The sequence below is a fragment of the Sorex fumeus genome, unplaced genomic scaffold, assembly GCF_029834395.1.
Source record: "Sorex fumeus unplaced genomic scaffold, SorFum_2.1 ptg000149l, whole genome shotgun sequence".
Lineage (NCBI taxonomy): Eukaryota > Metazoa > Chordata > Mammalia > Eulipotyphla > Soricidae > Sorex > Sorex fumeus.
The window spans coordinates 279,127-567,484 of NW_026606206.1; the positions used below are offsets into that span (position 1 = coordinate 279,127).

The 288,358-nt window shown below is 39.4% G+C and overlaps 4 protein-coding genes, 1 non-coding gene and 1 pseudogene across 5 annotated transcripts; 5 read left to right on the plus strand and 1 right to left on the minus strand.

Annotated features, from left to right (window-relative positions):
• The first annotated feature begins 8,351 nt into the window (after nt 1-8,351).
• LOC130016235 (prorelaxin-like) lies at nt 8,352-13,089 on the plus strand. The gene is made up of 2 exons (XM_056106914.1): nt 8,352-8,625; nt 12,764-13,089. The coding sequence occupies exons 1-2, from the start codon at nt 8,352-8,354 to the stop codon at nt 13,087-13,089; spliced, it is 600 nt and encodes a 199-aa protein (XP_055962889.1).
• A 6,355-nt stretch (nt 13,090-19,444) lies between these two features.
• INSL6 (insulin like 6) lies at nt 19,445-27,330 on the plus strand. The gene is made up of 2 exons (XM_056106915.1): nt 19,445-19,721; nt 26,972-27,330. The coding sequence occupies exons 1-2, from the start codon at nt 19,445-19,447 to the stop codon at nt 27,328-27,330; spliced, it is 636 nt and encodes a 211-aa protein (XP_055962890.1).
• Nucleotides 27,331-45,882: 18,552 nt separating this feature from the next.
• Nucleotides 45,883-168,135, minus strand: JAK2 (Janus kinase 2). The gene is made up of 23 exons (XM_056106906.1): nt 167,889-168,135; nt 135,147-135,270; nt 126,587-126,704; nt 114,768-114,913; nt 108,727-109,048; nt 107,781-107,900; nt 101,140-101,297; nt 99,233-99,344; nt 96,262-96,448; nt 91,985-92,112; nt 88,522-88,656; nt 86,135-86,222; nt 81,050-81,177; nt 79,935-80,073; nt 63,700-63,851; nt 63,401-63,551; nt 61,155-61,291; nt 57,008-57,197; nt 56,301-56,425; nt 55,986-56,158; nt 49,487-49,604; nt 47,006-47,119; nt 45,883-46,766 (listed from the first exon to the last, which is right to left on the minus strand). The coding sequence occupies exons 1-23, from the start codon at nt 168,109-168,111 to the stop codon at nt 46,659-46,661; spliced, it is 3,396 nt and encodes a 1,131-aa protein (XP_055962881.1). The 5' UTR covers nt 168,112-168,135; the 3' UTR covers nt 45,883-46,658.
• A 6,121-nt stretch (nt 168,136-174,256) lies between these two features.
• Nucleotides 174,257-175,046, plus strand: LOC130016237 (baculoviral IAP repeat-containing protein 2-like). Its single transcript, XM_056106916.1, has one exon. The coding sequence runs from the start codon at nt 174,257-174,259 to the stop codon at nt 174,779-174,781; it is 525 nt and encodes a 174-aa protein (XP_055962891.1). The 3' UTR covers nt 174,782-175,046.
• Nucleotides 175,047-202,594: 27,548 nt separating this feature from the next.
• LOC130016239 (60S ribosomal protein L7a-like) lies at nt 202,595-206,411 on the plus strand (annotated as a pseudogene).
• A 74,533-nt stretch (nt 206,412-280,944) lies between these two features.
• Nucleotides 280,945-281,063, plus strand: LOC130016263 (5S ribosomal RNA). Its single transcript, XR_008791217.1, has one exon. It is a non-coding gene; the product is annotated as a 5S ribosomal RNA (ribosomal RNA).
• The last annotated feature ends 7,295 nt before the right edge of the window (nt 281,064-288,358 follow it).

The window sequence follows — 288,358 nt, forward strand, 5'->3', positions numbered from 1 at the left end:
TTTCCAGATTCTGTCTACTGTGAATAGTGCTACAATGAATGTAGAAGTTCAGATAGCATTTCTGCCGTATGTTTTTGGGCTCCCAGGGTATATTCCCAGAAGTGGTATTGATGAGTCATAAGAAAGCTCAATTTCTAGCTTTTTGAGGAATGTCCATAACAGGGAAAAGGGACTTTAAAGGAAATTAACTTTAACCATCATTCATGCTTACTGCTCAGGTATCTGCAGTAACTGTTTTCAAAAACATTAGTGTTTTCCATTAATATGAACTCTAACCAGAGATGGATCTCAGATACAGCATGGAAAAAGAAGCCTGAGAAACTGCAACTTTCACACTTATTAGTTAGATGCATGATCACAGTGTTTATCCAAATAACATTTTCTTTTGAGTATTTTTCTTAAGTTTCACTCCTTCTTTCTCTACTCTTACTACAACTCTCTTCATTGATTTTTATTCATTTCAGAGCATCATTTTTGGGTTGCTTTTAAGTATTCATCAGAAAGTTTAGTTTAAATAACTGTAAATAATCATGAATGCAGTTAAAATTGGTTGGTGGCCTGGGCTAAGTTTGAACAGGCCTCATTTTAGTCTTTGGGGGTACTCTTTAAACCACATTTCAGGGAGAACCGCAGTGAGTAACAGTCAGCAGGTATTTGAACCTATGTGTGCCCAAGGACCCCTGTGTGCTAAATCTTTTTCAGTTTGTGGAATGACTTTGGTTTAAGATTATGTTTGCACTGAGGCACTGAGCACCAGTACTACGAGCTCCTGAACATTTTGCTGGGAGTTCAAAGTCACCAGAGTCTCAGAATCCCCAGTGATCACACTGCCCTTTTTGTGGCTGGGTGTTCTGTGTGGTGAAGTCTCAGTTAAAGAACATCTCCAGATCTGAATGTCAGCACTGCTGGGAAGGAGAACCCCTTCAACTATTCTTGGAGCTGGGAACTGCTTGCTACAGTTAACTATACAATGAGAGTTGCTGGACCTTTTAGGTTTGTTGTTGTTTTAAGAAGCACTGCTCAAGTGCCAACTTGCTATAGGCTTTGTATGGTGGAGCGCACCTCCAGAATTTTCCCTCCAGATCTCATTCTAAAAGGAAGGACTGGAAGTGGCATCTACTGCCAAGATTTCTAAAGAACACTGTGATAATGGCTGTGACTGATTCACCCCATATATTAGTGATAGTCTCTTACCACCTATTCTAATTTTTTCAGTGCGGGGGGTAAGCAGGGGGAAGGGACACACCTGGCGGTTCTCAGAGGTTACTTATGGCTCTGTTCTCAGAGATCACTCCCACAGGGTCTCAGGGGACCATATGTGGTACCAGTGATCAAACCTGGGTCACCACATGCAAGGCAAGTGCCTCGGCTGCTGTACTATCTCTCTGGCCCCCTGCTTGTTCCAGTGTTTCAGGAATAGAATTTTATAATCAGAAGTATGGTGATCAGTGTATCTACCCCCAATCCCATTCTCCAGGGTAGTGATTAGTACCTTAGAATCACTTTCTATGAAGATTGTTTTTCATAGCCTGGGTCCACAATTTACAATTCTCTTAGGCACTGCTGCGTATTGTGAAGCATATATTTTGACCCTGATTTTATGTTGTGAAGCATATTTTTAAAAAAATTTTTTTACTTTTTAGGGCTGGAGCAAAAGCACAGTGGGTAGGGAGTTTGCCTTGCACGCGGCTGAACCGGGTTCGATTCCCAGCATCCCATATGGTTCCCCGAGCACCTCTAGGAGTAATTCCTGAGTGCATGAGCCAAGAGTAACCCCTGTGCATCGCTGGGTGTGACCCAAAAAGCAAAAAAAAAAATTACTTTTTAATTGAATCACTGTGAGATAGAACTTTACAAAGCTGTTTATGATTAGATCTCAGTCATACAGTATTCCAAAACCCATCCCTCCACCAGTGCACATTTCCCAGCACCAGTGTCCCCAGGTTCCCTTCCATCACCCCCACCCCATCCCCCATCCTGCCTCTATGGCAGGTGATTTTCTTCTCTCTCTGTCTCTCTCTCTCTGTCTCTCTCTCTCTCTGTCTCTCTCTCTCTCTTTGGGTATTGTGGTTTGCAATATTGATATTGAGATGTTAACAAGAATAACCCTTTACCTACTTTCAACACTCAGATCTTGTCCAGCGTGATCATTCCCAATTTGTAGCATATATTGATTCTAAGTTCACAGGTCTAAATATTACAGAAAATAGTTCTTTTTAAACATTAGTTTTGTTGAGGTTTTATAGTTTACGATAGTATTTAAGTTATTTTATAGTTTCAGTGTTACTACACCTATCCCTTCACTCAGTGTTTCAAGATCTCTCCACAGTTGCCCCAAAGAGAAAGTTTGTCTCTTTCCCTTTCTCCCACTTAGTCTCCCACTTAGTCTCCTTCCCAGTTCTAATGATATTACTGTTAGGGTTTGTTTGCTGGGTTATCCTAAAGCCTTTCTTTGTTTCTTCATACTCCTTATATAAGCAAGATCATCTGGTATTTATCTTTTATTTTCTGACTTAACAGGACATTCCATTCAGGGTTTAGCAAATATTAAAAGTTCATCCTTGGGGGTATGGTGCCGCCAGCAGGACAATTTGTACCTGTGAGGTGAGTGCAACAGCAGCCTTCTGGCGCCTTCAGGCTTCCAGATACCCCAAAATTGCTGCTGTGCCTTTGGCCAGACCCCAACAACTTGAGGCAAAGTTTACCAAGAAAGTAAACAGCCAAAAGATAGGTATGTGGGAGACACACCCACAAACTAGCTCTGGCTCAGCTATATAATTGGAGGTATGGCTTTTCTGGTTCCTGATTGAACTGCTTAACGGCCATGATCCCAGAGACTCAAAAACAAATCTCGAAACCCAACGGCTTTTGGCAGAAATGCATCCAGTCCCTGAAGTAAGTTACAGGCGCTGGGCAACCCCAGGTGGGAATAGGTTTCATGCCTTGGACTGTTCACCCTGGCGGCCTGATGGCCACCATCTTCCAGAGGCCACTGGACAGTCAGGTTTGGACTTACAGTGACGAGACACATGGGGCCTCACGGGATAGGGGTGGAGTCGGCCCTTTTCTGCCTGCCCCAACGAGACCCCCAAGTCATGGCCCAAAAATGACCTCTCTCGCTCCAGATCAAGCTGCTTAATGGCCATGATCCCAGAGACTCAGAAACAAATCTTGAAACCCAATAGCTTTTGGCAGAAATGCGTCCAGACTGCGCAGTAGGTACTGTTGCCAGGCCACCCCAGTGGGGAAAGGGTGCTGTTCCTCTGCCTGTTATCCCTGGTGACTCAGTGGCCACCATCCTCCAGAGGCCATAGAAAGTCAGGTTTGGGCCCTCAGTGACAAGACACACTGGGCCTCACAGGATGGGGGTGGAGCCGGCCCTTTCCCCCCCACCCCAATGAGACCCCAAGTCACCGACAACGAACGGCCTCTCTGGCTCCTAATCAAGCTGTTTAATGGCCATAATCCTAGAGACTCAGAAACAAATCTCAAAACCCAGCGGCTTTTGGCAGAAAAGTCCAGTCCCTGCAGTAGGTTACTGGTGCTGGGCCACCCCAGGTGGGAATAGGTTTCTTGCCTTGGCCTGTTTCCCCTGGTGGCCCAGTGGCCACCATCTTCCAGAGGCCACTGGACAGTCAGGTCTGGGCCCGCAGTGACGAAACACATGGGGCCTCACGAGGTGGGGGTGGAGCCGGCCCTTTCCTCCCCATCCCAACAAGACCCCGAGTCCTCGCCCACAAGCGGCCTCTCTGGCTCCTGATCAAGCTGCTTAATGGCCATGATCCCAGAGACTCAGAAACAAATCTTGAAACCCAGCAGCTTTTGGCAGAAATGCTTCCCGACCCTGAAGTAGGTTACTGTTGCCAGGCCACCCCAGGGGTGAAAGGGTGCTGTCCCTCTGCCTGCTCCCCATAGGATGCTCAGTGGCCGCCATCCTCCAGAGGCCATTGGACAGTCAGGTTTGGGCCCTCAGTGATGAGACATGCAGGGCCTCACAGGATGGGGGTGGAACCGGCCCTTTCCTCCTCATCCCAATGAGACACCGAGTCGCTGCCTTTCTAGCTCCTGATCAAGCTGCTTAACGACCATGATCCAAGAGACTCAGGAACGAATCTCGGAACCCACCAGGTTTTGGCAGAAATCCCTCCATATTTAATTGTTAAAATTTTGGAATTTCAAAATCGCGTGGCCACTACTGCAGCCACGTGATATCATATGTTACTCATAACCAGGAAGAGAAAACAAATTGTCTACTGTTGCCTTTTCAGCAGATCTGAGTATTGGGGTAAAATCTCAAATAATAACAGTGGGCCTGATGTCAAAATATTGAATGTAATCAAAGTAGAGAGAGACTAATTTGGAAATCTTCTGCCCCACAGGTAGGGGGAGGGTGTGGAATGGGGGTACACTGGGGTTTTGGGTGGTGGATAATGGGCACTGGTGAAGGGATGGGTGTTTCATTGTATGACTGAGACTTAAACCCAAAAGCTTTGTAACTGCTCTCACGGTGATTCAATAAATAAAATTATTTTAAAAAATGAAAAAGAAAAGTAAGTTGGAGTTCATGCCCAATTCAATCAGCTAATCGGTGGCTGAATAAATAGTAGTACATCTACATTTAAAAAAAGTTCAGATTTTCTCATAGCTGTATAGTATTCCAGTATCTCCATATCTATCTATCTATCTATCTATCTATCTCAGTTTCTTTACCACTTAAATGTTGTTGGGTACTTGGTTGTTTCCATATCTTTGCTTTTAAAATAATAAAACAATGAGCACTGATATGATTATATAGTTGCAAGTTAATGTTCTTGTTTTCTTGGGGTAGATGTCCAGGACTGGGTCATATTGAAGTTCTATTCATAATGTTTTGAGAAATTCCAAAGCATTTTTCAAAGAGGTTGAACTATGCAAAAGTCCCACCAACAGTGAATAAAACTTTTCCTTTCACCACAACTCCTCAGGCACTTATTGTTTCCAGTGTTTTTGATTTACGCCATTCTAACTGATGTCAGGTATTATCTCATTGTTGTTGTTTTTAAATTTTATTTTAGGCACCATTATTTATAATGTTGTCAATAGCAGAATTTTCTGCATTACAAAATTAAGGACACATTCTCCCCCCAGAGCGTCCACTTCTCTCCACCACGGTTCTAGTGCTGCTTCTCTAACCCATTCCCTCCTTTTCCTCTCCTGTGGTAAGCTGGAGTGATAGCACAGCGGGTAAGGCGTTTGCCTTGCACGCAGCCGACCCAAGTTCGATTCCTCCGCCCCTCTCAGAGAGCCCGGCAAGCTACCGAGAGTATCTCAGCACGCGAAAGCCTGGCAAGTACTTGATATGCCAAACACAGTAACTAGTGTCACAATGGAGACGTTACTTGGCCCGCTGGAGCAAATCGATGAACGGTGACAGTGACAGTGGTAAGCTTCCTAATAAAGACCAGATCCTAGTTTCTTCTGCCTTTGGCCTTTTGTTATACTTTCTACTTTGTTTTTTTTATATCCCACAGATGAGTACGTTCATTCTTTGTTTGTCCCTCTCCTTCTGACTAACCACTCAGCACAATACTCTCCAAATCCATTCACGTAGCAGGAAATTGAATGATTCTATTGCTTCTTACGGCTGAGTAGTATTCTATTGCCTTTCTTTATCCAGCCATCTGTTCTTAAACATTTGCGTTATTTCAGATTTGGGCTACTGTGAATAATGCTGCAATGAATATAGGAGTGCAAATGTCCTTTCTGAATAGGACTCTAAAGGTAGATGTCAGAAAGTAGGATTGCTGAATCTTACTGTAGGTCAATTCCTAGTTTTTCGAAAAGTGTCCATATTGTTTTACTAAAAGATTTAACCAGGTCATATTTCCACTAGAAATGAATGAGCATCTCCATTTTTCACGCATCCATGCCCAAACTGGTTGTTTTTGTTCTTAGTGATTGAGTGCCAATATCACTGGCAAGAGATGATATCTTATTGTTTTGATTTGTATTTACCTGATAAGTGATGCAAAGAATTTTTTTCACATATCCTTTGGCCATTTGTATGTCTTCTGTGAGGGATTTTCTGATCATCACCTCTCCCATTTTATAATTTTTTTTCATTTTCTTGCAATGCCATACGGATGCTTTACATATATTTGATATTAGCCCTTTATCATATAAATGATTGAACAAAGAAGGTAGTGTATTTTTAATTCCTTCAGTTCAATGGAACTTCTTATACAGTTTAACAATTCGGAATATAATTCTCCAAATATTTCACAACACTGGTCTCTCAGACCTGAGTTCAGATCAGTTAAATAAGAAAATTGTATCTAAGTACTTGATGACACAAGAGACAGTTATATAGAGACAAAACTGAGGAAGGCTACAAGTAGCAGCAATATGAAACTATAGTTAATACTGGCACTGAGAGTTATCAGTAAAAAAGTATCTATAGTTATCAGTCAAAGCATCTTTAGAAACTGTATCCTAATTTCCATGATGTCTGATTTTCTCAGATATTTGGATAAATAGCAAAATGTTTATCCAGGTACAATTATTGTGGTTATCTTTATGCATTCTGTATCAAACATTCTATCTTTGGCCTCTAGGGTCTGCAAGAAAAAAAATAGACTCTGTTCCTTTGATTTTAGTGCTAGAATCTGAGCAACATAGGATCTCAGGCACAGTAACCATGGGCTTTGCCACTAATCCATACTTTAGGCTTAATCAGTTTAAGTAAATAAGAAATCTGAAAATGTTAGCTTGAAAAATAATAGTTGCTGGAAAAATTTCAGAATCCATTCCAGGTCCACAGACAAAAGGCAATAATCTCACTGATAAGGATTTGAAATGCTTTTCTTTGTGTATGACTGCTTTCTGGCCTTTAGAGACACAGAACAAAATCTCAGATTAAAATTTCATAAATAACTGATTATAATTAAACTGTCTCCCAGATGGAAATCATAACTTTCAGACACTGGTACATATCTAATGAGTTCAAATATAAAGCATGTGTGGCTGCAGGAAAAGAACAGGAAAGTCTGTTTGTAGGATGGGAATGTAGCTGCTTGGTGCCTACTAATAAAAAGGTCAATAAATTCTGCTGTGTAGTGGTCCTCACACGTGGACATACTCTGATGGATCTGTTCTGTACATTAAATAAATACTCCTGCCTACATGTTATCATCCATGAGGAAGGACAAAAAAGAGAAAGCACAATATTCCTTACATTCTCAATAGCCTATGTCTTCAGGAATTTGGCAGTTTTTCTTTTGAGTACAGTGCTTATTTGAGTTTATTTTTCACTGAACTTTAAAGTTACTTTAATTTACTCTAGTATAACTGTAAAGGCGTTCTGAGTACCTTTTATACCAAACAAATTACTTGAAACAAACATATTTGCACATAAATCTTCATATTCAATGATAATATTAATAATTACATTACAAAATCAATATTATGGCATTTTAATGTAGAAGCAGTAGACATTAAAAATCACCTCACCAAAAATGTATACAGAAAATAAATATAGTGAAATTTTAAAACATAATTTGTGCTACATACCACCAAAATATCTTTTTATAATTATGCAACATTGCTGCCTTTATTTTCTTTTTTGTGTTTTGTGTTTGCGTGTTTTAATATACACGTGTGATCATTTTCTTATTTTCTAGAGAAAAAGAATATAATCTCAGGATAAATGAGTTCAATTTTTAAACGAACTCTTTTTCCGGAGAACCTAAAGCTACTCAGTGGAGAAAGTGCATTGTAAACATGAGAGAGTGAACAGAAATTTATTTATTTATTAATTATGCTCAGGGCTTACTCCTGGCTATATGCAGGGATCACTTCTGGCAGAACCAGAAGTCATACAGGGTACCAGGATGAAACCTGAGTTGGCCACATACAGTTAAGAGCCCTGCCGGCTGTATTATCTTTCCAGCCTCAAAAATTTTAATGTTTCCACCAGGGTTAAGATAACAAGACATCAGGTATTCTCTTGTTTTCAAAACATTATCTGTTCAGCCCATTCACATTTCAGAAACTACAGTAATTTATAGCTATAATCTTAGATTTGGCTAGGCAGCAAATTTTCATGCTGGAATACTTAAGGTTTTACAACTGAGCTTTACAGTAAGATCCGAGATATTGTCAAATTTCAGGCAAAATTATTTGAGGGTAAAAATAAGAGAAAAACAAAACTGTAAAAGGACAAGATAGAAAATTAGAACGGAAGGACAAACAGCTGGGGTAGGGTGAAATTGAGATAGGTGTGGAAAGAGGTGGAGCTTGCACCACTGTCCGACTTTGCAGATGCTAACCAAAGGGCTATAAAAGCGGTAGAAGCAGGCAGGGAAAGCATCCTGATGGCCCGCCTCTGCACATCAGCTGCAGTCTCCGTGGTTGCCAGAGCAAGAACCACCAGGATCAAGATGCAGAGGCCGCTCTCGTTCCACTTGCTAGGAGTCTGGCTGCTTCTGAGCCAACCTCCCAGAGAAAGTCAAGGTCAAAGCTGGGACACTGTTATTAAGGCATGTGGCCGGGAATTGGCGCGCCACCAGATCAGAATCTGTGGCAACTCGCTGTCGACGTGGAGAGATGTGAAAGCCAGATTCGGACGCGCATCTGGACCAGCCACAGGTCAGCGCTCCCACCCACACAGATGCTCTGTCTCCCATTGGCCGCTGTTGGGCTGCCGACCAACCAGATCTGCGGTGCCTGGCTCGCTAGCAGGCGACTGGGATTCTGGCTTAGCTTCTTAAGTTTGGATTTCAGTGGGGCTCTAACCCAGAAGGGTAATGCTACTGCAATAAACACAAAAGCCCCCCTCCGCAGGCATTCAGTGGGTGTCCCTCCTTCCTATCTGGTGGCAGGGTGAGAGCAGAGGTATGCCTTGGAGAAGGTAAGACTGCTGCGAGACCTACAGAAGGGAACAGCACCCTCTAGTGTTTCTAGACGCCTGGAATGGGCAGCATCGGTTTTCATCCCTGGACAACTGGGGGAAGTAGCTGACAAGGAGGCAGGAGTTGGTTATCACTCAGGTCTGAGAGTCTTAGGGCCTCAGGGTCGAAGTCTTGGGGAAGAACGCGGTGGGCTCCCCCTGGAGCGTTAACAGGACAAGCAGAGCCCTAGTTTAAGGATGCTTCTCTTTGGGAAGAAAAACGAAACAAAAAGCCTGGCTCATGCCATCGAAAACTCTTTAATTTTAAGTTTGCGCTAAAGAAAAATGCGGCCCAAACCTGAGAGAGACGTTTAAGGAAGCCCTGAAGGATTTTAAAGCAAGGTTTTAGGATTGAGTACAGGTGAAACATAGGATGATTACAAATATTGTTAGTTATAAGCCATTTAGAAATATAGATCGAAGGCTAAGTTGAATAAGGCATGGAAACTTTCACAAATATGCAATATGTTAAACAGTAAAAAATTCTGAAAAATTGTCTTAGACTTTATTACACATGCAATTGATGATAAACCACTACTGTACTTATGTAACGTCATTGTGTACACCATTTACTTCCCTTTTATGTGATTTAGAGGAAGTTTATAAAGGTAGCTTCTTCTCTAAGTTGTTGTTCAAAAGTTGAGTAATTTAAAATAAATATTTATATACTTCTCTTGTATTATTTAAAGCCTATGCTTTAGTAATAGGAACTAACTAGTAACAGGAAGAAAACAATAGCATTACTTTGGGTAGGTCGGTCCTACCGTTGTTCATCGATTTGCTCGAGTGGGCCCAGTAACGTCTCCATGGTGAGACTTGTTACTGTGTTTGGCATATCGAATACGTCACGGGGAGCTTGCCAGGCTCTGCCGTGCGGGCGAGATACTCTCGGTAGCTTGCCGGGCTCTCTGAGAGGGGCGGAGGAATCGAACTTGGGTCGACCATGTTGGCCGCTTGTAAGGCCAAACGCCCTACCCTCTGTACTATGGCTTAATTCCTTTTGTCTAAGTAATAGGTTGTCATTGAAGACTTCTATAGTCTAAGTAAAATATCTTAATGCCCCTTTAGAGCTGTATTTGGATTGAAATCTTAGTAACATAGAACTCTTTTAATTAAACATATCAACCTTAATTTTAAAGGGTTTCACTATTTTTTCACATACTTTGGCAAAATGACTAGGTACCAATTTAATAATATAAAAACAAATGGAAACTAACTATGGAGGTTTTATTTTTTATTTATTATTTATTTATTTATTTTATTGGTGAAACACCATAAGGTACAGTTGTAGACTTACAAATTTTTGTGCTTGGGTTTCCATTGTACAATGATCGAGTATCCATCCCTCCACCAGTGCCCATTCTCCACCACCACTGATCCCAGTATCCCTCCTACCCCCCCCCAACCCCCTATCCCACACTGCCTCTGTGGCAGGGCATTACCTTTTGTTCTCTATACTTTTGGGTGCTGTGGCCTGCAAAAGAGGCATCGAGTGGCAATCATGTTTGGTCTAGAATCTACTTTCAGCATGCTTCTCCCATCCTGGAGGGATCCTCCCAATACCCCCCATTTGGTGCTCCCTTCTACATCTGGGCTGCCTTTCCCCCTAGAGTGTGAAGCTGACCTCCAAGCCATGGAGTAAACCTCCTGATATTTATCTCGGCTATTCTTGGGTGTTAGTCTCCTATTTTGTTACTTTATGTTCCCCAGATGAATGCAGTCTTTCTATGTCTATCCCTCTCTTTCTGACTCATTTCACTTAGCATGATACTTTCCGGGTAGTACCACTTGTATGTAAATTTCATGACTTCATCCTTTCTGACAGCTACATAGTATTTCATTGTGTAGATGTACCAAAGTTTCTTTAAACAATCATCTGTTCTCCGGCACTCAGTTTTTTTCCATATTCTAGCCATTGTAAACAGTGCTGCAATGAACAGACACCTGCAGATGTCGCTTCGACTCTACTTTTTTGTCTCTTCGGGGTATATTCCCAGGAGTGCAATGGAGGTTTTAAAACGAATTACTGGAGCTGGAGTAATAAATAGTACAGTGAGTAGGGCACTCCCTTGCACAAGGCCAACCTTAGTTTGATCTTTGGTATTCATATGATGTCTGAGGGTCCCACTCACTCATCCCAACAGTGATCCCTGAGTACAGAGCCAGTAGGAAGACTTGTGCACTGCCATGTGTGACCCCGAAAACCATTACACTAATTATTTACATACTACCAAAATAATTCAATAAGCTTTAAACCATTTATCTTGATCTTTACCTGTGGCCAAAATTTTGTTAGGTTATTTCCAGTTAGGTTATATAGTAAGTACTATTGAAGACAATTGCTTAAATATACTATATATATGTATATATATATATATATATATATATATATATCCTCCAGAGAACAAAAATTTGGTCAAATGTACAAACAATACTGAACAATTTTTAATCAACAATTTGGAAACAACCTTAATGTCAACTAAATCTTTATATGCTAGCACTCTTAGATGCTTTGAAATCAGCTCCTTCTTAGGTAACAATAGAACTTGCATTTTAAACAATTTACAATATTGGAACAAAACCCATACAAAATCAATAGCGATACACCACAACAGATACTGTTTCTGAAAGACAGTCATATTTGATCAAGTTTTCTTTTAATCAGTTTCCCTAATGTGAATGTTACTATTTGAACCAAAAACTTTGAAAAAGAGACATTGCTAAATAAATGCACAAGGAACTCAGAAACTTCTTGCTATTAAAGCAGAACATTAGTAATTTTACCTTTAAAATCATATCCCAAAGCAATAATTTGCCACTACTGAAAATATAATCGTTTATTTATTTATTGCTTTTTCGCTCACACCTGGAGATGCACAGGGGTCACTCCTGGCTCTGCACTCAGGAATTACCTCGGGTGGTGCTCAAGGGATCATATGGGATGCTGGGAATCGAACCCGGATCGTCTGCATGCAAGGCAAACACTCTACCCGCTGTGCTATCGCTCCAGCCCCAGAAAATATAATAGTTTAAAGTAGTCTATATATACCTCCAAGGTTCCTATCATAACTCAGAAGTTACTTAGTAATGGAAGAAAATTACTCTGGTAAGGAAACTTCATAAGAGATTTTCAAGGAAAATGACAACTTTTAGAAAAGCCAGTGAAGCAAAAGGTCTCTGAAGAAAGTTCTAAGGTGATATGAGGAAAGGTGAAGTAAGCACAACACTGGCACACTCAAATAAATGGTAATTATAATGAGTTAAACACTTATTTTTCTTTTTTAGTGAAGTAAAATCATTTTATTGAATAAATTTGCTTAGAGAAATGTTAAAGGTGATAATTAAAGAGGTACATGTTCAAGGGAGAACATGGGCTTTTGCAGAGAGGAAATAAAAAAAGGTTATATATAATTTCTGCAATTTGTGTTGGCCTGGAGTTCTCTACATACATAAAAGTTAACCTGGGAGTTGTCACAGGAGTAAACCTTGGACTCTTGGGGGGGGGGGGGGAGGGAATGGGAGGGCACCAGAGGTGGGTACCACACCCAACAGTGCTCAGAATTTACTCATGGGACCATGTGTGGTACTGGTGATTGAACCAATGTCAACATAGCATGGAAGGCAAGCACCTTACCCACTGTACTATCTCTACAGCCCCAAGCCTTGGACCCTTCCTGGTCCTTCCATATTGTTATCACAGCTTATTTCCTTTTATTGTCTAATTCCATTAAGGCTATGTCATTTTATTTTGGTATAAACAATTTAAATATTTTTCTGATGTTCACAGATTGATTAATTTTTCTATATCTTCAACCCCCTCTCTCTTTTTAACCTTAGAATTCCTGCCAACTTCCATGAAGACAGATGAGAAAAACCTAAGAGCACTAACGGAATTCATTACTAAGTTACTGAATAGAACGCTGTCTTTGAATAATCCAACAATTACTAAGCTACAACAAACTTTATTAGAAGATCTTAATATTTCCTTTACAGAATTTCAGAAAATTATCTGTACTAGCAACAGTGAAGTATTAGGCAACTCTGAATTAATCAACACAGGCTGGGATAAACAATCCCGAAAAAAGAGACAGGTCTCAATTTCACTGAGCAGTAAGTGTTGTTATTCAGGATGTACTTTAAAAGAGATTGCTCGATTTTGCTGAGATTATGATGACTGCGTATTTTTCCTGATATTCACAGTATTGTTGCTTGACATTCACCAATGCATATCATTCCACTGAATATTAGAATATAACAAGTCATTCTTAGTGTTCATTTTTCTTAAGTTGGTGTGTATCAAAACACTTATTGCATTATTGTAATTTCTTGTAATAATATTCTATGTTAAAAGAATATTTTTATTTTCTCAATATAATTATATTACTGCTTTTTGTTGTTGTTGTTTGTTTTGGGCCATCCTGATGATGCTCAAAGGTTACTCCTGGCTCCTGCAATCCGAACCACTCTTGTTGGTGCTTTGGGAAACATTTGGTATGCAGGAGACCAAACCTGAGTCAACCACATGTAAAGCAAGTGCCTTACCTACTGTTCTATATCTCTTATCCCTATGTTACTTCTTTTTAATGCCAGTAACCATTTCAATAACCACAACAGAACAAAAGTACAAGTAAGAATAAAAACTGACTTATGTTATGTTTTTTACTGATATTAATTCTTAGGCATACAAAAAAATCACAAAACTTTGACTATTCCAATACATTTATAAACTGCTTCTGCTTGTTGAATTGATAGTTGCAAATAAGTCACTAGAGTAAGTCACTAATCCAACTTAATTTTGTTGCAGCCATAAGCATTTCAAATAGGTTTTCCTTTTATTTCTACCATCTAAGATAGCATAAAGTAGTTTTGTATTTTTAAGGAGAAAGATGACTAGGTATATAGAAAGAAAGGTAAAAGTTCAGTGTCATATAGAATAATTAGATTTAGCAAGGGAACATACTTTATATTCATTATTTTTGAATGTACAAACTTTTTCTATAAAAAATGTATGTGTAAAGGTATATCTAAAACTATTGTCATAGTAATCATTCTACTATGAAGTCATTTACTTTGGCTTAAACACATCCATATTTTAGGCAGCATTCGTTGAAAAATATACTTCATTAGCAACTTACTCTCTATAAAATGTATGAAGAAATAATTTTAAGGTATTAATAAAGTAACTCCAATATTTCAGATTGCCAAATAATAGTAACCATGATTAAGCCTCAGTGTTAAGTGTAAGCTCTTACCTTTATGAATAGCAGAAAAATATCAGAGGCTATTTTCCAGGCTGGGACTTCAAAGAAAAGGGGGGTTTGAAATTGTAATTCCAAAAGCCCAGGAAGCTCCTGGCCATTCAGGACAAGGGAGGTCTCTCAACAGATCTTCTCCTTCCATTCATCCTTCATCTATTTCTTCACAAAAGCACTGGATCCAGGCTCCTCCTGTCAGAGCTTTTCTTTAGTAGCTCTGATAAACTGACAACTTTTAAAGTCCTAACAAAGCTAGTCTTGAGGTAATTCCAAGACAAGCTATTTAATACCCTCCGGTTTTTTTACATTGTATGTTTTATGTTTCTTAGTACTTCTAAGGCAAGTTATTTACCTTGTATTGAATACTGTTACGCCTCAGATCACAGTAGTGGCCATGAATTCTTTTCACTATTGTCTATCTGAAAATCATTTTTTCACACCAGTGAATCTAAACGATAATCTTGCTTGCTGAGTAGCCTTAGTTTGGAGTGGCATTCATTCAACACACTGAGACATCACACCATCCCCCACTGGTCTACAGAGTTTCACTTAATCGAGTGCTTTGTTATGAGTTTGACGGGAAAGCCCCTTTATGTAAAACTTTGGTCTGTTCTTGATGACTTTAGGATGTTATCTCTACCTTTGGTTCTTGCCATTTTAATTACAGTGCGTCCTGGCATCCATCTGGGTGCAGTTTATTTGGACTCTGAGAGTCCTGGTTCTATATCTCTGTCCTCATATAGGAAAGCTGTTTTTTCTTCAATAATTCTCTTTCTCCTTCTGGAACACCTAAGACGTGAATGTTGTTCCTCTCGATGATGTCCCCAAAACTGCTTGTATTTTCTTTATTTTTAAAGTCCTTTTATCTTTCCTTTTTGATGATTTCTTTTACTTTATCCTATGCTCAATAATTCAAGCTTTGACTCCATTTGTTATGCATCAGAGCCGCTATAGTGTGTGTGTGTGTGGGGGGGGGGGGTTCTTTTTGTGTTTATTGTTGTTGAACTATTCTATCCCCAACTCAATAATAATTAAGTCTAGATTTTTCTCAGTTTTTCTCCGACTTTCTCTGTCCTTGTTATAATTATCTTCTACTGATTTGCTCATTTAATCAGTATCATTAGAACTGTTGCCTTGGAGTTTTCATCAGGGAATGTACAACATTTGGATATGCGTGGGATTTTTTTCTGGACTTTTGTTTTCAATGACCAATGAAGGTATATTCCTACATTTCTTCATTATGTCAACCACCATGGGTCAATTTGGCGTATCCTTCTGAGTATAAGCCAAACTGGGTGGCAATGGGGAACTCACCGTCACAAATTCCAGGCAGACTGTGGCTTTCAGTTTGTTTTGACCTGGACCACTAGGACTTACAAGTACCCTCAAACACTGGATGGTGCCCAGAGCTAAAACAATTCCTTGTCCCAGCACTGTACCACTGTAGCACTGTCCTCCTGTTGTTCATTGATTTGCCCAAGAGGGGCCCAGTAACGTCTCCACTGTGAGACTTGTTGTTACTGTGTTTGGCATATCTAATACATCATGCGTGACTTGCCAGGCTTTGCCCTGCAGGTGAAATACTCTCAGTAGCTTGCCGGGCTTGTCCCAGCAGTGGGGGAAAAAAAAGAAATGTATAAAATTGTGCACCACAGATTTGTTCCTGAAATTGCATAAGTAGAATTCTATAATTGAACCACTGCATCACTGTAAAGTATATTTGGGCTTACAATTTTAATTTCATTATAAATTCTTGAAGGCTGGAGTGATAGCACAGCAGGTAGGGCATTTGCCTTGCAAGTGGCCAACAGGGCTGACACGAGTTCGATTCCTCCACCCCTCTAGAGAGCCCCATTGTGTGATTAATGTGTGATCACCCAAGAATAGTAGAGATGAATACCAGGAGGATTTCTGCACGGCTTGGAAGCCAGCCTCACGTGCTGGAGGGAAAGGCAGCTCAAATAGAGAAGGGACCACCAAGTATGGGGTGCTTGGAGGGCCCGCTCAGGATGGGAGATGCGTGCTGAAAGTAGACTACAGACCGAATGATGGCCATTCAATACCTCTATTGCAAACCACAACACCCACAAGGAGAGAGAGAGAGAGAGAGAGAGAGAGAGAGAGCGCAAAATGCCCTGCCACAGAGGTGGGGTGATATGGGGGGATGGGGTGAGGGTGGTGGGAGGAATACTGGGATCATCGTTGGTGGAGAACGGGCACTGTTGAATGGATGGGTACTCAATCATTGTATGACTGAAACATAAGCAGTTTGTAAGTCTGAAACTACCCCATGGTGATTCATTAAAAAAATTAAAAATTAATAAAAATAAAAATAATAAAGTGGTGGCTGTGGGGAGTCGGAGGGGCTAGAAAGGCAGAGGGAGAGACAGAGTTCTGGGCAGAGAGTTGGAGAGAGCTGGGGGAGAGTTACAGAGAGAGAGAGTTGTGGAGTGAGGGGCAGAGTTGAAGAGAGTTGTGGCCAGAGGTAGAGAGAGTTGTGGGGAGACTTGGAGAAAGTTGTGGAGAGAATTTGGGAGAGACGAGAGACGGAATAAATGGCAGTTGATCACCAACCAGCTTGGCCCTTGTTCCTCCTTCGTCCGCCTGGGAAGGGGAGCGGTTTGAGAGCACCAAATGTGGGTGGCGAGAGAGAGCCGCCTGGAGAGCCTGCAAACAGCCATTAATGTGTGATCACTCCTAGCGTCACCTGAGCAAAAGGAGTTTACACACGCATTCTTAACGTATTATGTTTTAAGGCACTTGGCCTGTCCCTACTTGATGTCAGGGTAGCTTGCAGCCTGTCCCTTCTCGATGCCTGGGTAGTTTATAGCTTGCCCTTGGTCCATTCAAGTTCCTTGTCGGGACCCTCCTTTTGGGGTATTAGAAACTCAGGGCAAATGAGGCTTAAGCAATATAAATATGACAGATGCCAAGGAGTAAATATTATTCAGAGTCAATTAACTCCCAAGTTACAAAAGCATATCACTGTCTTCCCTCCGTCTCTACAAAAAAGACATTGTTCTAAAGTAAACTATGCAAAGGACAAAAAGAACGAGCAAAGCAACATTTCTCTTGCATATACAAATTCCAGGAGAAACTGACTTTACAAGTCACAGGTCTGATTTGGGGATATAGATGATTAACAGATAGGGGAGGCAGAGTACATAAGAGAAGTTAAAGATAAACAGAGGAATGGTAGTGCTTCAGGGAGCACTGTGACGAGTATTACTCAATAAACTTAAGCGCCCTGCAGTGGGGAAGAAAGGACAAGCCAATGTTATCCAACACCTCCCCTTTTCTATTTGCAAAATGCAAAAACTTGAAATTTCAGCCTGTCCCTGAACCCAGAACAGTGCTTATTTTAAAGTGTCTAATCATTGGTCAGTGTCACAGTTGAATGAGCCCTGCACTATCTAGAGGTAGAGAAGAGTCATTTTGCCACGTTTTGATGAAATCATGCATCTGAATCTAGGTTTGAGGAGCTGTTCCTGCAACATCGGAGGTAGTGGTCCCAGTAATAAATCCCAGGGCAGCAACTCTTAGGAGTCCAATGAACTTCAGGGAGCCCTGGAGAAAGTGCCATGACCTCTGTCACGAGTCATGCATCAGGGGAACACTGCCATTCTCTAGTCAGGTTCACTGGCAAGGAAGGAAGGAAGGAAGGAAGGAAGGAAGGAAGGAAGGAAGAAAGGAAGGAAGGAAGGAAGGAAAAAGTGAGTCTTCATATGACTCAGCAATTCCACCTCTTGGTATCTACCCCAAGTGCACTGTTACTATTTTGAAAACTTTTGCATTCCTACATTCATTGCAATTATTCACAACAGCCAAGAACCCCCTGGAAAAAAATCCAAGTGTCCAAGAACAGATGACTGGATAAAGAAACTGTGGTATATGAAGTACTACTTAGTATAAGAAAAGGTGCAACACTGCAGTGAGTTGCAATGTGGTTGGATGTGAAGCATATTTGGTGAACTAAAGTGAGGCAGAAGGAGAGGGCCAACTATCTCATACAGTGGAATATATAGAAACACAGTGCGGGAATAATAACAAACCCTAGAATCAGCCTACAGAATTCTTTGTCATGGGGATCAAGGGTGAAAGGGGGCAGTGGACGGGGACCCTGAGAGTTAGTAGAAGGATTTGGGCATTTTAGTGGCCACTGTGGTATTGGAACCTTGTATGCCTAAAAATATTATCAATGGCACTGTAAATCCATCATGCCTAAATACAAATTGGAAGAAAAATTAAAACTAAAAAAATGACAAAGTAACTTATCGGGACTCTGTTTACCCCCATCCCACTCTGCCCCCTAATTGAACAAAACATTTTTTCTCTTAGAAGGCAAAGCTCTAAAATTCCTGTCACATTCTCCTTACAACTTGGCAATAGACAAAGCTCCGTAACTTATAACCAAAAGAACCAGATGATTATCCCTGGTACCTCTTTATTCTGAAGACTGAGGCTAAAGCCCATTTCTCCCTGCAAAAATAACAGGGATTCAACGAAGTGCTGACTCGGTTTCAAATGTACATACCCTTACTCATACACGTCTGATGGATGTGACCACCAACTATGCATGCATTACACTCTGCAGTAAAATGGGAAGCAGAACACATGCCTGCTGCCTTTTTGAAACCTGGACATGGGGGAAAAGAAGTTATCGTGCATGGGGCCTAAACGCTAGCTTCGGGGTGAGACCCGTGCTTGGCACACAGGAGGCCCCATACCACTGCCGCTTGGTGTGTGGTCCCCAAGCGCCGCCAGGAACGGGCCTCGAACAATAGTTCCTGAGCACTGCTGGGTGTGCTGCTCCAGCCCCAGCCCCACTCACATACCACACAAATGGGCGGAACAGACCAAGGGCACTTGTCTTGGGAAAGATGCCCACTCCACGGGCAGGCACGCACGGCAGGAGGACATGCCACTGCAGGGAGTGGCATCTCTGGCATGTCCCGCTGGGGCCCCACTAGTCATTTGCTGCCTCTCCCTTCTTCGGGAAGATGTGAAAAATGAAATCAGCCAGCACCAACCCCATCAGTCAGAGGCCCAGGCCGCCCCAAGAGCCTTCTGGAAACGCGGTGGAACGGCCGGGAAGCGCGGGAAGCGGGGCACAGCCACACGCCTGCCCTGCAGTTCTCGCGAGAACGCCGGAGAGTCGGTTGGGTGCCCAGTTGCTGCTCTGTCCTGCCAGGCGGCAGCTCCGGGCTGCAGGCAGCCGCGGCCGGCGGTTAGGGGGCCCGGGAGGCCCGCTGGGTCACCGGGGATGCCGCCCCTCCTTCGCGCCTGTCTGCTCTGTCTCTGTCTCCTGCTGGTTCGATTCTCCCGGGAGCAGACCGAAGTGAGAGAAGCCCGCAAACTGTGCGGCAGGCACCTGCTGAAAGAAATCGTCAAACTCTGCGGCAGCTCTAACTGGAGCAACCTGGAGCTAAAGCACACCCCCACCACACGGCTGTTTCCCCAGGTCGAGGAAAGCGTCACCCCGAGCCAACTTGAAAGCCCCCACACCACTTTCATGGTCTGGGAGAAGGACAGCCCCTCAGGTAAGAACCTGAGCCCAGGGCGTTGTACGTTTATCACTGGACAGTTCTGATCCTGGAATGGGTTCTGCTAAAGAGCAAGCTTCCCCAGCAGATGGCCTTAGTGTCTGGCAGAGAGACAAAAAAATTTTAAATGTATGGCAGATACAGAAAACCTCTCTTAGGAATCCCTACAGACAGACAGACAGACAGACAGACAGACAGACAGACACACACACACACACACACACACACACACACACACACACACACACACCCCTTTTAAACTTAGAAGAAATATGCCTACACATAGACGACTACATCTGAGGATCCTTTTTCAGCTGTCAGGAGAGAGCTCAAAGCATGCATTATGACCTGGTTCGAAACAGGCACCCATGAACCCCCAGCAATTCTGGGTATAGTCTTGGAGGCCTCACCCAGTTGGCTTTAGTGATCCCCACCCGGGTAGAGCAGCTCTACATCTAGGACCCTAGCTTTGAGTCATCCAGACTTAGTGTCTCTGGGAGGGGGACCCCCTGGTCCCCACGGCAATGCTTGGAAGTCCCCCCACCCATCAAAGTCTGCACCAGAAGAAGGCTGCTGCTTCCCTACTTTTCTAGAATATTGGCAAAATCCCATTTTGCCCTTCAAAACTTAAACATATTCCCAGTAAAGTCTTCACTAAAATGTTCTCCTAGACAATCTTTTCCTTCTCTGTTCTACTACAGTTTCTAAACACATAGTTCCATTCTGGGCTGGAGCGATAGCACAGCGGGTAGGGCGTTTGCCTTGCATGCAGCCAACACGACCAACCTGAGTTTGACTCCTCTGCCCCTCTCAGAGAGCCCAGCAAGCTACTGAGAGTATCGCGCCCGCCTGGCAAAGCCTGGCAAGCTCCCTGTGACGTGTTCGATATGCCAAACACAGTAACAACAAGTCTCACAATTTGTTGTGAGATGTTACTAGTGCCCGCTTGAGCAAATCGATGAACAACGGGAGGACAGTGGACAGTTCCATTCTACTGTCACCAGGACCAGTAACATGATTGGTCAGATATGCAAGATAAAAAATAAACAAGCAAAGTCAATAAGGGTCTCTTGTTCAAAACAAAAACAGGAATTGTCATATAAAGGTACTAACACCGAAAAAAAATTCCTATCTCTGTTCACACTTGCTCCATTGTCCCATCAAACTTCACATAAAGGGTTCCAGATTTATCAGTCTTTTTTACAAGTTCAGAGATAAAATTGAAGATTTCAACAGTCCTGACAATATTATATTAAACCAATTGCTGTGTCCTTCTAATCTCTGTGGCTGCACAAGTCTCATTTCCTTATGGCCAAGCCCTTATCAGGTTGTAGGGACTCGTGTGTGTTTTTATCTGAAACCCTAGCAAGATGACTTAGCATACAGTGTGCTTAGGGTACATTGATATTATACTTAATGCTTTTAAGCAGTATTTAGGAACTCTTTTTCCGTTGGATTGTTATCTTCCATGTTCTGTTTATGGGTTTTCCTAGCATCACTAAAATTATTTGTTGCCTTTTAAAGTAGTTCATTTTAGTTCATTTAGGGTCTGGAGCAAAGGTATAGATAGCAGGGCCTTGCTTCACACCAGGTGATCTCCCGAGCCTATCAGGCATGATTCTTGAGTGCAAAGTCAGGAATAAGCCCTGAGCACCACTGGGTGTAGCCCCCCTCAACAAAAAAGGTTTATTTAATTTGGAAGTAACTTACAGAAATACAGTAAGGACTGACTTGTCTATGCCTGTGCTTCTCAACCTTTGACCCCTTGATTCTGGTCCTCTTATGATCATGTTTTCTTCCTGTGGCCCCCATGTCCTACTGATTGGCCCCTAGTCTCCTTTGGTAACCTCTGTTAATGCACATTTTACCTGTGGGCCCAGTCAAACATCCTGGGGATTCACCAGGGTCTATATATGGTTTACAATTGAAAAATTGTGTCGTTAAAGAGACTTTGAGGGAGATTACTAAAACAAACTAGAAAGGTTCTTAGTACTTTGTAGGAATTTATCAACTTCTTTCCTTATTTTTTTACACCACAGTCATTAATTTGTTATTTGTTCAAAGGCTCATACTGCAAGCACTAAGCCAGTGAGGGCTTTGATTTTGGGGTGCCCCAATTTCACATGTTTAGGAAGATACAAGCTGACTGAGATGCATGTACATGGATGGAAACTAAAGGCACTGAGTCTGTCACAGCATCGCCTGCACATTTCTATAGCCTGGCAGCCCGCAGTCACAGGTCTTTGAGGTCCTTCTGCATGTTCCACAGGGTATCAGCGCTTTTCTAGAGTTGTGCCACCTCATCATTCTTCAGCTTCTGGTTGATAACACCGGTCAAGCCTCGAGCATTCAGGATGCAGGGAAGGCTCAGGAAGACTTTGTTCTCAGTGCCATACATTCCCTTCGCCATGGTTGATAAGGGGTGAATCCGGGACTCTTGAACATGGTCTCAATGAGATCAGCCATGCTCAGTCCAATCAAATTTACACAATAGTGAAGGAAGATAATAAATATAAATTATACAGTAAGTTCTTTATGCTTGCTCTTCTTCTCGCTCTTCTCCTAGCTCTTCTTCTAGCCAGTTATTCCCTTGTGTTTACTATGAATTTATTTAATTTATATAGTATATACTACATATATTATATAAATTCAATTTAATTTATAGAAATTTATTCAAAATTTTTATCACAAGAGTAATCAGTTGTTCATTTTAGATACCACAAATATGTTCTGCAAGTCTTTGATATATCTATGGGTGTTATTCACAGAAAGTCTTCCTTTTTAGGCAGTAAATGTTTTTGTTTATTGCCTATACTTTGAAATTTTGCTTTAGAGGTTCTTTTTTGTCCCCCTGTTAACTTTGTTTTAATTCTCATATTAAATCCTTAATGTTCTAGTGTAAACTTGCTTCTTTCATGGAAAAGTTTTCTTATTGTCTGCATTATCCCCCTTATAGCAGAATATGGTACATATTATCCAGAGTCGTCCTATATATCAAAGCAACCCAATTCACTTTTCCCTCCAGTGTCTTTTGTTATTACACATTTTAAGTGATCAAATATCTTTATCTATATATCTATACATATATATCTGCTTAATAAATGACTTTCTGTAGTTTCTTTACAATCATTCCTAAATTTTTAATGCTTAGGCATTCAAATTTTGTTGTTTTTTGAGCCACACCTGGCAGTGCTCAGAAAACACCCCTGGAAGTGCCTGGGGGACTGTATGTAGTCACAGGGACATAATCAGGATTAACTGCATACAAAGCAAGCACCATTATGCCTAAGCTATTTCCCTAAGCCCCGAGGCATTTGTAACAATATAAAGTTATTATAATACTGGAATAGAGTTATAACTGCAACCCCAAAGTTGCATAACTTTAATGGGAAGTGAGGAAGAATTAAAATTAAAAAATAAACCAAGAAAGTCCATGGGATCACATCTGTTCTAAAAATCATCTCTATTCAACCCCATTCCCATCCCAGTCTCCCTCTTGGAACTGCTCCTTTTTAAAAAATTTATGTCCCTTTTGTACTTTAACATGTCTTGAAAGATCTCAGAGCAACTTTCTTTCAGTTTTGACTCTCATCTTTTTCTCTTGACTCTTTTTGGGGGGCGCTGAGGGTGGGAAGTGGGGTGCACATTGAGCTGTGATCAGGGTTTGCTCCCAAATCTGTGTTCAAAAATAATATCTGACAGTTCCCAGGGGGTCCTATGGGGTGCCAGAGGTCAAACCCAGATTGGCTTCATGCAAGGAAAGCACCTTACCCACTGTATTATCTCTCAAGTTCACTTCTGAATCCTTAGTTCTAATTTCAAAGAGAGGACATTTTTTTTTAATTTTTTTTTTTACAGTTGTAGATTTACAATTTTTTGTGCTTGGGTTTCAATTATACAATGATCAGATACCCATCCCTCCACCAGTGCCCGTTTTTCACCACCATGGATAATATCCCTCCCACCCCCATCCCCCCATCCCCCCCTGCCTCTGTGGCAGGGCAATCCCCTGTGTAAAGAGAGGACATTTTACTGTGCTGTGAGTATATTTTTCATAGACTCTTTTGTGTGTACACATATGTATTTAATAGAATCACTGATATATACAGTTACAAAATTGTTCATGATCTATTTCAGTCATACAATGCTCCAACACCCATTCATATGCATTACTTTACATCGTTTAAGCACTGTTTTTGTCCAGAGTAATCATTTCCAACTATTATTGTCATAGTTGTCTATTTTCAGTCCTAAATACACTCCCATTCCTCCGTGGTGGCATACTTCCTACATGGACCAGTCCTCCTGGCCCTTGTTTCTACTATTTTGGGTATTATTCACGTACTATTTTTTTAAATATTCCACAAATGAGTGTAATAATTCTATGTTTGTTTCTTTCCCTCTGACTGATTTCACTTACCATTATACTCTCCATGTTCATCCATGTATAAACAAATTTCATGACTTCATTTTTCCTAACAGTTGTGTAATGTTCCATTGTTCAGACATACCATTATTTCTTGATCCACTCATCTGTTCTTGGGCACTTGGATTTTTTCTGGATTCTGACTATTGTGAATAGTGATGCGGTGAATGTAGGAGGGCTGATGGCCTTTCAGCATTGTGTTTCAGGTCCACTGGGTATATTCCCTGTTGTATTCCTGGGTGGTAAAGAAGCTCAAGTTCTAGTGTTTTGAGAGCTGTTCATGTTGTTTTCCAGAAAGGCTGGACCAATAAGCATTCCCACCAGCAGTGAATCAGGGTCCCTTTCTTCCCACATCCAAGCCAGCACTGGTTGTTCTTTTTGATGTGTGTCAGTCTCTGTGGTGTGAGATGGTATCTCATTGATGTTTTGAAGTTCCACCAGTGCCTTATATATCTTGGTTATTAACCCCTTGTCAGAGGAGTGTTGGGTAAATAATTTTTACCATTCCAAGGGCTGTATTTGTATTCTGGTCGTATTTTCTTTTGAGGTGCAGAAGCTTCTTAGTTCAATGTGGTCTCATGTGTTTACCTTTGCTTCTGCATGCTTGATCAGTTGTGTTTCATTCTTGAAGATGCCTTTAGCTTCCATGTCATGGAGAGTTCTGCAGTTCTGCTTATGTTTCCCTTTAAGTACCTTACAGATTTATGTCTGAGAATAAGGTCTTCATTTTCATTTGATTTTAGTGCATGGAATTAGAAAGAGGTTTTTGAGTTTAATGTTTTTGCATGTGGCTGACCAGTTTTCACAGAACACTTACTGAGATGCTTTCCTTGCTCCACTTTATATTTTGCTCCTTTATGAAAATTAACTGATTATATACCTTAGGGTCTGTCTCAGGATATTCAAGTCTATTTCACCGATCTGAGGGTATGTCTTTATTCTAATACCATGCTATTTTAATTACTACTACTTTGTAGTACCGTTTGAAGTTGGGGAAGGTGATGACTCCTATCTTCTTTGTACCAGGGACTGTTTTAGCTATTTAGGTTTTAGTGTGTGTTTGTGTGTGGGGGGGAGGGTAGGGGGTTTGGTATTGTGTCATACAAATTTCAGGAGTGTTTGATCTATTTCCTTTTAAAATGACATGGGTATCCTTATAGGGACTGCATTAAATCTGTAGAATGCATTGGGAAGTATTGCCATTTTGATGATATTAATCATTCCAGTCCATGAGCAGGGGATATGGTATCACTTCCTCAAGTCCTTTTATTTCTTGAAGTGGTGTTTTGTAATTTTCTTTGTATAGGTCTTTCACCTTTTTAGTTAAGCTGATTCCTAGGTGTTTGATTTTCTGAGGCACAATTGTGGATAGGATTTTTTAATATCTCTTTCATTTCATTATTTTGTATATAGAAAAGCCATGGACTTTTGCATGTTAATTTTACATCCTTCCACTTTACTATACAAATTGATTGTCTCCAGGAGCTTTTTTGTAGTCTTTAGGGTGTTCTAAATGTAGTATCAGTGCAAATAGTGAGAGCTTGACTCTTCCTTTCCTATCTGGATGCCCTTGACATGTTTTTCTAGCCTAATTGCTATGGAAAGTTCTTTCAATCCTATATTGAATAGAAGTGGCAAGGAGTCTGGGATGATAGCACAGTGGGGAGGGTGTTTGCCTTGCACACGGCTGACCCGGATTTGATTCCCAGCATCCCATATGGTCCCCTAAGTACTGCCAGGGGTAATTCCTGAGTGCAGAGCCAGGAGTAACCCCTGAGTATTGCTGGGCATTACCCAAAAAGCAAAAAAAAAAAATGGTGAGAGTGGGAAAACTTGTCTTGTGCTTGATATTAGAGGATCTAAGATCAGAGGGAAGCCTTCCTTCTAAGATCGGGAATCTTCGCTCTAAGATCAGGCCTCTGGTACCACATATGACCCCCCCGTCACTAAGAACCAACAGAAATGGTCAGAGCCAGAAAAAAATCCTGAGCACTGCTGGGTGTGGACCCCAAACAAACAGAAACAACAAGGGATACTACTTCACATGCCTAAGGATGATTATAGCCAAATATGAAAAAGAGAAAATGATGGTAAGGATATATGCAATTGGAGCACTACTATGGCATCAGAGTGATTGTAAAGGGATACAATTGTTGTGGACAGATTTGTTTCTTCAAAAAGTTAAAATTGTAATATGATCCAGCAACTCAACTTCTAGCTATATAACTATGAAAACTGAGAATATATGTTTACACAAAAACATACATATGAATGTTGATTGCAATGTTATTTTATGTTTTGGCAAGAGGAAGAGGGAAAGGCCTCTAATAGTTTCAGGGTTTCTTTTTCGAGTATTAGAAAATGTCCTAGGGTTAGACATTGGCAATGTTTACACAACTTTATAAAAACAGCTGCCTAATTGTATACTTTAAAATTCTGAGTTTGGGCTGGAGTGATAGTACAATGGGTAGGGTGCTTGTCTTGCATACAGCCAACCCAAGTTAGATTCCCAGCATGCCAGATGGTTCTCTAAGCCCATAGCCAGGGGTAAGCCCTGAGCACTGCTGGATACTGCCCCCAAACAAACAAAAAGATAGAATTTTATGGCATATTAATGATAGCTAAATAATATTTTTGCATTAACAAGATGAAACTACTTCTGAGCCTTTTAAAGAAAGCACCACCTTTCCTGTACAGCTATATTGCTGTTGAGCAACTTTTATTATTTAGATTGTTATTGTTTTTAGTAATTAGCTGACTTAGGACTCCAGCATTATGATGATACTTTCAGCTAAAGTAGCATTTTTTTCTATCTTAACAGCCCCCACTTTGTCTCAGGAGGAAACAATTAGCAATTGGGTGATGCAGTCACTGCCTGACTATAAGCATCAAATGGACAACTTGCTACCTGATTCGACAAAAGTTTTCTTTGCATCACGCAAACTTAGTCCATATATTCACAAGATTCTAGAAATTCAGAAGAAAAATAAAAATAGAAGCAAAGTTAAAACCGTAAGTCATTTATTTTGGGGGAATCATCCCCAAAGAAAACGCAGAGGATACTCAGAAAAATGTTGTCTTAGAGGATGTACAAAACACGACCTTCATATTGCATGCCTCCCATATCTTAATTATAAAACCTCAAAGAGAAGACCATCAGTTGTGACTGAAATATACTAATTATAAGGATTATTCTAACTTAATAAAAACATTTTACACTTTGTGGGTAAGTGTCTTTGTAGGTTCTCTCTTGTGATACCTGATATATGTGAAAGAACTCAGCAATGCTTCATGATGGTAACAAAAATCAGTATTTTATCGGTGACTGTTTTATATATTTATTGTTGATGAAGAAGTTACCAGATGTGACATCATTAATTTGAGAATTGCCTATTAATTATTGGTTGTCATTATGCATTTAAAACAGTTGTGGGATGTTCTGTAGGTACATCTGTATTACATACAGACTGATGTTAATGACAGTCATATTCATACCAGTATCCCAATATTTATTCCACCAAGTTAAAAGTGATTATTCTCCCATTCCCCTCACCCCATCCCGTAGGGCCCAAGAAATTTTAGAGTGGGTAAGATGTTTGCCTTGAATTGCAGCTGACTGGTTTCAGTTCCTGGCATCAACAATAATAGCCCCTGAACACAGAGCTAGGAATAAGCCCTGGGAACTACTGGGCATGATCCCTGAGTGCACAGGCCAGGAGTAAGCCCTAAGCAACTGCCGGGAATGGGCCAAAAACAAAACAAAGCAAAACAAAAAAACTAAACAAAAAGTGATTACTCCTACCATTTATTTATTATTATAATATGTGTAATTTTAACTTTTGGGGGTTTATTATGGGAACTTGCTAGTAATCTTTTGTTTCTATTGATGATTGTTCCTTTTGTGAATTTGAAGAGAGTTTCATGAATTTCTATTTTCTGGCTTGCACTCTCAGAATCACCTGGTAACGTCTTAGAAATGCTGTTCAAAGATCTCTCATAAGGCCTACTGGCTCAGAAACCCTAGATATGGGATTCAATATTTTGTGTATTTAAAGGTCTTCCAGGTCATTCTGAAGTAGATTAAGTGTCAAGAGATACTGATAATAGTCATTATATTAATATTCTTGAAATACGGTATCTCATTCACATGAAATTCTATTCATAGTATTTATATGAATATCTCAACTGCACAAAAGGAAAGTTTTAAACTATAGTACACACAAATTTATAATAAAAAATCTAATTAAGGAGATCATTTCAATACTTATTTTGAAAAAGAAGCTATAAAGATTTCATATGCTGCTTATTCACTAATGGTAAAAAGTAGGAATTCCAGGTGCTGAGTAGAAAGTTTAAAGCTTTCTTAACTTGCACACAACTAACCTGGTTTAATCCAGGTACCATATACTGTCCTCACTGCACTGCCAAGAATCACTTCTGAGCACATAGCCAGGAGTAAGCTCTGAGCACTATCCCTCTGAAATAAAAAGTCCCAGAGCATACATCTCTATATACTTTAATAATCTGTGTTAGGGTTTTTTTTAATTTGCTTTATGGTCTAGAGCAATAGTATAGCAGACAGGACACTTGCCTTACATGTGACCCATCAAGGTTCCATCCCTGGTACCACATATGGTTCCCTAGAGCCCTGGGGGATGATCTCTGAGTGCACAGCCAGGGGAATCCCTCAGAACCATTGGGTATGACCCCCAAACAGAAAACATTTTGGGCCGGAGCGATAGTAGAGCGGGTAGGGACATTTGCCTTACATATGGCTGACCCAGGTTCAATCCCCGGCATCCCATATAGTCTCCCAAGCACTGCCAGGAGTAACTCCTGAGTGCAGAGCCAGGAGGAACCCCTGAGCACTGAGCATTGCTGGGAGAGACCCAAGAAGCAAAAGAAAAAAAAAAGAAAAAAGAAAAATTACCCATAAAACATTTTTTGTGGTTTAGTATCTGTTTTAAGTATAATTATCTTAATAATAGGCAAACACTTTTTTTTTAATCACAATCAACAGGTTTATTTATTAGCAGTGCTTAATTCTAGAGAAGGCTAATACAAATTTTAAGTTGTCTTTTGGCATTTAGAGCACTTAATCATTTTTTCATCAAATTTTTATGCACCATGATTCACAAAATTATTCATAGCTGAGTATTTTTTTATTTTTTGTCTTTGTCTTTTTTTTCTCCTTTTTAATAATTTTATTTATTGAATCACCATCAGAGCAGTTACAAAGCTTTCGGGTTTAAGTCTCAGTCATACAATGAAACACCCATCCCTTCACCAGTGCCCATTTTCCACCACCAAACAGTATACCTAGCATCCCACACCCTCGACCTACCTGTGGGGCAGATGATTTCCACATTACTCTCTCTATACTTTGATTACAGTCAATATTTCGACATCAGACCCACCATTATTATTTGGAATTTTACCCAAACACTCAGATCTGCTGAAAAGGCAACAGTAGACAATTTGTTTTCTATTGCTGTTTATGAATAACATATGATGTTGCGTGGCTGCAATAGTGGCCGTGTGATTTTGGAATTCTGAGATTTTAACAATTAAATCTGGAGAAATTTCTGCCAAAACCTAGTGGGTTTCGAGATTTGTTCCTGAGTCTCTTGGATCATAGCTGTTAAGCAGCTTGATCAGGAGCCAGAGAGGCCATTTGTGGGTGGCAACTCGAGATCTCGTTGGGGCGGGGAGGAAAGGGCCGGCTTCACCCCATCCCGCGAGGCCCTGTGTGTCTTGTCACCGCAGGCCCAAACCTGACTGTCCAATGGTCTCTTGCAGACGGCGGCCACTGAGCCACCAAGGGGGAGCAGGCGGAGGGACAGCACCCTAACCCTCTATGGTGGCCCGGTGACAGTACCCTACTGCAGAGTCTGGATGTATTTCTGCCAAAAGCCGCTGGGTTTCGAGTCTCTGGGATCACGGCCATTAAGCCTTGATCAGGAGCCAGAGAGGCTGTTCGTGGGCAGCGACTCGGGGTCTCATTGGGGCGGAGAGGAAAGGGCCAGCTCCACCTGCATCCCGTAAGTCCCTGAGTGTCTCATCACTGTGGGCCCAACTTGACCGTCCAATGGCTTCTGGAGGATGGTGGCCACTGAGCTGCCAGGGGAAATAGGTCAAGGCACAAAACCTATTCCCACCTGGGGTGGCCTGGCGCCAGTAACCTACTGCAGAGACCGGATGCATTTCTGCCAAAAGCCACTAGGTTCTGAAATTTATTTCTGAGTCTCTGGAATCATGGCCATTAAGCAGCTTGATCAGGAGCCAGAGAGGTCATTTTTGGGCAGCGACTTGGGGTCTGTTGGGGTGGGGAGGGAAGGGCCAGCTCCACCCCCATCCCATGAGACCCCACGTGTCTCATCATTGCGGGTCCAAACCTGACTGTCCAATGGCCTCTGGAAGACCAAGTCACCAAGGGGGAGCAGGCAGAAGGACAACACCCTTTCCCCCCTGGGTGGTCTGGCACAGAAACCCATTGCAGGGACTGGACACATCTCTGCCAAAAGCGGCTGGGTTCCGAGATTTGTCTCTAAGTCTCTGGGATCATGGTCGTTAAGCAGTTCGATCAGGAACCAGAGAGGTCTTGCCTCCAATTATCTAGCTGAGCCAGATGTATGTGTGGGTGTGTTCTCCCACATACCTAACTTTTGGCCGTTTATTTTCTTGGTAAACTTTGTCCCAAGTTGGGATCTGGCCAAAGGTACGGCAGGAATTTTCGGGGTATCTGGAAGTCTGAAGGCACCATCAGGTTGCTGATGCACTCGCCTCACAGGTACAGATTGACCTGCTGGTAGCACTATACCCCCTTCATAACTGAGTTTTAGACTGCAGTGTTGCAGCATTGATCCCACCCACCTGTGTCAATCTCCTTCCACCAAAATTTCCAGGTTCCCTCCCATATACCCTTATTTCTAGCCTGCTCTCATGACAAGCACCTTCTTAATTTTAATTATTTTAAAAATTAAGATTAATTAAATTAATTAAAATTAATTTAATTAAAATCAATTACTTTTAGTTGATTTTAATTAATATTAATTTGGTTGTTAAAATTTGGGTTTCTTGATTTCCGTGTTGACTCTGTGGTTGAGATATTTGACTATCATTCCTTGACACCACTTTTGTACTGAATCTCTGACCTGGCCCACATTTCTTCTCATCTGTCTCTTCTCTTTCCTCCCCTCTACTCTTTCTTTCTTTTTCCTCCCTATACTCTGGAACCAAGGTTGATTAGAGCATCCCTATTTAAAACATTGCATTCCCCCATGCAGTTATTCTAAATACTACATATTAGTGGTATCATCCTGTGTTTATCCTTCTTTTGGCTTATTTAACATGATGTCTTCTAATTCCATCTACGTTGCAGCAAATTGCATGATTTCATCATTCCTTACAGCCGTGTAGTATTTCATTATATATATATAGATAGATAGACATGCACACACACACATATATATATGTACACCACATCTTTATGAATCATTTATATGTTGTTGAACATGTAGGTTAATTCTAAATCTTAGCTATTGTACTGGGTCCTGCAATAAATAATGGTAAGCATATGTTCTATTGAATAATTGTTTTTCTGTCCTGGGGATAGATACCAGAAATGGAATTGCTGAGTCATACGGGAGCTCAATTTTGAGCTTTCTAAGTACTTTTCATTCTGTTTTCCATAAGGGTTTGACCTGACAGCATTTCCACCAGCAGTGGATGAGGATTTCTTTTTCACTACGTCCCTGCCAACAGAGATTTTTCCCCCTAGTATTTTTGATATCTGCCATTCTCGCTGGTGGAAGATAATATCTCAGAGTCTTGATTTGGATTTCCCTATAAATATGTGATGATGAGCATTTTTTATGTGCCTGTGGCCATTAATTGGTCTTCCCAGAGAACTGTTTGTTCATTTCCTCTCTCCATTTTTTGATGGGGCTTTTAGATCTTTTTGGTTGATTTTTGTGCTTTATAGATCCTAGATTGTGATGAGTGCAAATATTTTTCCCATTCAGCTATCATTTAGTTTTAGCCCATGTTTCTTTAGCCATACAGAAACTTAAAAGTTTGATGTCCCATTTGTTTAGTTTTGATTCTGTAACCTTTGTCAATGGCACCATATCCTTGAAAACTTCTTTAATGTCTAGATCTTGCATTCTTCCTATATTTTCCTCAGTGTACTTTATAGATTTGGGTCTGATTTCAAGATCTTTGATACACTTTGAGTTGACTTTTGTGTAAGGTATGAGATGTGGATCCAGTTTTAATTTCTTGTATGTGGTTATTCAATTCTTCCAACGCCAATTGTTGAGAAGGTTGTCTTTATTCCATTTCATGCTCTCAGGTCCTTTGTCAAAAATTAGCGATATGTATCTGTGAATGAGTTTTCAGATTGCCACTAACTGAAATGGTTTGCTCTTTCTAAAATTTTTGACAGTTTTAGGGTTTTCTATGTATATCATCTGGGATGGACTTGTTTTTCAGTTTGAATCCATCTAGTTTCTCTTTCTTGCTTTAATACTGTTACAAGGAGTTAAAATACAACATGGAGTTCCAATACAGTGTTGAATAACTGGCTGAGAGTGCATATCCTTGTCTTGTACTTGATCTTAACAGATAGATTTTCAGTTTTTCACATTGAGCATGATGTAGCCTGTGGGGCTGTGATACATGGCCTTCTATTCTCAGTTTTGTTTAGAGTTCTTGATCACAAATAGGTTTTTAATCTTGTCAAACGTTTTCAATTCACTTATCTATGTGGTCTTACAATTTATCTTTCCTTTCATTGATTGGTGTATTACATTAACTTGTATATATTAAGCCATTCTTCCATCTCTGGAATTGATTTCACTTGATCATGGTGTATGATTTTTTTTTTCTATTTGGGTCACACCCAGCAATGCTCAGGGGTTACTCCTGGCTCTGTACTCGGGAATTAGTCCTGGCTCTGTACTCAGGAATTACTCCTGGCAGTGTTTGGGAGACCATATGGGATGCCGAGGATTGAAACCTGATCAGTCACATGTAAGAAAAACACCCTACCCACTGTATTATCACTCCAACCCTGGTGTATGATTCTTTTAGTGTATTTGGTGAGGGGAACACCTGGTTCAGGGCTTACGCCTGGCTTTATGTTCAGGGATAACTCCTGACAATACTTAGGAGACTATATACAAGCTAGAGATCAAATTCAGGTCAGTAGTGTGCAAGGCAAACATTGTGCCTGTTGTACTCTCTCTCTCTTAGCCTGAGTTTTGCCAGGCAAAAAGTTCTTAGTTTTGACGAAGTATCATTTGTTTTTGTTTTTAATGCCCCTGGAATCAAATCACTGAAGACACTTCCGAAGTCCATATCCTGGAGAGTTTGCTATTATTTCCTTCATTTTATGAATTCTGATCTAATCTCACCATCCTGAACCCAAGTTAACTTTTGCAGATGATGTGAGATATGGTTCAAATTTCTTTTCTTGCACGTCACTATCCAGTTTTCCTAACATTTGCTAAAGAGGTTTCATACACCCAGCTCCTTTATCATAGATTAACTTCATAAATCTGAAGATTTATCTTGGCCTATCCATTCTGTTCCATTGGTCTAAGAATATGTTTATTTCAGTCACTGTCTGTTACTGTCCTCCCGTTGTTCATCAATTTTGCTCAAGTGGGCCCAGTAACATTGTGAGACTTGTTACTGTGTTTTGGCATACCGAATACGTCACAGGTAGCTTGCCAGACTTTTCCTTGTGGGCTAGATACTCTCGGCAGCTTGCCGGGCTATTGAGAGGGGTGGAGGAATTGAACTCGGGTTGGCCATGTTGGCAGCGTGCAAGGCAAATGCCCTACCTGCTGTGCTATCGCTCCAGCCACAATTTTGATTACCATTTACTAGGTGTGAGGATAGGTTAGTTTTTGAGCCTGGTTTCCAAAGAACATTTGTACTATCATGAATTTTCCTTTTATAACAGCTTATTCTGTATCTCTGATAGCTCATGTATTTATTTTAATTTGATTAAGGGAATCCTTTGTTCTTTGAATTACTCTTCCAACAACTGCTTTTTCAGTACTATGCTGTCTCATATCCAAGTGTCTTGAGTTTTTCTGGTTTTCTATTTGTGGCTTATTTCTACATTCAAAGCTTGTGATCTGAAAGTAACCTGATATGACTTCCAGCTTCAGCTTCATATTTTATGGGCAATTTATATGTTCTAGCATATGGTCTCCTCTGAAGAATGTTCTAGGTGCACTGAAAAAGAGTGTGTATTCGGTTTTTTTTTTTATATATTCTGTTGGGGGTGGGAGGGGAGAAAGCACCATACTGTTTCTTTCTTTCTTTTTTTTTTTGTTAGCACAACTCAACAATTTCTTCAAGGTTACTGTTTAATGATTTGGGGGGGAGGGGTCTGGCTGACCTATTCAGTAGAGAGAAGAGGGGTGTTTGAATATATCGCTGTTGTGTTGCATCAATATCTTTCTTCAGGCTTTTAGTAACTGTGCTGAATGTTTTGATGTATCCTGGTTTGGAGAATATATGTTGATCTATATCTATATCTGTATTAAAATTATATTAGAATTTGAAGTTTAATTTTGCTGTGTGGTATACCCAATCTGTTTTAGGCTACTATTTGTCAAATGATACCCCTCCCCCCCAATCTTTTACTCATCACGGATCACGGTCCTCCTGTTGTTCATTGATTTGTTCGAGCGGGCCCAGTAATGTCTCCATCATGAGACTTGTTGTTACTGTGTTTGGCATATCAAATACGTCACGGGTAGCTTACCAGGCTCTGCCAGGAGGGCAAGATACTTTCAGTAGCTTGCCAGGCTCTCCGAGAGGGGCGGAGGAATCAAACTCGGGTCGGCCACGTTGGCCACTTGTATGGCAAACACCCTACCGCTGTGCTATCACTTCAGCCCCTTTTACTCATATGCTACTTCAATTGTGTCTTTCACAGGTAACACAAGGGGGGAGGGGGTTTTCCATATTTTTTGTCCATTAAAAGGTCATTTTCTGTCTTTTGATTAGCAAGTTTAGTGGTTGACATGAAGTGAAATTACTGAAATAAAGGAATTGATAGCCAACATTTAAATGGATTTTTAGTGTGTGTGGTTTTCTTCTCCATGTTTGTCTTCACTTCTTTTACTTTCCCTAAATTGTATTTTTTTACAACTTCAAAAATAATTTAATTTATGAAAATCAAAATTAGGACAAAACTCTGTTGCTTATGATCATATTCCAGGTGTAAGCACTACAGATATGATCACAAGCAACTCAATTCTTTCCCCTAAATAAAGATGTAACTGACAGAGGACAATAATCCCCAAGCAGCAATCCTCAAATTTCAATGTGCTCCTGTGTATTTTAATGAGCAAGGATAGCACAGATCTAATTTTTATTAAGATCACAGTACATGAAATGATATGGACAAAGGTACATGTAAGCTTAAGCAAAATACCTAGGTTAAGATACTGATGCTGTAACTAACCCTCACAGCCCAGTTTTATTAGAACTAAGATCTGGCCTTTCTATACTATTCACATTATTGCATCCAGTTGTGCTCACTGTTTATTTCTGACTCTCTTCTCAGCCATCACTTTTGGTGGGACTCGGTGGTGTCTGAGTGTTATCATGTGAGGCTGGGGTCATGTTTTATGCTTTGCGTGTTCCCTACCTCTGTACTACCCCCCTGTTCCCAACGTTCCTGTTCTTTATTCTGTTCTTTTTTTTTTAATGGATAGTTTCACTTACCTTATCCTCGAGGTTACTGGCATGATTTTCAGTTTCTTACATTTTGCTGCTGATTCCCACACAGTGCTTCTTAGTCTAGGCAGTTCTGTATTTACACATTTATATCTTCCCTGCAGCCATAAACATTTTTTATACCCACACATCTAAGGTTTCTATATCAAGCATTCACAAAACTAAAAAAAAAAAAAACACACAAATAATGGAGAACTTAAGAAACAGTACTGGGATTAAGACTCTTACCTTGTACGCAGTCACACTGGCTGCAACCCTAGTCAAAATAGCTGGCACCACATATGACTGGGTAACTCCTAAGCAGAGAACCAAGAATAGTCCTTGAACACTGCCAGTTGTGACTCCCACCCCCACCCATAATCCTTTTTTTCTAAAATTGGAAGATGAACAGATACTTCTTTAAAGAAGATACACAGATAGCCAACAAGCATAATAAATATATATCATCACTTATTATAACCAGGGAAATGCAAAGAAAATGACAATTACAATTGATCTCTACCAATGAGGATATCTTATTTAGAAGACAGAAACCGTCAGTCCTGGCTGGGATGCCCTTAAAAAAGAACTTTCATTCACTATCAGTGGGATTGTAAACTGGTTCAGCATGTATAGAAAACAGGAGTTTTCTCAAAAAAAATAGAAATGTTACATGATCTAGAAATTCTATTTTTTGGATAATAATAATTACGTTTTATTATTTACCTTAATAAAACATAAGAAAGATACAATAAAACGCTAGAAAGTAAGATATATGAACACCTACAGTCACTGCAAGACTATTCGTACGTCAAGATTTGGCAACAGTACAGCCTAACAGAGAAATGAATAAACTGTGATGTATGTATGTGTGTTTATCACTGTCCTTCCGTTGTTCATCGATTTTCTCGAGCGGGCCCAGTCAATGTCTCCATCATTAGACTTTGTTGTTGCTGTGTTTGGCATATCGAATACATCATAGGAAGCTTGCCAGGCTCTGCAGTGTGGATGAGATACTCTCGGTAGCTTACAGGGCTCTCCGAGAGGGGCGGAGGAATCGAACTCGGGTTGGCCATGTTGGCTGCGTGCAAGGCAAATGCCTTACCCACTGTGCTATCGCTCCAGCCCATGTGTGTATATTCATCTATAAGAAAAGATACGTCTTTCATTTTGCTAGCACAGGGACAGAAATAGAGCATAAGTTCCCAAGCTTATTTGACCTACTACTCTCTTTTCAGGAAAAAAAAAATTACTCAGAGCCAACTGCTCCCAGAATTTTACCTAAAGTTAAAAAATAAAAAAGAAAGCACCCCCCACATACCCCCTCCCTCCTTCATACACAACTGCACCCAGGGCTACTAGCACTGCTCTGGATAGTTGTAGTGCCCCTTCCATCAAGAATTCACACAGAAACGTTTGAGAAACAATGAATTAGAGACTGTGATTTTAAGTGAATTTACTCATATGTGGTATGTAATGAAACAACAATAAAGAAATAGCCAATAATCAATGAAAATAAACCCTCAGACTCTGACAACAGATTTTACAAAGCAGGGACTGGAGGCCATGGAAGGCAGTGACCAAGAGACCTAGGCAAAGGGGTGGAGGGATTTGGGATTTGGTAATTGATGTAGTACAGTAACACTTTATGCACTACTGTGAACAGTATTACATAAACAAGAACAAAGAAATAACAACAATCACACACACATACACACACATACGTACGAAAGAGATTAAGGTTTCTACTCATGGTTCCTGAGCTCTGATGACTTAAGAGAAGTGTGTGTAGTGTGTGGTATCACTATTCTGTGTATAAAAATGATGGGTCCTGCCCAGGAGTTCTGAAGAGGTAGCTGTAAAAACCAGTTTTATGTATAGCTTTACTTGATATAATTCTTGGGGGTCATTCACCATCAAACAAAATTGTTTCATCCCTTTGAAGTTAACATCCCCAAAATTGAATCAAATGCATTAAAACTGTATTTTAAATATTATAAATGATGTTGCTACAAATTTTACTTACCTCCCTCTACTTGTCTTCTTCTTCTAAAAATTCATCAAAAATTGTCTATATTTTTTTCCTTCTGACTTAAAAATTCCACTAAAAGCAAATTTCTTCATCAAAATATTTAGCCTATTCATAGTAGGCCCTTCAGAAAAGATGAGCTAATGTTGTTTATAGTTTATGTATAAACTAGGTTCATTTATTTAACTATAAGGAAATATGGGGCCAGAAAGGTAGTGCAGGGGTTGAGGCACCTGCCTTACACTGACTGACCTTAGTTAGTTTTCTGGCACTACGTACAGTTCTTTGAGCACTGCTATAAGTGAACTCTGAGCCAGAAGTAAGCCCTGAGAACTGCTGGGTGTGGCCCCAACTGCCACCTCTCACCCCAAAAGAGAGGCAATTTACATGTTGTAAAATAAGGAGCATTAATCAGCCAAAAGTTCTGGGATATCATCTAGCTCTGTTCTTGGCAAAACTGACAAATTACGGTAACTTCTTTGAACTTCACCTTTCCAGTTATAAAATAAATAAGCCTTCAATTCTCCTTTAACACTTAATTCAGAAATCCTCCTTAAAATGGAAATATTATGGTGACTCTGGAAAACAAAGTTTAGTTCCACAAGCAACCAGATATAAATATTTAGTGTAAAGTTTGAATAATTCTTATATTTTGGTTGCATAGTCTCCAGATGCAAAAGTCTTCCCGTTAAAGCTTTCTTAAAATTTATTTACTTCAAATTTCAATTTTTTCAACTTGAAAAAATTTATGTAACTCTCCCCCAGTAGTAATATTCCTTACATTGTCTCTTCTATACTGTATCAAATTATTGTGAACACAATAAACTGTTTTGTTTGAAGGAATGAATGGAACCAAAATTTTATTTAAATAGTTTCTACTTGGAAGTGAAATTGTGTGTTTTCTTGCCACCTAACAAATGTAACCATAGATCACTGTGGAAAGTTTATTGGTGCATAGAGTTTACTGGTGTTTTCTATGTGTGCTACCAAAGCTGTGAGAGGCAGCATAGTGAAATAGTTATGAACACTGCTTTCAAGTCAGACTGTAGCACTGTAGAACTGTCTTCCCCCTGTTCATCAATTTGCTTGAGCAGGCACCAGTAACATCTCAATTGTGAGACTTGTTACTGTTTTTTGACATATCAAATATGTCACGGGTACCCTGCCAGGCTCTGCTGTGCAGGCGGGATACTTTCGGTAGTTTGCTGGGCTCTCCAAGAAGGATGGAGGAATCAAACCCAGTTCAGCTGCGTGCAAGGCAAATGCCGTACCCGCTGTGCTATCGCTCCAGCCCAAGTCAGACTGTATACATTTAAATTCCAGCATTCCTCCTTTATATATGATTAGAGAATTTGATACAACTTGTTAAACACACGTATAATGAAAAAAAAAAAGTACCTGCCTCATACAGATGTATAAAATAACAGTACCTATCTCATACAGAGATAATCTGAGCTGGAAAGATAATTCATAGAACTGAAGCACACAAGTAAGAGGTTCAAGTTTAATTTTCAGTACTGCATAGTGCCTGAGTACTACAGGGTCAACCCGAGTGGAAATCAACCACAAGCACTGCGAGGTGTGGCCCACCCTTTCTCCAAATGAAATAATTCATATAAAAGAATATTATCCTACCAAAAGCAAATAAAATGTAATTCCTATTAAGAGACCAATGAATTCTCTTGCAGATATCTAAAAACCTATCCTAAATTTTATATGGAATTTCAAGTGATACCAAAGCCAAAATAATTCTGAAAAGGAACTAAGTGAGAAATCCCCCCTTTCCTAAACTTTCCACACTTTAAAACTCACAAAAGATACAGACATCAGAGCAATGTAGTACTGGCATAAAGACAAGAATTTAAACCAGTAGAATAAACTAGGAACTCAGAAGTACCTCTCATATATATGATCAACTGGTTGACAAGGGTAAGTTATTCATTCTAAGTTCATTCAATTAGAATGAATTTTGGTGGTGAAGCTATAGCAACTTTGTATATTGACATCATCAACATTTTACTACTGTAACCATGTTACCTAATTACAATAATACAAAAAATAGAAGGGTTTTAGAAAACTTTGCAATCTCCATGCAAATATAAAATGAAGTTGGACCCTTCCCTACACCATACAGAAAAATGAATTCAAAATTGGTCTGAGTTGAAAGCGCAGAGCACATTTATTTACTGTTATTCATAGGGATTGCACACCTTCATGAAATCACACCTGGCTGTGGTACAGCTTGAAAATGCTCACAGTGCCAGGGATTGAAGATACAATAGTTGCCAGACTCAAACAGCAGAGCTGCCTGTTTGATGACACTGCTAGAAATTGAACTGCTTGCACAGCAGGTGTTCTAAAGCCACTATGTTTATTCTTAGGAGCCCAAGTAGACATTTCCTTAACTGAGTGCCCTGAGTGTTAGGTTTATTTTTTCATTTTGTTTCCATTTTCTATAGTATTTATGACTTTGGTAATTTTTGTTTTAGTAAAGATATTTCAATCAACAATCTTTTTTTTTTTTGCTCTTTGGGTCACACCCAGCAATGCTCAGGGGTTACTCCTGGCTCATGCACTCAGGAATTACTCCTGGCAGTGCTCGGGGGACCATATGGAATGCTGGGAATCGAACCTGGGTATACCGTGTGCAAAGAAAATGCCCCACCCACTGAGCTACTGCTCCAGCCCCAACCAATCAACAATCTTACTCTACATGTTACTAGAAGATTCATACTCTGAGATTCATTTATACTCTAAACATTTCTAAGACCCTAGATATTTTATTTAAAGAATAGTATCTACTGAATTATCTGTGTGGAGTGTTTTCAACTATATGTATTAAGCAGATTTTTCTTTTATGTATAAATTTTGTGTTTTTTAGTACTTATTCTGGAAGTCTTTTATCATCTGTAATTTATACTATGCTTTCTCAAATCTTTTGGTATAACATCAAAATTATACCATTTTTTCCTTACCATCCTACTATAGGTACTATTTATGAATAGATCTAAAAGCTATGCTTTTATCAGTTTACACTGCTCAAAGCTTTTTGCCTAATTAATACCATATGTAGTCATGCGTCCTACTATTTCTAATACTACTTAGTATTAAAATAAAAGTTACTCACAAAATGCAAAAATAAAAATAAACTACAAAAAGGGACTCTAAATTCTTTTTTATACTCACATTTTGGGCTGGAGCGATAGCACAGTGGTAGGGCGTTTGCTTTACAAGTGGCCAACATGGTCGACTTGAGTTTGATTCCTTGGCCCCTCTCGGAGAGCCCGGCAAGCTACCCAGAGTATCTCGCCCGCACAGCAGAGCCTGGCAAGCTACCTGTGATGTATTTGATATGCCAAACACAGTAACAACAAGTTTCATGATGAAGACGTTACTGGGCCCGCTCGAGCAAATCGATGAACAACGGAGGACTGTGCTTATGTGCTTACTCACATTTTAGAAATCTATTAATTAATAAATGTTAAGTAATCTTCCAAGCAATCAAATGCCTTGTAATGGAATAGCACTGTAGCACTGTCCTCCCGGTGTTCATCGATTTGCTCGAGCGGGCACCAGTAATGTCTCACAATAAATTGTGAGACTTCTTGTTACCGTTTTTGGCATATCGAATACACCACAGGGAGCTTGCCAGGCTCTGCCGTGCGGGCGGGACTCGGTAGCTTGCCGGGCTTTCCGAGGGATGGAGGAATCAAACCTGGGTTGGCCACATGCAAGACAAATGCCCTTCCCTCTGTGCTATCACTCCAGCCCTATAATGGAAAAATGCTTATTAATAAACTTTAAGGCCATATTAAAATAATTTGTTTCATCTGAAAATAAATATTTTCCTTATAAAATTTAAATCTTAGGAAGAAGTAATCATGTTGGGATGCTGGGAATCAAACTCGGGTAAGCTGCGTGCAAGGCAAATGCCCTACCTGTTGTGCTATTGCTCCAGTCCCAGAAACTGATTTCTTAACCTGAAAAAGAACATTTTTTAACCTGAAAAAGAGCATTTGTTAACCTGAAAAAGACAAAGTTAATAGGATGATACAATTTAAGTATTTGATATTCAGGTATATAAGAGCATTTTCATCAAACTTTACTAATATGGAGTTAATGGCTATGTGATATGCATTTATAGGACTTACTAATATGAAGTCAAAATTATCTTCTCTGTCTTTCTGAAATATCTTAATTTTACTATCAATAGTATCATGTATTAGCAGCTAGTTACATAATATACTGTTAATCCAAATCTTGGAATGAACACATAGGATTTCCTGACATTTATTGACTCTATTTTTCAATAAAAGGAGATTTACTTCATTTTACCTAGTCTTATGTTGGAAACCCAGCTGACTTTAACTGCTACAACATCCCAATAAAGCAAACTAAAAGGCCTTTGGTAACTTACAGTGAAACATTAGAGAAACTTGCATTAGAAAAAATTTTTGCTAGACCGAGAGTGGGTATATACAGCAATGTTCATAAAGAGGACAGAATCGTCAATTTAATCTTACGAAGAGTTCCTGAAGAAACCGAAAGCTAAGTTTACTATTGTATGTTTGTTTTAGGGTCACAGCCAGCGGTGCTCAGGGATCACCCCTGGCTGGGCTCAAGGGACCATATGTGGTGCTGGGAATCAAACCAAGGAGGTTCCCAGGCAAGGGAAGCACCTTACTGGCTGTATTATTTCTGCAGCTTAGAGAAAGCTTTTTACAATTTTACTATTGTGTCTAAGTTATGTTTCCTTACTTACTTGTTCTGAATAATGAATATTCAGAAGTTGTTTTCTTCCATTATGAGTATTTTCAATTTTGCAGAAACATGCTAAAGGCTCAATGAAGAAATAACCGTCAAAATTTGACCACATAATGCTCCCCAGGTATAAATAGAAGCACAGATTTTTTTCTATTGTTTACTCTGTAATTAAACCATTTAAATAAAATTTAAGTATCAAAGGTTATAGACATAATAAAAATTTCACCCAATTTTAAAGCAGAAGTCTTGGGTGGTAATAAAGCATTTCTCCATAGCAAAAATTATAGTATTACTGGCAGCACATATATAAATAAAGAGCAGTAACTATTTCTCAAAGCCATAAATTGAGGGAAACTATGTATAAAAAGTACAACTCATATACTGGATTATTTACATAATTACAGAATTCCAATATAACCTTTAATGCATTTCTGAAGAATTTTAATTTGAAGAAAAACATTTGGTATTTATTGGTACAGTAATTACTTACCTGCTTCTTATGAAGAACCAATTAAGCAGTACAGGGTTCATTTTATTTTTTGTGCATGATCAGAATTAAAATTTAAAACATCACATACCCTCAATCAATAACAATTTTCTTGAAAACTTATATGATGGCGATCATACCACTGTAAAAATTTAAGAATGTTCTGTGCAATTTCACCCCTAAAATTGAAAACTGAAACAACAGGTTTTTTTTTTTTTTTTGTGGTCACAGCTGGCGATGCACAGGGGTTACTCCTGGCTTTGCACTCAGGGATTACTCTTGCCGTGCTCGGGGAACCATATGGGATGCTGGGAATCGAATCCAGGTCGGCCGCGTGCAAGGCAAATGCTCCAGCCCTAATAATTTTCTTTTTTTAAAAAAAATCTAGTTAACAACTATTTAAATAAATCAAAATGTTCTATACCTTTAAGAAATGGCCTTTATGTACTTATATTTTAAGCAAAAAAAAAAACCCTGAAACCAGGCTTGCAATAATGTGCTACATTGGGGGAGGGGCTCTGAAGCAGTGCTCATGATCCTGGGGTCATTCCCAGTAATACTCGCATCAACTGGGCCGGTAGCTCAGAGTTGGACCTGAAGATGTGGTGCTATTTATACCTGGGGTGCTGGGAACCAGTAGGGCATTATTCAGCAACCTCGGAGGTCATGTGATATTGGGGCTCATACCCAGAACTGGGTGCAAGCAAACCATTTAGTGTAGGGGTACTGGGGCCTTTCCTCATCTAAAGTAACCCACTGTAAGCCCGCATGGCATGGCCAGGCCTGTGGACTGCGAGTGAACTGGCTCATAAGGCACCCAAATGACTGTACTAGCACAATATGCCATCTTTGACTTGAAAACAAAAGAACGTATAATTTCTTATTCAAACAGATCCTTGAGAGCTGTTTACAAATTAATTAAAATATTGTATAAAATATGTAAATATAGCTTTCATTAAAGCATATCACTGTCACTGTCCTCCCGTTGTTCATCGATTTGCTCGAGCGGGCCCAGTAACGTCTCCATTGGAGACTTTGTTGTTACTGTGTTTGGCATATCAAATACATCACGGGTAGCTTGCCAGGCTCTGCCCATGTGGGCGAGATACCCTCGGTAGCTTGCCAGGCTCTCTGAGAGGGGAGGAGGAATTGAACTCGGGTCGGCCACGTTGGCTGCGTGCAAGGCAAACGCCCTACCGCTGTGCTATCGCTCCAGCCCAAGGTAGACCCTAATGAGCAAAATCACTGTTCTTCGTCCACAGATTACACCCCGAATTCTTATGAAAAGTACAATTTAAAAGGTCAAATAACCTGAATCTGTGGTAATTCATCTTATTCAAGCCTGCTTGTAAATTTAATCCTTTATTCTAAGTTTAAAAAAAAAAAGCTTCCTTGAAAATCTGTTATCTTCAGTGGGTAAGTGAGAAAGGCAAGACTGATTCCTCCAACCTTTAAAACTGGAGTCTTCTAGCTGCCTGGCCCTGGGTAAGTCACTTCACAGCCCTACCTTGAAGATGGGTTTAGAATTAGGTCATAGCTAAGGTACAAGCCACAGCCAAGTCAAGCTTCCCTACTGGTACTCGAATTAGCCAGAGTTGTCTGTACCAAAATTTTTTATTTCAAAGTTCTCTTTTGTTCCGGGCGATCAGTCACGTCCATTTTATAACTGCCTCCTCTGCACACAGATACTGTCTGGGTCTTCCCCCCGCCCCTAAATCCTGGGTCATGAGCGCCCCGCGGCTGGACCCGCGGCCTCCGGGAACTGTGGTCCCGCTGGTCCGCTTCTCGGCCTTTTGGCTAAGATCAAGTATAGTATTAAAGCATATAGCAGAAATATTTTAAAACCTGTCATGCGTGAATGTGATATATTTTAAAATCAAATCATCCTGCAATTTCTATCTTAGCATCTAAAATGCTGTAAAGATATCAATGTAGATATTTTTCTCATCCAACCTAAACCTCTCAGACTTTATATGTGAGTATTTTTTCTTATATTAGCATTTTGGAACTAGTTCCAAAAATAGAAAAATATTATCTTCCTAAAAATTAAGAATTTTCTCATTAACCAGTATACCAAATGTTTTGCATTCTGTATAAATAACACAACCACACCCAGTATATTTTAGGTATGGTAACTAAAATGGAATAACACTAGAACAAAGAGCTACCCATTTTTTAAAAGACTGAATATATATATATGCATATATATACGCATATACATACACACACATATATGCACACACATACGCGTGTGCACACATATACACACTCCTATTTTAAAGTTAACTCATGAATTTTTCTATTGGCATTCTTGAATAAAAATATGAACAAGCATACTTTTCCACCAATTTACTCTCCTTTATCTCTTTTATGTAAGAATCCCTAACAAAGGCAAATCTCTTCTATGACTGCAATAAAGATATCTGAAACCCCTAAAATCTACAGTATTTAGAAAAAAATCCCAGTCCACTGGGACTTTTAATAAACATATACATATACATTTAAAAGACTATGTTATGGCTTACATTTGCATTTAATGCACAATCATAGAAATTCGATCCAGGAATCAGTTTTGGCATACAACGGTTCAACTGAAAACAGTACTCCTGGCTTTTTAAACTCAAGATTGAAAAAAACCAAACAACTATTCCCTGTAGTCCGAGAAAATTTCAAGATATATCTATTTAAAAAAACATACCACAAACAGATACAAGGGAGACAAGTAAGAAAATATATTGTGTTACTATCTTTGTAAACGTGTTCCATTTCAAAATGTATATCTTAGAGTCTGGGAAATGTCCTATACAGATAAAACTAAACTTTGTTCCCTTTCCTTTGAACATATTTACAGTACATGGAACTACAACCTAAAAGTTTACATCTGCCTATATTTCTGGACACTTTGAACAAAAACACAAAGATGCATACTCAATTATCTAAGCATCAATTTTTTTGTATGGTAAAGTTATCGCAGATTAGCTAAGGAAAATTTAGAAAACATTAATATCAGATCTTGTGTAAAACACAAGATGCCAACACGTTATACATTCACTTTGGTAAAAACGGTATATACATGCTCTGTGCAACTTTCACATTGCAAAATATACATTAAATTTTTTTTTAATCTCAAAATTCTGAGACAAGAATTTTGAGAACAGAATTCTGAGAACAAAATTCTGAGAACAGAATATCTCAAAAGCAGATTTTTTTTTTTTAACTTAAGAAAGTGATGTCAGCGGACTGACTCGGTTCATAAAAGTTTTTACAAAATTCTTTGCTATTGACTTCGTATGTCTTACACTGCTGTCTTCATGAAGGAAAAAAATCACAAAGCTGTGAAGATTTTCAGCAAATATTTCCATATCTTTGCTGGCTAGTATCATGATCTTCATAATAATATGATGTAATAACAGTTCACAGCAATGTGAAATGCAAAACTTTGTTACACAGGTCTATTTTGGTCTTCAGTGAAGCTGTTCATTTCTTTCATCCAACCATACTGTCCCTTATTAGATCAACTCGAAGAGCTAGGTCTCTGAAAGAGGGCCGCTGATTTACAGTATTGTTCCAGCATTCTGTCATGATCACATAAATCTGTAAAAGAAAAATCACAAATGACAATGCAACAAAAATGCCTTCTTTAAGTTGGTAGATGACATAAGTTCAGAACTCTTGAGTTAATTTCTCCATATAGGTGTATGCATGTATATATGTTATGGCTCTGCCTAGAAATCCATCATATCAACTACTATGAACTTAAATAAAGCACAGTTATCCAAATATGTAAAACAGTAAAGTGACCTGAAATTCTCGGATAAAAAATTTTTGATTACCTCATCAGGACAGCCATCGGGTCTTGGTAATCTTCCATTATTCTTTAGGAGTTCTATCAAATGAAACACAATCATCTGTCCTTGCTTGTCATTGCCTATCATACGCATGAACTCCTGAAACACAAACCCACTTTCAGTGAGATTTGGAGAGTATATTTAGATTGAAGAATTTTTTTGCAACTTCTTTCAGTAAATGGGAAAAATATTTTTATCTATATTTTCTTATTTTTAAGATCTTCTTTGACGAGTTGTTGGATTCTATTTGCTAATATCTGTTGAGGATGTTCTCATCCATGTTCATCAGGGATATTGGCCTATGTTTTCTTTGTTAGTGGTGTCTTTGTTTTATTTATTTATTTATTTATTTATTTTTATAATTTATTTATTTATTGAATCACTGTGGGAAAAGTTACAGAGCTTTCGGGTTTAGGTCTCAGTCATGTAGATACCAAACACATTTCCCTTTACCAATACTCATTTTTAACCCCGAACCCCAATAGACCCCCACCTCCCACCCCTCCCAATTCTTTGTGAGGCAGATGAGTTCTAGTTAATACTCTATCTACTTTGACTAGATAGATTATTTTGATAGAAGATGCACAATTATTGTTTAGAGTTTACGACCCACCCCCCCCCCCCCCCAATCAGACATGCTGAAACAGCGTTGTGGAATGGTTTGCTTTCTACAACTTGGTTTAAGAATAAAATGATGTCGCGCGGCCGCAATAGCGGCCGCGCAGTTTTGAATTTCTGCTATTTTACTTATTGACCCTGGAAGAATTTCTATTAAAAGTTAGCTAGTTAAGAGATTGGTTTCTGTGCCCTGGAGTCGTGGCCGTGCCGGAGAGCCGCTCGTGGGGGGCAGCTGGCGACCTCGGTGGGGCGTGGGGGACGGCCCACAAAGCCCCCCTTCCCATGAGGTCCCCGCCGCTCCCCCGAGCCCGGCTCAAACCCGCTTTCCACAAGGCTCCCGTGCGGCCGCCATCTTTCTTTCCCGTCTTTGTTTTATTTTTAAGATCTTTTAAAAACAAACTAATTTAAGGATTGAATTCCACTTATAGTCATATTCTAAACAAAAATCATTAAATGAGAAAATTTTTGTAATGCCCTTTATATGATTGTAAAACATCTAACACCTACCCCAAGAAGGGTAAAAAGAAGTGAAATGAAAACATTTGCTTTGATCATTTTGTTGTTTTAATACATCATATGTTTCTACTGAAATTAAAAATCAATGATTTTTTAAAATGCAGAATAAATATATAAACATAAATGTCATTTGGTCAGGCCAGGTTGGATTCTCAGCACACTATATTTCCCCTCAAGCATTGTCAGGGTGATTCCTAAGGACAGAGCCAGGAGTAAATTCTGGGAACTATCGGTTTTGTACCCAAATCCAGTAATAATAATAATGATAATAATATTAATAATAATAATGGTCAATACTGGCAATAGACAAGTTCATATATAAGTTTAATTTCATTTATAATTAAACTAAGACAGACAAGTTCATAGGTAAGTTTCATTTCATATACAATTAAACTCTTATCCTAAGGTAAAATGAAATGAACAAAAATTTAAATGAACATCACGCATAAGGATGTTCACAAAGTTCACTGATGTACTATTTAAAAGGCGCACCAACACTTGTTTTTGGTCATTTTTGCTATTGTTTTTGGCGTAGGGGGTTGTTGGATCATACCTGGCTGTGCTCAAGGCTTACTCCTGATTTTGTGCTAAGGGATTCCTCCTGCAGTCCTCAGGGGACAATATTTGGTGCTGGGGACTGATCTGAGCTTGGCTATATGCAAGCTGTCTTATCTGCTGTACTTGTGACTTGTTTCTGGTCTTATAAACACTGTCATAGGTGTGAGAGGACATCTCATTGTGGTTTTAATTTACATTATTATTACATTATTTACTTACCAGATTATAAGTAATAATTAGTTTTATTTTCATGTACCAACTGTCGTATACTTTTTTGGATAAATATCTATTTAGATATTTTGCCCATTTATTTTACTGAGTTACTTGGTTTTATTTATTTTTTTTAACTTGGTTTTATTTTTAAGTTGCATGTTTTTTGTTTTTTTTTTTAAATCTGGGATAGTAACCCTTGTTAAGATGTATGATGTGCAAATATTTTCTCCCAATCAATAGGAATGTTTTTTTAAATTTTGATTCAAGTTTCTTTTACTATGCAAAAGCTTTCAGTCTGATATAATCACATTAGTTCATTTCTGTTTTTGTTTCCCTCCCATTGGAACAGAATAACCAAAGATATGGCAGATGTGAAGACTATGAAGTGTATTTACAAACCTTTTCAAAATTCAAGTTAATTTAATAATAAACCTAGACCTATTTTAGTGGATACTGTGTTATAAATGAAGAGTGAAAGGTACTAAAACGAGTCCTAGGCTTATTCTTTATCTTGGGAAAAGCTTCTCTCATGTTCAAAAGGTATATAAAAAGTACACTGACCGCTGGTGGACTCTTACTCTTCTCAATGTATGTGAAAAGCTCATACAGAACGACTCCAAAGCTCCAAACATCTGAAGCTACAGAAAACTTGCTCTCTGTCAGTGATTCTGGAGCATACCTGGAATATATGAAGAACATTTAAAAGACAGTTATTTGATGTGCCAACTTTTGTTCTTACCTGAAAATTATTAGACTAATACCATCCCTCTCTGCTAAATCCAAGGTGTACAGAAAAAAATGTGTGAGATGGTCTGAGGAGGAATCCCTTAGCACAAAATCAGGAGTAAGCCTTGAGCACAGCTATCTTCAAGAGGCCTGCTTTTTAATGTAGACTGATCTGTAAATTTAGATTTCAAGATTTTCACAATTCCATAAATGCAAATAGTGGTTTTATAAACTGCCTTGCCAAAGATCTGCTTTCTTCCTATGAATCTGGAAATTTGGTACATGTTAGTTAGAGAGTACCTGCGTGACCAATCCCCCAAAGAACCTGAGCGAGGCACTAGTCCCTCAGTAGCTTCCCTCCTTAGTTGAGGATATTTCTTGTATGTTGTTACAATACACTGCTGGAAGAATTAAATGTGTCCTACCACAGAAGCTTGTTATTGTTATCTTTCAGGTTTTAACTCTTTTCCCACTGCTGATTTTGTTTTGTTTACTTTCCCTAAGAGAAAATCACAACGTTTATTTCATTTCATGGTATGCTGAGTCTCCAGTCCTCCTAGTGATTGATCTAACCTGAGGTTTGTCTAGGGCAGGGTTTCAAAAACTTTTTCCACTGGTGACCCTTTTTTGCCCAAGATATAGATAAGGAACATTAGTTAGCACCACAAGACACACTTAAAAGTCAATACAAGGTTGATTTTAGATTAATTTTTGGTTGGTCTGGAGCGATAGCGATAGCACAGTGGGTAGGGCGTTTGCCTTGCATGTGGTCGACCCGGCCAACCCAAGTTCGATTCCTCTGTCCCTTTTGGAGAGCCAAGCAAGCTACCGAGAGCATCTCGCCTGCACAGCAAAGCCTGGAAAGCTATCCGTGAGGTATTTGACACGCCAAACACAGTAACAAGTCTCACAACGGAGACGTTACTGGGCCCGCTGGAGCAAATCAAACAACAGGAGGGCAGTGCTCCAGTGCTACATATTCAGAACATTCAGAAACCCTTTACTGTTGCCATAATTTTTTACAATCCCATATTCAGTTACAAAACCCTAAGTGGGGTCACAAAACAGTTTCAGAAGCTACAGTCTCAGGAACCTCTGACACACAAACATAATTTAAATACAATAGGCTCTTCATCATTAATCATCAGGGAAATGCAGATCAAAGCAACAATGAGACATCATCTCACACCACAGAGACTGACCCACATCCAAACAACCGGTGTTGGCCCGGATGTGGCGAGAAAGGGACCCTCCTTCACTGCTGGTTGTAATGCCCACTGGTTCAGCCCTTTTGGAAAACAGTATGGATGATTCTCAAAAAATTAGAAATTGAACTCCCATTTGACCCAGCAATATACCACTCCTGGGAATATATCCCAGAGAGGCAAAAAAGTATAGTTGAAGTGACATCTGCACTTGTTTTTTCATTGCTGCACTGTTTACAATAGCTAGAATCTGGAAAAAAACCCTGAGTGCCCGAAAACAGATGACTGGTTAAAGAAACTTTGGTACATCTACACAATGGAGTACTATGTAGCTGTTAGAGAAGATGAAGTCATGAAATTTACATACAAGTGGTACTACATGGAAAGTATCATGCTAAACAAAAGGAGTCAGAAAGAGAGGGGCAGACATATTCATCTGGGAAACATAAAGTAACAAAATAGGAGACTAACACCCAAGAATAGCCGAGATATGTACCAGGAGGTTTATTCTATGGCTTGGTGGCCAACCGCACACGCTAGGGCTAAGGCAGCTCAGATAGAGAAAGGAGCACCAAATAAAGGATGTTGGGAAGACCCGCCCGCCCAGGATGGGAGACTCATGCTGAAAGTAGACTATAGACCAAACATGATTGCCACTCAATTCCACTTTTGCAAACTACAGCACCCAAAAGGAGAGAGAGAACAAAAGGGAATGCCCTGCCACAGAGGCAGGGTGGGATGGGGAGGGGGGAACGGCAGGGTGGGAGGGATACTGGGATTAGTGGTGGTGGAGAATGGGCACTGGTGGAGGGATGGGTATTCGATCATTGTATAACTGAAACCCAAGCACAAAACTTTGTCTACAACTGTACCTCATGGTGTTTCACTAATAAAAATTTAAAAAAATACAACAGGAAAAATTATTTGGACTCTAGTGACAATACTCTAGAGACACAGTTGCTTCTAAAACTGAAAAATAAGTGGCTCTTTACAAGTTCATCTTTAAATGAATCCAAATTGCATATAAGAGAGGGGAATTGAGAATTCTAAGATTCTCGATTCTATAAATCCTTTTCTGGCTACTTAAGTTCTTAGTGACCTGTTGGGCCGAGCAATAGCATAGCGGGCAGGGTGTTTGCCTTGCATGCGGTCGACGCAGGTTCAATTCCTCCCCCCCCCTCGGAAAGCCCAGCAAGCTACAGAGAGTATTCCTCACGACAAGCCCGGCAAGCTACCCATGACGTATTCGATATGCCAAAAACAATAACAAGACTCACAATGAAGACATTACTGGTGCCCGCTCAGCAAATCGATGGACAATGGGTGGACAGTGCTACAGTGCTACAGTGATGTGTTATAGAATTTCTTTTGCACATATAACCTATTATGTACTAACCACAGGATTGACACATAATGATCATTCTATATTACATTATATTATTCTTATATTTACTTAAAATTTACATATTTATTAGTTTTAAAGTATGGGGTTTTTTGTTTTTTTTTTTTGCGGGGAGGCAGTGGGCATTTGGATCATACCCAGTGGTGCTTAAGACTTATTCCTGACTCTATTCAGGGATCACTCCTGGTGGGCTCAGGTGACAAAATCGGGTGCCAGGGACCAAAGTTGAACTGGCCGCATGCAAGACAAGTGCACTCCTGCTGCACTAATCACTCCATCCCAAAGGCTTGTTAGTTTTATCCCACAAAGGGATTGCAGCTTCCATAAAGATAGTGTACTATTGCCCCACTCTGTGCAAAAATATTTTTTTCCTTTGGTTTTCATGATTTAACTTTGTAATTTCCTTCCTAAACTGCACAAACTGTTTTTCTCTCTTCATCAATTAAGAATAAAACAAATTAGAAAGGATCATTTCCCATGTCAAAATAAAAACTTGACTCTTCTGCCTTTCACAGAGCATTAAATTTAGAAAACTTATAAATTATTTGTTTAAAACAAATGTAACTTTTGATAAAAATTTTTCTGTAAGCTTTTTGACAGCTTTATAATGCAAAAATGTCTCAATTCTCAATAACCAGGGAATCAGTTCTTTAGCATGTAATTATCAAGGAAGAGAATGCCCTTTTGCCCCTTATTTTCTATGGGAAGGTAAGGCCTAATTTTAGTGGGTGCCTCTTTCCAAGTATCAAAACCCTCTCCTACCATAAAGGTCACTGTCACTGTCCTCCCATTGTTCATCGATTTGCTCGAGCGGGCCCAGTAACGTCTCGATTGTGAGACTTTGTTGTTACTGTGTTTGGCATATCTATTACGACACGGGTAGCAAACGGGTAGCTTGCCAGGCTCTCTGAGAGGGGCGGAGGAATTGAACTTGGGTCAGCCATGTTGGCTGCGTGCAAGGCAAACGCCCTACCTGCTGTGCTATTGCTCCAGCCCATAAAGGTATAAAATTTTAATTTTTTCTTTGTTTGAAGCTAATCAATTAACATGGATGGTCACTCCAATTACCAAGTAAATTTAAAACTAAAATATGAGTCACAAATGGTCTTATTAAATTCTCTTCAAAAATGTTTCTTAATTTGAGAACATATATAAAATGTACCAAGAAGGATAAGAATTCTTTGTGCAATCTCTTGGCTGATTACTTCTGCTATGTTTCTTTTGTATTAATTTTTTAAATAATACAACCATTTTTTATCTTGTAGAAATATTTTCTGGATTGGGAAGGAATTTTGCTTGTAAATATATTTCCCCAGCACTTCTTTCCCCTACCCTGTAAATCTAAGCTTTCTTAATTCCATCAACAGAGCTCTTCTCTCAAGTTTTCTCTTAAAACTAGGGAAGGGGCTGGAGTAATAGCACAGCAAGTAGGCGTTTGCCCTGCACGCTGCCGACCTGAGTTCGATTCCCAGCATCCCAAATGGTTCCCTGAGCACTGCCAGGAGTAATTCCTGAGTGCATGAGCTAGGAGTAACCCCTGTGAATCGCCAGATGTGACCCAAAAAGCAAAAAAAAACAAAAAAAACCCCACAAAACTAGGGAATAGCAGCTCAGTAGGAAAGCACAGTCCTTATGAGACCTGGGTTTTATCCCTGAACCATTGGAGGTGTGTCCCACCATCACTACCACCACAAAACAACGATAAACTCTTTTCCCTGGATAGCATCACCCAACAGTGTAAGAAAATCTCCTTAATTATAACCATATCTTGATTTTTCGTGCTTCAGACTTAATGAACATTTCCACATTGAAGTTCTGTAGACAAGTCTGGCATATAAAAGAGTGGTTAGAGAGCTTGCAGCATGCACTTGACAAGGGTTTAATTTTATAAGTTTTATGTTCAAGATGTATTTTGTTCTGCAATATTTATTCAAAATTAAATGTTAATGATAAAATATCTCATTTTTCAAAACAATATGAATCATTCACACATGTTTTTATCATCATAAGCTTGCCTTGATTGTTCTTTACCTTTCCAAATATACAAATAGACATTTAGCTACTGGCAGTTTCATATTCCTTTTCAATATATATCTCTTTTCTTTCCCTTTCATGCCTTATTGCATTACAAGGGTTTCAATTATGATGGCAAAAAGAATAGTGAGAAAAGACTTTCTTGATTTTTAGTTTTTCATTGTAATTTAAGATATTAACTGTAGGGGTTTATAGGTATTCTTTAATGAAATATTTTACTGATGTACATAAAAATTTATGTAGAAATAATGCAACCAAAACATACAATTTTGGCATTTTTTTCTTGGCAAAGAATATAAAATTAAGTATTAAAGTTAATATTTAAATAAGAAAAGGACCTAAGAGAGTTGTCTCTCCAACAGAAGAGACTTTGTTAAGTTTCATTACAAAATGACTGCAATTTTTTGTAAAAATGGTGTTACATAAAGCTATCATGTTTTCTGGGAGCCAGAGTGATCGTGCAGTGTGTAGAGTTCTTGCCTTTCATGTAGCTGACCTGGGTTCAATCTCTACTCTTTAAAAAATATTTGTAGTACCATTATAATTACTCTTGTGGAAAAAACACACAAATTTGTTCTATATCATTGGTGTTTTCATCTTCCTTGATTTTCAGATTTGCAATTAGGAAAATTGGGATTATTTGTGAAATTTACAAGTACAAAATTAAATTGGACTGCATATGGATTGCTATGAATTTAGCAACAGAAAAATTAGCTATTTCTAATAGTTGATAAATACCCCCAAATATTTACATGGTCATACTTATTAGCAATTTTACTGAAGCCAAATACCTGAATGTCAAGAATAACTATTTTTTGGTGGCGGGGGTTTGGATGGGGGCGGGGTGTTGTGGGTTAGACCAGGGAGTACTCCCTGGTGGTGTTCAGGGCTTATTCCTGGGCTCTGTGATCAAGATCACTACTGGTGTGCTCAGTGAACCAATGGGGTGCCAGGGATCGAAACCAGGTTGGCCAAGTGCAAGGCAAATGCCCTACCCGCTATACTATGGCTCCAGTACTGTGTTCTTAACTAAAATAAACAAAATCAATCCTTGACATTAACATCAGAGTCCAATAAAATAATCTCAATAGCATTATTTCAGTAGATGAATAAACTCTAACTAAAATCTATTTGAAAATTTATCGAAAAACAAAACATTTAAATATAACTTCAAATCTATTCCTCTAAAATGCACCATACATGAACAAAGGGGTAAGAAATACTTTAACATCAAAGAGAAATCAATATAGTGTGTAATACTTTAAAAATACTAAGTCTGTATACTTCTTATGTTAACAATTTTAATTGAAGATCTAAATTTCACTTCAAATTTCTGTAACATAAAAAAATCAATAAATGAGAGATTAATCATCATCACAATTAAAAGTTAAAAGCACAAACCCTGTGATCAGACTAAGTGTAAGTGCCAGCTCTACTATTTACTGGTCATGTCAATTTAAGCAAGCAAACCTGGCTATACCTTAGTTCCGTTGTGCTTAAGATGGAGATTACAGTGTACTTAGGGTTTTAGGAAAGATTAAATGAGATAACCTATGAAATTCATTTACCCTACAGTAGTTAATATTACAAAATTTTGCTTGTTACTATAAAAATAAATATATAAAAAACAAACAGTAACAAGTTTAAAGTATGTACTCTAAAAAGTCATTTTATCAAATTAAAATAAACTCACCAGAATATGGGGCTTTCACCAGGTTCTTTCACTTTGTAGTACTCTTTGTCTTGTGGTAAGACTTTTGTTAATCCAAAATCTCCTATTTTAACTCTGTTTTCATTTTCCACCAATATATTCCTTGTTGCCAGATCCCTGTGAATATATCTTTTTGTACCAAGATATTCCATGCCCTATAAATAGAATAATTTTTTCAGCTAATTTTGAAAAGTCTTACCTTTATATTCTATCTTAAATATTTATGAAAAATTAGAGTATATTTTAATAATTACTGCAACATGCTCTTTTCTCTATAAAAAATATAACATTAAGTACCTTGCATATCTGAGATGTATACTGCAGAAGTCTCTTATGATCTATACGGTCTTTATGTTTTTGGAGATAGTCTCGTAAACTTCCATATGGCAAATATTCCATAATTAATCTTAGATTACGCCGGCCTTTTAACATACAAATGGGAACATAATGCTTTTTTGGTATCATTTCTAACTGATCAAGTATTGGAAAACAAACATATATAATTACAAAAGACAAGATTAACATGATGAAATTTGATGAGTAAAGGTGATATTGTAGTCAAAAACATGCTTTTTTTCAATAAAGTTCTGAAAAGAAGTTTTAAATTTCTTTAAACACAGAGTCTGTACAAACCACAATATGCTGATATGAAAACTTCCTAATTCATACAAATGTGAACAAGTATTATCTAATTTTAAAATGTATTTTCACACAAAATATGGGCAAAGGTCATGTATTTCTTTACATATGATATGTTAATAAACTTAAATAGAAATGATAACCAATATCCTTAGTAACATAGTGACAAAGAGGATCCATCAACTAGCCAAAGGTATCCCACAGTGAGAGTCCACATAAACCAAGCACAATTTTTTGTGCTAATACATGTTTTCTCTCTGGGTACTGATCTAGGATAGGTACAAATTTTGAGACATTATGTTTCTAATACTCAGGATATCAAAGACATGCCTTGAGTTCAAAACAGGTTTCAATGGGCAACATACCAGCACTGTAACACACTCCTTTATACTTTACAATGTTGTCATGCTGCAGGGATTTAAGGATTTCTATTTCTCTTTCAAAGTCTCTGAGGTGCTCTTCAGTGCTGTGCTGGAGTTTCTTCACAGCCACTACCTCACCAGTATTGTCCTGTAAGGGATCATATCGGCACATCTCCACACTTCCAAAATTACCCTAAAGAATACATAACATTAGGATAAAAACATCTTTTTCCTGACAAACTACTAATTCTAATTAAACAGATAATTGCAAGTATTTCTTAAGCTTACATTAGACAACTTTCAGAATAAGAAAAAGGAGGGCTGCTAACTTATAAGACTGTTAGTTAGGTTTTTCTTTTTTTTTTTAAATCTGGACCTTTGTTCTGAGCCTGGGATGGTGCCAGGGAACACTGACTCCTTGAAGTCCAACAGCCCAGTCTTCTTGGACCTCTCATTTGCCTCCAGATCCTCACTCCTGCATGTCTCCTCCTATTGTTATATAGTCACCAAAGCCTGATGCAGCCCAGATGGCCAGCAGGACCATACCTCCCAGCAGGGACCACATATGCAGTTTCCATGAACTTAACTGAAACGATTTATAATTTCAATTATAATGAACATATAATGTGCAATTTTGATTAATAAGCTAATTAGACTAATGAAGAGAGGAAGATTACAAGTCTCAAGGATGTTCAAATATTATTTCTAGATATAATAATGTAAAAAGCAGAAACTTTAAAAGAGAAAGAGAAGTCTGAAAAGTGAACAATGAATCGTAGAGTAACTACTAAGTCACTGGAAGGTAATGTTATTAAAGTTATTTAGTTTCCAACTACCACCCATGAATAAAGATAGATGCCACATTTCCTTATGTGGCATACATACATGTCTACAAATTATTTTTTTCTTTGTTTTGCTTTTTGAGTCACACCTGGCGTTGCACAGGGGTTACTCCTGGCTCATGCACTCAAGAATTACTCCTGGCAGTGCTCAGGGGACCATATGGGATGCTGGGAATTGAACCCGGATTGGCTGTGTGCAAGGCAAACTCCCTACCTGCTGTGCTATCGCTCCAGTCCCTACATATTATTTTTAAAGCATATTTTTAAGAAGTTAAATTTAACTGAATTTGATTTATTGGAAATATTGAGTCAGTTAAATTCAAATGAAATTTTAAGGCACTCCTAAAAAATACATTCTCTTAAGACAAGAATACATTGTAATAATCTCAGATAATATTCATAAAAATAAATCTATCAACATTAAAACAGACAATCAAAATTATATAAGGGCCATATTAATGGTATCTTATATGAAAAAGCAATTTGCAATTAGAAATCAATGAAATAATTCAAAACAAACAGTATCTATAATTTACAACAATCAACTAGTGCTGGCATTTGTATCAATTCACAATTTATGAAAACCTTAGAAATTGTGACTGGAGTGAAAATAAATGAGTATATATTTAACACCCTTATTGTATAATTATTAATTTGCCATTTATCTCTTCCAATTAAGCTGTAAACTCTACAGAAGCAGTAACTACATACCAAATTCACCATGAAATGTAGTCCCTGATACTAAGGACTCAAATATTTCTACAAATTAATATGATTGAGGCCTGAGAGATGAAACAAGGGGGTTAAAGTGTTTGCCTTACATGCAGCTGACCCCCAATTCGATCTCTAGAACGTGAACACCATTAGGAATGACCCAGAAGCCAAATAAATAAATAAATAAACATCATTTCAGCTGAAAAAAACATGAAAGTAATTCAGTCTCTCCCAATGATATCTGGTTCTCAGATTACCCTTTTTGGCTTTATCCACTGTCTTTAAAAGCTCTCATTCTCAGAATTAAGGGTGGTTAAGTTAACTAGATAAGTTAGTCATTAATTTTATTGGCTTTTTGGAATTTTAAACATTGACTCTTTTCTTAGAAAATGGCCTCAGTAATACAAATATTATATATTCATTTTTGCACTAAAATTAAGGAGAAAAGTAGCACTGTAGCACAGTCCTCCTGTCGTTCATCGATTTGCTCGAGTGGGCACCAGTAACATCTCAAAACAAATTGTGAGACTTGTTGTTACTATTTTTGGCATATCAAATACATCATGGGTAGCTTGCCAGACTTTGCCGTGCTGGTGGAATACTCTCGGTAGCTTGCCAGGCTCTCCGAGGGGGGCGGAGGAATCGAACCCGGGTCGGCCACGTGCAAGGCAAACGCCCTACCTGCTATGCTATTGCTCTGGCCCAAGGAGAGAAGAATAAGAAGAAAATTCAAAAGCATATTAAAATTGTCCACATTAACCAAAAATATTAAATTTTATGAGATTATTACATGTATGGATTTTATTTTCTAAAACTTTATATTCTGTTAAAAAACTTATATAATCATACCAACAGGCTAAATTGAAGGACTAAAGAAATTAAAAATGGTTTAATCAGAATCACATATAAATTAAAGATGTCAGGATTTTGTAACTAATCACTAGGTTCCCAATCTAATTATAGTAGTTTTGGCCTTGAAAGTATTTTCATACAAATAACAAATCAGATTTATTCTGACAAAAAATCCATTAAAATAATATAACTTATACACTTTCAATAATGTACTATTTGCAATATTATCCCTGGGTGGGAATAAAAATTATTTTCTTTATATGATGTGCCACTAAAAGATAACAACAGAAGATGATAACACAACTAAAACTATACAAACAAAATCATATTCACATGTGATATAGTGGAAACAGAATGTATGTGGAATAAAAAAGGTTCTGGTCTCCTATCTGTGAATACCTTAGCTGTTGGACCATAAGCAAACTAATTAACTTCTCTGAACCTTAATTTTTCTTACTCTGAAATAAAGTGGTTGCTCTTAAGCCTAAGCATCATTTCCCAAACTGTCCCAGAGAACATTTTCTAGGAGATGCCAATAAATAATTTTAAAGGGGGAGACAAAAAATCTCATAAAATTTTAACAAACTGCACAGTACACTAAAAAATTGATACCATCAAATTATGGTTAAGATATCCAGTATGGTTGGCAGCCTCTCAGATATATCTAAGATATCCATCTTCTGATCCGCATGCTTTTACAATCCTGACTGCCTGAGTATAAACTGGATTAACATACTCATCATTAAGAACTCACTTATAATGAAGAGTATGTGTCATGAATGCTAAGATGCCACCCAGAGATTAGGTGCTTCTAAAAAGACCATCATTTCCATTTGAATTATTCTTGGCTGAATGCTGTGAGGCAGTCTTTTGCAGAGGCCCAAGTGAGTTTGGAAGTAGATATTCTGAGGTCTATCAATAACTATGTGGAAAAGCATGGAATTATCCTAGTCAACACTTCAGAGGAGACTAATAGCAACTGGTTGGCAACTTGCTTGTAGACCAAGGAAAGACCTTAAGCTAGAACCATCAGCTAAGTTACTTGTAGACTCCTGACTTGCCTAAACTGATAATGAGTAATAATAAGTTGATTTTAAATGTTAAGCTTTAGGTTAACTTGTTATATGAAAATAGATAATTTACACACTTCAAACACTTCCCCCCCCCCCCGTAATTGTCTTTGGAAACATTCCTGTAAATACTTTATAAACAAGGAACAATGGCAAACAATAGCCCATGCAACCTCCAATGTTTTAGTGAAACTGGATCAGAATATTTAGCATGGATCAGACCTAAGTGAAGCAAGTCTTAATAATGTATCCAGACCAAGATCCAAAGTTTAAGGTCACATGATATAGAACACTATTAGCAAGTTTAGGAGAAAGCTTACCATTATGATTGGACATGCAAATAACTCTTTTCAGGTTCATACTTAGAACAAATAGGCTATTATGCATAGCTGTGTTAACATGGTCCAAAGTTCAATCACTATAAACAATCAGATTATTTATCCCGAAGAAGATTAAAAACAAAAAAAAGGAGGTGGAAGGCTGGAGAGACAGTACAGAGGGTAAGGTGCTTGCCTTTTATGAGGCTGACCCATGTTTTCGATTCCTGGCACTAACATGGTCCTCCAAGCCCATCAGCAATGATCTTTCAGCACTGGGCCACGAGTAAACCTTGAAGACTGCAGTATGGCCAAAATCAAACAAGCAAAAGCAAAAAACCCTGTTACATCTTACCTTGCCAAGTTGCTGTAGAAATTTCAAGTGTCTCTCTTCAAACTGTGTAGGATCACGGTCTTCAAAAGCACCGGAAAACCCTAAGGTGCCTATGCGCATATTTGGCAGCATGTCATTTTCTGTTAATAATTCATAATCTACAATAAAAATAGAAATTTTACTTTTTGTAGGCATACGGAAGGGGTAGGTCTCCACTAGGGACTATTCCCAATTATTCTTGGCCATGCAGGCCTGAGAGTTAAATGTTAGGGTCCCTATGAATGTAGTGCTGCTAGATCTTGTGGTGCCAAAGAATACCAGGGCTAACTGGGGAACGTTTGAAGACCACAAAGGCCACAACTGGCATTGCTCAGGGGCCTTCAGGCTATATTCAGCAGTGCTGGGAGAGGGGACGATACATGTATTACTGGGTATTGAACAAGGGAGCGTCCCATGCACGAAAGGCATGTACTGTATCTTCGTGGTCTCGATTCTGGTATTTGTGGACTTGTATTGAAGAAGAAAGTTCCTGGTCAGAGACATTTATAGTTAGCTTCATATTTTATGGAGAAGAGGCAAAATAAATCTGTATCATACAAAATAAATTGTAAAATACGTAAAAACTAGTTTAAAACTATTCTTAAAAATTCAGCTAAACCAAATACACTTCTATAATATACTGCTTAGTAACTGGCAAGTTAAAATTATGTAATCAAAGAGGAAAAGATGTTTTTTAAAAATTGGAAAGGCTGTTCAATCTAGGACACTAATATATATATATATATATATATATATATATATATATTATATGTAGGAAGTCAAATGAACATAATAAATTAAGAGAGTCTGAAGGCAATTTTTAGAAGAGGTTACAAAATTAATAGTTTTATTATATATCTCCACAGGCTCAGACGAGCCTCATCCATGAGTGAATCTGCTGACAAACCCAGGTATGCTAACTTGTGATTGGAACCTCCAGGTTTGCACAGAGTAAGGAATGGGCAACCTCCCCCGGCAACTCCCTGCACTTCCAGTAGCCTGGCAGTCATGCCCAGGAACTGCCTCTGGCACCATATCGGTTCATTAAAGGCCATGATCCAGAGACTTACATCTGAATCTCTAGGAAGAGAGCAATGCAGAACAATATGCCATCGAGATACCTCTGGACTCCAAGGTCACCATCCAGTTAAAAAAAAAATTAACCTCAGCTCTATAACAGTATTTGAAATTTTAGAATTCTTGGAGCGCGCGGCTCTAAGAGTATGAGTGACATCTCATACTCTACACCACTGATGTACCAAGAGTAGCACACCACATTTGATGAGGTGTAAAGCAGAAGGCAACCCATCTCAGGGAGAAAAATAGTAATAATAATAATAATACATAAACATACACCTATATATGTACATATTTAATTACACAAATATGTATGTGATTATGTTGTTATTACAACATATTATTAACATATTAACATATCTCGCCCGCACGGCAGAGCCTGGCAAGCCACCCGTGATGTATTTGATATGCCAAACACAGTAACAACAAAATCTCCAATGGAGACGTTACTGGGCCCGCTGGAGCAAATCGATGAACAACGGGAGGGCCTTTACTTTACTTTTACCTTTACATATTTAACCTTTAACAACATGTTAGTAATCATATATATATATATACATACACACACACACACACACACACACACACACACACGAACTTAATGGCTCCAGGGTGAAATACAATAATCTTCACATACTTCCCTCTAAGGAAATTTTCTGAATCATTTTTAATAGATTATATATAACAGGGCTGGAGCGATAGCACAGCGGGTAGGGCGTTCGCCTTACAAGCGGCCAACATGGCCGACCCGAGTTCGATTCCTCCGCCCCTCTCGGAGAGCCCGGCAAGCTACCGAGAGTATTCGATATGCCAGACACAGTAACAACAAAGTCTCCAATGGAGACGTTACTGGGCCCGCTCGAGCAAATCGACGATCAACGGGAGGGCCTTTACCTTTTACCTTTACCTTATATATAACAAGCAATACAAAATAAGTTATTTATTTTTTTTTAAGGGCAAGGTTTAGAATTGGAATGGAAACATTTGAAGTATGGTGGTGGGTAGGTGTAATGGTGGTGCGACTGGTGTTGGAATATTAACTGTAACAAATTATTATGGACAACTTTATAAAAATAAAATAAAATTTAAAAAATTTTAAATATAACAAGGATGAAAGGGAGAATCAGTAAGATCACTCTGTCAATACATACCTGGTGTAAACAAACTATTAAGATCTCGTATTATGGCTCTGAAAGAAGGTCTAAAATCTGCTTCATAATCCATACAATTATTAATAAGATTTGCAAGTTCTGTCCATTTTGGTGCAGGAAGCTGGTGCCTGTCTTCATAAAACTGTAGCTTCTATAGTGATAAACAATATGTTGAATAAATTATATAACTGTGTAATACTGACTTTCCACTTAACACTTATGGATTATAAATATCATATCATATGAGAAATATATGGGATTAAAGGAACAATTCTGTATCACAGACTATATAAACTTACTCTTTGAGAATCCAAAGCACTGAGAGGCTTATCCCCTCCACTGCAGATTTCCCACAAGGTGGTACCGAAACTCCATTTATCTGTTGCCAAGTTTAAATTTTTAGGATTTTCAATGCATTCGGGGGGCACCCATGGTATTCTTTCCTGAAGAACTTTTAAACGACAGAAATAAAGTGTGGTCAAATTTTTCCCAGAAATAAAATAATAAGCTTTTTAGTATACAAAAAAACTCTTAAACTGATTTAAACAATCAGGTGTTTTAATTTGTTTGGAGTGAACATGAACTTATAGCTGAAAGCAGGTCAACTTTTTTTTTTAAAACTAGAAGGGTTACTTGAGATGATAAAATTTATTATCTCAGTCTTAAACAATGCCAATACTGAAATTCAGAAAGATGTTAGCCCAAATATTTAGCCCAAAGTGGTATACAATTTGTCAGTAATACAAAGAGAGTAAGAATCCTATAAAATGAATCTTGAATCAGCCAAGCACTTTTGCATTAAATCATGTCTCAACTAGAATCCCATACTTTACCTCTTATTTATTCTGCATTAAAAACTATCATTTTTCAGGGCTGGTGTTATAGTATAGTGGGTAGGGTGTATCCCATATGGACCCTGGAGCACTGCCAGAAATGATATCTGAGTGCAGAGCTAGGAGTAACCCCTGAGCACTGCCAGGTGTGGCCAAAACCAAACAAAAAATAATAATTTTCCATATAAAATCTGTCTTAAAGAAGCCAAATGATATTTTTGGTATTCTAAAAAACAAAGTATAAGTAGTAAAGATAATTTTAGTCTCATTACAAAATGTTCTCTAGACAGAAAAATAAGATTAATAGGCACTTATCATTATGATAGATGACTGCCAAACTTGTAGTATGTTAGTGTATAAAATTCGTTATAGACGAGTTGTGTTTAGATCATGTTATTTCACAAGTAGTATTTATATAAGCTTTAATCCCATCAAAAAAAAGCACTCAAAAAAGGTGGGAGTACTCAAACTCAAACTTAAATTCTGGCATAAATACATACAGGTAAGTAAAGAAAAAACTTAAATAGTAAATAAAAAGAGCATAATTAGGGATATTTGATATTAGTGAAGCAATTTGAATACTTTGCTGTATAATTAAGAGATTAACGAGCACTTAAAGGCTTATTTCCCCCACTATCCCAATAGGTTATCTCCTGTATCATTCCCCATTCCAAAGAATATAATTTCCTTGAGTAAGCTATCTAAGATTCTATAACATTTCCTGCCCTGGTTAACTCTGGTTTCATTGTCAGGTCAGCAAGTTTAAGCACTATTGGTTCACACTAGATACCATGTGTCAATGCACAAAAATTTATGAATTCATGTTCTAAGTTTAGACTATTTAATTTTAGAAATAGCTAAGAGGCTGGAGTGATAGCGCAGCAGGTAGGACGTTTGTCTTGCACTCAGCCGACCCGGGTTCAATTCCTCTACCCCTGTCCGAGAGCCCAGCAAGCTACCGAAGGTATCCTGCCCGCATGGCAAAGCCTGGCAAGGTACCTGTAACGTATTAGATATGTGAAAAACAGTAACAAGTCTCACAATGGAGAGGTTACTCGGCCCGCTGAAGCAAATTGATGAACAACCGGAGGATAGTGCTTCAGTGCAGTGCTAATGAAATATAGTATCTGGATCAAAAAACTCAAATATTTGACTGAAATAGTTACTTTAATTGTATTAGAACTTAAATCCAATAATTTTTTTAAATTTTAGGTTTCAGAAAGTCAGAATTTGATGACTAATGAAGTGAATTACAATCTCATGCTAAATATTTTATCTTCTCAAATACTTAGTGACTAAAAAAATTAACTGGTTCAACCAGAAAACTATAAATCAGAAATATAAAAATAAATTTGTAAAAAAAAATACAAGTGTGTTAAGAGAACCTGTGGGAACAAGCAAAAGCAGATAGAAAGGGAATTATATCAATAGAAGCATTCAAAATAAAAAACAAAATGTAATTTGACTCCTATGGCTAAAATAATAAGTTATGGTGACAGTCATGATCCTCCCGTTGTTCATCGATTTGCTTGAGTGGGCCCAGTAACATCTCCAACATGAGACTTGTTGTTACTGTGTTTGGCATATCGAATACGTCACGGGGAGCTTGCCAGGCTCTGCTGTGTGGGCAAGATACTCTCGGTAGCTTGCTGAGCTCTCAGAAGGGCAGAGGAATCGAACCCGGCTCAGCCAGGTTGGCTGTGCGCAAGGCAAAATAGTCAATAGTGAGTGGAAGAAAATAATAAAAGAGCATAAAATGAAATAGAAGCCAATGAAAAACAGAATTATGACCTATACTTTAAAAAAAAAAAAGAGGACAGCCGGTTTTCAACCCCTGAGCCGCGTGGGACGGGCACAGAGGCCCAGCTCTTGGCAACAAAGCTGAACGGCTCCAATTCCAACAGGTACAGCCCGCCCCCAAGGGCCTGGGTTCCTCTCTGGGCACGCGCAGCTAGAAACAGCCCCGAGACAGCCGGTTTTCAACCCCTGAGCCGCGTGGGACGGGCACAGAGGCCCAGCTCTGGGCAACAAAGCTGAACGGCTCCAATTCCAAACAGGAGACATTCCCAACTCCTCGCCCACTGCCAGGGACTCGTTCCGGAGCCGCGGCCGCTAACGCGGCCGCGAAATATTTTCCCACTACATATGCCATAGGAACCATAAGCTAACTTCTTAGATGGAAACTTCTCTATTTTAGCTCAGCCACTAGAAATACAGTTGCCAATAACTCATAAGCCTATCTTAACTCACACTGCATATCAAGCAGAATAGTAACACTGAACGTGAAGGACTAAACCACACCTCTCACAATGGTAAAGCAACGCAAAAGCCCACCAAACATTCATATTGAAGAGTCTAGCCCAGATGACACCAACAGTACTGTAGTGTTAGACAACCTCTCTGACAAGGAATTCAGAAGGGAGCTACTTAGGATGCTTAGGGAATTAAAAGAAACAATGGAAAGCAATGCCAATAGAAGACAAGAGGATCTGAAGGCAGAAATGAGGAAAATGCAATCAGAAATGTCAGACCTGAAAAATCTCGTAGGCGAATTGAAAAGCTCAGTGGAAGGCCTCAGCAGCAGAGTAACAGCGGCTGAGAACAGAATCAGTGAGCTCGAAGATGAAGTTCAGAGACTCTCCCGAAAAGAGCAGAAAATGGAAAAGAGACTCACAATTCGGGAACAGATGGCAAGAGAAGATCGTGATGAAGCCAAGAGGGGTAACATAAGAATTATTGGAGTCCCAGAGGGACAGGAAGAAAACCTCGATGAAGAAGAAACTGTCAAAGACATCATTGCTACAACATTTCCAGAGCTGAAGAAAACTTGTGACCACATTCAGGAGGCCCGAAGGGTACCAGCTAGAAGAAATCCGAATAAAAATACCCCAAGACACATTCTGATCAAAATGACCAAAACCTTAGACAGAGACAAAATTCTGAAAGCAGCAAGATCGAAGAAAGAAATCTCTTACAAAGGAGCATCCTTAAAATTCACAGCTGATTTTTCTGATGAAACCCTCATGGCCCGAAAACAGTGGTGGGACATAGTAAAAAAAACTCAATGAAATAAATGCCTCCCCCAAAATACTTTTCCCAGCAAGACTCTCATTCATAATAGAAGGAACAACACACAGTTTCACAGACAAACAACAGCTCAGGAACTTCATAGACTCAAAACCATGGTTACAAGAACAACTAAATGGGCTACTTTAAGGCAAGAAAGGCCCCTCAAATACACCAAATTTTAACATAACAATGGGACAAAATCCCATAACAATAATCTCTCTCAATGTCAATGGGCTAAACGCACCAATTAAAAGACATAGAGTGGCAGGATGGATTAGAAAATTGAACCCAACATTCTGCTGCCTGCAAGAAACGCATCTCAATAGTCAAAGCAAACACAGACTCAGAGTCAAAGGCTGGAAAACAATCCTACAGGCAAACAGCTCCCATAAAAAAGCTGGGGTAGCCATCCTTATATCAGACCACATTGATTTCAGAGTGAGGAAGGTCATAAGAGACAGTGAAGGCCATTACTTATTGATCAGAGGATCTGTACAACAGGAAGAACTTACAATAATAAATGTATATGCACCTAATGAGAGACCAGCAAAGTACTTAAAACAACTACTCATAGATTTGGAAAAAGACATCAATAGCAACACAATACTAGTGGGAGACTTCAACACTGCTTTGTCACCTCTTGATAGATCAACCAGACTCAAGCTTAGCAAGGACATACTTCATTTGAGGGAAACAATGGAAGAAAGGGACTTAGTAGATATATACAGGACACTTCATCCACAAAAAGCTGAATACACATTCTTCTCAAGCGTACATGGAACATTCTCCAAGATAGACCACATGCTGAGCCACAAAACATGCCTCCATAAAATTAAGAAGGTAGAGATTGTATCAACAATCTTCTCAGACCATAATGCGCTGAAATTAGAAGTAAATCACACACAAAAACAGAAAACTAAATCAAACACCTGGAAATTAAACAGTGCACTATTGAACAACGAGTGGATTAGACAGGAAATCAAAGAGGAAATCAAAAGATTCCTAGAAACGAATGAAAATGAGAACACGAGTTACCAAAACTTATGGGACACAGCAAAGGCTGTGTTAAGAGGAAAGTTTATAGCTCTACAAGCATTCCTCAGGAAGGAGGAGCGAGCACACATAAGTAACCTAACCTCACAGCTTAAGAGCTTGGAGAAGGACCAAAAAAAGGAGCACAACCCGAACAGGAGAAAGGAAATAATAAAACTCAGAGCAGAGATTAATGAGATGGAAACCCAAAAAACAATCCGAAAGATCAATGAAACCAAGAGCTGGTTCTTTGAGAAAATTAACAAGATCGATAAGCCTCTAGCAAAACTCACAAAGAAAGGGAGAGAGAAAACCCTAATAAACCGAATCAGAAATGAAAAGGGGGTCATTACAACAGAAACCACAGAAATTCAGAGGATCCTCAGGGAGTACTTTGAGAAGCTTTATGCCACGGAACGTCAAAACCTCGAGGAAATGGATAAATTCCTAGACTCCTACAGACTCCCAAGGCTGAACCAAGAAGACCTGGAATACCTGAACAGACCTATCACCATCAAGGAAATTGAAATGGTAATAAAAAGTCTCCCCAAGCACAAAAGTCCTGGCCCGGATGGATTCACTAGTGAATTCTTCCAAATCTTTAAAGAGGACTTACTCCCAATACTCTTTAAGCTTTTCCACGAAATTGAAATATCAAAAACACTTCCAAACAGTTTCTACGAAGCAAATATCACAATGATACCAAAAGCAGACAGAGATACCACAAAGAAAGAGAATTACAGGCCGATATCCCTGATGAACACAGATGCAAAGATCCTCAACAAACTACTAGCAAATAGAATCCAACTACTCATCAAAAAGATCATACACCATGACCAAGTAGGATTCATCCCAGGGATGCAAGGATGGTTCAACATTCGGAAATCAATCAACATAATCCACCATATCAACAAAAGAAAAGATAAAAAGCATATGATCATATCAATAGATGCAGAGAAAGCATTTGATAAGATCCAGCACCCCTTTATGATGAAAACCCTAGCCAAAATGGGTATAGAGGGGACCTTCCTCAACATAATTAAAGCCATCTACCACAAGCCTACAGCAAGCATCATCCTCAATGGGGAAAAACTGAGAGCCTTCCCTCTAAGATCAGGGACGAGACAGGGATGCCCACTCTCTCCACTGCTGTTCAATATAGTACTGGAAGTACTTGCAATAGCGATTAGGCAGGAAAAAGATATTAAGGGCATTCAGGTAGGAAAGGAAGAAATCAAGCTCTCACTATTCGCAGATGATATGATACTCTACTTAGAGAACCCAATAACTTCCACCAAAAAACTCTTAGAAACAATAGACTCGTATAGTAAAGTTGCAGGTTATAAAATCAATACCCAAAAGTCCATGGCTTTCCTATACGCAAACAGTGAGAGAGAAGAAAGCAACATGAAAAAAACAATCCCATTCAGAATTGTGCCCCAGAAAATCAAGTACCTAGGAATCAGCTTAACTAAAGAAGTAAAGGACCTGTACAAAGAAAACTACAAAACGCTACTTCAGGAAATAAAAGAGGACATGAGGAAATGGAAAGATATCCCCTGCTCATGGGTCGGGAGACTTAACATTGTCAAAATGGCAATACTACCGAAAGCATTGTATAAATTCAATGCTATCCCTATAAGGATACCCATGACATTCTTCAAAGAAATGGAGCAAACACTCTTGAAATTTATATGGAACAATAAGCCCCCACGAATAGCTAAAGCAATTCTTGGGAAAAAGAAAATGGGAGGAATCAACCTCCCAAACTTCAAACTGTACTACAAAGCAGTAATAATTAAAACAGCATGGTACTGGAACAAAGGCAGAACTGCAGACCAATGGAACAGGGTTTAATACACTGACATTTCTCCTCAATCATATGCTCATCTAATCTTTGATAAAGGTGCAAGTAATGTGAAGTGGAGTAAGGAAAGCCTCTTTAATAAATTGTGTTGGCATCACTGGACGGCTACATGCAAAAAAATGGGCTCAGAACTCTGCCTAACACCATGTACAAAAGTAAGATCAAAATGGATTAAAGACCTCAACATCAGACCAGAAACCATAAGGTACATTGAAGACAAAGTTGGCAAAACCCTCCATGACATTGAAGCTAATGGTATCTTCAAAGATGCCACGCCACTGGCCGAGCAAGTGAAAACAGAGATAGATAAATGGGACTATCTTAAACTAAGAAGCTTCTGCACTTCCAAAGAAACAGTGACCAAAATACAAAGACAGTCTACAGAATGGGAAAGGATATTCACCGAATACACATCTGACAAGGGGTTGATATCCAGGATATAAAAAATACTGGTTAAACTCCACAAGAAGAAAACATCCAACCCCATCCAAAAATGGGGCAATGAAATGAACAGAAACTTTCTCAAAGAAGAAATCCGAATGGCAAAAAAGCACATGAGAAAATGCTCTACATCATTAATCATCAGTGAGATGCAGATCAAAACCACAATGAGATACCATCTCACACCTCAGAGACTGGCCCACATTCAAAAGAACAAAAGCAACCGATGCTGGCGCAGATGTGGCGAGAAAGGGACACTCCTTCACTGTTGGTGGGAATGTCCACTGGTTCAGCCCTTCTGGAAAACAGTATGGACGATTCTCAAAAAATTAGAAATTGAGCTCCCATTTGACCCAGCAATACCACTCCTGGGAATATATCCCAGAGAGGCAAAAATGTATAGTCGAAGTGACATCTGCACTTGTTTGTTCATTGCAGCACTCTTTACAATAGCCAGAAACTGGAAGAAACCTGAATGCCCAAGAACAGATGACTGGTTAAAGAAACTTTGGTACATCTACACAATGGAGTACTATGTAGCTCTTAGAAAAGATGAAGTCATGAAATTTACATACAAGTGGTACAATATGGAAAGTATCATGCTAAGCGAAATGAGTCAGAAAGAGAGGGATAGACATAGAAAGATTGCATTCATCTGGGGGATATAAAGTAACAAAGTATGAGATTAATACCCCAGAATAGCTGAGATCAGCACCAGGAGGATTACTCCATAACTTAGAGGCCAGCCGGGTATCCTAGAGGAAAGGGCTATTCAGATAGAGAAGGGAGCACCAAATAAAGGATGTTTGGAGGATCCTCCCAGGAGGGGAGATGCATGTCGAAAGTAGACTATGGACTGAACATGTTTGCCACTCAATGCCTCTTTTGCAGACCACAACACCCAAAAGGAGAGAGAGAACACAGGGGATTGCCCTGCCACAGAGACGGGGGGATGGGGGGATGGGGGTGGGAGGGATATTATCCATGGTGGTGGAAAATGGGCACTGGTGGAGGGATGGGTATCTGATCATTGTATAATTGAAACCAAAGCACAAAAAATTGTAAATCTACAACTTTAAAAAAAATAAAATAAAATAAAGGGGAAAAAAAAAAAAAAAAGAGGCCAGAGAGACAGTGCAGAAGGTATATTACATTATACCAAAGAACATAAACTTATAAACCCACAGCTAATACCATGCTCAGTGCTACCTCTAAAAAAATCAAAGTTTTTTCTTTCAAATCAGGAACTAAGGGGTCAAAAAGATAGTCAGGGATTAAGACACTTGCTCTGCATATTAAGTTCAGGATTGCATGCAGGGACTTGAGCACAGACCCAGGAGTAGTAGCCTCTGAGCTGCTGGGTGTAGCTCACCCACAACCCCAAGTCAGGAACAAGACGAGACTTTTCACTATTCACATATTTCTATTTAATGTAGTACTAAAGGTTTTAGCCCGGGCAACCAAAAGAAATACATAGGGAACAAAGGTGAAACTATTCTTACTTAAAAATGTGTGTGTGTATTGAACCCTAAAGAAACCATTAAAAATATGAAAAACAGTAAGTATAGCAAAGTGGCTGGTTACAAAATCAGTATATAAAAACCTCCTATACATGGGTGAGAAGAATTGAATGATGCTGGGAAACAAAACTGCCACATGCACAATAATGAAGGTGGACTATTCTCTAATTACATATACAAAAATAAATTCCAAATGGATCAAACATCATGATGTAAGAAAGATAATAACATGGGTAAAACTTTGCAAGACATTAACATTTTATTTGCGAAGACTCAACCGCAAGGAAAATAAAAATAAAAAAAAAATTGACACTACTTAAAACAGAAAATTTTATACAAGAAAATAGAAACAATAAAAAAGTCTACTAAGTGGCTGCCACCCTCCTCTGCAGGTTCATCAGGGAGCCGGGGAGCATGTGCCTGTTCCGCGTGCATGCCCCTTCGTCTGCGCCGTGCCCTCATCGCTGGGCAGCCTGAGGAGACTTTAAAGAATACCTTCCCGAGTTCCCCCAGACCGCCCTCCCACCTCATTGTGGTGCCGCCCTCCTCTGCAGGTTCCTAGGTCAGTGCATCACTGAGACAGGCTGGCGGAGGTGTGGCCTCCTCAAAAGTGGGCTTGGCCTTCTGTGCAGCTAGCGGCCACTCACACAGGCACAGTTATATTTCTGACTCCCAGCACTCTTGACTGACATCCCAGCCTTTATCACCTGTGGAAAAAGTCCTGGCCACTTAAACCACAATACAATAATCCACTGGCCTACTCCAATTCCAACAAAAGACCAGTATGCAAGAAGCTGTACAAGCCCAAGATAAAAGAGCACCTCCTCCAATGCTTCACTAGATGCCTGTCATAAGCCACAGAATAATACATGAGAGGAAGGTCATATTCTAGAAGGAGATAAGGGTGATCACCATCGACCATGCTTATTTAGAATTCTTTCCCGCAATAAAAGAGAACAGTGCCAGTGAATTCCAAGGTTCTACCTCTAGACGACCACAACAACATGAGGAAACAGCACAATTCTCCACCAGGAGGAGAGGACGAAGAAAAGAGTCTCAACAGGCGTTACCAAAAAATATGTTCTCTCCTACAAAGAATTCCGAGATGAAATGTTCAGGATGTTCAAGGAACTACTCAAAGAATCAATGGAGCAGACATCCAGATAATTAATGGAAGAAATGAAAGAAACAGTGGAACGGATAGGCGAGAAAATACAGGAAGAAATGAGAGCAGAAATAAAAAAGCTACAAAAAGAAGTGTCACAAATAAAGGATTCAGTAGATGAAATTAAAAACTCAGTGGGTGCCCTCAGATGCAGAATGACTACAGCCGAAGACAGGATAGGTGAGCTTGATGATGAGCAACAGAAATCATATAGGCAACAACAAACAATGGGAGAAGACCTCAAAATAGCTCTAAAGCGAAGCAGAGACCTAGGGGATGATGCCAAGAGGAACAAATTAGAATCATCAAAGTACCAGAAGGACAGGAAGGCAACCCCAATGAAAAAGCCACAGTGAAAGAAATCATTGCAGAAAAGTTCCCAGAGCTAAAGAATGCAGACATCCAGATCCAAGGAGCCAGCTAAAAAAGACTGTAATAAAAACACTCCAAGGCACATCATAGTCAGAATGATGGATGCCGTGGATAGAGACACAATACAGCAAGCAGCAAGGTCAGAGAAGGAAATCACATACAAAGGATCACCCCTTAGATTTACAGCAGACCTATCAGAGGAAACCCTCCAAGCCAGAAGACAATGGTGGGATATAGATCAAGGAAATGAACGCCTCACCAAGAATACTTTCTCCAGCTAAACGGTCACTCAAACTCGATAAAATGATACGTCATTTTATAGATAAAAAACAACTCAGAAACTTTATAGACTCAAAACAAAATCTAAAAGAAGGATTAAAGGGGCTCCTGTAAGATAAGAAGGTAAACACTTATAAACACAACCAACCCCTACAAAAAGATGGCACAAAACCACATGACAATAATCTCTCACTGTCAATGGTCTAAATGTACCAATCAAGAGACACAGAGTGGCAAAATGGATCCAGAAAGTGAGACCAACATTCTGCTATCTATAAGAAACTTATCTGAACAGTCAGAGCAAACACAGACTCAAATTTAAAGGATGGAAAACAATCCTGCAAGCAAACAGCCCCCTCAAAAAGGCTGGGGTGGCCATACTAGTATCCGACAGCATAAATTTCAGGTTGAAAAAGACTAGAAGGAACAGTGAAGTCCATTTTCTATTTATACGTAAAACTGAAAGAAATCACACTCTTAAATGTATACACACCTAATGAGGGACCAGCTAAATACTTATAACAACTACTAACATTTTAAGGATGACATTGGCAGCACTACAATAGTAGTTGGAGACTTCAACATTGCCTTATCACTTCTGGATAGATCAACAAGAACAAAACTCAGCAAGGAAACAGTGGCTTTGATGGAAGAAATAGAAGAGAGAAGGCTAACAAACCTATACAGGGCTTTACACCCCCCAAAGAAAGAATACACATTCTTCTCCAGTGCACAGGAAACATTTTCAAAAATGGACCACGTGCTAGACCACAAAACATACCTCAATAGAATCAGGAAGATAGAAGTAGTATCAACAATCTTTTCAGACCAAAATGCTCTGAAGATAAAAGCAAATCACACAATGACACTGAGAAACAAATCAAACACCTGGAAATTAAACAACTCAATGTTGAACAACAAATGGGTCAGGAAGGAAGTCAAGGACGAATCCAAAGATACCTGGAAACAAATGAGAATGAAGATACAAGCTACCACAACCTATGGAACGCAGCTAAAGCTGTGTGAAGAGGAAAATTTATAGCTTTGCAAGCATTCCTAAGGAAGGAAGAAAGGGCGTACATAGGTAACCTGACCTCACAGCTCAAGATCTTAGAAAAAAGAACAACAAAAGGAACGCAAATTTGGCCGAAGGAAAGAAATAATAAAACTTAGAGCAGAAATTAACGACATGGAAAACCAAAAAACAATTCAAAAGGTCAATGGAAGCAAGAGCTGGTTCTTTGAGAAAATAAACAAGACTGATAAACCACTAGCAACACTCACAAAGAGAGAGAACCCTAGTAAACCGAATCAAAAATGAAAATGGGGACATCACAACAGAAACCAAATAAATTCAAAAGATCATCAGAGACTACAGAGTCTGTATGCCACAAAACAAGAGAACCTAGAAGAAATGGATAAATCCCCGGATTCCTATCTTCCAAGACTGAACCAAGAAGACTTGGGATATCTGAATAGACCTATTCATATCAAGGATATTGAAACTGTAATCAAAAGTCTTCGAAAAACAAAAGCCCAGACCCAGATGGATTCACTAGTGAATTCTTCCAAACATTTAAAGAAGACCTGTTGCTAGTACTCCTCAAGCTTTTCCAGGAAATTGAAAAAACAGGAACCCTTCCAAACAGCTTCTATGAGGCACATATCTCCCTAATACCAAAAGCAAATAGGCCAATATCCCTGATGAACACGGATGCAAAGATCCTCAACAAAATATTAGCAAATAGAATCCAACAACTCATCAAAAAGATCATATACCACGACCAATCAACATAATCTATCATATCAACAAAAATAAAAATAAAAACAATATGATCATGTCAATGAATGCAGAGAAAGCTTTTGATAAGATCCAGCACCCATTTATGATGAAAACTCTCAGTGTTTACTATAGTGCTATTTACAATAAGTAAAATATAGCTGCAACATAAAGTTGGATAAAATGTGGTATATCTATATAATGAAATAGATGCAATTTTTAAAAAGATGCAATTCTGGGGCTGAAGTGATAGCACAGCGGGTAGGGCGTTTGCCTTGCACACAGCCAACATGGCCGACACAGGTTCGATTCACAGCACCCCATATGGTCCCCTGAGCACCGCCAGGAGTAATTCCTGAGTGCATGAGCCAGGAGTAACCCCTGACCATTGCCGGGTGTGACCCAAAAAGAAAAAAAAAAGATGCAATTCTCTCTCTCTCTCTCTCTCTCTCTCTCTCTCTCTCTCTCTCTCTCTCTCTCTCTCACACACACACACACACACACACACACACACTGCAAAGAGTTTGAGGGTAATGCGCAAAGTAAAATGAGCTAGAAGTATAAAGACAAGTATTGAATGATTTCACCAGTGTGTACAATATAAGGATATAAAACTGATGAATAGATAAAATAAAAAGACAACCGTGCACAGAACTAAAGCTACCTGAGAAGGAGATGGAGAAAGCCACTAGAAGGAAGGGGTCTCTCTCTCTCTCTCTCTCTCTCTCTCTCTCTCTCTCTCTCACACACACACACACACACACACACACACACACAAAACCCCACAGCAAATCGAGAAGTGACCACTCTGGAATGGCCACTTGACATTAAGACATGGTATTCAAAATGTCAGTGCCCGAAATTGAAATATCAAAAACACTTCCAAACAGTTTCTACGAAGCAAATATCACACTGATACCAAAAGCAGACAGAGATACCACAAAGAAAGAGAATTACAGACCGATATCCCTGATGAACACAGATGCAAAGATCCTCAACAAACTACTAGCAAATAGAATCCAACTACTCATCAAAAAGATCATACACCATGACCAAGTAGGATTCATCCCAGGGATGCAAGGATGGTTCAATATTCGGAAATCAATCAACATAATCCATCATATCAACAAAAGAAAAGATAAAAAGCATATGATTATATCAATAGATGCAGAGAAAGCATTTGACAAGATCCAGCACCCCTTTATGATGAAAACCCTAGCCAAAATGGGTATAGAGGGGACCTTCTCAACATAATTAAAGCCATCTACCACAAGCCTACAGCAAGCATCATCCTCAATGGGGAAAAACTGAGAGCCTTCCCTCTAAGATCAGGGACGAGACAAGGATGCCCACTCTCTCCACTGCTGTTCAATATAGTACTGGAAGTACTTGCAATAGCGGTTAGGCAAGAAAAAGATATTAAGGGCATTCAGGTAGGAAAGGAAGAAATCAAGCTCTCACTATTCGCAGATGATATGATACTATACTTAGAGAACCCAATAACCTCCACCAAAAAACTCCTAGAAACAATAGACTCGTATAGTAAAGTTGCAGGCTATAAAATCAATACCCAAAAGTCCATGGCATTCCTATATGCAAACAGTGAGAGAGAAGAAAGCAACATGAAAAAAACAATCCCGTTCACAATTGTGGCCCAGAAAATCAAGTACTTAGGAATCAGCTTAACTAAGGAAGTAAAGGACCTGTACAAAGAAAACTACAAAACGCTACTTCAGGAAATAAAAGAGGACATGAGGAAATGGAAAGATATCCCCTGCTCATGGGTCGGGAGACTTAACATTGTCAAAATGGCAATACTACCGAAAGCATTGTATAAATTCAATGCAATCCCTATAAGGATACCCACGACATTCTTCAAAGAAATGGAGCAAACACTCCTGAAATTTATATGGAACAATAAGCCCCCACGAATAGCTAAAGCAATTCTTGGGAAAAAGAAAATGGGAGGAATCAACCTCCCGAACTTCAAACTGTACTACAAAGCAGTAATAATTAAAACAGCATGGTACTGGAACAAAGGCAGAACTGCAGACCAATGGAACAGGGTTGAATACACTGACATCTCCCCTCAATCATATGATCATCTAATCTTTGATAAAGGTGCAAGTAATGTGAAGTGGAGTAAGGAAAGCCTCTTTAACAAATTGTGCTGGCATCACTGGACGGCTACATGCAAAAAAATGGGCTCAGAACTCTGCCTAACACCGTGTACAAAAGTAAGATCAAAATGGATTAAAGACCTCAACATCAGACTAGAAACCATAAGGTACATTGAAGACAAAGTTGGTAAAACCCTCCATGACATTGAAGCTAATGGTATCTTCAAAGATGCCATGCCACTGGCCGAGCAAGTGAAAACAGAGATAGATAAATGGGACTATCTTAAACTAAGAAGCTTCTGCACTCCCAAAGAAACAGTGACCAAAATACAAAGACAGTCTACAGAATGGGAAAGGATATTCGCCGAATACACATCTGACAAGGGGTTGATATCCAGGATATACAAAATACTGGTTAAACTCCACAAGAAGAAAACATCCAACCCCATCCAAAAATGGGACAATGAAATGAACAGAAACTTTCTCAAAGAAGAAATCCGAATGGCAAAAAAGCACATGAGAAAATGCTCTACATCATTAATCATCAGGGAGATGCAGATCAAAACCACAATGAGATACCATCTCACACCTCAGAGACTGGCCCACATTCAAAAGAACAAAAGCAACCGATGCTGGCGCGGATGTGGTGAGAAAGGGACACTCCTTCACTGTTGGTAGGAATGTCGACTGGTTCAGCCCTTCTGGAAAACAGTATGGACGATTCTCAAAAAATTAGAAATTGAGCTCCCATTTGACCCAGCAATACCACTCCTGGGAATATATCCCAGAGAGGCAAAAATGTATAGTCGAAGTGACATCTGCACTTGTTTGTTTATTGCAGCACTCTTTACAATAGCCAGAAACTGGAAGAAACCTGAATGCCCGAGAACAGGTGACTGGTTAAAGAAACTTTGGTACATCTACACAATGGAGTACTATGTAGCTCTTAGAAAAGATGAAGTCATGAAATTTACATACAAGTGGTACAACATGGAAAGCATCATGCTAAGCGAAATGAGTCAGAAAGAGAGGGATAGACATAGAAAGATTGCATTCATCTGGGGGATATAAAGTAACAAAATATGAGATTAATACCCAAGAATAGCTGAGATCAGCACCAGGAGGATTACTCCATAGCTTAGTGGCCAGTCGGGCATTCTAGAGGAAAGGGCAGCTCAGACAGAGAAGGAAACACCAAATAAAGGGTGTTTTGAGGACCCTCCCAGGAGGGGAGATGCATGTCGAAAGTGGACTATGGACTGAACATGTTTGCCACTCAATGCCTCTTTTGCAGACCACAACACCCAAAAGGAGAGAGAGAACACAGGGGATTGCCCTGCCAGAGGCAGGGGGGGATGGGGTGATGGGGGTGGGGGGGATATTATCCATGGTGGTGGAAAATGGGCACTGGTGGAGGGATGGGTATCTGATCATTGTATAATCAAACCCAAGCACAAAAAATTGTAAATCTACAACTGTACCTCATGGTGTTTCACTAATAAAAAAAATTAAAAATAAATAAATAAATAAAAGAAAGTGAACCTAGAAAAAAACAAAACAAAAAAAAAATGTCAGTGCCAAAGTGAAAAGAAAAATCTAGAAACTTTACCTGCAGCTCAAAGAATTTAAAAATTTTAGAAAATTTCATATTAAACTGGAAAAATATGGCTTTCATGCACAATTATGGTTTAAAACAAAAAATTATAATAAAGTATAAATAGTTATTAGGATATAAACATATCTTATTTCAGACAGCTAAAGTAGCTGAATTTTTTGTTAAGAACAATAGGGGCCAACCTAAATGCACAATGGTTAGGGCATTTGCCTTGCATGCAGCTGACCCAGGTTTGACCCCTGGCAGGCCCCCAGCACTGCCTAGAATAATTCCTGAGTGTAGACCCAGGAATAATCCCAGAGCATCACAGGGTTCGGCAAACCTCCCTCCCCCGCAAAAAAGAACAAGTTAATAAAATAGCATTTGAAGAAAATTGACATTTTAATGCTTTTCTCCCAAGTAAAACTTAATACAGTTACATGTGATCCTTGTAGAACTTACTGTCCTTAGGCAAAACTGTAATACTAATGCCAGGATCACTAAGTTTGATGAAAGGAGGATTTCCTGTCTTCCTGTCTTCTTCTCTGATAAGTAGAATATTTTTGGCACACACGTTCCCATGAATAAGGAGCTTTTCTTCCTATCAAAGTTAAATGGACATTACATTCATATATTAATCCACCAAATACTTGATCATTTAATATGTTCAAGGCTCCATAGGGATTTAAAGAGGAAAAATAAGTGTATTTATTGATGAAAACTAATTTGGAGGCATGATCTGAGAAAATATAAGGGAATTTAATGGTATCACTTTGCTTCCTGTTTACATTTTTAATGGCATAAAAGTCTATATACATGATGTAACAAAGTATATTAAAACTGCCCAATATCACTTCACTTTCTGTAACAGATTTAAATAATATGCTTTTCTAGGTGGTGGCTGACAGAAAGAAATATTGTTTCTGTTCAGCAGCAGGACACAGATGCATTCTGAGGACTCTGAACACTGGCAGACCCCCTGGCATTCTGCCTCTCTGGCAATGCTGTTTCCTCATTGCCATAAATCTAATTGCTCAATAATAGTCAAACAAGGTATTTTCTGCAGGAATTTTCTGCTTTTAGTAGTAACCAGCATGTTTTCACAAAGCTTTTACTAAAATTTCCTAAACCCAACTGGCAAAAACTATAAACATCCGTTAGCGTGGATGGTATGACAAAGCTATATCTTTCCAGAGTAATTAATTTCACATCAAAAATACAGGCCTAAATAATCCCTTTTATCATCAAAGAAATTTTTAAATTTTCAATCTTTTTTCACTTTATTTTGCGGTATCATGGTTATTTCCAAGTAGCAAACTATTAAGATTGTTTTATGCCTAGAATGCTGCTGTACCTTCCCACTACCAAAGTGAGCATAAACTTTCCTCCAGTTTGAAGTTTCTTCTCTACCACACCTCACTTCACACGTCAGTTCTTAATTCTGCTGGCAATAAAAGGCAGACGATTTTGAATGACCTGGCATTCATTTAGATATTTATTTCTTATTCCCAGCTCAAGACCCATTTTATATTATTTCATAGCATAAAACAGTATTTTATAAAATATTAATTACTTACGAGAAAATGCATGGCCCATGCTAATTGTTTAGCCACTTCAAGTTTCCATAATATATTTATAGAATTTTTATTCTTCTTCAAGTAAGTATCTAGTGATCCAAATTTTACAAACTCCTGAACAAGAATATCTGCGTAAAAATATAAAAGGGCTCTAAGTATACATATACTTAAAGGTTTATGAACAACCTTAGGAAAAATTAAAGGCATGCTGATTTGATTTATATACTATAAAATAATTGTAATAATTTTGCTAATATTTATCTTATATGCAGTAAATAGACAAGAAAAAGAGAAAAAAGATTTTTTTCTTGTGATAAGACATTTACTCTCCTAAATAATAATATGGCAATGTTATTGTCACATTGAACATTACACCTCTAGTACTTATTTATCTTATTATTGGAAGTCTGTATCTTTTAAAAAAATTTCAAGATTTTTGAGATTCTGTGGTTTACATGGTATATTAATAATGACTTTTCATGCACACAATTTCACCACTACCCCATCACCAGTGTATCTCTTCCTCTCCCAAGGACCCCAAGACCACTTCCTTTCAAACCCTCCATTCCAAACTCAATTGTGTGGATCAGTTGTTCCATTATATCGCCTTTGGACCTTTATTACTACTTTTTTGTGTGTCTTTAAGTCCCAATTTTGAGAGATCATTCTATCTCTATCCCTTTTCTTCCAACCAAAGGAAGTCTGTATCTTTTACTTTCTCTAACCATCCTCTATCTCCGGCAATCACAAGTCTGATCTCTTTCTATGCTTTTGTTTTTCAAGATTCTACCTGAAAATGAAATCTTGGGACTGGAGTGATAGTACAGCAGGTAGGGTGTTTGCCTTGCATGCGGCCGACCCTGGATCGAGCCCCAGCATCCCATAGGGCTTCCTGAGCACCGCCAGGAGTGATTCCTGAGTGCTGAGCCAAGAGTAACCCCTGAGCATTGCTGGGTGTGACCCAAATAGCCAAAAAAAAAAAAAAAGAGTGAAATCATACAGTATTTTGTCTTTGTCTCCCTTTAGATAGGAGTCTAAACGCATACAACAATAGCTGTTGAATTACATAAACATACAAAATACATACATAAACACATAAAACACACAATACTATCATCTACAATGTCATGGATAGTATACATATTGTTCTAGCATACCTCACCCTACATATAACTGACTGCACTACAGCTCATTTTTTAAACAAATAAAAACTTCTCATAAATTTTATTCTAAAAAAATCATCTGGAGAAACTTCCTGAAATTATTATACCCCACATAAAAATTAACAACACTGTCTATTCTATTGTAAGCAAAAGAACTTGAGGTCAAATTTCATGCTGCAAAAATAAATTTAATTTATGCTTCAAAAATATATAAGGCAAAAATGAGTGTTTTGCATTGTTTTATCTTAAAACGACTTTAAAAGATCACTAATATCTCCGGAGAGATGTAGAGCAGGTAGGGCACTTACCTTGAATGCAGCCAGCCTGGGTTTAATCCCCAGCATCCCATATGGTCCCCAGAGTACAGTGAGGAATGCAGAGTCAGGAGTAACCCCGAGCATGATCAGGTGTGCCAAAAACAAACTTTTTAAAAATCACTAATATCTTGGGTATTAGCGCTGTCTAATGAGCAAATACAGTCCCTGAATCAAAAGGTATCTTTTATATTCAAACCACAGAGTCAACAACACTTAGATTGCAAGATCTGAACCTTAATAACCAAATTTAAAAGGTGCCTGTCAAGATGGCAGGCTGGAGCTGGGTTGAGGTGGGGGTTTATGAGAGGGAATCTGGGAACACTGTTGGAGGTAAGTTGACATGGTGATGGGAATGGTGATGAAACATTGTATATCAAAAATACAACTATGAATAACTTTGCAATTTACAGTGCTTTAATAAAATAAAATTTGGGGGAAAAAACACACACACACACAAAAACCAGAAAGCAAGCAATTACACTTCTGGGCATGGGCCCAAAACACTACTTGCAAAACACTTCTGAACTTGTATGCTTACTTCTTGACTATTCGTAATAGTCAAGATTTAGAATAAACTGGGGTATAAATACTACTCAGCTCAAAGAAAAGGTAAAATTATGCAATCTGCTTCTACATAGGTGGAACTAACTAAAGAACAACATGTTGTGTGAAATCAGTCAGAGCAAAGGGGACAAATAGAGAATCATGCCTCTCATATGTCAAACATAAAGAAACACAGTTAGGGAATAACAATCAGATAGTGGGAATTGGACTACAGAAGAGTCCGCCAAGAGGGTCGAGACATGGAGGAACAAGATATTTGTGAAGTGTGTCTCAGAAACTCTGGTGATAGGTGTAATGTTCAAACACTGTATGCCTGAAATTCTATTATTAATAGTATGATAAACCACAGTACCTAAATAAAATGTGAAAATATTAATAAAATATTTTTATAAACAAGATACATTTTGTTATACAACTGTTTGAAAACTGTCCTTACTACCTTTAAGACAGATAAATATTTCCAACATGATTAAACAAGCTCCTGAAAGCCAAGACTGTTAACATATAAACACCAATTATCTAAAAGAGTAACTGGGGTTAGGGTTTATTTATAACCTCCCAGGAATAATTTGTAATGGAGTAACTCAGGATAACAATTTCAATACATTTCTATTATGTTTCCTTCCTTCCTTCCTTCCTTCCTTCCTTCCTTCCTTCCTTCCTTCCTTCCTTCCTTCCTTCCCTCCCTCCTTCCCTCCCCCCTCCCCCCCCTTCTCTCTCTCTCTCTCTCTCTCTCTCTCTCTCTCTCTCTCTCTCTCTCTCTCTCTCTCTCTTTCTTTTCTTTGAGGGGATGGGGTGGCCCTGTGGATCAAACCCAGGACCATAAAACCCTAAACATGTAAGGAAACCATGTAAGGAAACTGTATACTGTAGATCTGATATCTGTGATTTCATTTTAGCACAGCGGTAGGGCATTTGCCTTGCACAAGGCAGCCGTCTCAGCCAGCCCAGGTTCGATTCCTCCGCCCCTCTCAGAGAGCCTGGCAAGCTACCGAGAGTATCTCGCCCGCATGGCAAAGCCTGGCAAGCTACCCATGACATATTCGATATGCCAAACATGGTAACAACAAGTCTCACAATGGAGATGTTACAGGGCCCGCTCGAGCAAATCAATGAACAATGGGAGGACAGTACTACAGTGCTAAAATTATTTCATTTTCCCGTATGTACATAGGAACAGTCAATTATTTAAGTTGACTTAGGATCTTTCAAGGTTACTTATTCAAATATAGTTAATATGGAGAACAAGTCATGTGCCAATAATTATAAATGACTACAGGTAAATTTGGGCTGGAGTGATAGCATAGCGGCTTGAGTGTTTGCCTTGCATGCAGCCGACCTGGGTTCAATTCCTCCACCCCTCTCTGAGAGCCCGGCAAGCTACCGAGAGTATCCCGCCTACACGGCAAAGCCTGGCAAGCTCCCCGTTACATATACTGTATACCAAAAACAGTAACAAGTCTCACAATTTGTTGTGAGATGTTACTGGTGCCTGCTTCAGCAAATCGATGAACGGGAGGACAGTGCTATAGTGCTACAGGTAAACTTCTATCAGAGCAAGAGTCAAAAAAAGAGAAAAGATCAAAGAGCTAGTAGTTACAATGAACAAGAGCAAAAACAATTTTATGTGGGATTTAAAAACTATAAACTATTTCATAGACATCACTGATTTCCATTTATCATTTTTAAGTCTTAAAAAATGGTCACACTATGGCATATCATCAATTATATTATACTTTTCAACTTCAAATGTTTTAAATATTTTAAATTATAACCCAGAATGAGTAGCTATAAGCTTTAAGAACTGAGCTCACATGATGTTCAAATCTTGTAGTGTATTTATTCATCCAATTAAAATTCTGAGAAATGTCACTGTCACTGTTCTCCCGTTGGTCATCTATTTTCTCGAGTGGACCCAGTAACGTCTTCATTGTGAGACTTGTTGTTACTGTGTTTGGCATATCGAATACATCACGGGTAGCTGGCCAGGCTTTACTGTGCGGGCATGATATTCTTGGTAGCTTTCCGGGCTCTCTGAGAGGGGCGGAGGGATCGAACCCGATTCGGCCAGGCTGACTGTGTGCAAGGCAAATGCCCTACTGCTGTGCTATTGCTCCAGCCCATGAGAAATGTCAATAAATTAAAAGAGAACTACAGAACCACCCTGGTTGATGGATTGATGGATTGGTGGGCAGAACCCTTCAGTACTGCATTTAAGTTTACTCTAACCATCTCAGCTCCCTGAAATATGTTCACAGAACAATTATAAAAATAATGACTTTAAAAAAACATCAATTTTGCAAGTATAAAGAAATGTAGCATAAGTACTAATGTATAGTTAATGCACATTATTGATGGAAATGTGAAATTACATAATTTTCTGCGGGTAAATTTTGTATTTTTGAATAGTTAATCTTATAGCTACATCAATTCATTTCAGTTAATTCAAATTTCAGTCAAAATAAGTCTATTCAGTCTTATTTGCTTTGCCTTCATAATTACACATAAATTTGCATTGAAATGATGAGTTACTCAAATGTTATGCTGAAACTGGCATAATTTATATTGCTATTAAAAGAATACATGAACATATAACATTTTTCACAATAATATTCTTTTTTTTTTTTTTTTTGCTTTTTGGGTCATACCTGGCAATGTACAGGGGTTACTCCTGGCTCATGCACTCAGGAATTACTCCTGGCAGTACTTGGGGGGCCATATGGGATGTGGGAATAGAACCCTGGTTGGCCGTGTGCAAGGCAAACGCCCTATCCCCTGTGCTCCAGCCTCACAATAATATTTTTAACTACAATATCTTAACATTAGGCATAAATTTTTTTTTGTATTTTAATTCATTATTTTGATTTTTTTTAGGAGACAAGTGACCAGTTCCACAATGTTCTTGGTTTAATAATACTTTAACACCTATTAAATTATGGTTTATACAATATTTGAGTATAATTATAAAATTAAACTTTCTACATAAACAAAATGGATATTATGAGAAAGAAAAAGTGTTTAAAAGTCAGTGGTTTACTTACTCTCCTCTCCACAAACACATACTCCATAATTTAAAACCAGATGCTTATGAGAAAGTTGGCTCATCATGCTTGCTGCTTCAAAGAAAGACTAAGCAAAAAAACACACAAAAATGTAGTTATTATTTATGTCTATAAAAATTTACAGTTCAGAAAGATACATTCCATCATTTAAAAAAATAATTTTCTTCTATTCCCAAAGAGAGCTAGAAAAGAAGCTAAAATGTGCGTTAGTCCCCTCATATGAACTCATAATTGTCAACAACCTGGTGCTAGATTCATTGTGAAGAAACACCTGAGTAAGCTTGGAATATGAAGATGGCAGTATAAATTGGCAAGAGTAGTACAAGGCATCAAGTATGATGCAGTTTTAATGTGGGGTTTTTTTTGTTTGTTTGTCTGTTTTTCTTTTGTTTTTGGTGGGGAGGCCACATCTGGTAATGCTCAAGGGTTACTCCTCACTCTGCACTCAGAATTAGTCCTGGCAGTGCTCAGGACCATATGAGATGACGGGGACAGAACCCTAGCTGGCCGTGTGAAAGGCAAGTAGTGTACCAGTGGTTCTATCTCTCTAGCTCCAGTTTTAGTAAGTTTTAACTCATAGAACCTACAGTTAAAGACAAAGGTACAGAAACAGAGAATTAGATATGGGGATAATGGAAATTTAAAATAATCATTTCTAAAGAATTAAAAATGCGGATCAGAGAGATATAAGCAAGTAAGGTGTGCTTCCCTTGCACACAGATTACCCAAGTTCAATCTTGAACTTCCCTTAGATCCTGAGCCTGCCAAGAGTGGATGATCCCTGAGTCCAGAGATGAGTGAGCTCTGAACTCCACTGGATGTGGTCCAAAAAAGATCACTGTGCAAATCAGATATTAAAACAACTATGCTGAGAACTGGTTAATATATCATTCCAATTCAAACTTTGATTAGAATGCTTATGATCATTGTTGCTCATAGGATCGCAATAATCAATATTGTGGTATTTTGGATTAGAGTAACTCCTTTTATGTTTTTCACATCATCTTTCATAACATCCTTAGAGCAATTTAAGCATAACAGATTTTTGTTATTCCTATTTGTGAAGCCTTGCTATCTTAAGCAATCTAACAATTTGAAGCTATCATCTACAGGATGATATCACTCTGTTACCTAAACTATTCCTTAGTATAATGTTTTTCAAACATTTCCTTTTCATTTTTTATTTTTAGGTGAGGGAGAGGCACACCAGGTGGTACCAAGGGCTTATTCCTGGCTCTGTGCTCTGGTGATGCTCAGAAGAATGCTAGGGACCGAACCTGAGTCGGCCATATGCAAAGCAAACACCCCATCCACTCTCTGGCCCCCAAGCACTTTATTAAACATGTGAAATTCTGAAGAAAATCTATGGAGCCCAATAATCTTGAGAACGAAGCTTGAAAACTTAGTTTATGTGGGGAAAAAAAATCAGTGGAGCCCCAAAAGCTTTAGGAGGGTCATTCTCTAAATTAAATTACAGGTATAATAAAGTTCTATTAACCTGAAGTTTCAAATGATTGGCTAACATAAAAATCAGGTGTCAAGAAAAGTGTAAAAATGAAGAGTAGCAGAAAGGGGGTTTCTGTGAGCAGATGTATGAACATTCTGTAAAATACAATATTACTGTAATTTAGCACAGGAACTGACAAATAAATGTAACTGCTGGGTCAAATAAATAATCCAGAAGTAATTGCCTTAGTATATTCTATAATGTAATGTCAAAAGATATTAATCTGTAAATAAATTTCATTTTTCAATAGTAATTTAAAATTATTACAATTTTCTATAGTCCCTTCACTCCTAAATGTATCCTGAGATCACTCACATACTTCAAAATCTCTGACTTTTGAAAAGCTGCTTGAAGGGCCAGAAGTACAGCGAGCAGGGTGCTTGCCTTACATATGGCCAACCCAAGTTCAATTCCTGTTATTGCATATGGACTCCAGAGGAGCATAAGGAGTGACTCCTGAACTAGAGCAAGAAGTAACTACTAGGAATTCCCAGTGTGGTCCCAAAATAATATACAAATAAATATAGGACCAAAGTGATAGTAAAGTGGGTAGGGTGCTTGCCTAGCACGTGGCAGACCTGGGCTCAATCCCTGGCATCCCATATAGTTCCCTAAGGTTTCCAGGAGTAATTTCTGACTGCAGAGTCAGGATTAGCCCTTGAACACTGCTGGGTGTGTGTCCCCACAAAAACAACAACAACAACAACAACAACAAAAACAGAAAAAAAACAATAAAACAGAAAACAAAACCATTTGAACACAGAAAATAAAAGTTGTTTGAATTAGTACACTGAATGCTTAGGAAAGCACATATTTAAAAAATTTTAAACTATATTAGTTACACAAAGAACATACTTACCTCTGAATAGTTTCTATGTGCTTTATCCAGAATTTTTAAAAGAACTTCTGTTTCATGCAGTTGACCATAGTCTCCTACTTCTCTTCTTACACCTTTAAAAATTTTTGTAAAAGTGCCTTGGCCAAGGCTTTCATTCTTTGAAAAAAAAACAAGGGAAGGGGGAAGAGTGAGTTAAAACGGCAAAGAGTCAGATTTACAAAACATGTTCAAGGACATAGATCTTTAAACAATCCACTGAGAAATACTCCCTCACAAGTTTCATCCAGATTTAACATTAAATTTTAGTAAGTTTGCTTACACAGTAAGGAACTGAATATATTTTTCTACAAAAGACTCGCAGATTGCCAACAGAAAATTGAAAAGATGCTCACGTGGCTAATTTATAAGGAAGCACAAATTAAAACGCCAACAGGTTATCATCTTACTCCTGTCACAATGGGTATTTATTATCAAAGACAAGAAATAACGGATGTTTTCAATTACAGGGAGAACAAGCCATCCCATGTATTACTGGTGGGAATGTACACTGGTATACTATGAAAATCAGTGCAGAGTTTCCTCAAAAAAATAGGGGGTCGTAATGATAGTACACCAGGTAGGTTGTTTGTCTTGCACACAGTCAATCCAGTATGATTCCTGGCACTCTGTGGTTCCCTACGCCCAGTTAGGACTGATCCTTGAGCACAGGGCGAGGAGTAAATCTTGAGCACAGGTGGGTATGGCCCTCCAAACAAACAAAATTAAGAACAGAACTACCATATAACCCAGCAATTCTAGTTCTAAAATCTACCTTAAGAAAATAAAATCTTCGATTTAAAAAGATATACCTACCCTAATATTCACTGCAGAATCATTTACAATAGGTTAGACATAGAAATGATCTAAATTCCATCAAGACACAAGTGTATACATACATGTGTATATACACACAATATATGCATATCTTAATACAGACACATAGTGAAACACAACTTGGCTAAAAAAAATCGAATCTTGCCATCTGTGAGACTATGAGTTGACACTGAGGGTATAATGCTAAATGATTTAAGTCAGACAGAGACAAGTATTGTATAATTGCACTCATATGTGGAATCTGAAAAACAAATAATAATATAAAACCACGAAGACAGAAAACAAGAGTAGTGATTACCAGAGTGATGTAGTATTTGGGGTAGGGTATGAAGAGTGAAGGGAACCAAGAAGTACACACTTTCTGCTAAAAAAATATTTTAAAGATGTAACGTACACCACAGAAACCATACTCAATACACAGTACTGCAAAATCAAAAGTTACTAAGATAAACAGAAATAGTAACAATCATTTTCAATGTATACAAATGTTAAATAACTATGCTGAATAGAATTTTAAATAAAATTTTAAATAATCTTAATTTTAAAGTCTATAAAATATGTTTAAATAAAATTTTTTAGGGTAGAGGAAAGCAGCTCATCAATAGAGCCTAAGGCTTTGGGTTCAACTACCCCAATACTACAAAAAATTTTAATTAAATTTTAAAATTTTATTAAACAAATCCAAATGTAGGCTCAGAGTGGCTTACTGAGAGAGTGCCCATAATGTATGCTTGAGTCTATGAGTTTCGTCCTAGCACCGCTCCACATCACTAAGAGTAACCCTTGGTACTGCTTCTGAGATCACAGACAATAAAGCAAGTGTGCATGCCTCAGCAAGCACCACACTCAAGTATGCCAGTTCCAGTACCATGAGTGTGCTACCTTTGGACATCCAAGGACAACAACAATAAAAAAGGGGAAGGGAAGGAGAGGAAAAAGAGAAAAAGAATAAAGAAAACCAAACTACCAAACTCAAAAGTTAATGAGTATAAGTACTAAAAAAACTTGTATTTTATTAAGTATACCTAAAACTTTTTCTTCTCTTTTTGCTAGTATAGTAATAATTCACAATCCATATATTGGGGTTTGTTTTGTTTGGGGGGTCAAACTTGAAAGCACTCTGGGTTTACTCCTGTGCTCAGAAATCAATTCTGGCAGTGCTCAGGGAATCGTATGTGGTGCTAGGGACAGAACCAGGGTCAGCCACATGCAAGACAAGTGCCATATCCCTGTACTATCTCTCTCTAGCCCCCACATATCTTTTTATTGAGGAGTTACTTATCCAAGATCGCTTTAGTCAGAGTTAATTTCACTTTGACTTTTTTTTTAATAAAACAGAATTCATTAATTGACCATTAGTATATACAAGCTTTCAGGAACAAAGAATCATTTCTTTCTATCTGTAAAAATCTTACTATAACCAACGGTACAATTCTAGACTTTCCACATTCTCAAAACGACTCCTTGCCCAGTCCTCACATCCTACTTTCCTCTGGTAGCCACCATGTTTCTCACACTCCAAGAGCTGGGCTTTCTTTTAAATTCTGAGTTAGTCTGCTTTACATATAGTTCATATATGAACAATACCACTTGACAATTATATTTAATTTCCTTATTTAGCATAATTCAAGTTCATTCATGTTGTCACAAAAGGCATAGCTTTATCATCTGTAACAGATGAGTAGTATTCCACTGAGTATATATGGATCATCTTACTTTTAGTTCCTGATGTCTTGCAGGCCTAAGAATTTCTCCTTATGTTCAATGCTTTTAAATTTTAGTAGATATTTTTGGAGGACGATTTTATGATTGTGTAATTGGTGTTTTTATAGGAGGTGAACCAGAAACTTCTTATGCTCCCATTTTAAACTATCTTTCCTTCTCTTAGTTAGTGACACATATTCTTATTCCCCACCAACATTCTGTAGTCAAAATATCAGCTCTTATGTACTATTTTGGCCTTGGTTCACTATTCTTAATTCCTTGAATTTTCTTTTCCTTCTCAAAAACTTAAGACTAAGAATGAGTTTTTTGTTCAAGATTTTTAATTTTTAAGATTTAGAAATGATTATTTCTAACCTCTTGAAAATAGAAAGCAACTTCATTCTTTTTTATAAAAATTAAAAATGGGGCTTAGGGGTATTTCCAGCATATGCAATGTTGTTGCTCAGGACTGGCTCTGTGGTCAGGTATTATTCCTGGAAGTGCCCTGAAAACATATGCAGTTCTGAGGATTTAACTCAGAAAGGCTATGTGAAAGGTAAGCACCTTACTTGCTTCCTATTTCTCCAGCCCTGAGCACCAGAGCACTTACTCATTCTTAAAGTAGTTGTAATCATTTCTAATTCATGCTATCGCATTTTAACAATAAAGCTATTTTAAACTGCAATAAAATTTTTGTAACATAGGTTATAAAAAGTAGTTCCAAAGCTAAGGAGCTAGTTCAAGTGGTAGAGCATGTGCCTGACTAGAATATTCAAGGCCTAAATATTACTATATTGACTAAATTTGGAACAAGTAGTTCCAAACATCATGTAAACACAAAGTAGGCTAAGTTACTGTAACAAGTTTTAGAAGGACAAAAAATAATGATCATTTATATTAAACTTACAAATATCAAATCTTCATTTCTGATTTTGTGAAACACCATTTGATTCACATTATTATGCCTTTGTAATGTTGGTGAGATTGGTACATCCAAAACACCATTGGTTCTGAAAACTAGAAGATTTGATTTATCTGCAAAATAATAATAACAAAAAATGCAGTGATGATATAAACTGCTCCAGAGGCATAACAAGAAAATGTGTTCAATACATAAATACCTAACAACTTCTCATTAGTCCCTTATTTTCCATAGGAAAAAAATTTAAGGAGTTTATTCATTGACATTTGATGTTCTCTAACCATTTGTTGTATATGCTCAAGATATTATCTTGATATGCTTTAATCTTTAGGTACTTTAATCAAGTATATTATTAATGTAAATTGCAGCACTGTCCTCCCTTTGTTCATCGATTTGCTCTAGTGGGCACCAGTAACATCTCCAATGTGAGACTTGTTACTGGTTTTTTTTGTTTTTGTTTTTTACTGTTTTTGGCATATTGTATATGTCATGGGGAGCTTGCCAGGCATTGCTGTGCAGGTGAGATACTCTCGGTAGCTTGCCAGGCTCTCCGAAGGGGCAGAAGAATCAAACCCTGGTCGGCTGCGTGCAAGGCAACGCCCTACCCGCTGTGCTATTGCTCGAGCCCAATGTAAATTGTAGAAATGTTAATAATTTTTAATAATGCCACTAATTTCAAGGGATTTTTCTCTATTATCTTTATTTTTTAAATTATACAATTAATCACTTAATCACTTAACTTCCCGTTAGTCGTCGATTTGCTCGAGCGGGCGCCAGTAACGTCTCCATTTGTCCCTGTCGCGTGCTAGTGTAGCCCAATGGCATCTCTTCGCTCCGGGAACATGGAGGGCCTCAAACCGATCGTTCATGACCTTGACAAAGAAGTCTGACCATCTGGTAGGTGGGCGGCCACGCGGTCTCTTGACATCCCGTGGAATCCAATCAGTAACAGCTCTAGTCCAACGGTCGTCTTTAAATCTCATTACGTGACCAGCCCATCTGATTTTCGACACCTTGGCAAATGAGACAGCGTCCCTGATCCTTGATCGTCGACGGATGTCAGAACTCCGGATTCGTTCTCTCATTTGAGTGAAACGTGATATTCCAAGCATAGCTCTTTCTATTCTTCTTTGGGAGACCTGAATGGCGTTCTCATCTTGTTTGCGTAGGGCCCAGGTCTCTGAGGCATATGTTAATGCAGGAAGAACAGTGGAATCAAAGAGATGTGCCCGGAGCCGGAGGTTCTTCGTCCTCTTAGCTATTTCTTCGACGTTCTTGAAGGCGTTCCAAGCCGCTCTCTTCCTCCTGCGCAGCTCGGGTGCCAGGTCATTTGTCATGTTGACCTCTCGACCTAGGTACACATAGCTGTTGCATTCGGAGATGGTCGTTCCATTGAGAGCGAATGGGGCGTCAGGAACAAGGCTGTTTCTCATAAACATTGTCTTCGTAAGATTCAGCTGTAGTCCTACCTTTCCACACTCACGGTCAAAGTCGGCCAGCATTTGTGCCGCTTGGCTGATGTTTGGTGTTATTAAAACAATGTCATCAGCAAAGCGGAGGTGGTGTAGTTGCCGACCATCTATCTTCACTCCCATTCCTTCCCATTCCAGTCGTCGCATGATGTTCTCGAGGGTGGCACTGAAGAGTTTTGGTGAAATGGTATCACCCTGCCGCACCCCTCTCTTGACATCAACGATCACTTCTTTGTAGAATGGTGAGATCCTGGTAGTGAATCCGCAATACAGCTCACGGAGGATCCTGATGTATTGGGCTTGAATGCCCTGATTGGCTAGGGCTTCAATGACCGCTTCCGTCTCAACAGAATCAAAGGCCTTCTTTAAATCAATGAACGTTAAGCAGAGCGGCATCTTGAACTCCCGAGAAACCTCAATGAGTTTGGTTATCGTGTGGATATGGTCGATGGTGCTGAATCCTTTGCGGAACCCTGCTTGCTCACATGGTTGTCCTTCATCTAGTGTTCTGCCAATCCTATTCAGGATGACTCGAGTGAACAACTTGTAGATGACAGACAATAGGCAGATCGGGCGATAGTTGCCAATGTCATGGATGTCTCCCTTCTTGAACAGTAGTACGGTCCTGCTGGTTTTCCATTGAGATGGAACCTTGCATTCAGACAGGTAGCGAGTGAAGAGCCGAGCCAGTGTATTGATGAGTACTGACGGCAGGTTCTTCAGGTGTTCAGGTCTGACCTTGTCTGGGCCGGGTGCTGTTTGCTTCTTTACTGACGAAATGGCGTGTCGGATTTCGGAAGGGAGAACGTTGGGAACGACATACCCATCCTGTGGAATTTGGTATGTCGGCAAGTGGACATGGCTATCGAAGAGATTTGAGTAGAAGTCATGGATAATCTTCTCCATTGCCGTTCTGGAGGATGTGATGGATCCATCAGGACGTCGGAGGGCAGTCATCTTGGTCTTATAGTTGGCGAAGGACAGGCGGGCGTTACGAATACTTTTCCCGGCTTCTGCCGCATCTACCAGTACTTCTGCTCTTCTCTCTTTGAGGTCTTCCTTGATCGCATCTCTGCACTGCTTTGCAAGCTCGGACGTTAGCTTGCGGTTGCCTGAGGCATGCGCCAAACCACGCTGGCGAATTAGCTCAAGAGTTTTCGAAGATAGGCGACTTTTTGTGGCTATCTCTCTCTTGGCGTTCCTCGCACATTCATGGAGGTGCTGAACCAGTCGATCGTATTCCTCGTCAATGTTGTCAACAATGGCATCTTCCCATGTTGCCGCAATAGTACCAAAGAGTTCCCAGTTGGTGGTCATTCTGGGAGTTCTCTTTTTGAACTTTGCAGCCCTTTCTCCCCGCTCTGTGAAGTAGAATTTTGCACGAAGGAGACGGTGGTCCGATCCCGTTCGAAATTTTGGGACAACAGCGACATCAGTCAGGCAAAACCGTCGATTGAATATGATGTGGTCTATTTCGTTGTGGAATCGTCCACCGGGAGACTCCCATGTCCATCGTTTAGATTCTGCCTTCTGGAACTGTGAGTTACCATGAATGGTCTTGGTCGACATGATGAACTCAGACAGTCTCTCACCCTGTTCGTTCCATTCTAGGCCATGGGTTCCGATGTGAAGTTCTTCAGCTGATCTTCTCGGTCCTATCTTGGCATTAAAATCACCCACAATGATCTTGTAGAAGGTGTGGTCTTCTTTATAGAACTTCTCTAGCTCCATGTAGAACTTCTCGATTTCTCTTTCATCATAATGAGATGTTGGTGCGTAGACAACGAAGATAGAAACTGCAGGCAGTGAGCCACATCTATTCAAATGTAAACGTCCGATTCGGGTTGTTAGGCATTCGAATGAATCAATGCTCTTGGCCAAGTTTGTGTTGACAAGGACACCGACGCCTCCAACACCTCTTTTATCGCATGTTCCGAGGAACAATTCTTCTCCAGTGTCGAAAACGGCATGGTGAGATTCGTGTCTTCTTGTCTCGGTCAGACCAATGATGTGTGCTTAACACACTAAATACCCATCTTCTGGAATTGTCATACCATATTTGATAGGGTTCAAATATGGTAACACCTACAAGGGTGATTAGAGGTCACCCCAAAATTCTCTATACCTCTCGGAAAGACTGGCAAGCTACCGAGAGTATTCCGCCCGCACGGAAGAGCCTGGCAAGCTATCCGCTGTGTATTCGATATGCCAAAACCAGTAACTACAACTGGTCTCATTCACCTGACCCTGAAGGCTTCACCGACATGGCAGCACTGAGAAGGATGAGAAAGGAGAGGCCGACAAAATCTCAAGGCCGACCTAGGCTGCCACAACGAAGGAAGACAAAAATGATTGTCTGTACTTTCAATGCACGTACGCTAGCATCAGATACATCCATCGAGGACCTGATGGTACAAGCGCGAATGATCAAATTATACAATTAAAAATGTTTAATGGTATAAAAGTTTTTAACTGAGAAAAATAAGAACCTTAGGCAATGAAGCCCTTTAGTTCATACCTGAGTGATTTATACGAATCAACTATTAATAATTAGTGCCTTTTTTAGTATTGTGGAAGCACAAGTGACTTTAAACGGTCCAAAACAAACTGGACAATTGTATTTTAAGGATCCTTTTACAACAGAATGGGACAAATTAATTTGGTTTGCAGGACACATATCTCTCTCTGTCCCCATTCTTTTGTATCTCTTGAAATAAATATACCAAAAATACTTTCTACTATAGATTCAACACATAATAAATGTTTTTAAATAGTTAAAAATTATTTTACCTTTTGGCCTTGGGGGACAGCATTTTGTAAATTGGAAAATTATATTATCTGAGCGGACAGTTTCCATCTGGTAGCAATTCAAAAGATCTTTAAGATTATTAAAGTTTTTCTTAGTACCAGTGAGGTTATATTCTCCATTCTCATTTTTGGTAATCAAACAATGCTTGTATTCAATGACATTTTCTCTCTATATTCATTAAAAGAAAGGGAAAGAGAAAGTACAATAGGCATAGTAAGTTTCCTAACAAATAGCAACAAAACAACCAAAAAAACTGTTAGTTGTTTAAAAAGTAAATTCTAATAAAGGACTCATATAGGAGAGTGAGATAACTGATTCCTTAAAAAGTTACAATATTTTATTTACAATTACTGTATTTACAATTATGTGACCTTTAGAGATGGTCTATGAATTAAATTTATTAAAAAGGGGCCTGAAAGATAGTACAGCAGGTAGAGTACTTGCCTTGCATGCAGCTGACCTGGGCTTGATCCCCAGCAGCCCATTTGGTTACCCTAGCCCTGCCTGGAATGATCCCTGAGCAGAGAACCAGGAGCTATCCCTGAGCACTACCAATATGGCCCGAAAATTTAAAAAAATAAATTAATTTAAGAAAGGAATCAAGTAAGAGAGCTAGGGTGATAGATCAAATGGTTGGAGCATATGCCTGGTAAAAATTGAGGTCCTATATTCTATTTTCAGTTCTGTATGGCGCCAAGCACCTCCAGGTGCAGCCTTGGTGGCCCCCAAGCACCAGTGGGCTCCAGCAGTTCCACATCACTGGGCATGAGCATTGAAAACACATCTGGTCCATATTCAACCACGCTAAATGTTTCCAGAAGTAGTCCCCAAGCAACTTGAGCAATACTTGGGACACTCCCCTCAAAAAATAGCAAGAAAGCAATAGTAATACCATCTTTAACAGCTCCTTATCTTAAGATAAAATCTAAAAGTAATTTTGTATATGAAGTTTTCCATGAACTGACAATATAGCTCTAATTTGAAATACTGCCACTTCCAAGATACAATCTATGTCCTAGATAAAATAAATTATATAATTTTCAGAAAATGACAAGTAGTTTCATGTCTTTATACAGTTTTCAGTTTTTCAATTTTTGTCATATATGCTATACTATGGCACTTGCTAAAATCTCAGGGCTAGGACGAATTGAGACCTTACTGGTGCCTGCCTGCTCAGGTGATACAGTGACAGTGATGCTATACTGTTAACTTATTCACTTAATTTTTGAATTGGTGCTCATATGTACATTCATTGTATTTAGAGAACTGTTAGCTAAAGGCCTCAAGATTAATTTTGAGTCATTCCCACTCCAAACTATCTTACTAAATAAGAACATGTTGTTATTGTCTATATTAACTCTACTCAATAATTACAATGCTCAAATTTGTATTTTTGTTGTTGTTGTTGTTTACTCATTTGTTTTTTCAAAAAGTAAGTTTCTTGAAGGGAAAACTGTATCATGAACTCCCTAATATGTAGCTTTCAAATAAGATACAGAAAAATATAAGAATATAAAATTATGATTTGGTAACACAACAGTCATAGTAAGAAAATAATTTGAAATAAAAGTCATACAATAGGGCCAGGGATATGACTCACACGGCAAAATACATGTCTGTCATGTGTGAGGCCATGAGTTTAACTCTAGTACTGCAGACTTGTCACTCTACCCACCAGGTACCACTACATGAATCCCTGGTGGCCTCCAACATCACACTGTCAGTACTCAAACACCTGGCCAGTATTGTCAGGAATGTCTTTAGCTATTTGTCCTCCACCCCTACACAACCCCTATATGTAGTGCTTAAAATGAAAGAAATAAAATCATGGGAGAACTTAACTTATATATTGATGAGCAATTACATAGTCTATATATGCTATATGTATGATGGCTGCATTTGATAATAATTAATTGATGAAAAACAAAATCCTTACTTTTCTACTTTTAAAAAAAGATAATGTTGAAAGCTGTTTAAAAGCTCACAATTTTAGGGGCTGGAGCAAAAGCACAGCGGGTAGGGCGTTTGCCTTGCACGCAGCCAACATGGTCGACACAGGTTCGATTCCCAGCATCCCATATGGTCCCCCGAGCACCGCCAGGAGTGATTCCTGAGTGCATGACCCAGGAGTAACCCCTGAGCATTGCCGGGTGTGACCCAAAAAGCAAAAAAAAAAAGCTCACAATTTATATCATGGAACTACCATGTAAGTTCTATCTTTTTCAGATAATTTTGTATAGTGAATTAGAATCCAAAATGATCTGTGTTAATGATCTAATTTTCTTAAAAATTTTTATTAGTGAAACACCATAAGGTACAGTTGTAGACTTACAAATTTTTGTGCTTGGGTGCCAGTTATATGATGATCGAGTACCCATCCCTACACCAGTGCCCATTCTCCACCACCACTAATCCCAGTATCCCTCCTACCTCCCAATCCCACCCTCCCTTTTGATAATGATCTGATTTTATGCTTAAAATATATGTTGTAGAAAGTATTTTTAATGATAAAAAACTATGAGTTAAAAGCACTATGTTATAATCCTCTTTTACTAAAATACTAGAGTCATTACTACTAAAAGAAATTTTAATTTTGATCTAAATGCAAAGATTTCCATTTTGTATGATGAGAAAGAGAGAGAGCACACGAGAGAGAGAGAGAGAGAGAGAGAGAGGGAAAGAGAGAGTGAGAGAAAGAGTTGATGGAATTTGGCAAATTGCTAATAAATCAAATGCATAGCAAATAAAAAGACATTATAAATTAGTTCCTATTAAAAAATTCTTAGAATTCTATCTTGCTTCTGGAGAATCTGAGGTAAATTAAACATTATTATGCTAGTTGTCATACTCAGAACAGTAATTCTTAATATTAAAAATGAATTATGCCTGAGAAACATGGAAGGAAAGATATATCAAGAAAGACGTTACCATTGATTAATGTGACATACTAACCTCAACAGCGAAAGTCAGAAAATATTTATTAAAATCCTTAGGACTGCATCGAAGTACATATAGTCCAGTCTGATTACCTGCTTTCTTCAGTTTACTGATGGCAAAATCCATTCTAAAAACAAAGAAGTAATTTGAATAATAACATGGAAAGCATCAGTTCATCATATGAAAGATCAAAAGTTCAAGTGAAGACTTTCACAATGTTAAGCAGCCTTCTGTACACTGTTTATAGTAATCTTGGGAGAAAAGAACTTAAAGTACCAAGCAATTTTGTAGCAAGTTAAAATAAATACAAGTTAATTATACTGCTTAAAAAATGAAAGTATAAGACAAAAAGAACAATTCATTTGCAACTCTGCCTTACTGCAACTTCATATTTTTAAAATCACAGACTCATAAAATTTCTTTTAACATTAAATTTCATTAAACTCATTAAAATTTCATCTAAATTTTATATATTTATATATAAACAATATATCATAAAATACATCTCTATCATAGCTATGACTAAATAAAAATTGAGGTATTCATTTTACTATTTAATGTATAACAGAGGACCTATTGCTAATGATAAAAGGCTACTGATTTTTAAATTTTGCTATATATTGTTTACTGAAATTCACTCTAAAAAAAAAAGTAAAACACTAATCCACATGAAAGTAAAAATAACCTTTGTTTCACTTTCACTGCATTTCTAATATATAATATAAATTAGTGCCAGGCATAATAGCTAAGTATTCTATATGAATTTAATGTTCCATTCTTAGTGTTAGTATAGTATTAATGAAAGTTCTACAAATAAATGAGAGAATGATGGAATGGATGATGGAAAATGAATGAGTTAAAAGAAAATGTTTTCAAAATATTGAAAAATACTGGAAGTTGTCAATTATCAAATGCTTAAGTAGTATAGCATTCTAATAAACAACCAGGATATATATTCTCAAATATTTAATGAAAGGTAGGTTAAGGTAACAACAACAACAAAACTCTTCAAATTCCCTAATTTTTTTTCTGTAGTTCTCTTACGTTCTGAATTAAAGATAACTAGCTGTGGCTCAAAAGATGTTAAACAGGATAGTCAGCACAACCTGGTATAAAAGGTCAATAGGGTGCCTAGCAGCCACATATTGTTGTTTAGGGTTAGTAAAGTTAAACAACTGCATTAGTTCCATTTCAAAAGCTATTACATGTGTCTAGTGGCTACTGAAATAAATAGCACAGAGGGGCAACAGTATCATTTTAATTCACTGCATAAAACACTACACAGGGCCAGAAATATAAACAGCATACACATACTGGTTTGAAGCTTTCAAGGATGAAACTGGGTCCAAAAATAATAATGACTCAAATTTTGAACTGTGGCTCATCTGTAGTATTTGAAAGGTAATAAAACTTAGCAAGTTTTTTTTATAAGCAGGAAAGAATTACATACCCAAATCAACTAAGTGTAAACTTACTTAACTTATCAGTATCAGAGGTTGAATACAGATAGCATTTATCTCCTAAATTAAACTAATTATAATATTTGATTGGAAAAAGACTTCTACTTGCAAAAAAAATCCCCAAAATTTGGGGCTGGAAGATAATTCAAAGAGTTGGAGTGTACATCTTACACACGAGGCCCCGAGTTCCAATAATGACACCATATGGCCCTCACACACCTCTGGGTGACCTTGAACACTGTTGGGCCCCACATGCCAGATCAAACACCCGAGTACTATGTAGTATATCTAGGAACAACCCATCTCCTCCCAAGCACTAATAGGGAGAGCCCCCAACAAAATAAAACTTCACTCAAAATGATACAATATATTTTATAAATATCTAAAACTATATATATATATATCTTCTTCAAAATTTCTCATTTACTTAAAAATTGTACTTTTAAAATCAGTAGTACTCACGAAATTGGGCCATGACAGTTGCTTTGTATATTTTCAAGAACCATTGGAGATGCTACTTCTTTGCAGAGGTAATGATGTGCATCTGCAGTTAATCTATAATATCCATCAATTAATGACACAAAAGACAAAGCTTCTCTTAATGACCTTAGTTCAATTTCCTTAACAAAAAAGATAAACAGGCATAACTTAAAACTCTGCAGAATTCATATTAAAAATTCTATTATATTATGTTAACAAAGTAATTTTCCTATATTTTCTTTCTTTTAAATTGATCAAGTGTCTCTAATGACTCCCAATTATACAATCTAAATTAAAAAAAATTTTTTTTGGCTTTTTTGGTCACACCCGGTGATACTCAGGGGTTACTCCTGGCTCTGTACTCAGGAATTACTCCTGGCAGTGCTCAGGGGACCATACGGGATACTGGGAATCAAACCCCTGTCGGCCGCATGCAAGGCAAACACCCTACCCGCTGTGCTATTGCTCCGGTCCCTCTGTCACTGTCCTCCCGTTGTTCATCAATTTTCTTCAGTGGGCCCAGTAACGTCTCCATTGTGAGACTTTGTGGTTACTGTGTTTGGCATATCAAAAACGTCACGGGTAGCTTGCCAGGCTTTGCCATGCGGGTGAGATACTCTCAGTAGCTTGCTGGGCTCTCCGAGAGGGGCGGAGGAATCGAACTCGGGTGGGCCATGTTGGTTGTGTGCAAGGCAAATGCCCTACCCACAGTGCTATCAATCGAGTCCTCGGCCCCTCTAAATTAAAATTTTTTTATGTCATATTTAAGACTCTTTTGAATATAGGCTTCTCATACCTTTCCGGTTATAGCTCATTCTACATCCACTGTAACACTGCATTCTCCAATATCCTTAAACAGAATAATGTGCCAGTTAACTCAATTAGAAATCTATATAAATTGATAAAAAGCTGCTACTAAATAGAAATGAAATTTACTTTTATATATTAAATATATACTAATGAAGTTATGTAATCATGCAACAGCTAAAACTAAAATAGCTGAAAGTAAATATTTTAGATACACTGGGGCTGGAGTGATAGCACAGCAGATAGGGCATTTGCCTTGCACGTGGCCGTCCTGGATTTGACTCCCAGCATCCCAAATGGTCCCCCAAGTACTGCCAGGAGTAATTCCTGAGTGCACAGCCAGGAATAACTCCTGAGCGTTGCTGGGTGTGACCCAAAAAGCAAAATAATAATAATAATAATAATAATAATATAGAAACATTATGTCTGTAACATAGTATCTGGAAGTGAACATATAATTGTCCTAAAATGCAGTGTCTTACTTAATGCAAAAAAAGTACTAAAGGAAATACTGCTAAAGTCAAGAATTAATTATGAGTCCATTATTTAACTCTGTTATATTAGAGGTATTAGTTAACACATTCTGGTCAGAGGGTACAAAAATAAACATAGAAATTATAAACTAGGAGAAAAAAATATCTCTATTGATGTTTATGACTCTGCCGTTGGGGAACCCAAAAAAGAACAACTGAAATAAAAGAATTCATTCATTAGACTGAAGCATATAGTTTTCACACAGAAAAGTGAGACAAATTATATAATGATGAAAGAGCCCCAGTTATAATACAAAAAAGTAATTGTTAGGATTAAGCTACCAAAAAATGCACAAATTTAGGGGGTTTTTTTTGGTCTCTTTAAAATCTTCTTTATTTTTTCAATTAATTCACCATGAATTACAGAGTTATTGATGATTAGTTATTGGTGATCAGACATACAATGTTCCATCCACCCGTCCCGTAGATTTCCCATCACAATGTCCTGTTTTCCTCCTGCCACCACCAGCCTCAAGCCTGCTTCTGCAGCAGGCAATTATCTCTTTCTCTCTCTCATTCTTTCACTCTCTCTCCTTTTGGGCATTATAATTTGCCATAGAGGTACTGAGAGGCTATCATGTTTATCCCTGTACCTATTTTCAGCATTCAGTTCTTGTTCAGAGAGATCATTTCCAGGCATCACTGTCATAGTGGACTTCTATATCCTATCTGCCCTCCCCCCTCCACCACTTGTAGCAATATTCCATCCATGGGCCAGTCCTCCTAGTCCTTGTTTCTACTGTCCTTAAGTGTTAGTCTTCTATTTTTTTTAATATTCCACAAATATAATCCTACGAGTATAGGTACATATAACCATTCTGTGTCTGTCCCTTTCCTTCTGCCTCATTTACTCAGCATGATACTCTTTATGTTCATCCATTTATATGTGAAAAAATTCAACTGTTTTAAAATTTTCAAAACACTCTTCTAAGTACATAAGAGTTAGAAATACTGAATGAGATATTGATGTTAAATTATAACCTATATAAATCTAGTTACTAGGTAATCTGTATGTAGACTTTTTTTTAAAAAGAAAAAAAAACAACTTCAAATTAAGATTATTTTCCTTAACACAATGATGTTAGAATATACCACTGGTGGCTCACACTTGAATATGGCTAATAAGAGATAATCTCAATAATAAGAGATGGTAAGTTACATCTGTGTTGAAAAATAATTTCCAGGCCAACTCATACAACAATGCCCAAGGATCAGGGAAGGACTTTTCCAGGAAAGAAATAGAAACGATATAATAGTGAACAGGTTTGTTATCTGAAATACTCTATTGACATAGTGAGCTATTTTAGAGTTCTTATAAGGACAGAAAGGCATAAAAAAGAAAAGTATATCAAAGAAAATACGTTTAAAGAATGATTAACTCTTAGGGGCCAGAGTGAAGTACAGTGGGTAGAGTATTTGCCTTACATGTAGTCAACTTGTATTCTATCCCTGGCATCCCATATGGTCCCCCGAGCTCACAAGGAATAAGCCCTGAACACTGCTTGGTGGGGCCCAAAAAGCAAAAACAAAGATTAATTCAAGTCAAGTGATCAAATGATTTATAAGAATAAAACTATTGAAAGCTACTAAATAATACCTGAATGTAAAGAGACATACACCATATCCCTGGGCCTGCTCAAGCAAATCCCTTAAGTAGAAAAAAATATTAGAAATATCACTTTCCAAATTAATTTTTAGAGCTGTTTCAACTAAAAGGTAATATCATAGAAAACAGAAGAAAAAAAATGTACAGGAATATCAAAGTGATCCTTTCACAATATACCCAACAAGCACATTTTACACCTGAAACTAATGTTATATTCAATTAGATATCAATTTAAAAATATTTTATTGAAATGTAGTCCCTATTTTTTAATGAGTATAAGTTAAATATGGGTCAGAAAGACAGTACAGGAGATAAGGCACATGCTTTGTATGCAACAGCCTCTGGGTTCAATCTCCCACACTACTAAGTCCACTGAATACTCTAGGTGTAGATAACAGCACCACTAAGGGGCCTAAGAAGCATAGTGTTCCTGGGCCTTTGTCCAAGCATCACTGGAGTTCTCCTCAGTACTCCTCAATACTCAGTACTCCTCCTCATCACTCAGGTCTCCTAAGTACTTCTTGGGAGCCATCTCTCCCACAGAAAAAATAATAAAAGAAATTGTTAAGTCTTTAAGTAAAGGAGTAATCAACAAATAAGGTAGTGCCACAGTTAAGAGTTTAGGTTATCTATCATATATTCATGTTTACAGAGGCCATGTCATTTAACCAACATTGTGACCTTGGAAAATTAGTTAACCTCTCTGTACTACAGACATAAAAAGCTTAAGTCAGCAAGTCCAAAAGCTGTCTTACAAAGATCCTCATGCTGATCTAGAAGGTTCATATTAGCATCAATGAACTTTTCCAAAAACATTTACTGCATAAACACCATTTATAAAGCATTCACTTTATAAACCCTATACAGAAGCTGATGATTATTAAACTTCTCTCACTGAGTGACTAAAAGCTTACCATGCTTTACCTAAACTAGGCCCAAAAGTACCATACAGGTGAAGGGTACAAAAATACAGGTAAAAGCTTTCAGAGAAAGATACGCTACCAAATGGGAGAAAATATCTGCACACAATGCATCAAATAAAGGGCTAATATCCACGATCTATAAAGCACTCATTAAAAAAAAAATCAACAACAAAAAAATCCAAAGATCCCATCCAAAAAGGGGAGAGTATATGAACACTTTCGCAAAGAAGAAATACGAAAGGCCAATGGACATCTGAAAAAGTGCTCATCATCATCTTTCATAATTCCAGAAATGCAACTCAAACAAGTGAAAATGGCAGCATATATTAAAATTCTAGAAATAGACAACATTGGCAGGGTTGTGGAGAGAAAGAAACCCTTTCCACTGTCGGTGGGGATATTTTATGGTTCATTCTCTAAGGCAATATGGAGATCTTTCAAAAACATAGAAACAGAACTTCCATATAACCCAATGATACCAATTCTTAGCACTTACTTCAAATATACAAAAACACTGATTTGATAGGATACATGCACACCTATGTTGCTCACAGGCTTAGTATAATAGACAAGATAAAGGAAATAATTCAAATACCCAACTACAGATGAAAAATCAAGAAATCATGGTATATATTCACAGTAAAGGTAAAGGTAAAGGCCCTCCCGTTGATCGTCGATTTGCTCGAGCGGGCCCAGTAACGTCTCCATTGGAGACTTTGTTGTTACTGTGTCTGGCATATCGAATACTCTTGGTAGCTTGCCGGGCTCTCCGAGAGGGGCGGAGGAATCGAACTCGGGTCGGCCATGTTGGCTGCTTGTAAGGCGAACGCCCTACCCGCTGTGCTATTCACAGTAAAATATAATATAGTTCTAAGGACAAAATCATGCAATTTGGCACTATATGGATAGAACTAGAAGATAACATTCTGAGTGAGGTCAGTCAAAAACAAAGGGATAAATACTCTCATATGTAGAACTTAAAAATACACAGTAAGGAAGAAACAAAGGACAGAAAGCAACACAGGGGAGACCTGATCTACAAAACTGAGTTTATTGTGGGTAGGGGGATGAAAAGGAAGAGGCACTGGGGATCTTGGAGGAGGAAGGTGGGAACATAGATCATGGGTGTGGTGTTGGAATTATGTACACAGTAAACCATAATTCACTACTGTACATCACAGTTCCTCAATCAATAAAAAAATAATTTAATGTATTTATAAAACAGGTGAGTGGCCCATTTGACTTTCAAAGTTGAATGTAAAATACATTAATACATTTGAGATGCTGATGTTAGTGCTATTAAAAAAGGCTTCATGTATTTGTAATTTGCTATTACAAATACATGAAGACTGTATAAGGACAAAAGAGTGCAAAAATATGGTACTTCAAGAAGCTTATAGTCCAAGAAGCCCACAGTTTATCCTGTAGGTGGTAAGTTCATATTATATACCATATTATTTTTTTTTGATCTAAGAGTAAGAAATTATGCTGGGGCTAGAGAAAAAGTAGAGTGGGCAGGGCGCTTGCCTTGCACACAGCTGACCCAGGTTTGATCCCCCGCACCCCATATGGTTCCCCCAAGTCTTTCCAATAGTGATTATGAAGCACAGACCCAGAAGTAAGTCCTGAGCACAGCTGGGTATGGACAGAAAAAAAAAAGAAAAGAAAAAATAAGAAATGATGCTAACTAAATGCTGATTATAACTCAAACTAGTCATGAATTTCATAATATAAACCTAAAAAGTCCACAAACAGGTAGATTATACAGGTATTTACGTTAAATGAATGAAGAAGTATGATTTTTAAGACAGATCAAGAAATATATGTTAAAAGAAAACAAAGCTAAAGGAGAAACTTTAAAAGTAGAGAGTAATTATTTTCTTTTTGATGAAAATAAAAGTGGAGTTTCTATTTTTTAACAATCAAAGGGTTATTATATAAAATCCAGATGGTCTCAATTTATTTCCTTGTTCTCTTTTAATTAAACATGTATGACTAGAATGGGTTGGAGCAATAGCACAGCAGGTAGGGCGCTTGCCTTGTGTGCAGTGGATCCAGACCAACCCCAGTTCGATTCTTCAGCCCCTCTCGGAGAGCCCAGCAAGCTACTGAAAGTATTGCGCCCACACGGCAAAGCCTGGCAAGCTACCCATGACGTATTCGATATGCCAAAAACTGTGACAAGTCTCAAAAGGGAGATGTTACTGGTGCCCACTCGAGAAAATGGATGAACAATGGGAGGACAGTGCTACAGTGCAGTACTATGACTAGAATTATGTACATCTCAATTGATTTAAAAAAAAGTATTAGTACTTTTTTATTATAGTACTAAAAAAGTACTATCTTTTTTAGTATTTTTTAAAGTAAAGAAATGAGTATTACAATAGGCAAGTAATTCAATCCAGAGTAGGGTGACAGTGTTTTCTCTCCAGAATAGAGTGCTGTGCTGATCTTTTTCCAGAGTAAAATATGCAGATAATGTTGGGAGTGATACTAAAAGCTAGATGGCATTTTTTTATAAGCTTACTATGTTTGTTTCGAGTTATATTTCAAAGTGTAATCAAAATTGCTGCAAGAAAATAATTTTGGTATTAAGATCTGGTATTAAAACAAGTCTCACGATGGAGACGTTACTGGGCCTGCTTGAACAAATTGATGAACAACGGGAGGACAGTGGTACAGTGACAGTGTTATTAAAATACTTATTTCTGACAACAAAGATATAACCACTAATAAGTTACTAAGCAAACTTACCAGATTTTTACCATCTTGTTTATGGATAGTTACAATTCTGCTTTCATTTGAGCCTTCTTGGCTTGCTTGTTTAATACTGACATCAATAATATCAGGGAAATCACAATATAACTGTAAATCCTATAATTAAAGAGCATTTTAAATTTTAAAAAAGGTAACATTTATGAAGTCATTAAAAAACTTACATAGGAGATAACAGTCATCCTAGTTCTTGAAACAAAAAAAAATTTATATTCACAGATAAGCATTAAATATGATCCCCACCCCGATAATCTATCCCAAAGAATACACTGTATCTTTGACTTAGAATTTATTTTAAAAAATGTAAAGGGTGTCAGGAATCTAGTAAAAAAAATTTAACTAATTATTTGACTTAAGAGAATTAAAGGATGCCAAGAATCTAAGTATGTTACAGAAACTTTCATCCAATCAAAATTAACAGAAACCATTTCCAGAAAATTTAAAACTTAGTAAAGAATAGAAATAATATATAATCGTCTAAAAACTATGAAAATATTAACAAATTATAGCATGTAATACAAAACTGATAAAACAAATTATTTAGCAAGTATGCATTATCATAAATCTAAGTAAGTTAAAGCACTTCAAAGTTTACAATTGTGCCTGTTATTATCAGTTCAGTATTAATGAAAGCAAAAGGGAAAAGCAAAACTACTTTAAAAATCATTTTTAGAATTCAAGTATTTTTTGAAAGTATAAGAAAAATATTACCAATTACTTTGTCATAAATATTGTTTAAAATCTACTTAATAATCTAAAAAGAACCACTGAAATGATCCTGATGGTATTACACTGTTTAAAACTTCCACTTCTACCAAACAAAGAAAGAACTTCAAAGGTCATGTTTAAAATAACTAAAACCATTTGCTTCTACTATCATTTCACTTAAAATAATAAAAAATAAGAACATATCATTAAGGATTACCTGTTCTTTCAGTGTCTCACTTTCTTTATGTTTCCCTCTTGACCACTGAATTCCACCGTTTCCAGTTATTATAATGGTTGCAAAAATCTCCTCACCTGAAGGACCTCTTCCAGGTTCTTTTACTTCAAATTGTTCTGTATAGAAGGCAGACTGAAGAGTTTCCAGATTTATAAGGTACTTAAGTTTCAAGTTTCTGGCAGTGGCTTTGCACTGGCTGAACTGCTGAATAAATCTTCGAAATCTGTACCTTATTCTCTTCCTTGTCAAAATATGATAGTCTTGAATCTTTGCTCGTACACATTTTGGTAAAAATGTCTTGTAACTAAGAATAAGAAAAAGTATACATATATATAAAAAAATGAGGGTTTTTTTTTATTAAAAGAGAAGTTGTCACCTTTCCCCCTCAAGCAGAGAAAAGTAACAACCACTAGTGTAGAGTATAAAACCTGAATCTTGATGATGCAAATACATACACAAATTCCAAATTACCATAAATGTCTACAAGATGTTAATTTTCCTTCCCTAATAAAATAAAAGCATAGTCCAGTCAATAATGAAAATTTTAAAAATCTGCTTTCCCAAAGAGAGAGAGAGAGAGAGAGAGAGAGAGAGAGAGAGAGAGAGAGAGAATGAACATATGAACATCAAAGAAATAATATTGGAGGACTTCCCATACCTGTGAAAGAACATTTATTCCCCAAACAAAAAACATTAATTTGGTGTTATGTTTTTCAGCCACACCTGGCAATTCAGGCTCTGCACTTAGAAATCGCTCCTGATGGTGCTCAGGATGCCACATGAGATTCTGCGGATCTAAACCAGATCAGCCAAGTGTAAGGCAAGTGTTTTGCCTTCTGTACTATTGCTCCAGCTCCCCAAAAACATTATTTTGAAAAGATATGCACACCTATGTTTATTGCACTAAATAAAACAGTCAGATCATGGAAACAACCTAATGGTCAGTGACAGATGAATGAATAAGAAATTGTGGTGTACAAGTGTGTGGGGGGCAGAGTACAGTTAGGATAAGAAGGGACCAGTATGACAATAATAATTGGAAATGATAACTCTAGATAAGAACTGAATATTGAAAGTGGGTAAAGGGATACACATTGATGGCTTGTAAGTGTCTAATGCAAACCATAACGCCAAAGGGAGTGGAGGGAGAGAGGGAGAAAGAGGGAGGGAGGGAAGGAGAGAAAAAGAAAGAGAGAGAGAGAGAAAAGTGCCTGCCACAGAGGCGGGTGGGGCGTCTGTGGAAAGGCAGGAGGGAAACTGGGACATTGGTGGTGGCAAATGTACACTGGAGAAGGTGGTGAAGGGATGGGTGTTGGAACACGGTATGACTGAAAAACCAATCATGAACAACTTCGTAAAAATAAATAAAATGGTATACTTTCAAATTGCCAATTTTTATTTTTTTACACATACTTTTTATTTATTTTTTTACAGAGCTGTTTATGATTGGATTTCAGTCATACAGTATTCCAACACCCATCCCTCCACCAGTATGTATTTCCCAGCACCAGTGTCCCCAGGTTCCCTCCCATTATTCCCTTACCTACTTTTAACCCTCAGTTCCTGTCCAGCATGATCATTCCCAACTATTATTACTGTCAGAGCAGTCTCTTCTCTACCTTACCTACCATCAGCCCCACACACACTTGTGGTTAGTTCCAACCACTGACCAGTCTTCTTATCCCCCAAACAATTTTTTTGCAGTTTATACATTTGATGGGGTTTAAAGATGAAGGCAACCATTAGAGGAAAATATATTTTACATATATGTATATCTATATATATATATTTGCACACAAGGCTCAAACCCTTACATAATATTGGTGATCTTTTACAGAAGGGCTTATGGCCCCTGGGTGAAATACAACAATCTTCACACACTCTCCTCTAAGGAAAGTTTTTTGGAGTATTTTCAGAGATTTATTCACAACAAACAATACGAAACAAATTATTTTGACTTTTCTTTGGGGTAAGGGTTGGGGTTCAGGATGGAAACATTCAAAATATGGTGGTGGGAAGGTGTAATGGTGGTGGGATTGGTGTTTGAATATTAAATGTGATCAGATATTGTGAACTACTTTATAAAAAATTAAATTAAATTAAAAAATTGTGGTGTATATACACAACAGAAAATTATACAGCTGTAAGAAAAAACGAAATTGTGCCATTTGTTGCAACTTGGATAGAACTGAAGGATACCATATTAAGCCAAATAACTCAAAGAGAATAATACTGGATGACTGCACTCATCTGTGCAATAGAAAGAAACAAAATCAGGGAACAGATAATATCAAATAATGAAAACCCTAGGCCTTGAAACAAATAAATTATTAAAAATGGTTGTGGGAGGGGAAGTATGGAAAGCAATGAAGATGGAAATGGACCAGGGGTTACATAAGGACAGAGGTGGAGGTTTCATGGGCATTTTGTGGTGGTGCTGTGTAGTAACTTTATTTCAAATACTACTGTAACCATATTATCTAATATAAACTTTTAAAGGAGATTAATAAAACTATTAAAGGAGATTCTTAATAATACTGTTATACATCGATAAACAAGAAAAATCTTAAACAAAGCTATAAGTTCTCAAAGCTGAAAGCTATGTAAGTTCTCTATAAGAACTAAAAGGTGGAAAAACATATAGAGCCAAAAGTTAGAGGAAATAAACAATAAAGCAGAATCAGAGTAAAGCAGAATCAGAGTAAATGAAATATAAACAATAATAAAAGATACAGATCAATAAAACTAAATGCAAATTCTTTGAAAGGATCAATAAAATTGATACCCCCCCCCCACGCCCAGAGGGAACACAAAGAGAAAACCTGGGGCTGGAGAGAGAGTATAGCAGGTAAGGCACTTGCCTTATATTTTAAAAAACAGGGTTCTGGATTCTAGGCAAATCAAATGCAACAACAAATCAAGATAATCATCATGACAAGTAGGATGCAAAAATGGAACATATGCAAATTATTATATTTAGTACACCATAGAAACAAAAGGGAATAAAATCATATGATCAAATAAAGATATGAAAGAAATAACATCCATTTATGGTAAAAAAATTAAGGACAGTCGGAGCATAACTCAACATAATAAATGCCACATATAATCAACCCACAGATTACATGCTAAATGGTGATAATAAAGTTTTTCTACTAAGTTCTTGAACAAGACATTTCAGTAATTTTGAAGTCCTAACATGAAAGAGAAAAGATGTAAGACAAGAAAGATGAAAAGGGAATATAAATGAAAAAGAACCATCTTTGTTTGCTGATGTCATGTTAATAAACACAGAAAACCTTTACCATTCACCAAGAAAACTATAATGAGTTCATAAAGTGGCAGTATAAAGATTAATGTTTGGGGGCAGGAGCAAATAGTGCAGCAGATAGAGTATTGGCCTCACACATGGCTAACCTGGGTTCGATCACCAAATCTGGTTTCCTGAACTCTATCAGGAGTGATCCCTGAAAGTAGAGTCACTCTTGCTATTTGTTCCAGTGAGAAAAATCTGCAAGACAGCTTAGTGGCTTAAAGCACTAGTTGAACAAGAACAAGGTCCTGAGTTCAAATCTTCGAACAGTCTATAAGGCAGTTCTGAGTTCAAATCTTCGAACAGTCTATAAGGCAGTTCTGCTATTAGGAAACCAGCAGGAAAAATCCTGGAAGATAGCTCGGTGGTCCACAAAGTGACCATGGTAAACTTGATACCCTGTGCTTAATCCATAGCACGTGCTCAGCTGATGCTGACTGCCACAAGATCTGGGTTCTCTAGTGAGGTAAACTAAACTAAAAATTAAAAAAAAAAAAAGATAAAGGAGGCATCATGTTCTCTTACTTCAGACTATTATAACAAAGCAATGGTAATTTAAAAAGTGTGACATTAAAAATAAAAACACGCACACAGACAGATGGCATAGCATAGAGCCCCTAGAAACAAACCCACACATATCTATGACATATTTAATCCATGACAGAGGAGCCAAGATCATATAATGGAAAAAAAAATATTTCAACAAGTGATGCTGGACTATCAGAAGCAAAGAACTGAAACTACATCACTAATTCCATACACAAAAATTAAGAAAAAATGAATTTAAGGCTTGGATATTGAACTCCAAATTAGAACACAGGAGGTACATAGAAGAAAACATAGGCGGTACATTCTAGGACCTTAATATCAGAGATGTAAAAAAAAAAAATCAGAGATATACTTGGAGACTCAACTCTAATGCTAGAGGAAATAAAAGAATAAGTAAATGGATATATCAATTAGAAAACTTTTATATAGCAAAAGAAACTACCATGGAAACAAAATGGCAACCAACCAACCAACCAGAAGTTATCTGCACAAAATACATCTGATAAGGGATCAACATCCTATATATATTTTTATTTCTGGACTTTCCATTTTGTTCCATTGATTTGCATATGTATTTTTATGCCAACACTACATTAGTTTGATTACTCTAACTTTGTAGTGCTATTTGATGTCAGGGAGCATTATACATATCCTAGAATGTACCACCTATGTTTTCTTCTATGTACCACCTGTGTTCTAATTTGGAGTCCAATATCCAAGCCTTAAATTCATTTTTTCTTAATTTTTGTGTATGGAATTAGTGATGTAGTTTCAGTTCTTTGTTTCTGATAGTCCAGCATCACTTGTTGAAATATTTTTTTTTCTGGACTTTCCATTTCGTTCCATTGAACAAATCAATGGAACAAAATGGAAAGTCCAGAAATAAACCCCCCACACATGCAATTATATATATATATAATTTAATATATATATATATATATATCTCAAGAAGGGGGCTATGGTTTGTTTCCTGGCACTACATGTTCCCTAAAGGCTACTAGGGATGCTACTCAAGCACTAAACCAGGAGTCAACCAAAGCATTATTAGGTATGGCGCAAAGACCACCAAAATTAGACCCCTCAAAAACAAAATACTCCTAAGCAAAGAAGACAAAAGTATAATGGAAAGTATAATGCTCCCTGACATCAAATAACACTACAAAGTTAGAGTAATCAAACTAATGTAGTGTTGGCATAAAAATACATATGCAAATCAATGGAACAAAATGGAAAGTCCAGAAATAAACCCCCCACACATGCAATTAATTTACTACAAATGAGTAAAGACATAAAGCAATAAAAGAATCTTCAGTCTGGTACTGGGAAAACTAAACTACTAAAAGCAAAAGAATGAAACAGTTGACACCAATTCAAAAACGATTAAAGACTTAACATGCGAGGCCTTAGACAATAAAATACATGGAAGAAAATAAAACAGATGAGACATTCAACACTGAGTATAAGTTATGTCTTTGGGAGACTTTTCTTCCAAAAGGAAACAAAAGCAAAATTAAACAAGCCTTTGCCATAACAAATCCAATTAAAAAAAAAAAAAAAGGAAGCCTGTTGGGGCCAGGGTGGTAGTATAGTTAGTAGGGCATTTGCCTTGCATGCGGCTAACTAATGTTCAATCCCATGAATCCCGCATGGTGCCCTAAACACTGCCAGTAGTAATTTCTGAGTGCAGAGCCAGGAGTAACCCCTGAACATCACTGGATATGATCCAAAAAGAGAAAAAAAAGAAACCTGCATCAAAATGAAGAGACATCCAAATGAATGGAAGAGGATATCTGCACATCATACATTCACATGCTGCTTGGTAAATATAAACGTTGTTAAAAATTCTAAGAGTTTTATCACAAAGAAAAAACTTGTTCTCTTCTTTTATGAATAACAACAAGATTTATTGTATTAATCATTTTAAGACATTTTAAGTCAATTCCCTAGTCTATATACTTTAAATTTAGTGACAGACGTCAATTATATTAATAAAACTGAAAAATTAAATGAAAAATATTAATTTTATATCACAAGGTTGAGTCACATAGGAAGACAGTTATTCAAATGACGTGATCAATATGAAATCAAAAGTAAGACAAACAAAATATGAATATATAAAACTGCTCACATTTATATATATGAATCTGCATAAAGAAATTACCTGATAGAGTTATAGACATCCAATGGGGTTTGATTCTTTTCCTTGGCTATTCTCATCATATCCAACACTGCCATCCCAAGACATTCTTCCTGTGTTTCATGAGTCACAGGTACTTTTATCCATCCATGCACAAAATCATGCCGCCACTTAAGAAAAAAAAATATATCTCATAAGTTTCACTATCATAATTTATCATATATTAATCTAAAATTAGCACAGCGGGTAGGGCGTTCGCCTTACAAGCGGCCAACATGGCCGACCCAAGTTCGATTCCTCCACCTCTCTCGAAGAGCCCGGCAAGCTACCAAGAGTATTCGATATGCCAGACACAGTAACAACAAAGTCTCCAATGGAGATGTTACTGGGCCCGCTCGAGCAAATGGACGATCAACGGGAGGGCCTTTACCTTTACCTTACCTTAATCTAAAATAGACTTGAAAACATATGCGCCTCAAATAATTTTCAATCATCTTGCCATAAAATTTTAGTAAAAATTCTCAGCAAATGATTACAAATTATAGAATATGATACTCGCATATTTACTGCCGATATCTTCAAATTGTACTTCTATATAAAAACCAAGTAGGTATTAAAGAAATATGTATACTTAGTCAAATATGCCTAAAGAATTAAACTAAGGACTACATTAAACACAAATACAAGATTTGCTAAAAACCAAAATCTAGCTGGAAAACAAACAGGTAAGTTAAACGTAAACAAAAAAAATTACGTAAGCTACCTTATAGGAAGTGTTCCACAACAGATAAGTAGAAACTTTAAGAAAACTGAGATCATATCTAACTTGGATAATCAGGGGAGGGTTCATGAAATTAAAACATTCATGTAAGAAATATTTGATAAACACAAAATAGCATAAAGGGGAAAAGGAATGCACAAAAATGAAGCAGAAAATAGGATCTGAGACACAAACAAGTTTGGTTAAGGCAGACCATTCATAAAAGTGGAGAGCAACGAGAATTAAAACTTAGAAAAATACATTGGGTTTACACTAAATGACAAGCAATCAAAAATGATTCTAGACAGTTGAGAACCATTTTCTAAAACTATCAGTTTCTTTATCACTACAATTTCTTGTAAAACTTACAAGAAAATGAGTTATATGAAAGTATGGTGCTGCCAGTAGGTCAACCTGTACCTGCAGGGCAAGTGCATCAGCAGCCTGATGGTGCCTTCCTGATACCCCAAAATTGCCATTGTGCCTATGGCCAGACCCCAAACAACTTGGCATCAAGTTTACCAAGAAATTAGATGGCCAAAAGTTAACTCTGTGGAAGCCACACCCACAAACTACCTCTGGCTATACAAACTCATTTATTGGCCTTATTTCAGAAACCCACAGATAAATCTCAAAAGAGATCCAAAGCCACAGTTAATCTCAGACCCGCACATGGCTAGACAGACTGGAGTAAACTGGAGGGGTCGGGTTGGCCTGGTGACCTACCCAAACAGAGCCCTAGCAGCTACTTGCTTCCACAATCCAAATTTGCCACCATATCGCCAGCCTGACTCCACCGTCTCAAGACTGACCTAACGAAGATATAATCTGCTGAAGAATCTGGTATGCGGGTTCTGTGACTGAAATCTCTACGTTTTCTCAGAGTTGGGGTAGGCTACCTCCCCTCACTTCCCATTACACATGGAAGCACTGGCAGCTATCCCCCACTAAACATGGAAGCACTGGCAGTTACCCCCCAAGAACCAACTCCAGTGCCACCCTGTAAGCTCTACTGCCAGCCTGGCTTCAGAGACCCCTAAATAAATCTCAAAAAAGATCAAAAGCTGCAAAAAAGCTCAGACCTGTACATGGCTGGATAGACCGAAGTAATTTGGAGGGAGGCAGGTTGACCTGCGCCCACCCAGGTAGAGCCCCCGGTATCCATTTGCTTCCACAATCCAAAATCACAGCCATATCCCCAGCCTGACTTCATCATCTCAGGATGGACCTCACCAAGATATAATCTGCTGAAAATTTTGTAATGTGAATCGTAGCGCACCAACAGCCCTAACGCAGATAAACAGCAGCAAGTCCCGGAAGACACCGCAGCACTAGCGCTCTTTCTGGGCCCCATACTGAGCCCATTTTTACCAGGGCACACCAGATGGAGCAAGTGTGCACTCCCCACCTACTCCAGTTGGAATCTTGGTGACCAAGAGCTTCCACAAGCAAGGCCGAGGTATGCGGGTTCTAGGACTGAATCTCCAAACAGCATGGCAGCAGAGGACCAGGGCTGTCCCTCCCTGGATCCTTGCCCACCCAGCAGACTGGCTGTCATGCCGACAATTTGCCTTTGGGCTCCATCTTAGCGCACAAACAGCCCTGGCCCAGAGACTCCCAACTGAATCCCAAAATGTATTAGTACCATACAGAGATGTCTCTAGAACCCAATCAATTACAAACTAGAAATTTACATTTATAATTGCAACCATGAGAACTCTCATGATGCTCAAAATGAGCAATAGAAAATAAATTATCTAGTGTCTGCCCCTGGCAGGTACACTAGAATGATGGTGGAAAATTTCAAGCAAAATATAATGCCCAAAATTAGAGAGAAAGTACTGAGGAAATTGTCTGCCATAGAGGCAGGGTGAAGACTGGGATGTGGGTGGCAGAAAATGTGCACTGGTAGAAAGATAGGTGTTCCATCATTGTATGGCTGAATCTCAAACATGAAAGCTTTGTAGCTCTATCTCAGCGTGATACAATTTTAAAAAAAAAGTAATGTGGGGTTCATGCCCAATTCAATCAGCTTAATCAATGGCTGAACAAATAGCAATACTCCATTATTAAAAAAAAAAAAAGAAAATGAGGGATAGGAAGAAGCTTTTTTTTTACTTCTGATTTTTTTTTAAATTTTTATTAGTGAGACATCATGAGGCACAGTTGTAGACTTACAAATTTTTGTGCTTGTATTTCAATTGTACAATGATCAAATACCCATCCCTCCACCAGTGCCCATTTCTCACCACCACGGATCCCAGTATCCCTCCCACCCCCCACCCTCCCATCACACCTTGCCTCTATGGCAGGGCATTCCTTTTTGTTCTCTCTCTCCTTTTGGGTGTTGTGGTTTGCAAAAGAGGCATTGAGTGGCAATCATGTTTGGTCTATAGTCTACTTTCAGCATGCTTCTCCCATCCTGGGAGGATCCTCCCAACACCCTTTATTTGGTGCTCCCTTCTCTATCTGAGCTGTCTTTTCACCTGGCATTTGTGGCTGGCCTCCAAGCCATGGAGCAAAATTCCTGGTACTAATCTCGGTCATTCTTGGGTGTTAGTCTCCTATTTTGTTACTTTATGTTCCCCAGATGAATGCAATCTTTATATGTCTATCCCTCTCTTTCTGAGTCATTTCGCTTAACATGATACTTTCCATGTAGTACCACGTGTATGTAAATTTCATGACTTCATCTTTTCTAAGAGCTACATAGTACTCCATTGTGTAGATGTACCAAAGTTTCTTTAACCAGTCATCTGTTCTTGGGCATTCAGGTTTCTTCCAGTTTCTGGCTATTGTAAAGAGTGCTGCAATGAACAAACAAGTGCAGATGTCACTTTGACTATACTTTTTTGCCTCTCTGGGATATATTCCCAGGACTGGAATTGCTGGGTCAAATGGGAGCTCAATTTCTAATTTTTGGAGAATCATCCATACTGTTTTCCAAAAGGGCTGAACCAGTTGGCATTCCCACCAGCAGTGAAGGAGGGTTCCTTTCTCGCCACATCCGCACCAGCATCAGTTGCTTTTGTTCTTGTGGATGTGGGCCAGTCTCTGTGGTGTGAAATGATATCTCATTGTGGTTTTGATTTGCATCTCCCTGATGATTAATGATGTGGTGCATTTTCTCATGTGCCTTTTAGCCATTCGAATTTCTTCATTGAGAAAGTTTCTATTCATTTTATCGCCCCATTTTTTGATGGGGTTAGATATTTTCTTCTTGTGGAATTCAACCAGTACTTTGTATATCCTTGGCATCAACCCCCCGTCGGATGTGTATTCAGCGAATATCCTTTCCCATTCAGTAGACTGTCTTTGTATTTTGGTCACTGTTTCTTTGGAGGTGCAGAAGCTTCTTTCCTTGGTCCACTTCACTTTTCTTGTCCCCTTATCAAAGATTAGATGATTGTATGCTTGTGGGGAGATGTCAGTATATTCAGCCCTGATCCATTGATCTACTGCTCTGCCTTTGTTCCAGTACCATGCTGTTTTAATTATTACTGCTTTGTAGTAGAGTTTGAAGTTAGGGAGGTTGATTCCTCCCATTTTCTTTTTCCCAAGAATTGCTTTAGCTATTCATAGGGGCTTATTGTTCCATATAAATTTCAGGAGTGTTTGCTCCATTTCTTTGAAGAATGTCATGGGTATCCAAATAGGGATCGCATTGAATTTGTGCAGTGCTTTGGGAAGTATTGCTATTTTGACAATGTTAATTCTCCCAATCCATGAACAGGGGATATTTTTCCATTTCCTCATGTCCTCTTTTATTTCTTGAAGTAGCGTTTTGTAGTTTTCTTGTACAGGTTCTTTACTTCCTTAGTTAAGCTGATTCCTAGGTACTTGATTTTCTGGGGCACAATTGTGAACGAGATTGTTTTCTTCATATCACTTTCTTCTCTTTCACTATTTACGTATAGGAAAGCCATGGACTTTTGGGTATTGATTTTATAGCCTGCAACTTTACTATACAAGTCTATACAAGTCTACTGTTTCTAGGAGTTTCTTGGTAGAGGTTTTAGGGTTCTCTAAGTACAGTATCGTATCATCTGTGAATAGTGAGAGCTTGATTTCTTCCTTTCCTACCTGGATGCCCTTAATATCTTTTTCTTGCCTAATCGCTACTGCAAGTACTTCCAGTACTATATTGAGCAGCAGTGGAGAGAGTTACATCCTTGTCTCATCCCTGATCTTAGGGGGAAGGCTCTCAGTTTTTCCCCCTTCTCATTTCTGATTCGGTTTATTAGGGTTCTCTCTCTCTCTCTGTTTCTTTGTGAGTGTTGCTAGTGGTTTATCTATCTTGTTTATTTTCTTGAAGAACAAGCTCTTGGTTTCATTGATCTTTCAGACTGTATCTTTGGTTTCCATGTCATTGATTTCTGCTCTAAGTTTTATGACCTCTTTCCTTCTGCCTGATTTAGGCTCTTTCTGTTGATCCTTTTCTAAGGTCTTCAGCTGTGAGGTCAAGTTGTTTATGTGCATCCTTTCTTCAGTCCTGAGATATGCTTGCAGAGCTATAAATTTTCCCCTTAATATGGCTTTCGCTGCATCCCATAGGTTCTGATAGCTCATGTCTTTATTCTCATTTGTTTCCAGGTATCTTGATTTTGTTCTTGACTTCCTCCCTGACCCACTCGTTCATCATTGAGTTGTTTAATTTCCAGATGTTTGATTTGGTTCTCCGTGTCTATGCGTGATTCACTTCTATCCTCAGTGCAACGTGGTCTGAAAAGATGGTTGATAGTATTTCTATCTTCCTGATTCTGCTGAGGTATGTTTTGTGGCTTAGCACATAGTCTATTTTGGAAAATGTTCTGTGCACTTTGGAGAAGAATGTGTATTCTTTCTTTTGGGGGTGTAAAACCCTGTATAGGTCTATAAGCCCTTTCTCTTCTATTTCGGGAAGACACTTTTAAGAAGTTGCTATTTTAGTTTCTATGGTACAGAGATTTCACACAAAAAATTATGAGTTTTTCATTAATGGCCATGACCCAGAGACTATAAACTAAAGTTCCGAGAAGAGAGACCCACAGAATGTCCTGATCCTGTGCCAGCGTGTCTTCACCTGGGCACCTCGGAGCGGGGGCAGGTTGAGTTTCCCTCCCTGGCCCAAGCAGAACCACGGCAGTCAAAAACCTCCAGAACTCAATTTCCGCCATGCCCAAGGCCACTCTCCACCTGCTCAGACAAGCCTTACTCAAGAGGGGACAATCCTCACCCAAGACAGGTTGAACCTCACCAGAGAATGGACCGGCAGGAAAACCCAGATATATGGAAACCTGTGACTGAGATCTCCAAGCCTGCTCAGATCGGGACTGGGCCTCCTCCTTCCAGGTCCCCAGTTTTCCAGTAGCTTGGCAGTCACACCCACAAACTGCCCCCGGTGACATGTAATCTCATCAATCGCCAAGACTTAGACTATAAACTAAAGCTCCCGAAGAGAATGACACAGAATTTCCTGGACATTATATTCTATCCATAACAAGTAATTCAAAACAAATTGTCCAGCACTGCCCTTTAGGCAGGTTTTAATGGTAGTGAGACTGGTGTGGAAACATCAAATGTAACCAAAGCAGAGAGAGAGTATGGGAAAATTGTCTGCCACAAAGGCAGGGGAAGGGTTGAAACAGGGATTGGGCAGGGAGAATACTGGGGATTTTGGTGGTGGAAAATGTGCACTGGTGAAGGGATGGATGTTAGATGATTGCATGACCAAAGCTCAAACATGAAAGCTTTGTAAGTATATCTCACAGTGAATCAAAAAAAGGAGGGGAAATAATAATAAAATAAAATTAATATTCAGAATAGAATTAAAAAAATAAAAACTCCTTGGATCAGGTTACGGAAGAATCAGGTGAACATTTACGTTTTTGCATCTAAAAATGTGTTCTGGGTTTGTACAACCTCAGTTATCTTCTGAGAAAACACAGTAAAGGAATGGATAGTCAGGTAGGAAAATTGCATCTGTAAACAAACTTTATAACTGTCACTCAGCTTAAGAGATTTTTCCAGTCACATCTACTGTTATATATTTTCCCACTTTAAGAGATTTTCCAGTTATATCTACCATTTTCTTCCCCCAGAATAAAAAAAAATCATAAGTTTCCATGAGATCTAGAACCTCCATTTTATGGTATCAAACCTAGGAATACAAAAATAATAACTCTTTTTAAAAAAATTAGTTTTTTAAACTTCTTTTTTTGTATAAAGATATTTTTAATAAATCATGGTGAGCTACAGTTACAGACTTACAAACTTCCTTGATTACACTTCAGCCATGCAATGATAGAGTACCTCCACCAGTGCCCACTGTCCACCACCAATGTTCCCAGTATCCCTCCCACCACCCCAACCCGACCACATGGCCCCCCTCCCGCACCTTTTACTCTTTTACATGTCCACTGTAGCACTGGGTATAATAGCCAGGGTATGGGAATAAATAAACAGATGAATGGATTTAAAAAATGAGTTATATATACACACAATGGAATATTACGCAGTTATATAAAAAAGATGAAATCTTGCAGTTTATTGCAACTTGGGTCAAGTTAGAAGGTATCATGTTAAGTGAATTAAGTCTGAGGGAAAAGAACAAATTATCCCACTTTTCTATGGTAGACAGAGAAACAAGAGAAAAGATAATACCAAATAAGTAAAAGTCCCTAGCTTTTGCTTATAGAACTGAAATTACTAGCAGTAAAGGTAATGGAGAAAAGAAAAGGTAGTCTAGTAGGGTGACATAAGGACAGTGGAGGTAAAGGGTCTTGAGTATTTTGGTGGTGTTTAGTGAAGATGTGACAATGTATAATATACATATATACATATATATGTATATATACACACACACATATATATAACATGTGAAAATCAAATTTACTGTGGAGGTTACTTTGCAATGCATGTAACTATTCAATCATATTACATACCTGAAACAAACATAATATGGTTATGTCAATTATGCTTCATATTTTTAATTTAAAAAAAGGATTAGATTGTGTTTTGCTCAATTTCAAACACTTATTTCACCATACCTTGGAAAATATGTAAACAGGTTATTCTGTTTAGTAAATAGTACATAAAATTGATGGTTTACTTTTGTTCTGTACACTACATAGAACCAGAAAATAATTTTTTTCATGAAGATATTCTGGGGAAGTCATGCCCAAAAGGCTAAATACGTATTTTAAAAACAAGAATATAATCATCAAGATACCAACAAAGAGATGTAAGTGAAAAGAATCCCAATGCAAAGCATAATTTTTTTTTTTTTTTGCTCACACCCGGCAATGCTCAGGGGTTACTCCTGGCTCTGCACTCAGGAATTACTCCTGGCGATGCACAGGGGACCATATGGGATGCTGGGAATCGAACCCAGGTCGGCTGTATGCAAGGCAAATGCCCTACCCGCTGTGCTATCGCTTCAGCCCACAAAGTATATTTTAAAGCAGCCTTCTTTAAACATTAAAATATACACCAATAAACACTTTGTTTAATTAAATTAACTACATAAAGAGTTTCTTTGCTAAAAAAATATAGGTATCACTTGGAACAATACCTGTACCTGCATTTGGCCACAAAAATAAGAAAAAGTATTCATTATTTTGATGAATATGTATGAATTAGTGGTGACAGCTATTTATTTGCTGAGTGGCCAAATTTGATTATATAAAAATAATCTTCTATAAAAGCCCAAAGTTTGAAAGTGGCACCTCACTTTTGATTTTATTTAATTTTCTAAATCTTTATATAGCATATACTTTGTACTTCAAAGCTTTGTGGCTGAACTATCCAGTAATTTTAAAATGTCAACATAATCTTGCAACTATGGTGATAGCAATGGCAAGAGTATCAAAGCAGTACAATGAAAAACAGTCTTTTAAACAAACACTGCTGCAAAAAAATAAAATCTAAATTAATCAAAGAACTCAAAGTAAAGTTATAAAATACTTAAAAGAAATTATAAGACTGACTGCTTCATGATATTCAATTTGGTGATATTTCTTGTATATGACATCAAAATCATAGACAACAAAACTAGAAAAAATTACATCAAAACTGAAAATTTCTGTGTATCACAAAATTTTTAAAAAGTGCAAAAGCAAGTAATGGAATAAGATAATAATTACACATTGTATAGCTGATCAAGGGTAAATGCCCACAATTTATAAATAATTCTAATAACACAAACTGAAAAAACACAATCTGACTTAAAAATGAACAAAGTACTTGAACAGAAATTATCCCCAAAGCAGGTACACAAATAGCCAAATATTAAGAAGCACATGAAAAGATGCTTAATATGACTAACAACTAAGGAAATGCATATCAAAACCATACCAGCTCACATCTATTGATTTTGAATAAAACATATAAAGTATGTGTTGATAAGAATGTACCAGGAAAAGGTATGGTAACAGAGTCAAGGGTCAGAGGTCTTGGACACAATGGTAGTTTGAAGCGAGTTATTTGGATATATCGAAAGCGCTAAAGCCTATGCTACAGTAAGCATAAGATTTGAACTACAACAATTAAACTTTAAAATGTACCATTAAGGTTTGGGCTGGATTGTGGGAAGAAAACTGGAAACACTGGTGGAGGATGCTGACACTGGTGGTAAGACTGGTGTTGGAACAGTGTATGCCTGAAACTTATTACTGACAGTTTTGGAAATCACAGTACCTAAAAACACTGCAGTTGTTAAACATAAGAGCAATTCCTCAACAAAATAAAAAATGTCATCACTAGATCATCAAACAATAGTACTTCTGAAAGCTGAAAATAGAATTTACAGAATATACCTATGCACCTTATTCACACGCAGCAATAATTCATAAAAACTAAAAGAAGCAACCCAGGCATCCACAAAAAATGGATAAACAAAGTTGTAGCTTTTACCAGTCAAATATTATTTAGACTGACAGTTCAGAAGCTGGGAGAAAGTGCAAAAGTATGAAGCACAAGCTTTGGAAGTGGAATGTCCTATGTTCAATCTCTAACACTAATGACCCCTTGAGCACCGACTGCAAGGCCCCAACACTGAATGATCAGGCCCACAACACATGGCCACAACCTCTATCTAACACTGTTAGGTAAGTCCTTATAAATAGACTAATAAAAACTTTTTTTGAAAGAAAAACTTTTTTTTAAAAGAAATTTAGAGAGATGTGAGGAAAGAGAAATAAGTGTTTAAGAGAGAACACACATTTAAAAGCCAAATTTAAAAAAGAAATTCTGACATATGCTAAAAAAAGATGAACCTTGAACAGATTTTATATAAGATAAAACACCAGTCACATAACAGTAAGCACTGAGTAATTACTCTTAAATGAGGTATCTGAAAGAGTCAGTTCATAGACACAGATTAAAGAGCAGCTGTCAGAGATGAGGAGGGGAGGGGAATGGGGAGTAACTTCTTAAGAGATGTGAAAACTCAATGAGATAGATGAAAAATATCCTGGAAATTGATGGAGGTCATGGCTACACATTAAATGGATTCTACTTCATATTTAATAGTAAACATGTTTAAGTTTTACTACATGCATTTAACCATAAACGATTATTTTTATGCCCCTCAAAAGTAAAATTTTTCCAGTAACAGATGGAAAAATATTACTCACAATGTCTTTAGTGACACCATGAATGTTAAGGATCATCAAATGAACCAACACCGTCCTCCCGTTGTTAATCGATTTGCTCAAGCGGGCCCAGTAATGTCGCCATTGTGACAATTGTTACTGTATTTGGCATATCGAATATGTCACAGGTAGCTTGCCAGGCTTTGCCGTGCGGGCAAGATCCCCTCGGTAGCTTGCCGGGTTCTCCAAGAGGGGTGGAGGAATCGAACTTGGGTCGGCCATGTTGGCCGCTTGCAAGGCAAACACCCTGTGCTATAGCTCCAGCCCATTCAATCATCACAAACTGATTTTTACTGATTTATTTTCTGATAATTCTATTTGCCATTTTAAAAATGTTATTGGAGCAAGAAACAAGAAATAAATTTGCTATATGCCTGATAAAGGGGCAGGGGCAGGCTAGGGGTGACAAGGAATCTATGGACACTGGTAGATGGAAGGAGATATTGGCTGTAAGACTTGGTGTTAATACTGTATGTCTGAAACAACTCTATTATGAACACCGTCACTGTCCTCCCATTGTTCATCGATTTTCTCAAGCTGGCCCAGTAATGTCTCCAGTGTGAGACTTTGCTGTTACTGTGTTTGAGTCTGAAACTTTTCAGGAGTTGAAAATATATTATTTGAATTTTCTTATTTTATATTCCAGCCACTGACTGCTGCAAAATTCAGTCAATTTGTGATACTCCTAAAATGATCTGAAACACTGTTAAATTTTCTAACTTTAATTCGTCTTTACGAAATAGAATAAACAATTATAATTAAATTTTTAATTATAATTAGGAATAATTCTAAGACTAAAACTAGTGATTAACGAATCAGTTTGTCACTGCTTTGCATCAGGTATGAGGGAACATCAATTCTACCACATGTGAAGTTTTTTCTGATCAAGAGATATACTATACAAAGGTTGAAAAGACAATTCAAAGAACTGGAGCACAAGTTCTGCATGCACAAAAATGCCTACAGATGCCTACAGATGCCTACTTTTATCGCCCCAGCATCACTTGGCTCAGCACAGGAGGTGTAACCCAGGTGGCCTCTGGCCTGCACTGCAAAGGTCAAACATCATTTTGGAATGAGTGGCTCTTGGCTTCCAAGCTCTGCCGTATGGGAAGTAAGGTGCTTGCATTGCATGCAGCCAACTCCAGGTTCATTCCCGGTAATTGCGTAAGGGTCCTGAGCAGCCAGAAGTGACCCCTGAGCACAAAGCCAGGATTAAGGCCTAAGGAGGTAGGGAAGGGCAAGGTATTAGACTGATAGTGCAGCAAATATGGCACTTGCCTTGTATGAGGTGACCAGCATCTCATATGGTCCCTGAGTACCACCATCAGTTATCCCTAAGCACTACCAGGTATGGTCCAACCCCCACCTCTCAAAAATAATAATAATAAGAGATACACTGCACAGCAAGACATTTATCACATAATACATGTACAAGTAAGCTATCATACCTGAGCAAAAAGGTAAGACATGACAAAGTCATCAAGGAGAGGAGCTTCAGCACCTCGAGATATTCCATGCCGATAAGTTCTGTTGCTGCCATTACAATACCAATAAGGAAAGTAGAATCTACAAAATATTTGAAACATTCAATCAACTGACAAATAGTTCAAGTAAGAGCATACTATTTATAAATACTTACTTTTGGTTTATCGAAAGATACATCCCATAACACAGAGCTAGTGGGTTTAACAAAAATGTGATTAAAAAAAAAATCCATGACAGTAACATATACCAAAAAACAAAAAAAAATACAAGGAATATAAATTCAATATATTGCCTAATGCACAATATAGGAACAAAATTAAAAACACATACATCGATAGAGAAATAAATTAACAGAAAATACTTTTAACTCGGAAACGAGTCTGAAAGTGCCAATTTCATGTGAAAGTAGGAAAAGGAACCAACACAATAATCTCTCAGTATCTGTGTTGTAGACCATAGTGCTGGGGGGGGGGGGGGGGGGAGAGAGAGAGAGAGAGAGAGAGAGAGAGAGAGAGAGAGAGAGAGAGAGAGAGAGAGAGACGAAGACAGAGAGAGACAGAGAGATGGAAAATGCCTATCATAGAGCCATGAAGGCAGGCTAGGGGGTAACGAGGCAGTGGCGGGAGGGACACTGGGGTCATTGGTGGTAGGATATGAACACTGGTGGAGGGATAGGCATTGGATCACTGTATGACTGAAACCTGATCATGAACAGCTTTGTAACTATGTATCTCACGGTAACTCTATTTAGAAAAATTAAAATTTAAAAAGTAACAAAATAAAATTCATATATCTTCAAAGTAAAGAATATGGCCTTCAAAAACAAATAAAAATTTGATGTTTCATTTATAGCTTTGAGATGTAATTCACATATCATTATCTTCACACATTTAAGAAGCTGAATTCAATGACTCTTAGTATATTCACAACACTGTACAAATATTCCCACAACATTTTTCCCTAAAAGAAACTTCCTATTTGCTCTAGTCAAATCATGCCTCTCCACTCCCTATCCCTGTTTCCATCCATCTATTTGTATAAATTTAATTGCTCTGGACATTTTATGCAAATAGAATCATATTAGAAATGTGGCCTTTTTTACCTACTATGTTTTCAAGGATCATTCATGTGTGTAGTAACATTCATCAGTCTTTCATTTTTTTTTTATTGTTCAGCTAATATTCATTACAAGGACATTACAGTTTGCTTATTGATGGACTTTGGTTATTTCCATCTTTTCTCTTATGGTGAATAATGCTGGCATGAACAGTCACATGCAATTTCTTTTGGTCAGCTTAAGTTTTCACTTCTATGCATATATTCTTGGAATTGTCTGATCATGTGGTAACTTTTACCTTTCTGAAGAACATCTAAACTATGTTCCCAAAGTGGTTGCCACATTATTTTACATTTCCAAAATCAATGCATAAACATTCCAAAATTCATTCCAGTATTTCATTCAAGAGTTTAGGTAGTAAGCTGTAGTATTGTGGTCTCAGTATCCACTTGGTTTGCCCAAGGGTCCACAGTAACTGCAAATTGACACAAGCCCTTTGTGTGAGTAGTACCTACACAGCACTCTAGTCACTAGAAATTTAAGTTTCTGATATGATTTCTTTAACAGTCAATGTAATAAAAAGTTCCTTTACTTCTAGTGTCAAACACATATGTGGTTTAAAGATAGGTGTCCAATATGGCTTGCTAAAATTCAGTTCTTTAGGTTTGAAATGACTAACCTTGTCATTGCCCAGGAACCCCAAAGCACATTTTTATGGTTTCTAATAAAATCTACTTTTCTTTCGGCACTTAGGCTTCTGGCGTTATAGTGAAGAAATCACAGCCTGATGTAAGGGTACAAAGACTTACTCCTAAAATTCCTTCTAAAAATTATAGTTTTAGCTAATAGATTTAGGTCTATGATTCACTTTAAAATTATGAGTAGTAGTCTAAATTAACTACATGTGGATATACAGTTGTACCAGCGGCAGAGTCTGGCAAACTCCCCGTGGCGTACCCAATATGCCAAATACCAGTAACAATGATGGGTCTCATTCTCCTAAAGAGCCTTGAATATAGCACTTTCTTTAAAATCTCAGGGCTAGGATGAAGGAGACGTTACTGGGGCCTGCTCGAGGCAATCAACGAATAACAGGATGGTCATGATTCGTGATTCTTTTCTGAAGAATTGTCCTGGAATACTTGTTAGAAATCAATAATTGTTAGAAATCAATTACTAGGCTGGGTAATGTGAGTAGACATGGTATTTAATCTTTTTTGTACATACTGTCATGACATATATTGTCAATGTAAATCATGGTTATTTAAATCCACTTACTAGTAGTGTTTAAATTTGTTATACTATTTTGCTACCAGTTTTTATGCCTGTTTGCTACTATATGGAGAATTTCCCCCCCAAATTTTACTTTATTAAAGCACTGTGAGTCATAGTTATTCATAGTTGGGTTTCCAATATACAATGTTCCATCACCAATCCCACCACCATTGTCAACTTCCCTCCACCAGCATTCCCAGATTCCCTCTCCTACCCCTACCCCAGGCCCTAGCCCCAGCCTATCATCTTTTAAGTTTGGTTATTAAAGTTGATTCTCATGATTTCAGTGTTGCTGACTCTGTCATTTGGATATAAAGTTCTATCATTCCCTAATACCACCAAAGTACCTGAATCCCCTTACTCTCTGCCCCCATTGTTTCTCATCTATCTCATCTCCCATTCCTCCTCACTCTATTTCTTTCCTTCTCCTCCCTATACACTGGGGCTAAGGGTGATCTAGGCATCCCATTTTCAACCACTGCATTTTATCATCCTGTTACTCTAAATACCACATATTCTTCTGCTGGCTTACTTTTTACTATTTTTGTTCTGTTTCGTTTGAGGTCCACACCCGCAATGCATAGGGAACATATATGGGATACTGGCAATAAAACCTGGTTAGTCACGTTCAACGCAAGTACCCCACCAGCTGTACTATCAATCCAGTCACTAGCTTATTTCATTTAACGTGGTATCTTCCAGTTCCATCCATGTAACAGCAAATTCCATGATTTCGTCATTCCTTACAGTTTCATAGTATTTCATTATATGCATATATATGTGCTGGAGTGATAGCCCAGCGTTGCAAGGGTGTTTGCCTTGCACGTGGTTGACCAGGACCAAACTGGGTTCTATTCCTCCACCCCTCTAGGAGAGCCCGACAAGCTACTGAGAGTATTATGCCCACACGGCAAAGCCTGGCAAGCTACCCGTGATATATTCCATATGCCAAAAAAGTAACAAGTGTCACAACAGACGTTACTAGTGCCCACTCAAGCAAATCAATGAACAACAGGAGGACAGTGCTACAGTGCATATATATGTGTGTGTATATTATATATATCACTGTATCACTGTCATCCCATTAATCAAGTTACTTGTGCGGGCGCCAGTAACGTCTCTATTCCTCCCTGCCCTGAGATTTTAGCAGCCTCTTCTTACTCGTCTTTTCCCAACGATTGGAGGCTCTTTTTGGGTCAGGGGAATGAGACCTATTGTATTTGGCATATCGAATACGTGACGGGGAGCTTGCCAGGCTCTGCCCATGTGGGCAGGATACTCTCGGTAGCTTGCCGGGCTCTTCAAGAGGCATAAATGGGTAGGAAGTGTCTTATGATGTGTCATGCAGCCGCAAAGCGGCCATGCACAGTCCAGAAAGCAGCCTGGAGCGTGGCAGTGGTTGGGCAGTGGAGGTCGGCTGCCAGGGCTGGTTCCCTTGGGGTGGGGAGGGCTCTCACTCGTCCCAAAGCCTGGCATGGAGTCCCGTGGCATGATTCTGGGAGCCTTCTTTTATACTTCCATCTGGGAGGAGCATATAGTATATCGCATCTTCATAATCCACTGGTCTGTTGTTGGACATGGAGGTTGATTTCAAATCTTAGCGACTACACTGATTTGTTGCAATGAGTATGTCCTTTTGAATGAATGTTTTTCTGTCCTGGGAGTAAACACCCAAAAGTGGAATTGCTGGGTCATACAGAAGTTCAATTTTTAAGTTTACTGTAGACCCTCCATACTGTTTCCCATAGGGGTTGAATCTGACAACATTTTGACGAGCAGTGAATGAGAGTTCCTTTCTCACTACATCACTGCCAACCTAGATTGTTCCCATTATTCTGGTATGTGCCAGTCTCACTGGTGGAGGGAAGCTGACAATGGTGGTAGGATTGGTGATGGAATATTGTATGTTGGAAATCCAACTATGAATAATTATAACTCACAGTGCTTTAATAAAGTAAAATTTGGGGGGGGAAATTCTCCATACAGTAGCAAACAGGCATAAAAACTGGTAGCAAAATAGTATAACAAAGTTTAAACACTACTAGTAAGTGGATTTAAATAACCATGATTCACATTGACATTATATGTCATGACAGTATGTATAAAAAAGATTAAATACCATGTCTACTCACATTACCCAGCCTAGTAATTGATTTCTAACAATTACTGATTTCTAACAAGTATTCCAGGACAATTCTTCAGAAAAGAAGAGACTTTTCAAAAATAAACGGTTTCTCAATGTTGTCTTGATTTAGATTTCTCCAGTAATAAGTGATGATGAACATCTTTCATGTGCCTGTTGGTTATCTGTTTGTCTTCATCAGAAGTCCCTGCTTATTTCCTCTCCACAGCTTTTGATGGGGTTTTTGAACATTTTGTTGTTGATATTTATGAGTATTCTATATATTCTAGACATCAACCTTTTATCTGATGTGTTGACCACAAATATTTTCTCTCATTGGGTTAGTCATCTTTTGGTTTAGCCTATGTTCCTTTTGTTTTTAAAGAAACTCTTTAATTTGATGTAGTCCCATTTGTTTCTTTTTGATTTTATCACCTTTGCCTGTGGCACTGCATCACTGAAGATACCTTTAAGGCCCAGATCTTCAAGTGTTCTGCTGATATTTTCCTCGATGTATCTTATAGATTGTGATCCGACCTCAAGGTCTTTGATCTACTTTGAAATGACTTTTGTGTAAGATGTAAGATACAGATCCATTTTTAATTCTTTCACTTGTATCACTTGTCATCCCATTGCTCATCAATTTGCTCAAGCGGGCACTAGTAACATCTCCATTTGTCCCTGTCTCGTGCTAGTGAAGCCCAATAGCATCTGCTCGCTCCAGAACATGAAAAACATCAAACCATTCAGGGTCTTGATGAAGAAGACCAACCATCTCATAGGTGGATGGCCAAGTGTTCTTTTGATGTCCCATGGAATCCAGTCGGTAACGGCTTCTAGTCTAGCGGTCATCTCCAAAACGCATTATGTGTTCAGCCCATCTAATTTTCAACACATCTGATTTCCGGCCTATCTGATTTAATTCTTTACATGTTGTTATTCAGTTTTGCCAGTACCATTTGAAGAAGCTGTCTTTACTCTATTTCATGCTCTCAGTTCCTTTGGCAAAAGTTAGCTGACCATATATGTGAAGTTTTGCCATTGGATATTCTATTCTGGAGTTCTGGAGGTTTACGGCTGCCGGGGCTGGCTCCACTTGGGCAGGGAGGGGCCTCAACTGTCCTCCTCCATGTTACCCTCAATTAAACAGCCTGGCTCAGGGTCTGGCAGCATGGCTATGGCATCTCATTTCATGCTCTCTTCCAAGAGATTTATAATCAGTCTCCCTTTTACATTTTCATGCAATCTGTTTATGAGCTAATACATGCTATATGCTGGAAAATGTTTCATGTATACCTGAGAAGTACACTGTACTATTGTTGGACAAGGGTGTTCTATATATGTCTGAATAGCTGATTTATAGAGTCATCTATTTATTTGCTGATCTTTGATCTAATCGTCCTATTGCTGAAAGTGGGATGTTGCGGTCTTCTACTGTTCAGTAATCTACTTTTCACTTCAATTTCGTCACTTGTTGCTTCATTGATTTCATATCATTAATTAAAATGTTTATAATAGCTATGCTTATTTCTTTGTTTTTAAGATAACAGTTGTTATCTTAAAGCCAATTTTGACTAATATTAACCCAGTGGCTAAAGCTCTCTTTCGATGATTTAATATCTGAATACCTGACACCTTTTTCTACTCATAATTTTCAACTGTCTTTGAACATAAAGTATTCCACTTACAGACAGCATGTTGTGCGCTCATTGTTCTATTCTGCTTTGCTTTAGGACCACTTCCGGATTTTCAGGGCTTAGTCCTGGCTCTGTGCTCAGGGCCCACTCCTAGTGAGAGGGACTCAGGGGAACATATCAGTGTGAGGGATCAAACCAGGACTGGCTGTGTGCAAGGCTAAGTGCTTTAACACCTGTATTATCATTCCAGATGCTCATTTAAAAAAAAAGTCCTTTCAATCTCTGCCTTTTGATTTTAAATTAATTAATTTACATTTAAGGCAATTAATGCTAAGGCAGTATTTGTGTCTATCATTTTGATCTTTGTTTTCTACATACCCAGGCTTTTTTTTCCTCATCTATTCCTCTATTATTGTTTTCTTTTATATTAAATAGGCATTTTTCAGTATGTTTTAAGTAACTTGTTCCTTTACAGTTTTCAGTTATGTTTTTTAAAACACTTCAAAGACGTTACAATAATTTTTAGCATTTTGTCTTAAATAATCTAGTTTTATTTAATGTCAACTTTATTTTAATAGTATATAAAAGCTCTCTTCCATTCCCTTGGTGCTATGATTGTCAACCAAATTACATCTTTATACATAAGATCTTTAATATAACTTTATAATTGTTCTTTTGAGGCAACTCCTACATATATAATAAAGTATTACCTATAATCAATAAGCAGACAGTATTTAAATTTTTTAATTACTTTTGTCTCCATTTACATTTAAAATGCCCAATTATGAGCAAAGTTTCTAATTAAATTTTTCTTGGAAATTTTAATTATTGGGAACTAGGGATATATTCCCATAGTTTAAGAATAGATGAAATTAAAGGCTAGGATATAACAACTGAAAAAGCCCATGCTTAGCATGTGCAAGGCCTTTATTTCAATCCCTTGTACCAGATATCATGAATCGCCTCCCCACCACACACACACAGAGCACTACCAGCTGTGGCCCTAAGAACCATATTGGGAGGGAATGCCAGGAGATGCCAGAATACCCTACCACTGTACCACTGGGTGTCTCACTATAAAAGTAGGAGGAAATAATATATTTGATAAAAGAAATAATGCTTTAAGCATTAAGAAGTGATGCGCAAACTATGGTTTACTATCCCAATATGATCCACTGCCAATTTTTATAAATTTTTACTAAATACAATAATGGCCATTCATTTATTTTCTATGACTGTTTTCATACTAAAATAGCAACTGAATGGTTATAACAGACACAGCATGGCCTGAAAAAATCTAAAATATTTACGTTTTGGTCTTTAATACAAGAAGTTTGCAGGTACTAGCCTACTGACATTGAAAAATAATCCTCATTATTAGAAAAGATAGTAATTTCAGAAAGTTATAGAGAAAATATTCAGGTTGTTATAAAGAAAAGACAGATTTTGTAAATCCTAAAGAAATATTCTAGAAACAACACAGTTTTAGAGGGCCAAGAACGTGATTCAAATAGTGATAGTGCATTCTCTGCATGCAAGAGGTCAGAGTTCAAACCTCTGCACTGCATGATTCCAGGAGTATACATGTGGTGCCAAGGATTGACACAAGGTTGGCCATATGCAAGGCAAACACTTTAACCTTTGTACTCGCTCTCCCTCCCAGTGCTTTTGATTTTCAAATGTGTAACACTGCCTCTGCATCAAATGGATTGATATTATAAGAACTATAGATCAAACATTTCTTTCCTTTCATTCTTTTGAATTTCCCTAAATTAGTATTATTACCAGAAATTATTAACTAATTTATAAGTTGAGGCTATAAATAACACTGACAAAATATTATCTTTTTCCACTTCAACTTAAAAAACTGTGTATACAAAAAATAAAGATCTAAAACCACATTTCTGGGGCTGGGGCGATAGCAAAGCGGGTCGGGTGTTTGCCTTGCACGTGTCCAACCCGGGTTTGATTCCCAGCATCCCATATGGTCCCCTGAGCACTGCCAGAAGTAAGCCCTGTGCATCGCTGGGTGTGACCCAAAAACAAACAAACAAAAAAAAACCAAAAAAAGCACATTTCCTTGAAAAAAACACTGAATTTTCTGAGTAATCAAGCATTTTGCAGACTCTTTGCTAATAAAGGCCATTCTCATTGTCTGAAAGTTCTTTCACTGCAGTCATAGGAGATAAAAGAGTATAGCACCAGAATAGCTTCATCTTCAAAATCTTTTAGTTAAACATGTAAAAAAAATTTTAAAAAAAGAAAAAAAAAAAAAACACCACACTTCCATTCTTCCATTAGTGGAAAAACAAACTCTTAAAGAAGATTTTATGTTAATTCAACCAACTATTTTTTAAAAATAATAATTTGTGTATGTCATAAAGCTAATCATTTCTCCACTTTTCTGTTTTGCCATTAAGTGAGTTAGTTACCTTATCCTGTAGAGTACATTGTGCACCGTTGATTCATCTATATGGAAGACATGATTGGGTGGATACCAGATCCTTTCTGTTTCACTCATTAAAGCAAACATACTATGATATACAGGTGTGATTCCTAAGAAAGAAGCAGGGAAAAAATGACTTACAGAGTTAAAAGTACATTTACGTAACATGAATAATTTGTAATGGGGCTTAAGTAACTACTGGTAAAATCAGCACAAAATGCATCAGCCTTAAAAAAATTTAATTTACACAATTTAAAATTGAATACTTCATAAAAGTTACTTCACCCTTAGATTATAAAATATGACTGGGACTTTTATACTAGCAGATTTTTTAAAATATTTTATCCATTTTCTAAGTGGTTCTTTGCAGAAAGGTTGATACAAATTTCAGTGTATTTTAATGGATAACAACCAAATAACAAAGCTACCTGGACATTATTGGATAATTGGTGGCTAAAGTTGGGAGATGTTTGGCCACATATAGGTGCTAGGTAGCTACTCCAGCTCTTGCCTGGGGGTTACTCCCAGAAGTGCTTGGGGAACCCTGTGGAGCTTGGGGTCAAATCATAGGGTTCTCTGACTGCAAGGCAATCACCTTAATCTCTGTACCATAATCTACAACCTCATGGATAATTTTAGAACAACAATAAAGCTATAACTTTTCATGTAAAGATTTACTTGATATACAAGTAACTGCATCCTATGTTATGCAAAATTACAGTGAAAAATTTAATGTCCAACTAGAATATAAGGACATGTGACTTTTTTCAAGGATAATTTAGAAAGCAGGGGAATGAGATGGCCAACTCAGGGGAAACTGTGTAGCACTCTATCATCAATATAAAATCTAGAATAAAATTGGAATTAACTTTAGAATCATACCCAAGGTCTCACTGTTAAAGACACTGGGGACCTCAGATATCCTTCCCAGGAAAGGAATACCCAGGAAAGGACTACCACGAAAGGGCAGCAGATAGGAAACAAAACCTAAGATGATCTTCATGGGAAACAAACTTTGGCCACAGACCTCTAGGTTCTAAGTTCTAAAGACTTAGATCCCTAACTCCCCAAATTCTGACTCTGAGCAAGCACCAGTGAAACAGACACTCCGGTCCAAGTCAGGAAGAAACATGCACTATCTCTGCTGCTGCTGGCAATCTTGCTGGTAGATGCCATTTTTGGTGAGCACTTTCCATGCAAAGTCAACAGTAGAGCAAACCTGAAGCTGAGTGATATTTGTTTACACTAGTCAACAGACGCAGTCACTTCTAGTCCACAACTGTCAGTTAACAACTAAGCCACGGCCCCTCAAAAATTTCTAGCTACCAAGGTGTCCTTTAATGTAGTGCAGACCTTCAACTCTGGAGAGACCATCTACTCTCAATCTTAAGACTGCCTCCCCATCAACCCCCGCCACACACACACACACACACACACACACACACACACACACACTGTATATACACACAAAGACCTGTGTAATAAGCTAGGGTCTAGAAATCTGGAACACCTCACTGCAAATCAGATACTGTCAATATAAATGACAGGAGCCACGGGGAATTTGAGACCTGAATTCAAGTTCCACAAGGTTAAATGAATCGGACACACATAGCTATTTCTGAGCAATCACAAGCTGAGTTCCCTTTACACCACAACCCAGTGCCCAGGCCCTTGGAAATTGGCAAAAAAGTGCCTACTGATGCCAGGGAACTATTACCACAGGCAGCTCAACAGACCTGTTCCAACTTGGCAAAGACATATCACAAGGTAACTATGACAATGCACCCCTAGTTATCATAAAGAGCTGCCCAAATAGAGCACTAGAGTATAATGGGACAAGTGAATTTGTTTATAAGGACACCGCACAGACTCACTCTAAATTAATGCCAGACATTGACAAACATTCTCAAAATCCCATCATAGATTACTCCCAGATTTGCTGAACTTTGGCACTACATTTGGAGTCAGATTCTGGCAAATGAAAACTCCCCCAGTAACTAGGAAGGTCAACTTCCTGAATAACTGTTTTGGGTACACATGACTGCAATCCCCAGTCACTGCTCGGGTAAGCTAAACTTTGACACCGTATTCACTGCCAGACATCAGCAATGTGACCCCTGGGTCAGAAATCAGGCATATTAACCCTTGGTGCTGTAGCTGCTACATGGCACTTATACCAAAATTTAGCAGAAGTCATTCAGCTCCACACAAACTCAAACCAAAATAACCATGTCAAATTTCTGAAAGTAAACTCTGACTGTCATCCAAATCAATTCAAACTAAGACTAACCCATCTAGCCTTCACACAACATCAGGTGTAATGAAGAAATGGGGTTGGGGTGGGGGGAGGGGTAAAGTACCTAAATAATGAATAGATCTAAAAAGCCCAGAATATAGTGCCAAAGCAATAGTGCAGAGTGTAGGGCACTTGTCTTGAGCGCAGCCAACATGGATTCAATCCCTGACACCACATATGGTTTTCTGAGCACTGCCAGGAGTAATCCCTGACTGCAGTGAGAAATGCTGGGCACCACTGGGTGTGGCTCAAAAAACTATGATAAATACCTATGGTGGACTCAAAGCACACCATAACATTTTAAAAATCCCATTGGACAATCCCAAGGAATAATCTAATTGATCCCCAAGGCAATGATTTTCAATGCACAGAGAATCAATAACCTCAAGCAGTGTAAATGAAAGACAAAATTTCACACAGATACGATGGAACTAAGCAGTACAGTATCTGAATTAAAAGAAAAAATGTAATAGCAGGGCTCAGTGGCAGTATGGAAGTCATCAAAGAAAGAAAATCAGCGATGTCTAATATAAGGTAGATGAAATCATCAAAAAGGCCGGAGAAAGCAGAAAATGTTTTAAATGAAGAAACCATAAGAGATTTAGAGAAATGAATCCAAAAAATATTTGTATCATAGTAGTACCAAAGGAAAGAAAAAGAATTGGTGGAAACGAACAGATGACTGGTTAAAGAAACTTTGGTACATCTATGGAGTACTATAGTACAATGGAGTACTATGTAGCTGTTAGAAAAGATGAAGTCATGAAATTTACATACAAGTGGTACAATATGGAAAGTATCATGCTAAGCGAAATGAGTCAGAAAGAGAGGGATAGACAAAGAAAGATTGCATTCATCTGGGGGATATAAAGTAACAAAGTATGAGATTAATACCCAAGAATAGCTGAGATCAGCACCAGGAGGATTACTCCATAACTTAGAGGCCAGCCGGGTAGCCTAGAGGAAAGGGTAGTTCAGATAGAGAAGGGAGCACCAAATAAAGGATGTTTGGAGGATCCTCCCAGGAGGGGAGATGCATGTCAAAAGTAGACTATGGACTGAACATGTTTGCCACTCAATGCCTCTTTTGCAGACCACAACACCCAAAAGGAGAGAGAGAACACAGGGGATTGCCCTGCCACAGAGACAGGGGGGATGGGGGGATGGGGGTGGGAGGGATATTATCCATGGTGGTGGAAAATGGGCACTGGTGGAGGGATGGGTATCTGATCATTGTATAATTGAAACCAAAGCACAAAAAATTGTAAATCTACAACTGTAAAAAAAAATAAAATAAAATAAAGGGAAAAAAAAAAGAATTGGTGGAAAAAACAGTCAAGAATTTCTCCAATCTGAAGTGGGAGACATACACCCCTATTTAGGAAGCCCAAAGAGTTCCAAGCAAAATAAACAAAGACAGAACACCAAGACTCTTTGTGATTAAAATACTAAGACCCAAAGAGACAGACTCATTTGGAAAAAAGAAAAAAATAATTACAAATAAAGAGACCCTCATAACACAAACATCAAATTCATCACCTGCAATTCTACAGGTCAGAAAGGAATAGTATGTTTTACTCAAAGAGTAGAATGAAAAACTCCTCTAAATAAGAATTTCCTATCCAGCTAATTTATCGCTCAAATGTTAAGGAATAATAAAAACATATTCAAACAAGTTAAATAGTCACTGCCTCTAAACAATTTCTTTAGGAAAACGAAATGGTCTTGTATAAAAAGCAAAGAAAGCCCATTAAGAAAATTAAAAATACATAAAAGACAAAATGTGTAAAAAAAGAAAAATAATTATGGGGTCACCCAGAATGAACATCAAGTACTATGTGATTAAATCTAAAATGGGAAAGAAGAAAAGGATAGTACAGCAGTTAAACAGTCATCACATTGTTCCCAAAGCACTGGTAGGTGCAGCCCTGGAGGCACCTGAGCACTGTTAGGGTGCCCTTGGTATCCTGGGGGTGGCCTCATTATCCCTGTGCCTAAAGGCCCAAGGAGCATCACACACTGAACCAATAGCCTCATTGGTTAAGAACTACTGATATGGCACTCAGGCCTCCTGAGTACCTCCAAACTCTATGAAATGGCTTATAAGTTTAGTTGCATACTACATGATAATCTCAAAATACTTCAAAGAAACAAACAAAAAATGAAAAATGAAAGTGGATCATTACACAAAAGATCAATACCAAAGTGCAAAAGAAAGTAAGTGAAAACTGAAGAAATAAACTAAAAAAAATCATATACCAAAACAGCCAAAAACCCCAATCAAAAGTCACAGGTGGCTGAAAAGATCAGCAAACACAACTCCATTTCTTCTATCTACATAAGACCCACCTTCTGCTACCTAAAGAACATTCACCAAAATATTAGAAATATACATAGTCTCAAAGTAAAAGGTTGGAAAACATACATGCAAATAATAGCTCAAAAGAGGCAGTAATAGTCATATTTATATGAGCCAAATAAAATTAAAACTAAAAAGAGTAATAATAGACAGGGCTGGGCATTATGTAATTATATAACATTTATGTCAGAGGCCTTCACTCTTACCACCAGCATGCATACACCAACTAAAAGTGAAGCAAAGGTCTTAAAGCAACTACCAATAGACCAAAGGAGAAAAACAGACAGCAACACAATAGTACTAGACTTGAAACTACTCTCACCAATGGCCAGGTTCAAAATAGAATTTTTCTTTTAGTGAAATAAAATAGATTTATTGAAATAAATTTCCTTAGATACTTACACCACTTAAACAGCCCAGCTTCACAGATTCACAACTAAACTTGGAAGAGACGTCAAACTGATGAAAGTCCCAGGTACACCACTCTCTAAGCTTAAAATTCTGGGACATTCTTGGAGTGGGGACAGGCAGCACCCCACCCCTGCCAAGACACTAACATAAACTAAACAAACCATTCCATCAACAAACAGGCGAATAAACAAATATATACTCAAAGAAGACATACAAATGGCCAACATATATATGGAAAAAATTTAATCATCACTGATTATCAGGAAAATACAAATCAAATGTGGCCTAGATAATAAAAGGTGAAAATAAGTGCTGGTGGAGATATGGAGGAAAATGAGCCTTCTTACACTGTTGGTGGGGATGTAAATTGTTTTAGACTCAATGAAAAACAGTATGGAGTCTTTTCTTTCCACATGATCCAGCGATTCCACTCTAGTACTAATCCCAGAACACAAAAACACTAAGTTGAAAGGTATATGTATATGCACTAAAGATTGTTTATAATAACTGAAGCAACCCAAATGCCCAACAGAAAGTTGATAAATTGTGTAATGGAATACTTTTCAGGGACAAGACAAAATAAATTATTATGTTTTGCCACAACATGGAAATAATCAGACTGTCAAGAGAAAAGAAGAAAAAGACAAATGCTAAAAGACATCATTTATATATGGTATATAAAGAAACAAGGACTAAATATTTGTGCAATAAAAAAGACTCTGACAACACACCCAAGATAATTAAGCAGGGGGCAGATGAAAAGGGATCCGAGGACAATGGTGAAGTATATTTGTATTTTGATTGAGGATGTGTCATGGTAACAGTGTACAACTAAAGTGACTTACATTACCATACACCATGTTACCTTAATGAAATGGATAGTAAAAAAGGAAGAAAAATCATCAATCATAATCTCCTAATCTTATAACAACAGTGATATGATTTCAGAAGAAATTATTATCTTTTTAAAAAGAAATGTCAGGGCCAGCAATAGTACAGTAGTAGAGCACTTCCTCTCATGCGGTCAGCCCAGAGTCAATTCCTGGCACCACACACAGTTCCCTGAGCACCAACAGGAGTAAATCCCTCGCACTGCTAGGTGTCGGACCCCCCTCCCCCCAAAAAAAGAAAGAAAGAAGAAATGTCATAATTAAGGAAATTTTGAGTCAATATATTCTTTCAATTTTAAAAGAAGGCTCATTTTGACAGAAATCTTAGGACCCATTTTTAAAAAATAATCAGTAAATTATTTTCTAAGGCAATCAACTTATTTTCCTATAGTTCACCTACAGGTATAAAGATGCTTAACAATTCTAAAGGTTGGCTTAGGAGATTTACTAATTAGTACGTAGTCTTCTCTTAGCAAACTGACTTAACATATATTAGTATCTAACTTCCTCTGAGAACAGACCATGAATTTTTCTTAACCAAGAAATCAAGATACAGGGGCTGGAGCAATAGCACTGCAGGTAGGGCGTTTGCCTTGCATGCGGCCAACCCAGGTTTAATTCCCAGCAACCCATTTGGTCCCCTAAGCACCGCCAGGAGTAATTCCTCAGTGCAGAGCCAGGATTAACCCCTGTGTATCACTGAGTGTGACCCAAAAAGAAAAAAAAAAAGAAATCAAGATACATCTTGATTAGGGAGGTAAATCTTCCCCCTTCGACCTTTTATGTTTCTAGTGCCCTCTTCACAGAAATTATACATAAACTCAAAATTTACCATCTTTTCTTTGGATAATTTATTTCCATAAATTAATCTTGAGAATTGATGAATGACAACAACAAAAAAGAAACATAAAAGGAGGGTCTCAAAAAAGGTACACAGTAAGAAAGAAAATCTCAGTATAGTTTTGGGGTGGTAGGAGCACAACCACATTGAATCCGGGGTATCAGAGAGCAGAGTAGCAGTCAATATCCAAGAGAATATAGAAAGGATCTTTCCTAGTGCCAGTCACGGTAATGAATTGCAACATGGATTTGGAATTTGGAAATTTGGAATTCATTTGGAATTCATTCATCTCCCTACATCTATTTAGATATGTATAAGGAAGTGAATGACACCAATGGCATCAAAATCTCTTCCAATAAAATGGACCTTACCATCCCATCCTAGAGGTTACTAGTTAAGGGCACCAAAGCATTCTCGATATAGGAAACATGTGCTACAGGAAACTCCTGCAGGAGAAAGATTTTCTTGCATCTTTATCAACAGTCTTTTCTCAATTAATATCTTCTACCCAAAAGTACAGGCTATTGATAGAATCTGCATTAATATGCTAAAGAAGAACTGGACAGATAAGCTAGGTACCTGGTTCGAGCTGCTGAACAACTAGTGCTCACTGATCTACTCTAACCCCAAAGTCTAGCTTTGACATGAAGGTCAGCAACTTGCTCTTAGGAGAACTAAAATGAGTAGGCCCTCTGGCATCTGCATAACCACGCAGACCATGAGGGCTTGGATGGAACATTTAATAGGAGTGTTGAAACCTGCCTGTCTGTACAGATCTGGTTTCCTCCAAAGACCCTATGGCTCCAAAAGTCCAGGCACAGGAGAGGTCTCATGGAAAAAATTACGTGCATAAGCACAGTAAGAAGTCAGCAGCCAAGAAAAAGATAAGAAGCTCACATTAAGGCAGCTGAGTGGGTTTTTTTCTCCTCCTATCCCATCTGACCAGAACAACCCAACTTTCTCTAAGTTAATAAAATTACATCTAGAATGTAATCTTAACCTAAGGAGAGGGTGTGGGTCATTAGGACCAAAGATTTTTTTTTTTAATTTTAAAAGTAAAAAAATATTTTTTCTATAAAAATTATTGGAGCACTGGGTCAAAATCAAATTATTCAGTTCATGATCAAGCAGCAGTACTATGGTACAAAAGAAAACAAGAGAAAATCAGCATCCATTGAAACAGAAGTGTGCAGAGATGAGCCAGTTACAAAGCAAAGCTACTTATTTTCCTATAATTATTTATAATTAAACAAATTAAATTACATTTCTATCAACAAATTACTTTCCTATATTTATTCCAAGACCCACATGGAATAATGACTAGAAGAATAAACAAAAGAGTATCCATAACCACATGTCAACAAAATGATATTCTTTCATGATTTTATGATCTGGTTGGTGTTTTTAACACAGAAATATTGCATCTAATCATAGAGATAATTTTATTGCTTATCTATTTTAAATTTTAGTTTACATATCTAAAATGTGGGAATAATAATATCTACACACAAATCAAGTATTATGTGGACTTTGTAAAGGTTCCAAGAAAAACATTTAGTGAAGTATTAAGCAGATACTAAATATCTTAAGTTTAAAAAAATACTTTAATAACCCCTGGAATCAGTAATCATCTCTCCAAAGTATTCTTAAACATAGTAAGTGGTAACAGAATCAAAAAATAAATTCAAGAGCAGAGAGACTTGTATTAGTATAACGATGCCATCAACTAAGGAAATCAAATATAAAATGAGTTAATACAAAAGTGGTACCCTTTAAAAGCTTTTCAAAATGTATGCCTTATGAGAAAAGTTAAGAACATACAACAGTGCAAAATATGATTCAATTTTACAAAATATAATGACCTCAAATCCTAATGACTGTGTGTACAGGTAGTAAGGGGATTTGTGTTATGAATACATATATGAATACATGCTTATGGCAAAAGCTATAGAACAAACTCACAAGTGTTTATTGCTCTGAGACCAGGATGAAAATACAGAAAAAGAAAGGCTGGAGTATAGTAGAGAACAAACAGTTTTCAGGGTTATATGTGGAGACAAGGACTAAAGAGGGACAAACCAAGAAGTTAAGAGCTAAGGCAGCATATATGGAGCTTGATAATCCTGGTTCAGTTCTGGAGCACCTCCATGAATGATTCCTCAGCATAAAAGCAGGAGTAAGCCCTGAATACCAACAGGTGTGGACCAAAAACAAACAAAATTAGCGGGTAGGGCGTCTGCCTTGCACGCAGCCAACATGGCCGACCCGAGTTCGATTCCTCCGCCCCTCTCGGAGAGCCCGGCAAGCTACCGAGAGTATTCGATATGCCAGACACAGTAACAACAAAGTCTCCAATGGAGACGTTACTGGGCCCGCTCGAGCAAATCGATGATCAATGGGAGGGCCTTTACTTACTTTTACTTACTTACTTTATTTAAAAAATTATAAATGTATTTTAATTAGAAAAATGAAATCTTCATGTAAAAAACAGTAATCAATACTAAAAGTAATGTTTCACCCTGCAAGTCATCTTTAAACAGCAAAGTAATTATGACTGAGCCCAAAGAGTAACTCAGAGGCTTCTAAAATATGCCCTGCAAGTTTAAGTTCACTAACTTTGATGCCTAGTAGTGCCAGATGTATGACCCTAGAAGCTCTAATATTTAATTCTGGAAGTTTGGCTCTTTGTGCTCCCCAACACCATAAGCAATTTCTAACTGCACCAAAATCAGATGTGCTATAGACCACAGCAGAGGGATACAAGTACTACTTGTACAAGACCCACGGGCCATGACAACCAGAATGTGCATGAATACCATCCTAAAGGAGTGCCACCCACTGACAAGAACTTAGGTTGACTGTGCAACCACCACAACCTGATGTGATGTGAAATCTTCCACGAGCATCACAAGTAAATGTGCAAACATGACAGCTAGGAGTGAGCGCAATCCTGGTCATCATAACATGATTCACATCGTTAAAAAACACAAACTCAGCCTAATTCCTGTCACTGCAAAATATATCATAAGGTAAAGGTAAAGGTAAAGGCCCTCCCGTTGATCGTCGATTTGCTCGAGCGGGCCCAGTAACGTCTCCATTGGAGACTTTGTTGTTACTGTGTCTGGCATATCGAATACTCTCGGTAGCTTGTCGGGCTCTCCGAGAGGGGCGGAGGAATCGAACTCGGGTCAGCCATGTTGGCCGCTTGTAAGGCGAACACCCTACCGCTGTGCTATTGCTCCAGGATAATGCAAACTACTGCATATCAACAGCTATGGATACAGCCAGTCTCGCTATGGAGCCAGGCAAGTAGAGCCATCTGGCCCCACCAACGAAGTAAGCAAAACCTGGCACCTATTTTTAAAAATTTCACCCTTCCTGTTAATTTCATATGAAAATCAACATACCCTGAGTCCAGTGTAAAAACCTAAAATGAGAATAATAAACTGGGCTAGATAGCTTCGACAGTAAACAAAGAGAGCACCATCCAGCAGGTCCACCTAAAGAGCTACCCAGTAGCAGAGGAGTGCAAGAAATGAATTAGACAGACTCACCCGAAGTCTGTAAGAGAAGCAAAGGAAAGAAAGCATCTCAGAACCTTTTCATGCTTAGATTCAGACAGTACTAACCAGCTATAAAAACTCTCAGATAAGGGGGTCAGAGTGACAGAACAGCGGGTAGGGCATTTGCCTTACACATGGCCGACCTGGGTTCAATCTCCGGCATCCATATAGTCACTGAAGCACTGCCAGGAGTAATTCTTGAATGCAGAGCCAGGAGTAACCCCTGAGCATCACTGGGTGTGACCCAAAAAGCCAAAAAAAAACCCCAAAAACCAAAAAAATTCTCAAATAAGGACATAAAAAGGAAATATGGTTATTTAATGAGCTAAAAAAAAAAAAAAGAAGAAGAAGAGAGGCGTCCTCTGGGACCTTGGCCCGCCCACCATCCGTGAGCCCCTTCCTGTTCAGCCCCAACGCCGTGCCAAGGTTAAAGAAATCATTGCTGGAAAGTTCCCAGATCTGGACAATGCAGGCACCGAGATTCAAGGAGCCTGAAGGGTGCCAGCTAAAAGAGACCCTAACAAAAACACCCCAAGACATATCATAGTTAGAATGATGAATGCCATGGAAAGAGACACAATACTGCAAGCAGCAAGGTCAAAGAAGGAAATCACATACAAAGGAGCACCTCTTAGATTCACAGCAGAGCTATCAGAGGAAACCCTCCAAGCCCGAAGGTAATGGTGGGATATAGTGAAAAAATTCACTGAAATGAATGCTTCACCAAGAATACATTTTTCTGGCTAAACTCAATCAAACTCAAAGGAACGGTACACTATTTTGTGGATAAACAAAACCTCAGGAACCTCATAGACTCAAAACCAAACCTAAAAGAAGGCCTAAAGGGGCTACTGTAAGACAAGACAAACCCCTACAAGTACAACAAACCCACCCTTACAGAAAGATGACACAAAACCCTATAACAATAATCTCTCTCAATGTCAATGGTCTAAATTCACCAATTAAGAGACACAGAGTGGCAAAATGGATTCAGAGACAGAACCCAACATTCTGCTGCCTACAAGAAACACATCTGAACAATCAGAACAAACACAGAATCAAAGTCAAAGGATGGAAAACAACCCTGCAAGCAAACAAACCAAAAAAGCAGGAGTGGCCTTACTAGTATCGGACAACATACACGTCAAGTTGAAAAAGATTAGAAGGGACAGTGAAGGCCAATTTTTATTAATCAAGGAATATGTGCAGCAGGAAGAAATCACACTCCTAAACGTATATGCACCCAATGAGGGATCAGCCAAATACCTACAACTGCTAAAAGACTTTATGAAGGACATTGCAAGCAACACAATAGTAGCTGGAGACTTCAACACCACCTTAACACCCCTAGACAGAACAAGAGGACTAAAACTCAACAAGGGAATAATGGCTCTTAAGGAAGAAATATAAGACAGAGAACCTAGAAGAAATGGATAAATTCCTGGATTCCTATAATCTCCTAAGGCTGAATCAAGAAGATCTAGAATACCTGAATAGTCCTTTTAATATCAAGGAAATTGAAACTGTAATCAAAAGTCTGCCCAAAAACAAAAGCCCAGGTCCAGATGGATTCACTAGCAAATTTTTCCACACATATAAAGAGGACCTATTGCCAGTCCTTCTCAAGTTTTTCAGGAAATTGAAGAAACAGAAACTCTCCCAAAAGTTTCTATGAATATCATATCTCTAAAATACCAAAAGGAAACAAAGATACAACAAGGAAAGAAAACCACAGGCTGATATCTCTGATGAACAAGGATGAAAAGATTCTCAACAATATACTAGCAAATAGAATTCAACAACTCATCAAAAAGATCATACACCATAACAAAGTGGGTTCATCCTGGGGATGCAAGGATGGTTTACAATTCAGAAATCAATCAACATAATCCATCATATCAACAAAAGAAAAGAACCATGTGATCATATCAATAACAGATGCAGAGAAAGCATTTGACAAGATCCACCACCTGCTTATGATGAAACCCCTTGCCAAATTGGGTATAGAAGGGACTTTTCTCAATATAGTTAGAGCCATATACCACAAGCCTATAGTAAGCATCATCCTCAATGGGGAAAAACTAAGAGCCTTCCCTCTAAGATCAGGGATGAGACAAGGATGCCCACTCTTTCCACTGCTGTTCAATATAGTACTGTAAGTACTTGCAATAGTGGTTAGGCAAGAAAAAGATATTAAGGGCATTCAGGTAGGAAAGGAAGAAATCAAGCTCTCACTATTTGCAGATGATATGATACTATACTTAGAGAACCCTAAAACCTCTACCAAGAAACTCCTAGAAACAACAGACTTGTATAGTAAAGTTGCAGGCTTTAAAATCAATACCCAAAAGTCCATGGCATTCTTATATGCAAATAATGAGAAAGAAAGTGACATGAAAAAAGCAATCCCATTCACAATCGTGCCTCAGAAAATTAAGTACCTAGGAATCAGCTTAACTAAGGACATAAAATACCTGTACAAAGAAAACTGCAAAACGTCACTTCAGGAAATAAAAGAGGACACGAGGAAATGGAAAGATATGCCCTGCTCATGGATCAGGAGAATTAACATTGTCAAAACCCCCCAAAGCGTTGTACAAATTCAATCTGATACCTGTAAGAATACCCATGACACTCTTCAAAGAAATGGAGCAAAAAACTCCTGAAATTCATATGGAACAATAAGTCCCCAAGAATAGCTAAAGCAATTCTTGGGAAAAAGAAAATGGGAGGACTCAACCTCTAAAACTTCAAACTCTACTACAAAGCAGTAATAATTAGAACAGCATGGTACTGGCACAAAGGCAGAGCTGCAGACCAATGGAACAGAGTTGAATAAACTGACACCTCCCCCCAAATATATGATCATCTTATCTTTGATAAGGGAGCAAGAAATGCGAAGTGGAGCAAGGAAAGCCTCTTTAACAAATATGCTGGCAAAACTGGAAAGCTATATGCAAAAAAGTGGGCTCAGATCTCTACCTAACACCATGTACAAAAGTAACACCAAAATGAGTTAAAGATCTCAACATCAGACTGGAATCCATAAGGTACATTGAAGACAAGGTTGGCAAAACCCTCAACAACATTGAAGCTAACAGTATCTTCAACGATGACACCCCATTGGCCAAACAAGTGAAAACTGAGATAGACAAATGGGACTATCTTAAACTAAGAAGCTTCTGCACTTCAAAAGAAACAGTGACCAAAATACAAAGACAGTCTACAGAATGGGAAAGGATATTTGTCCAATACCCATGTGATAAGGGGTTGATATCAAGGGTATATAAAGCACTGTTTGAACTCCAAAGAAGATAACATCCAACCCCATCAAAAAATGGGGTGCTAAAATGAACAGAAACTTTCTCAAAGAAGAAATCTGAATGGCAAAAAGACACATGAGAAAATGCCTTACATCACTAATCATCAGGGAGATGCAGATCAAAATGACTATGAGACATCATCTCACACCGGAGACTGGCCCACATCCAAAAGAACAAAAGCAACCAGTGTTGGTGCGGATGTAGCGAGAAAGGGACCCTCATTCACTGCTGGTGGGAATGCTGTCTGGTTCAGCCCTTTTGGAAAATAGTATGGACAATTCTCAAAAAATTTGAAATTGAGCTCCCATTTGACCAGGCAATTCCACTTCTGAGAATATAACCTGGAGAGGCAAAAAAGTTTAGTCGAAATGAGATCTGCACTTGTGTGTTCACTGCAGCACTGTCCACAGTAGCCAAACTTTGGAAAAAACCTGAGTGCTCAAGAACAGATGACTGGTTAAAGAAACTCTAGTACATCTACACAATGGAATACTATACAGCTGTTAGGAAATATGAAGTCATGGATATCAAAATGATAACCAAAATTCTCCTAAAAAACAAAAGCCCAGGCCCTGATGAATTCACTAGTGAGTTCTTTCAAATGTGTAAAGAAGTGATAACTGCCAATTCTTTTCAGGCTCTTAAAGGAAACTGTAAAAACAGAAACACTTCCAAACAGTTTCTATAAAGCAAACATCACCCTGAAACCAAAAGCAGACAGAGAAAAGGGGAGGGGGGAGGGAAGGAAAATTAAAGACCTGATAAACATAGACTCAAAAATCCTCAACAAAATACTAACAAATCAAATCTAACAATTCATCAAAAAGCTCATACACCATGATTAAGTGGGATTCATTCTGGGGATGCAAGGATGGTTTAATACAATATACACAATCAATGTAATAACATAATCAATGTAACATACCATATCAATATAAGGAAAACTATTGTATCATATAGAGGCAGGGATAGCATATGACAGGAGCCAGCATCCATTCATTATTAAAAAAAACTCCCAGTAAAATGAGAACCATAGGAACTTTCCTCAACATAGCCAAAGCCATTAACCACAAGCCCATAGAAAACATTATACTCAATAGGACAAAAACTACAAGTTTTCCCTCCTAAGATCAGAAACAAAACATCGCTGCTCCCTCTTACCACATCTATTCAATATAGTACTGAAAGTACTTGCCATAGCAATTAGCCAAGAAGAAGATATTAAGGGCATCAGATGGGAAAGGAAGAAGTCAGTATTTATGCACAGCATGATACTATATTTAGAAATTCCTAAAGATTCTACAAAATAGCTCCTAGAAATAAATTTGTATAGTAAAATGGGAAGGTACCAAATTAATGTGCAAAAGCCCATGGCTTTCCTATATGCAATAAATAAAACAGACAGGAGAGGTGTTACAAAAATAATCACATTCACAACTGTGCTCAGAAAATCAACTAACTATGAGCTGACTTAACTAAGTAGGTGAAAGACCTGTACAAAGAACACAACAAACACTACTTAAAGACATGCTCACAGATTAGGAAGATTACCATGTCAAAATGGCAATACTCCCCAAAGTATTATACACATACAACACAATGTCCATAAGAATACTTACAACATTTTTCAAAAAAATAGAGAAAACATTCTGGAAAGTCATACAGAATAAATGGGAAGCATCACTCTCTCCAACTTTTTTTTTTTTAATTTTTATTAGTGAAACACCATGAGGTACAGCTGTAGACTTACAAATTTTTGTGCTTGGGTTTCGATTATACAATGATCAAATACCCATCCCTCCACCAGTGCCCATTTTCCATCACCATGGATCCCAGTATCCCTCCCACCCCCACCCCCCCATCCCACCCTGCCTCTGTGGCAGGGCATTCCCTTTTGTTCTCTCTCTCCTTTTGGGTGTTGTGGTCTGCAAATCTCTCCAACTTTAAATTACATTATAAAGCAGTACAATTAGAACAGTGTGGTACTGGAATAAAGACAGACCCTCAGATTAGTAAAATAGAATTGAAAACCCAGAGGCAGACATGCAGGTACACGGTCAGTAAACCTTCAATAAAGGAGCAAAAAGTACAAAGTGGTACACGGAATGCCTCAATAAATTGTGCTGAGAAAACTTGTCAGCCACATTTAAAAAAAAATGAACCTCTAACTCCATGCACAAAAGTTTAAAAAAATGAATTAAAGATTTCAACATCAGGCCTGAACGTAGAGAAGCACGTAGAGAAAATCATAGGTAGAACTCTCCCTGACATTTAAGTAGAGGCATCTTTAATGATGAAGTGCAAGCTACCCAGCAAGTAGAAGAAAAGATAAAACAAATGAGATTACATTAAATTAAGAAGCTATTGCACCTCAAAAAAAAAATATTAGAATACAAAGACAGCTCACAGACTGGGAGAAACAATTTTCTCACCACTCATCCAATAAAGGCTTAATATCCAAGATACATAAAGAACTGGTAGAATTCTACAAAAAAATAATCAAACGCCATCAAAAAAATGGGAAAAAAAATACAAATTACCAAATGGAATATGAAAATGCAACAGGAAAAATGCAAATAAAAAAACCATGATATATCACTTCATACCAGAGACTGACAACTCCTGAATGCACAGCCAAGCTTTCTCACAGGGCCCTGAATTTACTAATTTTAACTAGAATTCTGCATTGAAAACATATTTTAAATTTGAAAATTTAAAAAACATCATCTTATCAGGCAACAACATAATACTATCGTACTGTGTTTGGCTCATGCAACTTCTTTTCTATTCACACAATGCATCACATAGCCAGAGTCTTATTCTAAAAAAGCCATATTTTTATAATAATACAATGATTTCCTAATCACACAAAGCAGAAAAAAATCAAATTCATATTAAGAATTGAGTTTTCAGTGCATAATTATTTCTTACATAAAAGTCCATACCTAATTATAGAAAAACAGAAAAAAATTTTAAAAGAAGAAAATTAATGTATTCATATAAATTGGCACAAAAGGGTAAGAATAGGGGCTGGAACCACAGCACAGCAGGTAGGGCGTTTACCTTGCACGTGGCTGACCCGAGTTTGATTCCCAGCATCCCATATAGTCCCCTGAGCACCACCAGGAGTAATTCCTGAGTGCTGAGCCAGGAGTAACCCCTGTGCATCGCTGGGTATGACCCAAAAAGCCCCCCCCCCCCCCGCAAAAAAAAAAAAAAGGTAAGAATAAAGAGATACATACCAATCTTGCAAACAAAAACCAAAAGACAGTGCTTGGAGCCACAGAAATTTCTCAGATACCCATTCCCAGCTGAGACCACCAGGGCACTCTCAGAGGGGGATGAGCCAGCTCTTGCCTAAACAAAGCTCTGGCAACTACTCCCACACCCCAAAGCCACCACCACAGCTTTGGCTGGACCCCAAAGTCTCAGAACTGAGTGCCACAGGGAACCTAATCTGTCAAAAACTTCAGGTATATAGGTTGTCTGTGGCTGAAAACTCCAGGCCTTCTCAGAGTCAAGATGGGTGACCTTCCCCACCCCCTTCCCATACTTCCCAAAGTCCAGGCAGCCATGCCCACATTCTACCACTGCCATCTTGTAAACTCATCTACCACCCTTGTTTCAGAAACTCATAAATCTCAAAAGAGATGTGTATATATACACATACAGTGCTATGGTCATGCTTAGTTTAACTGATATTTTACACAAAATGGAAATTATATATTAACACTATTTCATCTTTTCTCAGTAAAATCAATTTGGGTGTCCTAGCAAATAAAAAAAGGGTAACAATGTAATATATGTGTGCATATGTAAATACATATATATATAAATAAAGAATATTGAAAAGGTAAGAGCTCAAAGAAACTTCAAGCTTTCTTTTTTGTTGTTTGGTTTGGGTTTGGGTGCCACACCTGTAAGTCAGGGCTTACTCCTGGCTCTGCACTCAGGGATCACTTCTTGGAGGACCGTATGGGGTACCAGGGATCAAACTCATGCTGGCTGCATACAAGTGAAGTCCCCTGCCAACTGTACTGTATAGGGCCTCAAATTTATTTTCAATCTCTCTACAAAGCAGGACAGGGAAACAGTAGGAACAGGAGTTCTTTTCATTCTTCCTATTCATTAAGTTTTAAGTGTTTCTTCTTTTCCAAGCCAACATCCTAATTTTGATCTAGTTTCATATTATTCTATAGGAAGAAGAGTCATTATTCCACTAATATTAATTAAATGGGGTAGGGACACTGGGATATGGCGGAAAGAAGATGACACCTCAGTGGAGGATGTGGTGCTAGAATGTTTTTCCCAAGAAACCCTAACCATTATCAATATTGTAAATATGGTGCCTGAAATAAAAATTTTAAAGTAAACAGTCCCTATTCTATAATTGGTACATGAATGGTACAGGAAATACAAAGATCAAAAATACCCACTAACTTTATGGATTTTACAGTGCATCAAATGACCTGGAGAAGGTACTGGAAAATTATAAATTTAAAAGGGTAAGGGAACGAAAGTGTGGTCCATAGGAAAAGCAAAGAAGAAAGATCATAAAGATTTTTTTGTTTCACTAAATTTCAGCCAGGCTCCTATGAACTGTTTCCCAACAAGTCCCATTCATGTACTTCCAACTAAAAACCAGTTTTGGTAAGAATCCTGCTAAGTCAGTTTTGCAAGAATATCTTTTGATATCTGATCAAATTTCTTATTCCTACTATTTCCCTGCCTTCAACATGAATCCTGCTAGGTTGGTTTGGCCAGAATCTGCCTACTTACAACTCATTCTTGGGCTATAAATTACTACCTGTTCTGGTTGTATTCAGAATTGAACTATACTGGAGTGCTATACTGGAGTAGTACACTGAAGTAATTCCCCTGTTATAATTTAAAAAACAAACCAAAAAAACCCTGACATCTATACTCAATTGCTTTAACTTTTGTCCAGCTCTAGTATTCTTTTAGAAGTTTACAAATTCAGGGCTAGAAAGACAGTACAGGGGTTAAGGGGCTTGCCTTGCATGTGACTGAACTGATCCCAGTTCAATCTCTGGCACTGCATATTATCCCCTGACCACCGGAAGGAGTTACCACTGAGCAAAGAATAGGAGTCAGTCTTGAACACTGCCAAGTGTGGCCTAAAACCAAATACAATAACAGAGTTTAAAAAGTCATCAGAAGTGGGGAGTGAGAGAGATAGTACACCAGGTAAGGTACCTGGCTTGCCTGCAGCTGACCCAGATTCAATCCCCAGCATCACAGAAGTCTCCCCAAGTCCTTTCAGGAGGGATTCCTGAGTGAAGAGACGATAAGAACTGGGTGTAGCCAAAAACACACAAACACAATTTATCAAAAGTGGTTATGACTTCAATGAATAATCATTTAAGGCTTCTTGAAGAGGTAAAGCTGTCACTGTCACTGTCCTCCCGTTGTTCATCGATTTGCTCAAGCGGGCCCAGTAACATTGTGAGACTTGTTGTTACTGCTTTTGGCATATCGAATACGTCACTGGTAGCTTGCCAGGCTTTGCCATGGGGCGAGATACTCTCGGTGGCTTGCCAGGCTCTCAGAGAGGGGCGGAGGAATCGAACTCGAGTCGGCCATGTTGGCTGCGTGCAAGGCAAATGCCCTACCTGCTGTGCTATCGCTCCAGCCCAAGAGGGAATGCAATTTCATTAAGAATGTGGCTATCCTGGGCCACTGCAGTCAGAGTATGTAAAATGTACACGAGTATGAAGGTATCAGCTACAAAAGCTACTACAGCTTTATATGCTATGTGTAGTACTGAGTTACAGATAAGACAAGCATATATAGTTTAAGTCGATCAATATAGACTGATTTTTATCTCTACTCCCTTAGTATACTGTGAACAGTATTAATTTTTATCTCAAAAGCATTCTTAGTTGGATAATTATAACCCAGCAACATGGTATAAGGTTAGAGTCCTTTCTATAGACGATTCCAAGCTCATGCTTGAGCTCAGCCATCTACTAGCAGGTAAGCTTGTAATAGATCTTTCTTTCATCACCTATAAGGTCAAGAATAGAATAGACATTCACAGAATAGATGGAAAGATAAAATGTGATAATATGAATAAAGTGCTTAGCAAAGCAGAAGGCATATAACAAGGGTTACTTGCAAAGATACCATGAGTAAAACATTTAGGTTCCAACCCCAATGTGAATGATCTAATCCAATACTTTTCAAACTTTAGTGTCTAAAAATTATCTGTGGATTATGTTTAAATATTAATTCTTGGGGCCAGAGAGATAATACAACAGGTATTATAATAGGTAAGGTGCTTGCCTCTCACAAAGTTGACCTGAGTTCAGTCCCTTGCAAGGCATATGATCCCCTGATCTCCACCAGAAGATCCCTGAGCACAGGCAAAGGAGTAATCCCTGAACATAGCTGCGTATAGCCCAAAAACAAACAAAAAGTTCAACTTAAAAAAAAGTAGGACCCTGATACTTATATAATGTTTTAATAGGTATTATGTATTTAAGGAGAAGGTCCAAAATAGAAAACATGAAAAAAATGTACACAGCAAGATACTATATTTTAACACAATATATCAGTAATCACATTATATGTAAATGTAAGAGCAATTTAAATTAAAATCATACCCTGAGCTACTAAGAAGACTGCTATTTATGTATTATAAATGTAAACACATAGATGTCTCTGAAAAGAATGATTTTTAAGTTAAAATAAACCTGCTAACAGTAGCATCAGGAAGTGTAACAAATAAAAAGGAATACCAGGCAGTCAGTTCAAAAGGAAGACATAAAAATATTAAATTTGTTTATAATCCCCATGTCTTTGTTAATACTTCCTCTTTGCTAATATACCATTCTCTTTCTAATTTCCTCTAATTCTTTGTACTGGAATTTTTTTTTTAGCTCTTTAGACAGATTTAAAGAGGTTGAGTTAAATTCATGATCTATTAAATCCTGTATCTCTGCTCCTCAAGTGGAGTATCTTTTTATTTCTCCTAGGAATGAGATTATTTTCTTATTTGTATGCCTGTTTCCAAATTTTTAGTGAACTCTGAAAAGTTGAACATGTTACATTTATAATGCAATAAATGGAAATCTGATTCTCTATTTGCAGTGTTGTATATTTTGCTTAGGTTGATAATTGTTCATTTACTTTCCTAAAGCACATTCATAAAATTTATATTCCTCGCCATATCTAGTCTCTGAAATCTTTGTTTCATTAGCTTATAGTCAGATTTTGTTTGAGAGACATACTCCTGAATTCCTAATCAGAAATAGGAGTAAAAGAGCTGGAGCAGTGGTACAGCGGGTAGGGCGTTTGCCTTGCACATGGCCTACCCAGGTTCGATCCCAGGCATCCCCCAGCACTGCCAGAAGTAATTCCTGACTGCAGAGCCTGAAGTAGCCCCTGAGCACTGCCAGGTGTGACCCAAAAATAAGCCAGAAAATAAAAAAAGACTAAAAATCTATCCCAATCTTTCAAGACTGACTGTGTTACCTTACCCTTCAATACTAAGTCAGTCTCTTTACAACTTTTCCCTTATTGCTTGCACAGCATCTGAAAATTTGCCTGTGGAACCAGTAATAGGACAGGTATCTCAACTGGCAGTCAGTTGACTCAGGTTCAATCCTATATGGCACCTCATATGGCCCCCTGAGACACACCAGAAGTGATCTCTGAGCAAAGACCCAGGAATAAGCCCTCATCACTATCAGGTGTGACTCCAACCCAACCACAAATAAAGAAACATCATCTTGATTGAGATGCAGAGGACCTTCAGGTTTGTCTTTCCTAGGCTTCTATTCTTCTGTATATGTGGATGCCTTTCAATGCTTTAATTTCCTAAACTTGCCCCTTGGTATTTCCTCTTCAGCTTTCAGTGTATCCCTTGTTTGCCTTATCTTTAAAACTTTGCCTTGAGGCAAGCAGGTTGCTGTTTTGTTTTATAACACTTTCAAGGAATTCCCACAGTGTAGGTACTTTGCTGCTCTGAGAACACTAGGTGAAATACAGGTACTAATACTCATAACTAATCTTTTTTCAGTTTCCAGTCAGATTAAAAGACACAAAAATCTGTTTCTGGAGATTGAGATTGGCTCACTTTACTCCAAAATCCTGTACCACAGTTTCATACTCAGAACTGCCACTAAACCCTCCCAGAGCAGAGAGGAGACTGGAGCAAGGGAAAACAGAAAAGCCATTTCCTCCCACTCTGTACTTGATCTTTTCTTGAATCAATTTCTTGGTTGCTGCACACCATAGCATTCTCAAATTTTTCACAAGCTATTTCTGACAGTTTTTAATTTTTTGTCTTTTATTTGGAGGGATAGAGCCTAGAAGCCACCTATTTTTATTTCTGTTACTCCTCTGTTATCATAGTGCTCTAAAGTTCTTTGAATATACTCATAATGGCTGCTGTTAAGTAACTGTTAAATCTTACGGGAGTAGTCTCAGTGTCTGATAATATAAATTATGTTTTTCAGGGTCCTTTTTTTGGTTGCCACTTTTTTTGGGGGATTTTGAGGTTTATTTCAATATAATGACAGTGGTGAGAAGGTGCAGTTTATAACAAAATTATAAACTCTAACATATTTGAAATAAAGATTCAGAAAAGAAAAAATGGCAAAGTTGTCCAGTATTTTAATTATTTGATTATACTAATTATTCTTACTATTGATTTTTCAGCTTACTTTTTATAATCATAGAATTATTATTATATGATAATCACATAATTATATCATTATATGATTAGGATATTCCATAACTTTAGTCCTTTAAAATTTATAAAGGCTTTTTCTTTGACTACTGCTACAAGTTTCATATACTTTTCAAAACAGTACGTATTTTTCACTCACTAAGTGTAGTATAATCTAAATTTATAATTCTATAAATTAAAAGTAAATTTGTGACTGGAGAGAAAGTGCAGCAGGTAGGCTATATGCCTTACACGTAGCTAAGCCAGGTTTGTCCTCCCCATTATCCCATCCAGTCCCTTGGGGAACAGCCACGAGTAATTCCTGAGAGCAAAGCCAGGAGCCTAAGCATCGCTCAGTGTGCCCCCACCCAAAAAGGAAAAAGAAAGATTTTGAGAAAGATTGTTGCTACTTTTTTAAGTGACTGGTAGAATTTATCAGTGAAGTCCTGTGTTCCTGGTTTTCTTTTGTAGGAAGGTTTCTGAATACACCTCCCTTGTAATTGGGGCCCAAACTGAATTAAGCTCCCATTAGATCCCCAGCACCAAATACAGCTCCCAGTCACCACCAGGAGTAATCCCTGAAGAAGCAGTCTGGTGCCAAAACAAAAAATATTGAAACATTTCGTTGGCCCATTTTTTGATGGGGTTGGATGTTTTCTTCTTGCGGAGTTCAACCAGTACTTTGTATATCCTTGATATCAAAGCCTTGTCGGATGTGTATTAGGCGAATATCCTTTCCCATTCTGTAGACTGTCTTTGTATTTTGGTCACTGTTTCTTTGGAGGTGCAGAAGCTTCTTAGTTTAAGATAGTCCCATTTGTCTATCTGTTTTCACTTAATTGACCAGTGGGGAGATGCATGCTGAAAGTAGACTATAGACCGAACATGATTGCCACTCAATTCCTCTTTTGCAAACCACAGCACCCAAAAGGAGAAAGAGAACAAAAGGGAGTGCCCTGCCACAGAGGCAGGTTAGGGTGGGGGAATGGGGGTGGGGGGGGGGGGGAAGGATACTGGGATTAGTGGTGGTGGAGAATGGGCACTAGTGGAGGGATGGGTACTCGATCATTGTATAACTGAAACCCAAGCACAAAAATTTGTAAGTCTACAACTGTACCTCATGGTGTTTCACTAATAAACATTAAAAAAAAAAGGAAACAAATTTTTAATTCTGTTATAATTCTATATAGCAAGATTATACAATACTAAAATATTTTGGCTGGAGCCATAGCACAGCGGGTAGGGCGTTCGCCTTACAAGCGGCCAACATGGCCGACCCGAGTTCAATTCCTCCGCCCCTCTCGGAGAGCCCGGCAAGCTACCGAGAGTATTCGATATGCCAGACACAGTAACAACAAAGTCTCCAATGGAGACGTTACTGGGCCCACTCGAGCAAATCGACGATCAACGGGAGGGCCTTTACCTTTTTTACCTTTTTAAAATATTTATTTTCTCAAATTTCAGTTGCTAAAATAATCAAGTGAATACCAATGAACAGAAGTATGCGTTTATACACTTAACAGTAAAAAAATATTTCTGAGAAAACTTAAATACCTGGAAGACAAGGTATTTCATGTTTATGAATCACAGGACTAAGAATACTCCTCAAATTGGCCTCTACATTAAATGTAATCCCTTCTATAATCTTGCAGAAATATCAACCACTGAGATTCATATAAAAATTAAAATAGTTTCTTAGCCAAAGCAATCCAAAAAAAGGGAAAAAATTAAACTAAGATTTCTGATTACAAAATAGTATGAAGCTAAAGTGATCCCTTTTCTGGGGGTATGGTGCCACCAGTAGGTCAATCTGAACCTGTGAGGCGAGTGCCTCAGCAGCCTGATGGCTCGTTCAGACTTCCAGATACCCCAAAATTGCTGCTGTGCCTTTGGTCAGACCCCAAAAACTTGGGGCAAAGTTTACCAAGAAAGTAAACAGCCAAAAGTTAGGTATGTGGGAGACACACCCACAAACCAACTCTGGCTCAGCTATATAATTGGAGGCAAGGCCTCTCTGGTTCCTGATCGAACTGCTTAACGGCCATGAACCCAGAGACTCGGAAACAAATCTGGGAACCCAGCAGCTTTTGGCAGAAATGCATCTGGAACCCAGTAGTAGTTACTGTCGCCAGGTCACCCCAGGGGGGAAAGGGTGCTGTCCCTCTGCTTACGCCCCCTTGGGGGTTCAGTGGCTGTCATCCTCCAGAGGTCACTGGACAATCAGGTTTGGGCCCGCATTGACAAGACACACAGGGCTTCATGGGATGGGGATGGAGCCGGCCAGTTCCTCCCCGCCTCAACAAGATCCCGAGTCATCACCCACAAACGGCCTCTCTGGCTCCTGATCAAGCTGCTTAATGGCCATGATCCCAGAGACTCAGGAACAAATCTCGGAACCCAGCAGGTTTTGGCAAGAAATCCCTTCAAATTTAATTGTTAAAATTTCACAATTTCAAATTGTGTGGCCACTACTGCAGCCGTGCAACATCATATATTATTCATAACCAGGAAGAGAAAACAAATTGTCTACTGTTGCCTTTTCGGCAGATCTGAGTGTTGGGGTAAAGGTAAAAGGTTGTTCGTCAATTTGCTCGAGCGGGCCCAGTAACGTCTCCATTGGAAACTTTGTTGTTACTGTGTTTGGCATATCGCATACGCCACGGGGAGCTTGCCAGGCTCTGTCGTGCGGGCGAGATACTCTCAGTAGCTTGCCGGGCTCTCCGAGAGGGGCGGAGCAATCGAACTCCGGTCGGCCATGTTGGCTGCGTGCAAGGCAAATGCCCTACCACTGTGCTATCACTCCAGCCAGTGTTGGGGTAAAATCCCAAATAATAATGGGGTGGCTTGTGACAAAATATTGAATGTAATCAAAGTAGAGTGAGAGTAATTTGGAAATCATCTGCCCCGCAGGCAGGGGGAGGGTGTGGGATGGGGGTATACTGGGGTTTTTGGTGGTGGAGAATAGGCACTGGTGAAGGTATGGTGTTTCATTGTATGACTGAGACTTAAACCCGAAAGCTTTGTAACTGCTCTCACGGTGATTCAATAAATAAAATTATAAAAATATAGAAAAAAAAAGTAAGGTGGAGTTCATGCACAATTCAATCAGCCTAATATTGTCTGAATAAATAGCAGTACTCCTACATTAAAAAAAAAAGTGATCCCCTTTGACAATATAAGCTAGTGGAACACAATTAAAATAAATAAATAAATAAATACATGCATCTATGGGCCAAACAATGTTGTAGACAAAAGTTCTGAAACTACTCAGTGGGAACAATCATAAAACAGTGCTCACATTTGCATACAAATTTCCTAATGTAACTGGTTTCTGATTAAACTTCATACGTATATTACAAAATTCATTCACATTGCCGTGTATTTGATATTACTCACTTAAATTTTTCTCAGTCATGAAAGACTAAAAACATAGTACAATATAGATGAATTTTTTAAACTCCATACAAAGAGAAATAGTATATTAAGAAATAGTATATTATTATAAAAAAAAAAGTATATTAAGATGTAAAAGAATGACTTTGGATGGCATGTAAACACATATCCAAAAATACTACTAAAAATAATGAGTAAAGTAGCAGGATACAAAAAGCACATAAATCTATTATATTTCTTTACAAAATAAGTTAGGGTAAAGGGAAAGTGACCATCTTACTGAAAGCAATCTATGGAGTCGTGCAATTCCTATCAAACAACCAATAGCATTTTTCAAAGGAATAGAATTTTTCAATTTTTAAATGTATATGGATTCACGAAAGATTCCAAATAGTCAAATCAAGTCTGACCACAAAGAATAAAAAAGAAACATTACACTCCCTGTCTATAAAGCATATAAATCAAAACAACAGGACAGAAAATAGCACAGAGATTAGTATATGTTGGGACCCAAGTTTAATCCTGCACTGCAAGGCCCCCAAGCACCACCTGGTATACCTCTACTGCTGAAGTGTCCCAAGTACTGTCAAGGTATCCCTGGGAGTCAGTGGCACTGTAGGACCGGGGAGGGGAGGGGAGGGGAGGGGAGGGGAGAGGAGGGGAGGGGAAGGGAGGGGAGGGGAGGGGAGGGGAGGGGAGGGGAGGGGAGGGGAGGGGAGGGGAGGGAAGGGAAGGGAAGGGAAGGGAAGGGAAGGGAAGGGAAGGGAAGGGAAGGGAAGGGAAGGGGAGGGGAGGGGAGGGGAGGGGAGGGGAGGGGAGGGGGAGGGGAGGGGAGGGGGAGGGAAGGGGAGGGAAGGGGAGGGAAGGGAAGGGAAGGGAAGGGAAGGGAAGGGAAGGGAAGGGAAGGGAAGGGAAGGGAAGGGAAGGGAAGGGACGAGGCAGAAGGAAAGAAAGAAGAAAAGGCTAGGTAGTATTCACCATAGCATGAATCTGGAAACAATCTGAGTGCCCAAGAACAGACAAATGGATAAAGAAACTATGGCATATCTACACAATGGAATACTACGCAGCTTTTAGGAAAAATGAAGTCATGAAATTTGCCTATAAATGAAGGACATGGAGAGTATCATGCTGAGTGAAATGAGTCAGAAGTAGAGAGACAGATATAAAATGACTGCATTCACTTGTGGGATAATATATATATATACACATATACATATATATAATAGTAGAAGACTAATATCCATGGCTAGGGAAAACAGGGGTTAAGAGGACTGGTCAATGGTTGGATCTAACTACAAATGTGTATGGGGCTAAGGGTAGGTAAGATAGACAAGAGACCACTATGACAGTAATAGCTGGGAAACAGCTGGGAATGATCATGTTGGACAAGAACTGAGTGTTGAAAGTAGGTAAAGGGGTATTCTTGATAACCTTTCAGTATCAATTTTGCAAACCCAATGCCCAAAAAGTGGGGGGGGGGGAGGGAGAGAGAGAGAGAGAGAGAGAGAGAGAGAGAAGAAAAGTGGTAGGAGGTGGGGAGTGGCGGGTGATGGGAGAGAACCTGGGGACACTGGTACTGGGAAACGTAGGGATGGGTTCTGGAAACTGTGTGACTGAAATCCAATCATAAACAGCTTTGTAAGGGCCTATCTCACAGTGATTCAATAAAAAAGTTAAAATTTTTTTAAATTAAGAAAAAAAAGAAAAGGCTAGGTGCCCATGTGTCATAAATCAAGTAAGGAATAAGTGGGAAAGGAGTAAGTGAGGTGAGAAAACCCCAAAAGATACCTTTATATAGCTATTTTGTCTAAAACTTGTCTCTTTGCCATAGAAAATAATCTCATATCCTATTTGACATAAAACTTGTCAATGCTGATTGCATGCTACAAGGACTGCTATCATTTTAGTTAACAGATTTCTTTACCAGAGTAACACCAAGACATAACACAGTGAAAAATGAGATGTCTAGATTTAGAATTTAATGTTATGACTGAAGGAAATGTTTTGAGTGTTTACATTAGATAAGAAAATTTACTTTGAATAATGAGTAAAGAAAAATCAGTATTTTTGGCAAATAGGCAAAATTACAGTAGATATGTAAGCAATAAGATACAAAACACTAAATAAAGTCGAAAGGTTAGAAAAAGACTGCATATATTATGTGTAAATTGGAAAACTGCATGCCTTTTATCTCCAATGGAAAGTGATGCTAGTTCCCTTTCCAACAGTTATAACTGGTTGTTAATTGAGATTTGGGCATGTGGGTTTTCTTATGAACTCATTTTATTGTTGTAATAACTGCTTTAGCTCAAGGTCAACAACTATGATACTTATAAGTAAACATTTGCCCTTCTCCAAATTCCTGCAGAACTATCCATATGATCAGAAGTAATACTATATTGGATGTAAGCATAGGCATTGAGAGTTATTTCAAATTTCCTGCAACTCTTATGTTTTCCTGCCTTCCACCATGAGAACATCACACCTCAAATAGAAGGTTTTCCTTGAAACCAAAATGAGGATATACATCTATTAAAACATCTACCAGCTACATCATTTTACCATAAGTTTTAAGGTAAAAATTTAATACGACATATAGGGGCAAGGCATCTAGATATGGTATTAAAATTTCTCATCTGATTTCAGGTAACTTTTTTTTCTACTGTTTAAAACAAAAGCTGCAACCTTTCCAATACCCACTTCCAGAAGCAAACATCACGACTTTTTTAAAGGGAAATTACCGTATGTCTCACAGCACACACACACACAAACACACAGACACACACACACATACACACACATATATACGTGTGTACATATATATATCTATCTTTACCCTTGAAGATGTGTGCTGTTTTTACTAGGTTTTTATCCCTTCTTTAGTGTTTCTGAGTACTGTACCCCCTAAAACTACTTTTTCCTGTAAGTCCCCTGGTTTTTATTGCATGCGTTTGCAGAGCACAGTGCTCTTTAGAGATACATGTCACAGTATGACTATGTTTTTATAAGACAGAAACACAAATATCCACAATACAAATAACAATTTTATAACTAAACTACACAGGAACACTTACTTGGCTAAGGTGATAAACTATTCACAAACCTAATCACCTCCCAAATGATCCATGCCAAGTATAAACGGAATGACACTAAGAAAACAAGTTTAACTATATGAATTTGGGAGTTGGAGAATATACAAATACTCAGCCAACAATACTGTATACTTCCTCTGATCCTCCCAAATTTATGTCCTTTTCCCATGAGCCCAAAGGATTAGAGCATATGCCCAACATGAGTAGACTTAGAGTTCAGTCGGCAGCATTAAGCCCCACTCTCTCTACCTCCAGCAATCAGAGCACCACTGGGTCTTGTCCTGATCCAGCACCATTGTGCCTGAGCAGTACTGCAGAAAAGGGTATGATACTGAACCATCGAGAGGCTCACACTGCAGCACAGACAAGTATCGCAGGGAATGGACTCTAGGCCCCCTGCAGACTGCACAAAATCCTACCCCCACTAAAATCCATGTTATCCCTACAGTCCCAAAGACGTTCTCATTCCATCATCATCATCTCAAACTTCAGAAAGTCAATGTTCCACCTAAATATCACCTAACTCAAATCTGGGTAATTCGAGCTACAATTAACCTAAGAAAAAATAGCTCTTTAACTGCAAAACTATGAAATGAAACAAAGTATTTATTTCTTAAAAACAATGATGAGATGAGCACAGCTTCCAGGACAAGGTAGTTCTATTCCAAAAAGTTAAAATGTAAAGAAATGAGTGACAGGTCCTAACAAATCTAGAGCAAATTCCTTATGACTTTAGAATAATCCTCTTTAACTTGATGACAACAAAGAGAATAATAAACTTTGACCTCCAGGTGCAGCTGGGCAGAGGTTTCACTTACAGACAGACACACTGGGGAATCAATCCTGCCTCTGTCACTCTGGCTGAGGTTAAGTCCTCAAAGCTTCTAGCAAGGAAGGCATCAAAGGATTTGGTGGCTCTGACCTTTGAATCTAGGTGGAAGCATCCATGTCCTTGGACCTGTGAACTCTGCACTGGTGGCAATCTCCACCAAGGCTTACTGCTTATGTTTTCCAATGAGTCAGCTGCTGTAGCAGGGACTGCCAGAGCAACAGGAGCAGCCAACTGAGTTCAGCACATGCAGTGCACCAGCGAAATCCTCAATGTGAGGCCAGCTCTGGCAGCCAGTTCAAGGTCTCCACAACTCTTCCTTTTAAATCACTGTGCCCCTGGGGCCCTTGTACTCCGGCTATGAAGAGAAGTGGCAATCCAAAAGATTTCTTAATTGCCTTCAGGCCAACTCTTCACAGTTTAAGGATATGGATCCCCTATTCTTTAAAGAAGCCTTATTAACCTTATCAAATGGTCACCTTATCAAATGGTATCACCCTGTTCTGACCATCCTTATTCATTTTCATTACGTGACTGGGGAGAGAATTTTTCAAATGTTCAGGTTTTGCTTTATTTTTATCACTTCTGCCTTTAGATTTGTCTCTCTTTTCCAATTTTACTGTAAGCAATTAGGAGGAGTGAAGGTATACCTTTAATATTTTTCTTTGTTAGAAATCACTAGCTAATTAAAGGCTCCCTCTAAGCTCTGCTTTAACTTTATCTCATTAATTTTGGCATACTGCAATTCTATGATCAATTAATTCAAAAGTATTCATATTTAATTTTGATTTTTTTATCCCATAAATTACAAATGTTATTACTTAGAATGTTAGACTCTTTTCATATATTTTGACAACTAATTTCTAATTTTTATTGTGATCACAGAAATACTAAGATTTCAAAAAAATCTAAGACTTAAAAAGAAAGAAATTAGCTAAATTTAAGCTCACTGATAATTCCACATAATTGTTTCACACTCAGTAGTGAAACAATTTTGGCAAATTTCTTGACACTTTACAAAAATCACTTTTTCGACAGTTTCCAATAGCAAGTTCTACATATTTATCTGAGACTATATCAACTGTATCATGTTTCTACCACAATTCTTTCAAAGATTACTTTGTTATCTTCTATTGTTAAAAAGAAAACATGGAGGCACTTGTGCTAAACCTACCAAGTCTTAATGCCTAAACTAACTGCAATTTCAACCTCCCCTAGGAAATGAAGTCTCAACTAATCAATATGGAATCTTCACCACTGAAGTAATCTTTACTAATCCCCAAATGATGTGAGAATCTGCCACAGGCCTTCTTCTATTTCCTTTAGCCAAGTATGAAAGCCTAGAATCATCCCTCTTCCTTGATCTCCCCTCTTTTCTGTCTATAAAAACAATTCTTGGAGATCTCTTCTACTTACTCAATTTCTACAGAATTTCTTCAAATGCTGACCAAAAATAAACTATATAAATAAAACCAATCAGATCTTCAAAATTCATGGGGCTAGAGATACAGTACAGACAGTAAGGTGCTTGCCTTGCACGTGGCCAGCTCCAGCAACACCCAGACCATACTGGTCCCCCAAGCACCATATAGCTGCTTGATCCTAGCACAGAGCTAGGAGTAAGCCCTCAGCATAGTCAAGTGTAACTCAAAAATCAAAAATATTAAAAAATAAGATTTACACAGTATGGAGCTGGAGCGATAGTACAGTGGGTAAGGAGCTTGTCTTGCACCACGAGACCCTGTTCAATCCCTGGCATCCCATATGGTTTCCCAAACATCATCGGGAGTAATTCCTGAATGCAAAGCAAAGAATAATACCTGAACAGTGCCGGGTATTGCCCCAAAAGGAAAAACAAACAAAAATTTTACAAGGTTCCAGGATTTTTGTTAAAAGTAACAATAAGATGATTAGGAATATCTCTATGGTTCTTTTCTTTCAGAATCCTCAACATAGCACTGTAGCACTGTCCTCTCATTGTTCATCGAGGTGCTCGAATGGACTCAGTAACATATCTTTTGTGAGACTTATTACTGTGTTTGGCATATCGAATACGTCACGGTTAGCTTGCCAGGCTTTGCCGTGTGGGCAAGATACTCTCAGTAGCTTGCCGGGCTCTCTAAGAGGGGCGAAGGAATTGAACCCGGCTAGGCCAGGCTGGCTGCACACAAGGCAAACACCCTACCCACTGTGTTATTGCTCCTGAGCATAATTACCTTTTAAATATCTGTTTATAAAAAATATAGGCTATTCCCACAAAAATCTTCTATTACCCAGTACTCATTTCCAAAGCCCTTCAACATTCTAAAATATTTGTCACAACATTCCTCCCTATTACTCAGTACAGTTTTTTTATGTACTGGAATTTTAGTACATTCAGGCTGCTATTAAGTGGCTTTTACATAATAGAAATTCTATTTCTGATCATTCTGAAAGCTAATAAGTATAATATTAAGGCACCAGCATATGTGATGTCTAATAATTGGTACACTGACGATTCATCTTCTAATATATCATCTTGTTATGACCAAACATAGCAGGGCTCTCTTGTGTCTCTCTTATTAAATCATTCATCCCAATGTTGAGGAATTCACCCTGAGGACCTAATCATTCCCAAAATCCCCCATCTCTAAATATGGGCCAAGAGATAGTACGGTGGTTAATATTCTTGCTTTGCATGCAGCAGACCAGATTAGATCCCTGGCACCACATATGGCACCCTGAGCCAGAAGAAAGCCCTAAGCACCGTTGGATGTGGCCCAAAGGCCCAAAGAATAAAATAAATAAATAAATATGATTAAATTAAAGAAGAATATTTCAACATATAATTTAGATGAATATAAATATTTTGTGAATAGTTATTAGCCCAGATTATCAAATAATTTTATTCTCATTATCATCCTCATGAAAACATACAGATCAGTCACATAAGCACTAAAAATTACAAGCAAAAATGCTATATTTATATTTCATTATAGCAGCATAATTAAAGAAGTAACTTATTTAGAAGAAAACCTTTCATTAAATACTTACCACAAGCTTTAGAAGCAGCAATACAAATTTCTTCAGCAACATATTCCCCAGTTGGAAACTTCAGGTAATCTCCCTCATCTTTTCCAAGGGAGTGATAAAGATAAACTTGTAGAACTGGATCTATCTGTGTCATAGTATTAGCATTGCCAGGAATATCACCATTTTGATGTACAGGGGACGATGTTTCTTCCATTTCTGTCATTGTAAGACAGGCCATTCCCATGCAGTCCTTTTTCAAATCATTTGCCTATAAGAGCAAAGAAAATTACAAATGAAATTTTAATCTGCTATCCTTCCTTTGCAAGGAAATCTTCAAAGAGAAGCGGTGTCAAATTTATTAAATAAGTCCTGTACACTACCATGGTAACAAGCATCAAGATCATAAATTTCTTGTTAAGTACCATAAAACTGAAGCCAACAACCAATCTAAATAGGTAACACTAACCAAATATGCAAACAAAATTTGTTATTGACAACAGAAGAGATCTTGTCAAACAACATTATTTCTAACAACTGAATTACTCTAATAATTGCCTATGAAATGAATGCCTCACCAAGAATACTTTATCCAGATAAACTCTCACTCAAACTCAATGGAACGATACACCATTTTATAGATAAACAACAACTCAGGAACTTCATAGACTCAAAACCAAACCTACAAGAAGGACTAAAACGGCTCCTGAAATTCAAGAAGGAAAACACCCATAAGCACAACAAAACCTTACAGAAAGATGGCACAAAACCCTATGACAATAATCTCTCTCAATGTCAATGGTCTATATGCACCAATCAAGAGACACAGAGTGGCAAAATGGATCCAGAAAGTGAAACCAACATTCTGCTGTTTACAAGAAACTCATCTGAACAGTCACAGCAACACAGAATCAAAGATAAATGATGGAAAACAATCCTGCAAGCAAACAACTCCCTCAAAAAAGCTGGGGTAGCCATACTAGTATCTGACAACATAGATTTCAGCTTGAAAAAGATTAGAAGGGACAGTGAAGGCCATTTTCTATTTATCAAGGAATATGTACAACAGGAAGAAATCACATTCTTAAATGTATATGCACCTAATGAGGGACCAGCTAAATACGTAAAACAATTGCTAACAGATTTTAAGAAAGACATTGCCAGCGCTACAATAATAGTCGGAGACTTCAACATAGCCTTATCACCTCTGGATAGATCAACAAGAACAAAACTCAGCAAGGAAACACTTGCTTTGAAAGGAAGAAATAGAAGAGGAAAATTTATAGCTTTGCAAGCATTCCTCAGAAAGGAAGAAAGGGCCTACATAGAGAACTTGACTTCACAGCTCAAGATTTTAGAAAAAGACCAACAAAAGAAACCCAAACCCAACCGAAGGAAAGAAATAATAAAACTTGGAGCAAAAATTAACAACATGGAAACCCAAAAAAAAAAAAAATCTGAAAGGTCAATAAAACCAAGAGCTGATTCCTTGAGAAAATAAACAAGATTGATAAACCACTAGCGAGACTCACAAAGGAAGAGAGAAAACCCTAATAAACCAAATCAGAAATGAAAAAGGGGACATCACAACAGAAACCAAAGAAATCCAAAGGTCATCAGAGACTACTTTGAGAGTCTGTATGCCACAAAACAAGAAAATCGAGAAGAAATGGATAAATTCCTGAAATTCTACAATCTCCCAAGACTCACTCAGTCAAGAAGACCTGGAATACCTGAGTAGAACCATTCATATCAAGGAAATCGAAACCGTAATCAAGTCTTTCCAAAAACAAAAGCCCAGGCCCAGCTGGATTCACTAACAAATTTTTCCAAACATTTAAAGAAGACCTGTTGCAAGTTCTCCTCAAGATTTTCCAGGAAATTAAAAAAAAAAAAGAAATTCTCCCAAACAGTTTCTATGAGGCACATATCTCCTAGTACCAAAAGACACCACTAACAAAGAAAATTACAGCCCCAATATCTCTGATGAACACAGATGCATAGATCCTCAACAAAACATTAGCAAATAGAATCCAACAACTCATCAAAAAGATCATACACCACGAACAAGTGGGATTCATCCTGGGGATGCAAGGATGGTTTAACATTCGGAAATCAATCAACATAATCCATCATATCAACAAAAGTAAAGATAAAAACAATATGATCTTATCAATAGATGCAGAGAAAACATTTGACAAGATCCAACCACCATTGATGATGAAAAGTCTCATCAAAAAGGGTTTAGAAAGAACTTTCTTAAGATAGTGTAAGCCATCTACAACAAACCCATGGCAAGCATTATCCTCAATGGGGAAGGGACAAGACAAGGATGCCCACTATCACCAATTCTGTTTAACATAGTATTAGAAGCACTTGCAATAGCGATTAGGCTAGAAAAAGACATTAAAGGTATCCAGATAGGAAAGGAAGAAATTAAGTTCTCACTATTCACAAACGATATGACACTGTATCTCGAGAATCCTAAAGCCTCTACCAAGAAACTCCTAGAAACAATAGTCTTGCACAGTAAAGTCGCAAGCTATAAAATCAATGCCCAAAAATCCATAGTCTTCTTATATGCAAATAATAAGAGTGCCCCAGAAAATCAAATACCTCGGAATCAGCCTAACTAAAGAGGTGTAAAGGACCTCTACAATGAAAACTACAAAACACTACTCCATAAAATAAAAAAGGACATGAGAAAATGGAAACATATCCTCTGCTCATGAATAAGAAGAATCAACATTGTCAAAATGGCAATACTCCCAAAAGCATTATACAGATTCAACGTGATCCCTATAAGGATACCCATGAAATTCTTCAAAGAAATAGATCAAGCACTCCTGAAATTCATATGGAACAACAAATGCCCACGAATAGCTAAAGCAATTCTTGGGGAAAAGACATGGGGAGGAATTACCCTCTCCAACCTCAAACTCTACTACAAAGTGATAACATTTAAAACAGCATGGTACTGGAAAAAAGCCACAGTCACAGACCAATGGAACAGGGTGTGGAATATTCCTACACACAACCCCAGATGTATGAACATGTAATCTTTGATAAGGGAGCAAGAAATATGAAGTGGAACTAGGAAAGCCTCTTCAACAAATGGTGCTGGCATAACTGGACAACCACATGCAAAAAATGGGCTTAGACCTCGACCTAACACCATGCACAAAAGTCAGATCAAAATGGATTAAAGTTCTCAACATCGGGCCAAAATCCATAAGATACATTGAAGACAAGGTCAGCAAAACCCTCCACAATATTGAGGCTAATGGTATCTTCAAAGACGACACTGCACTGTGGAAACCAAGCAGAAACAGAGATAAACAAATAGGACTATCTTAAATTAAGAATCTTCTGCACTGCCAAGGATACAGTGACCAGAAAACAAGGACAATCTAAAGAATGGGAAAGGGTATTTACACAATACCCATCTTATAAAGGGTTGATATCAAGGATATGCAAAGCACAGGTTGAACTCTACAAGAAGAAAGCATCTAACCCCATCAAAAAATGGGGTGATGAAATGAACAGAAACTTTCCCAAAGAAGAAATCTGAATGACTAAAAGGCACATGAGAAAATGCTCTACATCACTAATCATCAGGGAGATGCAGATCAAAACAACATTGAGATATCATCACACACCATAGAGAGTGTTAGAGAGTGTTTCACATCCTAAAGAACAAAGCAAGTGGTGTTGGCATGGATGTGTCGAGAAAGGGACCCTCCTTCACTGCTGGTGAGAATGCCAACTGGTTCAGCCCTTTTGGAAAACAGTATGGACCATTCTCAAAAAATTAGAAATTGAGCTCCCATTTGATTCAGCAATTCCACTCCTGGGAATATATCCCGAAGAGGCAAAAAAAGTACAGGCCAAAATGGCATCTGCAGTTCTATGTTCATTGCTGCACTATTCACCATAGCCAAAATCTGAAAAATCCCGAGTGCCCGAGAACAGATGGCTGGTTAAATTGGTACATCTACACAATGGAGTACTATGCAGCTGTTAGAAAAGATGAAGTCATGAAATTTACATACAAGTGGTACTACATGGAAAGTATGCTAAGTGAAATGAGTCAGAAAGAGAGGGACAGATATAGAAAGAATGCATTCATCTGGGGAATTTAAAGTAACAAATTGGGAGACTAACACCAAAGAATAGCCAAGATAAGTACCAGGAGGTTCACTCCATGGTTTGGAGGCCAGCCGCACATGCTGTGGGAGAAGGCAGCTCAGATAGAGAAGAAAATACCAAATAAAGGGTGCTGGGAGTATCCTCCCAGGATGAGAGATGCATGCTGAAAGTAGATTATACACCAAACCTGATTGCCACTCAATGCCTCTTTTGCAAACCACAGCACCCAAAAGGAGAGAGAGAACAAATGGGAATGCCCTACCACAGGGGTGGGGTGGGATGGGGGGGAGAGGGATTCCGGGAGCATTGGAAGTGGGGAATGGGACTGGTAGAGGGATGGGTACTCAATCATTGTATAACTGAAACCCAAGCACAAAAATCTGTAAATCGACAACTGTACCTCATGGTGCTTCACTAATAAAAAAAATTTTTAAATAAATATATAAATAAATAAAAGATAGTCAAAACCATCTGTGACAAACCTATAGCAAGCATTATCCTCAATGGGGAAAAAATAAGGGCCTTCCCTCTAAGACCAAGGACAAGAGAAGGATGCCCACTCTCGCCACTTCTGTTCAATACAGTATTGGAAGTACTTGCAATAGCAGTTAGGCAAGAAAAAGATATTAATGGCATCCATATGGGAATGGAAGAAATCAAGCTCTCACTATTCACAGATGATATGATACTATATCTAGAGAATCCTAAAGTCTCTACCAAGAAACTCCGAGAAACAATAGACTTTTACAGTAAAGTCGCAGGCTATAAAATCAATACCCAAAAATCTATACCTTTCTATATGCAAATATGAGAGGAAAGAGAAATGAAAAAAGCAATCCCATCCACAATCGTGCCCCAGAAAATTAAGTACCTCAGAATCAGCCTAACTAAGGAGGTAAAGGACCTCTACTAAGAAAACTACAAAACACTACTCCACGAAATAAAAGAGGATATGAGGAAATGGAAACATATCCCCTGCTCATGGATAGGAAGAATTAACATTGTCAAAATGGCAATACTCCCAAGGCACAATACAGATTCAATGTGATCCCTATAAAGATACCCACGAAATTCTTTTAAAAAATGGATCAAACACTCCTAAAATTCATTTGGAACTACAAATGCCCACAAATAGCTAAAGCAATTCTTAGGAAAAAGATGATGGGAGGCATCACCCTCCTAACCTCAAACTCCACTACAAAGTGGTAACATTTAAAACAGCATGATACTGGAACAAAATCAGAGCCACAGACCAATGGAACAGGATGGAATATCCTTACACATAATCCCAAATGTATGACATCTAATCTTTGGTAAGGGAGCAAGAAATGTGAAACAGAGCAAGGAAAGTCTCTTTAACAAATGGTACTAGCATACCTGGACAACCACATGCAAAAACATTGGCTTAGACCTCAACTTAACACCATGCACAAAAGGCAGATCAAAATGGATTAAAGACCTCAACATCTGACCAGAATCCATAAGGTACATTGAAGACAAGGTCCACAATATTGAGGCTAACTTTGAGGTATCTTCAAAGATGACATGCCACTGACCAAGCAATTGGAAACAGAGATAAACAAATGGGACTATATTAAACTAAGAAGCTTTTGCACCGCAAAAGATACAGTGACCAGAATAAAGAGACAATCTATACAATGGGAAAGGATATTCACCCAATAACCATCTGATAAGGGGTTGATATTAAGGATATACATGGCACTGGTTGAACTTCACAAGAAAAAAACATCCAACCACATTAAAAAATGGGGTGATGAAATGAACAGAAACTTTTTCAAGGAAGAAATCCGAATGGCAAAAAGGCACATGAAAAAATGCTCTTCATCACTAATCATCAGGGAGATGCAGATCAAAACAACGAGATACCACCTCAAACCACAGAGACTGTCACACATCCAAAAAATGAAAAGCAACTGGTGTTTGGTGTGGATGTGGGGAGAAAGGGACACTCCTACACTGCTGGTGGGAATGCCGACCAGTTCAGCCCTTTTGGGAAACAGTATGGATGATCCTCAAAAAATTAGAAACTGAGGCTCTGTGGGCAGGAATGGGACGCGTTGGGTCCTTGCTCAGGCAGCGTCATGGCTGCTCCCAGGAGTCTGAGGAGCCATTGGGGCCGTGGCTCCTGTGTCAGCTGGGAGGTTGCAATGACGATGTCAAATGCTTTTGCTGTGATGGTGGCTTAAGGTGTTAGAAATCTGGAGATGATCCATGGGTGGAGCATGCCAAGTGGTTTCCCAGGTGAATTCTTGATGCACAGTTTGTTGATGACTTTCAGACTAGATATCCTCATCTTCTTGAACAGCTGTTGTCCCCTTCAGACACTGCTGGAGAGGAAAACTGCTGATCCACCAATCCTTCACTTTGGACCCGGAGAGACGCGGTTGGATGATGCCATCATGATAAACACACCTGTGGTCAAAGCAGCCTTAGCAATGGGCTTCAATAGGAGGCTGGTCAGACAGACAGTGCAAAGTCAGATCCTCACAGCTGGAGAGAACTACAAGACAGTTAGTGATCTTGTGTCAGCACTTCTTAATGCTGAAGATGAAAACAGAATCGAGGAGAAGGAAAGACAAGCTGAAGAAACGGCTTCAGATGACTTATCACTGATTCGGAGAAGAAGAATGCCACTCTTTCAGCAGTTGACGTGTGTACTGCCTATCCTGGATAATCTTTTGAAGACTAATGTCATTAATAAACAGGAACATGATATTATTAAACAAAAAACACAGGTGCCTTTATAAGCAAGAGAACTGACTGATAACCATTTTAGTTAAAGGAAATGCTGCAGCCAACGTCTTCAAAAACTGCCAGAAAGATATTGATTCTACTATATATAAGAACTTATTTGTGGAAAAGAATATTCAGTATATTCCAACAGAAGACGTTTCAGGTCTGTCCTTGTAAGAGCAGTTGAGGAGATTGCAAGAAGAAAGAACTTGTAAAGTGTGTATGGACAAAGAGGTTTCTATCATATTCAATCCTTGTGGTCATCTGATAGTATGCCAGGAGTGTACACCTTCTCTACGAAAATGGCCTATTTGCAGGGGCATAATTAAAGGAACTGTTCATATGTTTCTCTCATAAAGGAAAAATGGGCTTATTATAAAAGGTTAAAAAATATTTAACAGACCATCTGAAATATTGAATCTTTGGGGGCTGGAGCAATAGCATAGTGGTAGGGCGTTTGCCTTACATGCAGCCTGGCCTGGCCAAGCCAGGTTCGATTCCTCTGCCCCTTTCGGAGAGCCCAGCAAGCTACTGAGAGTATCTCACCTGCACAGAAAAGCCTGGCAAGCTACTCGTGATATATTCGATATGCCAAACATAGTAACAACAAGTCTCATAATGGAGACGTTACTGGGCCCGCTCGAGCAAACTGATGAACAACAGGAGGACAGTGACAGTCATAAAATTAGAATTTTTCTCTTACTAGCAAATAAGATTTCCCCTAATTTGTGAGACATCATAATAAAGATTTTTGAAAAAGGAAAAAAAAATTAGAAATTGAGTTCCCATTTTACCCAGCAATACCACTCCTGGGAATATATCCCAGAGAGGCAAAAAAGTATGTAATTTTTAAATTGTATCTATTTTTTAAAATAAAGAGGAAAAATTGAATTAAAATAATAACACAGGGGCCAGAGCAATAATAAAACAGGTAGTGCCTTCACTTGCATGCAACAGACCCATATTCAATCCTCAACATCTTATTTCATCCCTTGAGTACCACCAGGAGTAATTCCTGATTACAGGGTCAGAAGTAACCCCTGGGCATTGCCAGGTATGACCCAAAGCCAAAAATAAAAATAATAACAATAATAGCACAATTTAGTAATCAGCACTGAGCTGCCTATATTCCTAAACAACTGACATATTTTCTTTATTTGTACAGAATATGAAAATAATAACTATATTTTTTGTTTTTCTTTTTGGGGGGTGGCACAGCCAACTATGGTCAGGGCTTACTCCTGGCTCTATGCTCAGGGATTATATCTTGCCGTGTATGGGGGACCATATAAAATACCAGGGACCAAACTTGGATTAACTACATACAAGGCAAGAGTTTAAACTCCTGTACTATCTCTCTGGCCCACTATTTCTCTGTACTCATACCTGGAGTTAAAATAGCAATTTCACAGGTGCCACTACTGGAACAACACAAAGTCTTGAAGTAGACTCAATTATATGCACCATTTAAAAGACCTCAAAACTACTAAAAAATATGATTTCAAAAAAAATATACCAAAAGTGTTGGAACAACTGGATGATCATCTGGGGGAAAAGAGGTAGAGTTGTATCTCAAATATTAAAAATTCCAGGATCACTAGAACATGAGAAAGTTTTATAATACAACAAATAGTTGAAAAACGATGGTTTTTTTCAAGTAATGAGTGACAAAAGAATCACATAAAAACAATAATGCAAACATCACAGAAAAATCTCTATAAACAATTTTGAAAATATTAAAAAGAAAAAAACTAAAGGAATTATGAGCTCCTTCAAATAAGATAAATAAAATTTTAAAAAGCCCAGATATGAGAAAACAGTTCTCAGAAAAAAATTAAAGTAAATTAAAATTATGATTCCTTTATTAGTTCTCAAGTTGGCAAACATTCAACTGTCTAAAATATACATTGAAAAGCATAAACTGACATTTTATGATATGTCAGTATTTATTGAAATTAACTGGTAACACTCTCTTTTGAATCAGCAATACCTCTTCTATTTAGCTTATATACAGAAACTGAAATGTTTCTAAAAAGATACTACTTTTTGAGTTCTAAAACATCTAAATGTGGTCCCCAACGCTGTGCAAGTTTGGCCAATTCCTGATTAAGTCAGTGATTCTCCTCAGTCTGGTGCCAACCAACATCATCAGCATCATCTGTTAACTTAAAAATGAGACTTTTGTGATACAATAATGGGAAGTCTGGCAAAACTATCACCTACAATAATAAAAAAAAATAAAATATAATGATAATGAATTAAGACGATTCTAGGTAGAACACTGAAGAAACAGATGTCTTTTTCCAGATGACTTTCACTGTATCACTGTATCACTGTTATCCCGTTGGTCTTCGAATTACTCAAGCGGGCACCAGTAACGTCTCTATTCCTCCCAGTCCTGAGATTTTAGCAGCCTCATCTTACTCGTCTTTTCCCAATGATTGGAGGCTCTTTCAGGATCAGGGGAATGAGACCTATTGTTGTTACTGTATTTGGCGTATCAAATACTCCACGAGGAGCTTGCCAGGCTCTGCCAGTGTGGGTGGGCAGGATACTCTCGGTAGCTTGCTGGGCTCTTTGAGAGGCATAAATGGGTAGGATGTGTCTAATAAGGTGTCGCGCAAAGTGGCCGTGCTGTCTGGAAAGCGGCCTGGAGCTTGGCAGTGGTCGGGCAGTGGAGGTCGGCTGCCAGGGCTGGGTCCCTTGGGGTGGGGAGGGCTCTCATCCACCCACAGCCTGGCGTGGAGTCCAGTGGCATGGTTCTGGGAGCCTCCTTTTATACTTCCGTCTGGGAGGAGCATCTGTGAGTTCTGGAGGGTGGCCGATGAGGAGATTATCTGGTGCCCGCAGGGTGTGGCTTTTGGGTGTGATCCCTGAGTAACTGGAGACTGGGGGAAGCAGGCAGAGGATCCCTGATCCAGGTCCTGCTGGGTCCAGAGTCCAAGGTCACAAAGTTCTGCATTTTCTGGGTTTCATGGGACTTCACTCTTGTGTGAGGCTCAGTTTGAGCATCCAGAAAGCGGCCTGGAGTGTGGCAGTGGTCAGGCAGTGGAGGTCGGCTGCCGGGGCTGGGTCCCTTGGGGTAGGGAGGGCTCTCACCCACCCACAGCCTGGTGCGGAATCCCCAGATGACTTTATAATTGAAAAAAGCAGAGATAAACTAAAGAATGAGTTATTCACTTTTTTTACTGGAATTTAATGGAAATATACAAAACTCACAACAATGTTTTCAGCTAACACAGTTCTTAAAAAAAAACAAAGGGTGGGGGCTGGAGAGATAGCACAGCGGCTAGGGTGTTTGCCTTGCACCCGGCTGACCCGGGGTTTGGCTGACCCGGGGTTTGGCTGACCCGGGGTTCGATTCCCAGCATCCCATATGGTCCCCTGAGCACCGCCAGGAGTAACTCCTGAGTGCAGAGCCAGGAGTAACCCCTGTGCATCGCGGGGTGTGACCCAAAAAGCAAAATAAAATAAAATAAAAAGGTGCTAATTAGAAAAAAAGGGGGGGGGGGCTTAAAGGCTGAAGCAATAATACAGCCGGTAGGACCCTTGTCTTTCACAGCAGGAGTTATCCCTGAGCACAGAGCCAGGAGTAAGCCCTGGGTACTGCTATGTGTGCCTCCCTTCCCACCAAAAAAGAAAGAATGAATCAAAGACCTTAGGGCAAGTACCATGGGACTTATGGGACTTTAATATTCACTGTTCAGATATCAGAACCATGTAAATCATTACTTCATAGATCCTTTTTAACAAAAAAGAGTCAAAGGATGTTGTTTCACAGTTGCCTCACTGAATGCTAGGAAAAAGTTCTTCACAAAAAAGTTTGTGATTATGGCTATTGATGATGCAGTAGACTATGGGCCCATATATATAAGCCCACTGTGCTTAAAGGACTCATAATAGCTTAGGGTAAAAGGCACAGTAACCATGTAAAACATAAACAAGACTTTGAATCCTAAACTACAAAAGGCAGATAGCAAGCCTAAGAGGTTACTAGGCTGCAAACACAGATCAGTTCTTCTCAGTGGGATGGGGGTGAGAGAACATTCAGAAGGTGAAACCCAAAACCAAAAGAATCTGTGGCATCTTGAGAACAACATCCAGAAACAGGGATGAGAACCCATTAAAAAAATACTTTCAACGTGCACCCCGTGGAGTTCCAGAATTGTGACAAACTGCCATGTGGTTCCTTAATCCTTTTTGAACAATATTTACCATAGTTAATACACACCTTCCCAGTTTAGAACTTTAAATATGTGAAGGTGTTGGAGTACAAGGAGCTTAGGTCTGTCAGGTTGCACCCATCACAGTGCTCCCGAGTCATTCCTATTACTTTGTCTGTAACTACTTCTTTGTGCTCTCTTCCCCAACCAATTTGTAAGGTCTCATCCTTCTAGGACACTGAACTTGTACTGTAAGTTAATATTGCCTTTCTCTTCTCCTTATGTCCTTTGAATAGTTTAATGCAATGTCCTTTTTGTATAGATACAAGAAGACAATTAATATTATGCTTTATAACTCAGGATTTAATTGGCCTTGAATGTTATTCACTCCCGGGCATCTGCTTTCTCAACTTAAGCCTCAGTTGCCCTCACTTCCTAGTGCCCCCAAAAGCAGGGTCCCAACAAGGGACTGGATGGAACCAGGGCAAGCCGGTAAATTATGTGCTACCCTGGCGATGGGCCAGGCCAAGGTGCCACGATTCTTAACTATAGGTTAAGAGTTTGATCATAGGCAAATGCTGTCATGATCCAAAAGTAACGACGAGACTAGGACCCTGATAAGAATAGGAAAGATATTTGGCCTGAGCACTGCAGTCTGAGATTGAGATGGCCCTAGGAGAGCAATTCTATAAGCTTAAAGTATTTCTTACTGTGTCCATACAAAATGACTTATATTATGTATGCTTTATGTTTGTTGTACAAGGAGAGGAGAAACACACCCAGGGAATTCTGTTCTAGGGTGGGTTGATCTGCTAAATAAGAATCTGTCCTAGAAGCAGCTTTCCTGTGTGTCCTGACTAGCTTGGATGAGACTGAACATTTCTCCCTTTCAACTGCCTTCAGTAAATAATTCCAGTATATTGTAAGAGGCAGCTTCCCTTTTCTCTCAGTAATCTCAGGTGGTAAATAAAGTAAAGGCTCTCCCATTGATCATCGATTTGCTCGAGCGGGCCCAGTAATGTCTCCATGGAGCGATAGCACAGCGGTAGGGCATTTGCCTTGCACGCAGCCAACCCGAGTTCGATTCCTCCGCCCCTCTAGGAGAGCCCGGCAAGCTACCGAGAGTATCTTGCCTGCACAGCAGAGCCTGGCAAGCTCCCCGCTATTTATTCGATATGCCAAACACAGTAACAATCTCAGGTGGTAGTCAGGCCTGATCTTTGGGATGTAGATTCCTGGCTCTAGGCGGGCTAGTCTTTGGGTTGCAAAGCTCAGATACTTATCTTTGGGATGTAGATTCCAAGCTCTAGCAGACTAGTCTTTGGGATGCAAATCCAAATGCTTACAGCTTGTGAAAGTGAAAGGTTTCAGTCTTGGTTTTGTATCTTCTTATGGGAGGCCAAGATTAGTTGCCTGCAGATGTAAAGAAACAATGTATGTTTTGCTGCCTCAATGTTCTTTCTGTTACTCCTTTTGATGACATCACTGTATTGCGCCCTTTAGAGGTACCATGATCTATATAAGGGAGATTTCAGGGCTCTCTGGGAAAACACGTGCCTTAGAGAACCTGGGAACGCATGCCTGAGAGAACGGGGGTGATGTGCTGAGAGGACCCAAGAGAGGTCTGAGAGAATGGGGACAGAAGCTGAGAGAAGAAAGGTGCACGTGCTTGAGAGATCCTGGGGCCTCCATGACATACATCTCTTCCATGTAATAAACTGCTGCTAAGACCAACCAGCCTGGCCCTCGTTTCCTTCCTTCGCCTGACCATCGCCATCGACCTCCCTGGAGTGGGGAAATGGCCTGAGACTACCGAACGCGGCAGAGGGAGAGATAGGCCGCTGCCATCCCTTTGCCCATCCTTTTTTGTGTGTTTACACATGAAGGAATATTACTTTCTCCTAGGACTTCAGTTAAAGAGGGACCATTTGCAAGAAACTATACTGATGTAAACTCAATTGTATCCGGGCCTGATTTAGATAAATCTATTTTAAAAAGACTTGTACAGGGGTGAGGCGTTCGCCTTACAAGCGGCCAACATGGCCGACCCAAGTTCGATTCCTCCGCCCCTCTCGGAGAGCCCGGCAAGCTACTGAGAGGATCTCGCCCACACGGCAGAGCCTGGCAAGCTTCCCGTGACGTATTTTGGTATGCCAAACACAGTAACAACAAGTCTCATGATGCAGACGTTACTGGGCCCGCTCGAGTAAATCGATGAACAACGGGAGGACCGTGACCGTATTATAACAAAATGTTAACAGTAGTTATTTTTGCTTTGGGAACCCATCAGCAATTTTTTCCTTCTTTTCCTACTTCATATTAGCAAAAATTAAATTTACTTTTTTTTGAGAAGCCACCCAAACAGTGCTCAGGGAAAGCAATAACCTCTCCCAGCATTATGCGGCTAACCAGGACAGATGGTTCACTGCTAGGACCTGAGAACATGATGCCACTCGGGTCCTACAGTTCTAGGGACCATCAGGGCTATCGCAGCATTGTCTGAAAGTCACCAATGCCATACTTAGCGGTGCTTAAAAGGACTCCGGGATTATACCAGCAGTGAACAGGATAGGCCAGGGTCCCACAGAGGTAAGACATACACCCCTGCCCCTGTGCTCTCTCCTGTAAAATCTTCTGTAGATGAAATACTTCTCATTTTCTGACAGTGATCGGCATATTATTCTCTCTTCTTAATATACCCACCATTTACGTGTCCCTTCTCTGACTCCTATATCAATTACTCATTTCAACCACATTCTACCTATAAGTTAGATACTCTATTCCTTCTGAACACTACATTCAAGTCTTAAATTTCTCTGCCAAGGGTAAGACTAAAACAGCTGAAAAGACACAGTTCCGTAAGAGCTCCTATGGCATCAACACGAAGAATGTGTAAGTATTGAATGGATGGAGCACAGCACCCTGAATGTCAGGTTGCTAGTGCCAAGATAAGTATTGATAAGAGCAAGTGGGCAGATCCCTTCTAAAAAGGTGAAATCAGTGCTGGATAGTACAGTGCATATTTCCTCATATGCGGCCAACTGGGATTCGATCCCCAACACTTCAGATGGTCTCCCAAGCCCCACCAGGAGTGGTCCCTGAGCACATAGCCAGGAGTAAGTCCTGAGTACCACCAGATGTAGCCCACAACCCAAAAAATTTTTCAAAAATAAAAATAAAGTGAGATCACATAATAAAGCATGTACAAAATTTAAGACGTAATGGCCTACCACCTGCTCTGTTGAAAACAACAAGAGGCTTTTCAAGTCTGCTTCTCTAAGCATAACAGTGCACAGGCTGTTATCAAAGTGAGTTATATCCAATGGGGTTGCAATTTCCCCTCTGCCTCCAAAAGGTTCACTAGCTGAACTGATGTGGTTTCACCCCACACAAGAGGTTTCTGCTAAGGTGCTGCTTATTTAGGCTTCTAACAGAATTCAGTTTTGTACCAGAATTCAGGAGTTACTGAATCTCTGAAATTGCTAAACCCAAGAAAAGTCGTGACTACATATGGCCCAGACTAGGAACAGCCATTCCAAAAATGAGCACCACTGGCAGGAGTCACAGTCACAGCCTACTCCAACCATATTTCGGTCCCATCTATCAGGTTCACACTGCTATACAATCTGATAAGGCTGTATACATAGCCAGCTCAGAACAAAAGGAAGCTTCCTAAAGTTGGTGCATCAGTCAGAGGATACCACGTGCAAAGGATCAAAAAAATGCTGCTTTATGACCAACCCACATGTCAGAAAGAGACTGAGAACTGGCAGTACCCACCAGCATAGAGTGTAATCATCCTCAGGCCACAGCTAGGAGCAATCATTCTAAAGAAAGCAAACAAATGTTCTCATCTTGGAGGTTGCAGCAAAAAGCAGGCATTCTGGAGGTAAGCATCACCCACCAGGTCCTGGTTTCAGAGCAGTCATAGTGAAACTGGTACTGGTAAATGAAAAAATCTCCCTGTAGCCACAATGATCAGCTGATCACAACCTCCAGTCCAAGTCAAGTGGACTGTGATGTGACAGCAATTGCAAGACAACTATGAACCCTGTGCCAGAGGCTATACCAGCTAGAACATAGTGCTATAGTAAATACAAGGCATTGGGTCACAAATCCCCTGTGGTCATCTAGGTTCACACAGATTAGAATCACAGGTACCAGTTTGATCTAGCAAGCAATTAAGAAATCATCACAAGGCATTCATGACTGCCAAAAATCAGAAGACTCAAAACACTAGCATGATGTAAACAGAAGCAAACAGAAGCACTGAATCATTGCTCAGAACAACTGGAAATAGGAATTCCACTCTTAGCTCCATGAAACATCAAGAATAGTAAAGAGTTCAACTACATCAATGGATGTGGATAAAAGCCCGGGAAATTCCTCAAATACAGTGAAACTTTTCACACTGCCTAAGGATGACTTCAGAACAATTTCCTTTTTGTTCACAGTTTAACTAAGGGAATAACTAGAAGAAAGATTTAATATATTCAAAGAAATATTGATGGAAAAAATTAAGAACTCAAACAGATATAAAATGGTTGAAGAATACATTAAGCAGGACTTAGTAACAGAATGGGAGAAACCAAAAACTGAATCAGAGAAACCTTGAAGACAAAGCACACAACATTATTAGGTCAGAGGTAATAGAAAAGAGATATTTTAAAACTGAAAAACACTTAAGACATTTAACGGTCAATAGCAACAACAATAACCTCAAATCAGACAAATTCCAGAAAAAAAAGAAAAGGAAAATGGCTGGTGGAAGAGATAAGAGCTGAGAAGTTCCTTCATTTGAGGAGAGACTTGTGCACTGATCCTGGAGGTCCAATGACTCCCAAAGAAAAAAGCTCAAATGGAATAAACTAAGATACATTATAACCAAAATGGCAAGAAACAAGAGAGACAGACTCCTTAAAGTGGGGAGAGAAATAAACTCTCAAATACAAAGGAAACAACATAAAGTTCACACCAGATTTCTCAAATGAACCTCTATGAAAAGAAAATAATGGAATGATATAGTCAAAGTATTAAATAAAAAGAATCTGCAACTAAGAATTCTCTGCCTTGAAAGTTTATAATTGAGATCTGAGGGGGTAATAATATTCTCAGACAAACAACAGTTTAAGATATTTGCTGCATCTAAACCAATATTGCAAGGAATAGTGAACAGATTCCTAAAAAAATAAATAAATAAATAAATAATAAAACACAGCAGTGAAGAAACCTGGCCGGCAGGTACCACAATACCCGGAGAACTCTCTGGGCCCCATACCAAGACAATATTTCCGGGAGGCCCCAGATGGGGCAGGTGCTGTCTCCCCACCTTCTCCAGATGCAATCCCGGTGACCACTAGCTTCTACAAGCATGGCTCTGGAATGTGGGCACCAGGACTATTCATCCGACCCACATGGGAGCGCTGGACCAGGCATTTCCATTCTGGCTCCCAATCAGCCTGATCCCAGAAGTCACACCCTCAACCCACCCCTGGTGCCACCCTGCTGCACACAGCAGTGAAGAAACCTGGCTGGTGGGCACCACAACACCCGGAGAATTCTCCAGGCCACATACCGAGCTGATATTGCTGGGAGGTCCCAGATGGGGCAGTGCCATCTCCCCACCTTCTCCAAATGGAATCCCGATGACCCTGAGCTTCTACAAGCATGGCTCCGGTCAGACCAGAGTACCAAGACTATTCTTCCTGGTATGCAAAGTGAGCAATGAAAAGTAAAATAATCTAGCCTCTTTCCGTAGAAGGCAGGCTTGAATGGTGGTGGGAAAATTTAAGCAAAATATAATGCCCAACAGAAATGCATCTGGACTGTGCATTAAACTATGGTGCCATGCTACCCCGCAATTGGAAGAGTGTTTGTCCCTCCACCTTTTCCCCCTGGCTGTGGCGGCATGGTGGCCACCATCTTTCGGAGCCTAATGGACAGCCAGGTATGAGACTGCAGTGACGAGTCACATGGGGCCTCATGGGAAGGGGGATGGAACTGGCCCTGCTCCCCACCCTGACAAGGCCCCTAGTTGCCACCCACGAACGCCTCCTCTGGCTCCTGAACAACCATGGTGCCAGAGGCACACAAACCAATTTCAGAACCCAGTGGCTTTTGGCAGTAATCCCTCCAGACTTATTACTAAAATGTCAGAAATCCAGAATTGCGTGGCCGCGAAAGCGGTGTGTAACATCATATGCTCTTCATAATCAGCAATTGAAAACAAATTAATATGTATTTTTGGCAGGTCTGACTCTTGGGTAAAATTTCAAATAATAATGGTGGGTCTTTTGTTGTAATATTGAATGTGATCAACATAGAGAGAGTAAAGTGGAAATCTGCCACACAGGCAGGGGGAGGGTGTGTGTGTGGGGGGGGGTATACCGGGGTTCTTGGTGGTGGAAAATGTGCACTGGTGAAGGGATGAGTGTTTGATCATTGTATGACCAACCGAGACTTAAAATAAAAGGCTTTGTGACTGTTCTCACGTAATTCAATTAAAAAATATTATAAAAATGACCAAAATCATCAAAAGGAAAATGATTCATATCTGTAATTTCTCTAGAGGCCAATGGACTAAACTCTCGTATCAAAAGATAACGAGAATGGCTGGGCAAATCAGGAAACAAAATCCAATCTTCTGCTACTTCAAGAAACACATTTGAACTGTCATAATAAACAGTCTCAGGGTGAATGGTTGGAAAAATCAAACAGATTAACAGTGCACTAAAAAATGCAGAGATGGAGGGCAGAGCTGCGAGGTGGGCAGTTATAAGGTCCCTGGGCCTGATGAATGTCCAGTTGTGCTTTGAGGAGGCTGGGGCCCAAACTGAGAAAGATGGTCACCAGTTGGCAAGACACATCTGCAGCCCACATCGGCTCCCCTGGGGCCAGACACCTTTCCTACCTCTGCAGCAGACTACAAAGGGTGAAGAGGGCTTAGGAACCCGCAGAGCTGGCCTGAGGGAAGCTCAGTCTGCTGGCCTATCTCCCAGGGGCTCCTGTCTCACCACAAAGTCAATGGCAAAACACCTCAAGATATTAGACAACTCGTATTACTGAAATGTGTGTTCACAGGTCTAGGCATAAGATGAATGATACCTTTACTGACTCAACATTGGCTAGTTTGTTATGGATCATTCTATAAAAATAAAATCCTAGATGAACTACCTCTGGCTCAAAGTAAGTCATTCACTAGCTATGACCCAGAGAATCATGAACAAATCTCAAAAGAGATCAACAAGTTGCAGAGATTCTCCAGGACTCTACACAAGACTGAGTCATCAAGAGGACCCCCCGGGGAGGTGGGCAGGGGGGTTGGGGGGGGTCAGTCCTGTGCCTGCCTAAATAGAGCCTTAGCAGCCGAAAGCCTCCACACGCCACAATTGCCGGCCAGACCCCAGTGCAGCATGAGCCTCAACCAGAAATTAATCTATTGGAAAACTCAGGTATGTAGGTTTTCTGACCAAAATTTCCAGGCTTTCATGGAAGTCAGGGATGGGCTACCTCTCCCCATCTCCCTGTACTTCCAGAAGCCCCTGCAGTCATGCACATGCCTCTGGGTTCTATCCCCAGCATCCTATATGGTCTCTCAAGTTCACCAGGAGTGATCAATGAGGAGTAAGTCTGAGTATAGCTAGGTACGACCCTCGAACAAAACAACAACAAAAAAATTCCTATACTGATTAAGGGATCAATAGACAAGACTCAACACTTACTAACATATGTAACAAATGAAGGGACAACGAAGTTCATAAAGCAACTGTCAACAGAATAGAGGAGCTACATCAATGGTATCACAATAGTATTGGGAGACTTTAATTCCACACTCTCATCACTGGACAGATCAACAAGAGAGTCTATCAGCAAAGAAAAAAACAGCTCTCAATAGGGAGTTTGAAGAATTAGGATTAATAGACAGATATAAGTCTCCTACCTACAAAAGCCAAACATACATTCTTCTCCAGAGTATATGGAATATTCTCCAGGATAGACCACATGTTGGAGCATAATCTCAGTGTGAATAAATCCTTGAAAATAAAAACCAGAGACTGGAGAGGTAATGCAGTAAGTAATTAGGTACTTGCTATAATGTGGCCAATCCCGGTTCAATCGCAGCACAGCAGACGTTAGCCTGAGTACCATCAGGAGTGATCTCTGAGCACACAGCCAGAAGCAGAGTACTGCTCATTGTAACTAAAATACAAAATATACCTCAATGTCATGAAAGTACAAATAACCATAAAAATAAAATTGAAAAAAGTTCCAACATTTGGAAATGAAACAACATACTATTAAAAACTACTGGGTTGACCACAACACCCAAAAGGAGAGAGAGAACACAAGGAATCGCCCTGCCACAGAGGCAGGGTGGGATGGGAGGGGTGGGGGTGGGAGGGATATTATCCATGGTGGTGGAAAATGGGCACTGGTGGAGGGATGGGTATTTGATCATTGTATAATCGAAACCCAAGCACAAAAAAATTGTAAATCTACAACGGTACCTCATGGTGTTTCACTAATAATAATAAAAAAAAAAAACTACTGGGTTGCTCATTCATTGCTGGTGGGAATGCCAAATGATCCAGTCTTTTTGGAAAACAATATGAACATACCTCAAAAAAACTATATATTGAGCTCCCATTTGAGCCGGCAATACCACTTCTGGGAATATGCCCTACGCGTCCAAAAATACACAGTAGAAACACCATCTACATTTCTATGTTCATTACAGTGCTATTCACAATTGCCAAAATCTAGGAACAATCTGAGTGTCCAAGAACAAACTTATGGATAAAGAAACTATGGTACATGTACACAATAGAAAACTACACAGCTGTTACAAAAAATGAAGTCATGAAATCTACCTATAAATTAACAGACTTGGTGAATATCACACTGAGTGAAATGAGTCAGAAGGAGAGGGACAGATATAGAATGACTACATTTATTTGTGGGATATTTAAAAAAAAAAGTATGAAACTAATATCCAAGGTCAGGGAAAATGGGCTGGGAGGTCTAGTCAATCTGGTCGATGGTTGGTCAGTGATGTGGGAGATGGAGGGTAGTTATAAGATAGAGGAGAATGCACTATGACAATACTATTTGGAAACGATCACTCTGGGCAAGAATTGAGTGTTGAAAACAGGAAAGGGATATAAATGATAACCTTTCAGCATCTGTACCACAAACCATAATGCCTAAACTGAGAGAGAAAGAGAGAGAGAGAGAGAGAGAGAGAGAGAGAGAGAGAGAGAGAGAGAAAAGAGAGGAGCCTGTCATGGAGGAGGCTGGGGTGGAGGGTGGCTTGAAGGGATGGGAGGGAAAATGGGGACCCTGGTGCTGGAAAATTATATTGGTGGAGGAATGCGTGTTGGAACATTGTATAACTAAAACACAATCATGAAAAATTTTGTAATTAATTGAATGCAGTGATTCAATTAATTTAAAAAATCCTACTGGGTTAAAGAAGAAATCAAAGTATTCCTCAAAATGAACAAGAATTAAGATATAAACTATCAGAACCTATGGGACAGAACAAAGCAGTACTAAGTGGGGTGGATATGGGGGAGGTTCTTAACAAGATAGCCTTACATCAGGAAACAGAAAAACCTCAAATCAATAGCCTATCCTCACAGTCTGAGAAGCTAGAAAAAAGAACAACAAATGGATCCCAAAGTAAAAAAAAATATATTAATAATAATAATAATAATTAGAGCAGAAGCCATTGATATAAACAGCAAGAACACAATCAAAGGGTCAATGAAACCAGAGCTGTTTTTTTAGAAAATAATCAATGCTGACAAACTCTTAGCTAGACTCATGAGGAAAAAAAAGAGAAAACCCAAATAAATTGGATCAGAGGTGAAAAAGGAGCTATTACAACACCCCAGAAATATAAAAGATCACAAGAGGTTATAATGAATAACTCTTGGGCTAAAATGAAAAGACATCCTGGGTCTAAAAGTACAGAGGTGAAAAATCCTTGCCTTTCCTGTGGTTAATCCTGGTAATAGATAGCCCCAGTACCGCATGTGTTCCACAAAGTACCATCAGTAGTAATCCCTGAGCAGAAAGCCAGGAATAAACCTTGAGCTTCACCATGCATAGCCCCAAAATAAAGCAAAAAGATATCCTACTGAATGAGAAAATATTTGTAAATTACAGATCAGAAAAAGGACTAATATCTACGACAAACAAATACAATGGTCAATAACAAAAAATTTAATAATGTCATCAATAAATGGGCAGAGAAAGATCAGATACTTCCCCAAGAGAACGTATGAACAGTAAGTAGACACATGAGAAAGTGTTCATCACTTATTATCAGGAAAGTGTTTATCACTTATTATCATTATTTACTATCAGGAAAATTCCAATCAAAATAACAATAAAATATGACATACAAGTGAAAATAACATAAATCAAGAAGACTGGAAACAACCAATGTTGGTGGAGAACCCTTTATTCAAGTTGGTAGGAATACAATTAATACGACCCATGATTAAGATCACAATCAATGACAGAAAACTAAAATAGGTCCAGATCCCATGCAAGGCTGTGTTCACTGGGGCAATTCAGTATGGGAGGCGGGTTCAGTTTCCCTCTCTGCCCCAACAGAGCCCCAATAGCCAAAAACCTCCAAAATCCAATCACAATCACCACCATGCTCAGATCGCCTCCATAGACTCAGACAAGCCTCACCCATGAGTGAATCTGCAGAAAAACCCAGGTGTGCAGGACCTGTGACTGAAATCTCCAAGATCACTCGGAGCGGGAATGGGCCTCCACTCCTCATCTCCAAAGTTTACCAGTAGCTTGGCAATCGCAACCACAAATGGCCCCTGGCACCATATAATCCCATCAATGGCTCAATGGCCAAGATCCAGAAACTCCACAAAAATTTTAGAATTCCTGGAGCAAATGCAGCCACACAACCTCTCATACTCTATACCACTGATGTACCAAGAGTAGCACACTTTTGACTGGGTTTAACAACATGTTTGTAATCTCTTATACAAAGGCTTAATAGCTCCAGGATTAAAAACAACAATCTTCACACACTTTCCTCTAAGGACCATTTTTAGTGGATTATTCATAACAGCAATAAAAAACTGTTTCAGTTCTGCTTTGGGGGGCACTGTTTGGGACTTGGGGTGGAACCATTCAAAATATGGTGGTGGGAAGGTACAATGGTGGTGAGATTGGTGTTTCATTTCACAGAAATGAAAGTGCTAGTCACAGAAATTAGGCAAGAAACAAAGTAAAGAGATTCAAATCAGACGAGAAGTCAAACTGTCACTATTTAAAGATGATACATTATACACAGAAAATCCCAAAAGGCTCCACAAAAACTCCGAGAAAAAATAAACTTACATATTTACGTATACAAATAATGATGAAGAGAAATTGTTTAGAGTCCCACTTAGTAACTGTATCCAAATAAAACTACCTAGGAACTAACTTAAAGTGATATACAATGGAATACTACACAGCTGCAAGGATGGATGAAATCATGCTATTCGTTGCAACTTGGATGGAACTGGATATGTTGAGTGAAGTAAGTCAGAATTAGAAATAGCAAATGAACTGACTTGTCTGTGATGTACAGAACAGGGCAAAGGAAAATAAAGCATCAAAGGAGAGATACCTATATTACCCTGGGGGTCGGACTGAGGACAGAGACGGAAAGGAAACTATAGAGGAAGAAGAGGATGGAAGGTAACAGGGCCAGAGAACAGTGACTTCCAACACAAAAGCAGTGAAGAGATATTATTGTACTATATGTCTGGACCACAGAAAAAAGAAAATTGAAACTATGAGATTCAAACTACAGTAAAGGTAAAGGCCCTCCAGTTGGTCATCGATTTGCTCGAGCGGGCCCAGTAACGTCTCCATTGGACACTTTGTTGTTACTGTGTTTGGCATATCGAATACGTCACGGGGAGCTTGCCAGGCTCTGCCGTGCGGGCGAGATACTCTCGGTAGCTTGCCGGGCTCTCCGAGAGGGGCGGAGGAATCGAACTCGGGTCGGCCATGTTGCCTGCGTGCAAGGCAAACGCTCTACCGCTGTGCTATGTAGACAGATGTTGCTGTGGAAATGTCAGTTCAGTCTTTATAGTAGAATGTGCTATGGAGATCACTTTAAAGCTCATTTGTCAAAAACCTTTTTTTTATTGAAAATGTCTAAAAAGCCCTTGCAGATGCACCTCAGCAAATCGCCTGTGCTATATGCCTCGAACCCAGGAAGTAGAGCAATAGTAAAAATAGCCTGATTAAGAAATGAGCAGAAAGATTTGATTATTTCTCTGTATCACTGTATCATGATACTGGTATTTGGCCATCTGTATATTATCTTCTTTAGAGAAATAATATACCCATCATTGTTACTGGTATTTGGCATATTGGGTACGCCACGGGGAGTTTGCCAGACTCTGCCGTGTGGGTAGGTTACATTCGGTAGCCTGCCAAGTTGTCCAAAGCAAGCATGAGATAATAAAATGTCTTCCTGGAGCTGGGTTTTATAGTCTCTGGGTCTTGACCGCCGTTGATGGGATTACACAGCGCTGGGGGGCATTGGTGGGTGTGACCCCTGCCTACTGGAAGATGCAGGATCTGAGTGGAGGATGCTCAGCCCTGATCGGAGCAGGCTTGGAGATCTCAGCCCTGGGACCCGCATGCCAAACTACAGTAATCAAACTTAAAAATGTGCCCGTGAAGGAGGCAGGCTCCAGGCACGGAGAATAAATGGGGATAATGGTGGAGGGAAGTTGACATGGGTGATGAGGTAAGTGTTGAAAAATTTTGTATACCTGAAACCCAATAATGAATAACTTTGTAAATCAAGGTGTCTAGAAAAAAAAAAGTCAAGTTTTGTAAGTTTGGGGTTAAGAAAGAGCTTGCTGCAAAAGTGCTTAGGAGAGTCAGACCAACAGTGGTAGGGGATATACAATGGAATATGAAAGATAAACGATAGAGCTAATTGAGACCTGAAGTACCAACGATTTGGATTCAGTGGAAATGAAACTGGTAAGATGTGATTCATTACGGCTTGGACAAGATGTGGTTGAGGAGTTAAGAACAGTAGTTAAAGATGACTGAGTCATTATTTTCAGTGACTGAGGAAAAGAATGTTGGAAATTATAGGACATTTGAGATGATCTGGACCAGTCTATACATTTTTGAAATTAGGAATCTGAGGCCTAGAGAAATTTAAAAATGTGTCCAAAGCTGCTCAGCTAATAAGTAACCAAGAAAAGCTATAATGTGTACCTTCTGCCATGCAGAAACTTTTCAGTTTGATGTAGTCCCATTTGTTTATTTTTGTTTCTGTTTCCTTTGCCAATGGAATCATGTAATTGAAAACACATTTGAGATTCAAATCCTGACATTTTTTTACCACTGTTTTCCTCAGTGTACTTTATGGATTCTGGTCTAATCTCATGGACCTCTTAAGATAATCTCTGAAAGCTAAATGGGAGCTAGTATTGGAAAAATTTTACTTGTATAAAGAGTTCTTTCTTAAGGATGCTCTTCTGTAGGAAAAACTATGAAGAATTAATGGCCTTACCTATTTTTCAGAGGGAAAGGCAGAACTCAAATCTGTTCAATGGGCCTGACTGATCTGATCTCTTCTTTCAAATATTTTGTCTTAATTTTTTAAGGGCAGCCTCTGAAGTCATATAAACAAATTATTCCTCTTACTGAACCTCCCCTTATACACTGCAGATACATATGCTATTAGTAAATATCATTTTTATTCATTCTCTTATCAACAAACATGGTGCATGTTTATTTGCATGGCCTCTGAACAATCCAGAGGTGCAACGGGTCATTAACTTTACATCCCAACATAGTCAAGTTGTTCTATGTACTACTGTTCTCTGAACATACCATGCATATATTATCACATACACAAGTTGCTTTCTTCTATGAAAAATCAAATCTTGGTTGGGTTTTTATTCTGTTTTTTCTTTTAGAGTGGGATACAAGGGATCATACATTTACATATATGTAAAACATTCACTCTATTACTGAGGTACAACCCAGTTCCCAAATCCTATCTAGTATTGATTCTACTTCCTCTCTGAAGTTTTTTCTGCTCACATCAATTCTAAGTGATTTCAACACTCTATAAGTTTTATTTTTTATCTCCCAAGTTATACTTTTAGTAAACAAGGCAAGGAGTCTTTTCATATTTTCCTGCATCTTTTTTGATGACAGAAAAGTTCCTATTACATTGTAAGAATTAACAAATATTTTTTCAGTAACTTAAGTTCCTTTTTAATACACAGCATTTGAGTACTCCCCATTATGTGTTAAGCACTATATGTACATATAAAGGAGTTTCTTAATATAGTATTTATCTTCAAATAATATACAACCAATTTGAAAAGACAAGGCTAACACTAGAAAAATAATTATCAGATAATTAAAGCCTGATGTATAATAAAACTGTATGAAGACATTGTGACTATAAGAACTACAGAGGGAAAAAAACAAAAGCAGTACTCAGTGAGAAACAGTTTCAATGGTCAGAGAGAGGGAAAAAAAAGGTTGGTAGGGCACTTGCCTTTCACATGGCAGCCAACCAGGGTTCAATTCCCGGCATCCCATATGGTGCCCTAAGCCCCACCAGGAATGATTCCTGAGTGCAGAGTCAAGAGTAACCCCTAAACTCCACCAGATGTGGCCCCCACAAAAAAAGAAAGAAACAAAGTTTCATAATGAGATAAGATAGCAGCACAGCAATAAAATAATAGCAATAACAAATAAGCATAATGGTAGTATCTAACAAAAAGTGGCTAATGTGCCTTATTTGATCACTTCTCATTATGACCTATGGAAAAAGAACTACTACTTTTCTCACTTTTAAAATGAGTAGACTAAAGTACTGATAAGTTATTCCACACTTGAATAGTGGAATCGAGTATAGAATTGGGCTTAGTAGAAAGATAAGCACGAGTGAAAGTTAACAGACAGAATAAGCATAGCTCTTAGAGAAAGTATGCAACCCTAAGGCAAAGGTTTCCCAACTTTTCTCTATTCAGAAAGTCCTTAGCTTCAATAATTTATTCACAGACCCCCTAATTCTAAAGAAATTCTTAAGAAAATGGGTTCATACAACTAAAATGCTATTATCATTACAATTTAGAGCTTCTTGTAACTGTGCACTATGTAACTTCCCAGACTTTGGAATCCAATTGAACAATATCACGTTCTCACTGCTTATTTTATTTTCATGAATTAGTGTGTATTATGCTTTTTTTTTAATCACAGCAACCCTTAAAAATGCAATCTAAGCTGTGACTCAAAAAAAGGAAGATCTGATGTCATGTTAAAACTGTGAAATATCTCAAACTTAAAGTTTTAATCACAGTTCACTGGCATTCTGAGGCGCCTTTACACATTCTGTAATATAGGAGGTAAAAGAGGAGCCTGAAAAGAAATAGTAGCAGGGAGGAGCAAAAGAAAGTTCTTAGTACATTTAACCACAAGAGGGCATCACAATAGTTAATAGGGCAACTGGGGGGAGAATTTGGGGGTGGCACATGTCACAGAGAGCCAAGTCAAACTTTTCTATTAAATAGACTGCAAGGGGTAGGAATCAAATTTACTGTGTGATAACATTTTTCAACATATACAACTGTGTCACATGTACATTATATGTCAACTTTTTAAAAGGCTGTAAGAACAACAGGTAACCGATTCAAATCGTAAAAGTACTTTTTCCTCCTTCTACGAAAAAGGAAGAAACGGTGTCCACAGGCAGATCACCTTAAGTCACTCTTCCCTTCTTTGAATCATCTTTTGCCCTCCCAGCCCTCAATAACGAGGACTTTATAGTAGTCAAACAACACTCGACTCTGCTTGTATAACTTTACTCAAGTCTCACAACAATCTTACCAAAAAAGTGAGGCTTAAAGAAATTTTTAAGAACGCAACTATCGCATGGTAGGAGCGCCAGAAATCAAACCCAGCTCTCACTCCAAAGCCAACAGCATCTCACCTTCCAGCAAACACCAGGCGAAGTAGAGAAACGATAACATGTTCCTTCTGCACACAGAAGACATCTGTCTTAAACCACGAGGAAGACTCCAGTAAAAGGAGAACCCAAATCTATGCCAAAACTGATGCCTACAGCATATACCAAAAATAAAAAAAATTTAAAACCTCCAAAGACAGCATATTTAGAGCAAAAGCAAGCACTGTAAGCTTGAAGTGAGAAAGAAGAACAGTTTTCCTATTCGAGGAAATCTACGAAATATCAATCCGAGTGTTAGACACAACCAGTCCACAGATACGGTGGGCAGACAAGGCAAGAGGTCTCCACACCTGAAGCAAAGAGAAGAAAGCAGGCAATTCACCTTCAGATCCGTTGGCTGTGGGAACAAAGTATCAGCTGCGGTAGCCCAACAATCCGCCTGTACAATCCTATTATGTAACCCAGAGCAAGCCTCCTCTTTCTTAATTCCCACCTTCGGCTCGCGGCTCCGCGTTTCTCCTTCCTTCCCGGGCGCGCGGCCATTCCGCTGCTCCTAGCCTCTCATTCAGAGAAAAGAAGTTCCTCCCCACAGATCAATGGCCACCGGAAAGCAAACGGGGCAAATTTAACCGACACAGCCAACTCGGGCAGATAAAACCATCCAGGAAGTGCTCGATGTGGCAGCAGAAATACCCCGAGCAGGAGCCGCTAACGTCACGGCTCCAGAAGGAGCTTGTCGCGCTCGCTCGAAAATGTTCCCCAGCGCAAGATGGGGGGCGGGCGGAGGCGGGTCTCTGGCTACTTGAGGTGACCTGAGGGACATCTCGGCGAGACGAGTCGCCCGAGCAAACGGCGGCGCGTCCACGAAGAACGTCCCCGCAGAGATCCGAAGACGCACACAACGCCACCCGATGTCCCTCCCTGGCGACGCTGAAAGTTCAGCCCTGCCGTTTTCGGAGGCGCAGGCCGGGAGCGAGCCCTGCCTGTCCACACACGCTCGCCCCCTTCCCACGCGCGCACGCACACGCACACACACACCCTCGCCTCCTCCGCGGCGGCGGGGACCCACCGTCCTCTCGGGAGCCGGACGAAGGGCCGCTCGCCTGCAGCAGACGCAGCTCACATCTTGCTCGCCCGTCCTCTCGGGAACCTGAGGGGGAAAGGGAAGCGGGGGCCAAAAAAGGGAGAAAAAAGAGCCGCTGTTAGTACCTCAGCACGGGCTGCCGTCGGTGCCTCGCAGTCCCGGTGCGGTTGCTGAAGTGAATGTTCCTGGCTGGGCTGCGCGGCCGGCCAGGGGGCTTGCTTTCGTTTACGTTCCAGAAAGGTAAGTCGGCGGGGCTCGGGGCCGGGGGCCGGGGGGCTGGAGAGGAGGAGGGCGCCGGCACACACCGACGCCGAGGGCGAGACCCCCGCCCCGTTAGCGGTTTCCTCCGAAGAAAGAGGAAGGTGCTTCGGGCCGAGAAGTTCGCCGCCACTCGCCAGGGGAAGCGGGGCGGGATCGGAAGGCGGAGGGAGGGAAGCGCGAGCCGTCGCGGGCCCCCAGCCCCACAGGCCGGGCGGCGAGGGGACCACCGCCACGACCACGCCGCCGCCGCCGCCGCCCCGCCCCGCCCGCCGCCCCGCCGCCCTCCCCGGGCCGCGGCGACCGAGCCTACCCGCCGCCTGCGGCCGGCCGACGTCCGCGGAGCCCCCGGAGCGGTGGGGGCGGCCGCCAGGCTGGGCCCGTGCGGGGCCTCGCGTCCGCCTCGGCGGGTCCCGCTCACATCCCGCGGCGGCGCGGACGCGGGGCCCCCGGCGCGGACGCTGCCCTCCGCCCCGACGCGCGCCGCAGACCCGGGCCCCGGGGCCGAGCAGCCGGCGACGGCGGCGGCGGCGGCGACAGCGCCGAGTCCCGCGCGAGCCGGCGCCGGCCCTGCCTGTCAGCGCGCCGGGAGGCCGGGAGGGGCGGCCGCGGCCGCGGCCCCTGGGGCTCCTCTTCCTCTTTCGCGTCCGCGGCCCACACCCTGCGAGGGGCGGCCCGAGCCCCGCCGACGTCGCCTCCCGCCGCCCCGGGCGCCCCCGCGTCCCCTCGGCGCCGCGGGCCGCCCAGGCGCAGACGCCCGACCGCGCGCCCGACTCCGTCCCCGCCGCGGCCTCGGCTGCGGCGCCCGGCGCTGGGCTCGCGGGAGCCGCCTCGCCGCGGGCCGGAGCGGGGGCGGGGGCCTGACGCGCGCGCCCGGACTGCGCGTGCGCGCGCGCCGCTCCACCCCGCCCGCGCTCGGCCCGGCGGCGGGGACGGGCCTCCGGGGAGGCGGCGCCGGGCGGGCGGGCGGGCGGGCGCGCGCGGAGACTCCCGGGGCGGCCCCTGGGCGTCAGCCGGCCGGGAAGCGGAGCCCGCCCGAGGAGGGGCCCCCGGAGGCGGCGCGGTTGAGTCACCGAGCCGGGAAGGTGCCCCCGGCGCACCGCCAGTCACCGCGGAGCGGCCGGCCCCGCCCGCGCGCCGGGCCTCCGCCTCTGCTTTCGTTTCCAGGTTTCGCAGGAGGCAAAACTCCTTTCCCCGGCGCGGGGCCGGGTCGGGGCGACTCGCGGCCTCGGGCCGGGGCAGTCGGTCCCCAGAGCCCAACTCTCAGGCCTCGTGCTGCTGCTGCTGCTGCAAAGGGCTCGTGGGGTGGGATGGGCCCTGCGGTTCGCTGCGGAGGGATCGCAAGGTTCGGGGAAGGCAGCGAAACTGACCACCCTGGAAGGAAACAGAGCTCCATTCATTCGACAGATACTTGTAAATAAATGAAAGGCAACTACAGCCTAGGTCATTTTTTAAGCCGAAGTTTATGTAGATCTTCCCTAAGAAAATTCTACTGGAAATACTGGTATTTACTAGTCTAAACAAAGTATCCTTCGTGCAGAAATGCCGCGTGTTAATACCAGAGTCTGGGCTTTGATCAGAACCCCCTGAGCACCTCTGGTGCCTCCACCCTCAAGCCCTCCCCTAACGTCGTGCTGCACATAGAATTCAATTAGAAAATTCACACCTCACAAAAGAATTTATGTTTTGTTGCTAGCTCATGAGAGCATCATCAGAAATGTTCTTAGATACAGAACAAAATCCACGAACAGACGTCACACGTGGTTCTATAAAAGTTCATGCTAAATTCACGAATATTCTGTTAATAAGATACAATTAAAACCATTTCCTGCTGAACCACAGATTTATCTGTTAATAAGGTACACTTGAACTAATTCAGTCTACCACTGACTGGCACTCTGGTGTATAGTCTCAAGACTCTGAGACTATAAAAACCAGCTCCGGGAGGAGAAGAGCGCAGTCTCCTGCCCCCGTGCCTGGCTATTCCTCGCCAGGGCCCTTGGAGGGGAGCGGGTTGAGCTTTCCTCCCCGCCCTGGCCAGGGCCCCGGCAGCCGAAGACCTCCAGGACCAGCCACCACCATGCTGAGACCACTCTCCGCACACCTGAAGGTACCGGCAGAGGGACAAAGCCACGTGGGTTCTGGGGCCAAGATCTCCAAGCCTACTCGATTGGAGTCGAGCTTCCTCCACCCAGATCCTCCAAATTCCAGTAGGCGGGGGTCACACCCACCACCTGGCCCCCTGGCGCCATGTAATCCCATCAGCGGCCAAGACTCTGAGACTATAAAAACCAGCTCCCGGACATCTTATTATGACATCTCATTCCTACTTTGACAAACTGGCAGGCTACCGAATGTAGCCTGCCCACACGGCAGAGTCTGGCAAACTCCCCGTGGCGTACCCAATATGCCAAATACCAGTAACAATGATGGATCTCATTCTCCTAAAGAGCCTTGAATATAATCTCAGGGCTAGGATGAAGGAGACGTTACTGGGGCCTGCTTGAGGCAATCGACGAATAACAGGTGTATAATCAAGACCCATTTATTGGTTTTACAATTCCTCTAATAGCCATTTCACTAATCATTAAAAGATCTAGTTTCAAAACACCACTGGCAGCATACACTTGGTAGTATAATTAAAATAAAAAACATTAGCAGCGTTGATTTCAATTTTCATGAATACAAACCAAAGAATCCATATTTGGGGGAGGGGGCACTTGTCAAGGTGTGCAGGAGGCCCTGAACTAAGCTTGGGTTGATGGGGGCACCATGTGGTATGGGAGATCAAACTGGTGGTACCTATGTCCTCTCTTCAATTCTAATGAAGATTTTATTTTAGGGGTAAATTTTGTACAAGAAATCAAATGAAGTATTTTGCCCCCAAGAGAAAAAAAGGTTAAACCTTTGTTTCAAAAGAGAATGGTAGCATCAGGGAGATAACGCAAATGACTGGAGAAGATGTCTATAAAATAAATGTTTTACCCTCTATATTGATTTTGCCATTCAGTTAAATTTCTTCTTCTTCCTTCTCCTCCTCCTTCTCCTCCTCCTTCTCCTTCTCCTTCTTCTCCTTCTTCTCCTCCTCCTCCCTCTTCTCCTCTTCCTCCTTCTCCTCCTCCTCCTCCTCCTCCTCCTCCTCCCCTGCCTCCTCCTCCTCCATTTTGTTTCTGAGACACAACCAGGCAGTGCTCAGGAATCACTTCTGATGGTACTCAGAGGAACATATGAGATGCCAGAGATTGAACCCAGATCAACTGCATGAAAAATAAGTGCCTTGCCCACTTTACTATAGCTCCGGCCCCCGTGAAGTCAAATTTCTAAATCTCACAGAATGTAAAACTAGGACACTCCTAAAAAACAATGATGTATATACAATGAAGAACTTTTGTGGGGGAGGGTGACACATCCCGTGGTGTTCAAGGCTCATTCCTGGCACTGCACCCAGGTATTACTCCTAGCAGACTTGGAGGACCATATGTGGTACCAGGGATCGAACTTCAGTTGGATGCATGCAAGTGCCCTGGCCCAACGATGCAGTGCTGCTCCAGCCCTGTGATTCCAGGAGATGACATCAACCACCCCAGCAGTACCCAAAGCCTCCATGATCAGACCCAGTAATATTTTGAGGGATCATGTGGTGCTAGGGATGGAACCGAGGTTGCCACATGCAAAGTATACACCTTAACACCTGAATTATATCTTTGAACCCTAAGATAATATGTTTAACATGTGCAAAGTAATTTAAACTTTGGAGTCATATGATCTTCATTTAATCAAGACTTCTCATCTTCATACAATTTTAGCATGTAGAAATAATAGCCTCAGATAAAGCACACAAATCAATACTGACCCTCTCACAAAATTAATAAATAACTCAGGAAAAATAAAGCCATAGGAGTTTACACACATTATATCACTCAGTTTGTATATACAAGCATACCTAGTATTTTTGCACATTGTATAATAAAATTAGGCAAAGAATGATAATTATGGCCTTACTCCTAAATTATATAGATGCATTGGAAAGTAACAGTCTCATAAAATCAATAGTGACAAACTGTCATAGGTGAACAGTACATCTTTTTCATAAAGGGTAGGTGGTATTCTGAGAAATTCCATTAAGGAAACCCAAATTTTTCATGTAAAAAGTGAATAAGTCTGTCCTATATATTACAACATCCATCTCTTAATCTAAGTATATTTTTTTCATTCAAAAATGATCCAAACCACCCAAATACTCTCACAGAGTATAAAAGCACATCACAAACCACACATGCAAACAAGAAAAGAAATGAATAAGTTCCAGTGAGACTCAAAATGAAGAAAATAATAAACTAAGAGAGTTTCCCACAAATATGAATCTGAACAACTGTAACAGAATTATAATTTAAAAACATAGCTTTAGTACATTATAATACAGAAAGGAACTACTAGAAATAGTCAATAGGTTTGATTTCTCAGAAATTAGAAAAAAATACATCTTTTAAAAAGTCTTGCAGTGAAAGAATGCATCTGGTGGTGATATGGTGATGTAACTGCACACCAAGACTATAAATGTTAATACCTTTGTAATCACATTAGTTTAACTGTATTATTGTTTTTATGTTACAATTAGCAACAGAGGAATAGTGTTTTAAAAATCAAAATACAATACTGGGAACATAACTGAAGTCTACAATGTACTGAAAGAGAATCACACTTTCTCATGTTAGAATTAAAATAGACATAGTTAAAGGAAAAATGAAGTAGGCTCTGCATAGCAAACTAGATATGCTATTAAAACTTTAGAATGTTTAAATTTTAAAATATTTAAAATTGTTGGAGGCTGGGCCCGGTTTCGATTCCCAGAATCCCATATGGTCCCCCAAGCACCGCCAAGAGTAATTCTTGACTGCAGACCCAGGAGTAACCCCCGTGCATCTCTGGGTGTGACCCAAAAGAATTAAATCAAAAATTGGTTTCATAGTGATATGAATGCTCTACTGTCTAAGATTTTTTAATTTAGGGCTTGGATTTTGAATTCTGCATTTGTGGCACTTGCTATGAGTGTTAAGCTGTCACTTGTTTAGAAGGCATAAAAACCATTCTTTCCAGATGCAAACTTGAATTTTATTTGTATTAATGACACTGAATTCTTGGCATTAGGGACAGCTTTAGGAATCTGCCATGGCACTCACTGTGCTCTCTGACTAGAAGCTTGATCTGATCTTTTGTGAATATCTAACAAGGCTGTTATTAATAACTGATCAGAGCATCTTTGGGACTGTTGCTTTGAAGTCTCCATTGGGTAGTGGAGCCTATATACATAGCGAAATTGTGTCGAGTTCTTCCCAAGCTTGACTTGATCCCTCACTTCAATTTTCAATTGAGTTCCTCTGCTTCCTCATTAAAACATTTTTCTTTATTACTATGTCCATTTTGAAAGCCACTGGAAGATAGCTTCTGTGTGTGTGTGTGTGTGTGTGTGTGTGTGTGTGTGTGTAGGTGTGTGTGTGTTAAATTCCCAAGCCATATATTTGGCTGTTGAAATAGCTCTGTGATGACTATCACGATTTATTGAGACTGAGATTCCGTGGAAGTTCTGTCTCGTCTACTGAGATGTCAGCCTTGGTTGTATTATGAACATTTTGAAGCCATCCATAAAACTTTTCAAACTTTCCAAATTTTGAACTTCTCAGTGAAAACCAGCTGAATCCAGCTCCAGAGTTCCTCTTTACCTTCATGGTGCCCTGCCATCTCTGCCTGTTCTATACTAGTGGATGTGGTTCATGTGGAGCCAAAGACCCTGAAGTCTCTCTTACCTGGGCTGCTTCTCAAAGGAGAGTGGAACCTACAGGCTCTGAAAGTGGCTATAGCCTTACCACTTCCTGACAAGTCTGTGTTCCTGGACACCCAATCTGCTGAGTCCTCATATGGCATACCAAATGATCAAGCTCAAAATATGCCCCAGATGTATGATGTGCCTTCGCACAATTCCCACTAAGAAAAACAATAGAAAGGTATAAAAAGCAGTATACTGATTTCATTAGGGTGGCCAGGAAAGACCTACCAGAGGAACTGACATTTGTACAGAGATCTGAAGATTAAGAATAAGCTAGTCCTAGGCTGGGGCGATAGCACAGCAGGTAGCAAAGTGTGCATTTGCTTTGCACGCAGCTGACACGGGTTCAATTCCCAGCATTTCATATGGTCCCCCAAACACCACCAGGAGTAATTTCTGACGGCAGAGCCAGGAGTAACCCCTGAGCATCGCCGGGTGTGACCAAAAAAGGAAAAAAAAAAAAAGAATAAGCTAGTCCTGTGACAATCTGGGGAAAAAAATTCAGGCAGAATGACCAGCATAGGCAAAGATTCTGAGATGAGAATGTGCTGTGGCAAATTGAAAGACCAAGAGAGAGAATCTGTGTGGTTGGAGAACCATAAAGGAGGGAGCCATGGTAAGAAGTGAGATGGAACCTAATTTTGCAGGGCCTTTTCCACTTATTACCCTTCACGTATTAACTCTCATCTGTCAGTCTGAAAGCACTTATGTAATTGGAAGCCCCTGATTCCCCATACATAGATGATGGTGTTATCCTGATGAAGCTTGTATTTAATGGACTTTTCAAATAAATATTGCCTAAACAATTGCTGTATTTCTTCTTACATAAAGATTACTGCAAAAAGGTCTTTGAGAAAATGTTAGATAACAAGATAGGAAGTGAATTTAACTCACTCTCTCGCTTAAGAAATAAGATGGAGGAAAATACAGTGTTTCTATGGCTACTATCTTAACAGCAAAGTATAATGAAGAGCCATTTTAACTTCTAAAAAGAAATTGTAAATTGTAGTGGTGACTTAATGGCAAATATAAAATATGCTTATAATAGTAAGGTAAACTTACAAATTCCATGAGTGTTCTCCTTTTCCTGCAAACAAAGCCCATTACCTGGGAACCAGAGCAGAACCACACATGAAAGATAAAAACTGAATGTGTCAAGATTAAATCAAAAAGCATCTGAACTTTGGATATAGAAACCTCAATTGTGAGGTGGGGAAAAATGCCCATTATGGAACTCTGAGACTGTGATGATACAATACTTGTAGTGTGTGATATTTCCACATTTTGTAAAGATGTGTTCCATCAGATTTGGTATTTATTACTATCTACTGTCTGCCAAGAGAAGCCTTTCGGAATTAGTGAATATTGAGAAATTCCTGGGATAGAGGGAAGGGATTATTTTTTATATTTGGGTATGGAAGGCAGGTGAACAATGGGAGAAATCATCACTGACTTAGAGAATTGAGAAATCTAACTGTACAGAGATGAAGCAACTTACTGATATCTTTAAAACAGAGAAAGTCTCTCTCTTCACTAAGATATCATGGGTTTAATCCAGTATTAAAATATTGGGCTCCTTTTATACTATAGAAAACTTTTTTAGGTTCACATGTTCCTTTGTAGTGGCATAGCTAGAAATATGTGCCCAGGGCAAACATCTTAGAAAGTTTCCTCTCTCTTTTGATGACAATAAAAACGAAATTCCAAGAAACTGGAACAAGCCTTTCAGACCTTTGTTTCACACAGTATGAAGAATCAAAAATTATAAGCTGATAACATACTTAGATTAATAATTGCCTGTATGGCCATATGGAAAAGTAAAAAATTAATAGCTAATTGTTAATTAGAGGGTAGCGTGCAGTGGCAAACACAAATTTCTGTCCTTCCACGTAACAGGATATAGCCTCAGTGGTTTCTGACTGCCACTCCCCAAACCTATCCTCTTCATCAAGATTGTGACTGTATGTAAGAGTTGAGACTTGGTGTTCTCTCTCTTATTAAGGAGCTAGATGGGTTTGATGCAAAGCTTGGGTTGAAAAATCAGTAGCCAAGAATTTAAGAACTTTGGCTGGAGTGACTGCCCAACTAAGGCTGGAATCGGAAGCTTTCAACAAGAATGTCCTCTAGATTTTTTAAGTTCTCATTTCCTCACAAGCGTAGTGGGAATAATAATACCTTAACTAAAGAGAAAATTTTGAAAGTAAAAGAAAGTATTTTAAACTACTAGCATAGTTATTAAATGCCGTTTATATTTGTGGTAGAGACATTTACAGATATCCCCAAGCTGGGATTTTTAAGAAATATGTTGAGGGACAGATACGTAATGATTTTTCTCATACGTGGGATATAAAGAAACATACTAAGGGACTAATCAACAGCCAAAATCATACCACATCAAGGGTGTGTGTGTGTGTGTGTGTGTGTGTGTGTGTTTCTCTATGTGTGTATGTGTGTGTGTGTATGTGTAGTGGGGAGATGTTAGGTGGGGGTGTCAAGAGGGATGTTGTGGGGTGGGGACCTCAGACATTACTGGGGGAAAGCAGAAAGTCTGGTGCTGAAGAGTGTGGGGTGTGGTGTTGAAGCAACTTATGCATAAAACCCTACCATTAACGATATTGTAAATTACGGTATCTAAAAAAAAAAATAAGCGTTAAATTTTATCAGTAATCCTGAAGCATTTCTCACCATTTATTTCATTACACAGAACTGTGTAGGCTAAAATGATGAAGACTGGATTGTCATATATTTAAATTCAAAGAATGCATTTGGATATTTTTTAAAGCTATGTCATTAAAAGATAAAAATAATGAAAACATCATTCTTTTATTTTTTTTTTAAGTGAAACACCATGAGGTACAGTAGTAGACTTACAAACTCTCATGCTTGGGTTTCAGTTATACAATGATCGAGTACCCATCCCTCCACCAGTGCCCATTCTCCAACACCAATGATCCTAGTAAGCCCTCCCATCCTCACATCCCATGCCCCCCACCCCACCTCTGTGGCAGGGCATTCCCTTTTGCTCACTCTTTCTTTCACGGTCTTGTGGTTTGCAATAGAGGTATTGAGTGGCCATCATGTTCCGTCTATAGTCTACTTTCAGCATGCATCTCGCAACCCGAGCAAGTCCTCCAAACATCCTTTACTTGATGTTCCCTTCTCTATGTGAGCTGCCTTTTACCCCAGCATATGCTGCCAGCTTCCAAGCCATGGAGCAGACCTCCCGGAGCAGAAATTCCTGGGTGTTTGACTCCCATTCTGTTATTTTATATTCCCCAGATGAGTACAATCTTTCTATGTCTGTCTCTCTCTTTCTGGCTCATTTCACTTAGCATGATACTTTCCATATAGAACCACTTGTATATAAATTTCACGACTTCATGTTTTCTAACAGCTGCATAGTATCCCATTGTGTAGATGTACCAGAGTTTCTTTAACCAGTCATTTGTTCTCGGGCACTCAGGTTTTTTCCAGATTTTGGCTATTGTGAACAGTGCAGCAATGAACATAGAAGCACAGATGTCATTTCGATGTACTTTTTTGCCTCTCCGGGATATATTCCCAGCAGTGGTATTGCTGAGTCAAATGGGAGTTCAATTTCTAATTTTATGAGAATCGTCCATACTGGAAAACATAATTCTTAAAAGGAGCATATTTCTCTTCTGCAGCTATTCAAGGTCCCCAAAGGAAAGAAGGTGGCCTAGCCACATGATTAAGTAGCAGGAGTTCAAGAACTTCGGTCTCAGAATTTCCAGCCCAAGAGGATCCTCACTTGCTTGGTTAAGGGGCCCCCCTACATCCTGCTGCCATGCAGAGGGCTCCCCTGGGTAAGCAACTGAAAGTGCCCACAGCTGTCAACTGCACCTGCACCACCGAACAGCTACTCAACTACTCCAGCTAACCCACACGTACATGGCAGAAACTATGTAAGAGAAGAATCAGAGTCTTCTGCCCAGGCTGAGGAGAAAGCTGCTTGTGAAGGAGATGTACCCACCAAGCAGCCCTTTATTCTTCAGGCAGGGTTATCACTGCCCCCATGCTGGTGGTAAACAAGAAGGCTCGGCTGAAAGTGATTGCATCTGATGTGCACTCCACTAAGCTGGTTGTCTTCCTGCCCGCACTGTGTCCCAAGATGGGGATTCTCCACTGCTTTACCAACAGGTAGGCCAGACTGGGGTGGTCCATGAGATGACCTGTGTCACCGGTGTTTTTTATGCAGGTTAACTCAGAAGACAAAGGTGCTCTGGTTAACTTGGTGGAGGTGATCAGAGTCAATTACAATGATAGACATGATAAGATCATCACAGGAAGGCAAATCTTGGGTTAAAATTGGTGATTCTCGTTGCCAATCTGGAAAAGGCAACAGCTAAAAGAAGTTGCTACTAAATGGAGCAATTAAACTGGGAGCACTCAGTGCTATCCATAATTAAAAAATAATTTTTACATTTTATATTTGAATACCAGAGTGACATCAGAAGGAAGGCACTTCATCACGTTATCTTTTTCATGAGACTTAAGTTCTCACAGTTGACGTCTTCCATGAAAGTATTATCAGGCCAGCAGTTAACTTTATAAGGATCGTTATGTTTAAACTAAAAATTATGAAAACATTCACACCCTTAAATATTGATATATGAAACTGAATATGATTGTATGGTAGATGACAGCACGAAAAATTGTTGTACAATTGGGAAAAATTCTCCTCTGAACAGTACTGTCCAAAAGTAGTAGCGCCTCCAGCCACATATGCTAGGGGAAAAGGGAGCTCAGATAGAGAAGGGAGCACCAAATAAAGGGTGTTGGGAGGATCCTCCCAGGATGGGAGAAGCATGCTGAAAGTAGACTATAGACCAAACATGACTGCCACCCATTGCCTCTTTTGCAAACCACAATGGGGGGAGGAAGGGATACTGGGATCCGTGGTGGTGGGAAATGGGCACTGGTGGAGGGATGGGTATTTGATCATTGTATAATTGAAACCCTTATCACTTCACTTAATCACTTAATCCCCGTTATTCATCGATTTATTCGAGCGGGTGCCAGTAACGTCTCCATTCATCCCGGTTGCGTGCTAGCGTAGCCCAATGGTATCTGTTCGTTTTAGGAACATGTAGAGCCTCAACCCGATCATTTAGGGTCTTGACGAAGAAGTCTGACCATCTTATAGGTGGGCGTCCACGTGATCTTTTGTTGTCTCGTGGAATCCAATCAGTAATGGCTCTAGTCCAGCGGTTGTCTGTAAACCTCATTACATGTCCAGCCCATCTGATTTTTGATGTCTTGGCAAATGAGACAGCGTCCCTGATTCTTGAGCGTTGACGAAGATCAGAACTCCGGATTCTATCTCTCATTTGAGTGAATCGTGATATTCCAAGCATAGTTCTTTCGATTCCTCTTTGAGAGACCCGAATAGTGTTCTCATCCTGTTTTCGTAGGATCCAGGTCTCTGAGGCATATGTTAATGCAGGAAGAATAGTGGAATCAAAGAGATGTGCTCGTAGCTGGAGGTTCTTTGTCCTTTTAGTTATTTCTTCAATGCTCTTGAAGGCATTCCAAGCCACTCTCTTCCTCCTGCGTAACTCAGGTGCCAGGTCATTCATCATGTTGATTTCTCGACCTAAGTATATATAACTGTTGCATTCGGAGATGGTGGTTCCGTTGAGAGCGAATGGAGCGTCAGGAACAAGGCTGTTTCTCATAAACATTGTCTTCGTAAGATTCAGCTGTAGTCCGACCTTTCCACACTCACGGTCAAAGTCCGCAAGCATTTGTGCCGCTTGGCTGATGTTTGGTGTTATTAGAACGATGTCATCAGCAAAGCGGAGGTGGTGTAGTTGCCGACCATCTATCTTCACTCCCATGTTTTCCCATTCTAGTCATCGCATGATGTTCTCGAGGGTGGCACTGAAGAGTTTTGGTGAAATGGTATCACCCTGCCGAACCCCTCTCTTGATATGGATGATTACTTCTTTGTAGAATGGTGAGATCTTGGTAGTGAATCCGCAATAGAGCTCACGAAGGATCCTGATGTATTGAGTTTGTACGCCCTGATTGGCTAGGGCTTCCATGACCGCTTCCGTCTCAACAGAATCAAAGGCCTTCTTTAAATCAATGAACGTTAGACACAGCGGCATCTTGAACTCCCGAGATACCTCAATGAGCTTGGTTATTGTGTGGATATGGTCAGTGGTACTGAATCCTTTTCGGAATCCAGCTTGTTCACATGGTTGTCCTTCATCTAGTGTTCTGCTAATCCTATTCAGGATGACTCGAGTGAATAGTTTGTAGATGACAGACAATAGGCAGATTGGGCGATAGTTGCCAATGTCGTGGATGTCTCCTTTCTTGTATAGTAGTACAGTCTTGCTGGTTTTCCATTGGGATGGAACCTTGCATTCAGACAGGTAGCGTGTGAAGAGTCGAGCTAATGTATTGATGAGTACTGATGGTAAGTTCTTCAGGTGTTCAGATCTGATCTTGTCTGGGCCAGGTGCTTTTTGTTTCTTTACCGACGAGATGGCATGTTGGATTTCGGAAGGGAGAACATTGGGAACGACATATCCATCATGTGGTATGTGGTATGTGGGCAAGTGGATGTGGCTATTAAAGAGATCTGAGTAGAAGTCATGAATAATCTTCTCCATTGCCCTTCTGGAAGATGTGATAGATCCATCATGATGTCGGAGGGCAGTCATCTTGGTTTTGTAGTTGGTGAAGGACAGGCGGGCATTATGAATGTTTTTCCCAGCTTCTGCTGCATCTACCAGTACTGCTGCTCTCCTGTTTTTGAGGTCATCCTTGATGGCTTTTCTGCACTGTTTTGCCAGTTCGGACGTTTGCTTGTGGTTGCCTGAGGCACGTGCCACGCCACGTTGGCGAATAAGTTCAAGAGTGTTCGAAGAAAGATGGTTTTTTGTGGTTATCTCTCTCTTGGCATTCCTTGCACAATCATGGAGGTGCTGAATCATTCGATCGTATTCCTCATCAATGTTGTCAATGACGGCATCTTCCCATGTTGCTGCAACAATTGAAACCCAAGCACAAAAATTTGTAAGTCTACAACTGTACCTCACAGTGTCTCACTAATAAAAATTTTTTTAAAAAATGGAAAAAAAAAGTAGTAGAGCCTCTAGTGTTTGAGCGATTTCCCAAGCAATGTTTTAAGATGCAAAGTTTTACTAACGTTTTGGCAACAGTGAATGTTGTTTTACTCCAGATACTTGAGGAACAACTAAATAAGATGTTTGAACAGTAACATGTCACTAGGCATCATGAATTTCACTTGGCTTTTCTGGCTTTTCCTTTGTTACATAAGCTTTCTAAAAAAAATTTCTTAAAAAAAAATGGTTCAATTGTAAAATCACCATGCTTCAAAGGCAAATAATGATCAAACTTGGAAAGTTTTCTACTATGATCCCATAGCTTTCATAACACACTAGGCACAAGGGCTGTGAAAAAGTTCATTTCCAGGGCTCCAGTGACACCATATCATAATGTCAACCAGTAGTGCTTTTGGGGGTGGTCAGGGGACCACATGTAGTAAAGATTCAAACCAAAGTTGTAGCTGCTCTAAACACATGTAAGACAAATACCTTACCTCCCGTACTATCTCTCCAGTCCCATCTTTAGGGCGTTTGCCTTACAAGCGGCCAACATGGCCGACCCGAGTTCGATTCCTCCGCCCCTCTCGGAGAGCCCGGCAAGCTACCGAGAGTATTCGATATGCCACACACAGTAACAACAAAGTCTCCAATGGAGACGTTACTGGGCCCACTCGAGCAAATCGACGATCAACGGGAGGGCCTTTACCTTTTTTTAATATGATTATTTTTATGGGCCTATATCCAAACGTGCTTAGGTTGCACCCAGTGGTCTCTAGGGACCATCTGGTAATGAGGGATTAAATTTGAAATCTTACACAGAGTTTTGCATCTGTATATTTTTGTCTCCACTTTTTAGGGTTTTAAATTTTACAGTACAATGACACAAGAAGTAATTTGCTATCTGAAATAACACAACTCAATAGTAGCAAACAAAACATAAGCATATGGAGCGTAAGAACATTTGGGATGGCAAAGATGTATGAAGTGACTAAGTAGGGTGACTAAAACATGTTGTTCAAAATAAGATAAATCAATATGTACTGGCCAAATGATGAATGTGAATGTGTACACACCATCACTTATACCCAACATTTATTATCCTGGTTCATTCTGTTTCATGATCCAGATGAACTATGTGTGAAGTAGAAACAACTTTTTGAAATCCAGTAGGAAATATCTGTGGACTATAACTAAAGACTCTTGTTGAAAATTTAGAAGACAGTCCCCAAAAAAGTATAAGACAAATCAAATACCATAAAAAAATCAAATACCATTGGAATTTTATGGAATATCACCTCACCACATAGTAGGCAGACTCAATGAGAGAAGCTTAAAGGAAATGTTTGCTAATGATAGGAATAACTGTCCAACATTTAGGTCAAGCATACAATGAACAGGAAAAATCTGTGAAGAAATTTTCTCATCACTTTGTTCTAATAATGATGGTCAAGGTAGTTTTGGGGTGATAGATAAATGTGGGAAAGGCCAAGCAGTAAGATATAAAGTCTTTAAAGTCCAGTCCAACTCTTATTTTATGCGAAGCTGCCTACAGACCTGAACTTCTCAAGAATAAGGGATTGGTTTACATGAGAGAGAAAGGAAAAGAAGCTATCCTTCCTTAAGGGTACAGCTGACCCTAGCCAGGATTTTGAAATACTCATCTATCAGTGGCATCTTTCCGCTTCCTTTTCCGCACTATTTCTTACCATCCCATCCCAGCCTCCAAACAGGATCTTAGCCTCTAAACAAGGCAGTTTTCAAATGCCACACTCATAGGATCCATCTCTGCTAGGTGTCATCAGGAATGCAATCTATCTGAACCATTTTATGGTACTTTCATTGTAACATAACTGTTAACCGCTGACCTGACCAGACAGATACACGTTTTGAAATCAAGATGTTAAGGTGGGATTTACTGAGATATGGAAATTTTGGTTTTAAAGTGGTGATAATTTCAGCTAAACAAAAGCCAAATAATTTCCCTTATTTCCTTAAATAAATTCCAATGTTATCCAGGGTTTATATTATAAGCAAGCAGACTAAGTTGTCCTTATATTTGTATAATTTAAGAACTACCAGGAAAAAAAATCCCTCTGTTCTCCAAATTCCCCACAACCTCCACAAGCAGGACACCCTTTCTTCACCTGCAATTTCCACCTCACTAGTTATTCACTAAGTCATTTTTCTTTTTACCCAGTATTAGATATTAACAACCTAGGCACTATCTTTAACAGACCTTTGTTACAAAGCCCTAATCTGAAGAAGACACACTTAGGAGTCTCAGTTCGTCGCTCAAAGAATTCTTTAAAAGCACTAAAAAACTTTCTAGAAAGAACGATGCAAAATTAATTACAAAGGTTTCCCCCTATATCCCCATCTGTACCCTCTATATCCCCTTTTCTGTACTCTCCTTTAAGACACTGATATTTTCATTCTGTTTCTAAGCTCTTTTATAATAAACCCTCTTCCAGAAATATTCATGAGTATATATACACTGAAGTGGAGTAATGGAAAGAGAAAAGTTTATACTTTCGTAACTTCTTCGAAGGACATGAATTTTTAAGTTGTAGCAAATTTTCCAGTGTTAAGTAAAAACAATGCAAACTGAAAAATTTCAGGCATAGGTATGGACAAAGGATAAGCTGCAGTGGCTTTGACATCACATTGGCAGATAATCCCGAAGTTATACTGAGGCTTCTACAGAGCTCTTGCAGGTAGAAATTCTTATTAGGGAGTTGAGAAAACACATTTGCTCTTTCCACAAGCAACTGTCAAATTTTTATGATGCACCAGTATATCTAGCTACTAACACAAATGAGATGTCACTTCTATCTACAGGATGCTCTGAAAGCATGAATCCCGCCTAGCATGTTAAAGACCTGATGATAGAGAAACATTTGTGATAAGCAATGCAGAGAAGAATAGGTATAGTGATAAAGATATAAAAAGGGAAAACCTTGAATAATAGTAAATGGACAGAAATTCAGGTTTGCAAAATTGTCATGAACACAGAATTCTGGCTTACAACTAGTGTGCTCTTCAAGTAAGCTGAAAGAGAAAGCCAAGCCCCAAAAGAAAATTCTTCCCTATTTCAGCTAACCTTCCTCTAAAATGGAATTTTGAATTTAAAAAAATCTTTTTGTTTTTTGAGGGGGGATCCCCCAGAGGTGCTCAAGGGTTTGAGGTCACTCCCAGAACTATTAGGCCTGACTTCAGGCCTATCAGTTTGGTGCTTAGGAATTACTAAGATTATACCCAGTGGAACTGGTGAGGGGTGGTGTATGCAGCACAAGATGAATTGAATTAGGTCCTCATGTATGCAAGACATGCACTTCATACCTTTGAGTTATTTCTGTGTCCCCTCAAAAATACCTCTTTGAGTATTGAAATTCTCTAGAAGTAAAAGTTGGAAGGGAAAAAAGTACAAATTATATAAAATAAAATAATTAAATAAATTTAATAATGTAAACAACTTAAACAATTCTAAAGGAACTAAAACCTCAATCACAATGATTTACTAGGAAAAGGTTAATTTAATGTCCAAATGGGAGAAAACACTTCAGCTGCAGTAATGGGTAATGTGGCAATGGGCTTAATTATTACTTTTTTGTTTTAGTTACTTGACTTTCACTCTTTACGTTTTATTTCCCCAAAATAAAAACTGTTTCCATTGCTTTGTTTTTTAACTTTCTAAATCACATTATGCACTAACAGAATTGTCTTTCATTCTTTGTCTCATAATTAAAGCTTCCAACTCATACTCCCACATACTTTTGTATATCAAAATTTTAATTTAGTGTGTTTAAATTTGCTCTTACTAATTTCAACAGCATAAACTTGGCACTTTCTTCAGGAAGCATTACACATTTTCAAGGAGATTGTAAAGATGATTGTATATTTTATTAGCAACTTCCTTGTTATCAGTGGACAAAGTCCTGTTAAAGTTCAACAGAAAAATAGAAATCATAGGTAAGTATCACTCGAAAGGGTTATGGACCCTTTCAAAACCCTTGGTTAGATGCTGTCTTGGTGTATTTTTTATGCAGTTATGGGATAAACCCAAAGAAAAAATGGTCTGAGTCAGAAAAAGAAATCATGAATTAATCAGATGTTGTATGTGATCTCTAAAGTCCCTTCCAAGCCTCAGCGTCTGTGAAACTGAAATTACTCTTGGGAATGTTGAGAGTCTCAATCCACTGAGATTTTCCTTGGGCCAGGTGAACGCTGGATTCAAAGTGAGGTATCTTCAATGGACTGACCCAATTTTTCAACCAGGACTCCCTGCTCCTGTTGCCACCTCAACCAGAAAATAAACCAAAAGTGAATAAACACTGAATAAGCGCATTCTGTATATAAACTGAGAAATGACATCTGGAAGGGGGTTGTATTTTTCAATGTTTATCAACATATCATATAAACAGCAGAAAGTTTAAAACATCATGAACTTTTAAAAATCTCTATCAATGAATGGATGTCATCAGGAATTATTTTACAGATATAGTGAAATGAAGGTGAATAGTTTTTGATTCTAGCACTATTTGCCAGTTGTTTATGTGACCCTGAACAAGTAATTTATAATCACTAATCTTTTATCACATTATGTAAATGGTTCAGTAATTATGTTTTCATTGTTAGAGAGCCATTAAGATCAAATGAGGTGATTATGTAAAATGATTCTCCTAAGACTTGACCTGGAGGAGTTTAGGGGCTGGCTTGTTCCATACAGTATTCTGCTCTTTACTTCCTTTCCTCCACACTGGGAGACTGGCCTGACTTCTGCTCAGACTTACTTATCTGAGTCTCAGTAGAATAGGGGAAGAATGAGAGTAAAGGAGAGGTCTGTATTCCCATGTAATAAACGCTAAATACAAACAAGTACCAATATGTCTATTGTAAAAACAAAATCAGAAAATAATCATGTTGGAGAGGATGTACAGAAATTATAATCCTTGTGCACTGTTGGTGGGAACAAAAAGTGGTGGACCTTCTATGGAAAACAGTATAGCAGTTACTCAAAAAGTGAAAAATAAAATTACCATATGATCTAGCAATTCCACTCCTGAGTATATGCCCAAAAGAATGACAAGAAGGTAGTCAAACAGATACTTGGACACCAATGCTTAAAGCAGCATTGCTTAAAATAGGCATAAGGAAGGTGAGGAAAATTCAAACAACCATCAACAGACGGGCTGGAGTGATAGCACAGCGGTAGGGCGTTTGCCTTGCATGCAGCCAACATGGCCGACCCGAGTTCGATTCCTCTGCCCCTCTCGGAGAGCCCAGCAAGCTACCGAGAGTATCTCGCCCGCACGGCAGAGCCTGGCAAGCTCCCCGTGATGTATTCGATATGCCAAATACAGTAACAACAAAGTCTCCAATGGAGACGTTACTGGGCCCGCTCGAGCAGATCAATGATCAACGGGAGGGCCTTTTTTTTTATCAACAGACAAATGAATAAACAAAATGTGGAATATCCATTTGGACATTGGTGCTATTGGCCCCAAAAAAGGAATAAAATACATACAATAAGATTTAACATTAATACATCAAACTAAATTAAAAGCCATATTGTGTCATTACATTTATATGAAACATTCCAGAATAGATAAATACATAGAGACAGAAAGCAGGCTAATGGTTGATAGAAGTCAAGGTTGCAAGGTATTTGGAGATAATTGCTTAATGGGAATGGAATTTCTGTTTAGGATGATGCAAATGTTCTGGAAATTGATTGAAATTGATTGTGGTGAGAGTTACATAACATTATAAATGTAGTTAATGCCACTGAATTATATAATTAGAATAATTAAAATGACAAACCTTGTCATATATTTTATCATTTTTTTAAATCAGGCTATCTGAATCTAGGGTTTCAGTGGATTCCTACAAGTCATGTGAACCTCTTCTATGGCCCTGGAAAATGCTGTACATTACAATTATATAGAGAACTTTTAAAATTGCCAAGATCTTTCAGACCTACCTCATTAGAATCTTTAGAGCTGGGTATTAGTAGATTTTAAAGCTCTCTGGTTTATTTCAACATGTAATCAAGCTTAAGAATAGTGTATAAGGCAGTTTGTGTCTCAAACTTTAATATACAAAGAAATAACCTGGGCCTCTAGTAGATCTGTGATGGGAGGCCAAGAATTTCTAACAAGCATCCAGATGATCATATTGATAGTGTATGAACCACTATCTGAGTAGGGAAGCCCTGGCTAGTTGTTCTCTTAAGAAAATTCTGCTCTCAAGAAAATTCTATCATCACTTAAGAATAATCCTAGGACTTAAAACCATGTTGTCATTACCTGTATTTATTCAATCTTGTAAAATATTTCCTCTGCAACCTTCTCTGCAAGAGTTAATTATCCCAAGCTATTTTGGATTATTCAATATATCTTCCTTTTGGGGGTTGGAGATGGTGCTCAGGAAACACTCTTGGTAGAGCTCCAAGTGAGGGTTTCCTTCCTTCTTTATAAAAAAATTTTTGTTTATTTATTTATTTAGGAGTTGGGTTTCGGGGACACCCCCTGGATATCCTCAGAGCTTATTCATGTTTCTGTGGTTCTGGGCAGAGCTTGAGGAATCATATACAGTGCTACCCATTTACTGCTCTACCTTTTTTGGCCCTCAGGTGAGGGTTTCTTTATGAGGGTGGGGGGGGAGGGAGGGAAGGGCATGTAAGGGCATGTAAGGGAGGCACACCTGGCACTACCAGGGCACACTCCTGGCTCCGGTTCAGGGATCACTCCTGGCAGTGCTTGAAGCACTATATGTGGTGACAGGAATTGGACCTAAATGGGCCTCGTGCAAAGCAAGCACCCTACCCCCTGTACTATCTTTTCAGCCCCAGAGGGTTTATTATTAGTGACAAAACCAAGTGTTAGCTCCTAGTTCAGAGAATCAAACACTAACAACAAAGAACTTTCCTGGTGAAACTTTAATCTGGGGAGGTACTAACCCAGCAGAACAATATACCCTATGTTAGCATTACTACGGGTTTATTGTGTAGTCATTAATATATTTTGATATCTCTTATCATTTGTCAAGCTTTGGTGCTAGGGGCACTTTCCACACATGGGAAGTAATGTTTTCTGCAGTTTCTATCACCCCACTCTTCCATAAGGAGAGAAAAAAAATCCCCTTCTTATTTTCCTGTCAGCAGGCAAGTAAATGCAGAATTTTCTAACCATAATGGCTCTAGTTGTTTCTTTTGACTCAAACCCCGTAGGACCAGTCAGCAGACTGAAGTCCCCATTGAAGCTGTACTAAGCAGGGAGGTGATATAGGCCTGAAGCAAAGTTCCATTTCTGAGAATCCCGCTAGGTTTTTTGAGCTACAGGTGTGGGATTCCTCCATCTGGATGTTTTGTCCCTCTTACGTTGGAGAAATAAAATCAAATTTGAATGCCTGCCTCTCATTCATAATTCTTTCTGTTTTGTTCGTTTGTTTGTTTTTAACAAGAGCTGGGAAAATTTCCCAGTAATACCTATAGCTCAAAAACTAACAAATAGCACCTCCTTGAGTATCGAGGGGTTGTTAAGGGGTTGTAGGCCATAGAGGTCATATTTTCCTTATAAAAGTTCTTTCACATCAACATGATCAATGGATACACTCTGATATGGCTGGTTAAGTGTCCTATAACTGGATCCCTGTTGTTATTAGGTCCAAATTCCAGGAACAAAGTTTCAAAAGAAGATTTCATGTCACGCAACCTGGAACCAGTAAATTGACACATCTAAGGGAGTTGTGCTCCTTGTGAAGGATAAAAGGATGATGATGCTACTTATGATGTCAAGACATAAAGGGGGCTGGAGCAATAGTACAGAGGTAGTACAGTGCATACTCTGCATGCGGCAGACCGGGGCTCAATCCCTAGCACCCCATGTGGTCCCCTGAGCACCTCCAAGAGTGATTCCTAAATGTAGAGACAGGAGTAACCCCTGAGTTTCATAAGGTGAAATGCCTATTAAACTAACTAAAGTTACTTCCTCATTTGATATTAGTACATATAATGTAATTACAAGCATTTCACTGAAGTTCTGTGCCCATACTTGAGGAATAAACCATATGATTTTGATAATTTGATACTAATATAAAAATTATTTTCATTCCAAGCAACAATATACTTGAGAAATATATTTGAAACTCCAAAGAAATGAATTTTTAAATGATGTGAACTATTTTTAAATAAAATTATTTAAGTACATACTTTTAGTACAGATACAGGAATTTCGAGTTTCAAATGATAGTAAACAGAATGAATAAGACCCAAAAAGCACAACAATCTGCAATTGAATGCAAAATTGCTTTGCATGCAAGAGTCTCAAGTTTGATTTGCAGCACTGCACATTTTCCCAATCATTGAGCCAGGAATAGACCCATGACCTGCTGTATTACCTTTCCTTGTCCCAAGAAAGAAAGAGGAAGAAAGAAAGAAAAAAAGAAAGGAAGGAAGGAAGGAAGGAAGGAAGGAAGGAAGGAAGGAAGGAAAAGTAAAAGAAAGGGAGAGAGAGAAAGAAAAGAAAGAAAGAAAGAAAGAAAGAAAGAAAGAAAGAAAGAAAGAAAGAAAGAAAGAACATTGAGGTCTCCAGAACATATTATGATTAAAAATTAAAATATTCATAAACTAAATTTAAAAAATTATTTGCTGAATTATTTTTTTAAAAAGAAATAAGTGAATGTCATGAATGAGAAGAACCAACTTCTTGGATCAATTCATTGTCACTGTCACTGTCCTTCCGTTGTTCATCGATTTGCTTGAGCAGGCCCAGTAACGTCTCCATTGTGACACTTGTTACTGTGTTTGGTATATTGAATATGTCACAGATAGTTTGCCAGGCTTTGCCGTGCAGGCGAGATACTCTCGGTTGCTTGCCAGGCTCTCCGAGAGGGTCAGAGGAATCAAACTTGGGTCAGCCGGATCGGCCACGTGCAAGGCAAACGTCCTACTCGCTGTGCTATCTTGGATCATGTAAAAAAAAAAAAAGAAAGAAAGAAAGAGGACTTACAGAACCTGACGCTAAATAACTTTTACATTAAAAGAAACCATACAAAAAACAGCCCAAAACAAAACAAACCACACACACACACACACACACACACACACACGTTATTTGCTTCAATTTACACGTGATATATTCAAACAAAGCAAATCTACAGATAGACCATAAATCAGTATTGCTTAAAATTAGGTGTCGAAGCAGGAACTGATGTGAAACTGACACTGGAGCAATGTTTTGGGTGATCAAAATGTTATAAAACTGTATTATAGTAATGTACAAATTGTTTTTATTTAAAAACCACTGAAATATACACATAGGAACGGTGAACTTTGTAGTATTTAAATTATATCAACAGAAATAATAAAAATAGCTAAATGTAGAAGTTCACAAGAATGAAATAAGCTTGGTAATATATTGGTTAATAATTGCAAATAGGTTGGGAGTATTACAATATTCAAAATACAATTCTTCACACTCTATGCACCTTTGAAATTGTTTATAATAGAGAAATGTTTTAATTAACATTTGCTAGCACCAACAATAGGTACAGTTTAGTTGACATAGTCCCTCTAGAAGCTACATGGTCAATAGCTAACAAAAAGGTTTTTGTTTTAAAAAAAATTAAACTTACATAGCATTAATTATGAAGGTAGCAATGTACCATAATGATGATATAAAACCTAATAGTATCAACAGGAAAAATAGAGAAAAATTAAAAACTCTGAGCAAAGATTGGTGCAAAAATTTATGTAATTATGGCTAATTAAGCAACCTGATGTGACAATTTAAGGACGCAATTACGGTAAGTGATAATATCAAGTCTAGAGCAAAAGCATGGAAAGACAAGCACGAAAGATAATAAATAAGGGACTACCACAACACAGTTCTTCATCTTCTACTTACTGCTCTGCAATCCTGGGTGAGGCCTGCCTCTTGCTGACATCATGAGTCCTACTCCAGAACTGGAGTCAGAGCCCCTCCCATTTATCTTGGTCTTAACAGCTTTCATACCTCACATGCACCCTATTAACTAGCCCATGCCATAGCTACTGAAGTGCAGGTCCACATATGCAGCCACGTATCAGGTCAGTCAGAAAATTACATGCTGTTCACAGCTATACTTCCTGTCATTTAGTGAAGACAGAAGGAGAAGAAAGAAAGAACCCCCCAGCAAACTACCGTAGCATCTTTCAGGGGGGTCTAACTACAAAGATTTAGTCTCTGAAAAAACAAGAACACTAGCTAGGAAACTAAAGGGGAAAACATGTAGAAGCTCACCAAATTCAGTCATCCAAAACATTATTACCAAAGACAAAGATACGAGTCAGCTCAGTAAGTCCTCAGACAATGGTTTTAATGACACCATGACAAAAATGTTCTAAGGAACAATGACACAAGTAGTCAGCAAAGCACACAAAAGTACAAGAATTGAAATGAAAAAAGAAAAGCTACAACAATCAGAAATGACAGAAATATGGAGCATGGTAGGTGATATAAAAAACTCAGTAGAATCTCTGAACAGCAGAATGACAGTAGCTAAGCAAAATATCAATGACCACCAAGCTGAAAAGGGGAAAACTGCTAAGGAACAGCTGAAGGTGGAAAAAAGCTTGAAAAGAAATGAACAGCATACCAGAGAACTACGGGATGAGTTGAAAAGGAACAATACTAGAATCACTGGAGTCCCTAAAGAACAGGGAGGCAAATTTGATGAAGAAGGAATAGTTAAAGAAATCATAGATAAGAATTTCCCAGAGTAGAGGAATCAATACAGGCACCAAGAGGCAAGAAGAATCCCAACGAAAACAGACTTAGGGGCCAGAATGATCACATAGTAGGTAAGGTGCTTGCCTTGCATGCGGCCTGTCTGAGTTTGATCCCCGGCACCCTGAAGCCTATCAAGAGTGATCCATGAGCACAGAATCAGGAGTAATCCACTAGCATAGCTGGCTCAAAACTAACCAAACATAAATAATTAAATATATCAATAAAAAGAAAACAGGTCAAACCAGGAAAAGACCAAATCATGTTTTACTCAAAATGACAAATGCCAAAGATAGAGACATAATAGTAAAATTTAAAAAATCAAAATAAAAAAGGAACTTACAAAGGAAAGCACAAAAGATTTACAGAGGATCTATCAAAGAGACTTTTAGATTATGTGGGCTGCAGATCCAATTATGTCAGGCACACATGGCATGCACTTTAATTCCTGTGCTATATCTCTCTCCCAACCTAGACATATTTTGTTTCAAACTGTTTGCTTATTCCAAATCAAATTATCCCAGAATAATTACTCACTAATATTATTTTACCTTGAAAAGAAAATCAAGAGAATATACTATATAGGGTTTCCCCAACATCCAAAAGTATAAGTATAGTGTTCTGATTTGGTAAGTGGTTTTGTGAAAAGGAGAAGCTAATGTCATTATTACACATGGAAAACATTTTTCACTCTCAGGCCCCCCCAAATCACCGCCAGATAGAAATGCTTTACCTGCCAGAGTGGTGAAAAAATCTGTATTTTTCAAAGCATACTCCTATACTTTTAATTTTACAAGAAAATCAGAAGCATCCCAGTATTTTTCTGGTATACCCTTCTTCCAATTCCCTTCTTTTACATTTTATTTTATAAAGTTGTTCACAATAATTTTTATATTCAATATTCCAACACCAAACCCAACACCATTACACCTTTATTCCCACCACCATTATTTAGAATTTTTCCATCCAATTCATTTTTACCGTTAAGAAGCCTCAACACTCATCATATTTTATTTTTTATTTATTTATTTTTGAAGTAAATAGATTTTATCTGGAGGGTTTTTGAAGGTGTGGAGGGGAGAGAGTGTGAGAGAGTAATCTGCTCAAGAGAGAGCGTGGGCTTCTCCAAAGGTGGAGAAAGAGCCCCTAGACACATGCCAGCATTGCACATGAAATCATGAAAGTACACATCTCAAGAGGGGAGATGTAGGCAATGCATGTGCTTGGCCAGCTCATCATATTTTAAATGGCTGTTCTTTCCACTTTCAGGGGAAAAAATGAAATAACATAAACTAGTATTTTCTAGTTCAACATATTCAACACCTTTTCAGAATACCTGTAATAAACCTTGCTCATAAAAATAAAATCAGTACAATGGTGGAGAGTCTTTAGCACATTGATGATGGTGGAAGTGAAAATTGTTTTTCACAACAATTTATTCAATATTCCAACAACAAAACCACCACCATTACACCTTTATTCCCAAAACCATTATTTCAAATTTTCCCATCCAATTCTCTAGCACATTGGTGATGGTGGAGGTGTAGTCAGAGTGCACTGAAGTATAAACATTAACATGATTGTAAAACATATTACCTCAGTAAAATAAAACAAAACTCAACTTAAAAAAAGAACTCTTCATCCAAAATCTGTGCTAAAGTTTAAGATTTTTGTTCAAACAAATGAAATTAAGAGACTTTCTTATTGAACAATCTCAAATTATATTAAGGAATTATAATTAAAAACGACAATTGTAAAACATTTCTTCTCACGGAGAGCTTACCAGGGCTTATACTAGTCCCTGCTTTCAAAATAATTTTCAATCAGATATAGGACGTCCTCACCCCGCGCCAGACTGTCTTCACCAGGGTAACCCAGAGGACGGTGAGATGAGTTTCCCTCCCTGCCCCAGCAGAGTCCTGGCAGTTGAAAACCTTCAGAACCCAACTATGCAGCCATGCTCAGGCCACTCTCCACAGGCTCCAAGGAGCCTCACCTCTGTGGTAACCTGCAGAAAAACCCAGGTATACAAACCATGATTGAGATCGCCAAGCTTGCTTGAAACAGTACTGGACCTCCTTCCCCCAGATCCCCAGTTTTGCAGTAGCTTGGCAATCACACTCACAAACTGCCTAGCGGGACCATATAATCTCATTAGCAGACAAGATCCAGAGACTATGAAATAAAGCTCCTGGAAGAGAACATCACAGAACGTCCTGACGCTCACCACAGTAAATGCGTCTGGGCGACCTCTTATACTCTAGCCCATTGTTGTACAAAAAGTAGCACACATTTGTTTGGGTTTAAAATACATGCTTGTATAATCTCTTATACAAGGGCTTAAATAGCTTCAGCATGAAAAACAACAATTTCCACACACTTTCCTCTTATGGTGGTGGGAAGGTGCAAGGTGGTGGGATTGTTGTTTGAATATTATCTGTAATGAACTATTGTGAACAACTTTATAAAAATAAAATAAAATTTAAAACAAAGATTGCATTCATCTGGGGAACATAAAGTAACAAAATAGGAGACTAACTACCAAGAATAGCCGAGATAAGTACGAGGAGATTCACTCCATGGCTTGGAGACCAGCCGCACACACTGGGGGAAAAGGCAGCTCAGATAGAGAAGGGAGCACCAAATAAAGGTGTTGGGAGGATCCTCCCAGGATGGGAGATGCATGCTGAAAATAGACTGTAGACCGAACATGATTGCCACTCAGTGCCTCTTTTGCAAACCACAGCACCCAAAAGGAGAGAGAGAACAAAAGGGAATGCCTGCCACAGAGGCAGGGTCGGGTGGGGGGCATGGGGGGTGGGAGGGATACTGGGACCCGTGGTGGTGGAGAATGGGCACTGGTGGAGGGGCGGGTACGCAATCATTGTATAACTGAAACCCAAGCACAAAAATTTGTAAGTCTACAACTGTACCTTATGGTGTTTCACTAATAAAAATAAAAAATAAAATAAAATAAAATGGACACTACTCCCTCCAAGGCCACCATTTTCAGATCTCCCCCAGGCTCCAGCTAGGCTTCTGTGCCTCTGCCCCGAGCCCAAGGCACAGGGCAGCAGCCACAGACAACCCCCAACTAATCTAACCCCACCCAAGGCCTCCAGGTCTTCCTCAAATGTGAACTCTCTTCACACTTAAGTTCAAACTGGCCTAATTCCTCCACCATGGTATAAAGAGGAACAGAAGACAACTTCTCTTCACTGATCTGCTTCATTCGCTAATCTGTGTCCCCCGGCCCCTCCCCTTGCTCCAGGGGGCAGCAGCTCTGATACTGGGGCTATGGACACCACCCCCTTCGAGAGCAACTCTCTTCCCTAATCTCCCTATATTCAGTGCTCCTCCTGTCCCTGTGGTCCCCCTCTTCCCCAGTCCCACCTGCCCCCTTTTCCCCTCTGTCTTCTTTTCCTCCCCTGTCCCACTGGTCCCACCTGTTCCCCAACCGCCCCCACCCCCGCCCACCATCTTCCCTTACCTTCCTTTCCCATATGTCCCCACTGGGGCACTTGTTCCTCCCATCTCATTTGTCCCACCTGCCCCCCTCGTCTCCTTTATTGCTCCTGCCCCTCCCATCTCATCTGTCCCTCCTGCCCCTTTTGTCTTCCCATGTTGCACGTCCCCCCCCCACCCCCCCCCACCCCCCCCGTCACATCTGTCCTGCCTGTTGTCCCAGAACAACAAACTGCACCATCAGAGAATGTTCCAGGGTCTGTCTGGCTAAGGGAGGAAAAAAGAAGTAATTAGAACTAGAAAAACTGCAACCATGGATTTAAATCTTTCAAGACAAAGTTATTTCCAACTTTGATCTAAAGACATGCAAATCAAAAGTACAAAACATTAAAAAACTATTTGCAAAACTGAAGACCTTAGAGTGTCCATTTTCATCAGTGACACGGAGGACCACCAGGACAAAGAAAACTACCCACACCTGTAAGAACCACCACAGATCAGAAACGTACCCTCAACTGGATCAGAAAACCTGGGGCTCACCTAACCATACACTATCCATCATATAACCCAATGCCAGATCTGTCTAACTCCCGTACTCACCCCCCTGTCAAAATGCTGATGGTATTTTGTAAGGTAATAAGGCTATACCCATCACTTGATGACCTCAGTGTTTCAACTTTCCAACCACATGGCATCATAGTGGTCATTTTTAATAACACTTAGGATCTCCCCCAATTATATTGAGCTGCTAGTCACCTCTCCCCTACCCTGCTCAAAGGGTAAATGGTATGGGGAAAGAGCATCATAAATTTTAAGGTAAAACTCTCTGGGTCAAAATGCTTAGAGCCTTCTCCAAATTTCGAGGGGCCAGGACTGTGTGCAGAGGTCCCTTAATCAGATCAACTGTGTTCATACTTGGGTAAGGCAAGTACTGCCTTGCCTCCATGCCATCTTTATTACCTGCTAGGGACTTCATAGGCATCAGCAACCATTTACTTTAGCAGTAATCTCAGCAAATGAATAAATCTTCATTTAACCAAGAACAGACCTTATTTCTTTGCAGAAGTCAATCCTTTAATTGAAACAACATGTGCTTTTCCTATTTTCTATATTGTATGCACGTCACTGCATTGGACACTGAGAGGCCCTTCAGACCAAATCATCGGCACAATGAATTCAAGAAGAGTCAGAGTACAGATGCATGTGCATTAACTGTAATATCCCTGAATTGACTAATCCAAGCTCTGCATTGACTCAGAAACTGGAATTTCCGAGGTAGGATGTCAACTTCTACTGCTTGTGTGGGCTCTTTTTTAACCTTACCCATCTTCCTCAAGTTTTTGTTCCTGATATATGTATTTATATGCATTAATGCATCAGAAGAATTTGTATAAAGCTTCATTCTTATTAATCTGCCTCTGTTCCTGCGTCTTTATTTCTCAACTTAGTTGCAGTGGAGAAACTGACTTTCAAATGGGAATATGTTGAACCAAACTAAACTGCAAAATTTCTCGTGTTCCAGTGCCTGGGCTATGAAAATAATCATGCAGTCTGGCTGCATGGCTGACTCCTGACTCCAGTGGAGGGTCTAAGGAATGTGTCAGCTGAGGAGGAAGATGCTCAGGAGGAAGAGTTGGGGTGACTCTTCTCTGTGCTTCTCTCTTATCTCCTCCCACTCTGACCTCACTGGGGGCTAGTTTGGCCTCTGATATGTATAGGAAGCCCAGTTTTAAAAAAACGTTTCTATGTTGTTTTGGATTTTCTATGTATGTATGTATGTGTGTGTGTGTGTGTGTGTGTGTTGTGGTGTCAAGAATAAAACTCAGGATGTCACACACATGAAGCATGTTGTGTACCACTAAGCCACATCCCTTGTTCTGGTGAATTTTAATTAATTAGTCATAGGTGAGTCATTCTCTCACATTCCAGCTTCATCCAAAGAAAATGGATTCAGCATTCAGGGTCTTATACCTGGAGTAACAGGGTCTTATACCCGCAAAAAGACTTTTATGTCTGCTCTATAATTACTGAAATTTTAGGGTTTTTTAGAAGTTATCTTGCTGCTTCAAAAGGTCAAAAGAGGTACTTGATGTGATCCAGAGTGGGGTTAATGCAGAATTGCTGTGAAGTTTCAAATTATTACATATGAAGTGCTTAGGACATAGTAATTGCTTTATAAAATATACTTAGTACTCCAAGATATGGTGCACATTAAATAGTCTCCATTGTTTTTGTAAAGGCATTTAATCTTTTCTGTCTTTGAAAATGATACACTTAAAGTTAAAAATAAACACACACATAAACACAACAAACATACACATACATGCACGCACACACACACACTGCAAAAGAAACATTTAAATTTGGCTTAGAATTAAAATAGAAGACTCCTGATAAGACAAGTTTCAGTCATGTCAGAAGAAATAATCATACACAAAATTCAAACTATCACTAGCAGAGACCACGATGGTAGTGGCATTCTGCATCATTATTGGCAACAAAATTCTTTTGGAGGACAGCCCCCGATATGAAGACTACACAAAATTTATTCTCTATAATTCAGTAAACACTTCCTGAAAACAAAGATGCTAAGAGATTAATCAAAAGGGGGAAAAATAAACTCTTCCATGTTCATAGAATATGTCAGAAGAGGGGTGTGAGAGAGGGTACAGCATGCTGGGTGCTTGCCTTGCATGTGACTGACTCAGATATGATTCCAGGGACCTCAGGGGGTCCCCAGAGCAAAGCCAGGAGTCATCCTTATGTACAGAGACAGAAGTATGGCACAAGCACCTCTAAAACAAACAAAAACAAAAAGAAGGAAAAAATGAAAAGTAATGGCTATTTGAGTATTCAAAGTATCTGACAAATTCTGAAAGTTGAGATACATACTAGATACACAGAAAACAGTAGTACCTTAAGATAATTCTTTATAATGAGTAGGACTAGTAACTAAAGGTGTGTGTGGCTTCTGTTTCAAACAGGATGGATGAAGGAAGTCTTATTCTAGCACTATAACCAGTCTAAATGAATCCTTTTTAGTGTTTTTTATTAGTAAGTTATGGGTTTGGGGATCTGATAAAACCCTGTCTACATTACTAATTACATTACTAATTACTACGTTACATTACATTACTACATTACTAATTACATTACTAATTACAGCTACATTGTGATATCATCGTAAGCAAATTAATCTTATTTTAAAAAATAAATGCTGATACTTGCTATCTTTACCTAAAGGAGCTCTTGTAAAGCACTAAAATGGTGTATATTTTGTATGCATACATTTTCAACATGCATTTTCAATGGTATTTGTTTTGACTTAAAATAATTCTATATAATGGAATACATTTTTTTCATGTCGTGTGTCCAATGCTCTCCCCTTAAAACTACTCAGAAATAATAATGACATATATTAAGGTCAGGGAACTAATTATTAAATTTAAAAAAAAAAATTCCTTTTACCTGTACAAAGAAAACTACAAAACGCAACTTCAAGAAATAAAAGAGGACACACAAAAATGGAAGCACATCCCCTGCTAATGGATTGGTGGAATTAACATTGTCAAAGTGGGAATATTCCCCACAGCATTATACAGATTCAATGCGATCTCTATAAGGATACCCATGAAATTCTTGAAAGAAGTGGAGCAAACACTCCTGAAATTCATATGGAAAAACAAACCCCCACGAATAGCTAAAGTAATTTTGGGAAAAAGAACATGGGATGCATCACCTTTCCCAACCTCAAACTCCACTACAAAGCGGTAATAATCAAAACAGCGTGGCATTGGAACAAAGGCAGAGCCACAAACCAATGGAACAGGGTTGAATATCCTTACACCCTCAAATATATGATCATCTAATCTTTGATAAGGGAGCAAGAAATGTGAAGTGGAGCAAGAAAAGCCTCTTTAACAATTGGTGCTGACAAAACTGGACAATTACATGCAAAAATATGTGCTCAGACCTCTACCTAAAACCATGCACAAAAGTGAGATCAAAATGGAATATAAACCTCAACATCAGACCAGAATCCATAAAACACATTGAAGAAAAGGTCGGCAAAACCCTCCATGACATTGAAGCTAAAGGAATCTTCAAAGACAACACTCCACTAATCAGCCAAATGGAAACAGAGATAAACAAATGGGATTATATTAAACTAAGAAGCTTTTGAACCTCAAAAGATACAGTGACCAGAATACAAAGATAATCTACAGAATGGGAAAGGATATTTACCCAATACCCATCCAATAAGGGGTTGATATCAAGGATATACAAGGCACTGATTGAACTCTATAAGAAGAAAATACCCAATTCCATCAGAAAATAGGGTGGTGAAATGAACAGAAACTTTCTCAAAGAAGAAATCCAAATGACCACAAGACACACGAAAAAATGCTCTTCATCACTAATCATTAGGGAGATGCAGATCAAAACAACAATGAGATAGCATCTTACACCACAGGGACTGGCACACATCCAAAAGAACAAAAGTAAACAGCGTTGGCATGGATATGGGGAGAAAGGGACTCTCCTTTACTGCTGGTGGGAATGCCGATTGGTTCAGCCCTTTTGGAAAACAAAATATGAAAGTTTCTCAAAAAATTATAAATTGAGCTCTCATCTGATCCAGTAACACCACTTCTGGGAATATATCCTGGAGATGCAAAAAAATACAGTAGAAGTGATATCTGCACTTGTATGTTTATTGAAGCACTACAATAGCCAGAAAGTGGAAAAAACCCAGGTGCCAGAGAACAGATGACTGGTTAAAGAAACTTTGGTGCATCTACACTATATAGCTCTTAGAAAAGATGAAGTCATGAAATTTGCATATAAGTGTGTCAACAAGGAGAATATCATGCTAAGTGAAACGAGTCAGAAAGAGAGGGGCAGACATAGAAGGACTGCACTAATTTGTGGAATATAAAGTAACAGAATGGGAGACTGTTTTTGGCAGGAAGTGGTACCATTCAATTACTATAGAGGTGGTAGGGAATTTGGTCAATGGGACAGTTATACTTCTAAGGAATGCAATAAGGGAGTAAGACATCTGGGAGAGAAAGAAAGGGGAAAAATGAAGTTGAATATTGATGATCCCAAGATTATTAACATCTCCTTCCCTCCCCTCTTCTATCACCTCCTCCTCTCTCTTATTTATGTCAGTGACTGACCACACAACTTCATAAATATATGCTCTACCACTAAGCCATATTCCCAGACTCCAGATAACCTTCTTAGCCCAAATTTTCTGAGCCCAAAATTCATGGAAAAGAGAAATGGTGACCTACTGAGAAAAAATTGAAAAGATTATCCAGAAGTCACATAGTTGCAACCCAAAGACTTCTTTGTCTCTGATTCCCATTTGGGTCTTTAAGGATGAACTTCTTCCAAGTTTAAGGTGCAGGACCCTCTCATTGTAGTAACATGTAGGAAACCAGATGACCAGGAGACAAGCCAAAATGGATTAGTGAGTGAGCCACAAATAGTCTGAATGAAAGATGTTAATGCTAAAGCCCAAGGAAAAAAACTGTTGTACTCCAAGCAACAGGAATTTTACCGGAGACAGAATGGACACTGACCCTGATTCCAAAAAGAAAAAAAATGGGAAAAGGTTTACGTGAACTTTGAATTAAACTTGTCTCAATACATTAAAACCGTAGGGCGAAGCAAGCTGGAGTATAACGAAAGATGATCGACGTTTAAAGGCATAAAAATAATTCATATTTATAATTATGACTTGTTAACAAATGACCTAAACAGTGGAATTATACAATATCTGGTACTCAGAGTGGCTAACCAGAGTTCCTTTATGAAAAGTTTCAGGCGAGATGACGGGGGACTTTTTGAAAGAAAAAGAAAATGAAAATGTAGTCTTTCACCCAGACTTAGGCACATGTAAGTTCAAAGTCGATGAGTCTAGAGAGGTATACAGTTTCAAATTTACCCACACACACACTTTCTGGATAGTCCAAATACCATTTAAAATTATTCCTTGGTAACCAGAGAATTCAAATGGCTGAAATATTAGTGAGTCCTGCTTCTCAGAAAATATATTTGAGTGCCTCTGTGTAAATTATCAGTCTTGAACAGACTTGGTCATGAGTGTGATAAGGGTTGCATTGTTGTGTGTATAGTCTCAGCATAAAGTGAAAGGTTCTCTCTGTCTTGGATTCGATGTGAGAGCAGCAGAGTAAAGATCTGTCACGTTCTGATAAGTGTTGCTGTTTCAAACTTTGTGCTAGTACTCACTTCTCTGTATAGTTAGAGACCTTCCTAGGGATAATACCCCTGATAGATATCATAGGTTAGGAATGTGGCCCAAAGTCAAAGGGAAAATGTATAAAATATGGTGAGATATATATGAAGTGGTAAAATATGTGAAGCCCTCAGTTCAGTCCCCAGTCCTGAAAAACGGAGAAATGAAGGAAAGAAAATATTCCTCATCATGTTTATTTTGAGAATAGAATAACCTATTTCAAAGAAAGGTAAAAATATAGCTTTCTTACAAACGAATGTTTTAGAACCATTCAACGTTCCATAGATGAGAGGGAGTTATAGGTCATTGGCGGAGGAAAGCTGACTGGTGGTGGTGTGGTGGTGTGGTGTGGTGTTAGTATATTATATAGAGAAAACTCTTTTAGTAGCAGTATTGCAAATCACACAGCCACAAAAGTTGGGGGTGAGCTGAAAAACTGTTACCTTTTATCATGACTATTGATAAAAGTAGAAAACATAATATTTACATTTATCTATAAAGGACACTGTTCAGAATTGAGCTGAGTTGATCGAGAATTTAATTCAAAGGTAGAATCCAATACTAAGATAAAGTATATGGATAGCATACTCTATTGATAGACTTTTGAATTATATTTCCTAACCTCATTTTATTGTTTATTATTTTTAAAAACTCTTTACTTGGGGTATGCTGCCGCCAACAGGTCAACCTGTACCTGCAGGGCGAGTGCATCAGCAGCCTGATGGTGCCTTCAGGCTTCCTGACACCCCAAAACTGCTGCTGTGCTTTGGCTGGACCCCAACAACTTGGGACCAAGTTTACCAAGAAATTAAACAGCCAAAAGTTAGGTATGTGGGAGCCACGCCTACACACCACCTCCAGCTCAGCTATACAAGCTCATTTATTGGCCTTATTTCAGAGATCCATAGACAAATCTTGAAAGAGACCAAAAGCCACAGTTAATCTCAAACCCGTGCATTGCTGAACAGACTAGGGTATATTGGAGAGGGCCAGGTTGGCCTGTGCCTGCCCAAGCAGAGCCCCCAGCAGCCACTTGCTTCCACAATCCAAAATCGCCGCCATACCCCCAACCTGACTCCACTGTATCAGGATGGACCTCGCCAAGATAAAATCTGCTGAAAATTCAGGTATGCAGGTTTTGTGACTGAAATCTCCAGGCTTTCACAGAGTTGGAGGGGGCTACCTCCCCCCACTTCCCAATACACATGGAAGCAGTCACCTCCACACACAAACCCCAGTGCTACCCTGTAAACTCTTATTACTGGCTTTACTTCAGAGACCCATAAATAAATCTTGAAAGATCAAAAGCCAGAAACAATGCAGCGAGTCCTGGAAGACACCACAGAGCCGGAGATCTCTCCGGGCCCCATACCAAACCAATTTCACCTGGGCACCCCAGATGGAGCAGGTGCAGTCTCCCCGCTACTCCAGGTGGAATCACGGTGATCAAGAGCTTCCACAAGCAAAGCCCAGGTATGCGGGTTCCAGGACTAAATTTCCATGCTGCATGGTTGCAGAGGTGTTGGGATGTCCCTCCTCAGCTCCCTGCCCGCTCATCGGCCTGGCTGTCACACACACAACGTTCCTTCGGGCACCATCTTAATGCACCAACAGCCCTGGTCCAGAGATGCCCAGTTGAATCCCAAAATGAATTAGTAGCCTACAGAAATGTCTCTGGACCCAACCATTTACAATCTAGGATTCCAGAAGTGCACGGCCGCAGCACCCATGATATTCAAAATGCGCAATGGATAATAAATGATCTAGCATCTGCCCCTGGCAGGCAGGATTGAATGATAGTGGGAAAATTCGAGCAAAACATAATGCCCAAAAGTAGAGACAAAGTGTTGGGGAAATTTCCTGCCATGGATGAGGGTGAGGGCCGGGATGGGGGAGGATATAGTGGGAACACTGGTGGTGGAGAGTGTGCACTGGTGGAGGGATGGGTATTCGATCATTATAGGGCTGAATCTCAAACATGAAAGCTTTGCAACTGTATCTCACAGTGATTCAATTAAAAAAAGTGGAGTTCATGCCCAATTCAAAAAGCTTAATCAATGGTCGAATAAATAAATCCTACATTAAAAAAACTATTGAGGTACTGTGATCTATAATACTCTAATGATGGTTTCAAGAATACATATGCCATTACAAAAATAAATCCACCACCAGAGTACACACATTTATCTCCATCAAGTTCCCAAAGATCCCTCCCTTCAACTCTGGCCCTCACCACTTTATATAAGCTCAGTTCTGTGGATCAAATGTCTAGTTTTGTTGCCTTTGGCCATTTGTTGTTCCCAAGCTGTGTATCTTTATACTCCTCATCTGAGAGAGATCACTTGGTGTCTTACCTGTCCTTCTGATTTCACTCAGCACTTACTCTCTAATTCCATTCATGTAGTATCAAATTATATGATTCTCTCCTTCCTTACACTGCACAGCATTCCACTGTGTACATGAAGTACAATTTCTTGCTATATTCATCAGTATCTATCTTCACTCCCATTCCTTCCCATTCCGGTCATCGCATGGCGTTCTCGAAGGTGACACTGAAGAGTTTCGGTGACATGCTATCTCCCTGTTGAACCCCTCTCTTTACATTGATGATCACTTCCTTGTAGAATGGTGAGAACCTGGTGGTGAATTCGTAATACAGCTCACGGAGGATCCTTATGTACTGAGTTTGAACGCCCTGTTTGGCTAGGGCTTTGATGACCTCTTCAGTTTCAACAGAATCAAAGGCCTTCTTAAATGGATGAACGTTAGACAGAGTGGCATCTTGAACTCCCAAGATACCTCAATGAGCTTGGTCACCGTGTGGATATGGTTGATCATGCTGAATCCTTTTTGGAACCTGGCTTGCTCGCATGGTTGTCCTTTGTCTAGTATTCTGCCAATCCTGTTCAGGATGACAGATAACAGGCAGATCGGGCGATAGTTGAGGATGCTGTGGATGTCTCCCTTCTTGTACAACAGGACAGTTCTGCTGGTTTTCCATTGGGATGGAACCTTGCATTCAGACAGGTAGCATGTGAAGAAATGAGCCATTGTATTGACAAGTACTGCTGGCAGATTCTTCAGGTGTTTGGGTTTGACCTTGTCTGGACCAGGTGCTGTTCCCTTCTTTACAGATGAAATGGCGTGTCGGATTTCAGAAGGGAGAACACTGGGAATGACATATCCATCCTGCAGAATTTGGTATGTGGACAGATGGACATGGCTATTAAAGAGATCTGAGTAGAAGTTGTGGATAACCTTCTCCATCACCCTTCTGGAAGATCTGATAGATCCATCAGGATGTCGAAGGGCAGTCATCTTGGTCTGATAGTTGGCGAAGGACAGGCAGGTGTTGTGAATACTTTTCCCAGCTTCCACCGCATCAGCCAACACTGCTGCTCTTCTCTCTTTGAGGTCTTCCTTGATGGCTTCTCTGCACAGCTTTGCAAGCTTGGACATTCGCTTGTGATTGCCTGAGGTTCGTGCCAAACCATGTTGGTGAATGAGCTCGAGAGTTTCTGAAGACAGGCATTTTTTGTGGTTTTCTTTCTCTCTCTCTCATCGTTTCTCTCACAATCATGGAGGTGCTGAACCAGTGGATCGTATTCTTTGTAGATGTTGTCAACAGTGGCATCTTCCCATATTGCTGCAATACTGCCAAAGAGCTCCCAGTTGGTGGTCGTTCTGGGAATTCTCTTCTTAAACTTTGCAGCCCTTTCTCTCCGCTCTGTAAAGTAGAATTTTGCACAAAGGAGACAGTGGTCTGATCCCATTTGGAATTTTGGGAAACAGTGATATCAGTCAGGCAAAACCATCAATTGAATATGATGTGATCAATTTCTATGTGGAACTGTCCACCGGGAGACTCCCATGTCCAACGTTTAGATTTGGCCTTCTGGAACTGCAAGTTACTATGGACGGTCTTGGTCAGCATAATGAACTCAGACAGTCTCTCACCCTGTTCGTTCCATTCTAGGCCGTGGGTCCCAATGTGTAGTTCTTTAGGCAACCTTCTCAGTCCTATCTTGGCATTAAAATCACCAACAATGACCTTGTAGAAAGTGTGGTCTTCTTTATAGAACTTCTTCAGCTCCATGTAGAACTTCTCAATTTCTTCTTCGTCATAGTTGGATGTTGGTGCATAGACGATGAAGATAGAAACTGCCAGGAATAAGCCACATTTACTCAAATGTAAGTGTCCAATTCGGGTTGTTAGGCATTCAAACAAATCAATGCTCATGGTCAACTCTGTGTTGATGAGGACACCAACACCACAAATGCCTCTACTCTTGCATGTTCCGAGGAACAGTTCTTCTCCAGTGTTGAAATGACGTGATGTAATTTTGCCTTCTTGTCTCTGTCAATACTTGGTCTTCTGTACTTGCACCATCAGGTCCTCGATGGATGCTTCCAATACCAGCATATGTGCATTAAAAGTGCAGATAGTCATTTTAGTCCTTCTTCGTTTTGGCAGCCTAGATCAGCCCTGAGGTTTTAGCAGCTTCTCCTTATTCATCTCTCTCAAAACTGCTGTACTGGGGGCTCTTCCAGGGTCAGGGAAATGAGACCCATTTTTTTTTTTATTGTTTTTGGCATGTCGAATATGCCACGGGTAGCTTGCCAGATTCTGCCGTGTGGGTGGTATGTTGTAACGATCTGTGTTGGTTTGCTCTTTGCCGGTCAGCAACTACACCACCTCTGCTTTGCTGATGACATCGTTCTAATAACACCAAATATCAGCCAAGCAGCACGAATGCCGGCTGACTTCGACTGTGAATATGGAAAGGTCTCGTTTGCAGCTGAAAATTTCTAACATACAAAGAATAATCTAAAATCCAAATTTTAATGTTTATAAAGGTTTATTGGAGCAGTCATATTAAGTTATATGTTAACATAAATGTAAAACAGTGGCCTAAATAGTTGCAGAAAATATTTATGACTTGCAAAATCTAAAATATTTACTATGTAACTCTTTACAGAAAAACGCTGCAATATCTGGAATATTATGCTCACTAATGATAGACAAGTAAGCTGAAGATATCAGACAAATGAATTATATGATTCTGTATAACAAACCACACTTCGATTAGTAGGCCCAAGATAATTTCTAGAGAGCCAAATTCCTTCAGAAAGTCTCACTTAATCTTTTTACCATTTAATGGCAGGCTTTACTCCCCATTTTATAGAAGAGAAAATTAATCTCATTTATTAAATGATGCTATGGGCTTTCAAGTGAAAATGGAACAATGAAGAAGGGTTTTAGAATCTTTTGCCATAATATTGTTAAAGTAAATTAGAAGTAGGAAGTTCAGTTACCAAAAACATAAGCAAGCATAGGAAAATACAGAGATCACTTTAAATCTTACTGAAGATTAATCTTGTGCCAGAGACTAGAACTTAGTAACTAAGGGAAAACAAGAAGCATAGTATTGAGGAAATAAAATCATCATCTTAAGATCTTAAGAACTCTCATTAATTATTGTCAGTTTTTAAAGGAAGGGACAGATGTCTTCACCCAGGGAAAATTTAATCAGGATTTGTAGAATAGGAATTGTTGCCAGAGCTGGTCATTTTCTAGGATACTAGATGAAGTGGATAAATAAATGAGTTCCTGGAAGTGAAACATGCAACAGGCTTAATGGAGTGAGCTCTTTGATGTCACTTTTGTAAAGTTCCACAAAATCTCAACAAAGCAGAACACAACTGGAAAGTGTGCCTTAGCCCAAACTCCTCCTTTTCTCCCTCACGCACATCTCTATCCTCCTAGAAAAATTGATAGAAATCAGAACTTTGTTCTTAAGTGAGATAGAAAATGTCCTTCCAGTGTAGGTAGACCATTTTGAAAGTGATACAGAATCACAAATAATGCTGAGAAAAACTCAAGGAAACTTAAGGAAGAAGAAAGATAACAAAAGTACAAACTGAGGGGTCTAAGCTATCAATCAATGGATAGAACACTTTCCTTGCACACGGCTGACTTGGGTTCTATCCCTGGCACCACAAATGATCCCAAAAGTCCCTCCAGGAATGCTCTCCAAGGGCAGAACCAGGAGCTAAGCCCTGATCACCACTGCCCAAAAAATAAACAGCAAAAAAGTCAAAAGTGATCATTCTATGTCTGAGCAATTATATAGTATAAGAAATTTTCCCTCAAATGATGACAATACTAATTAAAAGTACCCAAATGACTTTAAATTTAAAAATTTAAATAAAAATAAACATACGGGGGGTATGGTGCCGCCAGCAGGTCAACCTGTACCTGTGAGGTGAGTGCATCAGCAGCCTGATGGCACCGTCAGACTTTCAGATACCCCAAAATTGCTGCTGTGCCTTTGGCCAGACACCAAAAACTTGGGGCAAAGTTTACCAAGAAAGTAAACGGCCAAAAGTTAGGTATGTGGGAGACACACCCACAAACCACCTCCAGCTCAGCTATATAATTGGAGGCATGGCCTTTCTGGTTCCTGATCGAATTGCTTAACTGCCATGATCCCAGAGACTCAGAAACGAATTTTGGAACCCAAAGGCTATTGGCAGAAATGCGTCCTGTGTCTGCAGTAGGTTACTGGGACTGGGCCACTCCAGGTGAGAATAGGTTTCGTGCCTTGGCCTGTTCCCCTTGGCAGCCCAGTGATCCCCATCCTCCAGAGGCCACTGGACAGTCAGGTTTGGGCCTGCAGTGACAAAACACGTGGGGCCTCACCAAATGGGGTGGAAACGGCCCTTTCCTCACCATCCCAGCAAGACCCCGAGTCGCTGCCTACAAACGGCCTCTCTGGCTCCTGATCAATCTGCTTAACAGCCATGAACCCAGAGACTTAGAAACAAATCTCAAAACCCAGCGGCTTTTGGCAGAAATGCATCTGGACCGCATACAAGGTGGCCGCCGCCTCAGAGCTTATTGGAAAGCCAGGTATGAGCTGGCGGTGACGGGGCAACTGCAGTCTCATGGGAAGAGGGACGGTACTGGCTCGTCCTTCACACCCTACCAAGGTCACGAATTGCCCCCCCACCCCCCAAGCGGCTCTCTGGCACGGCCATGGCTCCAGAGGCAAAAGGACTTAATCCAGAGCCTGGCAGCTTGCGACAGAAAAGCGAATGGACCATGCGTTAAAGTATGATGCCATGCCTCCCTGGGAGGGAAAGGGTGTTGCTCCCTTCGCCTTTCTCCCCTTCCCCCTCCCCCCAGAAGCAAGGTGGCCGCCTCAGAGCTTATAGGAAAGCCAGGTGACAGGGCAACTGCAGTCTCATGGGAAGGGGGGTGGTACCTGCTTGTCCTTCATGCCCTACCAAGGTCACGAGTTTACCCACACAAGCGGCTCTCTGGTACAGCCATAACACCAGATGTACAGAAACCAATCTCGTAATTATCTGGCTCTTTGCAGAAATCCAAAATCATTATATGATTCTCATAACCAGCTATAGAAAGCAAAGTATTTCACAATGCCTTTTCAGCAATTCTGATTGTTTGGAGGGGGTAATTTTAAACAATAATGGTGCATCTTTTGTCGAAATAATGAATGTAATCAATGTAGAGAAGAGTTAAGTGGAAATCATCTGCCTCACAGGCATTGGGAGGGGTTGGAGGGGGGTATAATGGGGGTTTTGGTGGTGAAAAATGAGTACTGGTGAAGGGAGAGGTGTTTGATCATTGTATGAATGAGACTTAAACCTGAAAGTTTAGTAACTTTTCCCACAGTGATTTAATGAATAAATATAAGAAGAAAAAATAAACATATGGTTTATATACTAATTAAGTTAATGAGTTTAAAGTATAAAGACTTTCAGGCACACAGAAAAGAAAAGACATGTACAAGAGGGAGTAATAAAATTAATCTCAACAAGCTCTTTAGCAAATTTAATGTCAAAAAGAAAGAGAACAATACTTAACTAAGTTCTAAGAAAAGAGGCAGCCGAGAAATATTAGAGAAGCTTACCACTGTTGTTTATAAGTCAGATTGTATTTCTTAAAAAAAAAGTCTGAGGAGCTCAGAATTCAAAGAAAAATAAACTTTTTATTGAAAAATTAGTTACTTATGTAATTCACCAGATCACATTTGAATCAAACTGTCTTTGAAATGCAAAAGTTGTCAAAGGGCTGATGGTAATTACAGAAGTATTTAAATATTAAATTAAAACCAAAACTCTATGAATTTATCATTTGAACCATAATTACAATATTACCATTTTGGACAGAGTTAAAATATACAAATAACAAAATATCAGACGGGAAGTGTAAAAAGAGCAGTGAGCAAATTTGAGTATATTTTACTTTCTTTGTTTTTCCTAAAACAAGTCACTCTGTACTGTCTAAATTTAAGTATGTTTTTTCTCTCTTGGGAGTGAGTGTCCAAAGTAGAGCTCGACAGGGAGTGGGGTGATGTCCCACCAGTGACTCTCAACCAATTGTGTTGTGCTGACTGGGCACTACTATACAGGGCATACCTGGGCCACCCCGGAATGCTCAGGGGACCACGTGGTGAGAGAACCTGAACCTGGGTTGGGCTCATGTTCGGCATCTGCCTTAAACATTGTACTACCTCTCAGCCCCTTGAACATGTTATCTTGTAAAGGTTGCCAATGAAATTATGTTTCTGGTTTTATTGAGGCATCATGATTTGAAATGTATTAATGTTAATATATCAGGCTTACAATGCTATTACACCACACCACCCCTGGAGTGACAAGTGTCCCTCTACCACTGTGCCTTGGTTCTTTCTTGCTTCTCCCAATTCCCATTCCAACACTCTGGAAGCCTCAGTTCTGTTGAAATATATAAAGGTTTGCTTTGAATATTCCCTTGCTTTGTTTCTTAATATTCCATTTACTAGTGAGATGATCCGATATTTATCTTTCTCCTTCTAATGCACTTTGATTAGTATGACACTCTCTAGTTCCACACAAGTTAGAGTGAACTGCAACATTTCATCTTTTTTTTTCTAGTTGGATAGTCCTCCATTGTGTATATACACCACAATTAATTTATCCACTCATCTGTTGTAAAACACTTGGGGTTGCTTCAAAATGTGGCTATTGTAAATAATGCTGCAATGAACAGAAATGTGCATATATCTTTATAAATTAATGTTAGCATGTTTTTGAGATAGATGCCAAGGAGTGAAATTATCAGGTCATTTAGTAGTTCTATTATTTTAATTTTTTTAGACGCCTTCTTACTCAAAGGTTGTATTATAAATGCTGAACAAAAAAAAAACAACCCAATTCCACTAAAAGTAAACAAGAATTGTTGACTGCTGCTGAGTTGTCCCAGTAAGCTCTGGTCTCCAGGCTGAGATCTCTAAGATCTCTGGGGTGGACACATTCCCTGCCCTGCTAGGAGGCCTGGCGTCACACCCACACTTAACCTCCTTAGTATACAAATGCTCCAGCTTCAAAATTCCACAGCTTATCTCAAAGAAGCACCAAGCTGCTCAATCGACCCAATTCCACAGCTCCTGGAATTGGGAGCCACATACCTCCTAATTTCACAGTACTGGGAAATCCCCCTCTTTGCCTGAAAGCACAGCAGCCCTCAGCCACACACAACACCCTCCAGTATAGAAACAGCCCAGATCCACAACTGAACATCATCAAGCCACTGAGCCACCAAATTGTTTCAGCTCCTAGCTCCTGAAGCATGCAGCCATATACACAGCTGCCTGACACTTCCAAATCTGATAAAACTGTCAGCCTAGAAGGACAACAAAAAATCTGATGGGAAAGTTGTGTAGAATACCACCAAGCTCAATGAACAAAAACAGAAGTAGAGAAGCACCAAACAGCTCAGTAAATCTTCAGACATAGGCTTTAGTAACACCATTGTGAGAAATATGTTGTAATAAGCAATAAAGTATATTACTTTACTTTAAGGGGGCAGGTTTGAGGGGTGGGTGGGAAACTGGGGACATTCGTAGAAGAAAGGTCACACTGAGGGTGGATTGGTGTTAGAACATTGAATACCTGGCATAACTGCATCATTAACAGCCTTGTAAATCAATAGTATTTAAATTGAAAAAGTAAATGAGAATTCTTTTTAACACATCTCCTTCAGCACTGATTATTTCTGGACTTTTCTATGTAGACTATTTTCATTGGTGTGAAGAGATACTTCATTGTCACACTGATTTGCCTAAAATCAGTGACAATGAACATATTTTAAGTCTGTTGGCCACCTGTTTTTCTTCTTTGATGAAGTGTCTGTTCAGTTACTCTTCCATTTTTATGGGTTTGATAAATTTTGTGAATAATTTTTAAGCCAAGATGTATATTCTAGAAAATACCTCTTGTGGAAAAAAAGCTGAAGTTATTAAAGTAAAATAGAATTTAAAATATTTTATAGTATGGTTTTATATGTAAATTCAAGTTAAATAATATTAAACATTACACAATCTTATTTATTTTTATTTATTTATTTGCTTTTTGGGTCACACCCAGCAATGCACAGGGGTTACTCCTGGCTCATGCACTCAGGAATTACTCCTGGTGGTGCTTGGGGGACCATATGGGATGCTGAGATTCGAACCTGGGTCGGCCGCATGCAAGGCAAACATTCTACCTGTTGTGCTATCACTCAAACCCTACACAATTTTATTGATAGCTAAATTCCAAAGTATAGTGTTCATTTATGTCAACATTCTTTAAATCTACATGCAGATAGAGACAGAGAGATACCGCGATCTCTATTAATGAATGTCACACTCAATTTGGGATATTTTAGAATTTGGATAATTTTTTAATTTCTCTAATTTAGTTCCTATAATTTGTGTTGTTTTAGTCTCTTTTAAAATTTAAATACAGTAAAATTCATTCCTTATAGAAAAAAGTTCTTTGAATTTAGACAAATATATAATCATGTAACTAAAAATCAAGACGCAGAAGTTTTGTTACCCTCAGTTTACTCCTTTATTCAACCTCTATCCCCATTTCCATTTCCTATTTCCATTTCCTATTCACCACTTCTTATGCCCCATTTACCTTCACTTTCTATAATTTTTGACTTTTATATACCTTCATTCGGCCAAGCCGGGTTCGATTCCTCTGCCCCTCTCAAAGAGCCCGGCAAGCTACCGAGAGTATCTTGCCCTCATGGCAAAGCCTGGCAAGCTACCCGTGACATAGTCAATATTACAAACACAGTAACAAGAAGTCTCAAAATGGAGACATTACTGGGCCCGCTCGAGCAAATCGATGAACAACGGGAGGACAGTGACAATGATGGTGATATACCTTCATGTAGATAGTATGATATGTAATTTCATATAAATATGATATTTCATAATCCTTAGAGTCTGTTTTCTTTCGCTGACCATAATCCAAGATTCATTCATGTCATGTCTTCTAGTAGTTTGTTATTTAGTAGTTTGTTCCTTTTTTCTTAAGGAAGAAGAAAGATGATAGGCAAAAATAAAAAATTAGGGGATCAGAGCAATAGTACAGGGGTAGGGTGCTTTTCTTGCATGTGCCAACCTGGGTTCAATCCCCAGCGCCCCATATGGTCCCCTGAGACTTTCAGGAGTGATGTCTGAACACAGAGCCAAGAGTAAGCCCTGATAATTGCTTTTATGGTTGAAAAAAATGAACAGAAAGGAGCATGTGGCAAAGGGATGAATCTTCTCGCCAGGTTCTTGTCACGGTGGTTTTGTTACTATTCTCAGTAAAACACAGTCAATCACTTCGGTCTCTCCACAATCAGAGCCACGGGCTCTTCTAAAAAGAGGTCCCTAAAGACAGCTTTTGTTACACATCGCTTCTCATTTAGAAGCAGGCTTGATCTTCCCGCTGGCCTGCTTTTCTGTCAACAACATATTTCAAATTCCTTTTAGAGGGAATTGGACCCAATGGTCCAAACAGTTCTAACTTGACACCTCTTTACTCTCTTGGCAAAATCAGAGGAGAGCCTGTCTTACAGGGAGAAAGATTACACCTAAAAGGAATTTCCTTCCCCAAGCTTCTGCCCTCAACCAAACCAAAACAAAACAAAACATGTATTTTCCTGCATTAAAATAACACGTGCACGGAGAAAACTTCACTATATATTAAATGAAAAAGAGCCAACATGGAAAGCCAACAGTCTGTGCAATCCCAGATAACGACATTTGGAAAATACAAAATGGAATTAGTAAAATGTGGTGGAGGGTCATAGGCATTCTGGTGATGGAGGTAGTAAACTAGCATCGTAAGTATGAACAATATGGAAACTGTTGAAAACCACAATCACACAACAGACATGGGAGAAAATGTTCTAATCCTAGATCTTAAGTTTCAAAGCTTAAAATGTATATATTCTTCTCTGTTAGTATATGTAGATGGTAATTTATAATGTTGCATACACATGAAACATCTGTAATGCTGCAATATATATTATTTCAAAAAAATAATTTCTTGCACAGGCAAGAACAAAAACCAAATTTTGCCTTTTGTTCAATTTTTTCTACCCATGTTCCCTTGTTATGAGGTGCCACAGAATAGTTTTAAAAATCAGAGTATTTTTAAAAGAAAAATAATTTCTTTTCATTCAGTCTAACACACAGTACAACCTCGATATTTGAGAAGTCTGAATTTATGGATTCTCCTACTTGCTGAAGTTTGTTTGTAACCTTAAGTCAACCATACTAGTAGAACTTTTGAGTGTCATTTGCAGATGTGCAGAGAGCAACAGAAAACTTGAATCATCCGACAACACACCTTACATTCCCAGCAGATGGCTATAGCAATTTTGTGTTTTCTCATTTCCACTCATATATTGTAAGCGAGTGTCTTCTTACCAGTCTATGTAATGATATGTTTTCCATTTTTGTGTGATTTTATTGTTCAGAATGGTACCCAAGTGCAGTCATTTTGTTCTGTTTTGTAAGGCTTAGTGGAACTTTACTAATTCAGAGCAATTTCATTTCTTAGCTCTATCAAGTGGAGTCAGCAAATGGGTCCTAGGAAAATTTAAAACTATTTCAAGAAAAATATTATGCCTCCATCTAGTATAAGGGAAATAGCAAATTCTGGATTATGTAATTATGACACATTCATACATTTCTATGATAAAATATACTATAATCAAACTAGAAAAAAAAGCTTTCAAAAAGGCTTTTTAAAAATTATTGCCTGTACTCAATTTTCAGATTGAGTTCTTAAGAAATATGGTTCAGAGTCTTAATAGCCAGGGAAGCTGACCTCATTTGTCTTTTAGAGTTTGGCACTTTACTGGCACAGCTTTGACTGCAGATATTCCCAGAGCTACACATAGGCTTAGTTTTCCTGAACCTAGGGTAACACCAGAGAAAAGCTGTATTGGAGATTGAATACAACTCCAGCTGGAGAGCTGGCCCATCAGTCAAAAGAGACAAGAGGGAACGGCTCATTTCATTCTATCCTATATTAGATTATATTGTTTTATAAAGGGGGAATTCCCCCCTCCCCCCACAAACACACTTGTCCCAGCTATATGAACCTGCAGTTTCTGCGCTTGGGACCAGTAAAATCAGTGCTGTTCTTCTAGCAGTGATACTCCAGAGGTCACAAGAGCCATACCTCACTGTATCAGGAGGTCACCAAAGCTATACTCAGTTATGCCGTAGCAGACCATGGGGTTCTGGGATCGAATCTGGGCCTCCTCACGGAAGGCATGTGCTCCAGTCCTTTAAGTTACCTTCCTGGTCTCTGCTCCCCATTTAAAAAGACGTAAGTGATGGAGAGCCGCTGAATGATCCCAGATATCTCCATCTCCAGGCTGAGATCTCTGGAGCCTTCTCCAGATGAAGGCAGGTCATCTAGTTTCAAACATAATAAAAAGAAAGAGTTATAAAATTTAGGTCCTCCCGTTGTTCATCGATTTGCTCAAGCGGGCCCAGTAACGTCTCCATCATGAGACTTGTTGTTACTGTGTTTGGCATATCGAAATACATCACGGAGAGCTTGCCAGGCTCTACCGTGTGGGCGAGGTACTCTCAGTAGCTTGCCGGGCTCTGCGAGAGGGGTGGAGGAATCGAACTCGGGTCATCCATGTTGGCCGCTTGTAAGGCAAACGCCCTACCGCTGTGCTATCGCTCCAGCCAATAAATTCAAGTCACTTAAGGGGCCAAGGGAATTGCTCAATGCGCTGGGGCATATGCCTTGCATATGGAGATCCAGAGCTTAAAAGTAGAGCCCATGCCTTGCATGTAGAGGCCCTGAATTTAATCCTTGACACCACATAAAGAACATAAAGAGCAGCCGAAGCAATAATACAGCAGGTAGGGTGTTTGCCTTGCACATGATCGACCTGGGTTTCCATTCCGTCGACCCAAATGGTCCTCTAAGCACCGCCAGAAGAGATTCCTGAGCACAGAGCCAGGAGTAATCCCTGAGTATTTCTGGGTGTGGCCCCAAACCAAAAAGAACAAAAAGAAAGAAAAAAGAAACTGCCAAGATTTACTCCAGCATTGCAGGCCCTTCCCCTGCATCATCAGACTTGGTTCTGATGGTTCTGAAGTACTGCAAGGGAGAACCTAGTGGCCTTCAGTACCAATGAGCCCAAGACATATTATATTAGTCAGAGCACTGAACCCTTCCACCTAATCAGCCAAGTGTTACAGGGAGCACCCATCGTTTTCCCAGGCCCTGAGCATTGTTTGGGAGCCTAAATAAATAAATAGAGGTTACTTATTAACAGGGTGCTAAGAGGATCACTCACAGGATAGAGCACATGCCCCAAGTTCAATCCCTGGCACTGCATAGCCTCAGAGTCCTCCTAAAGAGCTGTAGGGTGTGGCCCTCATGGCCCTAAACACAACTGTGACTTCTATTTTAAAAAAAACAATTAAATAATGCTAAAGGCTTTAAGAATGTATTTGATCAGCTGAGTCTTAGAGTCAACATGTGTAAACTGGACTATAATTCCACATTCTCAGGTTGTTTGGTATTTACAGATGATTGATAACAGAATACATCAAGAGAAATCATCATTAATGGTGTTTTAAATCACATAACCTCAATGAATACTACTAGTAAAAGAATACAGCAGTGGAAAATGACACCAAAATTATGACTATAATTATCATCTTAGCTTTCAGTGTTGGTTATATCATGAATCTGTTTCAGAGAAATTAGAAACTATGGAACATACAGCAAACAACAAAAACAGAATTTCTAACAACAACTTGGCAAATAGGTGATGCAAAATTACCCAAGAAAGCACAGGTGGGTAAATGAGAAAGCGTTGTTGTGAGTAAATTGGAAAGTTTTGTTGACACGAATATTACCATACTGGAATTACTTGTATTAGGCCTAAATTCCTATTGTTGTTGTGATTTTTTTAATTTGCCTTGCAGATAATTTGAGTCAGTCCAAAAGACATCTATTCTTCCCTTTGGATGACTATCAAATACTTCACACATCATTTTCAGGGAATGTCTAGAAGCTTACCTTAGGCTCTTGACTACTCTGGTTGGTCAAATGTGACCGCCATGGGAGAAGAGGTTGGGGGTGTCAAACTACTATAAAGTCTTTTAAGAGGACAGAAATTCCTGGAGTAAGCCCTGACAACAGCCAGGTGTGGTCCAACCCCACCCAAAAGAACAGAAGTTGGGTTATAGGGATGTGACTTGTTAAGGCAGCTGCCTTGCTTTGTAAATGAGGCTGAGTACAATACCAGCACTGTTGATATGACCTTGGCTCCACTCGTGTGAGATACCTAAAACAGCTATTTATGGTGTCCATTTCACATCCCCTCAGCCCAAACCTGAGCTACGGTGGACAATTTCCATATATGCTAAAGGCTTCCCAATTCAAGTGCTCACTGTGGTCTTTCAACTTTCCTAACCCAGCCGTTATTAAAAGCTGAGAGCTTTCTCGGTCCTCCCAGAGTAAAGAAGGGTATAATCTCTTGAGAGATGCCTCCTATTCTTTGGAAGAGCAATTTCTGAGGTGTAGCAACATGATTTCCTACAATTTCCATGATACTGATCCCTAGAATCTTTAGTCAGCTCCATGATCCTCTTTTTCTGGTTTTCCCTCCTTTTCTATATTACTTTCCTTAAAATTTCATTCCAACTTCTAGAAATGAAAGAGAGAACAATGGGAGAGAAAAAAATAGAGACTATAAATATTTTCTCCAATCTTTAATGCTGGAGCGATAGCACAGCGGGTTGGGCGTCTGCCTTGCACGCAGCCAACATGGCCGACCCGAGTTCGATTCCTCCGCCCCTCTTGGAGAGCCCGGCAAGCTACCGATATGCCAGACACAGTAACAACAAAGTCTCCAATGGAGACGTTACTGGGCCCACTCGAGCAAATCGATGATCAACGGGAGGGCCTTTACTTTTACTTTTTAATCTTTAATGTATTTATTTTCACAGGGGTATCTTTTCAAGAAGATTTTAAAATTTAAATAAAACACAATTTATCACATTTTAATGTAACGATCTGAATTTATCCTATTATGTTCTTTTAATGTTATTGTTTTCAGTTTCATATTTAAATCTATGAATTATCCATTGATTTAGGTTACCCATTTTAGTTTCTGTATAGAAAGTTTGCTTTGTCTCATGCTCCTTAGTGATGCTCATGTTCTCAGGGCCAGCCTGCAAGAGGTTGGATGAAAGGCACCTGACGCAGATGGACAGTCATCCAGTCAAGTTATCCCAGTCACCCCAGCCAAGGGCATTCAAGATCAGCTGGCTGACTCTTACCCAGAGACAAATCCAGCAAGATTGCCTAAAGTAAACCAAGTCAGCTATATTACACAGACTCCTGTATTAAATGTTTGTTTTTAATTCCAGTGAGATTTTTTTTACTATTTGTTCTTAAACATAGTTATATTCATAGCTAGTTTAAACATAAATGGATACCTACAAGTGTGGTATTGCTATAACAAAACAAAACAAAACAAAACAAAAAAACCCTAAAATCTGTGGCATTTAACTTTGAGACTAGAGAGTAGATGAGAACTGGATAAATGGTCAGGAAACTATTAAAAGAGCCTTGAGAAATGGTGACTACACTTTGCAGTGTAGCCCGTGGCAATTTAGAAGATGAAAAATTCACCAAATGAACATTTAGACTTGAGCAAAGATTTCTAGGAAAGATGTTGAAAGTATCAACTGGCTCTTACTTGCTCCTGTATATAAATAACTCACCCCAGAAAGAGACCTCAAAAAAAGAAATGGTCAGATTGCAGGTTGAATTTTTACAGACTATAGAGGAGCCAGAAATTGCTAGGTTGGGAAATAAAATTCTTTTTCAAATCCAATCTCTCCAGGCAGTAAAGGGTTCTCAAACTGAGAAACTGGTTTTAGGATCTAGGCCTAATCAAGAGTAGGACTGTTATTCCTTCATTGTGATATCTGAAGGAGGCAAAGATGTAATAGCATAGAATCCACATATGGTGTGGGGGCAAAACTCATGCCATGATAGGCCGCAACTATCATTAGGTCCCAACTAGGCCTCAGTTTCTGTTTCCCCAAAGCAGGACTGGAAATTTCTGGTAAACTCCCAATTGAGTAATTCAGCTAGATAAGAAACTGGGCAGTTGGATCTGGCCAGTCATATGGGATTGCCACACCCTTCTTGGGAAGAACCCCAAACTGTTATTGATACCTGCTGTCTAATTGCTGACCACTGTTGTAATAACCAATGCTAAAAATAGACCAGTCTATAAATCTCTTCTTAACTGAACCCTATATAAACTGCTGGTGAATTGAAGTTAGGGTCCTTGTCAAGACTCCTCTGCACTGGGTGAGACTTGGACACTGGCTCAAGTTAGCAATAAAGTTCCTTTGCTTTTGCATTATTGGGTCTGGACTTGGTCTCTGCAATTGGGTATCTGAAACTCGGGCACAATAATGGTTCCCTGAGCACCACCGGGAGTCACTCCAAAGCCTGGAATCTGATGTAAGCCCTGAGTACTGCTGGTGTAACCAAAAGCAAAACATTTTTCACCTGCAGAGTAAGGCAATGTAATGATATTTACCCAGCAAGATTTTTGAAACACTGTATATCTATGTATGAGCCTCTATTTTTCCACTTTAGGAACAAGAATATTCTTGCATTTATCTTGCCCCTGCTTTATCAACTGTATGTGGGATGTGTGGGAGCATGTAGCTTGTCTTTTTTAGCTTATAAGTATTTGTATCAAGACAAATCACATCAAAATCTAATGGAGATCATGAGGATCTCCATGGATTTTAAACTAATCCATGAACTGATGAAACTTTTGGGAATCCTAAAATAGGCTTAACCGTATATTGCATGTGGTAATTAGTAGTTTTGGCCAAAGGAAAACTGTTGAAAGCCACAAAAGAAAAATGCATGTTATCAAAAAGAAGGCTACAAGGCAGCAAACAAACATTTATGTTTTCAGAAATTTTGATCACATTCTCTTTCAGGAGCTGAGGGTTTGCTTCCATGATAGAGCAGTTGCCTTGCTATGTGAAGCCCTGAGTTCAAATCCCTGGACCACAGGGAGCAAATCCCAATTACTACCACATGTGGTCCAAAAGCAAATAAGCAAGAAAAAAATTAGAACCTCTTTCAGAAGGTATATCTTTAAAAGGACGTTTAGAATGAACTATATAGGGTAAGGTGCCTTGTGTGAAACTCACCTAAGTTTGATTACCAGCACCACATATGGTCAACACAGCAGTCACTTGTGAGCACAGGGCCAGTAACAATCCCTGAGCACTGTTAGGTATGACCTGAAAACCACCAATAATATAAATAAAACAATTAATGAAGTGCAATTTATGGACGGTGACAATAGAAATGCTCTTAAGGCCATAAATCAATGTATGTTTACAATGGTAACCTCAATGGTATCAATTATAACTTCACAACAAAGCATTTGGTTCTCTGATTCTTAAAATAGCTGAAAGTTTGAAGCAATCTTGCTTCTAGGACCAAAGAAGCGAGAGATGGATTTATGAGATGTTTTACACAAAGATATTTAGAATACTAGGGCTGGTGAGAACACAGTGAGTAGGGCACTTGCCTTGCAGACAGCCATCCAGGGGTCATTCCCCATCACCCCATATGGTCCCCTGTGCTCTAACCAGGAGTGATTCCTCTGCACAGCACCAGGAAAAACACCCTTAGCACTGCTGAGTGTGGCCCAATACCCCTCCCTGCCAATGATATTGAAAACAGAGTTGGGAATATAATCTTATTTTTCAAAAACACATGGTGTATTTGTCAAAACCTCACTGGAAGGAACTTCACAGCTGGACTCAGGCTCTACAGATTTGAGTCCACCCCAAAGGCCCAAATCCTTGTTCTGTCCTTTATTAGCTGCATAATCTAGCCAACTTTGTGAAGATAAAAAACATAACAGAATGGGATGAATGTCAAGCAACTAGCATAAAGATTTTACCTTATAAAATTTGCAGTAAATGTAAACAAATACTATATTATAGTTGTCTGGAGGTAGCTGAGAGAACAAGGAGCTACATACTTGTGCTTCAGAAAAAGACAACAAATCAGTGTGCTTAGAGAGAAAAGGGAATTAACAATAAACTGAAAATCTGGGTCAGTCCCAGGTAACACTGGAATATGAAAGTAAAATGGAAAAAATGATTTCAGAAATGGATGTACTTTTAAAACGAAGCTTTATCCTTTAAGACCCAATTGAAAACAAAGTAGAAACCCTGGATGATGTTAAGATAATGGCAAGTCAGGTCTTAAGAGTCCAGGTCAAGTAATAGGACTCAGAAAGCCAGGGGAAGGGGCATTAACTCCTCCTGTGAGAGAAAGTACAGCAGAGACAACCCTATACTTAATGTTTTTGAAGGTACAGACTTTTCATAGCTTTAAGACCTTAACAATTTTCACAGTGAAACATTTCATTTCATTATGGTGACATATTTCTTTGGGCTAGAGAACATTTAGGAAAAGAACAACCAGAAATACTTGTGGAAAAAGGAATAGAAATCTCAGATGGCATATTAAATAAGAATAATAGAGCCATATTGGTACATATGAATAGAATAAACTATCTGACAAATGGATAAACTTCACATTGTATAATCAATTTCTTCCGTTTAGTTGAATTGGGTTGGGATAGGGGGTCGTGTTCAGGGCTTGCTCCTTGCTCTGAGCTCATAGATCACTCTGGCAGTGTGCAGGGTACCACATGTGATGCCAGGGATTAAACCGGAGTTAGCTGCCTGCAAGGCAATCACCTTAACCCCTGTATGATCTCTCTGGATTTCTCATCAGGGAGCTTGAGTATTTTGTAACTGACCATGCTATGCATTTGGTGCCTTTAAAAAAATCAATTATGGTTCATTTTTGTGGTCTTTAGCTTATAAAAATATACATTTATCAAAATATAAATGTCAAAATATAAATAGCAATAGACACAAACATAATTAGTATTTAGATCATGCTTCAACTGACAAAGTGAATCCAACAACTGCTAAAGTTGTTTCTACTCTGCCAAAAAATAATCTACAGGTAACTGCTTGATGTTCCCAGAAAATGATTTTTTCATTTTAAATTTGTATTAGTTTTGGAAACAGATTTAAAGTATCATGTAGATAAACTAATTATAACATAAATTATATTTATTGAAGGTAAGTTTCAAAAAATGAGTTTGGCACTATAAAACATTTACGTATTAATCATTTTAGGGATACTTATTTGGTAGCCCATGTCAGAGTTATGGACAGTAAATTTTTTTGTTAAGACAATGATCCAGCATTAAAAAGAAATAAATATCGTCTCTCCAGAAGAATTACACATCACACAAAAACATAAATACATATACAAACATATGTTTTGAAGAATTTTTCTTTTTTTTTTTTATTGAGCTGGTCATGCTTGGGTTTCAGTCATATAATGCCCCAACACCCATCTCTCCACCAGTGTACATTTCTCAACACCAATGACCCCATTTTCCCTCCTACACCCCCACCCCCACTTTCCTTCTCTCTCTCTCCCCCCACCACTCTCTCCCCATTTCTCTCTCTCTCTCTCTCTCTCTCTCTCTCTCTCTCTCTCTCTCTCTCTCTCTCTCTCTCTCTCTCCTCCCCCACTCTCCTTTTGGGTATTGTGGTTTGCAATACAGATACTGAGAGGTTATCAAGCTTGTTCCTTTATATACTTTCACCCCTCAGTTCTTATCCAGAGTCATCGTTGCTAACTATCTTTTCCATAGTGGTCCCTTCTCTATCCCAGCTACATTCTTCCCCAGCACCTGAGGCAGGCTTGCAACCTGGACCAATATTCCTGGCCTGTGTTTCTACTGACCTTGTGTATTAGTCTCATACTTTTTTAAAAAAATTTTTATTAGTGAAACACCATGAAGTACAGTTGTAGACTTACAAGTTTTTGTGCTCGGGTTTCAGTTATACAATAATTGAGTACCCATCCCTCCACCAGTGCCCATTCTCCACCACCACGGATCCCAGTATCCCTCCCACACCCCAGTGCCCCCCCCCATCCCATCCAGCCTCTGTGGCAGGGCATTCCCTTTTGTTCTCTCTATCCTTTTGGGTGTTGTGGTTTGCAAAAGAGGCACTGAGTGGCAATCATGTCCATTCAGTATGAATTTCCCATCCTGGGAGGATCCTCCAAACACTCTTTATTTGGTGCTCCCTTCTCTATCTGAGCTGCCTTTTCCCCTAGCGTGTGCAGCTGGCCTCCAAGCTATGGAATAAACCTCCTGGTACTTTTCTCGACTATTCTTGGATGTTAGTCTCCTATTTTGTTACTTTATATTCCCAAGATGAATGCAATCTTTCTTTTTTTTTTGTTTAATTTTTATTAATGAAACAAAATGAGGTACAGTTGTAGACTTACAAATTTTTGTGCTTGGGTTTCAATTATACAATGATCAAATACCCATCCCTCCACCAGTGCCCATTTTCCACCACCATGGATCCCAGTATCCCTCCCACCCCCCTTCTCCCCCGTCCCACTCTGGCTCTGTGGCAGGCCATTCCCTTTTGTTCTCTCTCTCCTTTTGGGTGCTGTGGTTGAATGCAATTTTTCTATGTCTGTCCCTCTCTTTCTGACTCATTTCACTTAGCATGATACTTTCCATGTAGTACTACTTGTATGTAAATTTCATGACTTCATCTTTTCTAACAGCTGTGTAGTATTCCATTGTGTAGATGTACCAAAGTTTCTTTAACCAGTCATATGTTCTTGGGTACTCGGGTTTTTTCCAAATTTTGGCTATTGTGAACAGTGCAGCAATGAACGTAGAAGTGCAGATGTCATTTCGACTATACTTTTTTTGCCTCAGGAGTGGTATTGCTGGATCAAATGGGAGCTCAATTTCTAATTTTTTGAGAATCGTCCGTATTGTTTTTCAAAACAGCTGAACCAGTCGGCATTCCCACCAGCAGTGAAGGAAGGTCCCTTTCTCGCCACATCCGTGCCAATACCAGTTGCTTTTGTTCTTTTGTATGTGGGCCAGTCTCTGTGGTGTGAGATGGTATCTCATTGTTTTCATCTGAATCTCCCTGATGATAAGTGATGTAGAGCATTTTCTCATGTGGCATACTTTTCTTTTAAATGTCCTACAACTGAGTGCAATCATTCTTTCTATCCCTCTCCTTCTGACTCGTTTTATTCAGCATAATACCCTCATGTCCATCCATTTATAAGCGAATTTCATGGCTTCATTCTTCCTAAAAGCTGCAAAGTATTCCATTGTGAAGATGTACCATAGTTTCTTTATCCAATCCTCTGTTCTTGGGCACTTGGGTTGAGAACTATTACTTTTAAAATTTTCTATATGTCCTCTCCAACTTTTTAAACTTTACTTTGTTGTTGACTAATATCATATAGTTCAAAGAACAGCACCAATCTATGGACCAACATTTGAATAAGCATTATTACAGAAATATTTAAGCCATGGTGGGTTAAGCATACAAGACAGAAAAAGGAAATCTGATAAAAGCTTGCTGACCTCAAATTCAATTTGGCTGACTGGGTGCTTTCATTTTGCTCCCAATATTACAATGACAAATGAAATACAAACATATAAATAACCTCAAAACAAACACGAAAAGAAAAAATGACAATAGTCTGTTCCCAGATAAGTAAAGAGTGAGGCAAGTATAACAATCTCAGGCAGATTGATAATGGGGCCTAGCAAACTTGAAAGGAAAAGAAAAAGATAACTATCCACCCAAAACGACTTTCTCAAAAGAATCCTGGAATTGAGGCTGGAGAGATAGTAAGCTGGTAGGGTGCTTGCCTTGCAAACAGCCAATCAAGGTCAGTCCCTGATACCCTACTTGATCCACAAGTCCACCAGGAATTATCCCTCCACACAGGGCTAGGAGTAAGACCTGAGCACTGCTGGAGTGTGGCGGTGTGGCCAAAATCCAACAGCAACAAAACCACTAAAAAACCTACAACAATAATATTTTAAGTCTGAAATGCCTCAAGAGACAGGGAAGAATATATGTGTGTGTGTGTGTGTGTGTGCATATATATGTATGTATATATATATATATATATATATATATGAGACAATAGGATAAGGGAGAGAAAGAGTGGAGTTTGAGCTTTTGACTTAGTACATTTTTAATCGAGATGTAGTGATCAACATTCATTTGTTCCTGAATTCTAATGAAATATTAACTTTGTTTCACTTCTCCCCTTTGCAGAACATACACTTTTCAGAAGACCAATCCTTTCAGACTCAAGAGTGAGAAAATTTGTTCTGAGTGTAATCTTATTATGCCTTTGGTGATTTATTCAGGAATAAGCACATGACTTAGAACTTACCTGTGAGATAAGTATTTGCTGGATAGAAATAAGAACTTTTTTTTCCTGATTGTCAAAAATAAGAGGAAAATAAACCTTTGGAAGAGCTGAACACTATACATGGGGAAATTGAGAAATCAATTAAGGCTAGACCTTAACACTTAATGTTAAGCTTCTTAATCAACCAGTTCTGAGGCCTATCAACTGATTGGATTTTCTCTTTGTGAAATTATTTACTTGCTTATTGTTAAAGTCGGCTTTATGCATATGTTCTATATTTGTAGGTGGAAGCATTCTGATATAAGTGGGAATAGCAACATAGTATTTTTTTTCAGGTTAAATGATTATGGTCTTCACTCCAGAGTTGAAAACTCAAGGTAAAGTTTCCTAAAATAAAACCCCCAGTGAAGATGATAGTCCTGAGAAGTGGGACAGTGCTTCCACCTTTCTAGCCAAAAGAGAATGTATTGCAGCAATCCTGCCTTTAGATACTCCTACCTTCAGATCCCTAACCAGTGGACCCTAAAATCATGTATTTTATAGGGATTAACGTTCAGAGTAAATTATGTTGACAAAGCTATCTACCAATAACTTAAAAATGTAAAAATCTTGTATATACCTTATTGTAGCACTGTAGCACTGTCCTGTTGTTCATCAATTTGCTCGAGTGGGCACCAGTAACGTCTCCACTGTGAGACTTGTTGTTACTGCTTTTGGCATATTGAATACATCATGAGTAGCTTGCCAGGCTTTGCTGTGAAGGCAGGATAGTCTCGGTAGCTCGCCAGGTTCTCCAAAAGGGGTGGAGGAATCGAAATCAGGTCAGCCACATGTAAGGCAAAACCTTATTGTATGGTATTAAAATAAACTTCACTGTCACTGTCACCCCATTGTTCATCGATTTGCTCGAGCGGGCCCAGTAACATTGTGAGACTTGTTACTGTATTTAGCATATCGAATATGTCACGGGTAGCTTGCCAGGCTTTGACATGCGGGCGAGATACTCTTGTAGCTTGCCAGGCTCTCTGAGAGGGGCGGAGGAATCGAACTCGGGTCAGCCATGTTGGCTGCGTGCAAGGCAAACACCCTACCCACGGTGTCACAAGGTCAACCTAAAGTCAACCTGCAGCAAACTCTAAAATAAACTTAAAAAAAATCACAAACTCAAAGAAACATTTTTATCCAATATAATTTGTTTGTATTATAAAAAATAAATTTTAACACCTTTAATTTTTCTTAAGAAAAAGCAAAGACCTAGAAAGTGGAGAAAGTTGAACAGTAAGTTCTATAGAGATGGAATTGAGATTAGTGGTTGCTGTAACTGGAAAAGATGGGGTGGCTAGAAGATGTGAGATTTATTTTAGGTATGATGAAAATGTTTTAAAAATTGATTATGGTAATATTTTTTTTTATAATTTATTTATTTATTGAATCACTGTGGGAAAAGTTACAGAGCTTTCGGGTTTAGGTCTCAGTCATGTAGATACCGAACACATTTCCCTTTACCAATACTCATTTTTAACCCCGAACCCCAATAGACCCCCACCTCCCACCCCTCCCAATTCTTGTGAGGCAGATGAGTTCTAGTTAATACTCTATCTACTTTGACTAGATAGATTATTTCGATAGAAGATGCACAATTATTGTTTAGAGTTTACGACCCACCCCCCCCCCCAATCAGACATGCTGAAACAGCGTTGTGAAATGATTTGCTTTCTACAACTTGGTTTAAGAATAAAATGATGTCGCGCGGCCGCGATAGCGGCCGCGCGGTTTTGAATTTCTGCTATTTTACTTATTGACCCTGGAAGAATTTCTATTAAAAGTTAGCTAGTTAAGAGATTGATTTCTGTGCCCTGGAGTCGTGGCCGAGCCCGGCTCAAACCCGCTTTCCACAAGGCTCCCGTGCGGCCGCCATCTTTCTTTCCAGAGAGGAGCGGGCGGGCCGGTCAACGCCCTTCCCCCTCCGGGCAGGCTTGGTGGCGCGGATCAACACAAGTCCATTTGCTTTTCTGGATTATGGTAATATTACACAACTCTCTGAATATACTAAAATATGATTGAATTATACAATTTGAATTCACTTTGAATGAATTACAGTTCAATAAAACTACTTAAAAATTCACTGAACACCAACAAGAATTTATCACATAGGACATTTCACTCAGACAAGCACATTTACACACACCATACTTCAAATAAAAAATATTAAAATCCTAGAACCCACTTCTGTCAATTACACAAAAAACAATAACAATTATGAAAATAACTTTAAAAATCCATGACTGTTGGGGCTGGAGAGATAGCACAGCGGGTAGGGCGTTTGCCTTGCACGTGGCCGACCCGGGTTCGATACCCAGCATCCCATATGGTCCCCTGAGTACCGCCAAAAGAAACTCCTGACTGCAGAGCCAGGATTAAACCTTGTGCATCGCCTGGTGTGACCCAAAAAGAAAAAAAAAAGAAAAAATCCATGACTGTAAATGGTACTAGTCTCTTGGAAAAACAACTATATAACTGAAAATTTTAAAATGAGGCAACGGTTTTCAAACAGAAGTGTGTAATATAACACTGCAAACCTTGAGACAAGGGAAACATTAGGTGTACCCAGTGGTCAAGTTCACTGGCTTACTGCAGGATTAAGTGCGGAACACTAGCATAACTGTGGCAGCAGTGAAGTGGTGGCTAACTGCAGAGATTGGTTTCAAACTGTTAAGGAATTGGAATATTCATGTGAGTACACTAGAAGAGATACCCAGGGTTAGGAGAAAGGTTAGAATGGGAATATAGCGTAAGTCCTTGGATACATACATATAGGATGCGTATATCTTTCCTTAAAGACTATGGTAGAGATAACTAATTGATTATGTCTGAGAGCTTAAGTGCTGGAAAATAATTGTCTTCTGGCCCTCTCAGTGTTGAGAGACTTCACTTAATAACTAAATTTTTCAGCTGAAATACAGAGCAGCCACCCATATAAGAAGGAGGGCATCCTCGGATAACAGCCATGGCCTACTACAACTGAAATAGACCTACTCTGAGAATAAAACCAATCCTGATAGGATCAAAAGATCTGTAACACTTTACTTGACACAAAAGATTCAATGCCCTTTAAAAGGTGATAAAATAATGTAGTCTCACTGGATTGCTTGGGACCCATAAATCCAAAATGAGATATAAAAAAAAGTTACCAAATATGCAAAGAGGGGAAATAGTCTTGTAATTTTTAAAGAAATGCCAATGAGAATACGTTGAAAAGCCCCAGATATTAACAATCATAATTATTTTAAAACCAGTAGTCACATATTCAAGGATATAATGGAAAAAGTGGATATAATAAATGAACAGATGAATATTCTCAGTGGAGAACATACAAACTATAACAAACAACGAAGTGAAACTTTTGGAACTGGATGGGTTAGTAGATTATGAAAGAAAAAATAAATAACTTGAAGATAACCTAGTGAAAGCATTCAAATTGATGGAAAATAGAAAAAAAGGCTAAAAAATTAATAAAGCTTCAACATCAAATGGGAGAATACCTTGCTGAATGACACTTGAAATATAAGTCTTTAGAGGATTAAGAAGAGAATGAGAGAAAAAAAAACTGAACAACATCTGGCAATTTTCCATAATTAGTGAAAACAACAATTTCTAGAAATATGGAGTGCACTAAACCCAAGCAAAATTTAAGAACAAAAAATTTTTTAAGTGACATCAGGCTGGAGAGACAGTACAGCTGGGAGGGTACTTACTTTGCACATGTCAGTCAAGCCTGAGTTTGATCTTTCGTACCTCATATGGCCCCTAAGCACTTCCAGGAGTAAGTTCTGAGCAAACCTGGGTGTGGCTTCCAAACTAAAATGGTAATAATAACACCACCAGGTACAACAAAATGAAACACACAAAAAACCTGAAAGCTAAATAAAATATCTTAAAAACAGAGACAGAAAAGTTAGATACATTCACATACAGAAACGATAAAAGTAATGAATGATTACCCAGGGAATCCATAAAACTTTTTTTGTGGGGGAGAGCCACACTGAGAGGCATGTGGGGGCTACTCTTAGTGCCCTGGGTTTGCTCCCAGCTGTGCTGAAGGGACCATGCCACCCTCACGCAGAACAAATACTCAGTCCCACTGAGCAATCTTTCTGGCTCCATAGGGGTAACTTTTCTTTTGGGAGAGGAACTGTACCCAGCAGTGCTTGGGGCTACTCAAGGCACTGTGCAATAGGATCATTTCTGGAACTCCATGCAAATCATGCACTCAGCACGCTGTATTAGCTCACCTGCCCTCAGAAAACACTCTCAGCTAAAAACTTTACATCCAATACGTACAATATAAACTGAGTGTGAAATGCAAATATGTTCAAGTAAAGAAAAGCTTAACAAAGCCATTGCCAGACAATTGGAACGACAGGAGAAAACCGACACACATCAAAAGGAACCAACAACAACAAGCAGTATTAGTGTGGATGTGGGAGAAAAGGGACCGTCAAATACTGCAGGTGAGAATGCTGGAAGGTGCAACCTTTTTGGAAACCAATTTGGAAACTTATCAAAAGACAGAATTGCACCTCCATACCCCCCAACAATCTTGCTTCTGGGCATCAGCCCCAAGTTCCAAATCTCTATTCAGAGAAGATATGCATCTTATATGTTCATTGCAGCATCGCTCACAAGAGCCAAAAATCTGGAAATAATCCAACTGTCCAAGAACAGACGACTGGATAAAGGAAGCTGAATTCCATATACACAATGGAATACTACTTAGCTATAAGAAAATTTGAAATCATGCAATTTGCTCCACGTGGTTGGAACTGGAGTGTATCATGCTGAGTGAAGTCAGTTAGAAGAAGAGGGGCAGATGCAGAGCGATAGTTAGGGAACATCAAATGACCAAAATTAACAACAGAACCTATGAACTGGTCTATGCAATGGAGATCACTGTAGTAGTGAGACTTGGGTTGGGTAGGAGGGCGGGGTGACTGAGAGGAAACTGAGGGAGAATCCAGGGACAACAGTAGAAAGAAACAGACATTCTGGTGAGGGGATAGTGTTGAAGTGTTGTATGCATGATGCCTGTCATTGGCAGTATTTTATAACTGTAAAGCACAGCGGCTGGATAGACAGCACAGCAGGTAAGGCATCCGCCCTGCAAGTGCCTGGCTTGGTTTTGGTACCTCGCACACCGTATAGTACCTCAGGCAGAGCAAGGACAGATCTTTGAGCTCAGAGCCAGGAATAAGCCCTGACAACTGTCAGATGTGACCTAAACACTGAAAACTAAAACAAAGTAAAGCACCGTGACAAAACAAAAAAATTAAATAAAATATGTCAATTTGAGAAAATTTCTTCAGATGGAAGTGTGAATCAAATGAAGGAATAAAAGATGCCTTAAATGGTAAGCAGATCTACATAAGTAAGATTTTTTTCTTCTGTTAATATCTGTGAAAGACAACTGTCAGTATTAAACAAAAAATGACATTACAATCTGAGAATTATTATTAAAATGTAAAATGAATGAAAGCAATACCACAGAGGTGCTGTGAATATTTGACTTTTTATTTGAAATAAGACCACATAAAGTACAATAAATTAAGTTTGCATATTATAATACCTAAAGCAAATATTTAAAGAACAATATAAAGAGATATACCTTATTATATTCAGTGGTGAAACAGAAATCTTCTTCTCTAAGATCAGACAAAAGATAAGGTCATTGGGGGTATGGTGACACCAGCAGGTCAACCTGTATTTACAGGGCGAGTGCATCAGCAGCCTGATGGTGCCTTCAGACATCCAGATACCCCAAAATTGCCGCTGTGCCTTTGGTCAAACCCAAACAACTTGGGCCCAAATTAACCAAGAAATTAAATGGCCAAAAGTTAGGTATGTGGGAGACCACACCCACAAACCCCCTCTAGCTCAGCTATACAAGCTCACTTATTGGCCTTATTTCAAAGACGCATAAATCACGAAAGAGATCTAAAGTCACAGTTAGAGCCAGAAGCACAGCGAGGTGCAATGCAGACAAGCGGGCACACCCTGGAGGGCACATGTCAATAGTTTATTGCTCTGGAAAAGATGGAAACAAGGGCCACGATCCAAAGACACACAAAAGAATCTCTGAACCAAGCAGCTTGCTGCAGAGAGGCCTCTGGACTTTAAGCCAGGCCAACTTCACCAGGGTGCCTCAGACCTGACCCCTATAAACCCCAGCAGCTACCAACTTCCAGAACCCAGTGAGACGTGCAAGTACATGGGTTCAGTGACAACAAACTCCAGGGCTCAAGGGACAGGGGATGGGCCGGTCCTTCTCATCCCCACCCTCATCGTCCCATGTGACCCTGGAGGTCACACCCATGGACTGCTCCAGCTGCTACTTGAGCCCCTTAACGGCCATGATCCAGAGACACACAAAGGAATCTCCGAACCGAGCAGCTTGCTGCAGAGATTTCTCCAGGCCCTAATTATCTAAAATTTTATAATTCCAGGAGCACATGGCCACTCTTGCGGCTGCATAACATCTTATGATATTCATAACAAGCAATACAAAAGAGAGTATGGGGGAGATTGTCTGCCATGGAGGCAGGGGGAGAGGTGGGACAGTGGGGGGGTACTGGGGATCTTGGTGGTGGAAGATGTGCACTGGTGGAGGTCAGGTGATTGATTATTGTATGACTGAAACTCAAACAAGAAAGCTTTGTAACTGTATTTCATGGTGATTTAAAAAACAAATAATAAAAAAACCTTTGCCTATCTCTAAAAAAAAGATAAGGTCATTAAATCTTATCACTCTTTTCAATTTAATATTGGAAATTCTAGGACAGCAATTAAGGAAAAAAAAAGGTAAAGGTAAAGGCCCTCTCGTTGATCATCGATTTGCTCGAGCGGGCCCAGTAACGTCTCCATTGGAGACTTTGTTGTTACTGTGTCTGGCATATCGAATGCGTCACGGGGAGCTTGCTAGGCTCTGCCATGCGGGTGAGATACTCTCAGTAGCTTGCCGGGCTCTCCGAGAGGGGCTGAGGAATCGAACTCGGGTCGGCCATGTTGGCTGCGTGCAAGGCAAACGCCCTACCGCTGTGCTCAAGAAAAAGATACTAAAGTGATTAAAATCAGAAAAGTAGTAAACTATTACTATTTGCAGATGACACGGCAATATGCAGGCAAAACCTTAAAGATAACACCAAAAAACTAACTCTTTAGAAAAATAACCAAAAAAATTTAAATCACTTATTTTAAATTGGAAATAATAAATCAATACAGTAAATTGGCAGCTTATATTATCCATATACAAAAAGGTTTTGCATTCTTGCATGCAATAATAGGAAAAAAATTAATCCATTTATAGTTATAGCTAAGAGAACAAGAAGCTAGGAATGAACAGAAGAGGTCAGATAAATAAAAATTTATTTAAATAAAGACTTATTTAGACATCAAATATTATGTTACTCTTGTAGAAATAGAAGGTATAAGGAAATAGAAAAATATTCCATGCTCACGCATTGAAATGATTTAGCTGTTAGAGCGATAGCACAGCGGGTAGGGCGTTCGCCTTACAAGCGGCCAACATGACTGAACCGAGTTCGATTCCTCCGCCCCTCTCGGAGAGCCCGGCAAGCTACCGAGAGTATTCGATATGCCAGACACAATAACAACAAAGTCTCCAATGGAGATGTTACTGGGCCCGCTCGAGCAAATCGACGATCAACGGGAGGGCCTTTACCTTTTACCTTTACCTACCTAAAGAAAGCATTATATTGATGCAATGTAATTCCTATTACAATTTAAAATGTTTCAAAGACATAGAACAAATGCTATAAAATTCGCATGAAACTGTAACCCTTCACCTCCCAAACAGCTACAGTCATCCTGTGGTATAAAGGAGGGAACCATATCTCCCTATTTTAAATTATACTATAAAGCCATAGCAGTCAAAACACTGTGGCATTAGAATACAAACATTCAGACCAATGGAATAGAATTGGTATCATAAACAAACCCTTAAATAGAGAGACAGTTAATTGACAAGAGAAACAAGAGCCAGTGGAGGAAGGAAAGCCTCTTCAGCAAACGATACGAGAAAACAGTAGGGGAAAAACAAAAAAACAAAACGGGCACTGGTGGAGGGGTGGGTATTTGATTATTGTATAATTGAAACCCAAGCACAAAATTTGTAAGTCTACAACTGTACCTCATGGTGTCTCACTAATAAAAAAAAATTAAAAAAATAAAATTAGAAAAAAATTAAAATAAATAAAAATGGTCTAAACAAATTAAAAAAAACAGCGTTGGATCTCTATTTCGGTTTATGCACAAAAGTTAATTAAAAATGAATTAGAGACCTTGATGTTAGACCTGAATCTATAAAATACAAAGAAAAGACAGACAAAACAAAGAAAATTCCAACAACAAAAAAACTGTGATAATGGTTCCAACAGTATCTTAAGCGATTCAACTCCAGTGGCTAGGTAAGCAAAAGCAAAAATGGAATTGTGTCAGCTTTAATTGTGAGGGTGGAGAGATAGTACAGAGTGTAGGATGTCTAGCTTGCCTGTGGCTAGCATTTGATCTCTGGCACTTCATATGGCCCTCTGATACCCCTGGGAGTGATCCCTGATTAAAGAGCCAGAAGTAAACGCTAAGCACTGCAAGGTGTGCCCCTAAACAAAAATTTGAAAAATGAAAATATGGGGAGGGTTGGTGGAGTTGAAAATTATTGACAAAGCTCACTTTTACATATGTGTAAATTTCCTCCATTTCTGGTTTGTTTGGGAGGTACATGTGGCAGTGCTTGAATTTAATCCCAGATCAGAACGCAGGGGTCTTTGCCAGCATTGCTCAGGGGACCACGTGATGCCAGAGATCACATCACAGCTTCCTGCATGCAAAACATGTGCTCCAGCCTTTGAATTATCTCCTTAGCCCCTACTTGTAATTTTCATTTCATTTCATTTCATCATCCTGTTAATCGTCGATTGCCTCGAGCAGGCCCCAGTAACGTCTCTTTCATCCTAGCCCTGAGATTATATTCAGGGCTCTTTAGGAGAATGAGACCCATCATTGTTACTGGTATTTGGCATATTTGGTAGGCCACGGGGAGTTTGCCAGACTCTGCCCTGTGGGCAGGCTACATTCGACAGCCTGCAAGTTTGTCCAAAGTAGGAATGAGATAATAAGATGTCTTGTAAAAGCTTCTTAATTAGGAATTTATCAAATTGAGTTCAAATTATCAAAGTAAAGTAGATAAATAACATAATCCTGATTTATAGCAATGTATTTTTTATATCACTCACTATCTATTAACAGATTACAGGAACAAAAGAATTTATTTCAATAGCTTCCAGCCTGTTTTTATAAAATTCAGAAAATACCCATAAAATTTGATGAGGATCTTCCCAGCAGTGGTTCAAGAGCCAAAAAGGTTATAGCCAGAATAATTCAAAAAAAAAAAAAGGTTATAGCCAGCAGTGCCAGCGAGATCACGTGACAGGAATCTGACTTGGGACCTCGTGCTTATGAGACCCATGCTCCATCCCTTTGATCTATCTCCCAACCTCGTATATGACGTCTTTAATGTTCTCAGGGAAGAGAAATCAGAAACCCATAGTAATCATATTTTTGTTACTGTGGGGTCACACTTTAGGAGCTGAGCTATTATTTTAATTGCTGTTATATAATTGCTATTATGTAATTGCCAGAGTCATGCCTGCCAATGCTCGGGACATACAGTGCTGTGAGTCAATCCAATAGTCTCTTTCATGCGTGACATGTGCTCTGCCACTTGAGTTACATCCCAAGTCTTTAAATATTCTAACAGTGAATACTTAGAAGCATTTGTGCCAGAAGAACAGAGTATTTACTCGGTCACAACTATCTTGAAACATTAATCTCAAGCTCTTGATCAATAAAAGATAAATATGTTGGAATCTAAAACATTAACTGTAAATATAAAAAATACAGAAATGTTTTACAAGAACTTAGATTTTAAATGGAAAGAAAAAGTGATTTGTACTGTGGGCACAAAAACTTCTACTTAGTTCACACACAACAGCAATTTTTTTTCATTTGATTCACTTTAACACATCACATCACTGTCAATTAACTTATGAAAGCCTTATCATCTCTGATAAGGTGGGATCCTTAATATCCATCAGCACATCCTATCTCTATTCAATTTCACTTTTTTTTAATGAAAATTATTTGTTTACCTGAGTCCTTGTACTAGATAAATAATTTGCTCTTTGTATTCCAACCTCACAGAGTAGTAGATAAATAATGATTATAAATTTTACTATTGTAAGAGACTCTGAGTAAGAAATGAAAAAAGGGAATAAAGAAAGGCGACCTCCTGTAGTTGCACTGTGTCATCTCACCTACCAGTCCTGCTCTTCAGACTCAGATTCATCACCTAAAATTCAAGGAGATACAAGCCACTATAATTCACGGACACAACAAGTTCCTCCCCACCACACTCTGCCCTGACTCAAAACTCTGGGGCACCCACAGGGGAGGAGTGGGCCATATCCTGACCCATCATTGCCCCAGCAGCCACCACCACACTCCACTCTGCACTCACACCAACAGCCTACAGCCTAAGTCCATAGCTTCAATAACAATCTCTGCAAACTCATCCCGGTCCTACAGAAACTTCAGGATCTGAAGTTTCTGGACAGAAACTTCCAATGTGAACACCTCCAAATTCCTGAAATTCCACTAGAAAAACACCAAATTAGATGAGAAAGTAACACAGAAGTCAACTGAACTCAACAAACATAAGACATGGTGCTTGTATGGAAGGCATTCGTGTTTTTCCACATGATTTGGATTTAATCGTTCCTTTCTGTCTTCCATAAATTTACCCAAATATCCATCTATCTTTCCTTGACCTCATTTCTACTTGGCTTATTTTCTCTTTCTCTTTTTACCACTCCCCTCCCCCACACACACACCTCCATTCTTCTGTTCTAAAACTGAAGCTCTATCTTGACCTGCTAAGCTTAGTCCCATGTGAGCTGAGGAGAATAAGGTTTTGTGTTTAATTTGGACATATCCACTGTGGTGTGGGAATAAAAGAGAAAGAAGTAAACAGAGTGCTTACTGAATTAAGTCTATGTTTTTTTTTTATTTTTTATTTTTAAATTGAGTCACTGTGAGATAGACCCTTACAAATCTGTTCTGATTAGGTTTCAGTCATACAGTGTTCAACACCCATCCTTCCACCAGTGACTATTTTTTAGCACCAGTGAATTCATTCTATGTTTTAAAAAGATAGGCACCTGGGAATTAAAATGGGTTAAAACCAAACGGGGTTGAAATCAATTTCTACACTTAGAATCCCTATGCTACAGAAAATCCCATTTCCTTATCAGGAAAATGAAGACAATTAATAGCAGTTCTTATAAAGAAATGCTGTAATGATTGTATAAGATACTGGTTGCATAATGCTCAATTCAAAGTAGAAACTCAGCAATTAGCTCCTGTTAGGAAACTAGCTGAAAAATAAGGAAGGGCATAGAAAGACCTTACTCTCATTTCTTCTCTCACATTTCTTTCCTACATCCTAAAATCAAAGAGAGAAGTTGGGAGACAAAAGAAAGTATACAGATATGTGGGCAAAGTAGACTATATCTTAAATCTTAATCTTCATTTGAACTGTTGTATTAAAACTTATTTCATATACCTAGCTTTATCATTTACTCTAAAGAAAATACCTAAAAAACAATTTATTGTATTTGAATAAAAACCACATTTTAAAAAATGAACTGAGGATGTGACTCAGTAATAGAGCACATGCCTTGCATGTGTGAGGACCTAAATTCATTCCCCATTACACCAGCACACACACACAAACACATACACACACACACACACACACATACTCTCTAAATCATAGGAAAAATACTCTTAGATCAAAACTACATTGAAACTGACACACCCAAATTACTCACTGTCTTCTCAAGAGAAATAAAAATCTGATTAGGTCATTTCTCCCTTTTCTCATTCCAATATCAATAGAGCTTCAAATTCTAATAAGGTAACAAAAATTTTTGTCTCTCACACAAAACACAAAACAAAACAAAACAACCTTGATGATGGAGCAATAGCACAGTGCGTAGGGCATTTACCTTGCATGTAGCTAATCTGGATTCAATCCCCAGGATCCCTTATGGTCCCCTGAGCACCACCAGGAGTAATTTCTGAGAGTAGAGCCAGGGGTAACCCTTAAGCATCACTGGGTGATGCTTAAGCCAAAAAGGAAAAAAAAAACCACCATAAACTCATAGGTATACTAAGGTTGAAGGAAGAAGACAATTTTATTTAATTTTGAGAATTTTACATTTATTTGCATAAAATATATAAATACCTGTCGTAGATTAGATAACTTATTGCAGAGATAAGTAACTATCTCACTTGGAAAGCATCTTTAATGTAGGTAGACATATTTCTCAAAGCATCAGTCAACTGTCTAACTACTATAACACTTAAAATAATTCTTCGTGTTTTTTTTTTCTTTTTAGGTGGAGGAGAAAAGTTTCATGGTAGTCATCTAAAATGCTTCATTTCCCTCTGTCACCATTCAGCTTTGACCATATCTGATTTTATTGGTAGTGAATCTACTGCACTTTAAGTAATAAAAAGAAGCACTCATTCCAGTTACTACTGAAAAAATATTTCATCAGTGTTCCTGTTAGTATGAGTCATAGCAGAGAAGAGTATAATGATTTTCAAAAAGAAACCACAGTCCATTAATAAGCACTCTGAGCTTTTATACCATGAGAATAGAATTAGCAACAAGTTACTCTGACCATGTACAGTGTACCAGCACTATTGCAGTATTTATGAATTATCCTAATATAAAAACAGGATATAGAGTCTGACCTTAACCACTGTCTAACCAGAAAGTTTCTTCATAAGAAATCAGCATTATTTTTGAGTTCTCAGATATTGAGACTTTAAAAAAAGGATAGTCCAAACAGTTTACCCTTCATTCACCTTTAAAGCAAAGATAATAGCAGAATAAAAATAATCCAAATCTCACCACCTTCCATTTGCTTGACCACAGAAACTCTAATGTTTCAGAATCTCCCACTTCAAAGTTATTTCCTGGATCCTGCAAAGGTGCCTATGAATATCAAGAAGGAAGTTATGAATGCAATTGGGAATTAAAAAGACTACAGGAAGAGTCACATGAACCTTGAAATGTTAGGTGGCTACTCCAGAAAATTTTGTCACTTGTAACCTTAAAAGTTTAGAAACTGTTCACTGAGAGTTGCACCATTCTGTCAATGCTGGACATCTAAAACTGACCTTAAAAATTAGAGGGAGGGGCTGGAGCGAAAGCACAGCGGGTAGGGCGTTTGTCTTACATGCGGCCAACCCGGGTTTGATTCCCAGCATCCCATATGGTCCCTCGAGCACTGCCAGGAGTAATTCCTGAGTGCAGGAGCCAGGATTAACCCCTGTGCATCACCAGGTGTGACCCAAAAAGGAAAAAAAAAAGGGAATTAGGGCTGGAGCGATAGCACAGCGGGTGGGGTGTTTACCTTGCACGCGGCCAACCCGGGTTCAATTCCCAGCATCACATATGTTCCCCTGAGCACCGCCAGGAGTAACTGCTGAGTGCAGAGCCAGGAGGAACCCTTGTGCATCACCAGGTGTGACCCAAAAAAGCAAAAAAAAAAGGAGGGAATTAAGAATGTTAGCTAGAACATTTTTCTTAGGCTCTTTCACTACCATACAGGCATGGCAAGGATGAAGTTTGTTCTATCTGTTTGGGGAGGATGCATGCCCAGCAGTGCTTAGGTCTACTCCCAGATCTATGCTCAGGGAACCCTCATCGAAGCATTCAAGAGAACCATGTAGTCCTGGGGATTGATTCTGGGGTTCTGGCATGCAAAGCATGTGCACTAGCCACCTAAGTTATCTCCCTAGCCCCAGGATATATTCTGACATAAATTCCTCTGGTATACTAGAAGCAACCATTTGACAAAACACCAGGGCCATGCACCAGGGTTTGGCTTGCTAGAGCAGATTCCTTCTTTTTTCTGATTAGTTAGCTCTCAAGTGACCCAGTCATTCCTTCTCTCTGGTCCCCATGGGAGCTCCCCCAGTCCACTAAGTACACTCCTGGTGCAATGTTGGTCAGGATCTAAGTCTCCTATTCTACAACATGCCTTAGTTCCTTTGTAAATCAGTGCCTAACAATCTGATCAAAATCACCCTAACCCCAAGTCCAGCCCAATCAAGTTGTTACACCAAAGGTAGAAATATTACTATCAGGTGAATGGTCAAAAATGACAGACCAATGTAATCATCACCTTTGTAGGATAACTTTGGTTTGCCCTTCCTCCCTGACCACTGGAAGCTTGTGTTTGTTGACTGCCACCCCCTCCCACAACCTGTCAGTTACCTTTGTCTCCTGATCAGACTCTGACTTGTAAATATTGTCTTTCTCTTCTTCTTAATGTCCTTTGCCTGGTTAGCTATTTCAGAGCAATTGCTTTTTGTATGGATACAGGAAGACAGTTAAAAAGACAAGCCTGTGGCTTGGGAGTTGACTGACTCCAGATAATTTACCTCCGGAACATCTGTTCTCTTGACTTAAGCCTCAGTTGCCCTTACTGCCTAGATCCCCAAAAGTAGGGTCCTGAAGAGAGACTGGATGGACCCAGGGCAAGTGGTGAGCTATGAACTACCCTGTCATTGAAATGGTCTTGGCCAAAGTGCCATAATGCTTAACTATAAGTTAAGAGCTTGGTCATGGACAAATTCTGTCATGATTCAAAAGTAATAACTAGATTTAGATCCTGCTGGGGTTAGGAATGATTAATCGCGCCTTAGTACTGTAATCTGAGTCTGTGGTGAGATGTCCCCAGGAGAGTCACCCTACAAGCCTAAAAGTGTCTATTACTGTGTCCATACAGAATGGTAAATATTAGGAAGTAGAATCCAAGATGTTGATCAAGTTGCAGGTCTAAGGAGAGGAGAAACACGCCTTAGGGGCTGTTTTGTCCTTGTGGGCTGCAGGTGGTCAGGAAGTCTGGAAAAATATTTTTTATTGTACTTCCCATGGGGAGGCGTGGTTGGGGAGGTGTGGTGAGAGGATCAAAAAGTGCCTTCAGGGAGAAAGGGGGGATTGAAGGAGAGAGAGGATTGAAGGAGAGGGGATTGAGAGTGAAAGGAGAGAAGCGGAGAGAGACAGCAGATTGAGAGGGAGATAGAGGAGACAGATACGAGAAGAAAAAAATTGCGCAGTTAGAGAGAGATAGACACAAACAGAGAGAGAGAGAGAGAGAGAGAGAGAGAGAGAGAGAGAGAGAGAGGATTGGAGAGAACTGGGAGAGATTAGAGACTGAATAAACGGCAATTAATCAGCAACCAGCTTGGCCCTCGTTCTTCCTTCGTCAGTCCAAAGAAACAGCCATCTCGGGTGGAGAAGTGGCTCGAGAGCACCGAATACGGGAGACCAGAGAGCCACTCCAAGAGTCTGTGAACATCTGTTCACGTGTAATCCCCGCACAAGAGGAGATTACCCAGCTCCGCTCGTGAGGGGTTTACACAGCCTGACAGTGGGGGTTTACACACACCTCAAAAATATAAACAGACTTACTGGTGCAAATGTTGGAATTACTATTTCAAAAATATCTGGCCCTCAGACTGGAGACATAGTCCAGAGGCATCCCGACAATCCCTGGAGCACTTCCAAGAGTGACCCCTGAACACAGAGCCAGGAGTAATTCCTGAGCAGCCTTAGACATGGCCCCCACGACTAAAACCTCATGGGAAGGGGGGCGTTTCGGTCCGCCCTTCACGCCCTACCGAGGCCACCAGTTGCCCCCCACTAGCGGCTCACCAACATGGCCACGACTCCAGAGCACAGAAACCAATCTCTTAATTATCTGACTCTCGGTAGAAATACTTCCAGGGTTAATTAGCAAAATAGCGGAAATCCAAAACCAACATTTAATTCTTGAACCCAGCTGTAGAAAGCAAATCACTTCACAATGCTTTTTCAGCATGTCTGATTTGGGGGGGGGGGGTAAACTCTAAATAATAGTGGTGAATCTTTTATTGAAACAATGAATCTAATCAAAGCAGATAGAGTGTTAACTAGAATTCATCTGCCCCACAGGGACTGGGAGGGGTGGGGGTGGAGTTTTATTGGGGTTCTTCATGGTAAAAAATAAGTTTTGGTAAAGGGAAATGTGTTTAATATTTGCATGACTGAGACCTAAACCTGAAAGCTTTGTAACCTTTCCCACGGTGATTCAATAAAGAAATAAAAAAAAAAAAAGACATGGCCCCCAAACCAAATGCAAACAAACAAAAAGAACCAAACCAAACTGCTGCTGCCAAATAATCCCAGGTAAACTGACCTTCAGGCTGAAAACTCTGTGATCTTCTCGGAACAGGGGCGGGCAGATTCCCCTCCCCCCCCCCCCCCCCCCCCCGCTGGATATACCAGTCGCCTCCACACCTGACATCCTTCAACATATAAAAGGCCCAACTCCACAGCTCCTGGAGCATTTGACTGAGGGACACCTCCAAATTCACAGTGCTGACAGTACAGTAGGAGCGCAGCGAAAGTGATGAGAAAATTGTGTAGAAGTCCACCAAGCTCAATGAGCAAAAACATTAATGCAGAAGACACAATCAGCACCACCCAGCTCAGTAAATCCTCAATGACTTCAGTAATACAACCGTGAGATCTAACAATTACTACAAATTGATTTCTAGTAAATTACTTTTTGATAATTTCACATGTGATTTTGCTGAAACAAGCAGTATGAAGTAAATTTGTGCCTGCCAAAGAGGTAAGCTTGGTGGGGGGGCGGGGGTAGGAAGCTAGGGATATTGGTCGAGAATAGGTCACATACCATGTCTACCTCTTTCTACTACTTCCAATGTATCAAACAGCATTTTTTGTTTGTTCATTTTCTTACTCTTGGAGCTACACTCAAGGACCATTCCTGGTAGAGCTTGGGGGACCATCCTGGGAGTAAAACTTGGGTCAGCTGCATACAAATCAAGTGCCCTAACCATTTTGCTATCTCTCTGGCCCTTTAACAGTATCTTTCATATGGTTGAGATGAATAAATATCTGCTGGCTTGAGTTCAGACTCCACTTATATTAACCAATAAATGAGGATCAATAAAATGTTTCCTTTATCTCTTGAGACCCTTCGCTAATAACATTATGGAATAGTATTCCAAAGGAGATAATAAAAAAGAGATAGCCCATCTAAGTCAGCCATTGTTTCTCTCTTCAGAGTCCAGTCCCCATGGGGTCAAATTTCCTCAGATTCATACAAAAAAAAATCCTTAGGCTTACTCAGGACTTAACCACAGACCCATTCTGTTATGGACAAAATGATCCCATCCTCCTAAAATTATATGTGAAACCTAATGTGGCTATCTTTGGAAATGGAACATCAAAGGAAGCAATTAAGCTTAAATGAGGTCATAGGATGGGGGTGATCTGATAGGCTCAGTGTCCTTAAAAGAAGACACGAGAGGACTCCTTCCTAAGAGTGCTCTCGCCTGCCCCACGCCCCCACACACAAGCACAAAGAAGAGGTTTTGTGAGGACATGGCGAAGCAGCAATCTGCAATCTGTGAGGAGAGTTCTCACCAGACACTGTCCATGCTCCGTCGGAGTTCCTATTTCCAGACTCTAGAATTGTAATATTTATTTGTTGTTTAGGCTATTCACTTTGTCATACTTTTTAACGGCAACCCAAGCAGACTAATATATACTCAAATGCCATTAAACAGGCATTCAGTGAGCCTACTGGATTTTATTGTTGTCTTAATAATTTAGATTCCAAAAGAAGATTGAGCATTAACTTTCAGAGGGAGACCTTAGCAAACTATTTCAAAGTGTTTGTTCACTGATTTCCAGGCAAAGAGTACATTCATGTTCTACCTCAATCCAGGAAACAAGCCTTTCAGTTTGGCCCAAATTCATTAGTTTTTATACTCCAAAGTTGGCAGTAATAGTGGTTGATATAGGCAAGAGCTTCCACCAAGAAGAACAATTCCATAGGGGAAGACTAAAAATAATATTAATTATGCTTGTGATTAATAAAGACTGAAAATAATATTAATCATCCTTGTGGCTAAAGCACAGAGGAAGGAATCAGTGAGTTGTCTTATCCATAGAACATATGCCTTACATGTGTAAGAGCCTGGGTTTGATCAGAAAGAAAGAAAGAAAGAAAGAAAGAAAGAAAGAAAGAAAGAAAGAAAGAAGGGAGGGAGGGAGGGAGGGAGGGAGGGAGGGAGGGAGGGAGGACAGAGATCAAAACAATGCTTAGCTAGACTTTTAAAGTTAATATTTCCATTGCAATGTAAGTATAGCTGTACACTCACATCTATAAACAGAAAAAGAGAGAGTCCAACTGAAGAAAGAAATAAATGCATACACAGGACTGGAAAAGGTTGAAGCTTTTATTAAAGGCAATTCAACAAATAGCTTCCAATTTTATCTATTTATCTGCTTTCACATACACCCTTTTATTAAATTTCTTTCCCTCCTTGCTTTGTTTGTGCTGTTGCTGTGGCAATGAAGGCTCACTCACACCTGGTTGCAATGTGCTAGCAGTCATACACTGCCTGTGGCACTGAGGATAACAACGTGCTGAGCCAGAAAGTTACACTCAGCATTTTGGGCATAACTGGTGATGAAGCTTGTGGCCTCAGGCCTCCAAGGCAGGTGATTTAGCAAAGAGTTCTCCCTGAGCACTTACACCGCTCCGCCCAACTCCCCCTCATCCCCCACTGAAACCACCATTTTCTCTCTTTTAATTTGAATGCTGTAGGGGACACATTCCTTTGATCCTTGGGGTTCACACAGGCCACACCTGGCAGTCTTGGTGGCAATATGTAGTATGCAGTGCTAGGAACTGAATCAAGAATGTTGTATCTGCAAGGCATTTGCTCTACCCATTGAACTACATTTCCAGTCCTTAGCTTTCAAAACTTCAACATGTAGGGTTCTCTATAACTGTATAAATCAACGGCTTCAATATTAAGGTTAAAAGAGTCATGGGGTGGTAACCCAATAGGTTCAGTGTCCTTTTAAGTCAGGCTAGAGCTACTTCCTCAGCGCTGTCTAGTCTGCCCCAAACCCTCACACATAAGCACAAAGAGTACATACTGGACACTACGGTACTCAATAAAAGTATAAAAGAAAACAGTGCATGTGCTTTTTAACTCGGCAATTCAAATTCTAGAATTATCCTTACAGATATATTAGCACAAGAGCCCAACCACAAAATGTAAAGGATGGTTATAAAAATATTGTTGATAATCTTTACAAAATAAAAATAATCTAAACCAGAGTCCTTCAACCTTTTTACACCCACAGACAGACACATTTTCTATATACTGGTCCTCAAACCAATAGCTCTAGACCTGTGGTTTTCAACCTCTCTGTGCCTATAGACCCATGGTTGAAGACCACTGACCTAAATGCTCTTGATATTAGAATAGTGAAAATAAGTCATAATATATCAAACAATGGAAAGTTAAATTCTTCAATGATGATGTGGGAGATGATTCTCTATATACACTGACAGAGAGAGCTATTTATTACTACCATAAAATTTTAAAAAATCATCTGTCACAGAGTAATATTTACACTGTTTATAACATTCCATCTTTGAACACAAAGAAACTTCTTGCATATGACTCTGAGAGCAAAGTGTATGGATTAAGCCAAGAACAATAGTGTTGATAGGTTGCAATTATTTGCAAGTATAAGGTCCCAGGTACAATCTCCAGTATACACACGCAAGTCCCAAAATGTTGATTATAATTCCTCCTGGGGATAATGGCAGAGAAAAAGCAAAAAGGGTAGAAATTAGCTTGCTGGGGCTGCCATGATGAGATACCACAGGAAAAAAGCAGCAATTTCTTTTTCTCAGTTTTGGAGGCTAGAAGTCAAGATGAAGGTGTTTTTCTGAGTCTCTCTCTCTCTCTCTCTCTCTCTCTCTCTCTCTCTCTCTCTCTCTTTCTCTCCCCTCCTCCTTCCTCCCTCCCAACATGCCCAACATGTTACTAATCTCTTATAGAAGGGATTAATGGCTCCTGGGTGAAATACAAAAATTTTCACCCACTTTCCTCTAAGAAACCTTTTTTGGATCATTTTTAGAGAATTATTTATAACAAGAAATATAAAATAAATTACTTCGGTTCTGTTTTCGGGGCAGGGTTTGGAATTCAGGATGGAAACATTTGAAATATGGTGGTGGGAAGATGTAATGGTGGTGGGATTGGTGTTCGAATATTAAATGCAATAAAATATTGTGAAAAACTTTATAAAAATAAAGTAAAATTTTAAAAAAATCTAAAAATTAAGGACTTTTGATACTTTCTTTTGATACCTGAGTATGCCCAGATAACAGAAGCTTCACCAAATTTCACTTTTCTCATTAAACCATTAAACTCATATATATATATATATATATACATATATATATACGTATATATACATATATATATATGAGCTTACATACTCTTCTAGCTATATAATTACATAGTAGTGATGCATCATGTATAGATGAGCAAAGCATATAATCCTTATGTGTAAGTACAACTTATTTATTTATTTATTATTAGTGAAACACCATGAGGTACAATTGTAGACTTATAAACTTCTGAGCTTGGGTTTCAGTTATGCAATGATCGAGTACCCATCCCTCCACCAGTGACCATTCTCTACCACCAATGAACCCAGTAGCCCTTCTACACCCCCACACACACTGCATCGCCTCCACCACATCCCCACCTCTGTGGCAAGACATTTCCTTTTGTGCAAGTACAACTTAACATACCCTCAATCACGCTACTTGGGTCCAACGCTGCCTTATGTATATAAACTCCAGAAAAAATTTAATCTATTCTCCCTTCTTTTTCTTGGGGTTTAAGGGTAAAAAAAAATTCATTAACCTCATTTATTCCCAATGCCTCCTTAAATCTGATCTCTCAGGTAATACTATCTTCAAATTGTCACATTCTGATGTACTGGATGGGAGGGGTTGGTGGAGAGGTGGGCTGTTAGAACTTCAACGTATGAGTTGGGGGAAACACAATTCAGTCCATAATTGGGTGAGCTTACTCCTGACTCTGTGCTAAAAGGATCACTTCTGCTCTCCTGAGACCATGTGCAATGTTAGGGATCAAATTGGGATTGGCAGCATGCAAGGCAAGCGCCTGATCTCCTGTCCTATCTCCCCAGTCCCTATACTTATCTCTGAGTTACCACTTATATATATCATCCTTATTTTCCCCCATGTTTAGTGCTCCTCTCTTGCTCTTTAATGAATTTATATTATCTTTTAATTAGACATTAAAAATACATGTTACTCAGTGAAGTAAATAGACCCAGAAATTTCCCCTTTAAAAACCTGAAATTGGGGCTGGAGCAATAGCACAGCGGGTAGGGCATTTGCCTTGCACGCGGCCGACCCAGGTTCCATTCTCAGCATCCCATATGGTCCCCCGAGTACCGCCAGGAGTGATTCCTGAGTGCAGAGCCAGGAGTAACCCCTGTGCATCGTGCCGGGTGTGACCCAAAAAGCAAAAAATTAAAAAATTAAAAAAATAATAAAAACCTGAAATTTAGAAACACTCAGAAATACTTCCCCTTTAAAAACATGAAAATTAGAAATATTGGGACTATTAATAATCTTTAATAACTAAGATGATGCTTCACTTATAGTTGAGCTTTTTCAAATATGTGCTCATTCACAGATAGTAGGTGAATCTCAGGGTATCAAAACTAGCATACATTTTCTAATTTCCCAGTTAACATACTTAAATTAGTAGCCTTTTCAAGCATTTCTTCAAATCAGTTTTTCAAATATTTTTTTTACATAGTGCTTACACTGTAAATTGTACGCTTCTTATTTGACTAAGTTTCATGAGATGAGTCTTACACTCAGTACTAATAATAACAGCATTCTATATGCTGCTCGAGCTCGAGCGGGCCCAGTAACGTCTCCATTGGAGACTTTGTTGTTACTGTGTCTGGCATATCGAATACCTCACGGGGAGCTTGCCGGGCCCTGGCATGCGGGCGAGATACTCTCGGTAGCTTGCCAGGCTCTCCCGAGAGGGGCGGAGGAATCGAACTCGGGTCGGCCATGTTGGCTGCGTGCAAGGCAAACGCCCTACCGCTGTGCTATCGCTCCAGCCCATTCTATATGTTAATATCTATTTTCCAAGTAATGTAAAGTAGGCTCACTAAATACCACCACCATGGAATGAAATCACCAGAGGAGAAACGTGTAAAGAATAAGAAAATAAACAGCTTGCGACTCCAATATTTACCTGCTTTGCTCAGAGTTTAACATGAATCAGACATACCCAAAAGGTTCACTGACTCCAGTTGGACAGTGGATTCATCAATCTCCTCAGGAAAGCTCTAGTTTGGATGCAGAGAGGCCCAAAGATGCTTCCTAACCAGGAAATTAGTATAAGTCTGTGTAACTATTTGTAAGATAAGTAATACATTCCAAAGCGACCTTTCTCCCCTCCCTCTTTCCTTAGAAATTTCATTAGTTCTGGTAAGAGTGGGTTTTCCAGAGATAAAAAGTAATCTTAAGTAACTAATAACTGGAAATTTTGAAAGTTTTCCTTTTGTGGTCTGTAATCTCAACAATTCCCTTTGCACTGGCAGTCATTTATTTTCCTGATTTATCCATTCATCCACGGGAATGTAGCAGATTAGGAAATTCCCATCTTACGTTCTTATGAGACGCCAATTTCTTGACCAAACCATAACTTATTGGCCACAGTAATTTATATTTAGTAGGGATTTTAGAAAAAGACAGGAGCTCTTTGACTTTTTAGGAGCAGGAAGTCAAAACAAACTCTTTGAAGGACGATTAGATGGGGGAGGGAGGGGTTCCAATATTTAACTGCCAAGTTCTTCGGCAACAGCAATATTAAAGTCACAAGTATTTCCTTCCCATACATTTCAAAAGAAAAACTAGCCTAAATTAGCGTTTTTCCATACATCTGTCTCATACCCAGTTCTACTTAAACTAGGATAGTTAACCATATTTGCCCACCCTAATGGAAAAAGAGTGAGGGAGAAAAAAATGACCAATTGCCAAATCATTCAGAGCAACTATTTGTGCTTGAATTCAATTTTCTTTCATTTCTCATGTGTGAAATCTATGACATTTATCTCCCAGGAGAATAGGAAGTGGACTATTATTTTGATTTGTCGGGGGGTGGGGGTGGCAGGAACAAACCAGCAGTGCTCAAGAGCTACTGTATTGAGCTCATTGATCTGAGGTTTGAAAGCCATGAGGTGCCAGGGATCAAGCCTGGGCCTGGCTCATGCACATTAGCACACATGATCTCTCTCTCCTACCCGAGAAACAGACTCTTTGCCAGGTGCTTTGGTAATATGCGGGAGGCACCTTTTACTGCTGGATTAGGGGTTCCGCCTGAAGACTATTTCAACGAGAGAACTGCGGAACAGGTGGAGAAAGGTGGACTTGATGCTGCTTGCTCTTCCTGTTCCACCCTGGCCAGAGACCCTCCTTACCACCAGCGCTAGAAATTACCACATGGTTCCTAGATAGTAAACTCAGGAACTCATCCTGCTTTCTCATACCCCCAGATTGAAGAAATGGCTGGAGTTCACAGTGAATGCTATTTTCTGCCACCTACCTTTCAGTTTTCAGGCTTTGGGTTCAGACAACTGAGGTGAGAATCTATCTTGGAGGAAGGGGAAGGAGGTCTGCTCAGCATTGCTTGAGAACTGGAGCACCAGTCTCAGGGATTAGCGGCGAGGCCTGGGCCCAACAGAGCCTGAGCTTGTCTAGGCCGTGCTGCTCAGCCCCATGGCACATGGGTGCCATGACATGCTGAGGATTATATTTGGGGCCTCTACCCTTTGAAACTATTACTACCCCTTAACTAAGTTACTATGTGACCTCAAGTACTCAATATTTCATCTTTTCTTATTCACAACATATTGGTAATTTACAGAAGTGAGATGAGGAATAAATAAGTCCTCAGTATCTTACCTAGCACAAAGTAATAGATGTTAGCTACTATTTGTAGTGAGTACTTGTTTGCATGTTTTCCATCCGTGGTGTCAGGCCCAAACATACAATCCTACTATATACTGCCAACTCCATTTACATTAATCCAGTATCTCCTGAAGTGTATTACTTGGCAATAGTATTTATGAAAAAGAACGATTGGAGGGAGAAAGGTAGGGGAGAGAGAAAATTGTTTTTTTAATTTTTATTAGTGAGACACCGTGAGGTACAGTTGTAGACTTACAAATTTTTGTGCTTGGGTTTCAGTTATACAATGAAGTACCCATCCCTCCACCAGTGCCCATCCTCCACCACCACGGGTCCCAACATCCCTCCCACCCTCCATCCCTCCCATCCCACCCTGCCTCTGTGGCAGGGCATTCCCCTCTGTTCTTTCTCTCTTCTTTTGGGTCCTGTGTTTGGCAAGAGAGGTACTGAGTGGCCATCATGTTTGGTCTATAGTCTACTTTCAGCATGCTTCTCCCATCCTTGGAGGATCCTCTCAACACCCTTTATTTGGTGCTCCCTTCTCTATCTGAGCTGCCTTTTCCCCTAGCATGTATGGCTGGCATCCAAGCCATGGAGAGAAATTCTTAACTAAATAAATTTGGAGCGATAGCACAGCGGGTAGGGCGTTCGCCTTACAAGCGGCCAACATGGCCGACCCGAGTTCGATTCCTCCGCCCCTCTCGGAGAGCCCGGCAAGCTACCGAGAGTATTCGATATGCCAGACACAGTAACAACAAAGTCTCCAATGGAGACGTTACTGGGCCCGCTCGAGCAAATCGACGATCAACGGGAGGGCCTTTACTTTACTTTACTTTTACTTATTATTAAATTTAACAAACTTTGATTTTTATTGTTGCAGAACTTCTCAGACCCTTCAACATGCTCTTGGGCACTGTATATTTCCAAGATGGAAAAGAAACACTTGTGTTTGAAGCCCTTTTGGGTATAACTAATGTTTAATGGGAAAATAGAGTAATACTATCTCAAGCCAATGGAAAAATGCTAAACATACAAACTTTAAATTTTTCTCTGACTCAGAAGGGGACAATGAATCTTAAAGTTAATTGGGCAGACCATTATTTTAGGTGATATGAAGCCTCTTTTGAAAGCCAAAAAACCCAATCAACAAGCCAAATAAAGGGATGAAAGTGGAGATGTTCTCTCTTCCAAACAGCTGGGTGTCCTTGGGTACTCATCACTTGAGTCTTTTCTAATTCCATTCCTTTCCTATCATTGCAAAGTCAGAAGTCCCCTGGTCACATAGTTCATGATAGAAATGTAACACAGAACCCACGGCAATACAAATGTTGAGATGGAAATCCCCAGACTGTCCGTTAGATATTCCAATTGTCCTGGCTCTTCTTTGTGTAGTGAGTACAGTTTCATCTGGGGCTTGGTTCCAGGCTCCCCATCAGGAGTCAAAGGAATACACTGCTGAGGTAAAGGTACCAGGAATGGAGCAAGTCTCTGAAAATCAGTGACGCCAAGACCACGTTATGGTCTAGTATCAGTCAGCTGTGCCCTCTTCGACCCTGCTTGTGGAGAAAGAGATGCAGGGAGGGATTTCTTTTGGTTTTGTTTTTGCTTGGCTTGGGGTCACACCTGGTGATTATGTCTATTAGTGCTCAGGAATTACTCCTGGCGGTGAGGGAGGAAATCTTGAAAGAAATGAAAATTATAAAACTGAACCATATGGGTCAGGGGCGAGAGCTCAAGTGGTAGAGCACATTCTTGGCCTAGCCAAGGCCCCGAGTCCAACCCTCAGCCCTGCACGTGCCCCTTCCCCCGACAAAGCACACCGCAGCATCTTGGGCAAGACCCAGCTGGACCCCATGTGCTGGCAGACAGAGCCGAGGAAATGGTGTGAATATGTGTCCCAAAATAATGGTTCACTGTGCATTTTTTATTTTACCTTTTTATACTGAATCCTTATGATACATAAGAGTGGAAAATAATAGTTACTGCAACGTTTTTTTTTCTACAGCTTCTGAGAAAACAAGGCATGTTAAATTATGAAATTAAATTGCTGTCCTTTATCAGAAATAGGGAAAAGAAGTGAATGGGAATAGAAGTGTATTTCTATCTGAGAAATTATAAATTTTTTAATTTATTTGATAGGGAATAGAATAGATTTCTAGTTGAGTATAATTTTTTAAATTTATTTGATTCTGATATAGCTTTTTGCTGAAATAAGTAAATTATAGGAGATGTTAATTAGTCTTCTGAAAATATTTTTAATCCAATTAGAAAATTTTACATTATTTTACCAAATATCACCTAAATAAAATTGGCAGCATGGAACAGTGGCTGTTCCTTTTTTTTTTTTTAATTTATTGAATCACCATGAGAAAAGTTACAAAGCTTTCAGGTTTAAGTCTTGGTCATAAAATGATTAAATACCCATCCCTTCACCAGTGCACATTTTTCACCACCAAGAACCCCAATATACCCCACTTCCCACCCCTCCTGATGCCTGTGAGGCAGATAATTTCTACTTAACTCTCTCTCTACTTTGATTATATTCATTATTTTGGCAAAAGATGCACTCTTATTATTTGGAATTTCCCCCCAACAATCAGAACTGCTGAAAAGGCATTGTGAAATAATTTGTTTTCTATTGCTGGTTATGAAGATCATATGATGTTGTGTGGGCTGGAGTGATAGCACAGTGGTAGGGCATTTGCCTTGTACGCCGCCAGCCTGGCCGAGCCGGGTTTGACTCCTCCACCCCTCTCAGAGAGGCCGGAAAGCTACCAAGAGTATCTCACCCACACCACAAATCCTGGCAAGCTCCCTGTGACGTATTCAATATGCCAAACACAGTAACAACAAGTCTCAAAAATGGAGACGTTACTGGGCCCGCTCGAGCAAATCCATGAACAACGGGAGGGCAGTGTTTGTTTCAGTGTTTATAATGTTGTGCGGTCCCAATAGCAGCCATGCAATTTTGGATTTCTGATATTTTACTAATTAAGTCTGGAGGGATTTCTGCCAAAAGCCAGAAAATTATGAGATTGGTTTGTGTACCTCTGGGGCCATGGCCGTGCCGGGGGGGGGGGGAGGGCGAGGGGTTGGCAACTCGTGGCCTCAGTAGAGCGTGAAGGACATGCCGGTTCCACCCCCCATCCCATGAGGCTGAAGTTATCCCATCACCACCGGCTCATATCTGGCTGTCCGATAAGCTCTGAAGCTGTGGCCACTGTGCTGGTGGGGTGGGGGGTGGCTCGTGGAAGGCAGAAGAGACAGACACTCTTTCCCTCCCGGGGGTGGGGGAGACACAACACCGTAGTTTAACGTATAGTCCATTCACATTTCTGCTGCAAGCTGTTGGGATCTGAATTAGGTCCGTGTGCCTCTGGGGCCATGGCCTTGCCGGAGAGCCGCTCGTGGGGGGCAACTCGAACAGTGGCTGTTCTTTTTTTTTTAATTACTTTTTATTAGTGAGTACAGTTGTTGACTTACAAATTTTTGTGCTTGGGTTTCAGTCTACGGCCAAACCACCCTGAAGGCACCTGATCTTGTCTGATCTCGGAAGCTAAGCAGGGTCGGGCCTGGTTAGTACTTGGATGGGAGACTGCCTGGGAATACCGGGTGCTGTAGGCCTTTGGGCTGGAGTGATAGCACAGCGGTAGGGTGTTTGCCTTGCATGCAGCCAGCCTGGCTGAGCCAGGTTCGATTCCTCCGCCCCTCTCAGAGAGCCTGGCAAGCTACCGAGAGTGTTCAATATGCCAAACACAGTAACAAAAAGTCTCACAATGGAGACGTTACTGGGCCCGCTCAAGCAAATCGATGAACAATGGGAGGACAGTGTTGGACAGTGTTGGGTTTCAGTTATACAATGATCGAATACCCATCCCTCCACCAGTGCCCATTCTCCACCACACCAGTCTCAGTATCCCTCCCACCCCCTGCATCCCCCCCCATCCCACCTCTGTGGCAGGGCATTCCCTTTTGTTCTCTCTCTCCTTTTGGGTGCTGTGGTCTGCAGAAGAGACATTGGGTGACAACCATGTTCGGTCTATAGACTACTTTCAACATGCATCTCCCATCCTGAGAGGAACCTCCCAACACCCTTTATTTGGTGCTCCCTCCTCTATCTGAGCTGCCTTTTCCCCTAGCATGTGAGGCTGGCCTCCAAGCCATGGAGTATACCTCCTGGTAATTATCTCGGCTATTCTTGGGTGTTAGTCTCCTATTTTGTTACTTTATGTTCCCCAGATGAATGCAATCTTTCTATGTCTGTCCCTTTCTTTCTGACTCATTCCACTTAGCATGATACTTTCCATGTAGTACCACTTGTATATGAATTTCATGACTTCATCTTTTCTAACAGCTGCATAGTACTCCACTGTGTAGATGTACCAAAGTTTCTTTAACCAGTCATCTGTTCTCGGGCACTCAGGTTTTTTCCAGATTCTAGCTATTGTGAAGAGTGCTGCAATGAACAAACGAGTGCAGATGTCGAACAGTGGTTGTTCTTAAAGCTTCTTTCAAACCTCAGTGGCATGAGATGATAAGAGTCCTAGCAGCAGAGGGACATTTGTTTTGCTTTGAAAAGGCACCCAGATTTTACTTCTGTCCTGATTTTTCAAGTCCTACATAGGAGGAGTGCTTATTGTTGGCTTTATCTACCCAAGCCTTCTTTTTAAATTTTTTTTTATATTTATAAAATATTTCACAATGGGCTGGAGCGATAGCACAGCAATAGGGCGTTTCCCTGCCATGGCCGACCCGAGTTCGATTCCTCTGCCCCTCTTGGAGAGCCCGGCAAGCTACTGAGAGTATCTCGCCCACACGGCAGAGCCTGGCAAGCCACCCATGATGTATTCGATATGCCAAACACAGTAACAACAAAATCTCCAATGGAGATGTTACTGGGCCCGCTCAAGCAAATCGATGAACAACGGGAGGGCCTTTACCTTTTACCTTTATTTCACAATACCTTAAGAGAGTCACAGTTACTCCTCCCGTTTTTGGAGCTGAAGCAATAGCACAGCGGGTAAGGCATTTGCCTTGCACACAGCCGACCCGGGTTTGATTCCTCTGTCCCTCTCAGAGAGCCCGGCAAGCTACCAAGAGTATCCCGCCTGCACGGCAGAACCTGGCAAGCTCCCCATGGCGTATTCGATATGCCAAAAACCGGTAACAACAAGTCTCACAATGGAGACATTAATGGTGCCCGCTCAAGCAAACTGATGAAAAAGGGGAGGACAGTGCTACAGTGCTATAGTGAATCCTCCTAATGAGAGTTGTTTAACATAAAGTGATTTTAGAAAGTCTGAAATCTCCCTAGGAAGGTTAAAGAGCTGCTACAGATTCATCCAGAATGTGAATTTGTCCAGCCAGGACACTTTCCTCAGTACTTGCAATGATTTGCCCTGTGGGAATAAGACTGAGAGGTCCAGTGGGAGAGGAGGGGTGTGGGGCATGGGCATGGCGAGTGGCTGGCACGGAGAAGGCATTCCATGATAGAGGAGAGCCAAAATGGAAGTGTGGAAAAGGAAGACATTGATAATAAGTGACACCATTCTAAATGATCCTTGGGCCTATCCTTCCATTTCTTCCATCTCCCATCTTAATCTTCGTCGTCCTCCCGTCTGAATATTAATCTTAACCTTACTTTAGAGAAAAGGAGAGCTGGGACTAGAGTTAAACTCCCATGTAGATGAACTTAGTTTTTACAGAGTATTTCTATCTGAGAAATTATAAATTTTTTAATTTATTTGATAGGGAATAGATTTCTATTTGAGTATAATTTTTATTTGATTATATAAAGTAAAAAACACCTATCGTCGTTAACAACAGTACCCAAAGAATTGCCTTAAAAGAGAAGAGTGATAGAGCCAGTTAAGTGTCCGTTACTATCAGTCAATAGCTACTTACCATGTGCAAGCATTTCTGAGGATAGAGTGGAGGATGAGATATCATCCCTGTCCTCATAAAGCTTAAGGATCAGGTTTGAATTTCAAAGGTCACTTAGCAGACTGGAGTGGTGGGAATTGGAGCCAGGAGACCAACTAGGAGACAGAAGCAGTAAAAAATAAAATCATGGAAGAACTGTTCCTTAATCCTCATTGAACATATCTGGGTAGAAAGACCACACCTTCTTTTAATACAGAGGACTGCAGGCTTCTACATCTTTATAGTTGTCATTCATATTTTCAGTGAAAATATGTAACTTTCTACTTTGGGAGAATAATAGGCATAAAAGGTATGAAAATTTATTCTATTTTGGTGGAATTATAGGAACTCTTTACCTCTAGGCTTATGAGGAATAAATTCCTGGTTTTGTTTTAATATTCTATGCTGATACCTATGATATTTGGTTGAGACTCCTTCCTCTACAACAGGAGGCTCAACGCACTTGACAAGCAAATATACCACTGGACACAAGATGCCTGGTGGAGGGGAGTGAAGGGAGAGAAACAGGAGTGGACACAAAAATCCCTACAGAACATTTAGACACTGGCAGTTGGATGTTCTGTCCTGTATTGAAGTGATAAGGGCAAGCTGGTAAAGTTATGGCATACGTATCTGCTACTCCCACCCCGGGATCAGGCAGTGACTTCTAGATACTCCAGCAGAGGACAATAAGACTCGGAACCAAGCACACTGTCATAGGCTCATCCATTTATATGCCTCTCTCAGTCATTTCAATCATCTCTCTGGGTATCCTACAGGCTCTGATGACCCATATTTTGAGAAACACAGTCCTAGTGTTGTGTATAACATCTAGCAAATAACAAACTCGACTGAGTCAGTATACAATTTATTTCTAGAACAAACATCTCTTCATGTTCTCCATTTTATCTTTCTTCATTTACAATTTCGTCCCTGTATTTCTATGTGTAGAAAATACTTTTTTTAATGCTCCTTAGCCTTCCTTACTCTGGAGCTTGTGATACCCTAATGGTCCTAATGTAAACCTTAGCAAATCATCAATACTTATTCCATTTAGCCTGAAGGTCAATAAGTAGACTCTGGCAAAGAAAAGTGCTGATAGGGGTCTAACTTCACACTCCAAACTCTAAGTAGGGTTGACGTCTGGAAATAGCAACATGGCAATCATATCCAAAAGGCAACACAAAGCTATGTCAAAACTATAGAACAATGCCCTTAAGATCAAAAGCCTAATAGCCTTCTCATCTCAGACACCGTCTCTGGTTTTCTGAGCACCATATTCCTTGCTCTCAATATCTTTTTACTAGAAAAGCCTGGAGTAGCATCTATTTCATACAATGAACCATAATATAGAGCCCGTGTCAGATCCACTGGGGTAATGACAACACCTTGTTCAGAGGTTGACTGTGAGAACACATGAGATCCTAGAATTTAAAACAAAACCTGGAGGTTCTTGGCAAAGGCTAGATGTTCCAAAATTAAGCATCTAGTGGCCAGCGAAACTGTGTAGTGGATAAGGTACTTTTCCACATGGCCGACCAGTGTTCAATTCACAAAAATGTATACATTCCCCCAGCACAGCCAAAAGTGAACCCTGAGCATAGAGGCAGAAATAAGCTCTGAGCACTACTAGGGATGGCCCAATTATCCCCCACCCCACTATTAAGCACCTACCAAATTATTTGGATTATTAGATTATTAGAATTATTACTGAATAAAATGTAGGAATCCACGAAAGCCTCGGTACCTGGTATAAAAAACATACTCCTTTCCAAAAAAAGTTAACCAAGTCCTAGGAATCTAGCTCAGTGTAGAGTGCATGACTTACTTCTTTTAGGTACTGGGTTTGGTTGCTAGCACTAAGAAAGGTAAAATTTAACAAATAAATATAATTTGCATGTTTGAGAACCTGGGTAAAGTTATTGACATGGTCAGACCTAAGCACCACTGGCTGTGGCTCCCACAACAATTGAAATAACAACAAATGTCAACCAAACATAGTTTTTCCTTCTAAATTTCTATGGTCTTGTGCTATGACATTCAGGTGGCAATTAAAATGATGTCATAAGCCAGCCAGAGGTGGCAAGCAGCAGCCTGAGTCTCAAGACGGTGCACAGGACTGGGCTGAAGACACCAGGCAGGCAGAGAAACCCTTTCTCCTGAAGATTGAGAAAAGTCGTAAGGAAGACTAAGATCAAGGTTATAGAAAGGGTAACTGTAGGCACGTTCTATATGAAATCTAACACTATGGAACAATGCCAAAAGCAGAGGAAGGAGAATAGAAGAAATAGAAACAAAAAAAAAAAAAAACGCCCCCGTTGGGGGCATTCTTCCAAAGCTCCTGAGAACACAGGAGAAGCAGCGAGGTGCAATGACCCAGACGTTCCTGTGTCAGGCGGGGATCCTCAGGAAGGTGAGTGCGGCTGCTACCCTTGTTCCCTTCTACTTGGGCAAACCAGGGGACCCCAGATGGAGAGGGTGCCCAGCACTGGTTCCCAGAGCCATCTCTTTGAGGTGCAGGTGATTGGCAGCTGAGGTCACAGAGGCCCTGCAGCAGCACGGAGAACTCCCACCCTCTTCTTCTCAGCCCAGAAGGACACTGCACCTTACCCAGAGTTAGGCCTCTGCTCAGAGTTTATTCTGATCTTTAAGCTCAGGAATCACTCCTGGAGGTGCTCAGGGGCCACAGGCAGTGCTGGGGATCAAACCCCGGTCTGCCTTGTGCAAGCACAGCCCTTCCCCACTGTATTAACATTCTGTGCACATCTCTCCATGTTTCTATGGAAGAAACTATCCATGAAGCAGGGCGACCATGTGATCATCGAGCATCCAGGACTTGGACACTGACTCTGTCTCCTTGAAACCTATGACCACCCCACCCCCTTTCCTTAAGCCAGACTACAAATTCCGTTTTGGTGCCACTAGCTTGGGAATTCACAGCCATATTGATTTGATCCCTTATATGTAATTAAGCGTGTGCTTTACTTTAATTAATTAATTAATTAATTAATAAAAAGCCTCCTTAGCCATAGCTAGGTAAGTTAGGGCCTGGTGAAGAAGTACCAGGGCACCAGGGAACTGAAATAGAAAGCGGGTAAGGGCACTTGCTTTGCACATGCCTTACCCTGGTTTGAGTCCTGGCACTCCATATGGTACCCCAAATACAGCTACCTGGGGTCACTATTGTGCTCCAAGCTGGGGTGGAGCCTGGACACCACAGGGTGTGGCCCAATAACAGAGATTCCTCCCTCAGTGCCAGACAATAGTCAAGTGGGTGGGGCACCTGCCTGGCATACAGTTGATCCAAGTTGAATCCCCAGCACTACATATGGTCCCCTGAGCCTGCCAAGACTGACCATGGAGTGCAGAGCCAGGAGTAAGCCCTGAGCACAGACAGGTGTGCTTCCCCATACCCAATAACAGAGAAGACACACTCACTAGACGCCAGATTTGGGTCAATTTTGGTTGGGTCTCACCTCATCCTGCCCAAGAGCCCTTCTCACATAATCTGTGCCATCGAGCCTTAGGCTGTCATAGTCCCTTCTTCCTGGGCCGACACAGTCAATATCATATCACTCCTCTTTAATGGTTTCTCAGTGTATCTGAAATTAAACGCTAGTCTAAAAAGTTGAGCCAAGATTCCTATGGTCTTAGTCTCTGGCTTTCTGGCTTCATCTCATACTACTCTTCCCCTCACACCCATGTCTCAGATTATGTTGGGCTCCTTAGTATATTTTCCTTTGTACTTTTCCCCTGGAGCCACTTTAATGACTGTCATGTGGTGATCATTAATTTTGTAAGGCTTTGTCTCACACTAGATTCAAAGCCAATCCAGCGTGATACAGTTTTATTGGTGCTGAGCTCAGCAGCTGGCACACAGCACCTACTGAGTATAGTAGATACTCAATATTAATGAATAAATAAATGAACTAATATGTGTTCTTAGCCACATAATATGAGTATGGTGACTCCTTGGAAAATACATAGCTAATGAAAATCATTTCGTGTAAACCCACATGAGTCAGAACAAATCAACCTGCTTAACTGCTAGTCAACAACGCTCAAGATAAAATCATTACCATGGAGCTGGAGATAATATTGTGGGTAGGGTACTTGCCTTGCACTGCTCACCTAGGCTCAATCCCAGGGACGCATATGGTCATGTAAGCCTTCCAAGAGTGATTCCTACGTGCAGAGCCAGGAGTAAGTCCTGAGCACAGTCAGGTGTGAACCAAAAACAACACACACACACACACACACACACACGCAAGTGACATGTGTGAAGTCCTCATCACTGAAATAATTAAAAAGAAACAGATCAGAGATAGTACAGGGAGTAAGGTGCCTGCCTTGCACATGGCCAACCCAGATTCAACCCCAATACCACATATAATCCACCAAGAATAAGCCCTGAACACAGTCGGATGTAGTCCCAGTCTCAACTTCCACCCCTCCTACCATCACCACCACCAAAGGAAAGATGAAACAAGTAAGATCCTGGTGGTGACATGCAGGTAAGAGTCCACTTAGCTGAAAGAGGTGATTCAGGTACACTTTTTAGTCTCAGTGTAAGATCCAAAACAATTCCTATTGGTTCTGAACCTCTTGTTCACTCTTCAAACACTTGGTATAAGTTACCTGTCACCCTCAGAAGATTGCTGCAAAGAGGATTGTGTGAGACATTAGGTATGAAAGGGTTTGGGGAAAACACACCAGCTTCTAGGGACCAGCACTCTTACAACAAGCACGCACAAAGAACAGATTGAGAAATTCCAAATATAGTGTTTTTTTTTTAATGTGGTTGTATACTTCCAAGGATTTACCTTCACAAAGAAACAGATGTTTCATAGTCTTTCCACCTAAAACTACATCAACTCTTACTTCAGCTTAGAGAATGCCAGAAAATTCTCTTAGCCTTTCTAAATTTTGTCAGGCAGTACAGTTCCATATTCTATCTGGAACTGAGAGTCTGAATGAGTCTTACTTCCAGTGAGTAC

What these genes read in the sequence shown, in the direction of transcription:
- JAK2 (XM_056106906.1), bottom strand. Translation starts at nt 168,111, where the DNA reads ATGGGAATGGCCTGTCTTACAATGACAGAAATGGAAGAAACATCGTCC. An exon ending in TGCTGCTTCTAAAGCTTGTG is followed by an intron (nt 135,271 to 167,888) that starts GTAAGTATTTAA and finishes CTTCTTTCTTAG; the next exon opens with GAATCACACCTGTATATCAT. An exon ending in AGGAGTGTGTTACAGTGCTG is followed by an intron (nt 56,426 to 57,007) that starts GTATGTTGCCCA and finishes GTATGTTAAAAG; the next exon opens with GCCGGCGTAATCTAAGATTA.
- INSL6 (XM_056106915.1), top strand. Translation starts at nt 19,445, where the DNA reads ATGCCGCCCCTCCTTCGCGCCTGTCTGCTCTGTCTCTGTCTCCTGCTG. An exon ending in GGAGAAGGACAGCCCCTCAG is followed by an intron (nt 19,722 to 26,971) that starts GTAAGAACCTGA and finishes CTATCTTAACAG; the next exon opens with CCCCCACTTTGTCTCAGGAG.
- LOC130016235 (XM_056106914.1), top strand. Translation starts at nt 8,352, where the DNA reads ATGGCCCGCCTCTGCACATCAGCTGCAGTCTCCGTGGTTGCCAGAGCA. An exon ending in CGCATCTGGACCAGCCACAG is followed by an intron (nt 8,626 to 12,763) that starts GTCAGCGCTCCC and finishes TTTTAACCTTAG; the next exon opens with AATTCCTGCCAACTTCCATG.
- LOC130016237 (XM_056106916.1), top strand. Translation starts at nt 174,257, where the DNA reads ATGCCAAGTGGTTTCCCAGGTGAATTCTTGATGCACAGTTTGTTGATG.